This window comes from Haliotis rufescens, unplaced genomic scaffold (genome assembly GCF_023055435.1).
Source record: "Haliotis rufescens isolate VD_foot unplaced genomic scaffold, xgHalRufe1.0.p SCAF_45, whole genome shotgun sequence".
Taxonomy (NCBI): Eukaryota; Metazoa; Mollusca; class Gastropoda; order Lepetellida; family Haliotidae; genus Haliotis; species Haliotis rufescens.
The window spans coordinates 1,661,611-1,934,678 of NW_025964168.1; the positions used below are offsets into that span (position 1 = coordinate 1,661,611).

The window sequence follows — 273,068 nt, forward strand, 5'->3', positions numbered from 1 at the left end:
TAAAATATATAACAATATGTAACCGTAATACCTTACTGGTGTAGTGCCCCACTAACAAACATAACATACTACCTTAGAAATGCTCATAATGTAACCATGCCACAACGATTTCTGAATTCTCGTTTGTACCATCCTCTATTTAACTGTGGAAGAAATCACCCATTCAACAAAGTTAGTTTGAAACTTTCTCTCGATTTAAATACAGAGAAGGTGATAGTGAATTAAAAACATTATTTATTTAGAAAAGGTTTTCACGAGGATTGAAACTGCCGATGTGGTAGCCCATGTGAAAATTCAAAGTTGTTGCTATCATTTTTTTCAAATTAGCTTGAATCGATTTGGTGCACTCAATCTTGCTAATTGTGAAAGATACTTGTGATGTTAATATTGACTTGTCGCTAGTTGCCAATGCAGTTCTACCTAATCATTTGAACAAAATGTTTTTTCATACATACAAACATACATACATACATACATGATGACATACATACATACATACATACATACATACATACATGATGACATACATACATACATACATACATACATACATACATACATACATACATACATACATACATACATACATACATACATGATGACATACATACATACATACATACATACATACATACATACATACATACATACATACATGATGACATACATACATACATACATACATACATACATACATACATACATACATACATACATACATACATACATACATACATACATACATACATAGGTGGCGGTCGGGTAGCCTAGTGGTTGAAGCGTTCGCTCGTCACGCCCAAGACGGTCCCCCGCCGTGACATTGCTGGAATATTGCTAAAAGCGGCGTAAAACCACACACACACACACACACGTATGTTTGATAAATACTGATGTAAATGTTACTGAATAAACCTTGCACTTAGTATCGTGTTGGTGTATAATTAATGTGAATACAAGGAGGTTTATCCAGCTGTCATCAATGGCTCCACAATGCCCAAGACATCCGGGTAGTTCTGGTGATCCTTCCACACCGTACCAAGCAGTGGAAAATGAGGGTCAGTTCCAAACTGGATTACATCGGGTTAGGGCATGGTTGAATTGTCAGGAAACCTACACCAGCCGCATGTACAGTGTTGACAGTGACATACCTAGCTGACAGGTGTCAACACCAGCCGCATGTACAGTGTTGACAGTGACATACCTAGCTGACATGTGTCATAAAACAGTGACATGTACAATGTTGACAGTGACATACCTAGCTGACAGGTGTCAACACCAGTGACATGTACAGTGTTAACAGTGACATACCAAGGTGACATGTGTCATATTACAGTGACATGTACAATGTTGACAGTGACATACCTAGGTGTCAATACCAGTGACATGTACAGTGTTGACAGTGACAAACCAAGGTGACAAATGTCATATAACAGTGACACGTACAATGTTGACAGTGACATACCAAGGTGACAGGTATAAACACCAGTGACATGTACAGTGTTGACAGTGACATACCAAGGTGACATGTGTCATATTACAGTGACATGTACAATATTGACAGTGACATACCTAGGTGTCAATACCAGTGACATGTACAATGTTGACAGTGACATACCTAGGTGGCAGGTATCATATTACAGTGACATGTACAGTGTTGACAGTGACAAACCAAGGTGACATGTGTCATATTACAGTGACACGTACAATGTTGACAGTGACATACCTAGGTGACAGGTGTCAACATCAGTGACATGTACAGTGTTGACAGTGACATACCAAGGTGACATGTGTCATATAACAGTGACATGTACAATGTCGACAGTGGCATACCTAGGTGATAGGTGTCAACACCAGCCGCATGTACAGTGTTGACAGTGACATACCTAGCTGGCATGTGCCATATAACAGTGACATGTACAATGTTGACAGTGACATACCTAGGTGACAGGTGTCAACATCAGCCGCATGTACAATGTTGACAGTGACATACCTAGGCGATAGGTGTCAACACCAGCCGCATGTACAGTGTTAACAGTGACATACCTAGGTGACATGTGCCATATAACAGTGACATGTACAATGTTGACAGTGGCATACCTAGGTGACAGGTGTCAACATCAGTGACATGTACAGTGTTGACAGTGACATACCTAGGTGACATGTGCCATATAACAGTAACATGTACAATGTTGACAGTGGCATACCTAGGTGACAGGTGTCAACATCAGTGACATGTACAGTGTTGACAGTGACATGCCTAGGTGACATGTGTCATATAACAGTGACATGTACAATGTTGACAGTGACATACCTAGGTGATAGGTGTCAACACCAGCCGCATGTACAGTGTTGCCAGTGACATACCTAGGTGGCATGTGCCATATAACAGTGACATGTACAATGTTGACAGTGACATACCTAGATGACAGGTGTCAACACCAGCCGCATGTACGGTGTTGACAGTGACATACCTAGGTGACATGTGTCATATAACAGTGACATGTACAATGTTGACAGTGACATACCTAGGTGACAGGTGTCAACATCAGCCGCATGTACAATGTTGACAGTGACATACCTAGGCGATAGGTGTCAACACCAGCCGCATGTACAGTGTTAACAGTGACATACCTAGGTGACATGTGCCATATAACAGTGACATGTACAATGTTAACAGTGGCATACCTAGGTGACAGGTGTCAACATCAGTGACATGTACAGTGTTTACAGTGACATACCTAGGTGACATGTGTCATATAACAGTGACATGTACAATGTTGACAGTGACATACCTAGGTGATAGGTGTCAACACCAGCCGCATGTACAGTGTTGACAGTGACATACCTAGCTGGCAGGTGTCAATACCAGTGACATGTACAGTGTTGACAGTGACATACCAAGGTGACATGTGTCATATTACAGTGACATGTACAATATTGACAGTGACATACCTAGGTGTCAATACCAGTGACATGTACAGTGTTGACAGTCACATACCTAGGTGGCAGGTATCGTATTACAGTGACATGTACAATGTTGACAGTGACATACATAGGTGACAGGTGTCAATACCAGTGACATGTACAGTGTTGACAGTGACATACCAATGTGACATGTGTCATATAACAGTGACATGTACAGTGTTGACAGTGACATACCAGGGTGACAGGGTGACATGTGCCATATAGCAGTGACGTGTCACCCCTAGTGGCACGTACGATGTTGACAATGACATACCTAGGCGACAGGTGTGAAAAGGTAGTGGCAGGTGTCCCCATCAGTGACTTGTACAATGTTGACAGTGACATACCTTGGTGGCAGGTGTCAACACCAGTGGCGCGTACAGTGTTGACAGTGACATACCTTGGTGGCAGGTGTCAACACCAGTGGCGCGTACAGTGTTGACAGTGACATACCTAGGTGACATGTACAATGTTGACAGTGACATACCTAGGTGACAGGTATCAACACTAGTGACATGTACAGTGTTGACAGTGACATACCTAGGCGACAGGTGTCACCACTAGTGACATGTACGGTGATGACAGTAACGTACCTCGGTGACAGCGGTCAACACCAGTGACATGTACAGTGTTGACAGTGACATGCCTAGCTGACAGGTATAAACACCAGTGACATGTACAGTGTTGACAGTGACATACCTAGGTGACATGTGTCATATTACAGTGACATGTACGGTGTTAACAGTGACATACCAAGGCGACGGTTGTCAACACCAGTGGCATGTACAATGTTGACAGTGACATACCAAGGTGACATGTGTCATATTACATTGACATGTTCAGTGTTGACAGTGACATACCTAGGTGACGGCTGTCAACACCAGTGGCATGTACGGTGTTGACAGTGACTTACCTAAGTGACAGGTCTGATTTTCTAGTGGCAGGTGTCACCACCAATTACTTAGAATACAATCTCTCTAATGGCTGCCATTGTATTTCTTAGGGCGACTTACAGACCTCTTTTTAATATCAGACCTCCTTCATTTAGTTCTTAGTAAATATTGACGACATGTTTATTTTGCTGTCTCGAATAGTTATCATTTCAAAGGAAGAGGATATGGGCCCTTTTTGATTCACTTGAAATGTAAAATTATAAAGAAAAACTTGCTAGCAGTGGTATGGAAATTATCTGACCTATTCAAAAGCCTTTTCCTATCACACACTGAATAGCTAATAATCATCACCCTCATTACCAGTCAGGGTGTCGTTGTACAAAGCGATCTGAGCACTGACTCCCACACCTTAACATAGACTTACGACAGTCATAGAGCGATAGTTGTTTGGTACAACGGCACCCTGGTAATCAGTCCATAAGGTAAGCAGCCTATACAGTCAAACACCTTTGTGTCAAACTTCCGGATGTCTCCAAGTAAAAGCTTCGTCCCTGCCTATTCCTTCTTTCGTCACCATTTTCGGTTGTGTCGAACCTCCCATAACTCGAAGTAGTTACGTATGTCCCTTCAACTTCGAGACAACGGTGTTTGGCTGTATATTCCGCTTTAAGTAATATTTCAGCAATATCACGGCGGAGGACACCAGAAATTAGCTTCACACATTGCACCCATGGGGGAAATCGAACCCGGGCCTATGGCTTGACTTACGAACGTTTCAACCACTGGGCTACCCCACCGCCCCAATTATCTAATTAAAACGAACACGCTGTACGTGTGACATTTTGTTTATAAAACCAGGTAGAGGAAGAACGTCTTTTTTTTTTCTTTAAAACCTTGAAGAAATATTCAACTTCTCAAGTTAAAATAGCATGATTATTTTTGTACATTGTCACCAGGTTGCATGCATGAAAATGAGTAAAACAATACCAAATTCATGTTTGGGGTGTTTTAAACACAAAATTACATGGACATCGCTAATACACGATTAGTGAGCGAGTTAGTGATTTTACCATACGTTCAAGGTGGAAAGGGGTAGCCTTGTACAAATATTGGGAATTGAAAAAGGGCCTTCTAGGGTACAAGTCGACACCCTACCCTCTAAATTACCCTGAAACAGGCGTCTTTACATGAGCCGTGTACATGGTAACTTAATATTCCTTTCATCGTTTATGTTTCAAGGTCTGTCCGTGGTCTAATTACAGAGCGTCTGCCCGTGCATGCACGTCGCTTCATGAGTGCAATAATCTTGACCGCGACGTTAAACCCCATTTCACTTCACCTCTTATCGAAAATGATATGAATATGACCATTTATAATAATGTTTAACCGTCGAGTCGAGTGTGAATGTACGAGTAATTTGGTACTGGGGATAAAACGGTATCCAGCAATCGACTCGGCGTATATAGAGATTACTCGAGTAATGCATCGTTAAACTGATTAAAATAAGAAAGACCTTGTTTCTCATGTGTAACTCATAGTCAGGCAGATAAGGTAGGTTCTGCATAGTCTACGAGAACCAGAGAAATAAGTGTCGGTGTTACTTCTCTCTTTAAGTAGAGTCGGAGGCACTTCTCTCCTTACGTCGAGTCGGAGGCACTTCTCGCTTTACGTAGTGTCGGAGTTACTTCTCTCTTTACGTAGAGTCGGAGGCACTTCTCTCTTTACGTAGAGTCGGAGGCACTTCTCGCTTTACGTAGTGTCGGAGTTACTTCTCTCTTTACGTAGTGTCGGAGTTACGTCTCTCCTTACGTAGTGTCGGAGGTACTTCTCTCTTTACGTAGTGTCGGAGGTACTTCTCTCTTTACGTAGTGTCGGAGTTACTTCTCGCTTTACGTAGTGTCGGAGTTACTTCTCTCTTTACGTAGTGTCGGAGGTACTTCTCTCTTTACGTAGAGTCAGAGGCACTTCTCTCCTTACGTAGAGTCAGAGGCACTTCTCTCCTTACGTAGTGTCGGAGTTACTTCTCTCCTTACGTAGTGTCGGAGGTACTTCTCTCTTTACGTAGAGTCAGAGGCACTTCTCTCCTTACGTAGTGTCGGAGTTACTTCTCTCTTTACGTAGAGTCAGAGGCACTTCTCTCCTTACGTAGTGTCGGAGTTACTTCTCTCTTTACGTAGAGTCAGAGGCACTTCTCTCCTTACGTAGCGTCGGAGTTACTTCTCTCTTTACGTAGAGTCAGAGGCACTTCTCTCCTTACGTAGTGTCGGAGTTACTTCTCTCTTTACGTAGAGTCAGAGGCACTTCTCTCCTTACGTAGTGTCGGAGTTACTTCTCTCTTTACGTGGAGTCAGAGGCACTTCTCTCCTTACGTAGTGTCGGAGTTACTTCTCTCTTTACGTAGAGTCGGAGGTACTTCTCTCCTTACGTAGTGTCGGAGTTACTGCTCTCTTTACGTAGAGTCGGAGGTACTTCTCTCCTTACGTAGTGTCGGAGTTACTTCTCTCTTTACGTAGAGTCGGAGGTACTTCTCTCCTTACGTAGTGTCGGAGTTACTTCTCTCTTTACGTAGAGTCGGAGGTACTTCTCTCCTTACGTAGCGTCGGAGTTACTTCTCTCTTTACGTGGAGTCAGAGGCACTTCTCTCCTTACGTAGTGTCGGAGTTACTTCTCTCTTTACGTAGAGTCGGAGGTACTTCTCTCCTTACGTAGTGTCGGAGTTACTTCTCTCTTTACGTAGTGTCGGAGGCACTTCTCTCCTTACGTAGTATCGGAGTTACTTCTCTCTTTACGTAGGGGGGGGTACTTCTCTCCTTACGTAGAGTCGGAGGTACTTCGTGACGGTCGGGTAGCCTAGTGGTTAAAGCGTTCACTCGTCACGCCGAAAATCCGCGTTCGATTCCCGATGTGTGAAGCCCATTCTGGTGTCCCAAAGAGCGGCGTAAAACCACCCACTCACACGGAGGTACTTCGGGAAAACCGGCCAGTTCCGGACAGTATAATATTAGCAACTACAGTCACTAAGGTACGCGTCAATACCTTACAATACATACAACAATGCGTCAATACTCCGATTTGTGTGAGTTAGTATTTCTGGTTTACGCTGTTTTCAGCAATAGTCGAGCTATATATCCGCAGGGTACATAATGAGTGGGCTTCACACGTAAAACATAGAAACGAAACCGCGTCAAGGGCGTGACGAGCGAACGCTTTACCCGCTAAGCTATCCGCACCGTCCAGTCGTGATTTGATTGAAGTAGACTCTAACGATATTCACCCCCTCCATCACAGCGTTGAATATAAGATGATATAATTCCTTCAAACATCCGGCTATATAGCCTGATGGTTCGGGTTTATTGTTCGGTACCCTTTCAGTGCAGGCAAAAAATGAACGCTTTGTCAATACGACAGACTACATTTGCTGCACATGTATAACTTCAGCCGATCTGCTGGGTGCGTGTAGTAACCTTACTTGTCAGCGAAATGTTTGTTTGTTTATTGTTTAACGCCGCACTCAGCAATATTCCAGCTATATGACGGCGGTCTGTTTATAATCGAGTCTGGACCAGACAATCCAGTGATTGACATCATGCGCATTGATCCACGCAATTGGGATACGATGACATGCATCAACCAAGTCAGCGAGCCTGACCACCCGATCCCGTTAGTCGCCTCTTACGATGAGCATACGTCGCCTTTTACGGCATCCATGGGATGGTGAAGACCTATTCTACCCGATTCTACACGGGTAAATGATAATCTGCGAAATGGAGAGATTTAACTAATCAATACTCGTTGTATAGGACATAGGCTGATCCAGGCAGAGGACTTTGATATTTTGGACCACTCCCTTTTAACAATGCTAGATCCGCCCTTGCTCATCACTGGATTGTCTGGTCCAGACTCGATTTTTTTACAGACCGCCGTCATACAGCTGGAATACTGCTGAGTGCTGTGTTAAACAACAAACAAACAAATCGAACAAGAGACAACAAGTTTCTGGCACGTCTAGGGGACGCAACTCTGCACACACATCACACGAACCGCCCCTTCCCGGTGAAATCTCACAAAGTCTGCATTTTAATCAACAATGCTGTCAGGTGAGTGAATTAATTCGTCAGTAGGTCTCTTTATCGACCAGGAGCACAGTTCGAATACGTGTTTGGACTTCATACTTGATACATTTGTATATACGAGTACCCTTTTAATTCTTTTGTCTGGCATACATAACCTGACTATCATGATGCGTGTGAAATTGTTACGGTAAACGTTAAGATCACTGATACGTGTGAATGTGTAAACTTTGTTGTCATGGTCAGTGAGTGAGTTGGATTTCACCCCGACATTCCAGCAATATCATGGCGGGGTATAGTAGAAACGGGCTTCACACATTGTACCCATGTGGGGAATCGAACCCAGGCCTCAGCGTCACAGGCGAACGCTTTAACCACTAGGCTACCCCACCGTCCCTTGTCATCGTTAACGTCATGATCACTGAAACGTGTGAAACTGTAAACTATGTTGTCACAATAATATGAGTAGTGCCAAACGTCATGACTTTTGTCCTTTAAGGGGTAAGCCATATACATGTACGTTACTAAGAGGTTATGCCGATGAAACTTGTCCATCGTGAACATGTCCAAAGCCCCGTTTACTGTCGGCACTGTTGCCATCACAACAAAACACGGTACTACCTGAAACCACGGTTATAATAATGTCATAATGTCTCTTAAATAAGATAACTGATATCAATAATTGATATAAAGATATCATCAAAAGTATTAATGATGTCTTTAATTGGATGTTTGATATCCGTAACGGGCAGAATTAATGAAATCTTGAATTGAATTAAAGATATCTCTAATTGAATTAAAGATATCTCTAATTGAATTAAAGATATCCCTAATTGAATTCAAGATATCTCTAATTGAATTAACGATATCTGCAATGCATTTGTGGATATGTATGACTTATTTCAAGATACCTTGAATTGAATTTAAGGTATCTTGAATTTATTTCTAATATATTTATGTACTGTAGGATGGTAATTGTTTAATGATATCTTAAATACATTTAGAGATATCACAAACTAATTTCTTGATATCACCGTAACATTTTAAGATATCTTCAATTATTTTTTGATATCTTTAAAACATTATTGATATCTTTAAATAAAATACAGATATCTTTAAAACAATTGAAGATATCTGTAATTCCGTAATAAATGTGAAAACGGCTTGCCATACGTGGCAACATGCGTATGTGTTGTAATAAAGGAAAGAGCCGGTCACAAACAAATGCATTGGCTCACAGTTTTAAATAAAGAAATATCTGGTTTTGTTGCTAAAAGAATAGCTAATTACGAAGTATAACCAAACCCCCCGCCACCGCACACACCCCCACCCCCACACACATTCCCTATTCATAACGAGTCCGTGTTCGCGGAATATAAATCCCATCTGTCGACCGTACATGTACGCATTTGCCTGTGACCGTTTGTTTTATTAACACGTTCCCGGGGTTTTTTTAACGACGCTTTTGAAATCAGCATTACCAAAGGAGAATTCGTAGCACTTTCTCAGCGAGTAGTGTACACATCAGATTTAAAGCGGATGCGAATCCAAATAATGGGAGTGGTGGCGGGGATCTCACAGCTGCCCCAACGCCACGTTTGAACACAGCAACAACTGTAGGCCGGGATCTGCACTTGTGTTTAGGCATTTCTATTGGACAAGATGCGTCACGTGGTTTATATACATCGTTATGCCTCGGAAAACAACAACGAACGCCAGCTGATTCTCTGAATCAGAATCACTATCAACTCACAACAGAATAGACGTTTCACAAGTTATCTGATGTCAGTGATGAGGCCTTAGCAGAAATAAGAGGTATGTCATCTGTTATCAAGGTTTAACTCAGACTTCGCCTTGAGTGCACATTGTGCGACTGGTTACGAGAAGTTGTCTCGCTGCAATACTGACATGCAGTGAGTTAATTACTGCACTGCGGTCCCACGCCGCCTGCCTCTACTGTAATCTAGGTCATGTTCTGTTCAGATCGCGGTGGCGACAGAGTATGATGGCAGAGACCACAGGACCATGCAACTAACGTAACGCAAGAAAGGAACTATGACCCTGCATCATTTTTTCTTTATTTGGATGATGATTGGGTCTCGTTTGTTAAAGTTAGATTACGATCACATCTATTTGATTATTACCAAGATTAAATATATTTTTCAGCTACAAAACCAGAATACTAGTATTGAGTTGACCTTATTGCCGATTTCATAGTCCTAGACCACTGAGGTACCATGCCGCGGTTTAACATGAATACCCATCTCAGATACAGTATACTGACTCTGAGGCGACATACCTTTGTTTTATCCCCTTATTGCCGAGCGCCAGGCAGGGTAACAACAAGTACCACCTTTAAACGTCTTTTGGTATGACGCGCGGCTGGGCTTCGGCGGACGATCTACCACTAGACCACAGAGGCTGTCCTCACAAACCTAGAAACATAATCGGGGAGAACGGAGGTTCAAACCCACGACACTTGCTGGCATTCCCGAGGGACGCAATTCTGCGCAGCGAATTGCGGCGCCTTAGACGACTAGGCCACCTGCGCCCCCGTTACATACCGTATTTCCTCAATTAGAGGCCCGGCTTCTATTAATAACCCCATTTCACTATGACCACGAATGTCCCGAATCATTATGTAATTTAGGTCCCGAAAAGGGATCATTAATTTTATCAATTTGGCGACCCGGTGTCTATTAGAGGCCCGGCTTCTATTTTTTGCACTGAACAATTGACCCGGCTTCTCTTAGAGTCCCGGCGTCTAATAGAGGAAATACGGTATACTGAAAAAAGAGTCATGACTATCACCTATTATGATTCTATGTCTATGATTCCAGTAATATTCATGCAAACAAACCCTAAGATCTGTTTCTTTTCTTACTGATGTTTGATACTGATATCAATCAGAGCAATTGAGGTTTTTTAAAGACTGCTTCATCAGCCTTCCGCATATTCAAACTCACTTGAAATGGCAAATAAAACAAACGCTCAAACAATGTAAAATTCATTTTCTATGCGATATGTTACTTCTTATAAAATAATATGAGGCAGATTGTAAGAGTGAGGGGACATTGCCGAAAATCAATTCAAGGAAACCAATTTTTAAAATGTCTTTACCCCTTGCAGAAATAGGCTTCCTGTGTCCCGTCCATGATTAGCCCTTTGCATACACCGGATGCCCTGTGCTTGTGGCACGAATCCCAGATTATGGTGTACTCTTATTGTATCTCATTCTCAAATGAAAATATCATATTAACGACATACCAAAATTAACATACAGTTGCAATATCCAAATCAAGATAACAGTTCAAATACTGTTGTCTTTTTTTCAAAATTGTTGTACATCAAGCAAAAATTATTTCTTACAATTTAAACATTAAATATAAAATCAAACCCTTTCTTGGACACTGCCTAAAACGTTACTTAATGGCTGCCTGGTTCTCTCCCACATCAGGGGCGGTCGGGTAGCCTAGTGGTAAAAGCGTTCGCTCGTCACGCAGAAGACCCGGGTTCGATTCCCGACATGGGTACAATGTGTGAAGCCCATTTCTGGTGTCCCCCGCCGTGATATTGCTGGAATATTGCTAAAAGCGGCGTAAACCCATACTCACTCACTCACTCTCCCACATCAAGCTGACACGCCGTGGAATACTGTTCAAAGCGGCATTAAACCAAACTCACTCACTCTGCACGATATCATGTTCGAAAAGCTGGGTAATCCTACCGTAGAGACGTGGGAATTTGAATTCTCCCAATGGGAATCAGTGTTGAACAACACGGTCAAAATAGAAACATTTAAACAACCACACAAATCCAAAAAGTGCCTACATGGAGTCATCGTTCAATAAGGCGTTAATCATTAACTTTGAGACTAATTCTGCTGTTTTTTATACTACTTATGAGTGGCTCGGTCGAATCAAACCCCGGTCCGACGACACGTCAGCAAATATTTTCACAGTCTGATTCAGGCACGAAAGCGATAACAAATTCCAGTGAGTCCTGTAATGGGAAAGACTTCCGCCCGTACAACCACTTCAAGGCAGATTCAAATTTATACTTTTAGAGACAGATTCACGAAACTTGATAATAAGGTCACCAAACTGGGCGAACGCGTTCAATCATGACATGGCTACGTTATGGGAGGCAAACGTAGATCACACACCGTGGAAGATCAGCTTGGGCATTTCCAGTCTTGATCTTGGCGAAATAATCTTGTGTTACCTGAGCTAAACGGCGAACTAGGAGAACACTGGGATGAATCCGAACGTCTGGTGCGTGAATTATGACGCAACTCGAGATGACGAAATTCATATAACGAGGGTACACAGTATTTACAGTAAAAAGAAGAATCCACCGGCGATTGTGATTGTAATAACAAAAGACAGGAATGATGTGCTCCGTAAATCGAAAGAAGGACAAGGGCGAGTCACGGAGGATCTCCTAGCATTATACCAACTACCCATACCCGTGAAGATCCGGGGTAGAATAGGTCTTCACCAACCCATACTGCCGTAAAGGGCGGCTATGCTTGTCGTAAGAGGCGACTAACGGGATCAAGTAGTCAGGCTTGCTGATTTGGTTTGTGCATGTCATTGTATCCCAATTGCGTGGATCGATGCTCATGATGTCACCAGAGACCACATAATAGATTATTATATATTATATGGTCTCTTATGTCACTCACTGGATTGTCTGGTCCAGATTCGATTATTTTCAGACCGCCGTCATTGATTGGAATATTGCAGAGAACTACGAATGCAAAGAAGATTCAGCACAACAGATTAATCGTCGGTAGAAAGGTGTATCAACACGATCGAAGGAACCATACTGTAATATGTGTGTCAGTTAGTAACAGTCGATCTACTATGACAACAGCTGCACAACTTAGAGAACCCGCTTGCAGTGATGTGCCTCATCGTGAACCCACGTGTTTACTGTTTGGAGCCGGAAGTGGGAATACAAGGGAGATCACTCCAACCACTACACCTGCCTACAACAACGAGTCATGAGGAGACGGCCTAGGCCAAACACAGCTGAGCAAACTTTCATGCAATATAGAAGGATTATATAAATTCACATCTGATCTGAATTTTAAAGACTTCCCCCGTGAGTATGACATTGGATGTTTATGTGAAAGTTTTGTCCAGAAACAATGTGATTTCACACAACTGTCCCGGGAGACCTTTACGGCAACAATGCAGTTTACCGGGCGCAGCCCGAGCTCTACCATCCGCTCAATTACCGCGCTATAGTGCCACCGCTGTCTCGTTATACCGTTACCGTGCCTCACGCTCTGGTGACTCTGGCTTCACGATCCAACACCCGTTTTCGGTCTTAGGGAAACTTACACATCTTTACAATCAAACACCCGTTCTCGGTCTTAGGGAAACTTACACATCTTTACGATCAAACACCCGTTCTAGGTCTTAGGGAAACTTACACAACTTTACGATCCAACACCCGTTTTTCACTACTCCCGTGATGTAATTTCATTTGCAGCGATATCTACAGTGTAGATATCGCTTGATCTCATCCCAGCTATATCTCCTGTGGGAGCCAGTTTTGGATGATAAATTAAAATTATCAATCGGATAATCAGAATTATCATCCAATAGGTCTTCAGCAACCCATGCTTGCTGTAAAAAGCAACTATGCCTGTCGTTAAAGGCGACTAAGGGGATCGGCAGGTCAGGCTTGCTGACTTGGTTGATGCATGTCATCGATCCCGATTGCGTGGATTGATGCTCATGATATTAATCACTGGATTGTCTGGTCCAGACTCAATCATTTACAGACAGCCGTCATATAGCTGGAATATTGCTGAGTGCGGCGTTAAACAATAAACAACAAACCAAACCAACTAAACAATTTCCAAGAACTATTTTTCACAAAGTATGAAGAACTTGTGTCTCTGAGTGCAGGGGATATAAATAACACAATCAGGGGAATGACAGAAATGTAGCAATCACTATGAGGGTTTTTAAGTCCAGTAGTTACATTATGACAACAAAGCAACCTCCATGGTGGGATGAAGAGTGAGAGACCATTAAACAGAGAAACTATGCAGCTTTAAGAGTGAGTGAGTGAGTATGGTTTTACGCCGCTTTTAGCAATATTCCAGCAATATCACGGCAGGGGACAGCAGAAATGGGCTTCTCACATTGTACCCATGTCGGGAATCAAACCCGGGTCTTTGGCATGACGAGTGAATGTGTTAACCACTAGGCTACCTGACCGACCCGGCAGCTTTAAGAGCTCACCAAGACTATGGAGAGGACATTGAGTTCTGCATAGATTGTGTTAGTCTTTATTCTCTTCTAATAAAGAAAATTATTATGAGAAACAAGGGAATAAGCTGGTTATTGAGAGACACAACCCCAAGTTATTTTGGAAAAAGTTTAAAAAATGTAGATGTGCCTCATGAATATTAAATGTTGTTACCCCAGACCAGTGGCTTGAGCATTTTCAAAATATTCCCAGTATTGAGAAACACATTGATTGTGATTATAACTCTCAGAGTAACTGATATACATGATGAGGATCCAGACTTATCTAACGCAGATATGATGATATGTGATGATTTAAATGCCTTTCACTTATGAGGAAGTCCTTATGTTTTTGCACAATTTAAAAAAAAGTAAGTCACCAGCGTCTGACAGTATTGTAAGTGAGTTTGTGAAATCATTGAGACATTATATTTCACCTATCTTTACCAAAATTTTCAACAGAATCCTTCACACTGCAGTTTTTCTTGGGGAGTGGGGGAAGAGCATAATATGTACCTTATTCAAGGGAGGTAAAGTGGATGAACCAAATAATTTACAGGGGACTATCTCTCATTGACACTTTATGTATCATATTGACTTCCACTCTGGACCAACGCCTCCAGTCCTGGTATGACAATAACAATGTCTTAAGTAAACATAAGCAGGTTTTAGACCGGGATATTCCACAACAGACCAAATATTTAGTCTTTAAGCTACTTTACAGAAATACATCTCAAAGACCAAGGGAAGATTTTACTGCATCTTTATTGACGTTTTGAAGGCTTTGGACAGAGTAACCCACAACATTCTTTTAAGAAGCTGAAATGGTTTGGGAATAAATTGGAACTTTCTACAATTACGAGCACTTATTGTACTCTAACTTGTCATGTGTTGGAATGGAGGATTGTCTTTCTGATTATTTCCCTTGTAGTGATGTTGGGAGTGAGTGAGTACAGTATTCCAGTTATATCACTGCGTGTCAGCTTAATGAGGGAGGAAAGCCCGAAGTGATGAGTGAGTGAGTTAAAATTTAACGTCACCTCGGCAGTATTTCAGCCATATAGTGACGAGAACATTATCATTAATAAATTTAGACGAATAAAAACCTGTCATCGACGGACAGTATAAATAACTAGACTATCACAGTTTAGAAGTAAAACTAGCTGCGTGAACAATTAAAAAAGAATAACCTATGATTCAACAATACATTATAAAAACCAGCATCCAAAGCCCGAAGTGATGAGTGATGTTGGGAAAAAATGCTGGTCAAGGCATATTCCTTAGTAGTGAGTGAGTGAGTGAGTTAATATTTAAAGTCACATATTCCTTAGTACAAGTAGTAGTGAGATACCACATGTATTTGTATTATCATACGCAGACGATGTATCGTTTGTTGCGAACAGTGCTTTACAACTGTAGCTATAAAAGATAATATATATTCTTGAACATTTTTGTGTATCCACTGGAATGGAAGTAAATCTAAACAAAACTAAAATTATTGTGTTTCGGTGAGTTGGAATATTGAAAAGTTACAAAAAATGGGATTTCAAAGGAAAAATTGAAGTTGTGAATTTTTATAAATATTTAAGTACTGTTTTCATCACCAAGTGGTTGTGGAGTAAGGCCTTCAGCTCAAGCAAACAAATCAATCGGATTCATTAACTACTTCCAAAAGAAAAATGGATACCTATCCTTCAAGTTGCCTTTAAAATATTTGACCGTGGTGTCGTTCTGATCTTATGTTATGGAGCTCAAGTTTTGGGAACAGTGTACATCAAATTAATTGAAAGTATCGAAACGAAATACCCCTTCTGTAAATGGTATCTTCGTCTCCCTAAGAATACACCATCTTCCCTAGGCGAGGGAATTAACTGACAGTAAAAGTCAAGTTTCCAACCTTGCCAAACTAGGTTTTCTGGCACCTTCTATGTCCCTCCTACTGACCAATCAGATTGCCCCTCATATATCACTTGCATTTGTTTCAAACAAAATGGCGGCGCCCAGTCAAGATAGTCTGATCAATAATCAAAATCTGTCTTGTAATTAAGCGGGTCTTACTTTGCAAAGTGCATCAAATCAAGTGAGCCCCTTGAATAAAAATATGATTTTTTTTAAAAGATTTGGAAAATATCTGTTGACACAGAGTTTGCGGTACATGTTTTTTCAAATCCTGCAATCGACTTATATCTGCAGATTTTGATTGGACTATGCATATACTCGTTAGTCCAGCCAAAATATGACTCCATAATTCCTGCCTAGTTTTGGCAAGGGTGGAAACTGGACTTTAATAGTCAGTTAACCCTCTTGTGTCGGAAAGATGAGAATACACTTAAAATATAGTACTTGGGGAGTGTGGCAGATGAAATAATTTCTGTGTAATTGTAAACTTGGAGGACACAATTACACTCCCTATAATATACGATTTTGCAATTTCTGTTTGTCCAAAAACTTGAAATATACCATGTAACGTTTACATGTGAAGGATATGCCACTATATGAAGAAAGTATCTCTCGCTATATTACACTGAATGTCCATCTGTAATATAATTCACACAGCTAATGCTAACAGATGATCTTGTCCTTCTTAATATGGGTTTATACTTTATACAAATTAAGAAATACCTAATACCTTTTTGTCATGTTTGTCATGTCATATATATGTACATGTTGTATGTATACAAATATGTGTATATATAATTGTATGTATTTATCTCTAGCATTTTTATCATGCTATATTAATGTATTGTGTATGTATTATGGGCTGATGGCCTTGTTACTAAAATATATTGTCTTATCATGTTTGAAAATATGAGGCTTTCATAAAATGGTTTCACCAAATGTTGGGTACTTGGGTCATTTATGCAAAATAGCTAGGTTAGGCCATCGTCACCCTTCAATTGTTATGTCACTGAATAAGGTGGGAGGGCTTGCTGCACTTGTTTCACTGACCCGTTAAGATCCGGGGTAGAATAGGTCATCAGCAACCCATGCTTCTCGTAAAAGGCGACTATGCTTGTCGTAGGAGGCGACTAAGGGGGATCGGGTGGTCAGATTCACTGACTTGGTTGAAGCATGTCATTGATCCCAATTGCGTGGATTGATGCTCATGATATTAATCACTGGATTGCCTGGTCCAGACTCAATTATTTACAGACCGCCGTCATTTCGCTGGAATATTTCTGAGTGAAGCGTTAAACAACAAACAAACAAACCCGTTTTACTCGGGTGCTGCCACAACAGAACGGCAGTGTGACATGTTTTCCAATGTACTCTTCAAATGACATAGACATATATCCATTTATTTGTTAACCCAAATCCCCAAAACGTCTAGAATGTTTTTGATTAATGTGGATGATAGGTGGTCCTTATTATAGATGAAAACAAAAAGGTTTCACAAGACGTATGACATGTTTTTGTTGATTATAAGCATAATGCCTTCCAACATTTCGACTGATACTGACCATATATGTTTCAGGTAAATGCAAAGACAAAGTACATGAACATACCCCAGTACCACAGGGACAATGAGCCTTGATTCACATGTATCACAAGGTAGTGAAGGGGGGGAGCTTGCCAGTGAGGCCAAAACGAAAATGCCTGCCATGAGGATCACCAAACTGAAGCTCAGTGGCAGAAACTATTCTTCAAAAGAAGAAAGCACTGAGGAGGCTGAAACGTTCATTAATGCCATCATGACGAAAGTATCCCGAAATCCTGTTGAAGAAAAGGTTGTTTCTTCATCTGTATCTGGCACACTTCAACGCCTTCCAGGAAAGTTTTTGATGAAGATCTTCTATGTCAGCCGAACCAGTCCCCCGTCTAAGCTGTTACAAACAGTTGGTACATTCTTTGCCAGTGAAGATGGTACAGACCAAAGTTTACATTCAGATATACACATAGATATTATTCTATTTCTTGTTAGACATATCTACTCTTCTGGGTCGGATTCCTCTGTCTATTTCCCGGAAATATTTGCATTAACATCTGGACGAAACCATTCACTTCTAAAAGAACATGTGTGCGATGAAGAATTCCCAATTAAATGTGCCAGACGTGTTTTGAAATTCAATTTGAAGTCCTTATCCTCCAAACATATCAGTGGGCCCACCTCATCATCAGCACTATCCTACCGACCTGATGAAGGAACAATGATCACCTTCTGGGATTATCTGGGTCAAATTACAACGTCAATCAAGATGCCACTCAAAGACGACGCTTCCCTCTACTCGTTGAATAGTTTTCAAACTAAGAGAGGCAAGCCAAGCAAGGTGTCTATGATTGTAGGAGATACCTATATCAAAATATCTCGTCAAATGAGTCTGAAAGATATAGCCATCATGTTTTATCGTCTTTCTCATATCACAAGAGGTAGGCGATCCAATACATACCCAGACAATAATGTTGAGACTGATGACGTCAATTTTGCTGTATTTAGTCAAGTGAAGGTAGAAAAGAAATCGAAAACAGTGGAAAAAATGAATACAGCGTTGAAAGAGAGACTAACCTCTCATCTCAAAAACCCAGAACAGAGTCTTAATCTACGGTTGTCCCATCGTAACCTGGACGATTGGAATGATGCAAACAGATTTATCCTCAAGATGAAGACACCACACAGACCCAAGCTTCAGTGTTTGAAAGCATGGGACAATGATCCACCAAGACTTGATGAGCTAATGCAAGTAGTTAGAGATGCGATAGACTCATCTGAATATGATCAGGTTATTGACAGGCTGTTTGTGGAGTTTTTCAGTTCTGACAAGGATAAAATTAGGAAGAAAAGATTCCCCTTGCTGACGTTTTTGGAAGGCCATTGTTCAACAGCGCAAGGCTTGTCCATGTTCTGCTACTGTGGAAAATGGCTGAAGATTGAGAACGAGTACATGGTGAATCTAGAAGACCAATTCAGCCAAGTTGAGCTGCACAACCGCCTGAGTGAAAATATCCTTTCGTTGCCATGGACTTGCGTTAGCGATGAAGAGAAGATGCCCACACGACAACAGACATTTGAAGGGGGATTGTTTCTAAGGTGGATGAAGCAAATTTTGCATAAAGACTCAAACCTGGATGACTTTAACATGAAGGCTGGGCAAAACACATTTAAAGGTGTAAAGATGGATGACTATATGGAGAATCTCAGTATAAGCTTTGAGGAAAGAGCCAGGCAACTTTTCCTCAGGATGCTCTGCCAACAGGCCGAAGAACACTACAATGAAGGTTACATCCTGTATGATCAACTGGTCTCTGACAACACTTCGGGATATCTCCTGGGGGACAGGATCTTTGTTTTTGGCCAGAAGAACATAGAGTTGTATGACATCCTCTACTACACTGAGGGGAAGACCTATCTCATTCACGTCAAGGAGGGCTTTGGGAATTCTACCAGAGATGCATGCTCACAAATCCGCATTTCTGCTGAGTTTGTGTTCAGATACCTTCTTTGCAATAACAGCTTTGATATCCTGGCAAGTTACTGGTCACGTCTCACAAAGGGAGGGGGGAAATATCGTCAAGTTGTGAGGGACAGGTACCTGAAACTTGGAGAGGATGGTTTTTATCAACTTTTTAAGAGGAATGAGATAATCTTTGTACTGGCATACAGGGATGCCAAGATCACAACCAACAACGATTCCTTTGTTCCATATCCAAAAGAACGACTTTCCAGAAGATTTGGGGATGACCTTAAACTAGTAACTGAAAAATTACTGGCATGCAATTACCTGAAAGAAATACATGGACAACCTGCAGTTACTGACAAAGTGTTCAAACCAGTCGAGCAAGCAAGGGAGGAGATTCAACTGAAGTCCAAGAAGGATGCCCAAGCTGCGTTCAACATACTGAAAGAAACCATGTCCAGCCATTCATCATTCATCGCCAAGATGGAGGTTGTGCATCTGTTCAGTCACTTCAGAAACTTCGTCACAGCTGGTAAAAGACTCAGCCTGAAGATGTGTCGTCTTCAAACGTCCTTTGAATGATAGAATGAATTCAGTCAATCTGACAACAATGTTCCATAATGTCAAACATGTATCAATACAGACGGGGGTAGACCATTCAAAGAACTAGACAATACAAAAAGTTCAAAATAAAACTGTCTCCGGTTCCCCAAAATGGCAGCATTTTACTCCCTTACAGAACTATTGAAAAGGCTTGACGCTAGTGTTATGCAAATGAACTGGCAAAAGGAAACAGCTCAGTCGGATGAAGGGAGGGCCCGTTGTTTTTATGCAATGAAGAAATTACTCGGTCGACGCTCGATGTAGGTAGAATAAGGGATAGTACTTTGTGTTTCCAAAGAAGGAAGGCATGAAAACTACCCCCAAGAAGTTTTACTTGATACCTCTACAGAGTCTAGAATCCGCTTCAAAGTACTTTGTTTGACTTACAACTGCCTCCACTCAGCTGACCCAGTGTACTTGTCCGATCGTGTTCCTCTTCAGATCAGAAAATTTGAAGCTCTAAAATATCACCAAACCAAAACTGAAATATTTTGACCACAGAGCATTCAACAATGCAGATCCGGCTCTCTGGAACTCTCTGCCGTTTCACATCAAGATTTCTGCATCACTGGACTGGTTCAAATGAGAACTCAAACATACCTGTTCAGAAAATACAATAGACTCCTGAGTGTTTGATGCAGTGTAGAATAGGTCTTCAGCAACCCATGCTTGCCACAAAAGGCGACTATGCTTGTCGTAAGAGGTGACTAACGGGATCGGGTGGTCAGGCTCTCTGACTTGGTTGATGCATGTCATCGATCCCGATTGCGTGGATTGATGCTCATGATATTGATCACTGGATTATCTGGGCTAGACTCAATTATTTACAGACCGACGTCACATAGCCGAAATATTGCTGAGTGCGGCGTTAAACAACAAACCAACCAACTATGTCAATCATGAAGATGTACTCTTATTTTTTCAGTCTCGTTGTAGCGCTTAGAGCATGTGCTATACGTGTGGAACTGCACATTAAAAAGCACGTTATTATTGCTATGGTTGTTTATGTTTTCTGTGATATCAACTGTAGTGGTATGTCACACTGTCATGCCGTTTAAAAGATAGCTGCAACTGCTATTTGTAAAGTAGATACTTATATTTCCTGGAACTTTCAATATGGATTCCAGATGGAGAAGAAACAACAGTGATGAAAAAAATAATTTGGCCTCCGTTTTTGCAGAACATTTTTTCTGGTCGTACTGGATGTCCTGGAAAAAGTCAAGTCAATGAATGTTTGAACACAGCAATCTTTGTCCTTTCATTTCTCACAAAACAGCTGACCCGTGAAGATCCGGATTAGAATAGGTCTTTAGCAACCCAGGCTTGTTCTAAGAGGTGACTAACGGGATCGCTGACTTGTTTGATACATGTCATCATATTCTAATTGAGTGGATCGATGCTCGTGATATCAATCACCGGATTGTCTGATCCAGACTCGGATTATTTACAGACCGCCGTCACGTAACTGGAATATTGCCGAGTAGGGCGTTAAACCACAAACAACAAGAAAGAAGTGAGCAAAGCTCACATACCCCCGTTATCCCCACTGGTCAACAACAAATAGTAAATAGTTTGTTAATTAATGAAGTATACCTGTTGCTTTAAGTCAGAGGAACTGCCCTTTCCTTTGTAACCCAATGTGGATGCATTATGTTTGAAATGAACACATGTTTTTGCAAATATATTTCAATCTAGTGTGGGATAATCAATGCTTAGCACAACATACATTCTTGGAATCCTTTGATACTGGAAATTAACTACAAAGCATGAAGCATACTTATTATACATAAATGAAAAATAGTAAACTTTCAGAATCTTATGAAAGATATAAAAAAACAATCATAGTGGTTAATGTAGCAAGTTTGCTGAAGCTAGGATACATAATATTGTAAACAAACTCTACCCAAAATTTATGTTTCACCATGATTCCATGGAAACGGCAAAATTTAAAAAATCAGAATCTTCAAACTAGCAAAAGGCACAAGTACTCATTGTGGTCAATGGGTGTAGCACGTTTGATGAAGCTAGGGTGCATGGTTAAAAAATATGGGCCGTACAAAAGCTCGGACGGACGGACAGACGGAACGCTATATACACCCGATTTACTTCGTAAACGGGGGTATAATAAAGAGATTATACAGCGGATACATCCTTCAAGGATTACTGACAGTACACTTTCCACACACCCTACATCCGAGGGATGTACGATTTGAGACTGGTGGTTTCTGAGTCACCTTGGCTGGCCGTACCATAGCGACACATAACCGAAAATCGGTGATCACATAAAGTGTTCGCGAAAAGAGTACGCATGTCCTGTCCTGGTAGCACCCGTCACCCACACAATTTGCAGGAAAATGTACGCGAAGGCGGTCTGTAAACAAGCCAGACAATCAAGTGTTCTACCCAAAATATAGTCACACGATAGCCCATTTACTGATTTTGTTGAAACGTTAGGAAACTGTTCGTTTTGCAAAGCTTTGGGGTCAAAGCTTTAATGCCTTCCTTCTTTGGAAACACAAAGTACTATCCCTTATTCTACCTACATCGAGCGTCGAACGAGTAATTTCTTCATTGCATAAAAACAACGGGCCCTCCCTTCATCCGACTGAGCTGTTTCCTTTTGGCAGTTCATTTGCATAACACTAGCGTCAAGTCTTTAAATTGCACCGCCTTCTTTGCGACGTCATGTATGGCTATTAGCATAATACTAGGCTCTTGAATATTCATAGGACTTCTTTCTTAAAACGAGTGATGAAAGGAGTGGAATTTATTATTTACAAAACATTATATTCCATTGGGCATTTAAGGCTAAGAAAGATGTGAAATCTATATGAAAGGACCACTCAAAGTCAGGGATGACACCAGGTGTTTGCTAAAAAGGGTAAGCATGTCCTGCCCTTCCGAGAGAACCCGCCATTCTCACAATTTGCATAAAAAGTAAGAATTTATTGCCCAATCAAGTGATCGATGCACCAGAAATCCAGTGACATGATAGTGCCTTCATTGTTCTACAAAACCACTTTCACATGAAAAATGGTGTTAAAGTGAATTGTCTGTCGGCCCACGATAATCTTTTGTATAATAACTCAAGGAGAAAACAAAAGTCACCTCACTTTTTTTCTCAATATATTTCTAACCAATGTCAAAATACCTTTTAATATATAGATTAAAACGCATCGCCTAAACGCAACTGATTCCTTCCTATCACTGGCATGCTCAAACTGCACGGTGTGAAATGCTCTTATTGCTCGGGAAAAGGCACAACCCTTAGATAAATACCCGTATGCAAATCTGGTATAAAACGGCTGCGAAAATGTTCTTTGGCATTGGCACATTCAGTTTCCATGGATTGATTGTTTGATGTTTAACGCTGCACTCCGCACTATTCCGGCTATGTGACGACGGTCTGTAAATAATCGAGTCTGGACCAGAAAATCCAGTGACTGACATCACATTTAACGGCATTATTTCAGCCATATCGTGACGAGAAAAAGTACTATATTCAAATTAGAAATATTTAGATGGTATGAAAATGCAGGAAATTGAACCATACGGTGGTGGCAGTGTGATGGGATTGGATTTGGTGAATATTGATGGCAATCGTACCGCTGCACGCTACACCAGTGAGGTGTAAACGCCAGTTGTAATGCCATTTCTTCAACGTCACCCGCAAACGATATTCCAACAAGATAACGCCTCGCCTAATTCGGCCCACATTACCAGCATTACAACGCCAACAACGAGTCCCTTCTTCCTTGGCCTGCAAGATCTCCTGGCATGTTTCCAATATAACACGACAGCTTAGGCAACGTCAGTCACGTCCAGAGACAAAGGTGGCGTCTGATCCCTGTGCACGTCATTAGACGACTGACTTTCCCTGCTCAGCGCCGTGTCAAGAGCCTGCATCGAAGCTGGGGGAGGACATACCCGATACTGACAGGATAGTTGCTTTTTCTAAAATTTTGAAAGTGGCTGCTCACTTTAATTGGAGATCGAATATTGGTAAGTTAACCTTCGCAAAAAAAAATTCCGCTGGATTCGTAAGCGTTTATGCAAACATGTTGTAAAATTACCCTGTTTTCAAAAACAACAATCACAATAGCTTTGTTATTTTGTTGCTTTGTAAAATATACGAGGGCACGTTTCTTTTGTCCTTCAACATCTACCAGCCTATGTATGCTCATTTATTTCAGTTGTGGATATTACATGCTTGGTTGTTTTGTTGTTTAACGCCGCAATCAGCAATATTCCAGCTATATGACGGCGGTCTGTAAATAATCGAGTCTTGACCAGACAATCCAATGATTGATATCATGACCATCGATCCACGCAATTGGGATCGATGACATGCATCAACCAAGTCAGCGAGCCTGACCACCCGATCCCGTTAGTCGCCTCTTACGACAAGCATAGTCGCCTTTTGCGGCAAGCATGGGTTGCTGAAGACCTATTCTACCCCGGAATCTTCACGGGTCGGATATTACATGAAGAGTTTGCAGAAGAGCTGAAGCATCAACGAGTTCTGAGTCTGTTACATTTAATTTACATGCTGACATGCTGAGGGGGGGCATGGGTGGCCCAGTCGTCTAAGGCGCCGCGATTCGCTGTGCAGAGTTGCGTCCCTTGGACACGCCAGAAACCTATGATTGTGGGTTCGAGTCCCGGTTCGCCCCAATTATGTTTTTCTAGGTTTGTCAGCACCATACCCGTGCTCGTGGGTTTCACCAAAGTGGTAAACGCCTGAGACCTGCATCACTTCGGGCTTTCCTCCCACATTAAGCTGACACGCCGTCATATAACTGGAATAATGTTAAAAGCGGCGTTAAACCCAACTCACTCACTTAAAAAATGAAGACAAGATATGTAGTGAATAGTTTCAAGCTAAGTGTGCCAGACGTGTTTTACATTTTAGTTCGATGATCCCGGCCTCAAAACACCTCACTGAGCAACATTCGCCGTCTGCTCCAAACATTCGGCCTAATGAAGTCATCACTTTCTGGGATGACCTGGGTGTAATTACAACAGTAAAAGATGCCACTCAGAAAGGATCCTTCCCTTTATATGCTGAAGTATTAACAGACAAAAAGGCGACCCAAGGAGGATATATGTGTGTGTTGCAGACACCTATCTCAGAATATCCCATAAAATGAACCTGAAAGAAAGAGCCTGTTTGCTTTACCAGCTTTCTGGGATTGCGAAAGGAAAACGACCCTTCAAATGTTCCAATTGGCAGAATGGTGAAACGGATGATTACCAGTTTGAAAGTTTTTAGTCAAGTTCGAGAAGAAGAAAAACAATTCAATGAAGAACGCACTTAAAGGATGGTTGTGAAGATCCGGGATAGTATAGGTCTTCGGCAACCCCTTCTTGCAGTAAAAGGCGACTATGCTTTTCGTAAGAGGCGACTAACGGGATCGGGTGGTCAGGCTCGCTTACTTGGTTCATGCATGTCATCGATCCCAAATGTGTGGATCGATGGTTATGGTGTCAATCACTGAATTATCTGGTCCAGACTCTATTATATACAGAGTGCGGTTTAAAACAAAAAACTAACGAATCTCATCTGAATGATTCAAGACACAGGTTTGATCTGCTCATAATGAACTGGAGGTGAGGTGACATTGGGTTTAACGTCGCGTCCATGATTATTACGCTTATATAGCGACGTGTGTGTGTGTGTGTGTGGCTGTGTGTGGCTGTGTGTATGTGGCTGATTGTGGCTGGTTGTACTAGCCCGGACTGATGCCTGCTCACAGATATCATGCCGCAGTTTAACATGAATACCCCACTCAGACACAGTATACTGACTCCGAGCCGACCATTCCTTGTTTTAGCCCCTTAATGAGGAGCGCCAGACAGGGTAACAAAAAGTACCATCTTTTAAAGTCTTTTGGTATGACGCGGCCGGGGATCGAACCCCGGGTGGACGCTAGACCACGGAAGATATTCTTGAAATAAATGTTTTATGCTTCAAACTGTTGAAAAAAATAGAAATTTCCTGCCCCAAAAGTACATTGTTGCAAGGTGGTCTGCTTTAAAAAAATTCAAACTGATAATTATAATAAAATTAAAAAACCTGGCTTTACAGCTGTAGCTGAAAAAAAATATCTAATCTCCAAACAAAATCCCAACTCTCTCACCCTTATTTCACGGGCGTACTGAGAAAAACACTGATACTTGTCACGGGTGTGGACTTGGGATATTATGAAAATACCACAATGCAGACCGCATGGGTGCCGAGGTTGGAATAGGTTCCCAGCACTCTGCTGCTGGTCGTAAGAGTTGACTAAATTGTATCCGGTTATAAGGCTCGGTGTCTTAGTTCATTGTGTCTCATCGTTCCCGGACGGCGTGGGACCTTCTGATATTTATTACCACTGGTTTACAGACTCGAATATTTATAAGCCGTCGTAATATAGCAGACTGCGACAATAAACAACATTCACGCACCTCTCTCTCCCTCACACACACACACACACGTGTCCTCCTCACTATGTACAATGTTTGACAACATACACGCGCTATTTCGCCCCGAGCTTGATGTAACCAGTAAGGGCGGTATAAGCCAGTTGCAACTGGTTTCAGGCAGTTATAGGCAGAATAAGCTAGATGTGGGTCGGTTGGTGAGTGTCTAGCTGTAGCTCTGTGAGAAGCTCAACGTAATCGGGCCTCCTGAAACAGGTATGTATTACACGTACGTGTCTCAGTAGATAACATTGATGTGTTTTAAGATGTTTTAAATCTAGTATTATATACAAAACATCACAGGTGAATTTCCGTGCTTGACATGATCTGTACCCTATATTTGGATACTGAATTATTGCAATACCCTAGAGATCGTGAAACACAATATAGGAATAGTATTAAAAAGAGTGAGTTGGGGAATCAGTTCGCTTTGCAGTGGTAACACTGTACCCGGCCAACCCACATAACAACACAAGACCCGAATGGATAAAGAATCAACCACAGAATCACTTGTGTCTGTCTGTCGTCCGCCTTTATACCTGTTCCAGCTACTCCAGATAATCTCATTTACTGGTTAAACTGACCACAAGTTGTGATTGAGAAGTATGGTGGCGCTATCTCGACATGAGTATTCAATTTAGTTTGACGAAGGCATTGATTATAAAGGTGTTAAGGTATTAACGCCTTAAACTTATTTGCCTAACTATCTGACCAGAACCTTGAGAGATACAGCTCCTGGATAATGTCCGGGGTGCCGCGTGATTGTCGGTTGGACCCTTGGCAGGTTTAAGATTCAGGAATATGGTCTGTAATATGCCTAATTTCCAATCCTAAATATTTGACATGTAACTTGATACAATATTTGTAAAACTTGCTTATTTTCCTCATGGTAATGATTTGGCCCTTACTCTATTAAAATGTCGTCCAGAAATTTCCATAAACAAAATAGAATCATGGTTATTTACATTATAAGAGATGGGTTAAGTGAAGTTGCTGGCAGTGTCGCTGCAGGTTTAACAGAGACAACTGGCAATATGTACCCATGATGGTTGATGAGAACATGCACAAAATGGCCTCTTTAAAATGGGGTTCAAAGGTGTAAGGAATACATGAATTTGCGGTGACTGCCTTATCTAGAGAAACATCTGTTTTAATCAGCCCTGACATATCAACATATAATGGAAGAGGAATGCAACCTACTATATGGAGATCGGTGGAGTTCGCTGGTGCTTCCAGTTTGTACCGAGTTGTACATTTGGTTGTCCATTTTCCTCATATTAAAAATGGTATTGCGAGAGTGCCGTGTGTCCCACAATGTCGATATCCTGGATTTCTTCTACATAATATGTCAGTCGAGTTACAAATACCTACCCACATGTCTCTTATTATAAAATGTATTGACGAATCGTTTTGGTATAGTGCTAATGAAAGTGTTTTGTGATTTCATAAATTCTGCACCCCTATTTACAAGAACATTTTGTAAGTTCACAGCACTCAATATATTTAACATAAAATTACTCACAAGTCAATTCATAGGGTCTTTTAATTCATATTGTGTCAGTCGTTAGTTGTTTGTCCTCCGTGTACACCTGTCAGAGAAGCTGTAGTTGGAGAATTTGTCGTAGGCGAATATGCACAGATGATTAAAACTGGAAATTCAATATTTTCCTCATCACAACATCTCTACAATGAACATTGCAGCATAGTTCAGTGTAGTTTACCTGGTAATGCCCTGTATAGAGATAAAGTACCTGGTATGCCATGACCACGATAACACGCTGGGTTTAATAACTGTGACATACCTGTTAGGATACGATTAGTAAACAGTTTTTTGAGACATCTGTGGTAGATCTACCCACGTCTCATGTCATATTATCTAAATGTGTTCCAGCTGTGGACAAGACATGTAAACATAATTCATCAACATAGCCAGTTCGCCAATAGTACGCGCTCACTTAATATTTGCGTTTCTAAGAAAGACAGTGTCAGTGGTATGATTTCTACGAAGGCTAAAACTGTATAATTAATCGGTGGATTTTTGGACACACCATTCATATAATTGTTTTCTTATTCTACAGTAAATAAAATAGGGAAAGTGGAAATGATTGCATATTCATGCCGAAATATTTAACCCGATCGTCCTCGCTGTATGTTGGTTTGTAGGTTTGTTGTTTAACGCCGCATTCAGCAATATACCAGCTATATGACGGCTATATATTAGTGATTGATATCAATCACTGGATTGTCTGGTCCAGACTCGATTATATACAGACTGCCGTCATGTAGCTGGAATATTGCTGAGTGCGCCGTTAAACAACAAACAAACAAATCAATCCAATAAAGTTTCGAGCACATGTTTTGATCATGAAAAAGGACAAGCCACTTTATACACAGACATCATAGGAAACAGCCATAGCTCATGATCAACTGTGGTATTAAAATTACGGCTAGTCTGTCTCACACTCCCGTAAAACATATATTCTGACTTTCACCCAGCCCTTAATGTAATGCTATAGTCTTAAATAAGCAAGTCTAGATTTTCCATCTCCCATCTCACGGTCACTCCTCTTGAATTTAAATTGAGTTAATTGATTTTATCAATGAGTGAGTGAGTGAGTGAGTAAGTATGGTTTTAAGCTGCTTACAGCAATATTCCCGCAATATCAAGACAGGGGACACCAGAAATGGGCTTCACACATTGTACGCATTGTTTCTATTAAAATTATATATTTTCAGAGTCTAAGCCTTAGTCTAGGTTAAACCTTGATATGAGGAGTACAATTGTATGTTGTCTTCATTCCTTGAGGACATGATCCTTTAATGGTTATGTATACCGAACCGCAAAAGAAACGTCACCATCGATAGATATATGAGAAACCTTATTTGTCCAAACACTGTAAACATGCTTGAGACATATTAAAACGATGAAACTTGGCAAAACTGATCATCAAGGTTGAAATTAAAGTGTCAAATGTTCTTAAAGTGAAACACAACACTAGTCTTTGAGAAAATGGCATCACAAGTCAGTATCTCGTGTGTCCGCCATGTGCATTGATGACTGCCGTGCAACGTCGAATGGATGAGGCAGTTGATGAAGGCCACAGCCACTTGAGCCCACACTCTGAAGAACCCTGACGCAGTTCAGCTGCAGTTGTCGGCCTTGGTCGGACATCATTAAGCCGTCTTTGAATCTCGTCTCACGGGGGCTCAAAGGGATTTAAATCGGGACTGGGGCAGGCCACTCATCAACGGGCGTTATCATGCTGAAACTCGTGGTTGCGGCGACGTGCCAAATGAGGTATGGCGTGTGGTCTTAAGACTTGATCAATGTACCAAGCTGCTGTGACACCATTGCCTCTCCCCGGACCGATGTTCTTGAAGTCCACAGGGCCGACCCTCTGTGCAAGACCAATTCCACCCACACCATGATGCTCGGACCACCCTTCGAGTCTCCCTCAACAAAACAAGCATCCGAATAACGTTCCCCACGGCGTCGCCGGACTCCCTCACTGCTATCTGCTGTTAAGATACAGTAACGGCTGTCGTCTGAGAAGAGGACACTGCTGGTGGCGCCAATGCTCGTGCTGTGTTGCCCACTGAAGACGATGATGACGTGGTGTCAGAATGGGTCCTCAGTGTGTCATGTGACAGTGGAGGTGTCAGCTCGTCAATCGTCGACGCACGGTGTCCGCACTAATGTGTCGCTGGTGTGTCCCCATGCTCTGTCGAGCAGTTACCGCAGCAGTAACAAAGCGATCCTGAAGATGCTGTCGCACAATCTGACGATCCTGACGTCGGGTAGTGACCCTTGGTCTTCCACTACGTGGTCGGTCATCTGTAGTGTTGGTGGTCTGGTACCGTTGCTGGAGCCCGTATATGGTCCTTACGGGGACTTGAAATGCATTGGCTACTTGCCGGGCGGCTTGTCCGGCGTGCAATCGTCCAAGGGCTTGTGTCGATGATTTCTTGTCAATCTTGGCACGTGGTAGCAATTCAATAACGAATACATGTTATCCGGTCTGGGTAGATTTTTATAGGGCAAGAAATGGGGGAACACATGTGCATTTCAATTTGCACGGAACTCACGTGCATCGGGTTACCATGGCCGTTGCCGTGATGCGTTTGCGCGATCGGTTTTATTGTCACCCTCTTTGTTTTACATCATCATATTTCATTTTTCCGGACAAGGTAATGTTAAATTTGAGAAAATTTGACAAAAATTCCCCAGATATTTAAATGACAACTTTTCATACAATGTTACTTGGGGTGACGTTTCTTTTGCAGTTCAGTATATAATCAGCATGCAACCAGCATGACGGGGCAAGTTGAAATCATGCCCATTTCTCCAAAGAGGTAAACACATTTGTTTTCCACGATTTCATAATGCTCAACGTTCTGCAGTCAGTCCGTTTTCATTGTTTTCATTGTATCGACCAGTCAGGGCCGTTTAAGAAGATATGATGTGATAATTTATGTCACATGCAGTAAATATGTTATCGGTGATAAAAAATACATAGAAGACATTTCTTAACGTGAGATTGCCAAACACATTTACAGCGAGCTGATCCTGTTATCGCTGTACGTTAGCCCGACCGGTATTATCTAGGTCACATTACAACAGCTTTCTAGGAAAATGTCAGACACTGTGTCACGAGCTTTCCACGAATCTGCAGGCTGACGCTGATATGTGATATCGCTTTGACAGTTTTTCCAAAGGCTCAAAGTGGCATATGTGCTGGTATAAAGTGCAAGTAAGCTGACCCAAATCGCCGTGTTCTTGTTTATATCCCCTTTCAGCAACAAGGGTTGTGGTGGGTTACTCCTTTATCTGATAGAACCTGGGGTCAGGAGACAGTCAGGATCTTCCTGAAGGATCGACACTTTCTTTATCTTATTATTTCTTATTAACATATATTATTGGTATTATGTATCCCCGTTGTCTGTATATAATCGAGTCTGTGTCCGACAATCCAGTGATTGACATCATGAGCATCGATCGGATACAATGACATGCATCAACCAAGTCAGTGAGCCTGACCACCCGTTAGTCGCCTGTTACGACAAACATGGGTTGCTCAAGACTTATTCTAACCCTGATCTTCATGGGTCTCAAGCGTCAGACAAGACATTTGCCAGACAAGATTGATCTAACGCATGAGTACTATTTACTTTAATCTCTCATTTCGCAGATCAATACGGTGACTATTAACAGAGTTTCCCTTTTACAGTATTTACTGATGCTCATTGACCATATTTATATAGAAAGGGCCACATTGAGATTCCGGCTGAGAATCGGTCCCATGCAACATATGCTGGTTTTAAAGGGCGACTGAATGGAATGATCAAACAGCGTGTCAACGAACCCTTGAGACTTAGCTCATCGTACCAATCACTGGTTTGCCTGATCCAGACTCAATTATTTGTAGGACATCAAGACAGAGCCTGATTATTGCTGAGTACAGCGTTAAACAACCAACAAACAAATGACATTGCACAACTAATCAGAATGACTTCAATGTAGTTGTAAGTTTAGGGGTGATGCTCAACATATTTCAGTGCGTATATTATATTCATTTTACTATTTACACTGGCTACTATTCTGAATTTATAATTTCAGATTAAAGGCTAACAATCCGAAACTGAAACAAGAAGAATGAGTTTGGAGTCACATACATCACATTTCAGTAATCTCGATCCAGGGCATCAAGCTAAAGAAGTAAATATCAAAATGCCTTCAATGAGGATCACCAAATTGGAGTTAAAGAAAGAATATCCTTGCAAAGAAGATTCAGTTAGAGCAGCAAAGGAATATATAAACAGCTTCATAGAGAAAACACAATCATCTAAATACTCTATTAAGGAAAAGAAGGTTTTACAATCCGTTGGTGAAACACTGAAAGGAATGCGTGGGGAATTTTCAATGAGGATTTACTGTATCTACAGAACTGTTCAGTCCAAGTTAAGGAAAATAGTGGATCAGTTCACATTGGATGATGATGACGCAGCTGATACTGTTGACGATGACGCTTCTGATGACTCTGATGACGCTTCTGATGACTCTGATGACGCTTCTGATGACTCTGATGACGCTTCTGATGACTCTGATGACGACTCTGATGACGCTTCTGATGATGCTTCTGATGAATCGGCTGATGCTGCTACCCAGACTAATCATTCTTTTGAAGCAATACATGAAGATATTTTACTATTTTTGACAACAAACATACCCCAAAGTACATCAGAAACCACGTCCTATCGACCAGAAATATATGCACTTACATCTGGACATGCCCATCGTTTCCTCAAAGAAAACATGTGTGATAGAGAATTCCCAATAAAATGTGCCAAAAGGGTTCTAAAATTTAATTTAAAGGCCTTGTCATCCAAGCAACTTACTGGACCTCTGTCATCCAAGACAGAATCATATAAGCCGGGCGGAAGTACCATGGTTACCTTCTGGGACTCACTGGGGCAAATCACAACATCCTATAAGATGCCACTGAGAGATGATGCTTCTCTATACCGACGCTGCTTACGGACAAAGACAGGTACACCAAGGAGAGCATCAATGACTGTTGGAGAAACTTATCTCAGAATGTCTCCTGAAATGAGTCTGAAGGATATTGCCCTTCTCCTTTATCAACTTTCCCGTATTGCAAGAGGAGAGAAATCAAGGAAATATCAAAGTAAAGAAAAGGAAATTGATGACAAAGCTTTTGATGTGCTTAATCAAGTGAAAATTGAAACGAACAAAAGAACAATAAATACACTTAACCAGATTCTGATGAAAAAAATAATTGTTCATGTCAAAGGTAAATCTAAGAACCTTGGTCTTTATTTGTCTAACCAGGATTTGAAAGGCTGGGAAGATGCAAATAGATTTGTGCTGAAGATTAAAATGCCTGACAAGAGAAAACTCCAGATACTTCAAGAATGGGAAGGACAGCCTCCAAACCTTGTAGAGTTGCTTCATGTTGTAAAAGATAAAGATGAGATAAAAAGACTGCTTCAGACAGAAGATTACAGTAGATTGATTGATAGCCTTTCATTGCACTTTTGTGGCTCACACAAAGGGATTTATCACAAAGATCCCTTGCTGAAGTACATACATGGTCACATCCGAACAAGAAGAGGTGAATCTGTATTCCGGTTTGGTGGAAAATGGCTGAGGATTGAGAATGAGTACATGGTGAATCTGGAAGAGCAATTCAGGAATGTGGAGCAATACACTAGTCTGGATGACAACGTGCTTGTGTTACCATGGCAGTACTCTGGTAAGGATTGCCCTAAGGCTGCTGCAGTGAAGGACAAAGGCAGAAAAGAGAGACCACCAACCAGCTTTACAGGCAGAACATTCCGGAAGTGGATGAAACAAACCTTTAAAAAGAAAGTGAGGTCGAGGGACTATGAAATACCACCAAACCTAAATCCATCTAAAAATGTCCAGTTTGATGTCTATCTTGAAAATGAAGATGAGAAAGTCATAGAAAAACAACTTTTCCTCAGAATGCACTGCCAACAGGCTGAAGAACACTACAATGAAGGTTACATCCTGTATGATCAACTGCTCACTGACTACACTTCGGGATACCTCCTTGGGGACAGGATCTTTATTTTTGGTCAGAACATAGAGCTGTACGACATCCTCTTCTACACACCACAGAAGACATATCTCATCCACGTCAAAGAGGGCTTTGGGAACACTACCCGAGATGTGTGCTCTCAGATTCGGAATTCCGCAGAGGTAGTGTTCAAACACTTGATTAGCAACAACAGTTTCGACATCTTAAAAAAATACTGGTCAAGTGTTACAGGCTATAAGGGCACGGAAAAGTACCGCCAAGTTGTAAGAGATCGGTACTTGGAAATGGAAAAGGAAAAGTTCATACAACTCTTCAATCGGGAGGAAATAGTTTATGTGTTGGCATACAGGGATACTAAAAAAACACCATCAACCATGGTCCCCTTTGTTCCATATCCAAAAGAACGACTTACACACGAATTTCGCGGGAAAACCGATGAAGTTGTTGAGGAATTGTTGAGGTGTAAGTATCTCCGAAGAGATGGTGCTGGCAGAATATGTTTGACAGATAAAGTCTTCAACACACTGGAGCAGGCAAAGAAGGAAATCAGACTTGAAACCCTGGCAATGGCGAAAAAGGCTTTCAATATTCTGAGGGAAACTATGAGCAACCATTCTTCTTTCATTGCAAAGATGGAGGTTGTACATCTATATAGTAACTTCAAACGTTTTGTTACCCCTAGCAAACAACTTTCCCTGAAGATGTGTAGTATCAGGAAAAATGTTTTGACGCAAGACTGAGGCAGAGGAAATATCTAGCTGTTGATATATCATATCAGGACATTTTGAGAAGGAACTATTGTGCCCTCATTGATTACTTTGAAAAATGTGGAAGTTGTTGTCAGTCTAGTGGAACAATGGGACATATGGAACAAGTTTAACAAACCAAAACTTTTAGTTGGCATATTATCTACCATTACTAAACTTAAGCTTTAGAATGAAGACATATCTCCGATATTAAACAAGTCATTTAAGAGTGTAGTAACATGATTTTTTTCATTGGTAACAGAACAGGACACTTACACAAGTGTGGTAAACTGGCGTTTAATTTGTTCATAAAGATCTGTTTCCGAGACTGAAGCTGCTAAAATATTGGCATCATCGTGGCATGATGACACAGTACCTAGTGCAGTTCGAAACATGGACAAGGCCACTTAAGACAGTGTCAAGAAATTATCATGTCATCTTGGAGCCAATCTGAATGCCTCCTTGGATCATAATGAGGTGGACATATTGCTATGATTCCTATTGCCAAATGGAACCTAATTTCCACTGACCAATGGGAGAGACAATGACTGTCTGATGTTGTTCCTGAACTGAATGAAAATGTGCACTTCATGATGATCATCAATACCAAATGGGTGTCTTGATGTGTTCATTCTGTACTCGACCCGTTAAGATCCGGGGTAGAATAGGTCTTCAACAACCCATTCTTGCCCTAAAAGGCGGCTATGCTTGTCGTAAGAGGCGACGAACGGGATCGGGTGGTCAGGCTCACTGACTTTGTTAATGTATGTCATCGATCCCAATTGCGTGGATCGATGCTCATGTCAATCACTGTATTGTCTGGTCCAGACTCAATTATTTATAGACCGCCCTCACATAGCTGGAATATTGCCGAGTGTGGTGCAACAAACCCAAACCCATCCTGTACTCCCAATGAATATATGTGAAATAAGTAACTAGTATGCAATCCTTTTCCAGAAATTTCTATGAAACTAGAGTCAGGGCTGATGACCATACCTTAGTTGTACAGATCAATACACGGGATCACACTGCGTATATTTCTGATAAGCTGGTTGGACTGTATGTAAGCTATGAGCTCTAAAGATGTTATCTAAGATTGTTTGGGAGTGAACGTCTATTTTTGTATGAGCTGTGTGACTGAATGGGTATATAAGAAGACTGTCAACTAAAATTCAGGGCAGTCAGTGAGAATTACTTGGAGGGATTTTGTTTTTGGTGTGGCTTTCCAAACTACTGGCGTAAAAGGCATTTAAATATTGTTTATGTTGAGATGCTTGTACTTTGACCATGTATGTATTATCTGTATAGTTACAAGTTATTATATGTCAAATGTAAATGTTATGAATAATAGGAAAAAAGATGTAAATGTTATGAATAATAGGAAAAATTAGCATTTTGTAAAGGAAACAAAGCAACTTTATGCGCAAGGACTGTTGTTTGGGATAAATAGCGGCAATATAAGTATGGTTACTGTCAGGAATGAGATGGACGGATCATCACGTACCTGTCTTAATAACGTTGTACCCATGTCACAGTTAACTGATAGACAGTGTAAGACAATATCTGGTGTAGGCACCCCGTACATGGATCACATCCACAAGACGTCTCCTCAACCTCAAAATCAACTGCCTGATCCTCAACTGAGGGATGTGATGCAATGTCTGAGTCATTTCTTGCTGATTCTGCACTGGATGGTCCCTTTCTCTGACTCTACGTCCCAACTGATCGCATAGATGCCCGATTGTATTCAGGTCTAGGCTTCAACTTGGCCAAAAGTCTCAAAGGCGTTGTTCTGGAGATGGTCAGTCACAGGTTGTGCTCAGTGGGGTCGGGAATTGTGCGTGGCAAGTGCTTGGTTTTCAAAATAAGGCAAAACAATGTCGTTGTATCTTGGTTCCTTCGTCCATTTCATGTCCCCTGAACTGTGACCTCCCCAAATCAAGTTTTCAACCAAGGAGCAACATCTCCATACCACCACTGAGCACCCACCACATGTCACTATTTCCCGGATGTTGCGCTGATAAGATATTTTCCCTCACCTCCAAACACGAGTCCTACCACCAGTGAGGTGCAAACCCGACTCTCGACAATGAATTCTCCTCCATGGCCTCTCTTCCCAATGTGCTCGAGCCTTGACACCAGGCTAAACGGTCCCGAATGTGTTGGGGTGAGAAGAGTGAACATCTTCTAGGTATTCTGGCACTTAATCCTTAATTCAGTCGACGCCTGATGGCGCTAAGGGACACTCTGTTGTGAGCGTGTCAGTGATGACGAAGAACATTGCAAGTTGAATTTGGCCTTGCGTACAAGGATCCTGTCCTCTATGGCACTGGTCATGGACGTCCTGATCTCGTCAAGCCCAGCCAACCTGTGTTTTCTGATGAGTCGATTACAGTATGATTAATGTTCATCATGGTGGAAATAGCCCGAAATGAGATGCCAGTTTAGTGCATGCCAATAATTTGCCATGTTTGATTTGCTGAGATAGTACGCTTAGGCATTTCAGTTACAATCATTCCAAAGACAGACTTTCAAATTGGAAGAACTTGCATTCAAAATTAATAGCAGTAAAAACTCATGAACGTTCTGTCATCAACCATGAAAGTCTCCGTAGAGACCCTTCAGGTGTGCATACGGCTCACATAAACACACGCACAAGGTTGGGCATTTTATGTGGCTACCATTCTACAGGCAGGTGTGTCAACACACAGTGTACCATTTGCAATTACACTTCAAATTTGGTGGTGCAATATTTTTTGACGAGGTGTATATGTGTGTCGTAAGAGAACAGTATACGGATGTAGGGATTTATGATGTGTATTGTATATTCATTGTGAATGAAGTTATTACAATCTTAAATATATCATAAATTTGATTTTGCCGTGTTGTGTCAGTCGTGTTCGTATTTAAAACAGCCACCACAATATCATTATGTACCTTTACTTTTGATATTGAAATTTCTTATTCTGAGTAGTACTTGCATAATGTTTTTGAATAACTGTGTGTTTTTTTTAGTTATGAACACACAAATTGAATGTAAAATATGTGTTTTGTTTAGTTATTCTTACTGTAGTACATGCTTGATGTATGTTTAACAACGTTGTGTACCTATTCTGAGCATGCTCCCATGCTAATCTGTATGTAGGATAACCGTACGTGTACCATTCTGAGTATATAATGCTCGATGTAAGGTAAAGTTACTGGTATGTAGACTGACGTGTACACGTTTGTTATGAAGTGTCGGGGACCCAGAGGGGCCTCCTACCTGCATGTAGTCTTAGACAAGGGCATTGGTGTTGTGATGATGCTGTGAAGCCTGATCCCAGGACGATAGGCGGCCATGTGCATGAAGTGGTGAAACCTGGATTTGATATAGGACTGGTGTGAGGCTCACGTGAATAATGAAAGATGTACACTTTCAGTACAGTGATGATGGAAAGAATACATTGTGAGAAGTGGCTCAGTACACACGGTGTAGATAATAGCGTGTACATGTGTTGACATTCTTATACCATGCATTGCAGGTATCCATGTATCGATGTTGATGCATGATGTATTGATGTATTAGTAGGTCTTGTGTAGGTGGAGTATTAGTGTATAAGTCAGTAGTTTTAAGTATTAAAGTAACATTAAGTCTTTTAAGAGTGAGAGAAATAGAGTGAGTCTGGAGTGTGTTAAATAGGGTGATAGTTGGAAGCTACTTGAGTTAGTGTGAGTGATGGAGTGACAGAATAAGTGTGGAGTGTGTGAAATAGTGTGGTAGTTGGAAGCTAGTTGGGTTAGTGTGAGTGATGGGTGGAGTGTGTGAAATAGGGTGATAGTTGGAAGCTACTTGAGTGATGGAGTGACAGAATAAGTGTGGAGTGTGTGAAATAGGGTGATAGTTGGAAGCTACTTGATGGAGTGACAGAATATGTGTGGAGTGTGTGAAATAGTGTGTTAGTTGGAAGCTAGTTGGGTTAGTGTGAGTGATAGGTGGAGTGTGTGAAATAGGGTGATAGTTGGAAGCTACTTGAGTAAGTGAGTGATGGAGTGACAGAATAAGTGTGGAGTGTGTGAAATAGTGTGATAGTCGGAAGCTAGTTGGGTTAGTTAGAGTGATAGGTGGAGTGTGTGAAATAGGGTGATAGTTGGAAGCTACTTGAGTGATGGAGTGACAGAATAAGTGTGGAGTGTGTAAAATAGGGTGATTGTTGGAAGCTAGTTGAGTTAGTGTGAGTGATAGTACCAGAATGAGTGTGGAGTGTGAAATAGTGGCAGTTTGTTGAAAGATATCAAGTAATTTGTTATGCTTTTTATTATTGTATTTCTTAACTGTATCTAATAAACTTACACTTAATCCATTTTGGGGTTGTTTTTACCCAGTGTTGCTACAATAAACTATCATTTGCATAAGGACATATCTTCAATATTAAACAAGTCATTTAAGTAATTATTATCACGAATATACCAATAGGAATTGTCATCGCATATTGGAGCAATCTGAATTCCTCCTTGGATCACGTGGTGGACACGACAGTGGCAATGGAATAACAAAAGTGTCTGTGATTTTACTGCCAAAGGGGTCCAAATTTTCTTTGACCAATATGAGAGGCAATCATGGTGTACTGAAGTCAAGTCCTAAACATTTCTATGAAACCAGAGTGATAGCTGATGGCCATGCCTTAATTATACAGAACAAAACTATTTGTATCAGAAAGCCATCGACTTTGACGATATATGACGGCGGTCTGTAAATAATCGAGTCCTGACCAGACAATCCAGTGATTAATATCATGAGCATCGATCCACACCATTGGGATCGATGACATGCATCAACCAAGTCAGCGAGCCTGACCACCCGATCCCGTTAGTCGCCTCTTACGACAAGCATAGTTACCTTTTAAAGGAAGCATGGGTAGCTGAAGACCTATTCTACCCCGGGATCTTCTCGGGTCGGGTAGAATAGGTCTTCAGCAACCCATGCTTGCCGTATCAAGCGACTGTGCTTGTCGTAAGAGGCGACTAACGGGATCGGGTGGTCAGGCTCGCTGACTTGGTTGATGCATGTCATCGATCCCATTTGTGTGGATTGATGCGCATGATATCAATCACTGGATTGTCTGGTCCAGACTCGATTATTTTACAGACCGCCGTCATAAAGCTGGAATAGATGAGTGCGACATTAAACATCAAACAAACAAAAGACAAAAGTGGTAAAGATCAAGGACCTGCGTCATTGGAAACCGAATAATTCTTTATTGTCGCAACACATTTGCTTTTCAGGGCATCCAACATGTCTCGTGACTCTTTTGTGAGCCAAAATTGTGTTTTTCAAGAACGAATTTTCTCTGACCCTCGCGGGTTCACGGGTATAATTCTGACGAACCAAAAAAACATGAGTGGGTTCGAATCCAAGACTTATCCTGGTTATGAGTCCAGTAACACCAGCCTACATATTTCAGCTATATCCAGAGGTATGTGCAAGTCAAACCGATGGTTAATACAATGAACAACGAGACACATCATTGCTGGATGATGACTCATGTCCTTTGATCAATTGTTTGTTTGTTTGTTGTTTAACGCCGCACTCAGCAATATTCCAGCCACGTGACGGCAGGCTATAAATATTCGAGTCTGGACCAGACAATCCAGTGATTGATATCATGAGCATCGTAAAACGCGTTTTTTCATTATTATAGCCAGTCATAAAGTACGCTTGTTTGATTTGATTGTTGTTTTACGCCGCACTCAGCATTCTGTCAGCAATATGACGGCGGTCTGTATAAATAACCGAGTCTACACCAGACAATCCAGTGATTGATGTCATGAGCATAGATCCACACAATTGAGATTGAGGACATGAATCAACCAAGTCAGCGAGCCTTTTTACCCGACCCCGTCAGTCGCCTCTTACGACAAGCATGGGTTGCTGAAGACCTATCCTACCCCGGATCTTCAATGTTCTCTCCAGAAATGGGCTTTACACATTTTACCCATGGGGAGTGGGATAGATGGGGTGTCGAACCCACTTTGCTACCACTGCCCCAAGAGTACAAATAGAACAATAGTTATTTTAATTAATAGAACGAACACGTTGTAAGAGTGATTTTTTTTTTATAAAACTAGGTACAAAAGAAGAGGAAGAATGGTTTATCTTCTTATAAAGCTCGCAATAATATTTCACGTCTAACATTAAATGGCATGAATAGTTTTGTACATTGTCACCAGGTTATATGAATGAAAAGTCTAAAAGCAACACCAACTTCCACGTTTCCGTCATGAGGTGCCTTAAACACAAAATTACAAAGACGACGTTTATACACGAGCAGTGCGCGAGTGAGTGATTTTACCATTATACCAAGGTGGAAAGGGGTAGCCTTGTACCAACACTGGAAATTCAACAGGGGCCTGAAGTTAGCAGCGAGTTCGTTAATCAAAGGCTGTATATTAAACAACTACAGTACTGTGGGTGGTTAAGTACACTGAAACTCATATAATATGTGACAGCAGGTTTGTCTAACGTCATCATCCAAAAGCTGTTTAGTTATTCAGTACTTTGGAATAACGAACACCAAACCAGCACCGGGTTCGCTATTCAGCCTTGGTGTAACAAACATAAGATACCGTATGTCCAGTGGGACAGTTATTCGTTATTCGTTTTTCGAATAACGAAAAACAAGCCAGCACCGGATTCGTTATTCAGTTTATGTCCAACAATACTATTAAATATTAGATAGTCTGTGGTCTATCTCCTAACAACTGTTAAACTATTCAGTACTTTTGAATAAGGAAAACTAACCAGCACCGGGTTCGTTATTCAGTTCATGTTTAGTGAGTGAGTTAAATTTTACATCGCATCGGCAATATTTCAGCCATATAGCGATGTGAACTAGGTTGAACAAGTTAGTTCATGTTTAAGAAAATATAAAAAAGATGGAATTAAGAGTCTGCTGTTGCTTTTAGTTTTGTTCTTATTGACAATAAAGACTTAAATTGCGAGGAAAACCTTTGCAGAAGTAGCCCTCATTAAATACTGACTGTATTTTAGGACAAATAAACACATATAGGAAAATGTAATTGTATAATTAGTGTGGCCTCTACTCATAGACCCTGTCACTTTATCGCTTTCTTCAACCAAACCCCCTACATCCGTTTCCACAGAAAAAAAGGTTTCTGGTCAGGGTCCATCATCACCCACACTTGAACAAGTGTCACACTTTTGGCCTTGCTAACATTATCGTTTTCCAATTTCTGAAATGTTAAAAGGTACATTTACCGCGTTTGAAACAAAGATTGAAATATTTGCCAACCAGTTGTAAACCTGAGCAAATAGACACAGGACACTCTCATGCTACATATGTAGGTAGACATCGAATTGCAGAGGAAGAAATGACTGATGGTGTAAATGTAGTCAAACGTTATTCTGCGAAAGACGATCTTGGTGACTGCAAACTTTATGACGACAGATGTGGAGTAAAAATGAAGGACACTGAAATTGGGTTATGTGATGGCAACACTGAACAAGAAAATGAACACGAGAGAATGTGTGACGACAGTGCTGATGCTGACAATCCAGCTCTTGAGCCAGAGAAATTCGCCTTTCACATCAAGAGCAAAAAGTGGAAGACAATCGACATGAAAACCAACAGAAGAGGGGACGGGGGTTAACTGGAAACTGGACAACCGTTTTAGCAAAAGCCATCAGCAAAACCAGCCCTGCATGTCCTTTGATCTTTCGATGTAACCTTGTTAGAAAATTAAACTCAAGAAAGACGAATAGTCCATTTTTCACTTCAAAGGCATGCTGCAAATTTCCATGATGTATAAGATACATGGTAAATATAAGAAAGGAACCAAAGGACAATCCAGTGAAGGTATGGGTGAAGTCTAATCAAACCATTTACACAGATTAAGCATGAACATGGTGTCACCAAAGGGAGACCAATCAAATGGCCTGAAAGAAAACAAATTGCAGACGCCATCAAGCAGAGTGGGCCTTCATATGTTTAATAAGGGACCGTGGACAGCACAGCTTTTGAAGCTGGAAATTCCACTGGCTATGAAACAAAGGAAGTGCTGCCAAAGATTTCATCAGAATCCAGTCTTAGTATGAGACTTCATAAAGATGTTTTTGCAGAAGTGGCATTTCTCAAGAAGGTGTATGAGAGAGAAGATGATAAGGAGGGTGTACTAAAAGGTTCCATGCAGTCGCTGTCAATGTTCCCATTTGCTGTTAGCCAGCCTGTACAGTAGTGAACAGATTTCGTTACTGGCTGAACACATTCGGACAGGAACAGCGACTTTGTGCTTTGATGCTACGGGGGATATGGTAGATGGAATCTGATTCGTCCATATGACAGACATAGAAGGGTCATAACTCGTAGTCGCCTCGTTCGGCAAGGGTGGAAACTGGACTTTTACAGTCAGTTAACTCCCTTGCCTTGGGAAGATGGAGTCTTACAGGAGCAGTGTACATGATTACTTAATATTCCTTTAAACAAACTCAATATCACACATATGAAGTAAGAATTACCATTTATCATCATTTTTTTCACAGTCGAGTGCGAATGTTAGAGTAATTTGGTACTGGGGACAAAACGGTATCCAGACATCGAGTACGATGTGGATAGTGATTGCTCGAGTAATGCACCGTTACTCTAGTACAGATGCACTGATCTAAATAAGAAAAACCTTTTCTCATGTGTAACACGTAGTCAGACGGACAAGGTGACTCCCGCTTTGTCTACGACAACCAGGGTAAATTGTGTGTCCCTTTATCCTGGTAGTCTGATACAACAGTTAACACAATCACTGACTTCACAAAGCTCTCCTACAAATACCCCATAGCGAAGGTTAACACATAGTCTGACACAGTGTAACACATAGTTAAGTTCCGTTCATCCTGGTAGAGAGATCTACAACAGTAACAGTAAACACAATCACTGACTTCACCAAGCCCTCCTACAAATACCAATTACGAAGTATCTCCGTACATCATGACAGATATGACAATGATAGCACAACACGGCCAGTGAGAGTATACATGCGTTCCCTATCACGAGGCGTCCCCATCACGAGGCGTCCCCATCACAAGGCGTCCCCGTACATCAAACTGGCAACGCCCTTCTTCCTCTCGTCGGAGAAGGCGTGTATCTGGCGAGTGTCCGGGTCGCGATATATCGCCTGCAGCACCGCCATGTACGTCGTCCGTGGTAGCAGCTCGTGGCCGTAGTCGTTGTGGAGGATGTCCAGGATGTCCTTGAGAAGAGAAGATGTGTCATTAACAACCTCAGATATATACCATTACGATTACCCCTTCTACACTAATAGCAAAGTAGCCGATGTGGATATATCATGCATCAAATTTTAAGATGTTAACAAACAAACAATGAACACCTGTACCTGTTCAATCACGCTGTGGACCGCCTCAGGCGGAAGGTCCGGGTTTAGATCCCCGGCCGCGTCATACCAAAAGACGTAAAAAGATGGTACTTGTTGTTACCCTGTCTGGCGCTCGGCATTAAATGGATGAAACAAGAACTGGTCGGCTCGGAGTCAGTATACTGTGTCTGAGTGGAGTATTCATGTTAAACTGCGGCATGGTATCTCAGTGAGCTAGCACTATAAATCGGCATCAGTCCGGGCTAGTACAAGCAGACACGCACGCACGCACGCACGCACGATCACGAACGCACGCACGCACGCACGCACGCACGCGCGTCGCAATATAAGTGCAATAATCTTATACGCGACGTTAAACCCAATTTCACCTCACCTCACCTCACCTCAATCACGCTGTTTGCATGTATGATACTGCAGTCGCCATGAGCCAGGAGGGGTCATGACGCTAATGTTGTGTTGCCTTGGGCTCACCTGGTTGAATCCCGGCTCCCACTTGAGTTTATCAGGGAACAACTGATGGTGGAATCGTTTATGCCGCACTGCCTCCTCCACAGACTGCTTCAGCCACAGGATCCTGGCTGCAACCTGGGAACAGAACACCTTCATCCTTACACACACGCATCTTCCCGAGGCAAGTGAGTTAACTGACTATAAAAGTCCAGTTTCCACCCTTGCCGAACTAGGCTGGTATTATGGAGTTACATTTTGGCTGGACTAACGAGTCCAAAGTCCAATCAAAATCGCGCGCCGAAATCGAAATCCGGTTCGTAAAGTGTCATGCAGATTTCGGTCGACTGCAGGATTTGCAAAGCATGTGCACCGCTAACTCGTTGTCATGAGATATTTTCTATATCTCTTCATGTTTTTAATCAAGGTGCTCACGTGATTTGATGCAATTCGCGTTGTAAGACTCGTTTGTTCACAATATAGATCTTGATTATCGATCAGATCGTCTTGACTGGCCGCCACCGTTTTGCTTGAAGCAAATGCAAGTGATACGAGAGATTGAATCTGATTGGTCAATAGGAGAGGCATAGAAAGGACATAACTCGCAATAGCCACTGGTGGCGCTACGATCGAGCCCAGGAATTCAAGCCTAGTTCGGCAAGGGTGGAAACTGGACTTTTAAAGTCAGTTAACTCTCTTGCCTCGGGAAGATGACACACACGTGTTACCCCGACACCTACACAATGACGTCACTGGATTGTCTGATCAAAGTTATTTGATATATTGAGTGCGGCGTAAAACAACAAACAAACAAAACCTCCACACGTTACACAAGGTAACAGTTTCTGGTCGCTTTGAGAAGGGTATCAGTGTCTGGTCGCATTGTGTGGGTGAAGGTTATCAGTGTCTGGTTGTATTGTGTAGGTTAACAGTGTCTGGTTGTATTGTGAAGGTTATCAGTGTCTGGTTGTATTGTGTAGGTTAACAGTGTCTGGTTGTATTGTGAAGGTTATCAGTGTCTGGTTGTATTGTATAGGTTAACAGTGTCTGGTTGTATTGTGAAGGGTATCAGTGTCTGGTTGTATTGTGTAGGTTAACAGTGTCTAGTTGTATTGTGAAGGAGGAAGTGTATCAGTGTTTGGTCGCCATGTGTAGGTTAACAGTGTCTGGTTGTATTGTGAAGGGTAACAGTGTCTGGTTGTATTGTGAAGGGTAACAGTGTCTGGTTGTATTGTGAAGGAGGAAGGGTAACAGTGTCTGGTTGTATTGTGAAGGAGGAAGGGTATCAGTGTCTGGTCGCATTGTGTAGGAGGAAGGGTATCAGTGTCTGGTTGTATTGTGAAGGAGGAAGGGTATCAGTGTCTGGTCGCCATGTGTAGGTTAACAGTGTCTGGTTGTATTGTGTAGGTTAACAGTGTCTGGTTGTATTGTGAAGGGTATCAGTGTCTGGTCGCATTGTGTAGGAGGAAGGGTATCAGTGTCTGGTCGCATTGTGAAGGAGGAAGGGTATCAGTGTCTGGTCGCATTGTGTAGGTTAACAGTGTCTGGTTGTATTGTGAAGGGTATCAGTGTCTGGTCGCATTGTGAAGGGTATCAGTGTCTGGTTGTATTTTGTAGGTTAACAGTGTCTGGTTGTATTGTGAAGGAGGAAGGGTATCAGTGTCTGGTCGCATTGTGTAGGTTAACAGTGTCTGGTTGTATTGTGAAGGGTATCAGTGTCTGGTCGCATTGTGTAGGTTAACAGTGTCTGGTTGTATTGTGAAGGGTATCAGTGTCTGGTTGTATTTTGTAGGTTAACAGTGTCTGGTTTCATTGTGAAGGAGTAAGGGTATCAGTGTCTGGTCGCAATGTGTAGGTAAACAGTGTCTGGTTGTATTGTGAAGGGTATCAGTGTCTGGTCGCATTGCGTATGTGAAGGGTATCAGTGTCTGGTTGTATTATGTAGGTTAACAGTGTCTGGTCGCATTGTGTTGGTGAAGGGTATCAGTGTCTGGTTGTATTATGTAGGTTAACAGTGTCTGGTCGCATTGCATGGGTGAAGGTTATCAGTGTCTGGTTGTATTTTGTAGGTTAACAGCGTCTGGTTGTATTGTGTAGGTTAAGGGTATCAGTGTCTGGTCGCATTGTGTGGGTGAAGGGTAACAGTGTCTGGTTGTATTGTGTAGGTTAACAGTGTCTGGTTGTATTGTGTAGGTTAAGGGTATCAGTGTCTGGTCGCATTGTGTGGGTGAAGGGTAACAGTGTCTGGTTGTATTGTGTAGGTTAACAGTGTCTGGTTGTATTGTGAAGGGTATCAGTGTCTGGTCGCATTGTGTGGGTGAAGGGTATCAGTGTCTGGTCGCATTGTGTAGGTTAACAGTGTCTGGTTGTATTGTGTAGGTTAAGGGTATCAGTGTCTGGTCACATTGTGAAGGGTATCAGTGTCTGGTCGCATTGTGAAGGGTATCAGTGTCTGGTCGCATTGCGTATGTGAAGGGTATCAGTGTCTGGTTGTATTATGTAGGTTAACAGTGTCTGGTCGCATTGTGTTGGTGAAGGGTATCAGTGTCTGGTTGTATTGTGTAGGTTAACAGTGTCTGGTCGCATTGCATGGGTGAAGGTTATCAGTGTCTGGTTGTATTGTGAAGGTTATCAGTGTCTGGTTGTATTGTGTAGGTTAACAGTGTCTGGTTGTATTGTGTAGGTTAAGGGTATCAGTGTCTGGTCGCATTGTGTGGGTGAAGGGTAACAGTGTCTGGTTGTATTGTGTAGGTTAACAGTGTCTGGTTGTATTGTGAAGGGTATCAGTGTCTGGTCGCATTGTGTGGGTGAAGGGTATCAGTGTCTGGTCGCATTGTGTAGGTTAACAGTGTCTGGTTGTATTGTGTAGGTTAAGGGTATCAGTGTCTGGTCACATTGTGAAGGGTATCAGTGTCTGGTCGCATTGTGAAGGGTATCAGTGTCTGGTCGCATTGCGTATGTGAAGGGTATCAGTGTCTGGTTGTATTATGTAGGTTAACAGTGTCTGGTCGCATTGTGTTGGTGAAGGGTATCAGTGTCTGGTTGTATTGTGTAGGTTAACAGTGTCTGGTCGCATTGCATGGGTGAAGGTTATCAGTGTCTGGTTGTATTGTGAAGGTTATCAGTGTCTGGTTGTATTGTGTAGGTTAACAGTGTCTGGTTGCATTGTGAAGGGTATCAGTGTCTGGTTGTATTGTGATGTAATAAAATCTGGTACCAGTGGTTTGTGACATCGATAGATGACAATTGTCACAATCATTTGTTCGACGTGCATTTGTTTGTTTGCTATGTTAAAATTATTCAAGTTCCTATGTATTTTTTTACGACAATAATTGTGTTTTGTGTATACGTCCTGTCTGCTAACTGACAGCTTATTGGTTTCCCCACATACCTGAGCATTGACCGTGGAGATCCTGGCCCCTCCAGAAGATCCTATGACGAGTCTGGGATCTCCTGCTCCGTCCACGAATATCGCTGGCGCCATTGACGACAAGGGCTGCTTCCCAGGCTCGATGTAGTTGGGAGGAACTGCCTGAAAAAGACCAATCCATTTGTCTCTGTTCAAAACACCCTCGTTCATTAAACTCCGCGCAGCTTCAGCCATCAAGGGATCATTATTCTTAGTCCAGATGAGACCCACACGGCACAATAAATAAATACCATCGTTCATTAAACTCCGCGCAGCTGCAGCCATCAAGGGATCATTATTCTTAGTCCAGATCAGACATACACGGCACAATAATTAAATACCATCGTTCATAAACTCCGCGCAGCTGCAGCCATCAAGGGATCATTGGTCTTAGTCCAGATCAGACATACACGGCACAATAATTAAATACCATCGTTCATAAACTCCGCGCAGCTGCAGCCATCAAGGGATCATTGGTCTTAGTCAAGATCAGACATACACGGCACAATAATTAAATACCATCGTTCATAAACTCCGCGCAGCTGCAGCCATCAAGGGATCATTGGTCTTAGTCCAGATCAGAAACATAAGGCACATAATTTAATACCATCGATATAAAATTCTAGATATCCGTGGTTCGAGACAAGCGAAGTGTTGCTATAGTACCGATAAAGATTGTGTAGGGGCCGTGAACCTTCAAAGTATCGAGTTAAATGTGTTTACTCACCTTTAGGTTGTCGAGGTAGGAGACGTTAGGAATGGAGAAGTCCGCCATCTCGTTGTTGAGGATGATCCCGGTAGATGGCGACACGAGGAGGGAGCCGAAACTTCAACAGAGTCAGCAAAAGTTGTATCGTTGACTTATATTTTGAATTGGTGTGTCGTCCTCATTTTTTGATTCGGTAAAATTACCACTGACAGTAATACCGGCATCTTTTCATAGTCACTTAGTTCTATTTACATACCTCCCAATTTGGCTTTGGGAGTTAGCCCACTTTACATGAAACTCTGAACTTTTACTCTATGATACGTCTAACGACACATCCATAGTACGTTATAATAACGCTGTTAAGCATGACTTGTTCCTGAGTTTTTGAAGTTGATAAATATTTACATATTCATCAAATGCTCTTCTTGGTAGGGTGAGTGAGTGAGTTGGGTTTGACACCGCTATTAACAACATTCCAGTTATATCGCGGCGTGTCAGCTTAATGTGGGAGGAAAGCCCGAAGTGATGCAGGTCTCAGACGTTTACCACTTCGGTGAAACCAACGAGCACGGGCATGGTGCTGACAAACCTAGAAACATAATCGGGGCGAACCGGAATTCGAACCCACAATGATAGGTTTCTGGCGTGCCCAAGGGACGCAACTCTGCACAGCGAATCGCGGCGCCTTAGACGACTGGGCCACCCGTGCCCCCGGATCTCGAGAGGAACACATATACATGATATACACTGCTGTCGTGCCGTTGAGTCATAATCAGGCAAGTAGTTCGGGAAGTGGTCTTACTAGTAGTTGATGGTGCTGCAGACAGCCACGGCGTCGCCGTTGGGAGCCAGGACATTTATCTGTGCTGTGCCCTGCTCGTCCCACGGTTCGCCGGTGACGTCGGTGTAGTAGTTGGTGTTGTGGGTGCGGCTCAGGTCGATCTTCTTGCGCAGGGACGCCGCATAGGCAGGGGACGTCATCTTCCTTATGAGCTGTTGGAGTGAGTGAGTTGGGTTTAACGCCGCCTCTAAGAGTGTTCCAGTTACATCACGGGTTGTCAGCTTGATGTGGGTGGAAAGCCTGAAGTGATGCAGGTCTAGACGTTTACCACTTTGGCGAAACCAACGACTGGTGCTGACAAACCTTAACACATTATCTGGGCGATCCGGGATTCGGACCCACGATCATAAGGACGCAACTCTGCACATCGACTGGCGGCGCCTCAGATGACTGGGCCACCCGTGCCCATATCAGCAATTGGAACATTCAACAGACTTATTATAATCAAAGGTTAGACTACTGTTTTGATGAACAGGGAAACATGCAGCTAGCGTTCAAGATACTGTCTACATCATGTCCACATCCGGGGTAGAATAGGTCTTCAGCAACCCATGCTTGCCGTAAAAGGCGACTATGCTTGTCGTAAGAGGCGGCTAACTTGATCGGGTGGCCAGGCTCACTGACTTGGTTGATGCATGTCATCGTTTCCAAGTTGCGTAGATCGATGCTCATGATGTCAATCACTGGATTGTCGGGTCCAGAGTTAATTATTTACAGACCACCTTCATGTAGCTGGAACACACGCGTTAAACACCAAATTTTAATATAATGCCAGAGATGGACCTGTCTGGAGTGAAGGATGAAGGAAGGGAGGGATTTTAAGGCCGCATTTAACACTTGTTCGGCGTGTCAGCTTGATGAGAGGGGAGACGTGAAGTGATGCAAGACATCCCATTCTTTTTAAAACTCTACCTACTGGTCGAATCTGCCTATCGAACCCACATCATAATCTTTAAACAACGAAGTTCTGCGCTTTAAGGAGAAAGTAATTCTTTGCAGCAATAGTCCAGAGATATTACAATGCTTGCTGATGAAAGAGAGATGTAAACCAGTGGTTGACAGCATGAGCAGTACCATCTGTCAGGTATCACATTTTAAACCAAGACAAAGTACGTATTTACATAGTAAATGGAACGTGTAAATTGGAACAGTAATACCAATATCGATGACTTGCAATATGTAAGAACGGGTTGGAATAAATTTTCAACCATTTTGACATTAAGGCTATCTTTGGGGTAATTTAACTGTCCATCGTTGCTTAACTTATGGCCATGAGTATATGCGTGTCTCACGTCATGTAACTGTACAAAGTGAGGGTCCCCCAGTTTCAGCCTGTCTGCATAGGCAAACTTGAAAGCCTCGATGATCTTGTGGTACGTGGCGGCCTCGGCAGCCGGGGTTTCAATGTCAGCTGGCGTGAAGTTAAAACCTGGAGTTGAAACAAACAAGGAAAAAGGGGTTATGCTGCTCAGTCCCAGGCCCTTGAAATTCTTGCCATCTCAGTATTTGACGGAAAGCTAAAGATGCGGCGTAAAATCGTTACAAGCTAACCATTGAAAATGAACAGGATTTGCGAAATCATGAACTTTGATTTCGAACATATGCAGTCATTTGGAAACGTCTTGTGTGAATAGAGTGTTTGTTTGTTTGTTGTTTAACGCCGCACTCAGCAATATTTCAGCTATATGACGGCGGTCTGTAAATAATCGAGTCTGGACCAGACATTCCAGTGATTGAAATCATGAGCATCTATCCACGTAATTGGGATACGATGACATGCATCAACCAAGTCAGCGAGCCTGACCACCCGACCCTGTTAGTCGCCTCTTACGACAAGCATAGTCGCCCTTTACGGCAAGTATGGGTTGCTGGAGACCTATTGGATCTTCACGGGTCAGGGACATTTGGACGCACACGGGATTTGCTCCCTGGTTTCTATTGTACTCTACACAACGTGACGCGTGGCCCACTGGCCAGTGTTATTTAAGTATTAGGTATACTACCTTCCAGTATCTCCAGGATGAGACCCATCACAGGCCCCCCGCTAGGTGCTCCCGGGACATACATCGTCAAGTCGCCATACTTATACTCAAGGGGGCGCTCATGACGGGTCAAGTTCACTTCGAAGTCGGCTTTGGTCAGAAGTCCACCTGGAAATAGGACACGATGTGAAACGGGAGTTTTATTTCAAAATGCATGTTCAGTTTTGTTTGTTTGTTGTTAAACGCCGCCCCAGCAATATTCAAGAATTTCTGGATTCAAGAACAGAGACAGGCCTTTTTCAAGCCATTCGACAGCGAGGGAGGACACTTACATTAATTCTAGATATTTTGGCTCATTGCCTCAAATCAAATATAAATATATATTTTTGTACCAATAGCTGAAAAACAATATCTGGTCCAAATACAAAATCCCAGGCCCCCTTTAAATATCAATATAAACCTAAAAATGTGTGATTCAGTATAATTATTCAGTATTCATTGATCTTATGTGATCAAGTACTGGGGGGCCCGGGATGGCCCAGTCGTCTCAGGCGCCGCGATTCGCTGTGCAGAGTTGCGTCCCTTGGACACGCCAGAAACCTATGATTGTGGGTTCGAATCCCGGTTCGCCCCGAACTCACTATTCAAAGTATAAAGGGCGAAGATGTATTTAGTGAAACCTCCTTCATCCTGATTGTACCATGCCCATTCAAATCGTCGAGATAAAGGAACATGGGTAGAGAGTAGTGTCCCTTACATGTAGACCTTCCAGACAGTACTTGACTGGTTGCCGGACTAGCGATACGCTGTACACAGTTTTAAAATTGTATTACAATTTCAATATAAGTTAAATACAAGATTTTTTATTATTAGTGCACTGCATGGCATACTGAATGACACATTGAATTCAATGTCTTATTTTCAATAATTGACAGTATATCGTTTTGTTTATGTATTATATTCGAATCCCGACATGGGTACAATGTGTGAAGCCCATTTCTGGTGTCCCCCGCCGTGATATTGCTGGAATATTGCTAAAAGCGGCGTAAAACCAAACTCACTCACTCATGTATTATTTATTCTTTCACTCACTCACACATCACATCTAACAAAAGTAGAAGTAGATGTACCAAACTGTTCGATTTCCTGCAATAAGCGTTCAGCAACCTCCCCTTTGTATAGATAGTCGGGACCGTGCTTCGCAATCCCGCTCAGCGTCTTAGCAAGGGCAGGTAACTTCACTTCATCACCTTCCAGTTTAAGGCCACCCTGCTCGTTACAGAAGAACTTGCTGGAAATGTAAGTTTTCATTAAATGGAAAAAGTAAAACTTCTTTTTAAACTTCTTAACTGGATTGTTAGTTTTATTGTTGCGTAAAAAAAGGTCGTTCAAAAGACCGGGATCAATCTGGACATGCTACCATAACATTTTGGAATCCTGCATTCTGATTGGTCAGCCAGAGGTATCGAATCTTCGTTCGAAACCTCTAAACCGAAATCACCCTGAGTCAAACACATCACCCTGGCACAAGGGACACAACTCTTCTGATGCTTTGTTTCGACGATTTAGACAACTCGCCCGATCCAAACTATTCTACGTATGGTTGATATCATGCGCTGCGATCCACCACGTGGGGGTATGCGCTTTCATATCATAACCATCAGACCCACATTATATTCCGTATTTTTTTACAAGGAGTACTGTAAATGTACTGTGTTTTGCGAGCGGTACATAGGTGATTAAACATCTACAGCCTACCAGAGCTCCGGGAACTCCATCTTCAGTGACACGTTGAATCTCCTCGTCATCAGCTCCAGTGCCCTCGCAGATGAGTTGGACAGAGGGTGACCGTCTCTCGCCATCTTGATAGCAGGTTCAAACAGCGTCGCCCAGGGCAGCTTACCATACTTCTGATGCGCCTCCCAATATGCCATCGCTTCTGGTGGGACAGCTATCGATAAAGGACCTGCAAATGTACGCTGAGTTTTATATGTTGAAGGTAGAGGTGGCACATTCAAATAAGGCGCCACAATTCGCTGTGCAGAGTTGCCTCCCTTTAGCCGCGCCAGGAAACGCTGATAGTGAGTTGGAAATCGAGATTCGCCCTGATTACGATTATTTGTTTGTCAACATCATACACTTCCACGTTGATTGCCCAAGTGGTATGTGTGTACACCTGTCTAATTCCGGCCTTCCATGCAGATGACACCCGCACTATAACCGAGATACTGTTCAAAGCGGTTTAAAACATAACTCACTCGCTGTTATTTATGTACTGACTATACACTTTTTTCCAAACCTTAAAGAGAAAGAACAACTTCTTTCTCGGACATAAAACAGTGCAAGCAAATGTGTTTTACCATTCGTCACCACTCGCCCCTTTCCGTAACCTGCAAGAAGACTCGTCACCCTATCAATGAATGTTATGTGCGAAAATACGACAAACCAATCAGAATGCGCGTATGATTTCAAGTTCTTCGTCAAAGAGCCCCTCAGAATTTTTTTATTTATTTTACACGTCTTGCATTTAAAAATATACCCGAGACACAGTTAAATGCGTTCAATCATACTGTATAATTCCGCATATCCAGATGTGTTTTAAATTGCATCTGAAATATATATAATATATGGGGAAATATATGTGAACCATTACGCAACGAGTTGACAATTGTTTTAGGTATGCACGTTTGCGCCAAGACGGAACCCGGTCGCAAAAATGGCCATGAGAAGGGCACGAGTCGCTATTCGGCTTGTCCTGGAATAACACGAGTTGGTGACGAATGGTGTTTTACATAAGTGTAAGCAGTACTGGAGACAGGTCCCAGCTACCTCCAAAGTGCAACCGATCCATGAGTCCAGAAGCCATAAGAGGGCAGCAATTTACGTTTCGGGGCGGAAGGGTGGAGGTGGAAATTTTGCAAAAAACAAAAATCAGAAAAAAGAGTCCGGGAGAGTGGTTTTTCCAGCACGGTAATTTCAAGAAAAGTCCATCGAGCAATTATACTTATGCTGTTAAACCTAAGTTTTAGTTTTAAAGCAAACAAAAGCAAGATTGTCGATCCATTCCTCCCCGGGACGTATATGATGGCACTTTGTGCTGCCAGGGATAGTTTCCCATGCGGGCTCTGTACATATGGGTGTAAATGAAATTCAATACTGACCTTGTCGGAACGTCTTGTTGATGAACTTATCTAAAGAGGCTGCCAAGGGAGCGAACTCTCGACCGTTGATAAATTCAGCTTTCCGGGGCGATTTTTGATATACCATGATAAAACATCCTGAAACGTAAGGTAAACGGAGAAAGACGCTGAATGAATTATTCATTATATTTGTATGAGCAGAATGACGATTTTACATAGTACTATTGTAACTTTTGTATTACTAGTGTCCCATACCGTATCTCACGCCCTATGTCTTCACCACGTACCTCACTGCAGCCACGCCCACATCACACACCTCCCATGCCTACATCACACACCTCACTTCCTCCTATGATCACATCACACACCTCACTTCCTCCTATGATCACATCACATACCTCACTTCCTCCCATGCCCACATCACAAATTCTCGGATGCCAAAACCGCGTATCTCACCTCCGCCTGAGCCAACTAAGCTACCATCCTATTCCTGATTTATAGACGTCACGTATCTCACCTCCGCCTGAGCCAACTAAGCTACCATCCTATTCCTGATTTATAGACGCCACGTGTCTCACCTCCGCCTGAGCCAACTAAGCTACCATCCTATTCCTGATTTATAGACGCCACGTGTCTCACCTCCGCCTGAGCCAACTAAGCTACCATCCTATTCCTGATTTATAGACGCCACGTGTCTCACCTCCGCCTGAGCCAACTAAACTACCATCCTATTCCTGATTTATAGACGTCACGTGTCTCACCTCCGCCTGAGCCAACTAAACTACCATCCTATTCCTGATTTATAGACGTCACGTGTCTCACCTCCGCCTGAGCCAACTAAGCTAACATCCTATTCCTGATTTATAGACGTCACGTGTCTCACCTCCGCCTGAGCCAACTAAACTACCATCCTATTCCTGATTTATAGACGTCACGTATCTCACCTCCGCCTGAGCCAACTAAGCTAACATCCTATTCCTGATTTATAGAGGTCACGTATCTCACCTCCGCCTGAGCCAACTAAGCTAACATCCTATTCCTGATTTATAGACGTCACGTATCTCACCTCCGCCTGAGCCAACTAAGCTACCATCCTATTCCTGATTTATAGACGCCACGTGTCTCACCTCCGCCTGAGCCAACTAAGCTACCATCCTATTCCTGATTTATAGACGCCACGTGTCTCACCTCCGCCTGAGCCAACTAAGCTACCATCCTATTCCTGATTTATAGACGCCACGTGTCTCACCTCCGCCTGAGCCAACTAAGCTACCATCCTATTCCTGATTTATAGACGCCACGTATCTCACCTCCGCCTGAGCCAACTAAGCTACCATCCTATTCCTGATTTATAGACGTCACGTATCTCACCTCCGCCTGAGCCAACTAAGCTAACATCCTATTCCTGATTTATAGACGTCACGTGTCTCACCTCCGCCTGAGCCAACTAAGCTAACATCCTATTCCTGATTTATAGACGTCACGTGTCTCACCTCCGCCTGAGCCAACTAAGCTAACATCCTATTCCTGATCTATAGACGTCACGTTTCTCACCTCCGCCTTAGCCAACTAAACTACCATCCTATTCCTGATTTATAGACGTCACGTGTCTCACCTCCGCCTTAGCCAACTAAACTACCATCCTATTCCTGATTTATAGACCTCACGTATCTCACCTCCGCCTGAGCCAACTAAGCTACCATCCTATTCCTGATTTATAGACGTCACGTGTCTCACCTCCGCCCGAGCTCGAGCTATCTGAGCTACCATCCTATTCCTGATTTATAGACAACGCGTTACTCACCTCCCCCTAAGCCCATGCTGTGTGGCTGTCGGACTCCGTCACACAACAGTGAAGCAATGGCAGCATCTACCGCAGACCCACCTTCTTCTAAAATATCTCTGCGGTGATAGAAAGTGCAGCTTTGTTTTAGAAATGGAACTACGTACTAACCACGTTTATTAGTCAAAGCTCAGATATGTCCCTCTGAACATAAATCTCTCATACATATCAAAATACGTACCAGGTGTAAGACATTTCCTAATTATGACTGGCACAAATCGATCTACAAAAAACGTGAAGAGTACAAGCAAAAGGACCACATGATCGATAACCGTTTAGGAGATATCCCTAATTGAATTATTTTTATTTTTTGGTGCTATATGGGTGAAAAAACATTGAATAGACAAGGCCCTACATCGTCCGTTTTAAAGCTATTCAGTTCATATATTTGTTATTTTTGGAGGGATGAATAGATTATGAATCCACTCTTAAGTCAATACCGACTATGTGGCCCTATCACTGGTAGCCCTTTCTGTCTGGTAAAGACAACACAGAAAAAGGATCAGTTGTCATGTCAACTACAAACAAAACATGTCAGTATAAAACATGCATGATGTACTTTTTTAAGGACCTGACAAACTCTACATTCACCTCACGAAGGCTCACAAAGCCTCGTGCCAACTTGTCGCTATGTGGCTGAAATAATGCCGATGCAACGTTAAAATTTAACTCACTCACTCACTCATGCCTACCTGCCTACGCGGGAGCATGCTGGGTGGTCTGCCGCCACCGCCCCGATTGCCAACCGCTGACCTTGACCCGGCTTCAGACCAAAACCCAAACCGAGGGCAAGGCCAAGGACGAAGGCAGCCCCTAACAGAACCACTACTGCAATGATTATACTCCGCTTCCTTCCACATGGGCAGGCTGTCTTATCGGGACTGGTCTTGGTATTTAAAGCATCACCGTCTTTCATTAAACTGAAAAAGAAACCGGCCTTATCCTTACATAATGTTCCATTAATATATGAACACGTGTGTATGAACTTGTGGAATTATACCTCCTGATGAGAACCGATATACTGGGATCAACCCCCTTGTATCACCTACAAGTGAGTGAGTGAGTTGGGTTTAACGCCGCTTTTAACAGTATTCCAGTAATATCACGGCCTGTCAGCTTAATGTGGGAGGAAAGCCCGAAGTGATGCAGGTCTCAGACGTTTACCACTTCGGTAAAACCCACGAGCACGGGTATGGTGCTGACAAACCTAGAAACATAATCGGGGCGAACCGGGATTCGAACCCACAATCATAGGTTTCTGGCGTGCCCAAAGGACGCAACTCTGCACAGCGAATCGCGGCGCCTTAGACGACTGGGCCACCCGTGCCCCCTCACCCACAAGTGAAGATCCGGGGTAGAATTGGTCTTCAGCAACCCATGCTTGCCACAAAAGGTGACTATGCTTGTCGTAAGAGGCGACTAACGGGATCGGGTGGTCAGACTCGCTGACTTGGTTGATCTCAATTGCGTGGATCGATGCTCAGGATGTCAATCACTGGATTGTCTGGCCCAGACTCGATTATTTGACGAATTATTTATCGGCAATACACGCTTCATTTTAATTTTCCTGGGTGCCGTTGAACAAAACAACCTTAGCGCTACGACTGTCGTAAGCCTATGTTAAGGTATGGGAGTTACGATCACCTTAGTGCTAAGATAGCTTTGTACGACGACACCCTGTTGTGAATTTCCTATGAATAATGGTGTTTTATCCAAATCTTAAGATTTACACAATAATGACAATGACACAACATGTTTTCTTCTCCAACATGTTTCAATGTAAATAAATAAATAAATAAATAAATATCACGATTGCTAGTAATTTTCTTGCATACCTGTTTACAGAAAGGAATTCCTAATGTGAATAACTATGGATAAAGCTTTCTCATAAAATGACTCCAAATAGCATTTTGATAATTATAGCTGGGTTTGACCAATCTTTCTTTCCTGGTGCATTCCTGTGACCGCACAGTTCAGGGACCAGTCTTCTGGCAGGTGGCACCCATTCAGTGGTGGAGTCCCTATCTACATTCTCATTCTAGTGTAAAACGGCCAAATGACTTCTACTAAAATATTCAGATTTGCCAAATGATACACGTTTATGGTGAAATACATTCATTACATTGTTGAAAGATTCTACATATGCAGTGTCCATTGCTGAAAGAAAATCTTTTGGATGTTTATAAATAAGACCGTTTTGAAGTGCAACAGCTAACAATTTTTCTGCTTTCGGATCAGTTATAATTATCTTTGATGGTTCATATTTTTTCTCTCTTCTGCACCGGGAAGTAGGATTGCATCTATCATGCACATTTTTGTAATGATTTACAATATTATCTACGGAAGATTTAAATTTGATTTCATCTCCCTCTGAATTCCTCAAAGCGTAATTAATGTGTGTTCTAATTGAAGAAATTTTGTCACTCAGCTCTTCATGCCACGTGACACCATGTCTGTGCTGAGATCCACTGGAAAGTTTCTTTAGCTCTCTTTCCACAGCCTTCAAGGCATGCCAGGTGTCATTCTGGTTGAGAGTGAGATGCTGGTGTGTCCGAATGTACTTGTTTATTGACATGTTTCTGTCATGGGCATGCACTCTCACAGATACAGGTCCATCTGGGTGCATCTCTAGATAGGTATAGATCCTCTCCGTACCGAGTCGTTCATGGCGCTGTGACACTGAATCCTCCTCCTTGGTAACAATTTCGTCTCTCAGAACTTGATGGCTATTTATTCCTATGCACACAACATCCGTGTGCTGAGAGTTCTTGCGCCATCCATGTCGCGCATCGGTCTTAATGTCAATTCCTGCCTCAGCATCCTGATCTGACATGAACGTGATGCCGATTTCTTCTCTCAAAGCATTGTCACAGCTGTCTTCATATTCCGCTGCCACACAGTTGTTATAGACAGTTTCATCACCTTGCATATTTTCTCGCATATACCCAAGAGATACATGTCCAGTATTGGCAGCTTGGCACATGCGTTCGTACTGCACATGGAGCATTCCACTACAGAAGTATCTCCATGGGCCATTCTATAGTTGACGAGAAACTTTTGATTTGGGAGGTATGGTGACGATGCCCATGGGGCAAGAGATGTGTTGCAGGTCTCACAGGATATATCCAAAACCGCTGCATGTCCACGACAGTACTTTTTAACTGCAGAGAACTTTGCATTTCTGCAAGTTCTTACATGATCAGCAGTCATATTTGCAAGTGTAACCACAGACTGAACTGCTGTCATAAATATGCACTGGTTGACATCCCCCATGTCGGTAGTGCTGTAGTTTGGTGTCATGTCAGGTGCATCTTCCATAGCTTCATCTGCATCCTTTGTGTGCGCATTTATGTACAAGTCCAGAATCCTTTCAATGGCTTCTGCATTGTTCACTCTAAGACCCTGCATATTGCCTGTAATAATTTCTTTTACCCTGCACATCTTCCTCTTTATCCTGTCCTTCACACCCCTCCACACTGAAGTTCCAGGTTGAATCTCTCTTGCCTGCCATCCTTTCGATGGGTGCTGTTATATACCGATTTCTTTCCAGGATCCATGACTAGTATTGCGATTCACTGATGTGTCTTGTCTTGTATGAAGCAAAATACAGACTGCAGTTTTTGTCATATGGTCTATAATTTCTATGGTCCTGGGAAAATGCCAAGGAATAATTAAACAGGAAATGCCAAGAGGTGATGTTACATTTTTTGTCAAGATAAGGAAGATTCATTAAACTGAAATATTGCAAACTGGTCATTACAGTTGAATGACACTTCCTCCAGACTAATTGATAGCGGTCATTCCTGGGACAGACAGTTTTCCTAAGGAAATGGGAAGGGTCATAAACAAAACAATGCTCGTTTAACTACAATCGCCAATATGCTTGCCATATAGTGTCTTGAACATCTCACTAGAAGGTACCATTTTGTAATCTCTCACAAGCAAGAAGAAAATGGAAAACCGTCATGTTTTATGCCTGTTGGTTACTGACGAAATGGAACAGATCATAGATGATATATTTACACACCATGGTTTGGAACTGAAACTTGCATTGCCTGCTGATCATGCTGGAGATCTGAACTGCACATCATCTAATAACCCACAAATGACATCAGAAGATAACAGAGACAACAGTGAAGAGAGTGATGACCGTGAAGGGGGTGATTTACATGCCCCTATCCCAGCTGACCAAGGAGGAGATGGGGATGACGAATGCCCCCACTGTTTATGCAATCCATGCCTTACACATGAACAGTACAGACAGTCTTGGATGCCATCTCAGAATGCCTTTCCTAGCGTTAGAAACCGTCAATTCCGGAAGGTACTATATAAGAAATATTGGACATTACTCCGAAACAGGAATGTGTGGCGTGATCCACGATATATAGCCAGGAAATGTTCAGCTCTGAGACAAGACAGAAGGATGACATACTACAGGTGGCATAGGAGGGACATCATGCCTAACTGTGTTATCCAGAAAACAAGACAATGGATGCCTAAGACTGACAGGGAGGAGTATGTCGGACATCAGTGGGAGAATGTGTAGAACATTATTCTTTGGCATGATTGATAACTGGTGCAGAATTTGGTCTATTTTTTTCATTTCTATAAAAAGGTATGATTATTTTAATACTGTTATCTTGTTCCTCATTAATATTCAGTATACATACAATACAAATACTATCAATGAAAAGAAGGAAAGAATGTAACAGAAGTTGAATAGATTCAACATTCAAATAATGGAATTCTTATGCTGATTTCCTATTGTCATAAAAACAACATACACAAAGATATTTTGTATTCATTGACAAAAAATAATTACTTAAAATGTTTTTTCAACAAATTTTAGGAACATTTTCTGTAGAATTTTTATCATTCTTTTCTCCACTAAATTTTACATTAGAGGTGCCATGCGGTGACATACGGCACACGCCTACACAGCCCCATGGCCAAAGCAGAGATCTCTATCAGGGTCATATTTCAGTCACCCCTCTGCTTGGTGAGCATGGGCAAGGCTAATATTTTTCTCCCATGGGAGAAATACTCGGGCCTTTAAACACTCAACTTTCGTAATTTATCTCTTTTACACACGATCATTTTCTGATGAAAAACATATTGTCACTCATTCAAATTTCCCTTTCTTGAAAAAATTTGAAATTACCAACCATAATACGCCAATTTAGGAAAACAAAGAACTGTCTGTGATTGTGGAAATGAGTCTTCTCCCAAGAAGACTGTAAACATGTTGGTGTAGGCTATATCAGGTTACACTGATCCTGCATTCCGCGTTATACGATGAGAAAACCATTATTAACCCCCTTATACGGCGGTCAGTAAATCTCACGCTCTGTCGGAACAGGCCAGATCTTCAGGATGTCTACGGTATGTCAGACAATCAAGAATATCCTGCAGGCGAAAGTCTCTAAATTTTTGTATACTGTTTGCTTTGCTGGCGTGTAAATTGACAAGTTTCTGATCATGACAATAATAACAAAATATGTCGGGAAGTGTTCTTATTTGTAAAATAAATTGTGCCGTTATCTAATAAGGACGTTTGTATAAACACAAAGGACATCATCTATATTAACACTCCGTTTATCCGGTAACTTCATTATCCGGACAAATGAAAACGGCGCGGTCTTGATTAACTGAAGGGATTTACTATGAAGGGATTATGAAGCATTCGTGACGAATTATCATTTCAACAAGAATAGACAAGTACCAATTAACAATTATGGGTTTGTCAAATAGGCATATCATCTAAGCAAATGAGCAATTTCAGCTGAGACACTGGAACGAAGATAGAAAACGCGACCTTACAACTTCAAAATAAGCATTGTATATTATGAATCAATATTATTCAATCGAAAACGTATTATAACAGGAGTTTCACTGTACATAATGATAACAAAATATTTTCTATCAAGCAATGATCGAGTAAATATTAATTTAAAAAATCATCATCATTATTATTATTATTATTATTATTATTATCATCATTATAATATATATATTGCGCATTGCGTATTAGCTATTATTTGTATCATGAAGACTTTGCCATGTTTGAATTTCATTCAAAAGTTGAAATAACACGAAGACGTAAAACTGTGTTCGATAACAATTTTTATCATTATTTTCACCATCACTACACATGTTGAATGGGAATACATTTGTTATCAAAATAACCAATCATTATCTCAAACTATTTCAGACGGAGGAAAAGTTGAGAAGTCATCACTTTGCGCGTTCAGAAAAGAAAACAATTTTGCAACCAGAATAAACATATCACTTACCCATCCCCTAAGCCTTCCTCTTCACCAACTGCTTCATCAGTAGACATAGCTGGTATCAAACCTTCCGACAGTCTCTCTATCAATTTGCAAAGTCAATACACTTGTCTAACACAACCCCTGACCTAGATGTTTCTCAAAAGGTGGAATGCACGTGATTTCTTGTGGATCTTGCCCAAACTGTGACTGTTCAGACAAGGATTCCGTTTTTATCGTCCTCCTGGACTGCTGAACTGTTTCTTGAGCGGTTTATAGTCCGAGTATGAGTTTTTAGGTACATATTCTGTTCCAGGGCTAAGGGGCCTATTAAATTTGCCCTTATCGAGTGTATGTATTTTTTCACTACGGTCGAACTGTAGAGATGGTCGGGCCACCTGCGATGCGAGGGGCAGGACGATTGTGGTGTTGATGGATTTAAGCCATGCGTTCCTTATCAGTTGGACCGGACCGCCATGCGAACCAAAATGTATATAATATAATGCCATTTTTGAAAGTTCGTTTATGCATAGAAAATGTTTGGTAGGTAAGCTGGTCTATGTATGGGAACATATTTGTTGAGTCATTTTGTAACATTAGAGACGGGAATCAGAGACCATGCCATACGTACCCTGCTACACACAAGCGGTGTTGATAACAGTTATAACCGATGAGCTGTGACTATACGATATATAGAACCACCATGACAGTCAGGATGTACACACATCCATCGCAATAACAGTTTGCTGTGACATAGAGTCAGTAAATGATTAGTGGTCTGTTAAATTGCTGGAATATTGTTTTGTGCAGCGTTAAACAACAAACAGACACAGCCTGCCGACTGACGCGTCGGTCTGAGGAACGACGATGTAATTTATTCAGAAATAAAGCTTGCTCTACCCTCCTGGTATGGCGTAATAAACTATATTTGTACCCTGAACAATTATAGTTGAAGCATGTTTGCCTTCCGAGGGGATTGATGTTATAATAGTTCAGGTCAAACCTAATCTATTACACTTTCCATGGGGTAGAGTAAACTTTATTACACTTCTACTTACTTCTTAAGATGCCGAATTCAAGACAAACCTTATATTTTGATTGGGATGCCTTTAAAATAAAATCTTTTATAAGCGAACAGACTGTTCCATCTACCTCCCCGCACCCTTACGTTAAGAGACAAAATACGTTGTAAATATGATGGAACACCCCTACATTAGGTTGTTTAGGGTTAAAGTCACATTTCATTATCCGTTCAGTGTGTGATTATCCAAAACCCCATACAGCAATATTTAAAGTAGGATTTAAATTTACGTCTTTATTTAAATTTTCTCCAGTTTAATCACACGAAACCAAATATACAGTAGTGCAATGTGGGGGCCGAGCTAACAGGGGTCCGACTATTTCACGTCCTGGGGCTTTCCGGGGGCGTCCGGGGGCGTCCGGGAGGTTTTATCAGACGTCCAGGAGTAAAATAATGCAGTGCAGTCAGTCAACAAAATATGTCTTTCTCAGTTTGGTACGATCGTAAGAATATCCACTCACTGTGTTAATGGCGTACAAATAAATAAAACGCCGCAAAATATAACCAAAACTAAGTACAAGTAACAAGGTAAGAAATATTTAATAGGCCGTGCAGGTTGTTTTTTCCCGGACGCTACCGGACGTTATTTAGTAGGACCGAACATTTTCCGTCGTAAAAGTTGAAACCATTCGTCACCACTCGCCCCTTTCCGTAGCTTGTCCCGGAATAACACGAGTTGGTCACGAATGCACCACCAGTGTCAGTTGGCAGTCTGCAGAGAACGCATGACATGAACTGGAGTGCTTACCAAGTTGGTTGCACTGGAGAGAGAGAGAGAGAGAGAGAGAGAGAGAGGGGTGGGAGAGGGTATTACTGCGAACACGTTTTACAAGTTTATGTGTTTTATGTGTTGATGCGAACATGTTTTACAAGTTTATGTGATGTTACGAATATGTTTTACAGGTTTAATTTGTGTGATGTTGCAAACCGGTTTTACAAGTCTATGTGATGTTGCGAACCTGTTTTACAAGTTCACGTGATGATGCGATTATGTTTTAAAAGCTCAAGTCTTGATGAGAACATGTATTACGAGTTCACGTGATGATGCGAGAATGTTTTAGATGTGAAATCATCCACGGCAAACAGAGCTGTTTCTAAGGCGGTATTCGAAGCTCACATAAAATATGCCACGTTCAACCAGACACAGACCTCATTCTTTAATCTACGATTTTCACAATACATAAGAGACGCAAAATTCGAAGTGGTTGTTGCAGAAGAGTGACAAGTTGTTGTAGTGGTTGTACTGAGTGAGTGAGTTGGGTCTAACGCCACTTTTAACACTATTCCAGTTATATCACGGCGTGTCAGCTTAATGTGGGAGGAAAGCCCGAAGTGATGCAGGTATCAGACATTTACCACTTCGGTGAAACCTATGAGCACGGGTATGGTGCTGACAAACCTAGATACATAATCGGGGCGAACCGGGACTCGAACCCGCAATCATAGGGTTCTTGCGTGCCCCCAAGGGACGCAACTCTGCACAGCGAATCGCGGCGGCCTAGGCGACTGGGCCCAGTGGTTGAACTCACCAGATGTAGCAGGAAGAGCTTAGTCCAGCAACGTGACTGTGGAATATATTTATTTTTTGAAAAAAAAACGATCCAGAAACGTATACAAAAGCAAGTCTACTCAGCTCAAGCTAGCTCTATTCCACATGAAATCAGCATCGGAATTTTTTTTTTTTATAATATATAAGTCAAGAAGGGTATTGTGTAATATAAGATTTCATAGACTAGACTGTTAGTCTAGGAAGAGCTGTGACTGTAAAGAAGGTTGTCGTTTAGTAACAGAAGCAACAGGGATGGCAATGGTAGTCATAGCAACAACAAAAAGTGGCGAGCTATGAGTTTGGGTAGAACGAGCCTACGTGTCCTAAATCAACATGGCACAATTCACTCTATACAGGTAACCTTGCTATACGTCGAAAACATGGTATGTTTATTTCTTAAGAAAATATTCTGTACCCAGTCTGCTTGAAGACGTAGAGACCTCTCTAACATGTGTTGCACATACGTGCGTGACATTTTGGATTTATAATATCTCCAGTTCGCATATGTTATTTATGATATTGAGATAACCTGCAATAGAGGTGCTGATAGGCTCCGATAACGGTGGTTTGGGCTCGAAGCTTTTAAGTCGTATCGGACTACAGTTGACACTGTTTCACGCCGTGCTGACTATTATATTGACTCCCCGGGTAGAACCTCTCAGACTGTAATCTTCAACACAGCTGCATACACACATTTCACAGCAGTGCTTTGGCAGAGCAAGTATGTCCTATGCTGTGAACAGTTCGTCTGTGACGGGGGTATTTGTAGTCATAAGATTTTGGGTGTTGTCGTCCAATGAATTTTAGGGGCTTGAAAATACGTGGATTGCGTGCCGACATATTGCTAGCAGGAATAACCATAACACGTGGCTGATATGCTATTCATCGTTTGATTGAGGATGAAAATAATGAAACTGACAAGAACCTACGATCACAACACTAGAGGGTTCAGTGGCAGTAGCAGTGATATTTGTACTGAAATGTAAGAATGACATAGGCTATGGCGGTGAAATTATCCCCATTATATACAAAAACTGTACTACTAGTACTGCTGCTGCTGTTGCTTCTTCTTCTACTACTACTGCTTCTAAAATACTGTTGCTACTACTACTTCTACTACTACTACTACTACTACTACTACTACTACTACTACTACCACAACTATTACTACTATTTTTACGGTAATAACTACTACTACCACCACACCACCACACCACCACCACTACTACTACTACAACTACTACTATCTACGTGTACGGTAAAAACTACCACACCTATTATTAGTAATACCATCTTACTGTTGCTGCTAACACTTCCATCACTACTACTACTACTACTACTACTACTACTACTACACTACTACTGCTACTACTTACGCTACGGTAATAACTACCACTCCTATTACTCCTAATACCATATTACTACTGTTGCTGCTGCTACTACTGTTTCAATGAATACATCTGCTACTACACTTCTAGGTTCTTCTACTTGTCTTCTGTAGTCTGTCTCACAGTCCCTGAACAATAGTTTTCCTTCCGCCAAGCCCTTACTGCACTGCTATAATCCTAAATGAAGCAAGTCTAGATTTTCCACAGGTTCTGAATCTTCCATCTCACGAGGGCTGGACCAGTCCTTGTATTCTTCCCTTAATGCTGAGCGCGAGGCAGGGTAAGAACAAGTGCTGCTGTATCGACGGGCTGCTGCAGGTGCGTGGTGGTGTCCTGGTGTTGATATAGATTGGTATTCCATATAGTTGGGACTATTTTAGTGTTGTAGTAGATGATGTTGTACGTGTAGTAGCATTGGTAGTAGTTGAGATAGCGGTGGTATCCGTAGCTGTAGTCGTAGTAGTGGTAGTTGCGGTGGTAGTGTTAGCAGTAGCATCAGTTATGGTAGTAGTAGTGGTAGTGAGTGAGTGAGTGAGTGAGTGAGTATGATTAAAAGCCGCCTTTTGCAATATTCCAGCAATATCACGGCGGGTGACACAAGAAATGGGCTTCACACATTGTGCCAATGTTGGGAATAGAACCCCCGATCTTATAGTAGTAGTAGTAGTAGTAGTAGTAGTAGCAGCAGCAGCTCCGATTGTACTGATTATAATCTTTTTTCAGCAACATTCCCGGCCTCGTTAATTAACGTCTAGGTTCTGTATGACTACGGGATATCCTCCCACATAAAGCAGACACGCCGTGGTACAACTGAAATACTACACAAAGCGACGTCACACCAAATTCACTACTGGTACTACAACCCTTCACTTCAGATGATCAGTCAGCACCGTTAGTGCTGTGACAAAAGCTTAAGACAATGATCACCTAATCCCAGTGTTTATATACACGCCTACTTTAGTGACGAACTCGGCCGTCCAGGGGGCATGAAATAAGAACCCTTGGGTCAATATATCGCGCCACAGGTTTGGAATGATCGCAACAAGATTGATTGAAATAAGCAGGAGAAATATAATATGTAGGCTTTGTTTCGGTCACAGGTACACAGCAGCGCTACTCGACTCCGAGTCGCACCTCCCGTGGGCGTTGGGGACATTTAATTCGAGTTCAGTCGTGGGTATAACACACAGAAACATGGTGGACATACCCTGGGTGGGGAATGTACGAGGGTTTAAGTGCCACTCTACTCCACGAGGGGTACAGGGCGTGTTCCGGTATGTGTATAGACGTTGTATATTTAACAGTGTGTGACATGTTGGGGCTGGCGGTAAATGTTTTATTATTATTAACTGACGCAGACTCGAAACATAGTTATGCTGTTGTCTGTTTAAGTACACCTGCAAAGTGCAAAATGGTCCAATTTTGGGTTTTATCGTGCGTACTATTTCAAGGGAGGTTGGGTGAATGGTATTTTACGCCGAGTGATAGCGCCGTCAAATATTCAGAAACAGACTGAGCAGTGGTTGATTTCATGAGCAACTGTCCACCCCGTCGGGGTACGATGACACAGTCGGTCCCATTGGTACCATCCGATCCTCAGTCAGTGTAGCAAGGTCTTCGTTTTGAATGCTATCGACAACTAAAATTGTGTAGATGGGACAAACACATATCAAACTAATTTGGTTGGAGGAATATATATATATATATATATATATATATATATATATATATATATATATATATATATATATATATATATATATATCACTGGATTTTTTAATTGCATCCCTTTATAAAATATATGTAAACATAAATATCCTCGCCTCTGGAGTGTTCCGACTGCATAACAACGTATGAAATCATGATATTTTTTGTTGCTTTTTGAAAGTTTGCTTGTTTAAGGTTATATGAGACATCATTTACATATTGTTACTGTTCAATGAAAACGGCAGTGTAGTTAAACGGATGAGGCACAGGCCCATTTCAACAATTTTTTAACTTTGTTCAATTTTCTAAGGTGGATATGCATCCCACCCGTGAGGATCCGGGGTAGAATAGGTCTTCAGCAACCCATGCTTGTCGTAAAAGGGGACTATGCCTGTACGTAACAGGCGACTAACGGGATCGGGTGGTCAGGCTTGCTGACTTGGTTGACGCATGTCATCGAATGCCAACTGCCGAGATCGATGCTCTTGATGTCAGGTATTGTTTTGTCTAGTCCTGACTCTATTATTAACAGACCACCGTCAAAAAGCTGTAGTATTGCTGAGCACACAGCAAACCAATATCGCCGACTCAGCACGATTCCAGCTATGGCGGCGGCCGGTGATTAATCGAGTCTGGAACAGACAATCCTGTGAAATTGTGAACAACGACGCGGGCCACGCCGTTGCTGTCAGATAGCCTTTTGAGCCCAAATGTCTATTATTTCGTTTCGTTGTTTAATTCCACTTTTGTTATATTTGATTTCGTTTCCTTTACCATTTTCCAATTTCCATATGTACCAAAATGGCAGCCTCCAGCCAGGAGTGTTGACCATGTGCTTGATCAACAGAAATACAGTCTTTTGTGTCTAAAACAGCCTTGGCGTCCTATATCCATCACGAACCGCCCAGCCCTCTCCCGTGCATCCAAGCACCGTTTTTTCAGTTGGGGTACGATGGCACCACATCAACCAAGTCACCGAACCTGACCACCCGATCCCGTCGTTATACGACCAGCATGGGTTGTTAGGGACCTATTATATTCCCCACAGAGTGTTTGATATACATACACTGAAGATAAAATGATTTATCATATAATGGGTAGGTTTCTCGGCAGCATAAAGCCAACGGATATAAACAATATCCGTTGGGGTTATATGCGGATAGATTTGCAAATATCAAAGATCAAGTAGGTTCGCTAAACACGATGTTTATTCCTAATACAGGATATTTACCATCCCAAACACACTCGCGTGATAACCTCTATATTGCTTCAATTTTAAGTCCAATGTACCAAGGGAATGTCGAAGTAGTGTCTCTCCTAATATATCCATAATGGCTATTGATCAATTACGAAAATTAGTTGCTAAGCAGCCGTTGTCTGAAACGACCAATTGTCCTACGTCTCGGGTAATGCTATACCTTAATTACCGAGAAACGCTAAATACGGCTATTTTACACATTATCATAAAAAAAAGACTCGGCGTTAAGTAACAGGTGATTACAGGAAAAAAACTCGATCTTATCATTTACGCTGTTCACAGTACCGTGTAAGCGTGGTTGCCAAGGTCATCGCCTTAACGTCAACCTGTGAGTAATTACCGCGAGACCATGCAGGTTGACAGAATAAACTTGCAGCACGCCATGCTGCCATTAAAACTGTCACCTGCAATGGCGGATATGTCGCAACAGTAACACCTGCGGGTGCCGGTGTCAGAGGTCACACGTTAACCCTGTGTGACGATGGAAAGACAGGTTTGATGAATTGCACCTCTTGAGCGAATGTGACCACACGTTCCCACGACCCCCCACTCACGTTTAATTACAACTGGAGCCTTACGTGCGTTTTCAACACGTGATGATGTTCACCCAGCAATGAATGGGTACCCGATATGTGAGGTGGATGTAAAAACCTTCTAGCGCCCATGGGCAGCTTGGGTTGTATACTCCCAAGGGAGTTGAGAATGATACCTGGAATGCAAACGGATCCACTGGTCGGGGAACAAATTCAAACGCATTTGAGCAGATACCTGGATATCTGCGGTATATAAATGTATAATAACATAATATATATGATGATGATAATAATACTGATAATGATATTATTTACTTTTTCCGACTCAACTGAAATGAATTCAAAATTACACGCAACCTCAATCTATTTTATTATGATCAGCCACACCCGTTCTCGTGTGTGTCAACAAAGTGGACAACTGGTACTACTCGATCATTTTGAGTTTTCCTCCCGTATTTAACCAAATAAAACTTAATGTTGGTAAAACCCCGCGATTAAACTCAACAACAGCAAGAGCTTCTTTCGGACTGGGACCACAGCACGGTCCGTGTCATGTAAATAAGGGTATGTCTAATTGTTTATGCCCCGTGAAGATCCGGGTAAGAATCATCGTCCCGAGGCAAGTGCTTTAACTGACTATAAAATACTAGGCTGGTGTTATGGAGTTACAATTTGGCTGGACTAACGAGTCTGTGCATAGTCCAATCAAAATCGCGCAACGAAATCGAAATCCGGTTTGTAAACTGTCATGCAGATTTCGGTCGATTGCAGGATTTGCAAAGCATGTGCACCGCCAACTCGTTGTCAACAGATATTTTCAAAATCTTTTTATGTTTTTAATCAAGGTGCTCACGTGATTTCATGCATTTCGCGATGTAAGACCCGTTTTATCACAATATAGATCTTGATTATCGAGCAGATCGTCCTGACAGGGCGCCGCCATTCTGTTTGAAGCAAATGCAAGTGATACAAGAGGTGGAATCTGATTGGTTCAAAAGAGAGGCTTAGAAGGGACATAACTGGTAATCCACTGGTGACGCTACGATCGAGCACAGGAATTCCAGCCTTTAGTTCGGCAAGGGTGGAAACTCAGTTAACTCGTTTACCTCGGGAAGAATTAGAATTGGTTATCAGCATCTCATGATTGTCATAGAGGTCTTGTAGCCCAGTGGTTTAAGCGTTCGCTCGTCACGCCGAAGACCCGGGTTCGATTCCCGACATGGGTACAATGTGTGAAGCCCATTTCTGGTGTCCCCCCGCCGTGATATTGCTGGAATATTGCTAAACGCGGCGTAAAACCAAACTCACTGTTTCACTTATAAGAGTCCTCTAACGGGATCGGATGGACAGACCCGTATCGTATCGTATCCCAATTGCGTTGAACGATGCTCATGATTTCAATCGCTGAATTGTCTGGTCCAGACTCGATTATTTACAAACCGTTGTCATATAACTGGAATAGTGCTGAGTGCGGCGTTAAACAAGAAACAAATAAATCTAATTGTTCATACGCGTAGGATAAGACTGTGAGTGAGCGATTGAGTGAATGAGTGAGTGAGTATGGTGTTACACCGCTTATAGCAATATCACAGCAATGTCACGGTCGGATAACACCGAAAATGGCCTTCACACATTGCGTCCATGTTGGGCATCGAACCCGGGTGTTCAGCGTGACGAGTCAACACTTTAACCCCTCCACCAATTACACGTAGATGGTTCTGGACTAACATCTCGTCTCTGAATCGAAAATAATTTACAGAAAAAAAGTTGTTAAATTATCTCAATAAAATACAGCAAAAAGGAGCCTAGAGACTCCCTTCATGGACAGACTAAGAAGGCGCGTACTAAGTTCATTATGGGAGGTAAAAAGTGGAAGTACCAAATCACCGTTCTATCAAGCACTTACAACGCTACAGTTGCCCCACCCGCAACACGCGATACCTAGAGGGTTAAGACTGTTTGGTGGAACTAAAATAATGTCGGCTAACATGGAAGTTCAAGATGTGTGCTCAATTTTCTGAAACTAAGAAACTTAGACTTGAAATGATACATTTCACTAGTTATAATTTTAATTGCATTTTGTATTCATCCAAAACACATCACAATGTAGGAGAACAACAATGGTGAAAATATCCCTCATACAATACCCTCTCATAACAAGCCCTATGGTGATACAGGCTATACATCACAGAGTGGTCAACAAACAGGTAGTTAACTCCACCACCCAGCAGGATGTCTCTGTGTGGTCACATCCTTCCAAGGTTTGGATAATGAAATCTGGTGGCATAACACATATCACATATCTCAGATACTGGTCACTTCCTGCCCGGATCAGCGTGTCTACGTGTCCAACAGGTGTCTACATCGCGATAATGTTCAGTAACACTCTTCCATGACCAGTGGTCGAACAGGTGTCCATTGACTCCAAGAATATGCAGTAACATATCGGCTATCGTGTCCACGTGTCCAATGGGTGTCTGCAGACACCAATAGTTTCAGTGACATGCTACCGTGTCCAGGTGTCCAATAGGTGTCTACAATGCTAAGAATGTACAGTAACACTCTTCCATGCCCAGTGGTCGAACAGGTGTCCATAGACTCCAAGAATATGCAGTAACATATCGGCTATCGTGTCCACGTGTCCAATGGGTGTCTGCAGACACCAATAGTTTCAGTGACATGCTACCGTGTCCAGGTGTCCAATAGGTGTCTACAATGCTAAGAATGTACAGTAACACTCTTCCATGCCCAGTGGTCGAACAGGTGTCCATAGACTCCAAGAATAGGCAGTAACAAGCTACCGTTTCCACGTGTCCAATAGGTGTCTGCAGACACCAATAGTTTTAGTAACAGGCTACCGTGTCCACGTGTCCAATAGGTGTCTGCAGACACCAATAGTTTTAGTAACAGGCTACCGTGTCCAATAGGTGTCATTACGACTACAAGAGCTGTAATCAGAGCGTCACAGTAACACAGGCACCATCACCGACGAAACAGCTTGATAATATGACACTATTGTAGACACTTTACATGCAGAGCGAGCCCCATAACGTTCAAGGAGTGACAGATACGTTTTGCAAGCTAGCATGTCCCTGAATAGTCTTGTCAAGATGTATACGGAAATATAGTAGGTAGGATTATTAAGTAGATATATCTCCCAGAAGAATATACACTCCAATACAATAATCTTTAATATCAGTACTCTAATTCAGGCTCGACGTTAAACAGGGAGCTTCCGTTTACAAAAGGAAGTCTATCCTCGGGGTTCACAGTAGGTTTCAGGAATACATGACTCAAACTCGGATACGTTTTATGGATTAAGACAGAAGGCTTCTTTCGTTCTAAAGATTTTGATTTGTCTAAATTGTCCATGTTCCTGGTAGGACTTTCGCTTCCGAACCCATGAGACATTGTCTCTTTCAGTCCCAGAACGCTCTGTGCCGCTCGGCTTCCCTTCCGAACACTCCCTAGGTTGTGACATGCGTATATATGTCGCTTTGCGTTTACTTCCATCTCCTTCTCCAACTCGGACGGATAAAAAGTCCGTCGACCATTATGGATTCCCAAGAATGTATCACTGACCTGCTTTTTGAAACCAAAGTCACATCCTAGAAGCGAAGAAAATCCGGAAGGGAATGGGGTGGCGTTTTCCGATTTTCCCGACCGTGGCGATATTGGAGGGAGGGACAGTCTGGGGGAACACGCAACCTTCTCCTGTCTCCCCTTCCCCGTCTCGCCACCCCGAACACTGCAATCGGGCTCGCTAGACTCAGCTCTCGCACCCCCAAATCTGTATTTTGTCCCTAAGAGACCCAGCTCAAGCAGTGTCTTGTCCCGTGCTATTTCCCTGGACGGTCTTCTAATCCTGCTGTATTTCCTACGGGTCTGAAACTCTTGTACAAGCTTTTGTTCCGGCATGTCCGCATCCCTACCCCAACTGACCTTCTCGTCTGGCGCGTCTGTGTCGAGGGCTAAAACCGTAACAGCAATGTTATTACTCCGGGTCACATTGTTTTCTAGCGTTGTTTCGCCACCCGGGAACCGACCCCACTCTTTGCGAGGTCGCGAACCCATTCTAAACGTCATGGCTTAATGAAACAGTACTCCACTGGGCAGGCTCAATTCCAGCAATGAATTCCGATTGCCTTTTGGATTACGAGATCCTTTCTCATCCCCGATTCCAAGTTATGCATGTACACATTGATGACACACTAATACTATTCCAGCTACCTATACGAGTGCTCTCAATATGTATAGAGATCTCCCGGTGAGGTGATTGTCTGAGGGGATCAGTTGTCGTCTGCTCGACCCGGCGCAGACGACACCTATATCACGTGACTGAGGCCTCGTTATGAGAGCTCCTTCGATAAAATCTGGTGTCCGAAGTTAGTCGATACGGGCACAGCACATTATTCAGTGTGTCGTCTGCTAGCATAACTCAAAAGCTTTCAAGCAAATCTATTGATCCTTGAAAGCCTTCAATATGTAGAAATTAAGTAATACCCCGTATAACATGAACCCAAATGTCAACAATCTCAAAGCTTAAACGTGACGATGTTGAAGTTATTTAACATTAAAAACTCTGCTTATTAATAGGTCTAAATAAAGTAAATATTGATGTTTCCATTGTTGATGTGTACATGTTTAAACGACCACTGTAAGACGTAATCTATCGTGAATTTATGGTCTGCGAGTTACTATAGCATGTATTGAGGGGAGTCACTCGTGTAGAAGAGACGACACTCGGATAATAGGAGCGTTGCCACAAAGCTCATTGATTATGTTGGGACTTAAATGTGCACTGAGTACGAAAATACTTTTATTGCTGTCGTTATGTGTACAGTATACATAATCAGAGTGTTATGAGGATATTATGGAGAGGTTTATAGCTGCCGATCGCGACGCTGGTAAATAATGGCAGAGAATTTAGTGCTCAGGGATTGTATTTTGGTAAAACCAAAAACAATAAAACGACATCGTTGTACTTGGTCTTACAGTCTTACAGTATACATACTTTGACAATAATATATATGATTCCCTATTGGGAGATCACTTTCATGGTCTAGTGGATGGAGTGTCTTCCCGGGGAGCGGAAGATCGGAAGTTCGATCCACGATTGCGTAATACCAACAGACGGTAAGAAATGGAACTTGTTGTTACCCTGCCTGGCGCTCGCGATGGAACAAGCACTTGTGGGCTCAAAGTCATTATAATGTGTCTGAGTGGGATATCTATATTAAACTGAGGCGCAATATATATTAGTGGGATTGCGCTATAAAACCGTGCATGTGCGTCGCTATGTTGCAATAACCTTCAACGCGACGTTAAACCTCGCCTCACCTCACTTCACCTCACCTCACCTCACCTGCAATCCTTTACCACTAGATAGTGCGTTGTCGTGCTCCGACACTGTCGCACTTTCACCTCTGTCCGACACTGTCGCACTTTCACCTCTGTCCGACACTGTCGCACTTTCACCCTCTGTCCGACACTGTCGTACTTTCACCCACTGGCCGACACTGCCGCACTTTCACCCACTGGCCGACACTGCCGCACTTTCACCCACAAGCAGACACTGTCGCACTTTCACCCACTGGCCGACACTGTCGTACTTTCACCCACAAGCAGACACTGTCGCACTTTCACCCACTGGCAGACACTGTCGCACTTTCACCCACTGGCCGACACTGTCGCACTTTCACCCTCTGGCCAACACTGTCGCACTTTCACCCTCTGGCCAACACTGTCGCACTTTCACCCTCTGGCCAACACTGTCGCACTTTCACCCTCTGGCCAACACTGTCGCACTTTCACCCACTGGCCGACACTGTCGCACTTTCACCCACTGGCCGACACTGTCGCACTTTCACCCTCTGGCCAACACTGTCGCACTTTCACCCTCTGGCCAACACTGTCGCACTTTCACCCTCTGGCCAACACTGTCGCACTTTCACCCACTGGCCAACACTGTCGCACTTTCACCCTCTGGCCAACACTGTCGCACTTTCACCCTCTGGCCAACACTGTCGCACTTTCACCCACTGGCCGACACTGTCGCACTTTCACCCTCTGGCCGACACTGTCGCACTTTCACCCTCTGGCCAACACTGTCGCACTTTCACCCTCTGGCCAACACTGTCGCACTTTCACCCTCTGGCCAACACTGTCGCACTTTCACCCACTGGCCAACACTGTCGCACTTTCACCCTCTGGCCAACACTGTCGCACTTTCACCCTCTGGCCAACACTGTCGCACTTTCACCCACTGGCCGACACTGTCGCACTTTCACCCACTGCCCGACAATGTCGCAGTTTCACCCACTGGCCGACACTGTCGCACTTTCACCCTCTGGCCAACACTGTCGCACTTTCACCCTCTGGCCAACACTGTCGCACTTTCACCCTCTGGCCAACACTGTCGCACTTTCACCCTCTGGCCAACACTGTCGCACTTTCACCCACTGGCCAACACTGTCGCACTTTCACCCTCTGGCCAACACTGTCGCACTTTCACCCTCTGGCCAACACTGTCGCACTTTCACCCACTGGCCAACACTGTCGCACTTTCACCCTCTGGCCAACACTGTCGCACTTTCACCCTCTGGCCAACACTGTCGCACTTTCACCCACTGGCCAACACTGTCGCACTTTCACCCTCTGGCCAACACTGTCGCACTTTCACCCACTGGCCGACACTGTCGCACTTTCACCCTCTGGCCAACACTGTCGCACTTTCACCCTCTGGCCAACACTGTCGCACTTTCACCCTCTGGCCAACACTGTCGCACTTTCACCCTCTGGCCAACACTGTCGCACTTTCACCCACTGCCCGACAATGTCGCACTTTCACCCACTGGCCGACACTGTCGTACTTTCACCCACTGGCCGACACTGCCGCACTTTCACCCACTGGCCGACACTGTCGTACTTTCACCCTCTGGCCAACACTGTCGCACTTTCACCCACTGGCCGACACTGTCGCACTTTTAACCACTGGCCGACACTGTCGCACTTTCACACTTACTGCACGGCTTACTGGACACTTACTGCACGGCTATTACCACCACTAGGACACTTACTGCACGGCTATAACCACCACTTGGACACTAACTGCACGGCTATAACCACCACTTGGACACTAACTGCACGGCTATAACCACATCTAGGACACTTACTGCACGGCTATAACCACCACTTGGACACTTACTGCACGGCTGTAACCACCACTAGGACACTTACTGCACGGCTGTAACCACCACTAGGACACTTACTGCACGGCTATAACCACCACTTGGACACTTACTGCACGGCTATAACTACCACTAGGACACTTACTGCACGGCTATAACCACCACTTGGGCACTTACTGCACGGCTGTAACCACCACTAGGACACTTACTGCACGGCTATAACCACATCTTGGACACTTACTGCACTGCAATAACCACCACTTGGACACTTACTGCACGGCTATAACCACATCTTGGACACTTACTGCACGGCTATAACTACCACTAGGGCACTTACTGCACGGCTATAACCACCACTTGGACACTTACTGCACGGCTGTAACCACCACTAGGACACTTACTGCACGGCTGTAACCACCACTAGGACACTTACTGCGTGGCTATAACCACCACTTGGACACTTACTGCACGGCTATTACCACCACTAGGACACTTACTGCACGGCTATTACCACATCTTGGACACTTACTGCACGGCTAGAACTACCACTAGGACACTTACTGCACGGCTATAACCACCACTTGGACACTTACTGCACGGCTATAACTACCACTAGGACACTTACTGAACGGCTATAACCACCACTTGGACACTAACTGCACGGCTATAGCCACATCTTGGACACTTACTGCACGGCTATAACCACCACTTGGACACTTACTGCACGGCTATAACCACCACTTGGACACTTACTGCACGGCTATAACTACCACTAGGACACTTACTGCACGGCTATAACCACCACTTGGACACTTACTGCACGGCTGTAACCACCACTTGGACACTTACTGCACGGCTATAATCACCACTTGGACACTTACTGCACGGCTATAACAACCACTAGGACACTTACTGCACGGCTATAACCACCACTTGGACACTTACTGCACGGCTATAACCACCACTAGGACACTTACTGCACGGCTATAACCACCACTTGGACACTTACTGCACTGCTATAACCACCACTAGGACACTTACTGCACGGCTGTAACCACCACTAGGACACTTACTGCACGGCTATAACTACCACTAGGACACTTACTGCACGGCCATAACCACCACTTGGTCACTTACTGCACGGCTATAACCACATCTTGGACACTTACTGCACGGCTATAACCACCACTTGGACACTTACTGCACGGCTATAACCACCACTTGGACACTAACTGCACGGCTATAACCACCATTTGGACACTTACTGCACGGCTATAACCACCACTAGGACACTAACTGCACGGCTATAACCACCACTAGGACACTTACTGCACGGCTATAACCACCACTAGGACACTTACTGCACGGCTATAACCACCACTAGGACACTTACTGCACGGCTATAACCACCACTTGGACACTAACTGCACGGCTATAACCACCACTAGGACACTTACTGCACGGCTATAACCACCACTTGGACACTTACTGCACGGCTATAACCACCACTTGGACACTTACTGCACGGCTGTAACCACCACTAGGGCACTAACTGCACGGCTATAACCACCACTAGGGCACTAACTGCACGGCTATAACCACAATAACCGTTACTATAGGACATTTAAAGCCAGTATGTATTCTCTGGCATGCCAATCCCACCTGCCCGTTATGCTTGGGCTGTCAATTACATGTAAATTCTTGTCCTGATCGTTTACATTTACTGGTATTGTATAACGTTATATGTGACAGATTATTAAAAAACTAGTTCGATATATTAAAACAACTCAGGACCACGTTTATATTTTCTGAGCTATGGAATGAGAAATCATGCTTTCTGACAGTGTTTCGTTTATAACAGAGCAATGTGTGTTCTGATATCACAGACGTTTTATCTGCGTACACGAGTCACTCAAGACATGCAGTAAAAACCACGAGACAAGGTTACTTTAGCACGTGAACCAGAGATCCTCTTAATCAGGTCTTTGCAATGGAAGCACAACCCCAGTAAATAGCCAGCTATAGGTTACTCGTTAATCAAACGCCACTCAATTACAGGAACTATTTCTGCTGCGTTGTGCTCAGTTATTCAACATGAGAATGACAGAGGCTTACTCGTCGCCACCCAACAGAACGCTGTACGCAAACGCACGACTAATGCTAGTTACAGGGGAGTGGTATTTATCATTCTGACGGATTAGCCTGTTTTGTGGAAACACGAGTTTAGCTTTGTGATATTAATTGCATGACTCATCAGTTTTCGCGACCAATTGAAAGAATTTTATCAAAATCATATTTCATATACAGTGTCATAAAGGCGTCAGGGATTTTCAGATTTGGCATGATCAGCTTCAACGTGGTAGTACTTGGTGAGGTGAGGTGAGTGAGGTGAGGGGTTTAAAGTAAGGTATAATATTATTCCAGCCATGACAGACAAAAAGACGGACAAACAGACAGACTACAGATATTTTCCACATATTTTCATGTTATAAATCAAGATGATCAAATTATTACATGGACTTCGCGAGGTAAGACTCGTTTTATAACAATTCAGATTTTAATCATCGATGGGATCGCCTTTACTTGGCGCCAAATACCAATAATACGATAGGTGGAATCTGATTGGTCAATAGGTGGGACACAGAAGAGACATAACTCAAAATGGCCACTGTTGGCGCTACGATAGAGCCAAGTTCGGCAGGGGTAGAAGCTGGACTTTTAAAGTCAGTTAACTTCAATGCCTCGGCAAGATTGAACATTCGGGCTCTGTGAGTGAGGCGAAAATTACATACTGACAATACTAATAATTTCACTTGAGTAAGTGTAGAAGTCATTCTGACAATACTATCATTCTGTCATTTGGTTGGTTGGTTTGTTGTTTAACGCCGCACTCAGCAATATTCCAGCTATATGACGGCGGTCTGTAAATAATCGAGTCTGGACCAGACAATCCAGTGATTAAGATCATGAACATTGATCCACGCAATTGGGATCGATGACATGCATCAACCAAGTCAGTGAGCCTGACCGCCCGCATAGTCGCCTTTTACGACAAGCATGGGTTGCTGAAGACCTATTCTACCCCGGATCTTCACGGGTCTGTCATTTAGAACAAGCCAGATAGCTGATGTCGTATTTATTGCACATTCGTCTGGGTCGGCTCAATTCGCTGTGTACCAGAAACCTATGATAGTGGGTTCGAATTCCAGCACCATACAAAGGTATTACTTCGGGCTTTCCTTCCACATCAAGCTAACCCGCCTTGAAATAACTGGATTATTATTTAAAGCGGCGTTAAACCCAACTCACTCACTCACTCATTCACATTGATGAGTTGAGCCCCCGAGACGTGCCAGAAACATATGGCCGAATCCCACGAATTAGTCCTAATTATGTTTCTGGGTTTGTCAGCACTATACACATATGCTTGTATGGGTTTCACCAAAGTAGTTAAGTCAAAGACCTGTAACACGCCGAGCTATGACACCCATGGTCGGGGGTTCGAATCCCAGCACCAAACAAATGGCTTACTTCCCACATCAGGGTGACACGACGTGATATAACTGGAACATTTTTAAAACAAATTGTCAAATATACAATATCGCAACAAAATACGAACTACAATGTATGTATGTTGTGCCCCACCACTCACGACACGTGTACCAACTTTCATTACATTTTGAACAAAAGTGTCTGAATAATGGCAAAAATAGTATATTTTACTCGTTTCGGATTTGAACATCATGAACAACATTCGGGTGTCATTATTAGTGGGAACAAGTATGTGAAGATTCAGCGTCAAAATAACTGGGGTGCTATTTTTGTCTAATAGAAAGTGAATACAATTCCCATTTATTACGACAGGTCGCATATTGGTTACTGCGAAAGAAAATAAGGTTACGCTGCAAAGGTTATTAATTATGACGTCATTTTCGTATGACGTCATCCATGGAATGAAATACGTAATAAAGGCGCACGTTTTTTAACGAGTTGCGGAGATTGATGTGATTAATATAAAGAGAATATATATTGGCTTATTATCTAGTTTGTTCATTAACTGTTATTAAAACATTTTCCGCTGCTTTACACGGTACACGTCATAAACTGAATCTGACTAATTTACAGTTACATGCTGACATGTTTTTGAAAATAATAGACGAGGGTGTGTCAATTTCAAATATCCTTCAACAAGCGCACGTAAAATCATTCGAGTATCGTTGTGATATTTACATCTGATTTATTCGGACGCCCGAATACAATACTAGCGAGGGGTGGTCAAACAGTTCTAAGCCTAACAATCAAAACCAACAATTGTGAAAGCGTTTTTAATTTTAATTTTCAACATAATCTCCCTGCTTTTCGAAGCTTTTCAATTCCAGTCAGGAAGAAGTTTTCCGAAGCCACCCTGAAAAACACATTCACGGCAGCTTTGAGGTCATCGTTGTCGTCATAGGTGGGTTTTTTTAAGTTTAGGAAACAGGTAGGAATCACTTGGTGCCAGGTCTGGCGAGCAGGAGGGTGAGGAGGTTCTTCGAACCCACATTGTAGCATAGCAGCCTTTGCAAGTCGAGAGGTGTTAGAAGAAACAATAGATGATAGTGTTATCATGAAACAATAGAACTCCAGCGGTCATCATTCTCCTTTGCATCCCAGATCGTGAAGACTTGAAGTGTTTTGGTGCAGGTGTAGTGAAATAGTGCCATTCCATGGATTGACGTTTGGACTCGGGATCATACTGGTAGATCCATGTTTCATCACCCGTTACTAATCTTTTTTTAATTTGACGAAATCCTCCTCAATTAGCTTTAAATTTTCTTTGGCAATGTCCGTTCTTCTTTCCTTAAGATCAGAATTTAGAAACTTAGGTACCCAACGAGCAGATATCTTATTCGTCTCTAAATGTTTATGAATAATAACTCCAATGGATCCATGACTTAGACCTGTGTCTTCCTAAAGTTCAGCAATAGTAATACGTCCATTTGACAGAATTAGTATTTTTTTATCTCCTTGATTGAATCTTCATTGATGTAATTTGTGGAACGTCCAGACCTAGGGTCATCATCAAGGCTTGTTCTCCCAGCCCTAAACATAGCTACCCAACGTTTAGCAGTGCTCTTGCGGTCATGAACTTCTTGATGACTGCTCGGTACTCGTTCTTTTCCATTTCTGTGTCCATTCGCACCCCATATCACGTTCAGCTGCTGTCACTAATATGCAAAAGAACCAAATACACGTGCAAATAACTGCTACAAAATGTACTACAATGACTAGTTCACTTTGTTATGGCCCATAGTTGAAAGTTAGTCAGGATTACAGAGTACTGGTCGAGAGTTTAGTTGTTTGTCCCCTATACTTGGCGCCTTTCTCGTGACAACAAGACGCAACCAGTCGGAATACCCCACTTCACCCTAATGGAGCTTGACATTTAGCAATATACCAGCAATATCGCGATGGGCTTCACACTTTGTACCCATGTGGGGGAATCGAGCCCGGGTCTTTGGCGTGACGAGCGAACGCTTTAACCACTAGGCTACCCTACCACCCCTTATTGACAAGGAAGCACATACATACTCTCCACTAAAGTGGAAATATTCGCAAATAACAGATGATTACAAGAATACAAAGAGTGAGGGCGATGGATGGTTAAGGAAATGGAAGGGTTAGGTGTAACGTGACGTGTATGTGTTGTATTGTAAGGGTATAAACAACCAAGAAAGACGACAGGGAGGGGGGAACTTGAGGGGGGTACTTGACCCTTGTCCACCCCTCTTGATGCGCAGTTCGGCTAACGCAGCGGTGGCCTTTGCCGTCGGCGTACACGTCTCACGTCTCCTGGACACATGTCATTTGTTTATCCAAAACATATGCCCATGTATCCAGCATCATAAACAATATCTTGTCACTGGATGCATTATGGAATGTTAACAGATATATACAAAGTTGAAAGATTAATGGCTTCATAGAAATTATCTACTGACTAAATGTGAGAGAAAATGGAAGCCCTTGAATAATTATTTACTCCAAAGTTAATATAAACCTGGACTTCGACGAGTCCTGTCCACTGCCTTCTACGTATTTATGTGCGCTTCGCCGCACTGTCCCGCCATTGCTCATACGAAGCACCCTGAAATTAACTTATATCTATTCCAACATGAACTGAAATACTTAAGATTTGAAAGAAAGGACTTAATATGTGACACTGTTCTTTAATAAGGTATCTATACAACATTATATAAGATATCATTTCATTCTAGAATTAACTTTTGTGGACCATATAAGACAATTAAAAAAACCGATGTAAGTAAGGTGAAAACGACAGAAAACAATAGTGTTAATATCAACGTTTGCACGGTTTTCAAGTTGTCTTTTTGATTTGAAAAGAAAAGGCAACTAGAAAACACTTATTTTCAATTAGAAATCAATGCTATAAATATCGTTAGTGTTTTCTAGACTTTGAATAAGGATCTTTTCAGCAAGTCTTTTTTTAAAGTAAAGCCACACAAGACTAGAAAACAATGCAGAATATTTCAGTTGTTATTTAATTGTATGGAAGATATTATTTCGAAAACAAGGTCAATTTGGTAGATAATAGGGAACAACCAGAAAACATAGGATAATTAGATTGATTTAAAGTGTTTGCAAGCCATATCTATCCCGATTCCATTTTATAATTCTAGTCTAGCGGGTTTCGCAAGAGCGGTAAACGTCTGTGGCCTGAATCACTTCGGGCTTTCCTCCCACATCAAGCTGATACGCCGTGATATAACTTGAATACTGTTAAAAAAAAGGCGTTATAACCGACTCACTCACTCACTCCAATTCTGGTGACCTTGACCTTTCAAAAACGTCAACCAGAATCTCTGCAACTGAATGTCACGTATTCTCCGTTAGGCGACTATCCTCTCCTGTCCCCGCGCTCACTACATCCCACGCGTTACAAATGCCATCGCCGACTACAACATACACTGGGACGTGAGCTTTTGTTTGTTTAACGCCGCACATACAATATTCCAGCCATACGATGGCGGTCTATAAATAATCGAGACTGGAACAGACAATCCAGTGATTGACTTCGATCTACGCAAATGACCGAGTCACCGAACCTGGCCACATGATCCTGTTAGTCGCCTCTTACTAATAGCATGGGTTGCTGAAGAGCAATTCTGACCCGGACCTTCAGGGGTCGGGTCATAAGCTACTTTATCATTTAAAGCAAAAATGTGAAAATGATAAATCCTCTATGTATGCAGGGTTTTTTTTATAAAAATGTCACCTTGGCCTCATTTACCTAACACAATAATACGATATATAGCAGAATGATCAACAAAGTATATATTGAAGCAGTTTAAAAAATGAAGAACACAACGTAAATGTGATAGACAAAACTGGAAATAAAACTGTTTTCACAACTACCGTGAAAACGTTTTGAGTAATGGTTTGTTTTTTTGTGTATATCCTACATATAATGACAATACGACTTATAGTATTCATCCCAAAGATTGGCATTTTGGTTTTTTTCTCGTACACTATTTATTCAAAATAGTAAATAGACATACATACATACAATTATTATTAAAACATTACATGTCAGGGTATGAAGATATAATACCCTGGATAATAGAGGATGTGGGAGATTTATAGCTGACAATGTTCTGCAGTTAACGTATTGTCCCCAAACCTTGAAGTGAGAGGATATCTTTCCAAATACCCCGTTCCATCAGCTCCCGGAGAGCACTGGTGTCCCAGTCGTCCGGGGCGCCGCAATTCGTTGGATTGAGTTGTGTCCCTTGGGCACACCAGAAACCTATGATCGTGGGTTCGAATCCCGGTTCGCCCCGATTATGGTTTGGTTATGGTCTAGGTTATATAAGGTTTGTCAGCACCACACCCGTGCTGGTGTTTTTTCACCAAAGGTGTAACGGCTGAGACCTGCATCACTTCGGGCTTTCGAATTCCTCCCACATTTAGCTGAGACGCCGTGATATAACTAGAATACGTTTCAAAGCGGCGTTAAACCCAACTCACTCTCTCTCTCACACAGACACACACACACACACACACACACACACACACACACACACACACACTGCGCGCTGCCCGACGAACGGGGGCAGTTGAAAAGACCGAGGGCTTCTGCAAATGATAATGCCCTAAAAAGTAGCGTTACCGTTATTATAGCTAAACAAGAGAAACAACAATATCGGGTTTGAAACATTTACTGCAATCAACACGAATGTCACTGACCCACTTTTACAAATATGGAAACATCATAGAACAAACCAGATGACGTCGCTATTGAACGTGACGTCGTCTATCCCTATCCTATGACGTCACCTAACAACGGGCGTGATAATGGCCCGTCGTCAAGCAATATGAGGGCATTAAAAAGTTACAGTGGCCCGCTCATTTATGATAACATGCGGGCGGTTCAATGATAATTCTATCAATTTTAGCTATAATTTCAGATACCGTACTTACCCAGTTACAAGGAACATGTACACAAGGCACCAAATTACGTCTGGAAATGGCAATGAAGCATTAACCCTTAAGTGAGTGAGCGGCTTGGGTTATCGCCGCTTTTGACACTATTTCAGCCATATGACTGCCAGCAATACCAAGAATGGGCTTCACACATTGAATCCATTGGGGGAATCGAACACAGGCCTTCAGCGTGACGAGATAACACTATCCCACTAGGCTACCCACCGTCACAGTCAATGTTGACGTCTTCCTTTCAGATTGTTTATACAAACACATGTCAAATCAAGTTTGAAGCGACTGCGTTGTATATTTCACGCAGGTGTTCGTCACTTTTGTCACGTGTTCTCATGGTCACGGGTTTAACCAATCAAGGCCCACTTCCGCTGCACGAGTTTTCCATGCGCGTTAATTCCAGACTCCATTAAAAGAAGCAGAAGTGGCGAACATGCACCGGAGAAAGTCAAATATTTGTGATAAGGTGAGAAAGTATTTCAAAATGAAATTAACTTGAACTTAGACACGTATTATTTGGATATTTTGGTTCGTAGTGATGACTTTCATCAAAGAAATATTTTCAACGTGATTTTCATGCCCTGCTGAGATTTTTATGAAACGTTGAAATTGTCGATACGGTGAGTGCAGGAATATATAATTGAACAATCTGTTGTGATCCTATACTATTTAACATGTCACATTTCTCACTTGTAACATTTATTGTTAATTATGGTGAATGAATGTATGACGCGTTGCCAATAGACTTCACGGGCGTTTGTATATACAATGCGGGTTAACGCGGCTTTCAACATTATCCAAAAGTGGTAAATAGCGACACATGTCTCCGTGCTATGGTAGTGTTATGTACAAAACAGTACATGTGTACTTGTTAAGTCACCGGGTTAGAATAGGTCTTCAGCAACCAATGCTTGTCGAAAAGGCGACCATGCTTGTCTAAGAGGCGACTAATGGGATCGGGTGGTCAGGCTCGCTGACTTGGTTGATACATGTCAGTTGTGTAGGTTGATGCTCACGAAGTCAATCACTGGATTGCCTGGTCCAGATTCGATTATTTACATACCAACGTCATATAGCTGGAATATTGCTGAGCGCGGCGTTGAACAACAAACAAAGTTGTTGAGGACATAATGGTGTTGTTAGCGTATCCCATCATCCGTTCTTTCTGCTTTAGTATCAGATGTTTCTATGTCAGTACTGGGGGCAACGGATCGACCTGTTAGAAACGTCTGCTAATGTACGCTGTAGGATTTACGGCTCATTTCGACATATATTGGCTACAAGCCTTAAAATAGTTTTAAACCTATATACCAATATCTCCCTAAATCACTTACCTCGAATTGCGTATGCTTTGTTTAATCGAAAGTGAACTTTGAATGATTCCATTTCGAAAACAAAAACAAGTGAACAAAACAGGTTCTGGAAAGCAGATGGAGGCCCTCACGATGCAGCTACCGATTTTTTATGTTGATTTTCATGTGTCATTTTGATGTGTCGATATAGTTTGACAGACAATTTCATCTAAAACACAATAGAAAAACAACAACATTTTGTTTAACTGTAAGCACATATTGACACATCGGTATATTTTATGACAATAAAACAGATAGGCATATTTACGTCCTATACAGTATAAATGTTATAAGTTTGAATGGATTGAAATAATTTACGTTGTAAGTGCGTATTTGGCTGTTTGAATCATGGTGACTCATGTAACACCTAAAACAAAATTTACTGATATTAACACTACACTTTGCAAAAAAAAATCTTATTTTTTTTACAGATTAATTATTATTTGTAGTATTTGTATTATTTTGATGAGTTTTCATTGTGAAAACATTACTTCAGAATTAATGTTTTTTACCAATTCTAAATTTTAAAAACATTTTTTATGAGCAGAATGTCCATCCCTGGTTCAGCTTGGATTCCATTGAATCATGAGTCACACTTGACCCTATGCCTCACCATCAACAGTTACCATCCTTTTCTTACAAAGGCCATGTTGTTTGTTTGTTGTTTAACGCCGCACTCAGCATTATTCCAGCTATATGACGGCGGTCTGCAAAATAATCGAGTCTGGACCAGACAATCCAGTGATTAACATCATGAGCATGGTTTGCTGTAAACCTATTCTACCCAGATCTTCAGATTACGGGTCTGTAATGGTCATGGGCTGCTTGGCAAGTCCAATATTAGCGTCACACTTGATAGGAAAACAGATTATAAACGGTACTGATTCATGATTTTCCGATTCTGTTAGAATAATTTGCAAATTTATTTTTTTTAAAGAATAATCAATTTATTAAATAATGTCATCTGGCAAATAATGAACGTGGTAATCTTTATGACCAATCTCTTGATGAAATGACATTATAATATATTCCGATATATATTTCGATAAACTAAGGCTGTAGGTGTAACATTGGCAAGATCGTATCAGTAGCCTGTAAGAAAACAAACGGGACTTTTTCAACTGCACCATCACCGACACAGTTCCTTAGTCAGAGATACACCGTCGAAAGGAAAGGCTGAGTCCAACTCGATATGCGTTCCACAGCCATTGTGACTCCAATGTTAACACGTCCTTCAACCGTGGTGAGTGATCACCGGTAGAAACTAAGAGTTTTAGTCCGCTACTCCTTATAAATGGTAACATATAGCAAAACCCTATAAAATGGCAAATCTCTACTGTCTTTATGATACTTTAACTATCGGTCAGTTTGGCTAGAACTACAGGACTAGTGCCAGTTTCTAACTTTGGTTATACCCAGACGACCAAGGTGCCTGGACATGGGTTACACACTACATCTGTCCGTGGTCACGTGGGCTCCATTCCGAGAAAGCCATGTTATGCTGGACTTCCCTGTGAAGAATGTGGTCAGTAGATATAGGGGTGTATTTTGCTGGTCAAAATGTTCCGAGTAGTGGGGAAAGTATAACCTTCCGCATTCATGGTGAAGTGTAAGAATGAGTTGCGGGTGCTGTCCACACCCAATGATACCCCAGTTACCGTAGAAAGGCAGTTGTAGTGTCAGCTGAGGTCGTCTAGAAGTCTGATCTCATGTGTTCATTTATCGGTAGATACGGAAAAGCTCTTGCCTGAGGATATGATGATTATCCAATCATTTATTTAAACGCGTCACTGTAGGAATTGAGGTTCTTAAATGGAACCAAAAGAGATGCTGGAACATCATAATGTTTACTCATTTAATATATACGTAAAGATGCACGCTCCGAGGGACAGAGATGACTTGGTGGTACACCGCTGCCACAGAAGAACTTAAGAATACGAATTTGCACTTTGGAATTACGGAAACATTTAGAAGGTATTTGGCAAGTGTATAACATTAAACACATGATAAAATAGCTATTTGAAATCACCCGATATAGCGAGCATTAAAACATGATACGTATCATGGAAAGAACGAACATCAATTTACCGATATACAGGTAATACCGCGCATCCTTGGTCTTCATACGATTATATCAAATAACTGTTTTACAGTGTATTAGTACACTACTTCTTGAAGAATTTTACATGAACTTACACGAATTTCTGATATAGAAAGGCACTGAAGATTACATATATGTTCTTAAAATCTTCGTAATTATTCCAATAGTTCTGGTAGAATACAAATATATTTTTTTTTAAAGCACACCTTTGTTTTTTCACGAGAAGCAGGCGCCATTTCTTGGTCAATATTTGTCTTTTTTTTGTGATGATGGTTCAAAACAATTTTAGTTTGCATGTCGCCACAAGGAAAACTCGTTAACTTGAGTGCTAATCTCAAACTACCGTTCTGCGTATCGTCCAAGCGAGAGTCCAGGAGCTGCAGGGACACAGCATATTGCGTCTTTTATACATTGGACGGAAAGGGGAAAAATCTTCACTTTCAGAAAATACAAATATTCTCTGGGCTCTTTTTATGATTATCTTTATAAAGATAACATAGCCCAAACCAATCTTTAAATATTTTTTTCATTTCTGAAGTCCAATCCAAGATTAATCTCGTGTTGTATAATCAGCAGGTGCTTGTTTCCAGGTCAACAGATAGGGCATATCAACAAAACCGTAGGTTTAGGTAAAAAAAAAACTTTCCATAAACCATATGAAACATCTGCTTACAGGGGAAGGGAGCCGATGGAATTGGTCTTAGGACTGTATCTTAATATGGACTATCAAGTAGTGGGTGAGTTCGGTTTTACGCTGCTTTTAGACATATTCCAGCAATATCACGGCGGGGGACACCAGAAATGGGCTTCACACATTGTACCCATGTCGAGAATCGAACCCGGGTCTTCGGCGTGACGAGTTAACGCTTTAACCACTAGGCTACCCGACCGCCCCGGACTATCAAGTAAATGTATAACATAATTCATTGTCATCAGTAACAACAATGAAAAACGGCTTCCGTATTCCTAGAAGGATAAAAATCTTCATCTCGGCCTCATGTTTGGGTTATGGCCAGGTTGAAAGGCAGGAATAAGGTGTAGATGTTGATTGTCGATTATTTCAGACCGCCGTCATATAGCAGGAATATTGCTGAGTGTGACATTACACGACAAACAACTTGACACTTTGACACCTAAATATCTCCACACATTGTTGTTATTGCTGTTTTCGTCCTGCTCATTTCGGTTGGTCCACCTCCGACATCCCTGCCGTAACCGAGATTTCCCTCACCGACCCTTCACCTCAGGCCTACGTTCCTATTGTCACCACAGCTGACGTTGTGGAGATTAATCGCAGTGGCCTTGATGGCACAGAACAACCACAGCTCTTGTGTGTTCAGATGGATCAAGAAATTAATTGCTGTGTGTTAAATGAACATTTTATGAACGCTTATGCACCAGTGCTGTCTGGAGCATTTGGACAATTTATTCTGTGAAAACTAAACTATACTCACCGCAAAAAGAAACGCGAACCATTTTAACATATTGAGAAGTATGTACGTTAAGAAGAGATGTTTTCTATGTGTACCAATAAATGACAAAACTGACAATCATTCATGGATCAAGTGTTACCACAGACTGGCAACATGCAAAAGAAATTTACAATGTAAATAAATACATACATGTATAAAACAGAGAAATCAAGTACCTCATTGTGGCAGGTTCAAACCAACGGGTTCTCTTTTGGACCTTAAGGTTGCAATGTTTCGGCGTTATGTAACGTTTGATAGCGTTTGTAATTGTTTGTTTAAATCTTATTTTCAAGTGTATGCGTTCTTTTGCCAGACAGGTGATCCACGTTTTTACTTGAATAACGACATATTTTATGATTTGACTTGTCTGTGATTCTGTTCTTCACCGCTTCATACCATACCATCAAACATAAATGACATGACATAGAGATATAGGTGAGGTAAAATAGGGCTAAAGCCGCATTCAAGATTATTGCAGTATATAGTGCAGTGCGCGCGCGCGTGCGTGAGTGTGTGTGTGTGACCCGACTAATGCCCCCAGTTCACTACTATCACGAATAGGAATTTTTTCATGTTCGTCGTTAAAACGTTCTCTTGGACGCCTGTAGACCATTGCACGACCACGAGAGCTGTCCAGACAAAACCTGGGACCCGTTCCACTAAGTGGACCTTAAAGGTATGGTTTAATTTTTGGTTCGTTGTGTAACGGGTGCACTCAGTAATATTCCAATTACATGACGGCGGTCTGTAAAATAACTGAGTCTGGACCAGACAATCCAGTGATTGAAATCATGAGCTTCGATCCATGCAATTGAGATACGATGACATACATCAACCAAGTCAGCGAGCCTGACCACCCGGTCCCGTTTGTCACCGCTTACAACTACAGTCGCCTTTTACGGCAAACAGGTTGCTGAAGAGCTATTCTAACCCGGATGTTCACGGGTCTTAAACGACATGAACACACGTGTCCTAGTATGGTGCTAGCTTATATGTAGGCATCCTTCTAAACATTTAGGTTCATCCCTTATTCTAAGTCGAACGTCAACGGACGGACGGACAGACAGACGGACGCCACTGTAAGCCGTATTTATAAGACAAGAGTTTCATATGTCCTGTGGAAGCCTTTATTTTTCAAAAATATACAAAATGTTTAAAATGTTGTAAAATATAGTCTGTAAAATATACAATACAAATCAAAAGACTGTATAAAATATACAATACAAGTCAACAGACTGTATGTATAAAAACAGAAATCACAAAGAAAATGGATCGGAAAAGACGACAATCATATCACAACTTCATACAATGACTCCCATATTTTAACATTGGAATGGTATCGCAGCACTATTATTGTCTTGTGAAACGGGGTCTTAGTGGCGAATTAATATAGGTGTGTTCTTTGAAAATAAAACATGCGTTGCCAGGACTATTACATTACTGTTGGCATCCCTGAACAAAGATCACAAGCGTAAATTTTTAGGTGTACAAAAGATGTATATTTGTTCGCCGTTCTTCAGAATCGTGATACTGGGGGAAAAGTCATTTCAAAATCCACTCTTACACTCACAGCCATATTTATAATCTTTCAACACAATACGAAAGAAATGTCATATTTGATCCCTGACACACATATAAGCAACTCTCCAGTTAGACACACAAACACACTCGCGAACGCAGATGGAAACCCTCAAATAACGAATCATTTAGTGTAGCAAAAAACATTTTTGATCACGTGAAGTTGAACGCAATTGATAAACACATTTCAAGCTCCACAATATCACAAGTCGGAAAGTAAGGCGGGGAACTTTGAATAGCGTTAAAGGAATATTAGTTTGCAAACAAATGAGAATCAAAACTGTGATCATGCATGTGGAAACGGGAAAATACCTAACACAACGTAATAATACCTAATTTCAGTACTCAAACAAATCAAATACGTCCCTACCATTGCCAAGCTATTTTTGAGCCTATGGACAAAAGAAAGATAGCCGAAATGAATCAGTTGCTGGGTACTGAAACATGCCAATAACATGTTTAACTTGAAAACAAAACAAGAAGAAATAATCAGATAGTACATAAACGCTCATCACCGTGGTCATTATAGAAGGATAGATAGCTCTGTGAAATTAATATTACGAATCCTTTCCAAGAGGGATAGAATATACACCAATACACTGAACAGTGTCACAAAGATTGTTGAGAAGAATTACCGGTAAACATAATAACCCCTGTCCTAAGTTTAGCTAATCGTTTCAACTAATTATATCCTTTTTTTATTTTAATGTAATTTCTTTTTAAAGAAATACACTCAAAGCTACAACTTATCCAGATCCTGAAACTAATTGTTCTACTTCATGACTTCAAGGTTGAATTGCAAACTCCTTTTGTCTCATTTGGAAACCGGGAGAGCCACGCATCCCAGCCACTTGGCCGGATATGGGAGGTCTTGGATGGAAGTATCCCAGCATTCCGTGCGGGCATCATAGCACTCAATGGACTGCAGTGGTTTGTCATCTATTGTTGACATGCCACCGATGAGGTAGATCTTGCTTCCTGCAAAGTGGATGGCAGTTGCAACATGAAAGGGATAGAAGGAATTACAATGTGGTTGATTTAGGTCACTGTAATGAATGCGTTTAAATAATCTTATGGTTTTATGTCAAGACATAATTCGTAGTGGTTTTGAAATAGAATAATAATTATTTAAACCTGGTGTTTTGATGGGCCGATAATTCGTAATGTTAGTTTCTTATTTGATTATCACGTTACAGTTGGCTCTGATCGTATTTCGATTTAGATCAAGCGTTCAATAGCAGACACGAGATACATATCATAATTGTCAGAGAAACTATTTCAGCGAAAATATGTGTTTGTAATTTGTGAAATGATATTGATAAATACTTTACAGTGTCAAATAGCTTGGATTGTGAACTATTACGAGCTGTGAAGTCAAATGCTTGAAGTTCACACAACTAATTTTCTTTTACTTTTTACTCTTGGACGGTTTTAGGTTGTTACACCTTACTGATATGAATGTGCAACATGAATAAAACAGTAAATACAGAACCGACATTATATTGATTTTTAAGATTTTTAATTTTATCTCAATTTATTAAAAAGCACAATGACACAGCTCACTTTGATTATGGCGCGATTGATGTCAACCGTGTGCCAATACAAACTTCTTTATCCTAGCGTCGATCTTGCATTGCGAAATAAGAGAAGACATTAAACATATTTTGTATTGTTGTCATATTTTTGTGTCCATATCGCTAAGAAGTGACGTCTGTTCTAGTCGCTGAACAATCATCCTCCACGTCTCCAGCGTCCACTGACGATTGCTCTGTCCAAGTGGGCCCTGGTCTTCCCTTTACGGAAAATCTACACAAACCCCCAGATCCATTCCTGTGGTTGTCGAGATCTCAAGTTACCCGCCCTTGATTTTCATTAACATTTTACCTACCAATAAAACGTCGAGATAAGAAAAACGGAAATGGGTAAGGAAGAACTTGCCACTGGCCGTTCTATTACACATAATTACTAGAGTACCAGAGTGTGGCGTTAACAACAACAACAAAAATACTAGGGTACCAACGCCCGCCTCGGACAACTTTCTGGTTGTGGTGTCACGGACACAGTGGTTTGAATATGTTTAGGAAAACCCCACGTCAAGTGAGATGGTTGACATCACCTTGTCACACTTCTTCCCAGGTGAAAAATATTCAAATTTTCGAAGTTAAAAGAAACTATTTATGCGTCATCTTGTTTAACTGTAATGAAAGAACGATGTCACCAAGGATACGTTAGATCACGGAGGGGGTAATTTGAACAGGATCATAACGTCAGCCAATTTATCGCAGGATAAAGTACAGTCGGCGCCTTTGACCGCGCTAAATTTTCCATTTGAAGAGACACGATGCGCGTTTGGTTCCGTAGGTCGTAAAATCTACAGGTAACACAGCTCTACAAACATAATATGTTTTGGGGACCTCACCGAAAGATAAGAATATCTCATGAGAATATAAACGGCTGACTCACCGATGACGGCGGCGCCAGCGTTGTGCCTCGGCTTGATGAAGTCGGTCTTGTACCTCCAGCGGTCCGTTTCAATGTTGTAGCACATCATACTGGCGATACTCTGCAGGGAGTCTTTGGTGTTGGCCTTTGTAGCTCCTCCACAAAGGTACAGGTACTGACCTACACATACCAGGTTACAGTAGCAGCTACCTCGACCCAGGGAAGACAACGCTATCCACCTAAAGTAAAAGAAACACGAAAATCCACTAGACAAACAGTTTTAACACTGAACATCTCGGTGGCCAACGATTTGATATTTCATTCAAAAAGACACAGAACAAACAATCTTGCCTCATGTTTACAGGTTGTTTAACTCTTCGGGTCACTGCTCCCGTCTATCTAAACAGGGTTAGAATAGGTCTTCAGCAACCAATGCTTGGTATAAGGACACTATGCTTGTCGTAAGAGGCGACTATAACGAGGATCGTATGGTCAGACTCGCTGACATGGTTGATTCATGTCATCGTATCCCACTTGCGTGGATCGATGCTCATGATGTCAATCACTGGACTGTCTGACCAAGACTGAAATTATATATGATATAAACATATTTATTATCCCCCGCCCAAACGAAGTTGGCGGGGGATATAGAAATGGGTTCCGTCCGTGTGTGTGTGTGTGTGTGTGTGTGTGTGCGCGTGCGTGTGTGCGTCCCGAAATCGTTTCCGGAGAGCATAACTCAGAAACCGTTAAATATTTCTCTACGAAACTTTGCATGTCTATCAGACTCATGCTGAACTGGTGCCTTTTGCTATTTAGGAATTTTATTTAAATTTTTATTTTTGACGTTTCCATGGCAACAAGTTGGACTAGGTTCTATAAGGGTGCTGTTCGTTTCCGGAACGTAATTCAAAAACCGTTAAATAATTTCTTACAAAACTTTGCATGTTTACCAGACACATACTGAACTGGTGCCTTTTGCTATTTAGGAGTTTTATAAATTTTTATGTTTTACGTTTCCATGGCAACAAGTTGGACTTAGGTTCTATAAGGGTGGTGTTCGTTTCCGGAGCATAACTCAAAAACTGTTAAATACTTTCTTACAAAACTTTGCATGTCTACTAGGCACATACTGAACTGGTGCCTTTTGCTATTTAGGAATTTTATAATTTTTTATTTTTTACGTTTCCATTACAACAAGTTGGACTTAGGTTCTATAGGGTAGAGTTTGTTTCCGGAGCATAACTCAAAACCCATTCAATACTTTCCAACAAAAACTTTGCATGTTTACCAGACACATACTGGACTGGTGCCTCTTACTATTAAGGGAATTTTAGAATTTTTTATTTTTCACGTTTCCATGGCAATAAGTTTGACTTAGGTTCTAGAGGGGTGGTGTTCGTTTCCAGAGCGTAACTCAAAAACCGTTAAATACTTTCTTACAAAACTTTGCATGTCTACCAGGCACATACTGAACTGGTGCCTTTTGATATATAGCACTTTTAGAAATTGTTATTGTTTATGTTTCCATGGCAACAAGTTGGATTGAAGTTTTAATATAGGGTGGGTTCACTTATGGCGTACAACAAATAAACATATAAATATTTCCTTGCCAAACATTGCATGTCTATATATAAAGCGCATACTGAACTAGTGCCATTTGATATTAAGGAGTTTTAGAAATGTTTATTTTAGAATTTCCATTGCAGCTATTTTGACATGGGCTAAGAGAAATGTTGGGTCAGTTACCTGGTTTGGGACCATAACGTGTTAAAATGGGCGGGGGATATAGATGACTTTGTCAACTATACGCTCGTTTCCATAAAGTGGAGGGACTGGTAAACAAGCAAATTTTGCTTATCTGAATGCCTCTCCAAATTATATATTTCAGGCCGCCGTCATATAGCTGGATCATTGCTGAGTGCGGCGTTAAACAACAAACAAACACCATTCTAAACACATTTATACAGTGCATGCTCCATTACTCTGCAGTGTATTTATGTGTACCATATGTAGTATAGGCCAATGTCCTCTCTAGTACCGAATAAATATAGATTGATTGGAAAGTGATCCAAATTATATAAAGTTGGAACGCTTTATGACAACTAAGGGAAACCCCCAACTAGAGTATGAACTACGATAGGCTGTCCCTGACGCTATCAAAAAGGTCACGGTCATAACTAAAGCATGCACAGGCACCTTCCGTTTTCATCCTTCCCAAATTATTATATTGAAAAGGTAGGTCTGTTTCACACTGCTTTCAGGATAGACTTTGATAGAAATTATATTTCTGCTTTCGCGATAAACAACATTTCTGGCGAAAATTTGTGGGATGTTCTGCTTTGTTTGCGAAGGGTCAGGTTTGAATCAAACAGTATAGCAAAATAAAATGTCATTTTTTGACAAATTAACAATGATCTTAGTTGGTATTGTTCAATTGTAAATTTGTATTTCAGCTTATACTGATAAGCAGTCGGCCAGCTCTGCCTAACACTGCTTTGACGAATGCTTGATTTTCGGTTATGAAAGGACATGAACGATCAGCATTTCAGTCAAATGAAAAATTGGCCTGGCCGTGCATTCGACAGCTTGAGAAACGTCCAGCCTATGGAGAATATTCGTGGTTTTCTTATCAAGCCACCGTCATCTTCATGAAATACATGCACGGCAAAACATGGCGCAATCTTGGGAGAAGATGAAATGTTGGCTACATAAAATTACGACAGGCATGTAGGTTATATACCTATCTTAAGATCTATCTCATTCTTACGATATCTGTCTACGATTATTTCGAAAATAGGCGACGACCGTACGATTTCCTTAAAGGGGAAGTGTACACGCAAAAATCACTTTCTTTCTATTTCTAAACAAAACGCAATTTTAGAATTAGTTAGTATCTGTGTTTGAAAATATACACTCATTTTTTTCACAGTGAAAGTAGGAAGTTCACAATAGTGTGAAAATGATATGCCGTTATGAGGCCTTCGTTTTTCGAGCTAAACAGGCCTGAGTTATCCCCCTTAGATTATGACGTAATTGGTGCCAATTCAACTGGGTCCCTGTCTATTCTGAACGCAAAAGATATCAAGTTTTCGGTAAAACAACATGGCCTACGACACACTCCGGCGCAGTGGTGACTCAGCATAACACTATGCTGGCTGGCATCTGAGACGCTAGAATCACACACCTGTACCTACACCACGTGAAGCGGCTCTAACAAAGCATGATGACGTCATAATGTTTATCAATTGGCACCAATGACGTCATATTGCAAGGGGCATAAGCCATGGTGTTTTTGTTATGGAAATAGAACACTTGGTAAATGTGAAAAATATAAATCGTTTTAATGCAAAACATATGTTAATTAATTGTGATATTTTTATATTTTTGTCTATGACACTTCTAGGTTAACACTTTTATTGTGGAAAAAGTACAAGAAAATTAGGTTCAATTCCGTGTGACCTTGCCCTTTAAATCGAAAATCTAGACCCTGGATTTGTTACAAGAAAAACGATATATTTCCTCTTTTAAGCGTTTTATGATTAAACATATACAGTATACATACTGCGTACAAGGTTCATTATCTGAAACTATTAAAACATTGCGACCGTAGTATATGGGTAGGAAAGTCGTAGCGTTAAGGTCGCAATGTTAACCGTACGAGGGTACTTACTTGTTCGACTTGGGATCAAAACACTCAAATATCCTAAGGACCGGCATGTTGGAGCGTTTATCTTCAGGGGGTCCTAGTCCTCCGGCCACGTAGATTCGACCGTCAGAGATGCAGGCTCCGAATCCACACCTGGGTACGCTCATGTCCGTAGTGGTGTGCCATGTGTCAATTTTAGGGTTGTAGCACTCCACCGAAGACAGTACTCTGAAGATAAAAAAAATAAATCTTCCTCACTCGTAGCATTCCGGGACTGGCCAGATGCATACGGAAATGTTTGTTTGCATCTTTCAGCAATATCCCAGCTACATGACGGATGTCTGAAAATAACCGAGTCTGGGCCAGTCAATCCAGTGATTGACGTCATGAGCAACGATCTACGCAATTTGGATACGATGACAAGCATCTTCCAAGTCAGCTAGCCTGATCAACCGATCCTGTTAGCCGCCTCTTACGACAAGCATGGTTTGTGAAGACCAATTCAAATACGGATCTTCACGGGTTTAATGTGACATTTTCTATTTCAGTAACACCAATGAGCACTGGAGTGGTATTGGTGTACCTACGGTCATACAACGACTAGTGAATGTTGGACCGTGCAGAGGTGCTTCCCTTAGTCGTGTCAGTATCTGCAGGTAATGGATTCTAATTTCACATTCGGCCAGATTATGACCCTTGCATCATCAGCATCATACCCTGGCTCGTGGGTTTCACCAATACAAAAGTGGTAAACGTCTGGATCTGCGGCCTGATCATTGGTTTCCGCGTTAATATCAACCAATATATTCTACAAAATTGTTACATGTATTAAAGCATGATCTCATTTACTCCACGAGCCATAGCAACATGAAAAAACGTCACACAAGAAGTCCTTACCTGTTCTTATCAGTCTGTCCACCAATAGCATACAACATGCCGAACAACGAAAGGGCAGAGTGGTACATCCGGGGGGTTTTCAGAGGCGCTATCTTTGACCACTCTCCACTGGAAGGGTCGAACGCGTAGCACGTATTGGTTGGAATAGGGATCTTCTTGGACTTCTTAGTGTCACTGCCACCTAGAGGCAATGATGATCGGAAGCTTCAGACAAATGCAAGGCAACTTTGGACATTCAACAGAAGTTATTTATGAAGTGTTGATTATATGTTTGGCTTTGTGAGTTTTACGAACTGCATTGTCTGACACTTAGTAAATAGCTATAGAACATACGTAAATCCGTGTGATCCTCACGACAACATAGCAACAAATCGTTGATCGCAGTCTCATTAAAACTTTAAAGATCTTTTTACTCTGATACGATTCCTCTCAGACTGAAGATCTGAGGTCACTTCAATTGAAGATCAGCGTCGAGGCGTCTAACTTCTCGATACGAATGTACAAACATCCACACCTCCAAAATGTTTGCGAATTTAAATGTCATGTTCCGAATGTAAATATATCGTTGTGGACATGCTATACACTCCCTGTCAATTCTCAGCGCTATGACGTCAATATCCAAAAGAGAGTATCGTCGAGGGAATATTTATATTGTATGTGTTTTCTTTTGTTTCATCGAAATATCCCAATCGAGGTGGTGAACACAGGCAGCCTTCTTTTAAACTAGGCAGCTCAGGATTCATTCACTCGCCCGATCTTCGAATTCTGTGGAAGTGTCATCATATCTATCTTCACGCAGGGAGGGATCTTATCAGAATAAAAGATCTGATTGTATTGAGAATGAGTTTCTATGTCAGTGAAGGGAATAGCTTGCACTGGAACAGTGTGAAACGACAGGGATCTCAAGTTCTGATTGAAATAATGAAATTATATGCCTTTTTTCACTATCAAACACTATGCCTTTATCATTATTTTACTATCTCAATCAGGACATCAGATTTCCATAGTGAAACGAATTCGATTTATTGTATATAGGTATGTTAATTTTACCCAGTGTTTTGGGTTTTTTCCATGTTTGTCTATTGGTAATGTTAATTTAGTAAGCGTGGCGATCTACTTTTGAAGAGAGCTGAAAGTAGAACAGGTATTCTCAATTCAAACTTGGATCATATCATCTTGATTTAATATAGAGTTTAAAACTTTAACATGATAATTATGTTGTAAGTGCTACTGAGTAAAATCAGGAATTCGGAAAACTTCCACTCACCAATTAGATAGAGTTTTCCGAATAACATGGCGACGGCGTGGTGCTGCCTGGCTTCCGGTAGGCCCGTGTAGTACTTCCACTGGTTCTCCGTCGTGCTGTAGCGCTCAATGTCCTTGGCTTGAACTGGCAAGAAGGTATTGTAAGGGAATCTTTAACAGTTCAAATGACTTGCTTCCTGATAGCTCGAAAACCAATTGCCACAACATATACATGATTCAGTTTTCATGATTCCGGGTTAGAATAGGTCACCAACAATCTAATGGCAACTAAATGGATCGGGTGGTCATGCTCCGTAACTTGGGCCCACTTGCACAAAGCGATCTTAGCGCTAAGACGATCGTAACTCTCATACTTTAACATAGGCTTAAGATAATCTTAGCGCTAAGATCGCTTTGTGCAAGTGGCCGCTGGTCGATTGCATAATCGTACCTCGACGACGTTGCTCATATACCACTGATTTATCTGGTCCAGACTTTACTATTCAAAGGCTGCCGACATATTGCTGGAATGTTTGAAGTGTGCGTAGTGTTTAACAGCAATGAAACACACATCGATGAACTTAAAGTTTTTGGAAATGGTACTACAGTTTTTATTAAGAAAACATGAAAATGAAAATAATTGGATCACGCTAAAATGTGGATTTCCCGAAAAACGTATAAATCAGTGATTTCGAGTTATTTCCTGAAACGTCCGTTTAGACATAAACTTGGGACGAGGGTAGCCTAGTGGTTAAAGCGTTCGCTCGTCACGGATTCGATTCCAAACATGGGCAGGATGTGTGAAGCCCATTTCTGGTCTCCCCCGCTGTGATATTGCAAAAAGAGCCACTCTCACAAATGAGATCAGTCATACGGTATGTTTGTTACGTTTTTAAAGCTACGGCTTGACCTGCACATGTCGCTGTTTGGAGCTTCATACATCCTTACCTTCCTTGACGCCCTTGTGGAACCCCCCAATGGCTAGGATGTCCCCGGGCCGGGGCGACGGCTGTGATGCTATCGACAGGTTGTCTGCTTGGATCGCTTGAGGCATTTTGGCAGGCATGATGTCCTGTCGGGTCTCCTCAATAGAGGGCATCTGAGCGAAGTCGTCTGATGTTTCATCTTCCATAATGCTCTACAGAATAACAAATAATGTTCATGATGCAACGATAATGCATCTTATTTAACATTACAATTCAATAGCGCAAAACTAAACACCGTACACATATATGATTCCGGCATTATTTCAGTATTTGAAAACCCATGGCAGTTAATCTAGAATTGTCATTCTTAAAAAAACCACCGTTAGTCCGGACGGTAGTGACCCCGTGTAATCGTCCGAATAAAAGAATCAGGGATGTGGAGTAAGTCACTGCGTTAACGTTCCCAGCGTTCGCCCAGAAGGTGATGTGGCCGGATTACCTCTATCCGCACTTACGAGGTTTCAGGTATATCAATTTTTCGAGACCAAGCTGGGCGCCGATATTAGACCGTCATCTCTTTTAGCGATGTATCGATTTATTTAGTTTCGAGTTAACGATGTTTCACTTCACTAAAACTACCTTGAAGGTTTCGTGAGACTGTGGCACATAGTTGTCCTTCATGCACATTCGAGCTCTAGGTTTGGGCAGCTGAAGCGGGTCAGGCCGACCTAGTTCACCTGCTGTAATAGTCCTAAATGATAAAGACGTGAAAGGTTAAATGAGGCATACACAAATACGTTAGATACAAGGGGGTCGTGAAAAAAAACCAGAGCGAGGGGCTGTCCCGTAAATTCATAACTGTATGATTGCAGGACAAAATGACAGTTCCATTTTTTTTACTTTAAAAAATTGGCTGCTTGGTTGGTTGGATTGTTGTTTAACGCCGCACTCAGCAATATTCCAGCTATATGACGGCGGTCTGTAAATAATCGTGTCTGGACCTGACAATCCAGTGATTGACATCATGAGCATCGATCCACGCAATTGGGATCGATAACATGCTTCAACCAAGTCAGCGAGCCTGACCACCCGATTCCGTTAGACGCCTCTTACGACAAGCATAGTCTGTCGCCTTTTAGGACAAGCATGGGTTGCTGAAGACCTATTCTACCCCGGATCTTCACGGGTTTAGATTATAAATTTTAACATCCTGTAGGGACCCGTCATTTATTATACGGAGGGGTGGGTATTAAAAAATGTAAGTTGGTTTAACGTCGTTACCATTATTCCAGCAATATATAAGCGGGGGGACATTAGAAATGTGGGTATAATCGAGGCCAGGACCTCTGCGTTTTCGTGTGTTCTTTATGAATACTTACCAGCTTGCAGCCATTAACATTTCCCGACAGCTTTCTGACTTCCGGAGCATGTCTGTGACCTCGAAGCACTGGAAGAGTTCACTCTGTGACATTAGACCGAAACGGACGCAATTCATCACTTTGAGGAGATGGTTGTGTCTTTCCGTGATGTGGAAAGCGATCCATTTAAGTCCCGCCCAGAACACGTCCATCTCGGTGTGAACGTATAGGTAGTTATCGCTCAGTAGCATACACACCAGATCGAGGGTAAAGTTTAGAAACTGCTCAACATCGAACACATCGCAGAAGTTCTCCAACACAAGTATGTAGGCGTGCTTGAACAGAATAGAATCACGGGCGATGGTTTGGTTGGATAGGATGTACACTGCCTGGTCGCTGTTTATACATTGAACGAACTCTGAACATATCTGCAAAATTTCTTGAATGTAGAATCTGTTCCCTACCGCCATTAGGTCGGCGACGTTCTCAGGTGAGACAACCATCTGCCCTGTGTAGATATATCTCAGGAATGCCTGGAAGGCATATGGATTAACGCCAGGCAGATTTACCTCCACTGGCAGCTTGACTTTTTCAGTATGTTTCATGAATATATCCGCGAAGTATCTACTATGGCATGCCAAGGCTACTCTGTGAGCAGCAAATGTTTGTCCACTGACGTGGATCAGCACATCCACCATTTTGTTTTCGACGTGGAGGGATCGGAGGTACTCCCCTAACAGGGCGTAGTGGTGGAGTTTGTCCACTGGCAGGCGACCGAAACTTTTAAGAATGTCCTCCATTGTGTAATTTAGATTCCCATGCTGAGCGTCGCCACACATTCGTATCAGCTCGGTCAGATCATCATCCGACGTTAGTGATCGTAGGGTGAGGTTCTCGTTGAGGATGAGTAGGCGACCCTGCGACTGGGTGAGGTTGGCAAGGCGTGAAGCGTTGGACCTCACATTCTTCAGTGCTTTATTGTCGCCATCTGTCGAATAAACGTTGACATCATTTTTAAAAAGAAAGCGTTTGATGAGATGCACCAACGGCGGTAAACTCTTTGTTCGTCAAAAATATTTTTACAATAAAATAATTACCCCAAAATATGTAATCAACACAGGCATGTTTAAAACGATATTAACAATATTGGTCCCTCATTCGGGATTCATTGCCTGTTCTAAACTATTTTAGTAATGGTCGAGCCGTGAACATCCGGGTTAGAATAGGTCTTCTGCAAGCCATCCGTAAAAGAACACCATATCTGATTCATGAAACTTCAACGATCAATTCTGTCATGAATTTGGAAATTAGTCGATTCTGATTGGTCATTCAGAGGCTATTAAATCACAATAAACCCCTCTGATTGAAACAGCTGCATGGTTTGACGGCCGCATCACCGCGGAAGCTAATATTCATAGAGTAGTACTTTTTTCAGTCATTGTCGGTAGGCATATTTAAATACTTAATCAATTACAATCTACAATTACAGGTTACTAAATGGTTACCCGTTTAGTGGTTATTATAGATTAAATAGCGGCTCCTAATATTCTTCACACAAAAACGTCGAGTAAAAAGGATGAAATGGTTTTGTGTCGAATATTTTGGCGACTGGAAACTGTCCTGGAACATTCACACAAGTCACTTTCACTGGCTACATGTTTTCAGTACTGATTCAAAAGCGAACTCACCGTTGTGTCGTCACTAGCCATGCTTATTCCTCCCTCGTTACTTACTATTATCCACGTCATCCTTACAGTGTTCCCTACCACACATTTCTGTCACGAAAATCATTATTAAATACCATATCATTCATGCGTATTCGCGAGTTCGACGTCTGACGTCTGACGCCTGGAGCCGTTTTTAGTTCGCGCCATATCGGCTCATTCCTCACCACTCGGTATCTTGTAGATTACGGAATGGGACGAGTGTACCAAATGGCATCGGGATCATTCGTAAGTGTCCGTAAACTAAAGTCACGAGACACCATGCCTACCCGTAACCTTCGTAAATGTCCGTCACGTATCCGACCCTTTTCGTTCAGTTCCGTAATGTCATAGACGATTAGGTCAATTTGCACTTTTACAGTGTGGACGTAGTTCAGTCGGTTAGCTGTCGGGCTAACAATCCGAAGGTTGCGAGTTCGCGTCCGACGGATTCTCACAAAAACTGGTTGCTTGTCTTTGAGACATGTGACCTACGACAGAGATCGTCCTCACGAGAAGTTGAGGTACTGTATTCTAAAGGTGCTCCCGTGAAAATGTCCTTTTTCAACTGTGAATTAAGATGTCAAACAGTGAGTGCGCAAACTCAAAATTACAACCATCATTACCCTTATCATCTCAGCTTTAACATCGTGTAACTAATATTTTATACACTTCTAGTCTTCTACAGTTACCGCGCTTCTCGGACTTTTCTGCCGTGTTGAACTTCATGTGAATGACGGCGATCTTTTTTATGCACCCATGTCACATACACGTAACAATTATAATATCAGACAGCCAATTTGAAAAAAGAAATCTGATCAGACTGGTCAGAAAGATTGACTGTACAGTTATTAGTGTAGACAACTAACGTTTAGTCCGCAACGTGTGACCACGACATATAACGTTAGTCGACGCCATACTGTAAACAAATTGTGTCAAGGTCGGTTTCACATGTGCTTGCTCGACCCCCGTTTCTGTCGATGGTACACGCGATACAAACATAATACAACTATTGAAAACATCAACATAACTTCTAAAATGATGACAGCAATACCTTTTTGCATTTGGGTTAACCGCTTATGGATACAATGTGCTGTAAGGTTCGATTTCGATTTGTTTTTCCTTTCACTGAAACTGTGATAATATGGCGCGAAAATGGAATATTTTAACAGCTCGTATTTCCAACATTCTTCCATGGATATTAGACCTAATTGATATTAGATATACAAATTATTGATGTACACTGTACACTCGATTAACGCATGATAATCTATTGCAAGTCTTCAGTTCTTATTTGATATGTTTTCTGAACTGTTAGCACTGAGTAAACTTTTTTTTTTCATTACAATCTGCAATTTTAGTTGTATAGGCTAATAGACGGTCGGTGATTTCCTGCCGCTGTGAATTTGTCGTCTGGACAGGTGCGCGTGATTTTACCTCGCGTGTTGACTCGGATGACGTCACATGAAACAGCTGATCTAATGTTGTGGCAGTTTAACCGAAACATGTGGTTTCAGTTCCTAAATAACACTTTTCTCTTTGACTGAACTAGAAAGTATATCTAGTACATCACGATTGGAAAATTTCCACGGCGACCAACGAGTGAATGAGACCGCTCAATTATCACTTGACTGACACTGTTAGAATATTTGGCACCGCAGTTTTCTAATTTTGGTATGTTGAATTATGTGCTTTTATATCTGTTTGAAGGCTTGATATTCAAAGAAAATAATGTGCATATAGTTGAGCAATGGAATGGAATGTTTCACAGTGAGACAGCCGTCAAAATGGATCCTAAAGAACCTAACTTTTTAATATTTTAGCTTTATCTATTAGAATCTCGAATGGTTCAATTTATAACATCAACAGTAAAGGTAATAGATCTACACACAATATATAGATTATCGATTTCTGAAAGACAAAATGTTTTCAGTGTAAATGTGATTTCGTTTGGATGTTTTAAATAGTTATATTCACTCTACATTATCTAAATTTAGCAAATACTTCCATCAGTGACATAGCAGTAATTACTTTGTTTTGTATCCATAGTAAGAGATTTAAAAACATATATATTTGTCTAAGAGCAAAATGAATGCATTCTTTTCCTATTTTTCACAATTTTAAATTGTATATCGTCCCTCCAAACTGTAATTTAGCAAGGCCAAAAAAAAAGAAAAGGAAAGACATAATAACTGAACGCTTTTTATATTAAACATTTTTTGTTGGTCAATTTTGAAAGTTCAGTACCAAGAATATATTTTCCTTTCATGACAATAGTTCCATTTCCTTCATTGGCCTACGATCATTATCTATTTCAAACTTTTCCTTCAATACAGTGAGATGAAATGGGAAACTCTACTGGTAATACTCTAGCACGTATGCCCCTGAATGTGCATGTACATGCCTTGGTGTAAATACACTTCTAAGGTCGTATTTATAAAACAATATGAAAGAAAAATTTGTATTTCATGGACTGGCCATACAAGTATATATGTATTTTGAGCAAGGGTCTAAGCAAGGCAGCCAAGTGCGAAATACAAGCTGAGACGAGGGTGTATGTTTTCTAGTGGTCATAATGACAAAAACTTGTTCAGAGTTTTGAGCACCTGAACTGAATATACATTGAACACTGCTTTAATCAAGGTAATTCATATTTTCGTAATGTTCTCTTTCATTTAATCTAAATATTATTTATAATTGCACCGTAAAACAATAATATTGCCTTCTTTCACTTGTGCAAGTTATCGTTTCCTTGTATTAAATATGGATTACTCTACACTTCTAGCTTGAGCTTTCAAATTCAAGTTTTAAAATTGTCCAATTACGTCTCGTTTCAAGCTTTGTATAAGTTAGATTAATACCATTAACAACACATCACGACACCCGAAGTACCAATAAGCGGTCTGTGTGATTGCACGACAAAGCAATGCTTGTATGACATACGGCGCCCGAGTTATACGAGTGATCGAAAATAGGTTTGTTGAATAGTTGGTTGGTTTGTTTGTTGATAAACGCCGCACTCAGCAATATTCCAGCTATATGACGGCGGTCTGTAAATAATCGAGTCTGGACCAGACAATCCAGTGATTGATATCATGAGCATCGATCCACCTAATTGGGATCGATGACATGCATCAACCAAGTCAGCAAGCCTGACCACCCGATCCCGTTAGTCGCCTTTTGCGGCAAGCATTGGTTGCTGAAGATCTATTCTACCCCGGAATCTTCACGGGTCTTGTTGAATAGATTTGCTGCCCATGAAGACGTTTCAACGATTTCGATGGAATCTGCAAGTACTTACTTTTGGGTGGCAGTACGTTATTAAAATCTTGTTAATTATTAAGAAATAATAAGGATGTTCGCTATTGAGTGATGTCATTTTGAGTATTGTTAGAGCTGTTTAGCGATCTATCACATTTTGTCCTTTTCAAAATGTCCGATGTCAATTACCCCGAAGTTGTTTTTATCACAAATGAAAGAGCACGGACACTGAAACCTACATGGACGAAACCGGGATTTCTTCAAGATATACATTCCAAACGGTCATTCGTATTGTAACATAATCTTTGACACAGTATGCGAATAAACGTATCACGACAATTTCCGTCAATTTTGTTTTGACGTCTAAAACACGGACAATTTCATCGGGATTTTTTATCGGTAAATATAACTCGCGGAGAATTCTCCGTGAATGTGCATTTCGCTATGTGTATATATCACCGTTAGGATATTTCTTTCCAGTGGTGTGAATTATTAGGACATTTAGATTTCAAACAGGGGCGCTTACTTTACTTTATTTGCCGCATTCGGGTACTTCCATATTACGATTAATGTTAAAAAGCAGGAACAATACCAGTACTTATATCGATGGCTGGGCAGTGCAAAGATCTTTTGGATTTGTTGACTTTAGATACTGTTGGAAAGACAATCAACCCCAGTTGCGTATTATACGATTAGTGGGTTTCCGTAAGGAAACCGCTGCCTTCGGCAGCTTCGCTTATATATTAGCGCGCCGAAATCCGTTAGGAGGCATTTTTGTGCAAAAAGGACCCCCAAAATGAGCAGGACGTGAAAAGTATGATCTAAAACTCCGCCCCTAAGGGGGACGAGAGTTTTACGATAGAAAGTAAAGCCGTATTCTCGAGGTGTCGACTTCGTGTTGTTTGTGGGTGGGACATAAATGACGTAAGACATCACGTGTCTGATCATGTGACATTCCTTATATGGACTCGTTATTACGAACGCCACTACGCTCGTAGTACATTGCACGGCTGATAAGTCTTCTATTTTTGTCACTTTGCTCAATTACTTTTCAAGAATGTCTGACAGTAGGATTGTGTATGATGATTTGTATGAATTGTGCAGGGATAAGGGGAGACTTTTGGACTGGTTAGAGGATGTAGGCGTGATAGGACAGTTTGGAGGGCCTTGTTGTAAGTGTGAGAATGGTGTGATAAGCAGGAGGAGGGACAGCAGTAGGAGTGAGGGGTATGTGTGGAGGTGTAGTAATAAGAGGTGTCATCACAAGATTTCTGTGAAGCGTTCTTCCTGGTTTTATAATTCTAATTTGTCCATTCCTGACATTTTGAAAATTACATTTTATTGGGTTTACAGGTCTAGAGAAGATTTTGTTAAAGTTCAGTTGAAACTTGGTTCTGATCACACTTTGGTTGATTGTTATAATTTTTGCAGAGAGGTTTGTTTGGAAATTTTGGAAGGAGAGAATGAGGCTATTTGGGGACCTGGGGTAGAAGTAGAGATTGATGAATCTAAATTTGGGAAAAGAAAGTTTCACAGGGGGAGGAGAGTGAATGGTGTTTGGGTGTTTGGTGGGATTGAAAAGAATTCTAGCAAGATGTTCATCACTGCTGTTGAGAAAAGAAATTGCGAAACATTGATCCCAATTGTTAAAAGATTTATTAAACCGGGATCAATCATTCATTCGGAATGTTGGAAAGCTTATGACTGTTTGGAATCTTTGGAGGGGATGGGGTACATACATAAAAAAGTTAACCACAGTGTAGAATTTGTAAATTCAGAAACAGGGGCATGTACAAATAAAATAGAGTCAACTTGGAGAGCGGTGAAGGCATCTTTGCCTAGGTACGGTACAAATAAAGGACTGTATGATAGTTATTTTGTTGAATACATTATCAGAAAAAAATATTTAAGTTGTTCAGTTGATCCTTTTATTCAGTTTCTTAAGTTCATCAGCCGTGTTTATAGTCCAGTGCGGGCACCCGATATCAGAGAAAAAGAAAATGTAAATGAATTGGATGGTTCGGCAGAACTGTTTGACGAAGAGGAAGAATCCAATGCTTTCGACGCGTCAGCGGATCTCTTTGATTGAGTGAGTTATGGAACATTCTATGAATATTCATAATATGCATTCATGAATGAACTTACCGTTGTGCAATTTATTTGAGCAAATCCGAACCGATTTACGCCCGTTTTTCACCTAAAACATTCCACAGCGTTCGGTGGGGTACAAAAAATGGCGGCCTATTTTCCTCTCGCTTCGACCGTAAATAACGAAGTGCGCATGCGTGGAACGTTTTTCATTCGACAACTTCCGTAAACACGTAAAAACGTTCGTTCCGAAGTGGGGACCCAAATACTGCAGTCTACCCAAAGATCATTAAATAGTATTTAAAGAGCATTAAATTTGCACTCGACCTTATTGTTATATATTCAGGTTATTAGGTCGGACAAGCTCAGAAATGGTTCTGGTGTATCCTTTACGGTCATACGTAATACTGCTTCGAAACTATTCTAACAACCCAACACTATCTTCGCCGAGGTTTCTGCTGCTCTGAAATGGCTCCACCGAAGCAGTTATTGTTGATGGGTGTACTATCAGCAGCGTAGAGTTTGTCGCGATGATGATTTCGGACAAAGGGGTTATATTGTGGGAAATACATGCATTGTCAATTTATTCGGAGTGTTTTTATAGGTTGGATTAACGTGAAGTGATTTGCATACAAGGAGTTACACAAACATATAAGTATTGAACAGGCATTGAATGCCAGAATTTTGAAGAAATGTTGCTACAGTATGAGAGCCGGGTCGTTTTTTCCGAACTTCAAGCACTTCTTGAAAGAAGCTTACTTCCGCTACATTGACAATTACAGGAATAAAGTTAAATTTCCTGAAACATTGTTGTACGTCTCCTGGTTGCGTCACTTGAGCAGGCGTTTGTTTGGCTTCAAAATTTGTATACACACAAATTAAGTGCTAACAGATTGCGATACCAAGTTGGACTCATAAGGAAAATAAGGTTTGGTTCATTACCATAACCCATAAAGTGTTAAATAATATTGTGAAAGTTTTTAAACACATTAGGGAACTGATGAATGTGTGCCTTTTGCTATGTATATTGTTTGTATTGTTTGAATTTTGCATTCGAACCAGGCGTCCTGAATTGGTGCCTTTCGTTTTCCGTTTCCAGGGCAACAAGTTGGACTTTGGTTCAAATACAAGTAGAGTTAGTTTCCGAAGCGTAATGTTATGCGTTAAAGGGGAAGTGTACACGCATAAATCACTTTCTTTCTTTTTCGAAACAAAACGCAATTTTAGAATTAGTTAGTATCTGTGTTTGAAAATATACACTCATTTTTTTTCACAGTGAAAGTAGGAAGCTCACAATAGTGTTAAAATGATATGTCGTTATGAGGCCTTCGTTTTACGAGCGAAATAGGCCTGAGTTATCCCCCTTAGATTATGACGTAATTGGTGCCAATTCAACTGGGTCCCTGTCTATTCTCAACGCAAAAGATATCAAGGACCAGTTTGCGGTAAAACAACATGGTCTACGACACACTCCGGCGCAGTGGTGACTCAGCATAACACAATTCTGGCTGGCATCTGAGACGCTAGAATCACAAAACTGTACCTACACCACGTGAAGCGGCTCTAACAAAGCATGATGACGTCATAATGTTTATCAATTGGCACCAATGACGTCATATTGCAAGGGGCATAAGCCATGGTGTTTTTGTTATGGAAATAGAACACTTGGTAAATGTGAAAAATATAAATCGTTTTAATGCAAAAAATATGTTAATTAAATATGATGTTTTTATATTTTTGTCTATGACACTTCTATGTTAACACTTTTAATGTGGAAAAAGTACAAGAAAAATTGGTTCATTTCCGTGTGAACTTGCCCTTTAAGCACCTGCTAAACTTCGCTATTCAGGAATATATATTATTTTTTCCCTTCTCTGGAAGAAATTTACAATAAAGGTAGTTCATTTTGCACCGGCCTTCCAAAGAGCCGTTTAAGTATAAATAAATTGAAGAATACGTTGGATACACCCCTTTTCCAAACCATTCCCCCATAGTAAGCCCAAATATATTTATATATTTCTTTGAGAATACTAAATCGGAAAATACGAACTAGTCAGTGACTGCATTCTAAAATTAGGCACCTATTGAATATTGTGTTTTGTTTCTCGTGAGGTTTCAATCTGTTCACTGTTCCGCTTATATGAAGGCCGGGTGTTATTAACCTATTGAATAATACAGTGAAGTACAAAATGTACCAATATGTTTAACATAATTACGGTGATGCCTATCAGCGGCCCTGCATCACTATTTTCTTGTATATTATCATGACGCTTTGTGAACAGTATTTGAAAATTGCCATCATAAATATAATATCACATCAACAAATATAAATAACGTAGGAAACTGCTTTATTAACCTACTTTCGAGCCACACCTGTCCTACCGGAATGAGAGTGTAAGCCACAAGATTGGAAGTTTCCGCTTCCTAATGCAAAAGGTAGATATTTGGATCAATTGATGGAGTAACATTTTACGGGAAATCTGGGCCTTGAAGATTACTGAGCCATTTCAGGCCGTTGATGTGTAGGCAGCCCATAAAACATAAACTGAGGGGGGAAATAAAGTGCCGAGTTTGTTTTTTTATGTGACTGAAAAGTGAAAGAACTGTTGTTAAATTTGATTATGTCTATTTAACCATCACTCATTCCAGCAACAGTTTGTAAAAAATATCTGTGGCTGGGTATTTTTGTGTAAAAATGAATTGGTTCAATGAAGACTGGGCAAATAAATGAATTTGCAACTACATGCCCCCTACCATGAAAAGTACATTTGTGCCGGAAAGGGAAATTTAGTGACTTTCAGAGATGAGATTCTAAGATACCAACCAGCAGTTATATATTATGAGAAAACATTTTTTAATTATTATTTTTTTAAAGTTTAAATCAAATTATATTTTTGTACAGAAAATCCATGTAGAAGTATTTTGTGTTGACTACTAGTCAGTACAGTTCTTTTATTGGATATAATGTCCCTAACTTAAGTTATTTTCAATTGGAAATCAAATATATAATCAAATCAACTGAGAGTAATAATTTCTTTTTATCCTCTGTTAATATCAAGCACCAAGTATCATCAACATGTTGATGTTTGCAGCCGCAACATGATCCAATAGTGAAGTTAGGGTTGGTTGAAATTGCACAACGTTCCCGTGATTAAAGATATCATAAACAATCTTGATAGATTTGTTTGTTTGTTGTTTAACACCGCACTCAGCAATATTCCAGCTATATGACGGCGGTCTGTAAATAATTTAGTCTGGACCAGACAATCTAGTGATTGACATCATGAGCATCGATCCACGAAATTGGGATGTAATGCAGCTTCAACCAAGACAGCGAACCTGACCAACCGATCCCGTTAGTCGACTCTTACAAGCAAAGCCGCCTTTTACGGCAAGCATGGGTTGCTGAAGACATAATCTACCCAGGATCTTTAGAGGTCAGTCTTCAAAGAATTATCAAGACAGATGTATTAATCTCTTCCGTATTCTGCTGTGAGAAAAAAACTTGCAAAATTTGAAGACATAGTAGCGTACTCTTAAAAGTATCCTTGGTGTCCAATTCCAAGAGATGAATTTGTTTTTAAATGTCTTGTTGTGGCATATACGGCTTGAGATTTACTTGGATTAGACTCGGAGGACTGTGCATATGAAAATACTGATAATGTGAATTGACCTCAGGAGAGTGAGAATTAAATAATTAGTAAGATAATTATTTTGTGGTGAGTTCGTTATCATTCATAGCCTGTTTGGGGACAGACCTGTAAAAGAACATACATTATTATTGTTGTCAGATCCTCTATAGCTGATATCTGCAAAGTTAAGTAAGCTAGATAGCTAAGCAGCTCAATTATCAATGAATATTAAATGGACATTTAAACACGTTAATTGCGGTAATTGATGGAAAATTCAGACATATTCGTCTCCATATATACATTAATATTGACCTGGGTCTCGTTCCACAAAGCGATCTTAACGCTAAGATGACCGAAGCTCCCATACTTTAATACAGGCTTACGATAGTCGTAGTGCTAAGATCGCTTTGTGGAACGGAACCCTGATATTTGAGGACATCACAGAAGTTGACACCATATCATTACTGTCGTGACAAGGTCGTAACAGCAGAAGAACTTGTGTACGCATATTATTGTAGGGGCCTTATCTGGACCCCTCGGCAGAACAACAGAAACATTGCTTCTTCACCAATAAAGAAATTTTAATGAATTTCTTTGTGTGTTTTTTTTTCGTTTGCCTGTCATTGCCTTCAATGTCTTGGGTAGTTTGTAAAGTATTAATATATGACACCCCTAGAAGTAAGACCTGCACTACCTGATCTAAACTTGTTTGGGAATGTGTTTAAATTCTAAACGGAATACATATTTGGTAGGGTCTAAACACATGAAATGAGCTATCGTCTCACAGCCTATAGTCCCTCCCCCCACCCAAAAATTCTCTGTACGTAATTTTTAAAAGGGGCGCTGTCTATATGTTTGTTAAGCGAGGTTGATGGGGATATAGAAGTCAGCTCCTGTTTCCGTATGATTAGTCATGCAACAACAATACATTTATGAACAACCCAAACATGTTTAGATTATGGGGATGTTGTGTTTCGGTGCTGTTTAGGCCGTGAGTCCCTAAACTTGTTTAGATATAGAAGACACCAAATATAGATGTAAACATGTCGTGTATGTGCTTACATTCTAAACACAGTTTTTACAGTGTAGTTCTATTTGAACATCAATATTATATTCGCTAACTTTAAGGACATTACAAACCTTTCAACATAGATTCATAGCCACATTGCCGAGAACGAGTTGGATTGCCCGACTTGGAGGCGGACATTTCAGAGGCCAAATCTGTTCTTATAAGCAACACAGCCCTGAATTGGAGTTGGACACTTGTCAAGGCGAAGTCTGATTTTCACATACTAATATAGAGTTGGGCAACAGAAATAATATACTTGAAAACTGGAAATCACCTAAAAGTTATAAACGTTATCAAAACGTTACTAGGCTGAAAACTCTACGAAATACTACAAACCTGAGGCCAAGAAAATAGCATAGCCAATTTTTAGCAACCATCAAACATGGTTGTTTACTTTCTTAGTTTTTCCCGGCAGTTTATCTCAACATCCGTTCAACTATACCAGACGTGTAAAAATCACATATGTAAACATGGATTCATTCATGGTATTATATTTAAGATCTAAAATGTTTACTGTTGGAAAATTGCAACTGATAGGGACTTTATGGCCAAGCTAAATAATATTACCCATGACAGATTGATGACAGGTTTGTATGTGGGTTTGTCTTTTCAATTTACAGAAGGGAGATAATGTGTAAAACTTATATTATTGGATATACAGACTAAACTGCTACACCGATTGGCAGATTGAAAATGCCTGTCGCATTGAGATTAATAATAATAATAATGAATGACACAAGGCGATTTTTAAAAACTGCTGTTGTAAAACATATTTATGTTACACTGAAATAAATACGTGTACCAAGCTGTGGGGTTAGATACCAAACTCTTGACCCATGAATGTAGAATCTTATCTAAAACACGAGGACTAAATTGAAATAACATGTAAAAGTACTAACCTCTTTCATTACCGCCTTGATAGGCCGCCATTCTATTCACTATGACCTCATCTTTTTCGTCCGGTGGAGGTTTCTCAGACTTCTTGCCTTGATTCTGCATTGCAACAAACCCACTGTCTCCCAGAGAGTCTACGTAGTATGGTTTAGGGGAGGCGCGCCCTGCTTTTGGTGTAGAGGTTTGGGGTCCATCATTACCCAAGGTTTCAAAATTCCCGCTGTTGTTTCTAAAAGTTTCACGGAGACCTTTTAGAAAGGATGAACTTTGTGTCAATTGACTTGTCACAGATAGCTGATCGTACTCCGATTCATTAAATTCAACTGTTGCTCTGGAGATTGCATCTTCATAACCTTTAGACTGTCTTTGTTTTCTCCCCCACTCTGCTTGTGGGTCAAAACCACGGCTAACCGCGGATTCAGAATCCCCTAGCTGACCCAAGACAGGGCTGAAGCGGAATCGTTGCATGACAGTTGATGTGATGAAACTAAAAGCCTGGGAGTTGCTTATCGAATGACACCTTCAACAATACGGTCGCTAGAAACAAACAAACGACATGGTTGATGACGTCATAACGAATCAAATAACGTTGAGTATTGTGACGTCATATTCTGCCCTTGTCCAGTGGCCGTAACGGCACCAAGAATGTCCCATTTTGAAGAGGGACTATCAATATTATATTTTTTACGCTGATGTTTGGAATAAAAAATAATATTAGAACATGAACATTTTATTTGTAGCTAGTAGCTCCTTTTCTTTTGATAGTGTCTAGATAATTGTGATTGACCTCACAATGAAAATAGTCTCATGCTTCATTTTCGTTCCTGTACAATTAAGGACCGACCATTTGAAAAAAGAATAATTTGTCCCAGAAATTGCTGAAAAAATATGTTTATGCTTCTAACTTTGAAAAAAAGGGATTGTGCCACAAAACATATAATGTTGCAAGAGGCTGTTATTTTTATGATATGATATATCTGCTTTTTCAGACGCTGCTGAAAAACACCTTGTCTTCATAAAAAATCCCAGGGCCCGATATTTCTTGAAAAGCGCACTTTGCAAATTTGCGGTTACTGTAAATAACATCCTTCATCGACAGAATGGCTTTTTTTCAACTTGTAGGTATTTGAAAACATGTAGCTATCTTCGTTAATTAATAATCGCGATATTTTGTGATTCTAATTCATTTGGGGAGGATTATGTCTCAGCACAATTCCAGATATATGGCGGTGTCTGTAAATAATCGGGTCTTGAACAGACAATCCAGGGACTGACATCATGAGCATCTATCTATGCTACTGGGATACGGTGGCATGCAGCAACCGTCTCTTACGAAAAGCAACTGTTGCTGAAAAAAATTCTTCACGGGTATTACATCCTAAGTGTATCGCAGGTACTACATTTAGAGCCAAGTTCTGCGCGTGCACTTTATACAAATTTTGAAATTTCTTCGACGATACTCCCTTTTGACTGTATATTGACATGGCGCTCAGAAACGACATATATTGGATCGTTGAAGTTCGTTTTCGAGATTCAAAAATCAGATATGGTAATCTGAATGATTCCTTGAACACGTATCGATCGAGTCATCATCACCCGCCCCAATCCGTCCCCTATCGATCAATGTTATCGAAAAAAAACGAAAAACCAATCAGAATGCGCGTAAGTATAGAATTTTGATTAAAATAATCCCGATACAATTTGATAACAGTAATCCCGAGTACTTAAATCAATAATGGCAATATGTGATTATTTAACAAATAGTGAAAAAACATTGTGTTGTATTAATTGTATTTATTAACACAGATAGGGCCATATACTGTAAGCGATTCAAATCGTTTGTTTACATTCAGTTAACAGCTCAATTGACAGCACGGGTGTTTCTATTGAGTGTAATCTCAGACTATCTATTTGGCCTCCCAAACATAAAGGGCAAGTAAAGTCAACATAGCAATTTGCAGAATCCAATACTTTAGCGTATACCTGCTCACAAATGGTTGACCAAAATTAAATTTGAAAAAGGAGAAAACCGTAAAACGGACGATAATAAAACATCAGGCAAAATCTTCCCCAAATCGAAAAATTCCGCCAGTGCGGGGAATCTCTGAGAGGAGGTTTAAACGTGTTACCGGCGTTTGACGCGCTGCGCAATTTCAACGATCGGGCCGGCGCCGAGTCTTCCTGGTGTATCATTAGTTGTCTTCCTACTTGTCCAGCACATATTGTTATAGGTACAAGTTCACCCGAGCGTGGTTGTGGGTAAGACACTAGGGGAATAAGGGGACGCATCTCATATTGAACATATTAATCATTTGGTACGATTTGGACTATAAAAGGAATTACAGACAAGAAAATGTGTGGATTTACAGTTTATTGTCAATTTTAAGAGGGATCGGCGCTTGGTTTTTGCCGGGTACAAGCTCACGAGTAACACCAGACTGACTTCCATTCATTGGAAATGTTCCCATGCAAAGAGGATGCCCAACCACCTTCAACAACAAAGATGACTTTATCACAAAGAACAATTATATGTCTCCGAGCAGTGGGACGACGCCAAAAATCAGAGGGCGGCATCCAAATAAGTTCAAATTCATTGAGATGCTGCAGGTTGAGCAACATAATACTGCGATCACAATCCAGATAGTTTGAAGCCACCCAAGAAGAGGATGTATCGAGGCCGAGACAGACTATGGAATGATAACTATCTAGACGTACCTAGACATCCAGATATTTCAAAGCCATCAAGTGTTAAGGGCTAAAGTGTACCTATAGTTGCTTTGATGTATCACACTAACTAAATAGATATTAAATTGTCGGATATCATTTCTTGTTAATAATTAACGTAATACATGAATCAATTTTACAAACTGTTAAATATTGTAGCGTCATATATCAAAGACAAATTATATGACCACTACATGTTACTACAGCATTGATATCGACAGACAGTTCGAGAATTATATTTTTCACAAGCCATGCTTTAATGAAGTTAACTCAGAAATACTGTTAAAAGCGGCGTTAAACCCAACTCACTCACTCATGAGACACAAGATAATTATTCGGAACTAACATTCTAAATGTATTTACAATTAAAAGCAGTTATGTTATTAAAATTGTAGAAATTCATCATTCAGAACAGTAAAATGCGAATTTACTAATTCAACAACAAAGTCCTTGACCTCCAACAGGGACATTTCTTGACAAGGGGTCATTCGTCCAGTATCCGATCAACAACACTGGTTACAACTTTAAAGTGACGACGGCCCAGACAGTTCAATACGGGATATGACCTCCATGAGCGGCAATGCATATTCGAATGCGGCGTCGAACTGAGTAGACAAGCGTCCTCACATCGACTGCAGGTATCCGATTCCATTCCTCACGGAGGGCAACGATCAACGCTTGTCTCGTGAAGGGAGGATGTTGACGTTTCCGAAGACGACGCCCCAGCTGGTCCCAGAGATTTTCTATTGGTGACAGATCTGGTGATCGAGCTGGCCACGGCAGGACAATCACGTTGTTGGCGTTGAGGAAGTCTCTAAGAAATACGGGCTTTATGGGGTGTGGCGTTATCTTGTTGGAACACCGTCCGTTGTTGACGCTGGATGAAAGGAAGAACCACTGGCCGTAAGATATTGTCAATGTAGCGTTGTGCTGTCAGATTGCCTTCGATGATGACAAGTTCCGTCTTCTCGTCCCCGCAAATGCCGCCCAAGACCATCACACTTCCGCCCCCGTAAGGTTCCACCTCCTGGACACAACAAGGGGTCTTACGTTCACCACGTCGTCGATAAACTCGCGTCCGCCCATCAGGTTTGAAGAGTTGGAACCTGCTCAACACTAAACAGACAATTAAAAAGACAAACATCCGGCAGTACAACTGCAGTACAGCAGTTATACCTATATACTTATAATTATAACGCTTATCAAACACAGACCAAACACAAACAGGCCCGTACAATATATACTACTAAAAGAAAGTGAAAGAACGCCTGATTCTTACATATTACTAAATAGTTAATCAGTCATGGCATGTGTGACATGATATATTGCTTTGAAAGAATCATGTGTTCTTTAACTTCTTTTGAGTAGTATATATGTATCTGAAACAGATATATCACAGAGATATACCTACCACGTTCTGAACATAACAACGGACCGCCTCCGTGGTCTAGTGGTAGAGCGTCCGCCCGAAGGTCCGGGGTTCGATCCACAGTCGCGTCATACCAAAAGACGTTAAAGATGGTACTCGTTGTTTCCCTGCCTGGCGCTCGGCATTAAAAGGCTAAAACAAGGACTGGTCGTCAGTATCGGAGTGGAGTATTCATGTTCAACTCATGGTATGTAAGTGAACCAGCACTATTAATCGGGACCGCTGCCTCCGTACCTTACACCTACGTGACAGACTCTCCACTGTGACGTCATCTGCGCTGATTGCGCTTGAGCGTTTCATCAGACGTCACACCATACGTCGTCGACTTCGAGGGCGTGATATCAGGGCGTACATCGACCACTCAGAGGAATGACACTGACGAGGCAACACCGGCTTCGGCGTTTGCGGTGGGCACGCCAAGTTGAACGCTGCAATGCTGTAATAGGCAGTGTGGGTTTTTTTCTGATGAGAGTTGGTTCCAGCTGTTCAGAGCCGTCGGCAGAACACGGATCTACCGACGTGTGGGATAAAGAACGGCTCCTTGTTGTATACAGGAGACTGTACCGTTTGGCGGGGCAGTGTGATGATTTGGAATCCTTCTGACGTTCATACGACATTAAAGTCAAATACCCCGAGAGGGGCACGAGTCGCGATTGGGCTTGTCCCGGAAAGACAGGAGTTGGCCATGAATGGCCGATTGGCTGAAGCGCCTGTAAAAGAATCATTAAAATTCTCAAACACATTGAACACATTCGGCGTTAATATCTAAAACAACGTTAAGCGTTGGGCGATGACAAATATGTACATGCTTGTGAAATCGGTGTAGTAACATTCAAAAGAAACCATATCAGATTAATGAATTTGTATCTTTTTAGTGGTTACAGATTAATGTTGATGATCGAGAATATATTTTCTCGTTTCCATGGATATTTCCTCCTCGCTGATTTGTAGCAGGAAGTAAATGCAGATAAAAAAGGAATAAATCTGGAAAAATTTATTTAAACAAGGAAGTTGTTTATATTTTGCGTTTGTGTTTGTCAAAAAGTGTTATGTCATTCAGACTCAAGCTAATAGCAGTTCACTTCTGTCTTACAAAGTAGACACAATTTATGGATAACAACCTCTTTAATACTGTAAAGACGAGGTTCCGGTATAGATCCTTATACCGTTGTCAAGCAAGACTGAATGAGGAACATTCTACAGACTATGCAGAGTGGTTGAGGATTAACAGTAACAACAATTGCATACATGAGTGGGATAACATGAGTGAGTAATGACAGCAGAAGGATAATACTTTCACAACATGATGGACGGCGAACATGGGACATGAAGCTAAATAAACAGGATAAGTTTGTATAGGTGTGGTGATTATTGCTTAATGAATTCATAGTAGGCTGGTGGGATGAACTAGCCTTGATCTCTGTTAATTGATGGCTTGTGGCGGCCAATGTGGACAGCTTCTGTTAGTTTTCTTTTAGTGAAATCGTAGGTTATTGGAGAGGATTTGGACGTTGTCCCAGTTGATGTTGTGATTAGGACAGTTTCTGATACGGTCCCCATCAACACCAGAATCAAAGAGCACAAACCCTCAACCAGCAAATCAGACAGCAAGCAGCCATCTCGGACCATATCAGCAACTGAACTACGTGTTCTTACGACAAGCATAGTCGCCTTTGACGGCAAGCATGGGTTGCTGAATACCTATTCTACCTCGGATCTTCAAAGTGATCACGTGACATAGTAACACTGGGACTTGTTTCCGGAAACAGATACTGAATTCACAGTGTTCGGGTGCAGCTGCTGATGACGATGATGATCATGATGATCATTATGATGCAGTTCAGATTCGATCACGACATCCACAGTATTAAAGTTACTACATGCATTGTGTCCGAGTGTTCCCGACAGTAACCTGACCGCCTTAGTGATCCAGTGGATAGAGCGTCTGCCCGGAGAGCGGTTCGACACCCGGCCGGTGCCGCGTCATACCAAAAGACGTTAAAAATGGTACTTGTTGTTACCCTGCCTGGCGCTGCTGTGCATTAAAGGGATTGATGGAATATTGAGGAAAAACGGCGTAAAATCATACTCACTCACTCACTTCGCCATATACGTGTAATAACCTCCAGTGAAGGCGCACAAAGTGAATGCAATATCAGTTCTTGTGATGTTTTATAACCCTGTTTTATAGGACGTACATACAACTCCTTTTCAGACCGTGAGACTTCTGAATACACTGACAGCCACACAAAAACCATCTCTACAGCTGAAATAAATAGTTTCAGATTGTTCTACAGTTTGGTTACACTAAACCTAAATCTGAATAATATATTAATATCATCATCAGATGCAAAATGTTTGTTAAAAACTACCTCGTAATGCATTTACTTCAAGTACATCGCCCGGTTTCACAAAGCGATCTTAGCGCTAAGACGACCGTAACCCCAATACTTTAACATAGGATTTTGGCCATCAAAATGGTCGACACGATCTCCAAAGTTGTCAGTGAACCTGTGCTGATTATAAGTGTTGGCCAGCACTAATCAGCTGGCCGATCGTTCAAAGTTGACTTTATAGTCGTGTAGAACAGATAATGAAGTAAATTATATAGATAGTAGTAGAATGTTGTTCGTTGTCATTTGCAGTCTACGCATGGTTCGAGTCCATAGATCGGGTGTGCATTTCTTCGTTTTGTTCACTAGGGTGGCCCGTAGAAAGGATCTCCGTTCACCGACATGACATCAAACACATTGATATTAATATGTGTAAATAATCGGAAACAACGATCCTGTATTTTATTCTGTAAGGGAAATCCAAGAATGTGGAAGTAGTCTGTATGTCACTATTTACATCATTTCAAAAATACAGTATCGCGGCCACCGTAAATTCGTATGTCGTGTAAACTTCACATAAGGAAATTATAACGACATTAAACTTTCCTGGCCTGTCTAAAGATTCATATATTCGGACGCTTCATAGGTAATGGGGTATACTAAAAGTAAAAGTATAAAATATAAATAACTTAATATTTTGTTGTTTAATACAACAAAATTACACGATTACTGAACGTTAATTACCATATCATAAAAGGCCACCTCCACACCTTCCTCTTTCTTACAGCTGGGGGGCACGGGTGGCCCAGTCGTCTAAGGCGCCGCAAATCGCTGGGCAGAGTTGCGTCCCTTGGCCACGCCAGAAACCTATGATTGGTGGTTCGAATCCCGGTTCGCCCCGATTATGTTTCAAGGTTTGTCAGCACCATGCCCGTGCTCGTGGGTTTCACCGAAGTAGTAAACGTCTGAGACCTGCATCACTTCGGGCTTTTTCTCCCACATTAAGCTGACACGTCGCGATATAACTGGAATACTGTTAAAAGCAGCGTTAAACCCAACTCACTCACTCACTCACTCCAAACAGCTATATCCGCTCCCGATGTCCTGATGTCCGTTGGGTGTCGATGTGAAATGAGATAAAACCATCACACATGTGATGAGATTAAAATAGAATAAAGGAAGTGATATACATGGACACATTTTACTGACTCATGTTACTTGCATTGATCTCTAAAAGAAAATAAAGTTTATACAGTCATATGTACCAGTATTTACATCTCTGCTCAGCTTAAGAACTGGCTTGTTTGAACAACAATGGATTAAATCTTAAATAAATTGGATTGATCTGAAAAATAGTTAATTTATGAGATCGTTTCTATATTATGTTGTTGTTGTTGTTGTTGTTGTTTATACAGTCAAAGAATATAATTCATCTACTCGGTTTTTTAGTAACTTACAATGTATACAGGAATCTACAACAGTTCAAGCCTTATGTGATTGAGCAACAGATATTAAAAACAATAAGTCAAACAGTAGTGGTTCAGTCCATTTACATAAATAGGGAGTTCCCAATGTGCCTACATTAATGTCTGTAGGCAAATTTGGATGTAGGCACAATGGGATTGAACCGTTCATTGTAGTGATATAGGTTGCATAAAACCATATTCACTCAATCTTTTACAAACAGGTCTCACGCCATAACCCACACAACCGATGTACGTGTGTTTTAGCATGCATACTCGTAAGAAGGGTGAGCTGATATAGTTTAACGCTTTGTCAATATACCAACCAAAACATGTCTAGAGAGCTATGATAATGGAATCTGATTTCTAGTCCATGAACTACGGGAAAGTTTTGTGCATTTGATCCATATCTAAACATCTAATATTGTTCGAAATATTGAAAGCTATTAAGAAAATAATAGTATTACTCTGAAAGGAAAATCACAAAGGCGGATCGAACACAAATCAGTTTTTGCATTCATGTATAGATAAAACTGTTTCCCGTTGCCCATAGAGCAAAATACCCCAGTGACACGGGTACATTTACCCATTGACTGATGTGAGAGTATATATTCACGTTACTGAATAGCAGTATACAATGGCGCCGTTCGTCATGCTGCCTTTGCCTCGGTGTGGCCTACATGTATTATTCAAATAAACGCTGCGAGTGATATGTTACTTGGGTATTTGGCTAAAAAGCCTCGGTAGTAATTGAACAGGACAATCAATAGCTCACCGCATGCTAAGACGGCACCTAGTTTATTAAGCATGTTTCGGAGCCGTCTATTGACTGTGGGGTATATTGTGTCTGAACGCCACATCCGCGCACACGACAGCATCGATTAAAGGTTACTATGGGAGACTAATAATATTGACTCTTCTACAAGTGTAAGAGATCAAGGTATAGCGAGTAGGTCCGTGTGATTCTGGGTGTTGGGGAATAGGATATCCAAGGAACAGCTAACCGCCTGGAAACTAGCCGCCGTTAACGCTTAGGTAAGTCTCTGTGTTTTACAGCTGTTGACAGGCGACGCAATCCTTGGATTAGCACTGATTTATTCTATAGAAATATATAGATGGAATTGTCTTGGAAAGTCTTCCATACGTTTTAGAGAAATTAGTTTCTGACGAGAGTCATATTCTAAAATGTAGTATAAAAATTATATAATTATTATGATGAAAATATTGTTATAGTCTGTCTGTTAATTTAGTACTTTAAATCTTACAAACTCGATAAAGAATCAAGTTTTTATAACTCGTATTCTATAAACATAATAAACACGAAAAATAATTAAAGTATAATCTGATATATACTTATATAAGATATTATGTATATAAACTTGCGAAGCGCGTGGCGTTTTGCATTAGGTGTGTATACAATGGTAAATAAATACTCTAGGGCGTGTCTAGTTTGGCTGTTTTGTACCATGGCACGCATTGTAGGCCGGTGACCCGACTGGCCCCATAGCCTAGTTAAAAGGCGCCGCAACTTGCATTGCTGCTATAGGTGTGAGGATCTGCCCGTTGTGCTATCTGATCCGGTTATGATCCTTGGTCTGGGACCCGTTTCTCAAAGAAACCTTAGCTAAGGTTAACTTTTACCACTATAAAAGCTAGAATTAAGGTTAATCTTAACCCCTATAAGGTTAGAACTAAGGTTACCCTTGTCTGAAGAAACACCGGTTTCACAAAGCAACGTTAGCTCGATCTTAATTCTCATCGCTAAGGTTGTTTTGTGAAACCAGACCCTGTAACATATAACTCCAACTCACTCACTCAATGACGCCGATGGACAATAGTTACATGATGGCTATACACGTACTACTAAAAACGTTAGGGACCACTCGATTCTTTCATATTACTATGAATCAATCCAAGTCAGATTAACTATACTAATATGAACTGGAAATGACTGTCATTTTAAAATATTCCCAAAAGATTTGTTATTACGTTACAAATGACTAAAGTATATCAAGTCATCCATTGCATCCAAACTAAAAAATGATCTTGATGTCAATTAATAAATAGTATTTTTTACTTTAAACATGGAGCCAATATCCTCTGATACGCCTGCGTATAAACAAGAGCAACAGCTTATACTAATATGAAAGAATCGTTTCCTTAACTTCTTTTGTGTAGGGGGCGGTCGGGTAGCCTAGTGGTTAAAGCATTCGCTCGTCACGCCGAAGACCCGGGTTCGATTCCCGACATGGGTACATTATGTGAAGCCCATTTCTGGTGTCCCCCGCCGTGATACTGCTGGAATAGTGCTTAAAGCGGCGTAAAACCATTCTCACTCACTCTTTTGTGTAGTGATCGTTTGCGCTAATGTGTGCCGATGCCCCCCGATGCTATAATTAATTTAATTTGTTCTAATCTAAAGAGACGACATGTCGTGCGCGTAGAGCTGCTACCTCTAACCAGAGACCATATAATAGATTTATGGTCTCTGCTCTAACACTATGCGAATTTCCCCTCCAGGAGACCAGCGATGTGTGTCCAGTTAATGTACGGGTCCTTCAGCCGCCTAACCACACTCCCTCCATGTTGTTATTTGATACATCAAGTATTGTGGTATATAAAAGAAGTATTGGTGATCAGCTGATACCGGATACGCCGAGACGCAGGGGGTAGATCTATCCGCCGTGTCGTGTTTGGTGAGGTCGATGCAACAACACATACAGTGATGCGTATCCTGTTTCCAAGGAAGGGTACTACAATCACCCAATACATAGGTTGTAGGGAACACGTGGTCGATGGGTAGAATTGGAAAAAATATTGACGTGCTTGATGAGTTCCATCTTCAAAGAATATGGGATGATCAGATTACCGAAACTCAAGTATTTATTTATGTGGCCTAATTGTTTATCAGCCATCTGTGTCGATGGACTGCAGTGCGTGAGTGCATACACGGGTTATCTTCATCCAGATGAGGGCCGGTCGGGTAGCCTAGTGGTTAAAGCGTTCGCTCGTCACGCCGAAGACCCGGGTTCGATTTCCGACATGGGTACAATGTGTGAAGCCCATTTCTGGTGTCCCCCGCCGTGATATTGCTTGAATATTGCTAAAAGCGGCGTAAAACCAAACTCACTCACTCACTCATCCAGATGAGTGTTGTAGTGTAACGTTGCAGACCAAACTGACACCGTCAGATGTATACTACCCAAAACAACTTAAAGAATACCAAAATGCGTTGCCATATCCACCAGCGAAGACAGATTAACTATTGTCATTTGGAAAAATCGGTGTAGTGTGGCCAAACAGTATGTAAGATAATGAGGTTTGGTTTGGTTTGTTTGTTGTTTAACGCCGCACTCAGCAATATTCCAGCTATATGACGGCGGTCTGTAAATAATTGAGTCTGGACCAGACAATCCAGTGATTGATATCATGAGCATCCATCCACGCAATTGGGATACGATGACATGCATCAACCAAGTCAGCGAGCCTGACCACCCGATCCCGTTAGTCGCCTTTCACGACAAGCATAGTCACCTTTTACGGCAAGCGTGGGTTGCTGAAGACCTATTCTACCCCGGAATCTTCACGGGTCAAGATAATGAGGTGTTTGTTTGTTTGTTTCTTTCTTTCTTTTTTAACGCCGCGCCAAGCAATATCCAGCTATATGACTGCGGTCTGTAAATAATCGAGACTGGAACAGACGATTCAGTAATTGACATGATATCATGAGCATCGATCCACGCAATTGGGATACGATGACATGCGTCAAATAAGTCAGCGAGCCTGACCACCCGATCCCGTAAGTCGTCTCTTACGGCAAGCATTGGTTGCTGAAGACCTATTCTAACCCGGAGCTTTACGGTAATGATGTGGTGAGGCCAGACTGTATGTGTGACAGTATCACAGCGTGTGTGTGATAGAGTGATGCGTGTCTGTTGGTTATCTGTTATTGTGAACGTGTACTGTGGTACACGGGCTCCGGATATGACGTCATCACTCACGTACGGGTTTTGAAGTTCAGGTCCGGTAACCATGGTGCCTGTAGCTCGTGGCATCTGTCAGTAAGCTGTTTGTCTCCATGTAAAATCAAGAGAGGTCAGTTGGTTCTTCGCCATGGGACGTGGGCGAGAAACAATCATCTTACATCTTCGCCAGTATTGCCACAGTGATTTCCATTGTGGAACCAACTCGAGCAGACGACCATTGCCGTCACCGTGCCAGCTAGAGCGTGATAAGCCCTTACATACATAATGGCCCTTCTTGATCGGGAGCTTGGGTGAACTGCTGCATCATTCGCACGTAGATTGTTTACTGGGGCGTAATCTAGGAGTGCTTTTGCAAAGTCCACGTCGACCGTTTCATCGTATTGGCAGATTCACTTTTTATCATGATCATGTTTCTAGGTTTGTCTTTGTCTTTGTTTGTTGTTTAACGCCACACTCAGCTATATTCCAGCTATATGACGTCTGTAAATAATCAAGTCTGGACCAGACAATCCAGTGATTGACATCATGAGCATCGATCCACGCAGTTGGGATACGATGACATGCATCAACCAAGTCAGTGAGCCTGACCACCCGATCCCGTTAGTCGCCTCTTACGACAAGCATAGTCGCCTTTTTCGGCAAGCATGAGTTGCTGAAGACCTGTTCTAACCCGGATCTTCACGGGTCTCTAGGTTTGTCAGTGCCATCCACGATATGCCTGCTCGTGGATTTCACCAAAGTGATAAAGGTCTCGTAGGACCTGCATCACTTGTTCCTCTTTTCCCACTTTAAGATGACACGCCGTGATATAACTGAAATACTGTTCAAAGCGGCGTTAAACCCAATCCTCTCTCACTCACTCACTCACTCACTCTCCATCCACGTTAGCTCTTTTGTTATGTAGTTTCATTTTATGAGTGCTCTTAAAGTTCTCCGAGTATTGGTATTGGCTATTAACAATAAAACGATTTCTTATTGCATATTTAATTCTGTCAATGCGTTGGGCGCTATCACAGATTTCCTTATTTGCCTGTTGTTTGAGCCATGGTTGTTGCATGTGTGCAGGTTTCATGAGGACATTTGAAGGTTGACTTAATCTTTGGTTATATCATCACCTGCTTCCTAAAATAGGCCCCTGGACACCGTTATCTAGGGTAAATACTACAGTGGTGGGACCCGTGAAGAACCTGGTTAGATTAGGTCGTGAGCAACCCATGCTTGCCGTAAAAGGCGACTATGCTTGTAAGAGGCGACTAACTGGATCGGGTGGTCAGGCTCGCTGACAAGGTTAATGCATGTCATCGTATCCCAATTGCGTAGATCATCTTATTCATTGGATTATTTACAGACCACCGTCATATATCTGAAATACTGCTCAGCAGCGGTTAACGTGTTGGCTCGTCCAGCTTATTCACCCAACAGCGGGGTAGTCTAGTGGTTAACGTGTTGGCTCGTCCAGCTTATTCACCCAACAGAGGGGTAGTCTTGTGGTTAACGTGTTAGCTCGTCCAGCTTATTCACCCAACAGCGGGGTAGTCTTGTGGTTAACGTGTTGGCTCGTCCAGCTTATTCACCCAACAGCGGGGTAGTCTAGTGGTTAACGTGTTGGCTCGTCCAGCTTATTCACCCAACAGCGGGGTAGTCTAGCGGTTAACGTGTTGGCTCGTCCAGCTTATTCACCCAACAGCGGGGTAGTCTTGTGGTTAACGTGTTGGCTCGTCCAGCTTATTCACCCAACAGTGGGGTAGTCTAGTGGTTAACGTGTTGGCTCGTCCAGCTTATTCACCCAACAGCGGGGTAGTCTAGTGGTTAACGTGTTGGCTCGTCCAGCTTATTCACCCAACAGAGGGGTAGTCTTGTGGTTAACGTGTTAGCTCGTCAAGCTCATTCACCCAACAGCGGGGTAGTCTAGTGGTTAACGTGTTGGCTCGTCCAGCTTATTCACCCAACAGAGGGGTAGTCTTGTGGTTAACGTGTTAGCTCGTCAAGCTCATTCACCCAACAGCGGGGTAGTCTAGTGGTTAACGTGTTGGCTCGTCCAGCTTATTCACCCAACAGCGGGGTAGTCTTGTGGTTAACGTGTTGGCTCGTCAAGCTCATTCACCGAACAGCGGGGTAGTCTAGTGGTTAACGTGTTGGCTCGTCAAGATTATTCACCCAACAGCGGGGTAGTCTTGTGGTTAACGTGTTGGCTCGTCAAGCTCATTCACCCAACAGAGGGGTAGTCTAGTGGTTAACGTGTTGGCTCGTCAAGATTATTCACCCAACATCGGGGTAGTCTAGTGGTTAACGTGTTGGCTCATCAAGCTCATTCACCCAACAGCGGGGTAGTCTTGTGGTTAACGTGTTGGCTCGTCAAGCTCATTCACCCAACAGCGGGGTAGTCTAGTGGTTAACGTGTTGGCTCGTCAAGCTCATTCACCCAACAGCGGGGTAGTCTAGCGGTTAACGTGTTGGCTCGTCCAGCTTATTCACCCAACAGCGGGGTAGTCTAGTGGTTAACGTGTTGGCTCGTCAAGCTTATTCACCCAACAGCGGGGTAGTCTTGTGGTTAACGTGTTGGCTCGTCAAGCTCATTCACCCAACAGAGGGGTAGTCTAGTGGTTAACGTGTTGGCTCGTCAAGATTATTCACCCAACAGCAGGGTAGTCTAGTGGTTAACGTGTTGGCTCGTCAAGCTCATTCACCCAACAGCGGGGTAGTCTTGTGGTTAACGTGTTGGCTCGTCAAGCTCATTCACCCAACAGCGGGGTAGTCTAGTGGTTAACGTGTTGGCTCGTCAAGCTCATTCACCCAACAGCGGGGTAGTCTAGCGGTTAACGTGTTGGCTCGTCCAGCTTATTCACCCAACAGCGGGGTAGTCTAGTGGTTAACGTGTTGGCTCGTCAAGCTTATTCACCCAACAGCGGGGTAGCCTAGTGGTTAACATGTTGGCTCTAGCAGTGATAAGATAATCTTCATCAGTGTGTTGATGCCAATACTACTACAGGTGGCACAGTGGTATAAGGTGCCACAATTCATTGTGCAGAGTTGCTTCCCTTCATCTTGCCAGGATCTGCTGTGAAGAGCTTAAATCCCAGATTTACACTGCTTTAATGGTCCTTAGGTTGTGCATGTAGGATTCATCAAAGTGGTAAAGGTCTGTGACCTAATACACTTTAGGCTTTCTACCACAACAAACCCAGCCTCAAACCCATATCACTCACTCACTCACACACTAGCTATAGCACTAAAGCAGGCCTTTACATCACTTGTTTGTTGATGTGTTTGTTGTTTAATGCTGCACTCACCTAGCGATATTCCAGCTGGACTATCCAGTGATTGACGTTATGAGCATCACGATTGGGATACAATGACATGCATTAAACAAGTCAGCATCACTGACCAACAGATCCGTTAGTCACCTTCAGCAATCATTGGTTGCTGAAGATCAATCAGAACCCAGATCTTCACCATATATAACTAACCCACATGGTGACCCGGGTTAGAAACAGTCCCCAGAACTCCATTGGTCAGGCTTCGTGACTATGGGCCAGCATGGGATGTTGTTAATGATAGCAGGGGTGGTGGGGTAGCCTAGTGGCTCGTCATGCCGAAGACTTGGGTTCGATTCCCCACATGGGTACAATGTGTGAACCCATTTCTGGGTTCCACCGTGATGTTGCTGGCATATTGCTAAAAGCCATGAAAACAATACTCGAATACTGGTTCATCTGGTCCAGACTGGATAATCCACAGACCATCTAGGTTACAATCTGTACTCAGCAACCACTAGCAGAAATATGAACAAAACAACCATTTATTTAAGCTGCATATTTATTTACACTGATCCTCCATCACATGTAATAATAATAATAGTATCGTGGATTTACAGAGCACCAAATCCATCTTAAGCAGGCCCAAAGTGCTAACATTATTACCCCGGTCAATGGATCAGTGTGTACTCAATTTTCATCCTCAGCTCCATGGGTAACATACAAGCCAAGCTGCCATGTGAGGTGCTAGAAGGTTCTACCTACCAGGTACCCATTTACTGCTGGGTGATCAGGTATATTTAAAGAAATCACCTGCCTAAGGAGACACCACATGTGCTACGTGTGCTTCAGTGTGAGGCAGCGAAGCCTTAAAAAATCTCAAAAGTTAAGCCAATCTCATTAAAATCAGATTTTAGTTCTCGCTATTGCTAAACGAAGATCTGAGGACATCCCACTACGGGTCACGTCAGAACGACCTTTCATCCAACCAATCAGAACGTCGCTTACCAGATCATGAAAGTGACAGTCGGAATGTGTTTTCTAATCATGCAACCACGATATATTTAACACGGGGTATCCGAACGACTGTTACAGGTTTTATGGTTATATCCATACAATCTAGGCCATCTATAAGCCATTCCAGTATGTTCTTCTTATTAGTTTTAAATTTTTTAATCAAGATTACATCAAAATATGTTTCGAAGCGTAGTCGCCAGTTTGAAACTAGTGTCATAGAGCTCGAGGAAGCTGCCTTCTGATTGGCCAACGTCGATTTCTTGTCAGTCATTTCATTGGTCGGTCAAATTTCGTGAAAGGTCGTTCTGACGTGACACGCAATGGGATGTCCTCAGATCTTTCTTTAGCGGTAGCCAAAACTAAGATCTGATTTTAATGAGATTGAAGTAAAGCTAGCAGAGACATGTCGGGAATATATAAATTGGTCTCATAAAATTGGTCTTATAAAAATTCCTCAGTTGGTCTTATGGAAGTATTTTAAATACTGGAATGAAGGATAAAAATATTCCTGAGCAGAAACAATATCACAAAAACACTCAAGGCAACGGCTATATAGAGTCATAGTGTAAAAATAGGTATTTGAACATAATACTTGTTTCTCAAACAAAATATTTTGGGATTCCCTCATTAAAAGTAAAAATTCGGACTTTCAAGTTTTGGTATTTTCCTTATTTGACATGCGACAACAAACCCCAAATACGGCATGCTGTAACATCGTTCAAAGATGTCGGCAAACATCAGGGTTTTTTAAAGGGCAAGTTCACACGGAAATGAACCAATTTTTCTTGTACTTTTTCCACATTAAAAGTGTTAACATAGAAGTGTCATAGACAAAAATATAAAAACATCAAATTTAATTAACATATTTTTTGCATTTAAACGATTTATATTTTTCACATTTACCAAGTGTTCTATTTCCATAACAAAAACACCATGGCTTATGCCCCTTGCAATATGACGTCATTGGTGCCAATTGATAAACATTATGACGTCATCATGCTTTGTTAGAGCCGCTTCACGTGGTGTAGGTACAGTTTTGTGATTCTAGCGTCTCAGATGCCAGCCAGAATTGTGTTATGTTGAGTCACCACTGCGCCGGAATGTGTCGTAGACCATGTTGTTTTACCGCAAACTGGTCCTTGATATCTTTTGCGTTGAGAATAGACAGGGACCCCGTTGAATTGGCACCAATTACGTCATACTCTAAGGGGGATAACTCAGGCCTATTTCGCTCGTAAAACGAAGGCTTCATAACGGCATATCATTTTAACACTATTGTGAGCTTCCTACTTTCACTGTGAAAAAAAATGAGTGTATATTTTCAAACACAGATACTAACTAATTCTAAAATTGCGTTTTGTTTAGAAAAAGAAAGAAAGTGATTTTTGCGTGTACACTTCCCCTTTAAGAACCAGAGAGAGGGTGCAGTGGTGGGAATACCACACCCACCCAAGTAACAGTCAGCGACTCCAGGCTGACAGTGACACTAGTTAAATGTGTCTGGCCTAGAGTCCTCAGTTAAGAAAGTCCATATTTTACCACTAAAATCTACTGAATATGATGTCAAGAGACAAACTGGGTCTGGGAGACACATTTGTCCCTGGCCGTATAAACATTTACATGGAGGTTTCATGGGTGATAGGTGAACATAAATTGAATTACAGAACTAATACGTTAATCTTGCACATTCATGCTAACTTTATCAGCTGCATACTGTTAGCAATCCTTTCTGCAAAATACCCCAGACACAATGGAGCTTGCAGATAATATCTTTTTATCACAGTATGCAAAGAACATATAGGTGCATAAAACTCCTAAAACTCCTACTCATCTTGTCAAAAAAAAGGCAACATCGCACAGGACAGTTGACCTAAGAGTCGTATCCTGGAGATGAAATATACCGCTAAGGTCACATTTTTTAAAAATTGGTTTAAAAATCTTCTGACTCCAAACAATTAAAATGTGAAAAAGAAATGAAAAGCCAACCAGAAATAAGTCAAATATTAAAAAAATTCATTTCCTGTCTCTATCAAAATAAATATATCTCTTAAACTACTATAATAAAAATCTGTCTAAAATTTATCTGAAAAACTTCAAAACAACAAAATATAATGAATAGCAAGGGGAAATAACAAAATAATATTTGAAACTTTTATACCGATGACATCAAATGAGACAATTTCCAAGACAGGAATTGTATATACCCGGTAGTGCACAAAGTGTGTGTGTTATATTTCGAGGCTTACAAAACTGATATTGTAATATACATAATATCCAAAAAGCAAAGTTTTCATGTCAACTATGACAGCCAGTGCATAAAATGAACACAGCAAAAGTTTCACATATCACTGGCAATAGCTGCTACATTTGATGATAATCAGTATTTAAAGACCCGTGAAGATCCAGGGTAGAATAGGTCTTCAGCAACCCATGCTTGCCGTAATAGGCGACTTTGCTTGTCGTAAGAGGTGACTAACGGGATTGGGTGGTCAGGCTCGCTGACTTGGATGATGCATGTCATCGATCCCAATAGTGTGGATCGATGCTCATGATATCAATCACAGGATTGTCTGGTCCAGACTCGATTATTAACAGACCACTGTCATATAGCTGGAATATTGCTGAGTGCGGCGTTAAACAAACAAACAAATTAAAACAAATTGGTAAAAATAAACTGCATGCTAAAATTATTGCTAAATATAAAACAAAATACTTGAATATGTTGAAGAAGATATCATTATTTGAAATACAGTAATTAAACAAATAAAACCAAGAACAAGCAACCGGACAACATAATACACCATCAGCTGAAACAAAATCCAAAATCCCCACAGTGCAACTCGATTTATAGGAAGCAGGACCAATAATTGCTTCAATAAAATATTTGAATATTCCAGGTATTTACAATCAGACAAATGCATATTCATTTCCATAATTTTATGTCTTGAAATTTCTAAATGCAAGAGATTAAATTTCGTAAATAAAAAATGAGTTTGTATTAACCATTGAGCAGGAAATGTTTTTGTGTTTACAACAGAATGGTGCAATTTTATAGCCTCACAATTCTGGAAATTTTACTGCAGAAGTTTGGAAGTTTTACCTCAGAATTCATCTGGAATTGGATTAGTCTGACATTTGATAAGGGTAACAATGATTTATCTTCAGAAAAAGATTCTGTTTTAGTCACATCCCTAATCCCTTGTATTTTTTTTTATCGTCATTCTGATTTTTTCTTCTTCTGAATTTTCAATTTTTAAGGTGGGGATTCGTAAACCAAGCGTAAACGTAATGCGTAATTATGGCATGTTGACCAAGGAAGCCTGTATGACAAGAAACAAACTGGTCTCCCCTAAATTTAGAATAACCAACAAGCTACAAGGAAATAAGGATTTTCTGTCCCGAGTAAACAGATGGTGTAAGTACCGACCCTTTGGCAGTGGACCTACCATGCGTACAGCATTCACTCACGAGGGACAGATAAGTCATAATTCCCAGTTTTGAGTAAGTTATTCTGTATATTACTCAGACATTTTAAGAGATAACATGAAGAAAAAACGTATGAAATGTGACCCCAACAGCTAAACTTTATGGTAGGCCGCCTATTGTTCAGATAAAATCATGTGATTAATTTGTGACATCATAAACAATGGATGATGTCACATCATACTTTTCTCAACCATGAAGCACTGATATATTATGGCTTCAGTTGACCAATCAGCATTGAGAGTCCCTAAAATGCACATGTGCAAATATCGGAAAGTCAATATCCACAATCATTCTAACCTTGTGGGTAAAATATAGAATTTCTATATTTGTCTCACTTCAGCGTATTCATGCAATCAAGCTAGACAGGTGTGGGCAACAGATTGTGGAGCCCGGTATGCGAATCTACAATCACTGTTATATCTTCACATTGATTGAGTATGTTCAAAAGTCAATAAATCTCAGCTAATCTTTTCTACACTTGAAAAGTAAGAGTCTAATCAATAAGTCAATACATGTATTTTCGTCTTAATAGAACATTAGAATTAGGTGAAATATCTGTTTATTTATATGACACTAATATTCTGACAGTGTTTATACAATTTGTTTGCAATCATATCGCAGCATAAGCTTCAACAATACAATCAGTATTCACAGACCCTGAATATAACATAACAACAGCTGCAAACCAACATATCCGTTAGCCCATACCCTTCCTGGTATTCCAGACCCGGGTAAGTAGGTCAAAAGGTACGGTAATGCAAGACCAATTAACATTTGACCTTCATTATCACGAATATAGAAAAAAACATAATCATTAATGATCATGACTAAAAAAAACCACCATATCAAAAATAAGTTGTTATAGATAAACAAGATAAATGCATACCATACTCACTTCTTAAAAATAATATTTCTTAAAATAATAATTAAAGAAAGACACTTTGGTTCTTTCCCTTTCCCATTTTTAAAAACATTAATCATGACAGTTATCAGGAACATTTAATCACAAGCCAATATATTTGTACTTGTCTGTCCACGATGGGGAAAGAAACCATTTTTTTTCACTTTGGCACCATGTAGCCTGGAGATTGAGGTAGAACAAGAGACACGTATATGATATGGGTTCCTATACTTATTATGTGTACTCGTTCCATAAGGTACATTGTCTACAAGTTTCAAAAGGCAAGACAAATTTAGTTTCTTGTGGACCATGGTTACCGATTGTTTTGGTCAAACATACTCAAAATGACAAAATGAAGAAATAAAAATGTAAACTGATTTTAATGTTAAATGGATTTGAGGTTAATTTTCTTAAAACACGGAAAACAACCTCTTTCAATAAAGTTAAAACTAAGAAAAGAAGTTCAAAATGAGAAATAAAACTTCAAACAAACAACATTTATACTCGGACCCCATGGTACCGCGGCATTCATCGTATCGCGGCATTTGTGATTTCCTGTAGTTCACGCGGGACACGCCTCTTAGCGGCTGTCTATTAATGCAAATCAGTAACCAGGAAGTGCTCACTTCGTAAACAATTTCAATTTCCTCGGAATGTTCCGTCTACTGTAAGTACGGAGTTATTAATCCGTTGATACATATTTCTGGCATCTGTTGTAATATTGCCTTACCCCCATCTATCAATGGCCAACGATATAACCCGCAGTTCCCCAAGTAAACTTTCTCTATCGACCAGGGTGCCGTTGTACAAAACAACCTTAGCGCTAAGGTTACCTTATATCCTTAAGTTTTAACCTTAGGCCTTTACTAAGGTTGACCCCCTGTTGCATGAAACTACCTTACGCTAAGGTAGCCTTAGTTAAGGTGAAAATTTTAAGGTTGGTCAGACCCAACCTTAGCCACGCTAAGGTTGATACTTCATTGAATTTCAACATGGCTACTTTATTGTTGATGTGTGAGGAAACTGAGAGAAGTTTGAGGAAACAGCGTGTTTTCCGAGATCGCACCATGCAGCTTGAGACACTGACAGACTTGGACCTGATATCGCGTTATCGACTCACTCGCGAAGCCATTTTCTGTCTCGTAGACAAAGTTCGTCCTTTGGTCGAAAGACCAACACAGTGTTCGTACGCAATGACAGTGGAATCTCAAGTTTTGTTTATGCTGAGATATTAAGGAAAAGGGGGATTTCTTTCTGAAATTGGAGATTTGCATGGTTTGGATAAAGAAAGAAAATGAGCCGAATAAAACATGGCTGCGACCCTTGACTTCATCGGCCAAGAGTGTCAGCTCACTTGATGTAAAGTTTGATTGCCGACACCATTTCTGTGCACTGGTAGACTGTGTCATGTTGAAGTAGCAATATTAGTCGTCTGCAGATGCGAGCAGGGGAGATATCTCTCAATCGTAACTACGGACTTAATTGAGTCTCCCACACTAAAGAGTTCAACCTTAGTTAAGGTTGCCGCTAAGTATCCTGTCCACGTTAAGGTTGTCCTAAGGTAGTTTTGTGCATCGGGCGTAATGTTTTGATAAGGTTACCTTAAGATTAACCTTAGTAACTAAGTTCAACCTTAGTAAAGGTTGTTTTGTACAACGGCACCCTGAACTAGATCATCTGCATATTCATGGCGACTAATGAGGTAAGGGAAGTTACGTAGTCCGCACATTTTTTCCCGCTCGATGCCATGAATCTGTTGGGAGATCATAAGGGCCATAATGCCAAACTTAGAAATACGTTCTTCACTAGTAACCAAAAGATAAATACATACTTTGGGCATACTAGGAGTGCTTTTTATATATTTATTGTTGACTTTTAACATTTTTCCATTTTGTGACAAATTATTGTCATCCAATTTTTTTTTAAACAATCTTAAAATATCATTTCTGATATTTTGATGTTGACTTATAAAAATATTTTTCTCTTACTTTTCGGTAAATATGCATTGAATACCTATTGCTGATAACACATTTAGAATTTTACTTGTGCTGTCTTTGCACTTGTCTGGACAAATCACTGATGTCTGGCATGATCATACCAAGTGGTTGGTAGAATTATGTCCTCTTTTTGTCCAATTCGGACCTCCATACACAACTTTTCTCTGTACCGCGATATGATGGAGTTCTCTCCCTTGTCAAACTGAGCGCGAGGCCCGGCTTTTACTCGGAGCTACTAATGTAAATAATGAACTTTTATCAGTAAAATATGCATAGTTTGATAACATGAATTATATCTGATACAGAGAACATGAATAAACATAAAGGTTAGTGAGTGCATTTTTTTCCGTTTAGCGTACATGACAAGTACCGCGATACCCCGAGGTTGCAGGCTAATAGCTTAAAATGGGAGGAAAGCCTGAAGTGATGCAGATCTCAGACATTTACCACTTTGGTGAAAGCCCCATCCATAGGTTTCTGGCATGCCCAAGGGATGTAACTCTGCACAGCGAATTGAAGCGCCTTAGACGACTGAGCAACCCGTGCCCCCCATGCGAATTGAACATGTATGAGAGCTACACAGTCCCTGAGTAGCCATCATGCGCATGTCAACTGACAATAATAATTCAGTCAAAATATATGCCAGTTGTCGCTGTTCCTGTAGCGAGAGACACTTCACACGTACATACGGGCATGCCCAAGGGAAGTAACCCCTTCCATATAAAATGTGCACCTCTAAACATTGTTCTACAACTCAATGAGGCAATGTATGTATACTGTATATATTTTCAACATGCAGCTAAGATATGGTAGGTGTATACAATGTATTATCAAAACCAAATTACAGCTTAGGAAAATATGCAATTTGAATATATAAGATGAAACCGAAATTAACTGTTTCAATTTTGGACAAATACAAACAGTTAAGAGAGATCCTGATTAAGTACTGTGTGAAAGGATGTGTGTAAATGATATAGATAAACTAATCCTTCATAACATTCACATAAACATGATAAGATCAATATCTGACCAATATCCGAGTACAATTCTATTTCATAGGCTCATGTAAAATGTCTAAGTACACAATTGATGATCATCTGAGTCTACATAATCAATTTGGCACTTTGGCCATCTTGTTCATAAAGAGGACAAAACACAAGACATTAGGAAACAATAATGCACTGCCATGGTTACTACTGATCAACTGAAACAAATGATTGTGTGTGGTGACCAAAAGTTGATGATGAAATCCAAAATGACTGACAACACTTGTGAGGGGTTGATGGTTGTGTTCCAAGAACAGGGACTGGTTTGATTCTATGGACCTTGGATCTATCGGAGTCTGCCAGTGTGTGGTGTATAATTTACAGCACACTTCTGCTTCAGCACTGGGTTTGAATCCCAGACTTGCCCTGACAATATTTCAAGGTTTGTCAGCACCATACCCATGCTCATGGGTTTCTCATGGTAAACCTCTAAGACCCGCATCCACTTCAGGCCTTCCATCCGTAAAAAACTGACACGCTGTGCTATAACTGACATACTGTTCAAAGCAGTGTTTACCTTCACATAAAGCTAAAAAAAGCAATGCTATTTAAAGTGGTGTTAACCTTCACTCACTCACTCACTCACACAACCAACCAAACACACTCACACAGAGCTAAAAAAAGCAATACTATTTAAAGTGTTGTTAACCTTCACTCACTCACTCACTCACACAACCCACCAAACTCACTCACACAAAGCTAAAAAAAGCAAAACAGTAAACTACGTTTATAATGAACACGCTTATAACGAACTGACGGATATAACAAACTTTCTTTATTGTCCCGACTATTTGTGATAGTTATGCTGTATATATGCTTATAACGAACTACGGTTATTACAAACTAAAATTAGTGGTCCCTTTGAGTTCGTTATAACCTTAGTTTACTGTACTATTTAAAGTTGTGTTAACCTTTACTCACGCAACCAACCAAACTCACTTACTCACACAAAACTAAAAAAAGCAATACTATTTAAAGTGGTGTTAATCTTCACTCACTTACTCACACAACCAACCAAACACACTCAAATAAAGCTAAAAAAGCAAAACTATTGAAAGTGGTGTTAACCTTCACTTACTCACTCACACAACCAACCAAACTCACTCACCCACCCACTCACTCACTCACATAAAGCTGAAAAAGGCAAGGAAATCTGCATATCGAACCCACATCATAATACCATAATACTATTGCGGTACCAAATCATTGTACCACTCCTCATGTCTGGCATAGGTTACTGGGAGACTATACCAACCAGGAACCCACTGGAGGATATACACTTTGATATGACCTATATCGGATCTATGGCTATTCATATTGATGGAAGTGTGTCCATCGATATACATATTGTATAATAGTATATGTGAGAGGATTTCCTATCCAACTGTGTATCATAGCACAAAGTAAGGCAACGGGTACCTCGGGGACTCGGGTTCGGGTGGGTACTGAATAGAATCCAGGTACCCACAGGACTACCCGGACCCATGGTTAGGCACGTGATATATTGTTCAATGACAAAAATTCACTATAACTCCATGGTTACACTACAAGTCACTAATGTTCGCATTTTTTTCTAACCAGGCATAAACTCATTCTGACTTTTATGTTTGAATAAAGATAATGTTTCAGTCAACTGACAATCGTTTTTTTCAAGTAATTATTTCCCTAGTTACGACTACTAATTTAAAGTACTCTATAAAACCTGTCTAAGACATTATAAAATATATATCAGTGCACATGGTATACATGTTAAAAAAATAAAGAATATATGGTTGAAAGACACTATTAAACTAGTCTCTTGTAAATGGCCATTTTCAATTGATAAATCAGATAAAAAACGGAGTGAAGAACGGGTATGATGACGAACCCAATGAGGCAGATCATTCCTATCGTCAACCCGGGCTGATTCCAGTCCAGGACTTTAGGATACATGACATGATTGTGATCTGGAATCCAGTAAAATAAACTGAAGAATACATATACCAGACCGTATGTTATTGGGTAGATGACGTGAAGTAATCGGATCGGAATTGCCGACACAAGATGCTCAACAACCACAATAACAGAATTCAGCATGTGAAGTTGTACGTTATCCATTGAACCAACTTTCGCTCCGGTCATCTCAGGAAACAGGACCGCAAAAAAAATAATCGTAACCATGACAGAAGAGCTTGATACAACATTAAACAGAATCCAGACAATTTTGAGGTACCATGGTAACCGATAGAGACGAATATCCACTTCTTCATCCGAGTCTGGGACGGCTTCGTAACCCGAGGAAACCATCCAGGGATCAGTGCTGATTTCTGGGAACATGTTCTGATGGCCTTCCGATGGCGGCCTTCTCATGAAGTGGGTGTCCTGGCGTCGGAGACAGAAGTAGTTAAAGAATGCTGCAACAAAGTTTGTGGTCATGTACAGTGCTAGCACAGTGTAGGTCCAAATGGTCAAGAAGGCTGCCATAGATAGACCATTCGGCAAGTCCATACTGCCTGACCCAGCAGTGAGGTAGATGAGCCATACGTCCACGTATACCGCCAACACAAGGCGGTACAGTAGATACAGAATTGGGGGAATACGCCACTGGAAGAAAAAAAGGTTTTGACAGTTTACAGCATGAAACCATGAAAGCAATTCACCTATCAGCAATATCCACTCCAAGGCATGTTCATAGGCTACATTATCACCCTGGGTGCCGTTGTTCAAAGCGATCTTAACTACAGGAATTGCGACAGGCGTAGCGGTAAGGTTGTTCTGTACAACAGCACCCTGGTCAATGGATCGTTGAGCATTCTTATTGCTTTCTCAGCTCCCTGGGGCATATACAACTAAAGTCTGTTCAGAGCTAGAAGGTTTAGAATTCACATTGCAATCTCTACCGGGTACCCATTAACGGCTGGGTGAACAGAGGCATACCTCAAACAAAGTCACTTCCCTAAGGGGACACATCGAATTTAAGTACAGACAATCACAAAGGTTCTTACCTGCCACATGAAAAACCTTCCTCGGTAAACATCGCCGAAGCCAAACCTCTTCAAGCGGAATTCTTCCCGTAAGGCTAGACAGCTTCTCCTTGGACAACTCATTCTGCAGGGCTCTGAAATGTCAAGTAGGACATGTTGATAGAGTGAGTGAGTGAGTTGGGTTTAACGCCGCTTTTAACAGTTTTCCAGTTATATCGCGGCGTGTCAGCTTAATGTGGGAGGAAAGCCCGAAGTGATGCAGGTCCCAGACGTTTACCACTTCGGTGAAACCCACGAGCACGGGTATGGTGCTGACAAACCTAGAAACATAATCAGGGCGAACCGGGATTCGAACCCACAATCATAGGTTTCTGGCGTGCCCAAGGGACGCAACTCTGCACAGCGAATCGCGGCGCCTTAGACAACTGGGCCACCCGTGCCCCCGACATGTTGATAGACAGCAGACAGGGCAATGTACATGTTTAAATACAGTGCCATGAACTATGCTCACCACCAAAATAAAAACGAACCACAGAAACATGGAGAAGTATTTAAGTTAAGAAGAGATGTTTCCAATGTGTACCAATTAATGACAAAACTAACAATCAGTCAAGTGCTACCACAGTGTCTTTATTCTTATCGTGACATGCTACACATGATTTCCAAACTTTACACGCTAATCCTACACGAGACAAATGGTGCATCTCGAGTCATGGCTCATGACCTCACATATTATGTGTGCATGAACATCGGTTCACACAACAAACTCGTATGTCCGTCTGTGCATTGAACCAATCTAATATCTCTTGAGTAATTCTTCACTTATTAATTTTAACCAACATGTATGGTATTCATGTTTCTTTTGGCAGTGAGTAATCTGGCAACCTGTGATTTAACTTTAGTTTTTTGTATATAGTGAACTTCAACATGTTCAAGGCGAAATAGGGGGGGCACAGGTGGCCCAGTCGTCTAAGGCGACATGATTCACTGTGCAAATTGCGTCCCTTGAGCACTCCAGGAACCTATGATTGTGGGTTCGAATCCCGGTTCGCCCAGATTATGTTTCTAGGTTTGTCAGCACCATACCCGTGCTCGTGGGTTTCAATGAAGTGGTTAACACCTGCATCACTTTGGGCTTTCCTCCCACATTAAGCTGACATGCCGTGATATAACTGGAATACTGTTAAAAGCAGTATTATACACAACTCACTCACTTGCTCAAGGTGAAATATCACTAAGTGATGTACTATTTCAGGCTAGTAGCATGTATGTTTACAAGCACAAATGTCTAGTTGGGTCACAAATTCATGTTTATCTTGTACATCTGGTCTCTGTTTGTTTGTTGGTTTGTGGTTTAATGCAGCACTCAGCAATATTCCAGCTATATGACGGCGGTCTGTAACTAATCGAGTCTGGACCAGACAATCCAGTGATTAACGCATTGGGATCGATGACAAGGATTTATAGTTAGTGTGTAGTTATCATGGACAACTCCATCCCTTCTAGTTAAAAACTTCATCCTCCTATATCATGTTGATGAAGGGCATCTCGTTTATGACAATGAATACTACTCAAACGAAGTTAAAGAACTCCAGTTTCTTTCATATTACGATAGAGATGGTCATATTAAAGATCAGGATTTCTTTTACTCCTTTTGGCATGTTTGGGTAGAATTCATTGTTAAACCTCTATATTCTAATGTTTCATAAAGCAAACTCAATGTGAGGGTGGTTGGTGGCTTGGTGGTTAAAGCGTTAACTCGTCACATCAAAGGAACGAATTCTATTCCCGACATGAGTACAATGTGTGAATTTTGGTTTCCAAAGCTGTGACCACCGTGATGTTGCTGGAGTATTGCGAAAAGCAGCATTAAACCATACACCCTCTCTCAGCAGCATCTGTTTGGAATTCCCTACCTGTAAACAGTATTGCTAAACATGACTTCATCTCTAAGGTCAGACAGAAACGTCACAAAATGACAATGAAACGCTGCAGTCAGATATTGACTAATAATTATATTTATAAGGAGCCAAAACAGGAATAGGTTTAGAAAAACAAATATCATCTACCTATCTAAATCAAAATTTAATATGATTAAAAACATCCTGTATCAATGCATTTTATATGACTCATTGCAATATCTCATGGCTACTCATAAGTTAGACGTTACCTTTTTTATGATAGTTTCTGGAATGTTCTCCAAGTGGACTTTACCCCACCTCCATTCTAAATTGGTTAGAAAAGAACCCATTTGTTTGAACGAAGTCCCTTGACCTAATCTTGGTCGTATGAATACTGATAATGCATAATCCAAAACAGGAAGTGATGTAAAGCACATATTCCACATATATAACACTACAAAATAGCCATACTACGATAATATAGAGTTGCCCACCATTGAATCGCCAATGACAGGTACTTTGTTAACCAAACTCGGTATCAAAACCAATCCTAATTGATGTATCATAAAAATATGAAGAAATATGACATATTTAGTAGGCTAGTAAGCGTGCGCCATTACGATCCAATAACTACCTTGATAATATATATAGGGTTCTTTGTTAGGGATCTTTGTTGTGGGATAGTTGTATCAGTACTACTGGAGGGCTCCAAGACTACTGGGGGGCACAGGTGGCCCAGTCGTCTAAGGCGCCGCGAGTTGCGTCCCTTGGGCATGCCAGAAACCTATGATTGTGGGTTCGAATCCCGGTTCGCCCCATTTATGTTTCTAGGTTTGTCAGCACCATACCTGTGCTTGTGTGTTTCAACGAAGTGGTAAACGTCTTAGACCTGCATCACTTCGGGCTTTCCTCCCACATTAAGCTGACACGCCGTGATATAACATGAATAATGTTAAAGGCGGCGTTAAACCCAACTCACTCACTCCAAGCCTGACACTGTGACAGTGACTCAGTATATTCATACTGCTTGTCATGCTCTTTATCAGGCCTAGACTAGAGCAGTCTCAATTTCATTATAATGAATTGAATTAAAACGTGTGACATGAAATACAGTCTGTCCACAGAGGTAACTCACACATTCAGAACACACCAGTGGCATGGAACAAAATACACATGGGAATATTAATGTTTTTGTAACTAATTCATTTTGGAAAAAGGAGCATCACCAGCCAGATGATGCGGAGAAACATCTTCAACATATTCAAACTCTCTGTTGTCCTTCACACCAGTGAAGGGTTGACAAGCTAAGGGACCAGTAAACAAAGGAGAAAGGTGGGCGGAAGGCCTGGGAGATGGAGAATCCCATTTCATGGGTCTGCTAAACAGTTTTCTTCACCACTGCTTACCTTATACAAAGAAGTTATTTAAGCTGCTGGTATTCTGATGATTGACAAGCTTCAGCACAGAATTAACGAACACTGTTGAATTAAACAAGAATGATCTATGACAGCATTTTTAAGCATGCCTAATAATATAAAGGCGTGTGGTATCCGATTGTTGTGCAAACAGATGTAGTGCGAAGCAACATATCCAAGGAAGATGATAACACAATGATGCATCCACGCCTACCGTCCTGGTGATAGTCGCGTGTGGGAGTGACAAGGCAGAGATAGTTTGTCTCCCATATCATTAGTATGACAAGTACCAGCAAAGATAAACCTTCACAGTACACCATATTGGCCCCACTGTCATGAGAATGTTGAAATACCAGGATACGATGGTGGGAGGAGAGAAAGTGTTTACATCACGGCCGGTAGATACGATAGGAGTCTGTGTTTATAGCCATGACTTCTGGCTGGAGATTTGTAGAATTAGATGGTCATAGTTTTATTCACATAAATTAATTTGATCATAAATAATATTAAACTAAGGCTTCAACAAATGGTTGATGTGTTATAGTTTGGGCTGTTCACTTGTCAAATGATATCATCATGGCCATATTGGATAGACTAGAAAACTACGCATTCAGCAGGTACAGGGAGTATCATCTTGGGTTTATGGATATGCTAGAAAGTAGGGCTGGGATGAGTCCAAATTTAGGACCCTACCCGAGTACCCGCTGTAGGACTCAATAGGTATAAGTACAAACTGTACGATTTATTCAAACATAAAAAAGTCAGAAGGAATGGGCTTAGTAGTCAGAACAAACTGCAAAATTAGTGACTTGTAGTTTAAAGATGGAGTTCTAGATAATTTTTGTCATATATCACGTGACTAACCATGGACCGGGTAGTCCTGTGGGTGCCAGGGTCCTCCTCCGTACCCACTTGACCCGAGTACCCAAGTTACCCATCACAGTCCCACTAGAAAGATACAAATTCATTGTTGGTGTAAAGTGCATTGTGTCCATAGCTCATGTGGTATACCGTATTCGACATTATAAGTGCCCCGCTCTAATAAGTGCCCACGGTGATATTTGTTAATATATTGGCCAGTGAGCAATTCCAATTAGCACCCTTTCGAATTGATCAATGTACACAAGACTTAAATTTATTCGTGTATAATATGCGTGTTATATGCATCCTTAATAATGGGAAATTAAATTCTGAAACAATATATCTGCCGTATATAAACATTTCAGGCTGTCAGCATAAACCACGAAATTTATGATGTTTCAACTCTGTTGTTTTTCACCAAAATAATATTCTAATAAGCGCCCCATATTTCTAATTTTGAGAGCGCCCTGGGCGCTTATTATGTTGAATACGGTAAGTCAGTTAGCTCCCCACCTCTGCTGGTAATAACGAGATAGTGATCGAGGTGAGCACAAGCCATGCTAACCTACTCTGTATTCCCACTGACATGCTTAATGATTACAGTTGGAAAGTATCCCTGCTGTGACATCAAGTTCAGATTTGTGAATGTGTGGATGATAACACGACGAGGTTGATCTGGATCTTAATTGGATCTTATTCCTTCATTTCATAGCTTACTTTGATATTTACATCTGTCTAGCATGTCTGTAGACCTACACATTCAGTAGCATCATGAAAATGTACAAGCGTGTCCTAATAATCTCAATGAAATCTGTTAATATAGTAATATCTCTTTTCAGACAATTCTCGATTCAGAGAGATCATGTATCTCACATGTCTTCAATTGTAATAAAAAAAACATTAAATAGGGAAAACATGTTCACTATCTATTATGTCTAGCCTATACTATGCATACTTTAAACTCATTGACTGAGCTTTTTATTCTCTCTATATTCTTGTTAAAATTTTAAACAAAAGAAGAGAAAATGGAAGGATTCTGAAAGAGAAAACGAAAGAATTCTGAACACAAACATGACATTTATAGTTTCTTAGTACAGACAACAAAGAGTTGCCTCCCCTTTCTTACATAATTACAAGCTCCTTCCCAGCGTGCGATACGTTTGTTTCCCTCCCAGCATCACGGCTGCTATCAGTGTACAAGCAGCCATTACAGTTCTTGAATATTTTCTCTCTAATTCCAAATGTGTGTATATGTATTACATTTGTGTGTACATATGTCTTTGGGAATGCTATTACAGTAAATTGGGAAAACTAACTTACAATTTCCGAAATGAATTTGGTTTGTTTGTTTATTCAGAATGGTTGGAAACCGCAGATTATAAGTAGGAAATCATGCACATTCACCCAGGCATTCTCACTAAATTATTGACTTGATAGTTGACATGAAATTGACAAACAAACCAATTTACCTGTGAGAAGAGATTTTGGTTTCACAAGAGACGTAACTTGTTTGTAAATATAATGGCTTAAAAAAGGTCAGTTGTGAGTTCAACGCCATACATATGGTTGTAGGCCCCCTAGCTCTGTGGGGAGCTGTTATATTACCCTTTTACACTGCTGTTTTATGTAAAACATCTGTAATATTCACACAAAAAACAGACTGCTGTGTCATGTTTGGTCTCAGTGGAGGGGGGGCGGTCGGGTAGCCTTGTGGTTAAAGCGTTTGCTCACCACGCCGAAGGCCCGGGTTCGATTCCCGACATGGGTACAATGTGTGAAGCCCATTTCTGGTGTCCCCCGCCGTGATATTGCTGGAATATTGCTAAAAGCGGAGTTAAACCATACTCACTCACTCAGTGGAGGGCGCTTAATTGAAGATTATGCTTATAAATTGGGGCATGAGTTAGTCAGGGAAGTTATTAGAGAAGGACGTTTAGTCGGTCGAATATGGTATGTGTGCTTTATAATTGATTATGTTTCTGTTTAATGCAGGGTAATTGGATTGACATACTACAATATCATAAAATGTGAGCTAGAACATGAAGCGGTGTTTGAAAGATTTCAATCAAACTTTCACATTATTTTCTCACTATACAGTAGCATTCGACAACCCATGGACGTATATACAATTCTATATACGTCTTTGGGCAACCAGAACCGTGTGACAAACTCATAAACCAGCGAATAACAACAGCTTTTTGGCGATAATTTAGTTGGGAGGCAAATATGTTTCAACAATTGGTACTGCGATAGGTTTGCAACAATGGGTTTACTAGTCGACGAGAGAGACGCAACATCTGAACGTTGATCTAGACGCCGAGCGTACACGATAATGTTCTGACCTCGTGCTGAGGAATCACCCTGGGGACAGTTCCTAAACATGCTAGATCTACCTCGCGTTGTCAAACAAAGACAGAGCGACATTTCGCATTTAATTTACAACACAAGTGTACAACCACGGTATGACATGTTAACCTAATCAAGCAATGAACATCATTTCAAAGCTAAAGAATCTTACCCTGATTCCGTAATCTTCTTATCGGTAAGTGAAACTACAGCACATGACCAGCTGATATGACAGTCCCCTTTCCGTGTTTACATGGAGGGTTATGGGTCAAGAGGTCAAGGTTAAAAACTATTTCTTGTAAGATATTTTTCATCGATAAACTATATCTACATAGTGTGGATACCTTGGGGTGTCTATTCAGTCGTGAATCGAAATTTAATTGGCTAAATATATTAATCTCACCAACTCTCGCGGAGTTGATAAACGCGAGACTTCAAGAAACAATATGGCGGCTCCATAGCGACGGGGTACGCGAAGTGACAAAATGAATGGGACTTTGGTGATATGCGTGATGAATAGGACAGCGGCACAAAAGATACTATGAATGATCTTTGAACTTGATTACAACTGGCACAATGAAATGGGGAAAAGGAAACAGCACACTGACCCGTGTCATACATTTGTTCCAAAGATCAGTGAGACTAGCAAGAAACTCGCACTGCGAAGGCTAGAGAACTTGGATACGAAAGGCATACCCCATTTTATGCTGGAAACCAGAAGCAAAGTCAAATTGCATGAGCCACTTGAACCTATTCCGCCAATATCACCAAATTACAGTTATCCAACTGTCAAAGAAGGATGGGTTAAAGGTTTTCACAAATCAAAAGTAAATGATTGTGCTATAAGCCCAGACACTGACGGAATCGTTTCTCCACCAGTCATGAGCAAAAATGCTGTACTTCCACCCAGAAGGGTCGACTTGGATGAGAATATTTTCACTTTTCGTCCAAAAGTCAGTTCAGCTAGTGTAAGAATAGCTGAAAACCTCGGTTCAGATTTCATGTCTAGGCAACAACAGCATTTGGATCGGCAAAAGAAACTTGTAAGTTATTGATATTAGATCTATGTTAGATCATGTGTTGTAATTTTATAGGGTTCATGATTTTATCAACAATCTAACAACATGCCATGTTGTAGCTTCTACTAATCATGTAAATTTTCTTCATTTTTAATGTTGAAAAGAAGACATTCTTGCGATTTGTTTAGAATATTCTCAGACTGGTTTTAAAACAAATATTGATATATTGCTTGTTATTTTTACTGTCTATGGCTTAGATATATTTTAACATACTATTATCAGTGAACGCTGATGTGACTTTTAATATTAACTCCCTCGCTCGCAGTGGAATTATTTAAGTTTTTATGTATCTTCTTCAGAAATTTTATCTTTACCATGATTACAATAATGAACACAAATACATTTTAAATTTAGTGTTAGAAATCTGTTCGTCCTTTATTAAACCAACATTTTAAGTCAATGGTTACATACATATGGGGTTAGTCAAATTACCACGATATGTGACAATTTTCCATAAACTGGTACATCGTGAATCCAAACACTTCTGAAGGATATCATGGAATTATTACCATGGTTAGAAATTACTCTTTATTTTCACTGTTCCGCATAAATTATTTTCTAGTACCATAATTCAAGCAATTGTCAATAAAATCATGAACATGATGAATAGTGAGCATATCAGTGTTTTAGTAATTACTGATCAATTTCATTACTGCTGTCATATTGTTCAACATTTAATTCAATATAGGCCTGGGGAGTTTAATTCTTGATGAAATAGTCTGGAACCGATTGGCAAATCACATCATTACAAGAAACACTGACCAGACTATCGTTCTTGGTACCATAAAACAAACCTTTGTTGTCAGAGAATGAATACTTTAATTGCCATCATTTGACATATACTGAAGTCATGGTTGTTGTCATTAGAAAGTCGTCAATTCGTTGCTTCAGTGGTGTTATTTCTATTGATTATGCAGTGACTCTGTTCCATTTCGCAAAAGTGCAACAAGAGTAACCAGTCTCAGTGACAGAAACAAACTGTTTCGGTCCACTAGTCCTTATAATGATAACATATAGCAATATCCCTAAAAATGGCAAATTTCTACTAGTCCATACGATACCTTGAATATTGGGCAGTTTGGCTAGGACTAGTGGCAATTTCTAACGCTGAGTCTGAGAGTTATCTCTGTAGTACAATAATGGTTGCAGATTAATTTCTTTGCGCTAAACAATCTCGAAGTGATGATGTGGGACATTGTTTACTGCTTCACCGATAATTAACGGGAGCAAAGGTAAAACACATATTGATGTGATTGCTATGTCATACAAGAAAATGACAAACAATATTGATAACAGGGTTTTAAAAATGCTTACTGTACAGGAAATACTATTTGTAATTTTTTAAGTGACCAGGGTGCTTATTATCACTGATTATGGCGAACATGGTCCGTGTGATGCAGAACCATTGCTCTCAAAAATGTCAAAGAGAGATAAGCAAAATGTAAGACCCAAATTTTGAATCGCTTGACCGGTTATGAAACAAACATCAACATATCATTGTTGAAAATTCATAACTTATATAGAAAAACCTGTGATGAATGTATTAACATGGTTATCAATGTTAATAAATAGGAAAAAGAAATTGAAGAAATATGGCCACTTCCTTTTGTAAAGCCATGAACAGCAAACATGCAGATTTTGGTTTGGGGACACGTCTCATCCCTAACATGCCTAAACATATGTGTTAAATGAAAGATGTTGGTTTATCAGAGCAGAAAAAAATTATGTACAGATTTGACTGTTGTATGTTCTGAAATGTGGACTAAGGCATTAGTATATCATAGTCATTATGGTTATTTTGTTCCATACAAAATAATATCAGGCAATAGCGATCAGCTGTACCAAAGTGCTACACTTAGTAATTTATTTCAAATGTATATAATAAAGCTGCAACTAAAATAACATGATACTGGAATAAATTATTCCTGATAAAATAATTGATTGCTACTTCCGGCTTAGTTTATGAGAAAATACACACTGTAAGCTTAATCTCTCCATATAAAACAATGCCTATCAGAACAGGAAATACAATTCAATCGGTGAATCATCATCATGATCATATCTCCTGTTTTTTTCCTCAAATTTCAAATTTGACCAAGTTTAATTGTTGTGATCTATTCGTTCCCCTGAATTCGTTGAAGGGATAAGATGTAATTTTTTTCTGCAGAAGACAAACACGTTTTTATTGCAAATGTAGGGATTGTGCATGCACTGGTGACGTGCTTCATTCCGATTCCCTTTATAGACGGGGTATATAAATTAGCAGCGATTTGGAAGGCTTGTACAGGAGGGTCGCCCTATACGTTGGGTCGCTTTATAGACAGGGATATACGGTATACTTAAGATATGGTTGAAGAAAGTAACATGACCCTAATGATAAAAATAATAATTTTGTGGATGAATTACTTATTTATTGTGCCAAGACCTTGCATCTGATGCCGGTAATCAATGACTGCCAACAAGGTGAACAATGGTGAAGGGAGCAGATCTTTGACTTTTCTTATTCTGCAGGGCCAATATTAGTGTACATGCTGTACATGGTGTATGCACGCTATAAATTTATATCTTGGACAAATACGAAAATGAACATAATGACAGTTCCCTTGCATGCATCAATAACTGTACTTAATTTTGTTTTATTATTTTCACAAATAAAACTTGTAGAGACATTTTTGTGCAACATGCAGAAATCCATGGTCCACTGACAGGCCATCAAACATACGATTGACCCCTCTCGGGTGGTCACTTGTACGCAAGACGGGAGAGCCGTCTCGCGTACACGTTACGTCCACTACTGATGCATTGAAAGTAATATCATGTTGTATACTGTTAAACATAAACAACAATACAAAATATATCATATTTCGCAGAATAAGCAGACAGGGTGCATAGAAAATTGACAAGGGGGCACTTATTAAAACCATACACAAGTTCAATTTGTTGCCAGAGATCGAGCAGAAAAGAACAAAATTAGTTCAAACGTCGAAAGAGTTTCGATAATAGTTACTGTGGCAGTTGCTTACCCTTTCTCAACACTGCAGTGTTTACTATGAAATTATTCGTGATAAGCAAAAGAATACAGATGGTCATGTCAATTTTATGGTTCAGCATCAGGATATTGGTGTTAGGAGGTACTCATTGAAGCAGGGAGCTAAATACCTTATGCAAACCTATTTCATTTGCTGGAAGTCCTTTGTTGTATAACCATGCCTTTGGGAATGAGAGACATGTAGAAGGTGGGCTTATCATGCCCTGCGTTGTTGCTATGGTTATAAGAGAAACCTGAATATAAAGAACTCCAATGGACCATGAGCATGGTGAGTATCTGCTTGTTATGTATAACCGTAGTACTTTACCTGTGAAACTAGAGAATATGTCGGCCATCTTGGACTGAAATGAGAATTGTAAATGTAAACGAAAATATCGCAAATGTTTTAATTCTTTTTCGTTAATTTAAAAAAAAAATTCATTCCTTAGTGATAACATTAATTTTGGCAACAGATCACTGTTGTTGTCAGAGAAATAATACATATAGTATATATCATAAATGACATGACTCGTAAAAAGTCACAGATGTTTTTTTTTGTATTGTATTTCAATACTTGTTTTTATTCCTTGGCGGGGGATATAGAAACGGGCTCCGTCCGTATGTCCGTACGTCCGTCCATCACTTTTCATTTCCTGAGCATAACTCAGAAACCGTTCAATATTTTTTCATGAAACTTTGCAGGTCTGTCAAGTACATGCTGAACTGGTGTCTTTTGCTATTTAGAAATTTTAGAAATTTTTATTTTTTACGTTTCCATGGCAACAAGATGGACTTAGGTTCCAAACTCTTCTTTTTTTTACAATTTCTATGACAAGTTCCACCTCGGTTAAAAAAGGTTAGGGTTTGTTTAGATTTAATTATGTCATAAATTCTGCAACAGGGGCGGGGGATATAGCCAGGTTAGTGGCAAACTCTTGTTCTTGATTGAAATAGCAAGGCAATGAGAAGCCTTCATGTCCCGGTTAGTTGATATGATATGGTGACTCTCAAACTGTTTCATATGTATTTGATAATTTTAAACACATAGCAAAAGCAACAATTAAAATAAGAAGTAATAGAATAATGTTATTCCTAGTACAAGCACAATTTTCAGGTTAATTGGTTCCGATCATTGGGTTGGGTATGTTTCAATTGAATCGTCATTAGCATGATTAAGGAGGGCTGGACTGCCTGTTCAAGTGACCAAGTCCTAAAGTGAACATTGCCTCTGTTTTGCACTGCTGACTGGGTTAATTCGCTGCTAATCATGCTTATTGAGAGAAGTACTGGTAATTGCTGGTGACACTGAGCGACATTGATTGAGTTTTTGTAGTTCACTATACACATAATTAATTATTGACATTTGGGTCTGTGGGGGATTGTTATTGTTTTGCAATATCCATTAGTTCGCTGTACAGACTTTGCTATACACATGCACTCAAGACTTTTTGAATAGTTTGTTATGTCCATTTGTTTGCTATGTATTTGTTTGGTAAAAACATGTTCTACTGTATATATATGTCAGATTTGACATGATAACTAGTGGTCTTCTTTAGTTTGGGTATGGCAATCCACACAGACTGTGACTTTACTTAGCCACTGGTCCAAAGCCAGAGTCTTCTAAAAGTTCTTTGGGTTAAAGTGATATCAGCTGATAGTAATCCATATGTAACATGCATCACTTCAAGCATACATAATGTTTGGAGTCATGCATTTTACAAGCGTATTATTAAATCATCATCATCATCATCATCATCATCATCATCATCATTGTTATCATTATTGTTATTATCATTATCATCATTTGATTATTATTAATATTGTTGTTATTTTAAATGTTATCAAACAGTGATTGAAACACTTGTTTCATGTTTTTTTAGGCAGCAGTTGTCCAGATATTTATAATTAAATATGTGGAACTAGTAAGGCATGATAAAGGCATATATAAACAATTCAATCAGTTCTACAGTGATAACATTGTCACCTACACCAAAGTGCTGTAGAAAGTGAAGAAACAATATGCCTGCTTTCTTATAGCAGTGCTTTATACAGGAAGCTTTCATTGAACGCCAGAATAAGGCTTATGATATTGCTAATCGCTGTTCAATCTACCGGCCATAATCCCTTTGTTGTGTGCAAGTGTAAGACATGGCCTGACAGCCAACATAAAGTAGCTTCCAGGGGTCTGAGTGACGGTTGACCGCCACCCAGCCAGACAACTCTGTCATATTGGATTCCAGAGCTTTGTCACCAGGGGAAATTGTATATGCTAAATATGGCCCCAGATCATACAGATTCCACCTTTCACAGCAACACTGAAGCCTCAGAATACATATTTGCCAGGCTTGTAGATGTCACGTGTTGATTACAATAGTGTCCACTGATTCTGGTAGTCTAGTTTGGGTTCACTGAGCCCAAATCTTCTAGCTTGGACTGAAGAGCGTTGTCGTGGTTTGATATGGTTAGTTGAACCAAGTCTACAGAAATCAAAGTTATTGGTGGTCATACTTGTTGAAAAAGCCCACACTTTATGATATTGACATGGTTTGGTATAAATCTTTTTTTTCAACAGATTATCCAAGGTAGGTTAGATAAAAATAAATTGATTACTTAATATACACATGGCATTTTTCAAGTTGCGTGGGTCAGTCAGGGAACAAACAAAATGAATCACCAAATATTGTCCACATCCCAACTTAGACTAATGTCATTTCATGTCATTAACACCTTAGGATACCAGTATATAAAATGCACATGGACTTGGTGCAAAAGTATCCTAATTTAACAAGTGTGCAATATGCAGTTTAACCATTGAAAAATTTGATAATAATTACAGCTTGTCGACAGAATTTTTGCCATTGCCAATATACATGTTAACACATTTCTGCTTCATAATTGCCATTTCTACAGGGTTTCAGATGTGTTCATTTTCTAGGACACTGATTGATTATGATCCAAAATGGCCTGAATATTTTGTTCAAACTTGGTAATGATATAGAGAATGTCGAATGATATAGAGGAATGATATAGAGGAATGACATAGAGGAATTGCATAGAGGAATGACATAGAGGAATCATAAGCTGAGGAAATCTTTGATAGGTCCTAATGCCATTTGTCGCAAGCAAATTCACTGCGTCTACCAAGCCTCGGCATCCTGCTGAGACATTTTGTCAATATGGCTTATGATAAAGTCTTTACCCCCATGATCACCAGAACAGATTTCTATCCCTAATGACAATCACCACTTTCCTCAGTCTCGTTTGAGTGACTGTCCAGCTTAGGGAACCAGGAATGTCCCAGTTGTTCCCGGTCAGTGATAACTCAATCTCCTCACAGATATACCTGCTTTGACTGAAGGCTACAGATACCCTTGTTTATTGTCTCCGGGAACTTGATGGAACTGTTCTGGGGGAGAGATTGTCCTATCTTGTTTATTAGGCTCTGAGGGGGTCAAGTCTTTGTCCTGTAAGGCACCCCCCGACTCAGGTTTGGATTTAGGTTTTCCATGAATACAGAGCGAGATATGAATATTTTCTTGCATATACCATATTCGCTCTAATAAGCTCCCCAACAATATTGGCTAATATATTGGCATGTGAACAATCCCAATTAGCACCCCTTCCAATTGATCAATGTACACAAGACTTAAATTTATTCGTGTATAATACGCACTTGTGTGTTATATGCACACTTAATTATGGGCAATTAATTTCTGAAAAAATATATCTGTTGTATATCAACATTTCAGGCTGCCAGCATAAACCACGAAATTAACAATCTTTCAACTCTTGGTTTTTTTTCACCAAAATAATATTCTGATAAGAGCCCCCTATATTTAATTTTGAGAGCGCCCTGGTCGCTTATTATGTAGAATACGGCATACCAACTTGGATGCTTGTCTAATAAAGCAGTCAGTCAAAGGTAGTTCATATAACCAGTGGAGACAAGGGTACAAGGTAAAGAATCACCTTTGATATTCCAGAGGGTGGATGGGTAGACTTACAGTGGTCTATTAAATATTTTATTACACAATACATTTCTCTCCATTATTTTTTGTTTGTTTTCCTGATGATTTAAATGTGGAATAGAGCTGGCTAGACTTGCCTTTTTATGATCTAGATTGGTTTTGTTTTTCGAAAATTACATATATTCCACAGAAAAGTGTCTGGCTGCCATTAGGACCCACATACTTAGAAGCTGCAGGGGGTTGAGAGGGTAGGGGTGATGGATAGGTATCCAGAATTCTAAGAATACAAGAATCACTGATCAGACAATGTTAAGTATTGTTTTATTGTAAAATTTTAAAAAAACCTGTTTCAATGTGACCATCTCTTAACCATAGGGGTGGTGGCGTAGCCCAGTGGTTAAAGCGTTTGCTCATCATGTCTAATGCTTGGTTCGATTCCCTACATGGGTACAATGTGTGAAGCCTATTTCTGGTGTCCCCAGCCGTGATATTGATGGAATTGTGCTAAAAGTGGCGTAAAACAATACTCACTTGCTCACTCACCAGGAGCTCACCAACTTTAATAGATTAATTTCAATTGTCAAGCATTGTGCTTTGCTGCATGATTTAAGTACCATACATCTGTTATCACCGGAACCCAGCTCCATGACATCCCACTGATACTTCCTGTGTCGTGTTACAACTGGCTCATAAACTGTACAACAGGCACTATGTGATCATTATGTACCAATAAATACTAGTAATAGTGGTATATCACAGATGTCTATAAATCTAATCAGCTAATAGACCCCCTCCGTAGTCTAGTGGTAGAGCGTCCGCCCGGAGAGAGGAAGGCCCGGGGTTTGATCCCCGGCTGTGTCATACCAAAAGACGTTAAAAGATGGTACTTGTTGTTACCCTGTCTGGCGCTCGGCATTAAGGGCCTAAAACAAGGACTGGTCGGCTCGGAGTCAGTATACTGTGTCTGAGTGGGGTATTCATGTTAAACTGCGGCATGGTGTCTCAGTGGGCTAGCACTATAAATCGGCATAAGTCCGGTCTAGTACAAGCAGCCACACACACACACACACATATGCATGCGCATCGCTATTTAAATACAGTAAAGTATGGTTATAACAAACTCAAAGGGACTACTAATTTTAGTTCGTTATACATCTTAAAACCGTAGTTTGTTATAAGCATATATACAATATAACAACAGCAAATAGTCGGGACCAAAAAAGTAAGTTCGTTTTATCTGTCAGTTCGTTATAAGCGTGTTCGTTATAACCGTAGTTTACTGTACAATAATCTTTGACGCGACGTTAAACCCCATTTCACCTCACCTATAAATCTAATACGTTTATAACGCTTAATGTACTCTTTATTCACACAGTCTGTCTAAAGTCATTGATAACCAGCCAGCAGTGTGGCAATAATCCAAGTTCCAAGTTTTACTACATTCCCTGTGATGTTCTCGTGTTTCATGTACACAAAGTATAATAGTGGTGTTTTGTACTAGCCATAGCTGGGGGAACTCACATAGCATTGACTAGAACACTGGATATTTTAGATCAAAGTGAACGTTGATAAAGGCTGTTGTGACTTACGTGACAGCTGATAAGGCTGATTTGTTGCCACAGCTGAAGTACCAATAATCGGAACTTAGCCATGTATGTGTATGATTTGATGGCCTGATAACCTATATTTACAACTGTTACTGTTAGTCATGTATGAGTTTACCTGTGTTGTCTTTGACAAAGATTTACTCTTAAGTGAGTGAGTAAGTATGGTTTTACGCTGCTTTTAGCAGTGTTCCAACAATATGGCGTGGGACACCAGAAATGGGCTTCGCCCGTTGTACCCATGTGGGGAATCGAACCCGGGTCTTCGGGTTCCCCATCACTTCTATTTACTTTTGAGCAGGAACCTACTTTCTTTCTGGATGTCCGATTATCATGGTGGGCTGGACTGTTTGTTGTTTAACACCGCACTCAGCAATATTCCAGCTATATGACGGCGCCGATTATTACTGTAATAAACATTTTATTTACATGCAGGGTTAGAAACTAGCAGTTTTAGTCCACTAGTCCTTATAATGATAACATATAGCAAAACCCTTAAAATGGGCCAATTTCTACTAGTCCTTAGGATACCTTTACTATTGGGCAGTTTTGTAAGGACTGTAGGACTAGTGCTAATTTCTAACGCTGACATGATGGTAACTTTATGAGAGCTGTCAGGACAAATCATTTGGTCAAGTCTACCCTGATTATCCAAAATCCAGTACTTTTTTACTACTTTCAAACATAGGCAAGAAATGTAAGGTTTTTATTACTGGGCTTTCTATGTAATTGCAAAAGACATAACACTTGTTTAATCAGAACTCTAACTAAAGAATTTTTTCTTTCTATTTTCCTGTCATGGTAGAACATGTAGAATGGAGACTAGCCAACTGTGTTATATATTTTGAGATATGTTATTGTAGATGGAAGTGAAAATCATTAACAGGTATCAGACAATGCAACTATGATAACATACTTCAAAATGTAAAACAATAGATTTTTTCTCCCTTTTGTTCATTCTTGAATGTAAATCCTCTGACCAGTAGTAAACGGATCAGTATACACGTTGTGTATTTCAGATTGAGCAGGCAACACTTCATCATCGTATAGAGAACGCCTATCTGTCTCCCTTTAACAGCAGTCGTAAACTTAGGGAGAAAGTGTTAAAAGAAGTAAGTTGTAGCATACATCCTCGATAGTCTAGAATATTATATCTCCAATCCTTTATGACATACATACCCTAGTTAATGTTTGAAATAAAAGAAATTTCCAGGCTGCCATCAGGACCCACAGACTTTAGAAGCTGCAGGCCCTGACTAAACTTGTGAGGCATTCCTTAAAAAACTGCAGCGTATTGTGAAAATAAATTGACAAGCAAATTGGTGCAAAACGCAGGCTGTAAGAACCCATACAAATTTGAAACTAAGGCCCCTGCGCGAGATCGAATTTCGAACACTGACCCTAGCCCCAGTCCCAACCAAAGCTTCGTTGTGGAAGGGTAGGGACGATCTCCATCGCCCGTATCGCTAATCCAGCACAGATTTTCTGCCGCTGGTGAGCTTGAACTCAACAACCAATCAAAATGACTGTTCTTAGTGAGAGTTTGGCGTTGATCAACATTAAAAATAGTGGCTTCTCCCCAGAGGCATCAAGTCCAGTAAAGGATTTTACTTCAAATTAGAATGAACCTCTAGCTGAAAAAGATGTTTTTTTAAGTATTAAGACAGGGCGGGAATTCCTTATGCTACCACAAGTTCCCATTTGTTTTTGTGACCGTACATTATGACATAAGTGGAGTACTTGTGATGTGCAACTTCCACTATATGGAGTGCCTGTAACCATTATTGTCGGATTTGATTGGATGGCTATTTTTAGTGTTGCGTTTTTCGATATGGACTAAAAAAGAACCTTTCAGTAGTGAATAGGACCAGGGTACTTTTCATAAAGGAATGAAGATATGACACATGGATACTTGAGGATGTATAAGATACCAACATCTTGCATCAACATCAACATCAACATCAACATCAACATAAGTCAAGCACTATTTATGGTCAGCACGGTTGATGATAAGTCTTTGGGCAAATGTCTCGCCATCTTGTGCCAAACTCATCAAAGTTCCATTTATGGTCTCAATCTACAAACGAAACAAAACTGTTCACACAATCAGCTCCAAAAGGAATGTGCAGCCATTTTGGACCCTGACATGTTTTGTTCCTGTGTTGTAAGTAAGTCAGTTTGCTGCAAGCGTTACTGTAGTTTTGTGATATTTTGTGATCATCCCATGTTTGGAGTTAATGTTAATTTATCAGCTTGTTATCAACATTCCCTGTTTAAGTGTACCTATTGCCCTAAAAGGCAAACTCTACGGTTGTTTTTTCAACAATCACTGACAATGGAAAAATCAGCATGATCAGAGGAAATTTCTGTGATCACAGAATCCTTTTAATGTTCTAAGTATAATTATCATTATAATAATATTTTGCAATATTTAAGGACCTACAAGTCAGTAGCAGTTTTGAGAGAAAAAACGTTTGATATGTTTTCGGATACATTTGCAAGTTATAGATATCAACATAAACAAAGATAATCACTCATTTGATCTTGGATGGAACCTTAAGACATTTCAGTAGTGGGCTCGTGGTTATCAGAAAATAATTCTGATCCAGATAACGTATACCCCATTACGTGTGTTGTTACAGTGTGGGGATGCTAACAATAATGCTGTATCACCGGAGGGGCCAGACAGCCAGCTAGGCAGCACACGCACGGACTCGGACGGAGGGGACGCAGAGACGGACACCATGTGTCCAGCACAGACCTTCCCCAAGACACATGTCAGCGCGACCGGGCTGCAGAGGCTGCTGGATGGTAAGAGACAAGTGGGAAGATGTGGTACATCAGTAATGACTGACTGAAGTTAATGCTTGTGGCCATGCAACAAAATGAACAGGGGTTGACTCAGTGATTTGGTTGATTGCATGTCATCGTACCTGGGTGGTGACGTTGCTAATGATATCAATCACTGGTTTGTCTTGTCAATTGTTTCTATCGGCCATGATATTGCAAGAATATTGCTGACTATGATATTAAACAGTAAGCAAACAGTTCATGCATTTCCTGTTTAAGAAGAAAACCCAGTCTTGGTTTCTCTCCGTAAACTCATGACATAACTGAAATATTGTTCAAAGCAGGATTAAACCCAACTCACTCACTTGTATCTAACAAGGGTACTAAATTACAGGTCCCTACACTAATGGTGCCCAGGACATGGTGATGAAGCGCCACCAGGCTCGCTACCACTCCCACCCGACCTTCAGTAAACAGAGGCTTCTTGTTGACTCAGGGGACAGTGAAGTGAAAGGAGGTAGTTCCTTAACTTTATCTTTACATTTCTTGTTAAGCATATTTCTGAACACTGAGTACACTGGACATAAGGGCAGTACTTTGGCTGTCATTTAATTTGATGACCTCGTCGCCAGATGATGCCAATGTATCAGATAGTACCCTGAGTTATGTCATTGTCTCCAGATGACTGGGATGTGTCAGATAGTACCCTGAGTTATGTTGTTGTCTCTAGATGACTCAGATGTGTCAGATAGTACCCTGAGTTATGTCGTCGCCAGATGACGCCAATGGGTTAGATAGTACCCTGAGTTATGTCGTTGTCGCCAGATGACGCCAATGTGTCAGATAGTACCCTGAGTTATGTCGTCTCCAGATGACGCCAATGTGTCAGATAGTACCCTGAGTTATGTCGTTGTCGCCAGATGACGCCAATGTGTTAGATAGTACCCTGAGTTATGTCGTTGTCGCCAGATGACGCCAATGTGTCAGATAGTACCCTGAGTTATGTCGTCTCCAGATGACGCCAATGTGTCAGATAGTACCCTGAGTTATGTCGTCTCCAGATGACGCCAATGTGTCAGATAGTACCCTGAGTTATGTCGTCTCCAGATGACGCCAATGTGTCAGATAGTACCCTGAGTTATGTCGTTGTCGCCAGATGACGCCAATGTGTCAGATAGTACCCTGAGTTATGTTGTTGTCGCCAGATGACGCCAATGTGTCAGATAGTACCCTGAGTTATGTCGTCTCCAGATGACGCCAATGTGTTAGATAGTACCCTTGAGTTATGTCGTCTCCAGATGACGCCAATGTGTTAGATAGTACCCTGAGTTATGTCGTCTCCATCGTCACGATATGGCTGAAATACTGCCGATGTGACGTTAAATCATAACTCACTCACTATGTCGTCTCCAGATGACGCCAATGTGTTAGATAGTACCCTGAGTTATGTCGTTGTCGCCAGATGACGCCAATGTGTCAGATAGTACCCTGAGTTATGTCGTCTCCAGATGACGCCAAAGTGTCAGATAGTACCCTGAGTTATGTCGTCTCCAGATGACGCCAATGTGTTAGATAGTACCCTGAGTTATGTCGTTGTCGCCAGATGACGCCAATGTGTCAGATAGTACCCTGAGTAATGTCGTCTCCAGATGACGCCAATGTGTCAGATAGTACCCTGAGTTATGTCGTTGTCGCCAGATGACGCCAATGTGTCAGATAGTACCCTGAGTTATGTCGTCTCCAGATGACGCCAATGTGTCAGATAGTACCCTGAGTTATGTCGTCTCCAGATGACGCCAATGTGTTAGATAGTACCCTGAGTTATGTCGTTGTCGCCAGATGACGCCAATGTGTCAGATAGTAGCCTGAGTTATGTCGTCTCCAGATGACGCCAATGTGTCAGATAGTAGCCTGAGTTATGTCGTCTCCAGATGACGCCAATGTGTCAGATAGTACCCTGAGTTATGTCGTCGCCAGATGACGCCAATGTGTCAGATAGTACCCTGAGTTATGTCGTTGTCGCCAGATGACGCCAATGTGTCAGATAGTACCCTGAGTTATGTCGTCTCCAGATGACGCCAATGTGTCAGATAGTACCCTTGAGTTATGTCGTTGTCGCCAGATGACGCAAATGTGTCAGATAGTACCCTGAGTTATGTCGTTGTTGCCAGATGACGCCAATGTGTCAGATAGTACCCTGAGTTGTGTCATTGTCTCCAGATGACTCAGATGTGTCCAGTAGCTTGTCACGCAGCAAGACCATGCCATCACTGGGACGTCCCAAACTCACTCGGAGGCTGACGGGGGTGGCAGATGGGGAGAGGTTACGTCAAGCCAAGGAGATTGTAGAGAAAGCAATTAAGGTAATGAAGGTTTGAAAAGTCAAGGTCAAGATTTGAAACAGATGATAACCAATCTTTATCCTCATGTTGGATGTTTTGTATTTGAGGTGTAATGATATGGTCGGGTCGCGTTACGATACATATCCTGATACTAGGACTGTTACGATTCACTCGCGTATTCGATGAATTGAACCGTATCCATTCATGAATTGAATTCGTTATTCGTGGCCACTAGAATCGAATATTTATGTATATGCAAGCATGTGCATTTACATAAAAATATCCATAAGAACATATTATATGCATCGATTTCTTCAAAAGACAACACTCTTATACTATTTAATTTGACAGTATTGTGGTCACTGGTCATTGTCACATTTGAGCAGATACTAGAACCTGGATAAGTGCAGTATATAAATGTATAGTATATTAATAATTAACAAACCATGTCAAATAATTTATGTTGTTATTGCTTCACTGAATATAACAAATAATACAACAGCTTCTGACTTTTTATTGTATCCATGAATTAATATTCGTATTCGTTACCCTATATTCGTGATACAAATCGTATTCGCCTCATAGTGTATTCGTTGCAGCCCTACCCGATACTATGGGTGCAGTTTGATTTGTATCCTGATACAGTACTTTAAGTTGATATTCTTTCTTTTAGCAGGTGAACCACATTCCTGTATCATTAGTTTTTAAACTACAGAGATCAAATATGGGATATTGTAATGCAGAAACATTTTGGCTAGAGGGTGCTGTAAATGTTATGCTAATACATCCTACCATGACATACTAGAGAATCTCCATAAGCTGGTGGTTGAACAGTTTCTGTTATTATTCACATGTTTTTACACCAATATAAATTGTAATGAAATTATTGTATGTATCATGATACAGGGGTTGTAAATTGATGTATTGTATCATTGGCATCGTATGATGATATAAAACTGTATCACTGTATTGTCACACCACTATTTCAGATACAATTCTTCAAAATCAAAATTCTTTAAAGTTATATTACTGGGAAAGTTTTAACCAAATCACTGTTAGATTGAGAGAAAACATGTGTACAGCTAATTACTTTTCCCGGCTTAGTTTGCAAGAAAATACACACGTTTATCTTAATCTAAAGATACAAAACAATACCGAGAAAAATGGGAAATACAATTTTAACGGTTAATCATCATGTCTCTCTATGTTTTATCTCAAATTTCATATCTGTATTGACCAAATTTTAATTACTTGTTCGTTAACCTCAATTTGCTGAAGGGATACAATGTACCGTATTCGGCGTAATAAGCGCCCAGGGCGCTCTCCAAATTATAAATAGGGGGCTCTTATTAGAATATTATTTTGGTGAAAAAAAAAGTTTAAAGCTAAATTTCATGGTTTATGCTGACAGCCTGAAATGTTTATGTACGACAGATATATGTTTCCAGAATTTAATTGCCAATAATAAAGGGTGCATATAACACACGAGGCGTATTATACGCAAATAGGGGAAGGAGTGCTAATTGGGATTGTTCACTAGCCAATATATCAGCAAATCTCGCCGTGGGCGCTTATTAGAGCGAGGTGCTTATTACGTCGAATACGGTATTTGTTTTCTGTGTATAACACTTGAATATTGGTTTTTACAAAATACTGAATCACCTAGACGGGGGTGCACATTATACTTGGGTGCGCACTTTACTCAAAAAAAATATGGTATTTGTTCTGGTAAATATAATTATGCTGCATGCTGTTGTTAGTGTTACCATGTCAACTGTAACCCATGGCAACGTTGTTTCAGTACCGCAAGGTGTTCACCATCCAAGGTGGCTACTCCGTGATTCGCCAGAGTCTGCGTCGCAGGGGTTGGGTGGAGAAGTTCTACCGGATACCTGGGCCGGGCAAGAAGGCTAACAAGTCCAAACATAAGAGAACATCTGATGACGATGATAGTGATGATGACGATGATGATGGTGGTGGTGCCACTGATGGCAATGACAATACTGATGGCAATGATGATGATGATGATAATGATGATGACAACGATGATGACAACCATGATGGTGGTTAGTACATGTTTGTCGGAATTTGAGAAATTATTTTGGAAACTGAATAATAGTGAAAATGTATTGTTAGAAGATGTATTTAGAGAAGGTTTTACATGTTTAATACAACATAAAGCATAAAATTGGATGTATATAAGAATCGTGAGGATATTATGAAAATGAAACTTTTCAGTTTACCACATCGTCTATATCCCTTTGAAATTAACATAACTCTGCTAGTCTGAGACTAGTTTAATTTAGAAAAGACAAGTGACATTTCCTTGCTGACTACACTTACCACTACCACCATTACGCATATGCAACTCTGTAGCAGATCAATTTTGTGTAATTTTGAAAATACAAGACAAAGACAGTTTCTAACATTTGTCTAATCCTGCCGTGGTCATGATGGTGACCAGTGATGGGTTTTCTCTTTGATAAATTATTTTCTGTTTATAGTGTTAAACCTTTATGCATCTGCGCATCTGTGTAGTGATTATAGACATTTTTGTTGCAATTGTATGGTTTGATGTTATTGATTAATGATTATTTAATCAGGAAATGTGTAATAATTAGTGTAATATTTTGGTATTTCAGGTGACCATCCAAAGATACCACCCTGGGAGGAGGATGATGGCTTGTATGGAATCATGGTCAGTAGTTCACCTAACTGACCACTTAGCATGCTTAGTTGTCATATTGTGTTGTATGGGAGAAACAATGTCACATTGGGAACTTTTTTCCTTTGGGTTAAAATAGGATCGGTCAGTCAGGCTCAGTTTCATGGGTGTCTTCGTGCCCTGACAGAGTGGTACCTTGCTCATAACATCGACCACTGGTTTGTCTGGACTAGATTTGATTATTACAGGCCGTTGTGATTAACTGGAATATTGCTGACTGAGGCATAAAACAATATTCACTCTGGTGATGATGTTTGCGGTCCTGTTAGCATGAACTTATTATGCAACTGTCGCTGTAATCATGGTGATGTAGGCTGTTATCTGGCTCAGTTAAGGGGCGGTCGGGTAGCCTAGTGGTTAAAGCGTTCGCTCGTCACGCCGAAGACCTGGGTTCGATTCCCGACATGGGTACAATGTGTGAAGCCCATTTCTGGTGTCCCCCGCCGTGATATTGCTGGAATATTGCTAAAAGCGGCGTAAAACCAAACTCACTCACTCACTCACTGGCTCAGTTAACAGGTTGGTGGGTTGTGTTTATACACATATGTTGGAGAATTTTACATTGGAAAAGTTTTACATGAAAATGTGAGGTTTGTTGTACAATGTTGTACTTAATCTACATTTATACATGGGAGAACATACCTACTTGAGAACACTTTCCTAACTCTCTGTGGTTGGATGACACCAACATCAGTTGGTTGGTTTGTTGTTTAACGCCGCACGCAGCAATATTCCAGCTATATGAGGCCGGTCTGTAAATATTCGAGTCTGGACCAGACAAGCCAGTGATTAATACCACGAGCATCGATCCACGCAATTGGGATCAATGACATGCATCAACCAAGTCAGCGAGCATGACCAGACGATCCTGTTAGTCGCCTTTTAAGACAGCATTAGGTCAGACCAGGGACTTTCTACTTCCCATTTACATGGCACATAGTAATTAATTAAGTGCTTTCTCACCAAAAGAATCTGAAATTGGAAAATCCTAATCGTAGTACCTTAAAACTTGTTAAGGACGTTAAAAGATAGTATTTGTTGTTACCCTGCCTGGCACACCACATTAAGGGGCTAACACTAGGACTGGTTGGCTCGGAGTCAGTATACTGTGTCTGAGTGGGGTATTCATGTTAAACTGTGGCATGGTATCTCAGTGGGCTAGCAGTATAAATCGGCATCAGTCCTAGTACAAGCAGCCACACACACACACAATTCACGTCGCTAAGTAAGAGCAATAATCTTGGATGTGATGTTAAACCCCTTTTCACCACCTAAAACTGTTGTTCAGATTCCATGCTTGATAACCCCTCAGCAGTATATATATGTGTAAGTTGTTTGGGCTGTGCATTATTTCTGTGTATTTGTCTCGGGCAGTGTCTCTCTGACTAATGGACATGTCTGTCCTCAAGTTGCTCAATACTTTCTCATGTGAACTTTGCACCTTGCAGTCACGGATGGTTCGCAATGTGAACCCGTCATTCATCTGGGTGTTGAAGAGAGATGTGATAGACTACCGCTTCCTGTCAAAGGAGCAGATGGTCAATCATTACTGCAAGGCTGGATCATTCACCACCAAGGTGAGTCATCTGGATCAATCATTACTGCAACCATGGATCATTCACCATCAAGGTGAGTCATCAGGTCAATCATTACTGCAACCATGGATCATTCACCACCAAGGTGAGTCATCTGGGTCAATCATTACTGCAACCATGGATCATTCACCAACAAGGTGAGTCATCGGGTCAATCATTACTGCAACCATGGATCATTCACCATCAAGGTGAGTCATCTGGGTCAATCATTAATGCAACCATGGATCATGCACTACCAAGTGGAGTCACCAGTGTCAATCATTACTGCAACCATGGATCACTCACTACCAAGGTAAGTCATCTCGGTCAATCCTTACTGCAACCATGGATCATTCACCACCAAGGTGAGTCAGCTGGGTCAATCATTTCTGCAACCATGGATCATTCACTACCAAGGCGAGTCATCTGGGTAAAAAAATATAATGCACATGTTAAATGGATTGATTTCACCTTCTTTTTTGCAGGCTTCATGAGTGTGTGTGTGTTGTAGGTTGGTTTGTGCGTCAACATGAAGAATGTGCCGTGGTATGACAACGCTGACCCTGACATGTTCTTTCCCCGATGTTATCGACTCAGCCAGGAGGAGGACAAGGCAGCCTTCATAGGTACTGGCTTATAATGCTATAGGAATAGGCACTGGCTTATAATGCTATAGGAATAGGTACTGGCTTATAATGCTGTAGGGATTGGTACTGGCTTATAATGCTGTAGGAATAGGTACTGTCTTATAGTGCTGTAGGAATAGGTACTGTCTTATAATGCTGTAGGAATTGGCACTGGCTTATAATGCTGTAGGAATCTACAGACATCTAATAAAATTCAAATTCTGCTAACCAGTACTGTTATAAGAATATTTCACAACTACATACTTTTTCTGGGTCCCCAGCATCGCTTTATTAATTTGATTTTTCACCTAGACAAGAAATCTGGTGGCAGATGGCTACTCACTTATTGCAAGTTTGGATACGCCTGAAGAGTTTATCTTAGGTTAAAGTTGAAAGTATACACCTTGACTCAATATTCCCCATCAGTTCAAAACACCACTTATATATTCTTTGTCTGTTCCAGACGACTACCGGCTGACGGCTTGCATGAACATCATCAAGATTGTGGTGAGTCAGAGCATGGATGGTACTGTACAACCCAAGGAGACAGGGGAAGACACGCCCACCTCCCCTGCCTGTACTAACCCCGAGTGTACCCGATCTGTACCCAACTCCACCTCCGGCAACAAGTGTGTCCACACACAGAAGGGGGAGGAAGACAAACAGGCGGAGGACAAAGATGAACCCAAGGATTCATCCGATTCATCCAAACGTAAGATAGTTTGAGAGTTACGTCATACAAGTGGTGCTGCAACAAGCAACAGTAGGGATGCCAGGGCATGGAACAAGGATCTCTATATTCATGTTTTTGAAGGGCAGTTAATTGACCTTCCCTGTTCCACAAAGCAGTCTTAGCACTACGACTGCCGTAAGTCTATTTTAAAGTATCAGAGTTGTCTTAGCGCTAAGATTGCTTTGTGGAACAGCGCCCTGACCAGATTCAACAAGCAATGTAATTTTATGGCATTCTTAAGCTTTTTGATCAATTATATTTACATTATTAATAAATGTATTGGTTTAATTTTTTTTTTTATACAGCAAAATGAGTAACATTGTCTTTGAACACACAAAAAAGTGGTGATTTTTGTAGGTTTTTTACATTATTGATTAAGCTGACTTAAACCATCTTCATGAGGCAAGAGAGTTAACTGACTTTAAAAGTCCAGTTTCCACCGTTGCTGAACTAGGCTGGAATTTCTGGGCTCGATCTTGGTGCCACCAGTGGCTGTTTCGAGTTAAGTCCCTTCTATGCCTCTCCTATGGACCAATCAGATTCCACCTCTCGTATCACTTGCATTTGCTTCAAACCAAATGGCGGCGCCGAGTCAAGATGTTCTGATCGACAATCAAGATCTGTATTGTGAGAAAACGGGTCTTTCATTGCCCAATACATCAAATCACGAGAGTACCTTCAACCTTGATTAAAAACATGAAAAGATTTGGAAAATATCTGTTGACAACAAGTTGGCGGTGCACACCCTGTGCAAATCCTGCAATCGACCTAAATCTGCATGACAGTTTACGAACCGGAATTCGATTTCGGTGTGCGATTTTGATTGACCTATGCATGGACTCGTTAGTCCAGCCAAAATGTAACTCCATAATACCAGCCTAGTTCAGCAAGGGTGGAAACTGGACATTTATAGTCAGTTAACTCCCTTGCCTCAGGAAGATGACTTAAACATTAGGATCCACAGATGATCCTGGTTCTATGATCATCACAAGTCTTGTTATTCGGTACAGCAGTTGCAACCTGCCTACTGCTGAGATACCTCTGTGGAATGAGGCCCTAGGGGACTAGATGTCATATATTGCTGCGGTTTAAACCATGGCCCCTTTGACATCTATGTTTCCCATTGTAGCCTCATCATTAACGCCCCGGGGGAAGAAGCCCAAGAAGAAGGTGCAGGTGCCCTTGCGAGTTCTGGAGCAGGCCATGTATAGATGTGAGCAGTTCCTCGCCTCCAAGGACCACGATGATATTGATGTTCATCATGATGTGAGTGCAACACCTCCATTGTTCGCAGTGAACATAGGAGCAGCCTTGTCAAAAGTGACCTTCTCGGTCATTTAATATTTGGTAGCCTCGTTTCTCCACAAGAAAACTTTATTTGGGGTTTGCATTTGAAATTTGTTGCAGGGTTTTACACGATGCACAAATCTAGGTCCAGTACGCACAAATGCTGAGAAAAAGAAAAAGAATATACTGCAATCCCAGGGACGCACAATACCTACAGCATATTAAAAGCAGTTATGGGTGTCTGTCATTTAATCCATCAATCGACCCGCGAAGACCCGGGGTAGTATAGGTCTTCAGCAATTTAACCAATGCTTGCCATGAAAGGCAACTATGCTTGTCATAAAAGGCAACTAACAGGATCGGGTGGTCAGGCTCGCTGACTTGGATGATGCATGTCATCGATCCCAATTGCGTGGATCGATGTTCATGATGTCAATCACTGGATTGTCTGGTCCAGACTCGAATATTGCTGGAATATTGCTGAGTGCGGCGTTAAACAACAAACCAACCAACAAACCAATCATCCATCAATCATTAGCACTGTCCACGTGATCATTGATTCATTACAGGCTATAGAGTAATTATCAAAAATATAGTACACTACAAGATTTCATTACTTTACAGGGGGGCACGGGTGGCTCAGTCGTCTAAGGCGCCGCAATTCGCTGTGCAGAGTTGCGTCCCTTGGGCACACCGGAAACCTATGATTGTGGGTTCGAATCCTGGTTCGCCCCGATTATGTTTCTAGGTTTGTCAGCACCATTACCGTGCTCTTGGGTTTCACCGAAGTGGTAAACGTCTGAGACCTGCATCACTTCGGGCTTTCCTCCCACATTAAGCTGACACGCCGCGATATAACTGGAATACTGTTAAAAGCGGCGTTAAACCCAACTCACTCACTCACTCTCATTACTTTACAGGACCTCATATTGCTTTCAAGTACACTTAAAAGTAATTTTGGTAGGTCCCCTGGACCCCCTTTTTGTAAGTCAAGGTAAAAACCCTGCATTGTCAATGGGCAATTAACATGACCAGTTTTTGTAAATAAGCGAAAAAATATTGAAAATTTACATCATGGTAAAAAGGCGCTTGCCATAAACTGACATTTTTGAATTGTTGTCTTGCAAAACACAGTAGGGGGATGATTTGTGAAATTTTGCTCACAAGACTTAGATCTAATTCTTATCATTCTATTTCCTATGGACAACAGGTATTGTAGTACCTACATTCTAAGGCTAACTGCACTCTGCTTTGTTAATATATCACACACCAGGAGCTGTGCTGATGTTCTTTACTCCAGGTCTCAGTGTAGAGGAAGGTATATAAGTCAGCATTGAATTTGAAGGTTCTACCGGGGTCACTGCATAGGCGGGGTCATATTATCCAGTATTTTATATATTGTTTTCTTAATCCTAATTTAGGGTTTAGTAGTGACCGTTCTGGCAAGATTGGTTTTAGGTGTTGAGAACTTGGGACATTTGTTTCTGAGAGTTTAGTCACGCTCAGTTCAGCTGGGCTTTATCCTAATTTAGGGTTTAGTAGTGACCGTTCTGGCAAGATTGGTTTTAGGTGTTGAGAACTTGGGACATTTGTTTCTGAGAGTTTAGTCACGCTCAGTTCAGCTGGGCTTAATCCTAATTTAGGGTTTAGTAGTGACCGTTCTGGCAAGATTGGTTTTAGGTGTTGAGAACTTTCGGACATTTGTTTCTGAGAGTTTAGTCACGCTCAGTTCAGCTGGGCTTTATTTTTTAATCACCAGTTATCATTTCCTGAACAGTCTTCTCTATGCTGTGTTTTATCTTGTTGCAGCCTATGACTCTGACAGATGGCCAGTGGGATCAGCTGATCCAGCACTACTATCACCTGGCACAGTGAGTGATTGACACATGTTAATTACCTATCAACTAAACAGTGCCTGCCAGTTCTCCATCCATTGTCTCTATGAAATTGAAGAGGTTAAATACAATAAACATGATAATCGTTTTAGTATGTATTTATTTCATTTTAAAATGAAGTGGGAACTGTTTCAAAATTCTGATCAAATGGTTAGATGTTTTTTTGTAATTATTGTTATATTTCAGAAATCTTTGTTACAAGTAGAGGCTCCTGCCCAGTGTAGCACGAGCCCCATGTAAAACTAAATGGTGTGAGCTGATTAGATGTTAATCATGATAATTGTGAACAGTTGATTATCTAGCATTAATTACCAATCTCATTAAAATCCGATCTTAGTTCTCGCTACCGCTAAACAAAGATCTGAGGACATTGTTACGTATTGATGACTTGAGAGTAACCTCCCTTACTGTACGCATATAGGTATGACGTCACTGTTAGCGTCGTCTGATGGTGTTCTGGAAGCTGAGAAGTAAATCCAATGACCAACCACTTCTATCTGTTATAACTTGGTAGTTATGAAGTCTGGTAGCATCAAACACTTAACATGGTGTCAGAAGTAAAACTTAGATTGCTATCATAACGTTGAACTGTGTTGAAATTCCCTATTCTGACTGTTTCTGTTCCCTGTCTGACTGACCGCGTGAGTTTCTGATGCATGTCACCTATTTTCGTGATACCGATACGGCGTGGTAAATCTACTGAACTGTGTCATATTTCGTTGTGAAATTTGATATATACTCTGACTGTAAGGGATTTCAACCAGTAATCTGAACTGTTTCTGATATGATCTATGAGAACAACGGTGTTTTCTATCTGAACTGACTGAATACTATTGTGTGTGTAATTGAATCTACGGAAAGCCATTACGCCATATTGCTTGATTACTGTTTTTGACTGATCATGGCAGAAGGTAATCAGGCTGCACTCCAAATTGTTCACATGCCAGTTAACATTCCACTGCCTACTAGATTAGATCTGAAAGGTGATCTGTCTAGAAATTTCAAGAAATTCAAACGAATGTGGGAAAATTATGAGCTTGCTTCTCGCACTAGGACTGATAGTGAGGAATGTCGATCGGCTACCCTATTGACATGTATTGGTCCAGATGTCTTAGACATTGTAGATGGATTAGAATTTGAAAATGAAGCAGATAGACAGAAGGTGGACAAAATACTGGAAAAACTTGAACATTATTGTATAGGGGAAACAAATGAAACTTGGGAAAGATACAATTTCAACAGAAGGGACCAGGAACAATCCGAGTCCATTGATTCTTATGTTGCAGTATTAAGAAATCTTGCAAAGAGTTGCAACTATGGGGATTTAGCGGAGTCATTGACCCGTGACAGGATGGTAATGGGCATCCGTGATAATGCAACAAGAAAGAGATTGTTACAAGCTTCAAAACTGTCTTTAAAGGACTGCATAGATATTTGTAGGTCGCATGAAAGTGCGACGAGACGTCTGAAATCACTATCGCAAGCTGAAGATGTTCAGTTTGTAAGTCAAAGGAAAACCAACAAGTCACAGAAACCTAATGCTAAGCAACAGATCAAAACATCTGAACTGCTCAAATGTAAGTTCTGTGGAAAGAGGCATGAGTTTCAAAAGAAAGAATGTCCGGCATGGGGTAAGACTTGTGCAAAATGCAAAAAGAGAAATCACTTTGCTGCTTTGTGTCCTGGAAAGAGCAAAGACAGGGTTCACATGGTGGATAGTGATACTGAAGATAGTGAGTCTGAAGAGTTTGTAATGTCTGTAACTTCTGACTGTGTCAATTCTGTACAAGTTGATGAAATGAACTTGGTCAATCAGAATTACCCCAAAAGGATATTTGCAACATTGGTTGTGAATAGAGAGGAAGTTGAATTTCAACTTGACTGTGGGTCAACTGTTAACATTCTGCCTTCTTCTGTGTATACTCAAGTGTTCAGGGATGACAACTTCAGTAAATTGGACGCTAATCTGATTTCCACATTGCGAATGTACAACGGTGCTGAGACAAAACCTCTTGGGAAGATACGTGTGTCACTACAAAACCCCAAGAATGGCCGCAGGTACAGTGTTGAGTTTCTAATTGTGTCTGAGAAGGGATGCAAACCAATATTAGGGGCACGAGCTGTTCAACAGATGCAACTGATCACTGTGAACTTTGACAATATTCTGTTGATGGAATCACCCGAGGTGAATCTAACTGCTGACTCTTCACTTGAGCCTGGGAAACTAGAAATGACTGATATCAAACAAAATTATCAGGATTTGTTTGATGGTGAGGGAACTCTGGAAGGCTTTCTACACTTGGAGGTTGACAATACTGTAACCCCAGTACAGTTACCATGTCGCAAGATTCCTGTTGCTGTACAATCTCAGCTGAAATCTGAACTGGAAAGACTGACGGAGCAGAAGATTATTACACCTGTTGACATACCAACAGACTGGGTGTCAGCCTTGGTGGTGGTGCAGAAACCGAGGACAAACAAAATCAGGATCTGTATCGACCCGAAACCGTTAAACAAGGCACTTAAGAGAAACCATTATCCGATAATGACTATAGATGATGTGTTGCCTAAGTTGGCCAAGGCCAAATGTTTCTCTTTGGTGGATGCCAAAAATGGGTTCTGGCATGTTCAGTTGGATGAACAAAGCAGTTACCTGACAACGTTTGAAACTCCCTGGGGAAAGTACCGTTGGCTCCGTATGCCATTTGGCCTCTCACCAGCTCCTGAAGAGTTCCAACGACGACTGAATGATGCCATATCTGGACTGGATGGTGTTCGTGCGATTCATGATGATATCTTAGTTTACGGCGTGGGAGAAACTGATCAGGATGCTGAGGTCGATCACGACAAGAAATTGATCGCCCTTTTTAATTGTTGTCGAGCGAAGGACATCAAACTGAATGAGTCTAAACTAAAGTTGAAACTGCCAAAAGTGCCCTACCTGGGTCATGTACTCACTGCTGATGGACTCCAAATTGATGAGACCAAGGTTGAGGCTATAAAGAAAATGCCTTCACCTACTGACAAACAAGGTGTGCAACGCATCTTGGGGATGGTCAACTATGTGCAAAAGTTTGTACCCAATCTCTCTGAAATCACCGCTCCACTGAGAGATCTGCTGAAAGGTGAAGTGAACTTTCGATGGGACAACACTGTACATGGACAGTGCTTGGAGAAGATTAAGCACGTTCTGTCAGAACCTCCTGTTCTGAAATATTTTGATAATGAAGCTGTCACACATCTCCAATGTGATGCTTCACAAAGTGGCCTCGGAGCATGTCTTATGCAAGATGGACAACCAGTGGCATATGCATCCAGATCAATGACAAGCACAGAGCAACATTACGCTCAGATAGAAAAGGAAATGCTTGCAATAGTCTTTGGACTGGAACGTTTTGACCAGTATGTGTATGGACGCAAGGTGACCATAGAGACAGATCACAAACCTTTAGAGTCCATCTTGAGAAAGAGCCTCCTGAGCGCACCTAAAAGGCTGCAACGCATGATGCTACGGTTGCAGAAGTACGACTTTACAGTGGTGTACAAGAAAGGAAGCCTGATGTTCATGGCTGACACATTAAGTCGTGCGTACTTACCACATGACAGACAATTGATCACTGACGAAGGCCAAGTGTTGATGATAAACATGAGGAGCTCAACAGCTATTGACATTGAGACAATTCAAATGGTCGAGCATTTATCCATATCTCAACAGAGACTAGCTGAACTGAAACAAGCCACAAGTAAAGATACTTGCATGAGCAAGCTGATGCAGCTCATACAGCAAGGCTGGCCACCGTCAAAGGAAGATGTACCACACTCAGTACGTGAGTACTTTACCTTTCGGGACGAACTCTCTATGCAGAATGGCGTAGTATTCAAGGGCGAGCGTGTTGTTGTACCTGCAAGTATACGTGGCAACATCATGGAGAGAATTCACTCAAGCCACATCGGTGTGCAAGGGTGTATACGACGAGCAAAAGAACTTGTCTACTGGCCGAACATGGGACAGGAGATAATAGATCTTGTAAGCAAGTGTGAAACCTGCAACACCCTACAACAAGACCAAAGCAGGGAGCCTTTGATCAGTCATCATATTCCTACTCGTCCCTGGGAGAAACTGGGTTGCGATTTGTTTGAGTTTGATCAGAAAGACTTTTTGATTACTGTGGACTATTATTCCGACTTCTTTGAAGTTGACAGACTCCACAGCAAGAAAGCTCCTGAAATCAACAAGAAGCTCAAGTCACATCTAGCTAGACATGGGATTCCAAATCAGATTATCTCCGATAACGGTCCACCGTTCAACTCTGAAGCTTTTCGTAAGTTCTCAGACAACTATGAATTTGAGCATGTTACGTCGTCACCTCGTTACCCACAATCCAACGGGAAAGTTGAAAGCGCGGTGAAGATAGCTAAGAAGCTGATGACAAAGTCACTACATGCCCAAACTGATCCTTACTTAGCTCTCCTGGACTGGCGAAATGTTCCGACAGAGGGAATAGGATTTTCTCCGGTACAGCGACTCTTTAGCAGGAGAACAAAGACCAAACTCCCAACAGCAAGTACACTTTTACAACCAAAGACCGTTGATGGTGTGTCAGACAAGATAGCTTGTAAAAAATCTAAACAAGCTTACTACTTCAATAGAGGCACCAACGAACTTCCTGCTCTGAAGGAGGGAGATGTGGTAAGAGTCAAGCCTACTAAGTTCGACAAACAGTGGAAGAAAGCTGTTATAGAACAGGTGGATGTGAGGTCGTATGAACTGCGTACAGAAGATGGCAGTAACTTGCGCAGAAACAGACGACATTTGAGAAAGTCTCATGAAGCTCCTCCATTGTTTGTGGATACAGATATGGCTGAAATGAACCGGTTAGAACCAGATCTGTGTGTGGAAAGAACTTCCGCTGAAACTCCTATGAGGAACTGTACTGACAAGCCTGTAGACCAAACATCAAGCAAAACTACAGAGAGAGTTCAGATTCCTGCACAGACAACTAGACAGTCAAGTGAGACAACTGAGAAGAGAACTTCTCGTGGTCGTGTGATCAAACAACCGTCTAGATTCAGAGGTTATCTTACAAATTAAGAACTTTAAAGTAAAGCTGTTTTGCAGTAAAATTGTGTTATGGACTGTAAGCCTTTTTCCACAGAAGAACTGTTTAGTTTTTATGTTATGAACTGTGTGCCTTACTAAGGACGAAATCAATTCATAACTGTTATTGTGTTGAAAGTTTGGGAAGTGTTTCAAATATGCTTTCGGTTTTCAGCAACTGAGCTGTTAAGAACAAAGACTTGTTTTACCATTAGTATTGCATTAATGTTTCAAGACTTTAAAGGTTACCCTTAAAAGGGGAGATGTTACGTATTGATGACTTGAGAGTTACCTCCCTTACTGTACGCATATAGGTATGACGTCACTGTTAGCGTCGTCTGATGGCGTTCTGGAAGCTGAGAAGTAAATCCAATGACCAACCACTTCTATCTGTTATAACTTGGTAGTTATGAAGTCTGGTAGCATCAAACACTTAACAGACATCCCATTAGGGGTCACGTCAGAACGACCTTTCAGCCGACCAATCAGAGCGTCGCTTACCAGAGCATGAAAGTGACAGTCGGAATGTGATTTTTAATCATGCAACCTTGAAAACTTTAACACGGGGTATGGCGAACGATAGTTACGGGCTTAACGACATTCCAGAATGTTCTTTTGTTTAGGTTTCAACGTTTTAATCGAGAATTTGTCAAAATACGTTTCGAAGGGTAGTCGCCATTTTAAAATTAGTGCCATAAAGCACGAGAAAGCTGCCTTCTGATTGGCTAATGCCGACTTCTTGTCAGTCATTCCATAGGTCGGTCAAAGTTCGCGAAAGGTCAGTCTGACATGACCCGTAATGGGATGTCCTCAGATCTTGGTATAGCGGTAGCGATAACTAAGATCTGATTTTAATAAGATTGTAATTACAAAATGTAAATTCTGTCAATGAAATTGTCTTTCCTGGGGGTTGCCCTTGATTGACTCACTAGTTACCCCCGTCATTTCCTCTCACACTACTCTGGAGTTTCAGGGCAGCTGACAAATGAGGTTAGCTGGTCACATGGTTGACAGTGTCATGGCGACACAACGTCATGGATCATTGCTAATACTGATAATCACTGGTTTGCCTAGCCTAGTCTCTATTATTCCAACGGCTTGAATATTATGACTGTGGTGTAAACATCCTCTCACTTACTCCCTCTAGGAACAGACAAATGGTGACAGTTTGTGTAATATGCCTTTGAGATGCTGATGATGATGCAGCAACTACTGGTGCTTGTTTCAGTGACGAGGGCATCATGCAGTCTGTGGCTCAGAACATCCTCGGCCAGTGTGAGAGTCTTCTCAACAGACTCAAGACAAGATGGCCTCAGTATGAGATGGACGGCGCTCGAAATGTCTGGATTGTCAAACCTGGGGCCAAGTCAAGAGGGAGAGGTATGCAGTGACATTGTTGGGCTTGTCATTTAGAGTTTTACAGATGTACCCACATACTTTTCTGTATACTGAATGTACCCAAAGCAAAATGAAAGTTTACTATGGTTATAACAAACTCAAAGGGACCACTAATTTTAGTTCGTTATAACCGTATTTCGTTATAAGCGTAGATAAAGCCTATATACAGCAAATGGACGGGTCCCAATAACACTGTTCGTTATATCCGTCAGTCGGTTATAAGCGTGTTCGTTATAAACATATTTCACATTATACGAATGTACCCGTACTTGGCACATCACTGGACCCAGTATACACGAAACGGGTTTCTTTACAGACTTGTTTAGACTTAATAACTGGTTTTGTGCTTTGTGGAATGGACACATTCACTCATGCAAGGCATTCATTGTCTGGCTTATCAGCACATTCACACTGAATGTTCGCAACAAAGCTGTTAATATTTATTTATACCTTTTAGTATCATGACTTACAGATAATACAATGTCTTTTTGTTGATTTTTACACTTTTTTTATTGTTTTATAGTAAAATCGCCAAATGTTGTGCTCTTTTCTCAATGTCTGCAATACATCTTTACAGTGAGTCGAAATTGTTGACATGTTCAGAGGGGAGTATTTAACTGTGTGTACAAGGGGAGACAACTCTGTTTGCAGGTATCATATGCTATGACAGAATCGAGGACATGTTGAAGCTGGTCAACTCCCAGGTTGTGCGGAAAGACAGCAAGTTTGTTGTGCAGAAGTATATAGGTGAGCGGACCACTATCCTACCCAGAGTTCCTTGCAGTCAGCATAGTTTCTCTGCCACAGGCCAGTGTGAAGTGACGATTTGTTACATCTTACGCAGTCCATTCAACAATATACATATGTTTGTTGTCCATTTCATATTTGAAAAGTGTACATATTTAGTTAACATATGCCACGAAATGTTTAACTTTCATTGAGGAAACTATTTCCATTTGAATATTTATGCTTTGTTTACTGCCCAAATGCCTGAAATCAACTAGTCTATAGATGTCTGACCAAGAGTCATAATTTCCTCATGATAGCCCTTTCTCTCATCCGGGTTAAAACAGGTCTTCAGTCGTAAGAGGCGACTATGCTTGTTGTAAGAGGCGACTAACGGGATCGACTGACTTGGTTGATGCATGTCATCGTATCCCAATTGCATGCATCAATGCTAAGTATGTCAATCACTGGATTGTCTGGTCCAGACTCGATTATATACAGACTGCCGTCATGAAGCTGGAATATTGCTGAGTGTGGTGAGTGTGGTGTTGAACAACACACAAACAAACAAACAAATCTCACATGCCCAACTTCATTTATGCCTATCATTCCAGAGCGGCCATTGTTGATCTACAACACCAAGTTCGACATCCGCCAGTGGTTCCTGGTGACGGACTGGAATCCCCTGACTATCTGGTTCTACCAGGACAGCTACCTGCGCTTCTGTTCCCAGCAGTACACGCTGGATGACTTCAACGAGGCAATCCACCTCTCCAACAATGCCATACAGAAGCACAAGAAGAACGGTCCCCGCTCCAACAAGCTGCCCAGTGACAACATGTGGACCCACGAGGACTTCCAGGAATATCTCAAGTATATAGCTTATAGCCAGGGTGGAGAGATGCTCCCCACACATGTTAATGTGACCTAAGGGGCGGTCAGGTAGCCTAGTGGTTAAAGCGTACGCTCGTCACGCCGAAGACCCGGGTTCGATTCCCGACATGGGTACAATGTGTGAAGCCCATTTCTGGTGTCCCCCTCCGTGATATTGTTGGAATATTGCTAAAAGCGGCGTAAAACCATACTCACTCACTCACTAATGTGACCTAAGCTTTAGCTCGTCACGCTGATGTCCGGGGTTCGATTCCCAACGTGGGTACAATGTGTGAAGCCCATTTCTGGTGTCCCCCGCTATAATATTGCTAAAAGCGGTGCAAAACCATACTCATTCACTACTAAATTAGGTTCCCAGGGCCCTGTTCCACAAAGTGATCTTAGTGCTAAGTTGATCGTAACTCCCATTCTTTAACACTGACTTACGACAATCGTAGCGCTAAGATCGCTTTGTGGAACGGGGCCCAGCAACCTATTCTTGTTGTAAGAGGTGACTTAATTAGATTCCTTGGTTAGATTCAGTGACTTGGTTGATTGTGTCTTTGTACCCTGACATTGGTCATGACATCAGTCTCTGGTTTAACTGGTCCAGACAGTCATTTGCAGACTGACATGACATAGCTGGATTATTGCTGACTGACGACAGCATCGTTGAGTCGAATCCCAGCTTTAGCCTGATTAGGATATTTGGTTTTTCAGCACCATACCTAGGCTCGGGTTTCACTGAAGTTATATGTATACGTCTTGCATCACTTAAAGCTTTCTATCAGCATTAAGCTGCCATGTCCTCATATAAACGTAATACTGTTCTAGGTATTCAAACCAAACTCACTCATCCTAACAATCTAGTTTTAGCAACCACCTCCATGATCTAGTGGATAGAGCAGAAGGGTTGATAGAATGAGCCCTGGCCGTGTCAAACCAAAAGACGTTAAAATATGGTACTTGTTGTTGCCTGCCTCCTGCTCGTCATCTTCCCGAGGCAAGAGCGTTAACTGACTATAAAAGTCCAGTTTCCACCCTTGCCGAACTAGGCTGGTATTATGGAGTTACATTTTGGCTGGACTAACGAGTGAGTCTATACATAGTCCAATCAAAATCGCGTACCGAAATCAAAATCCGGGTCTTAAACTGTCGTGCAGATTTCGATCGATTGCAGGATTTGCAAATCATGTGCACCACCAACACGTTGTCAGTAGATATTTTCCGAATCTGTTCATGTTTTTAATCAAGGTGCTCACGTGATTTGATGCACTTCGCGATGTAAGACCCGTTTTATCACAATACAGATCATGATTATCGATCAGATTGTCCTGACTTGGTGCCACCATTTTGTGTGAAGCAAATGCAAGTGATACAAGAGGTGGAACCTGATTGGTAGGCTTATAAGGGACATAACTGGTAATAGCCACTGGTGGCGCTACAATCTAGCCCAGGAATTCCAGCTTAGTTCGGTAAGGGTGGAAACTGGACTTTTAAAGTCAGTTAACTATCTTGCCTCAGGAAGATGCCTGCTCGTCATTAATGGGATAAGACAGGGACGTGTCGTCTGTAATCAGTTTACTGGATCTGAGTGGGTTATCCATGTTAAAACTGTGGCATGGTATCTCTGTGGTCTAGCACTATAAAATCGGCATTTGTCCAGACTAGTACAAGCAGCCACACATACACATGCATGCAAGTCACTGTATAAATGCAATAATCTTGAATGTGACATAAAACCTCATTTCACCTCATCTAGTTTTAGCTTCATATCTGTTTGAAGTTTCCCTGAAATGATCATCCTAACAAAAGCAGCATGGATCCACATTTAAGGAAGCTGACCATGCTGACCATTTCTTTCTCATACACAGTAGGTAAGATATTTGTGCTGATAGGGCTACCCACCCACTGTGTCATGTGGATGTTGAAAGTACAGGGCAGTGTCACATCTCTTCACACATGTAGCCAGGTGTGTGACCTACTGTGTGTGTTTCAGGACTCGGAAGCAGGCTACTGCGTGGGAGGACATCATCTACCCTGGGATGAAGAAAGCACTCATCTGTGCCCTCCTGGTGACTCAGGATATCATAGAGTACAGGAAGGTGAGTCACAGAGTACAGGGGATGAGTCTTGGAATACAGGGGGTGAGTCCAAGAGCACAGGGCATGAGTCCTGGAATACAGGGGGTATCCCATGTTTGTGTAGTAAGAATAGGTCACAGTATCCCCTGTTTATAGTAAGAATAGGTCACAGTATCCCATGTTTATAGTAAGAATAGGTCACAGTATCCCATTTTTATAGTAAGAATAGGTCACAGCATCCCATGTTTGTAGTAAGAATAGGTCACAGTATCCCATGTTTATAGTAAGAATAGGTCACAGTATCCCCTGTTTATAGTAAGAATAGGTCACAGTATCCCCTGTTTATAGTAAGAATAGGTCACAGTATCCCCTGTTTATAGTAAGAATAGGTCACATTATCCCCTGTTTGTAGTAAGAATAGGTCACAGTATCCCATGTTTATAGTAAGAATAGGTCACAGTATCCCCTGTTTATAGTAAGAATAGGTCACAGTATCCCCTGTTTATAGTAAGAATAGGTCACAGTATCCCCTGTTTATAGTAAGAATAGGTCACAGCATCCCATGTTTGTAGTAAGAATAGGTCACAGCATCCCATGATTATAGTAAGAATAGGTCACAGCATCCCATGTTTATAGTAAGAATAGGTCACAGCATCCCATGTTTATAGTGAGAATAGCTCACAGTATCCCCTGTTTATAGTAAGAATAGGTCACATTATCCCCTGTTTGTAGTAAGAATAGGTCACAGTATCCCATGTTTATAGTAAGAATAGGTCACAGTATCCCCTGTTTATAGTAAGAATAGGTCACAGTATCCCCTGTTTATAGTAAGAATAGGTCACAGTATCCCCTGTTTATAGTAAGAATAGGTCACAGCATCCCATGTTTGTAGTAAGAATAGGTCACAGTATCCCATGTTTATAGTAAGAATAGGTCACAGTATCCCATGTTTGTAGTAAGAATAGGTCACAGTATCCCCTGTTTATAGTAAGAATAGGTCACAGTATCCCCTGTTTATAGTAAGAATAGGGCACAGCATCCCATGTTTGTAGTAAGAATAGGTCACAGCATCCCATGATTATAGTAAGAATAGGTCACAGCATCCCATGTTTATAGTAAGAATAGGTCACAGCATCCCATGTTTATAGTAAGAATAGGTCACAGTATCCCCTGTTTATAGTAAGAATAGGTCACAGTATCCCCTGTTTATAGTAAGAATAGGTCACATTATCCCCTGTTTGTAGTAAGAATAGGTCACAGTATCCCATGTTTATAGTAAGAATAGGTCACAGTATCCCCTGTTTATAGTAAGAATAGGTCACAGTATCCCCTGTTTATAGTAAGAATAGGTCACAGCATCCCATGTTTATAGTAAGAACTATACTCTATGCCCTGGCTGAATGGTTGTCATCATATTCCAGTGTTGTGGAGCATGGCTCATACTGTCAACAACTGACCTGCATGGACTCAGACCAAGACTGTTTAGAGTAAAATAACTCTCTGATGATGACACCACATTGTTTCAGGCGTCTTTTGAGTTGTACGGTGCTGACTTCATGCTGACGGAGGACTGCCAGCCCCTGCTGATCGAGATCAACTCCTCACCAAGCATGGAGGCCAGCACGCCCATCACAGCCCGACTCTGTACCAACGTCCTCGAGGACACCATCAAAGGTACAGCTGCATGACCATCATCAGCTGATGTCGTGCAAAAGAGTCGTTTTGCATGCATGTTTTTGGTGTTTGTGAATTGTAATGTCCCTCTTTTGACAGCGGTTTGCCAAATAGTTTTGTAAAATATACGAGAATGATTGTCTTGCTTGTCAAAATTATCACTGGCATTTGACTGATGTTACCATGATATACAAACTACAAAGAGGAGAATGAAATTGGCCAAATATTTCATGGGGTTGGTTGTTGGTTGGTTTGTTGTTTAAAGCCGCAATCAGCAGTATTCCAGCTATATGACGGCGGTCTGTAAATAACTGAATCTGGACAAGACAATCCTGTGAACGATATCATGATCCACGCAATTGGGATCGTTGACATGCATCAACCAAGTCAGCGAGTCTGACCACCCGATCCCATTAGTCGCCTTTTACGACAAGCATAGCCGCCTTTTACGGCAAGCATGGATTGCTGAAGACCTATTCCACCCCGGCTCTTCACGGGTCATTTTCATGGGGGTCATACGTGATCTGTTCTGTTGAAATTGTAGGTAGAACAATAAAGGCTTGGATATTTTATCTAGTTAGTGTTGAAGTTTAGTAAGACTGTTTGAGGTACAGATGCTTTTCCTACTGTGTCTCTAAGGCTTTGGTCCTGCCCACACTGAAGCACATGTGGTGTCTCCTTAGACAATTGACTTGTTCGAAATATGCCTCTGTTCACCCAGCAGTGAATGAGATTGTAATGTGACTGTTAGCCTTCTATCACTTCACAGGCACCTTGGGTTATGTACTCCCGAGGGAACTGAGAATAAGAAAAAAGTGCATGTATGGTGTCTGGTTGATAAATAACACATCTTGAAGAATTTAGTTAGTATTAATAATATGGCTCAATCCATCTTTCTTTCAGTTGCAGTAGACAGGAAATATGACCGAAATTGCGATATTGGTCGCTTTGAGCTTGCTTACAAGCAACCATTGGTGACAGTGCCGCCATACATTGGCATCAATCTCAGTGTGGATGGCCAGGCCATTCGCAAACCAGGAGTACGTAGGCCTGATGTTGCCATTCCAGTGGAACCCTACTTCACTCCACGGAATAGTGTCCGACAAAGTTTGTCCAATGAGAAAGTGGCCGAAACTAAGAAGTCAGGGGGAAGTAACTCTGTGCCAGCAGCAGGGAAGTCAAGTGGCGAGGGTGGGAAATCCACAGGATCTTCCAAAGCCAGCAGTTCCGAGTCTGGCAATACTAAGGGACATTCTACCAAGTCAGAGCCAGTATCTCAGGACTCGGGTCACAAAGCTTCAGTTATAATGGTATCGAAATCGGAGAGTAAAAGATCGGAATATGTTGATAGTCACCACTCTATAAAGAATCATCCCCAGCCTCCATCGCATCCCAAAGTGTGCACTCAGACGCCTTATCTGGCAGGACTGACAACTCGGCGGATTGTATCACGGACGTCTGTGTCGAACAACTACACGATCCCACCCACGATAATGGACAGGCAAAACAAGGCCACTGTGTCCGTTAACAATGTGGAGTCCACAGACTTAAAGACAATGAAATCCACTGGAGTTGTCAAAGGTAATGAGTTAAAGGCCAAGTCCTTCCAACCGTGTCATAAGATAAAGAAAAGGGTTAACAAAGTCAATAGGCCGAGGTTCGAACGCATCGTTCAGCCTCAAGTTACCATCACTTTCCCTCAAGTGCCATATGCCAGTCTCAACGTGGCGTACCGTTCGCCCACCGGGGACGACCTGGTGGCGCCCCCTCGTCTGCGATACAGCTACCTGTCCAGCTCATCGGAGCATATTTACCGACCAGGGTTGCCACTAGGGGGCATTGAGAGCTCGTAGCGGAGTATGTTCTGGGTCAACCCCTTCACATAGATCTGCATAGACCAGTGATGCTTCAGGCTAGTTAGACATGCTCGCCAGTTCATTTCAGGGTATCATAGATTTTGTCACTAGAGGGTCAGTTGAGTGATATATAGAAATGGTTGATTTTTAAACTTTCAGATTGTCATGTTTTGATATTATTCAGCTGAATTCTACCTCGATGTGACAATTGTCAATATGGTGAAATGAACTGACAGAAAGTATAGAAGCATTTTCACGACATAGGTTCTTCAGTTCTCAAATATGGCTTATCGGCATCTAGGATCAAGTTCGTGTGGTTTGGAGAAGAAACATTTAAACACATGAGTAAATTACTTTTTATTTCCGACCAGGCTTTTTTACTATCTCTGTCATTTTATCCATGTCGCTAAATATGAGCTGGGAGATTTGGTTGAGAACTGAAGTTTCCTTGTAGTACATGAGTGGTGATGAATATACTACAGTTAATCTCATTAAAATCAGATCTTAGTTCTCGCTATTGCTAAACAAAGTGAGATCTTAGTTCTCGCTATCGCTAAACAAAGATCTGAGGACATCCCATTAAAGTTCACGTCAGAACGACCTTTCATCCAACCAATCAGAGCGTCGCTTACCAGATCATGAAAGTGACAGTCGGAATGTGTTTTCTAATCATGCAACCTCGAAATATTTAACAGAGATTATTCCGAACGACAGTTACAGGTTTTATGATCATTTCCATACAATCTAGGCCATCTATAAGCCATTCCAGAATGTTCTTTTTATCAGTTTTAAATTTTTTAATCGAGAATACGTCAAAATATGTTCCGAAGCGTAGTCGCCAGTTTGAAACTAGTGTCGTAAAGCTCGAGAAAACCACCCTATGATTGGCTAATGTTGATTTCTTGTCAGTCATTTCATTGGTTCGTAATAGGATGTCCTCAGATTTTTGTTTAGCGGTAGCGAAATCTAAGATCTGATTTTAATGAGATTGATACTACAGTAGACAGAGAAATATGCCAGTATACACCTCTTTAACTACTATATTCCTTCTAACATTGTGTAGTGGCTGATTGCTTATGTAGTGCCAATTGCCACAGCCATGCTATGTGTGACTGTATAGATGAAGCATGGCTGTAGTTGTTGGCTATGTTGAAGCTGTTGCTGTAGATGCAGCATTGGCTTCAGAAGTTGAGACTGACTTGTAATGACGCTGAAAAATTGCAGGCTTTAAATATAATTTTGGGGGTTCTGGGTTTAGGACTGTGGCCGTCACATTTGGCAGTTGTGTCAGTCACAAGTTGAACCAGTAGTTGCTGCCTGTTGATATTGTAGACAGCAGAACTTACTTGAATTTGTAGTATTACAGTTATACTGGTAAGTTGAAGTGATTGTGACACCAGATTTATCAGTATGGGTAGATGAGGCCTCGTCAGGTCCTTATACAGCTTGACTCATGATGTTTATTATGTTTAGATAAGACTCCCCAAGACCAGAACTAGAAAATCTCTATCCACTGAGGAGAATGTTTATTATTGAAGAACCTTTGAGATCAAACTGACAGACCTACAAACTGTAAAAGGATTTAATTTGGTCTGTTGTAAATGAGGAAGGCTTGTTAGGTAGCCCTGTGGTTAAAGCATTCGTGCATCATGATTTCACACATAGCTGCAATGTATGAAGCCAGGTTCTGGTGTCCCCTGACCTGATATTGCTGGAATAACTTGGCTTAAAACCATACTCACACACAGACAAATGAGCATGATTAATTACTCTGTGAGACATTCGGGGAGTTAGTCCACACAGATGCAAGTCTGTCTCCATGACCTTGTAGTCATCCATTGTGTACATCCTTGCATGTTCTGTAAGGATTTGAAAGGGTAAATATCTTCAACAGGCATTATGTTACCGGTATGTGTTTCCAACGGCAGTTTGCAGTATTATGTTATGCACAGTATTTTTATATAAATATTTTACCTTTTATCTGAAATTGGGTATTACCATGCTTACCAAAGAAGTATTTTAATCCTTTTTTTTATTCTAAATTCAGCAGTTTATTCTAGTTATAACAATCATCATATTTATTTTATTTATTTTATCAGCTTATTGTCATTTATTATTAGAGCTGTAGATGTATGCAGTACATGATTGGAGAACTTGACAACAGGTTTCTACAGTGTTACCTGAATGATTGCTTGTCAACAGACCACAATGGTGTCTATTGTATGTGCTCTTGACCACTGGTTTGTGTGGCCAAGACTTGATGACATACAAGGTGACTTCATATGGCTGTGATATTTCTGACTACGACATACACAGCTGACTTCAGATGGCATCTACATTTGTCACCATGAGTTGGTAGATGCATGTTGGTCTTGATCAACCAGTAAACACTATTATGCTGTAACCTGAGATTATTCTGTAGTTTCAGTCAGTAAGACACTTGCTGATGTAGGTTCAAACTTACATACCATACCATGGGCGGATACAGCTTTTTTTAAAAGGGGGGTGCACAATTAAGATCTATTTATTGTCTTTGGTGGTAATTTATACAGAAATAAAGATTTTTTTCGAAATAAAAAGGGGGGTGAGCACCCCCGCACCCCCCCCTCTGTATCCCCCCATGCATACTCTGCATCATTGTTAAACCAGTGGCCCAGTCATCCAAGGCACTGCAATTTGCTGTGTAGAGTTGCATCCCTTGCTCGCGCAAGACACCTATGATTTTGGGTTCGAATTCCAGTTTGCCCTGATTATGTTTCTTGGCTTGTCAGCACCATACCCATGCTCATGGGTTTCACCAAGCTGGTAAATGTCTAAGACCGGCATCACTCCGGGCTTTCCTCCAACATTAAGCTGACAGGCCATAATATATGTAGAAAAATGTTCAAAGTGGCATTAAACCCAACTCACTCAATCACTGTTAGGCCAGTCTAAGACAATCATGGTAAAAGTGTTTTTTTCTAAACTTCATTAACCAGTTAGGACAGTTTTTAAGCAAACAATAGATACCTGTGTACAAAAGCCTTTGCATTAATTAACATTAAGTTAGATGTCTAGTCTAAATTTGATAGTCGACTTTTGATAACACTGAATGTCATTACCTCCTATTAACATAGAGGACCTGCTTAGAACTCACCAGTGTTATACCAACAGATTTGAGAGGAAGTAACCATCAGATCAGTTAGAGTTAGAATGTCAAGTGTATCAAACTTTAGAAATATCAAGTAAATAAAGTTTGAAGCATTTTGACATGTTAGATATTTCTTAGTGGATTGCTTATAGAGACGTACACGGAACTGCGATAACCTTGGTTCAATGACCACCTTAAAGACTCTTTCACCTGCAAAGGATGAATTTAATTATATCTTTTCTTAAACAAATAATGATTGACAGTTGTTCAAGCCTTTGTTAATGTCCTTTTTTGATCAATAATGTCATTCTCACTGTATGTGTATTGAGATTTCTTTTACAATTTCCATTTGGAAAAGGTGATGGGTAACTGGTACAGAACCACATAATGGTTTAGTGGAACTTTTTTTATAAAAATATTTACTGAGAATATACAAGTCAAAATTAAAGCATTTAATCAGCATCCGTGAAAGTGTCTACCTAGTCTCTCCTCCTCTCCCCTCTCCCCTCTCCCCTCTCCCCTTCTGCTTGTAATGACACGTTCCACTTGGGTTACCCAGCATGACTTTGCCACGCTGTCAATGCCAACCAGTTCTCAGGGGAAACTCCCTTCATTTTCAACACAGTACACAAAGTTTATTTTGGCGAGAGAAGGAATGATTCTTAACATTCCCAGACAAACTTTCATACAAAAAAAGACATTGTCATTCCTTTTAACTGCCTATACTAGTGCAGTATCGTCCTTCTTTAATCCATCCATTGGTATCCCATTTCATTGTGATAAATATCCTGGGCACTGTTCCACAAAGCGATCTTAGCGCTAGGACTAACGTAAGTCAGTATTGGAGTTACGATCACTTAGCGCTAAAATAGCTTTGTGGAACGGGCCCCTGGACACAACCACCATTGCTTCAATGTCAAATGATCCCAATGACACAATGCTAAATATAGCCCTCTAGTGTCTAGTACTGTCTTGAGCCAGGGAAACTCTGGTGATGGTGGTGATGTCACAGTGAAGCTTTGCTGGCATATGAATCCAGGGTATTTATCATAATAGGATGGAGATAGGATACACTGGATATCAAGAATGGTGCAGTGTGTAATATTTTACTGTGGCCCACTGGGAAATATATGGTTTACAGACTGGATGTTGAAGTATGAAGCGTCAGTTTCTCACTGAGAGCTCCGTGGCAGCTACATGTATATGGACAACTACAGATGCACAGTTAGGGTCATTGTGTCCTACCTGCAGGCCCTAACTTGGGATATTAACAGTATCCTCATAAGTGTCACATTGAGCAGGTTTTCTGTCATTCTGGCAAAAATATGGATCTGCATTTTACTGAAATAACTGTTACGTTTTTTCATATATTTTAGACCATATATTAGACATTGGCTTGTTTAGTTTTCTTAAAGGTGTGTCCACCCCGTGTTAGCGTAAGAAGTTGCCGTGCTATACATGCTTTGATTGCCTGTCATAAGTTCTAGTGATGTATTATGGTATAGACAAACTGCTTGAGCATACACAGCAGACATTTTGTTTTAAGGCTGTTGTCGGTGATTCCGTAAATTCAGATCAACAACCCACTCAAAACACCAGACTTGAATGTATGTTCCTATTCCAAAGAGTTCGTGTTTTATTTAGTCATGGTAGAATGGAGATAAACATACTGTGTTTTCAATGTAGAGCTAGGTCACCTATAGATTTAACCTCGCTAAAGTAACATTTGAAACCTCACATGGCGCGTTCGGTTCCAAATTTAATTTAGCGCAGTTAAATCTACAGGTATCCTAGCTCTACATTGAAAACACTGTGTGTTTATCTTCGGAGTAATAGTTCACATTTATGTTTATGATGTTTGTATTACCAATCATATATGGCCAGTGCTTTCTGCTCAGAAGATCACCGTGATGATTTGTATGTTATCAGAGATATGCACTGCCTGCCTGTGACAATGATGGACCTTGTTGTTTTGGTTGTTTGTTGTTTTACGCCGCACTCAGCAATATTCCAGCTATATGACAGCGGTCTGTAATTAATCGAGTCTGGACAAGACAATCCAGTGATTGATATCATGAGCATCGATCCATGCAATTAGGATCGATGACATGCATCAACAAAGTCTGCGAGCCTGACCACCCGATCCCGTTAGTCGCCGCTTGCGACAAGCTTAGTCGCCCTTTATGGCAAGCATGGGTTACTGAAGATCAATTCTACCCCAGATCTTCACGGGTCTGATGGACCTTGTTTCAGAATATATGGAGCAACATCCCATAATAATTAGTATTGCAAGGCCCTACTTTTTGAGAGGTCTCTGACCTCCTAGCAATCTGAAGCAATGAATTACCCTTTTAACTCTACATATATTCATTATTTATTTTTATTGATTTGAATGGGGAAACAATTTAGTCAATCAACATCATGTATATATACACACCATTAAAATAAGGACAAACATACTGTAACACCATTAACTATCAACTGGAATAACATAGTTTGAAATAACAAGTCACACTCATCAATTAACCCTCATCCGTCATAACTGAAATCACAATTTGTGTCTTGTCACATGATCATCCGCCTCATTCTCACAGCTGTGGAGCCTCTCTCTGAGGTCGCGGCCGTGTGTCTTGTGTTGTCCTGTGTTCCATCTCAGTCAACCTACTAGCTCATTATGTCGACTCATATATTATTTCTCTTTGTTTCCCGAAAGGTAAAAAGCGGCGTAGGAAACAAGGCCAGGCTCGGCCAAAACTTGGACCAATCAAATTGACAATGACCAGCAAATCGTCGCCGTACACTGTGGTGCGCAAACTTCCTCTCGTTAAGGTCCCTATCTTTAACAAGCACAGCTGACCTTGTCTGATCTAGGTCCAGACATCGGTCAGTTTGTACGCACCAGGTAGCACCCTTTTACAGCATGTGCAAGGCATGCCTTTTACTTCCCTCTGCTTCGTATCTATAAGTAGCTCTCCACAGATCAGATTTTCGGGCATCTTGGGAATCTCTAACAGCCTGCTTCACTTATATGCTTCTCAATTATCATACATATGTATATGATTCATGATATGAATAGTATTGAATACTTTCTTTTTAGCGGAAACATTTTATCTTGAAATGAATATATGTAATTCTTTACTTATTCTTTGGCTAATTTTTTGAAATATTTAACTTTTTTAGTCTAAAACTGTAGTTCTGTGTTAACATTTTTTGGAATTTTGTTTTTTAAAAACTTTGGGTAATTTATTCAGAGTGATTAGACTAGTATGGGATATAGCTTAGTCTATGACCATTTCTACTAATACCAAGGCATGCTTTGCACATGCACAGACCAACACAGACCTAACCCGAAACAAAACTTGTTCGTATATTTGTTTCTCATCTTGCCGCACATATCCATACACTGAATGCACAAAGCTACAGACACAAACAAATTTATTGAAATCTTAAATCTGCATGGAAAATGACATTCCTGGTCATGGGTAGTAAAATGTTTTAAGATTGACAGTGAAGAAAGTACTGGATTTAGTTTTTGTAGTGTTTACATATGAAAACACGGGAAGCAAAGTCCAATGCGTCCTAATAGAAAATTTTCAAAGTTTGACGTTTACAGATCCAGTTTTGTTTGCCATGTTGTTTTGTAGCATTCAGATGTTTCATCACCTACCCTACCTGCCCCACCCGCTCCACCCTGCCCCACCCTGCTGCATCCTCTCTCTCCTTGGCATCATGTAGAGATACTATCTCCCTACTGCATGTTAACATGTCGACTGTTCACTGGCCAAGAGCATGTCAGGCAGAAGTTCTGCCATCAGCCAGCCAATGGACACTTGACCTGTCAGAGTGTAACACATGCTTTCCTACCAGCATCAGAACCTTACACACCTGGAAATGATGTACGGCTTTTCAAGCTCTTCAATTACCAATTCTGAACTTTATAATGAGTTATAACTATTATATTCTGAGTCAAGTCAACGTTTCCGCAAAAGCAACAATAAAAGATGTAGATGGTATGTCAAAATTTAATCTTTTGGTTTAAAAGAGTTATTACCAGTGTTCGTTAATGCGTATTTAATTAAACTGTGGTTCTGAATTAGTTAGTCAAGCATGTGTAGAAACACCATTCAAACCTTATTTATTTGCAGAATATTTGCAGAATTATTTTCAATTATCAACTCCATAGTGTTGGGTTGTTTGTAATTCCACTCTCGATGTTCCAGTAGATAGGAGACCTGATGATTCTCAGTGAAGCCATTGTCACACATGTATTCCCACTATCCTTTGTCAACTCTTGCCATCTTTTTGTCCTCAGTATACTAACAGCAGCATGCTATTGTGTATCTGTATATATACGACTGTTTATCACAATTGTTAGAAATATGAAGTTCTCAAACAATATTACAGAATGTACTTCTCAAGAACCAGGGATCACTGTTTGCCCAGTGTTCTTTGTTGATGGTATTCACTTTGCAGAGTTGCTTCCCTTTGCCATAACAGGATCTCACATGGTCATGGGTTCAAATCCCAGATGATTGTCCTAGGTCTGTCAGCACCATTCATGTGCTACTGATGTATCACAGTAGTAAATAAATATCAATGAATTGTGTCAATTTGGGCATACTTCCCACAGTAAGCTGACACAACAAGATGGATGAAATACTGTGTAAAGCAGTGTTATACCTAATTCTCTCACTCACTCTAACTCCTTTTTCTCTGTTGTTCCATCGACTAGTAGTAAATAAAATTTGGAGAAAAATAATAAAAACATTAGATGAATACAAATGTACTACTCAAAAAGTTAAGGTCCACCCAGTTATTTCATAGTACTATAGTAAGTATAGTTAATCGTCCGTCAGACATCCAGTGATTAATATCTTGAGCATCAATCCACGCAATTGGGATCGATGACAATATAGTTAATCAGTCATGACATGACAGATTGGGTATGGTAATATGAAAGTATTGTGTGGTCCTTAACATTTTTTAAGTAGTATAGACTTATTTAAATGTTGTATCAAGTAAATAAGAATTTATGTTATTCTTGTCTTTTTTATATTAGAAACGAAAGAAAAAACATTCGCAGTAGAAGGTGATTACACAAATATCGTAACAGCTTGCAGTAAATATCTAATGCACCTCTGCATGCCACATTGCTGACATTCACTGCGTTAGAATGCATGCTGAAGTTGATACACCTGCAGCCATTAAGCATAGCCACCACAGACTTCAATGATACTATTATACTTTCAAGGTGATTTTTCTCAGTTTTGCCTCAGCAGGAGATAGAGCGTGATAGACTCAGCTGCACTTTTTTTTAACAGAAATGAAAAAAGAAATGTGAATGGGATTTTACAGATGCACATGAAGTCATGATGTTACATGGATTTTAATCTCATTTTTTATTAATTTTTAGGTGTCAAGAGAAGTCTGTTTCAGTGTTTTTTGTATGCGTCATATTTCTGCACTTCATTCATTCACATCATCATTAACATGTGACCTCAAATCCTGTGCCATGACCTAGTTTATGCATCATGTTGAATTTCATCTTGTTAGTGCTCCTCGTAGAGTACAGGTGTATTTGTTATTTTTATTCTAATGAACCTTTTGCTAGTTTCAAAGGCTTAGAATAGATATTGTACACAATCTCATTAAAATCAGATCTTAGCTCGCTATCGCTAAACAAAGATCTGAGGACATCCCATTAGGGGTCACGTCAAAACGACCTTTCATCCAACCAATCAAAGCGTCGCTTACCAGATCATGAAAGTGACAGTCGGAATGTGTTTTCTAATCATGTATCCACGATATATTTAACAAGCGGTATTCCGAACGACAGTTACAGGTTTTATGATTATATCCATACAATCTAGGCCATCTATAAGCTATTCCAGAATGTTCTTCTCATCAGTTTTAAAAATTTTAACCGAGAATACGTCAAAATATGTTTCGAAGCGTGGTCGCCAGTTTGAAACTAGTGTCGTAAAGCTCGAGAAAGCTGCCTTCTGATTGGCCAATGTCGATTTCTTGTCAGTCATTTCATTGGTTGGTCAAAATTTGCGAAAGGTCGTTCTGACGTGACCCGTAATGGGATGTCCTCAAATCTTTGTTTAGCGGTAGCAAAAATTAAGATCTGATTTTAATGAGATTGTATTGTACACTGAAACACGCCCTTGGTGAGTCAACAGCTGTAATTTCCATTAATAATTAAGTCTTCAATCTGAAAGAATGAATGCACAAATCAAAAACAGTTTTCTACCTATAGGTGATGTAAAGGTAATTGTAAGATTCTGAAAAGAAAGAGGTTATTAGTTAGGAGGGACCCTATTTGGCCCCCCAGATCGGCCTAATTTAAGAAGTGAGGAAAACCTTTAGAATTTGCAGTGAAACTTATCAGATGTGTTGATCACTGGTAGATAAGAAATAGAAATAACTTTATTCTTTCAACATTTGTATGGTAGGGCTGTAATAACCACCACATGAAGGGGTGCGGCTAGGTAGCATGTTTCTAGGGAGCAAGTCCTTTGACCCAAGCTGATTGTCTAAGGAAATGTACATGATGTAGGTAAGGACAGTTCAAACTTACAGAGACAAATTCATGTGGGGTCAACCACTTGCTTATGATTTTCTCTTGAAGTTCTAGAAATTGGCTTTTTTACTCATCTTAGCCAGTCATCTGTACTCCACCATGTCTTCAAGTCTTAAACCTGTGACAGAAAGAAAACAGAGGCTAGGTATCAGTTTTGTGAACATGTCTGCATGTTTTGTCTAGGGATTCCGATATTTGGCCACAAGTCTGCAACTAATGTTGGTAAAACTTCCCAAATTCAAATAAAAATAGTAAATTTTGTAAAATTTAATTTTTTTGCATCTTTCCTGTGTGACATGGTTTCACGTTACTGATTAGTGCATCAAATCCATAGAATATCTCTGAATGTAAGAATATAAGAATCTTTCAAAGTTGTAATGTTACGTCCTAGGTAATTCCCTATTTTCCCACCCATTTCTAGAATTAATAATTTGACTTTCCTAGTGGGCCAAAGAGGGTCCACATCCATGTGCTTTCCTTCTTGAAGACGTGAACATGGGATAGCATAGGTTACCATGGTTACAGTAGGATGACACGGGTGAACTAGGTGTAGGTCAGTCTGCATCTGACTGGTGAAGGTTGTTTGTATTTACGTATCTCTGTACAGAGTGCAGGTGTGAGACATGGAAGTAATGATGGAGGGTTAGAGAGGAATGTGTAGTCGTGATCATTTGTTTGTTGTTTAACACCGCACTCAGCAATATTTCTGCTATATGATGGCGGTCTGTAAATAATCAAGTCTGGACCAGACAATCCAGTGATTAATATCATGAGCATGGATCCATGCAATTGGGATAGATGACATACATCAACCAAGTCAGCGAGCCTGACCACCCGATCCCGTTAGTCGCCTCTTACGACAAGCATAGTCGCCTTTTACGGCAAGCATGGGTTGCTGAAGAACTTTTCTACCCCGGATCTTCACGGATCATTCGTATTTATTTAGACATATTGGGGGTGAGGTGGGGTAGACTAGTGGTTAAAGCGTTCACTCATCACGCTGTAAACCTGGTTCGATTCCCCACATGGGAACAATGTGTAAAGCCCATTTCTGGTGTTCCCTGCGGTGATATTGCTCAAATATTGCTAAAAGCGGCGTAAAACCATACTCACTCACTAGACATATTGGGAATGGAATTCACTGGGTAAATTGACAAGGATTAAGTTTAGCATGTGCCAGTTACGATCTCACAGAGGTTTGCTCAATTACTAGATATTAATGCAATTCTTGTCCAGAGTATGAGGAATGTTAGGAACTGTCTTCTTATCCTGCCCACAGCATACACAACCCTGAGCCAGCATGTGTACAGTTCTCTTATGCATGGTTTATCATGTCCAGTATATTTCATAAAACAGGTTCATTTCAGCCTATTGATGTCAAATCATTTAATAATCGTGGCTTTGCAGTGACATTAACAAATACAATGTATTGTAAATAACTGCATGATATAACCCAATCTCCAGTATACATAGGTTTTAATGGCTGACAGATGACAACTAAATGTATAGTGTGTATTGAGAGTATTCTATTTATACATGTTATATGTCGACAGTGCATTTTCTTAATGAATTATTTGTTTATAATAGCTGCATATTGTAGGCCTTTCAGTTGAACTTTTTTGTTCAGCTCTTTTTTTGCTTCTTCCTATATTTATTAATATATGTATAATGTTTTAATTATTTACCAAAGTGTAATGATGAATATTTTCTATATTTCATAGTTATTCATATATATTATCAAATATTTATACTTAAAATGATTATCATGTTTATTCTAATAGAGTTCCTCATTTTCGTTTTCTTTTCCTTGTGTCATAAAAATGGCAACCGTAGCAGTCTTGATTAACTTCAGATGTATCACTGTTCCCTAGAAATGAGAATAATATTAGATTTACATGTGTGCTCTTAATCATATTAATTGTGATTGAATATTGCCAGTATATTGATGATGTATGTAAAAGTTTGGAGTGACGTGTGCTGTAATAATCCAGCTTGATAATTATTGCTACTTTAATCATACTTGGCTTGTTCCTGACTAACTTCTAACTGTTTTCCTCTATTAACAGGTTGTGTAGATGCATTAATCGACGGCACATGGGGCCGAACTTGTAGTGAGTGTGGGGGTGGAATGAACTTACATCTCGATAACGTCAACCCTAACTGCCGATGTCGACAAGACAGCGTTATCGTTACCATGGCGTACGGACGAGCTCGGAGTGCACGGTTTGCTGCGCCCCCCTTCCACCCCAGCAGCGGGTACAATCATCCCCGTCCCCCAAGTGCATCCTTCATCCCTCAAACTAAGGGCAAGGGCAGTAGCAATACAGGCTTCAAGAACATGAAAATGGAGAAGGTTTTGTTGAAATACACTGATGGTGGAATCAAACGTCCAATACCTCTAGCAATGCAGGCTAATCCACTTCCGAAGCTGGTACGCAGATACATTGGGCGCCGAATGGTGCCTAGTCATGACACAAACATGCTCCAGAGCACTGTTTATATAGACACTTCACAGATAGAGAACCCTCTATCTATTGTATCCCAGAGCTACTGTCGGTGATGAAGGTGTTGCTCTGATCTCACAAACCAGCCTTGATATGGAAACTTGTCATTCTCCATTTGTCCGTCACAGATGAAGAGCTAAGCGATTCCTTCACTCTTTAAGCAGCCAAGAATGATTTCTACTCACAAAACTCATTTTTCTTGGCCAGTCACTAGAAGGACATGGTCTCTTCAGGTACCATAGTTGATGATAACTTCCTTAGCCAGTGCTTTTTTTCATCACTAGATAAGTAATTTTTTTGAATTATGAATGAAATGTATTTTTTGTAATTAACAAAATATTATTTATTTCTTTAAAAGAATTTAACATGTCCTCAGTTTGAAATGTTCTTGAAGCCTGAGTTCACTGTCAGCGTCCACCTGATGTATGCTCAATCATGTAGTATGTATATATATACACAAGGGACAGGTGGAGATCTCAGTGTTATTTATATGGGTTTGTTTGAGTGACATATTGTTGTTATTGTTGTTATGGTAGTCACATCAATAGAGAGACATGTTATTGTGTGATGTATCATCGTAACGGGTGTTGATTTCTCGGTTCATACATACATCGTTGTACATTGATTGCTTTTTCATCTTCATGGATCAGCTGTGAAAATCACTGGTGTGTCATTTATGTGTTATTAACATATGCAGTTTGACAAACCTTTGTTGCAATGATTTATCTATAAAGCAGTAGACATGTCAGACATGCAATACCCTGCACACAATTATGTTATAACCTGACCAGCAGCATTTTACAGTTACATTCCAATTTTATGTTATTGTGGAATTATTTTAATTTTTTTCTTTATCCATAAAATAACATCGCCAAATCTCAGTAATTCACCTTCAGGAAGTTATGCCACGGAGGTGTGAATTCTGTGAATTCAGTGTATGAATCAAGACTTAGAAATAAAAAATGGTGTTCCTATTTTTTTAGAACTGTAATCTTTTGTTCAATGGAGGTACTAATAGTCATATGTTTCTTCAATACATTCCAGTGTATAGACAAATATTTGTCAAACTGTTTATACATGAACCTCATGATAGCAGCATTATCATTGTTGTCGTTACAGTATCATTCCACTCCATATCATTTTGTTAACGAAACTCTGAAAATATTTTTTCAGGGCAGATTTGTTTCTGCTTGTTGGGACAGACACATTTCTGATTTTCATGTTCTATTTTTCTGTTAATACTTTTCTGGTTTACCTTTTATACTTCTGTACAGTACATATAACATCTTTTCAAATTCTATTCTTATTTTAATAATATGGTTTCAAATTTAATTTATAACCTTTAACAAGTCCTGCCACCAAACAGAGATCAAATAAGCCAGTCAGTTATACAGTGGTAAGTTGTTAATATATGAGAGTTTGGGGCTGTCGGGTAGCCTAGTGGTTAAAGCGTTCGCTCGTCACGCCGAAGACCCGGGTTTGATTCCCGACATGGGTACAATGTGTGAAGCCCATTTCTGGTGTCCCCCGCCATGATATTGCTGGAATATTGCTAAAAGTGGTGGAAAGCCATACTCACTCACTCACTCACTATGAGAGTTGATTTTATTACTTTACACATGTTGGTATTTGTTTCCAACTGTAGACAGCTCCCCACGTCACTGTAAATTTGGTTTCGGATAGCGTTATATCAAACTAACCGTTTCAGAAAATGATTACAGTGCTATGATTAGTCTTTGTTGAAAGAATGAGAAAATCATAGGATTAAGATGTATTTGAAACCCTCGACCCTGTTCCACAAAGTGATCTTAGCATTAAGATGATCGTAACTCCCATATCTTAACATAGGCTTATGTAAGTCGTAGTGCTAATGTGGTTTACGACTTATGCTGAATCGGAATTGATGATTGGGTATAGAAGGCTCATCACAGGTTCTGCCTGCATACCATATTTGGCATGTGTCCTGACCTAGTTCTTCAAATCAATTGAGCGCTACAACTATCGTAGGCTGTTGTTAAAGAATGTGAGTTATGGCAGTTGTAGCGTTGAGAACAATTTGAGGGAAAACACACTTGTCAAATGCTTGTACATAATTTCAGTGAACAGTATATTATTGAGGTCTTATGATAACTTCTATAAGCTAGCCATGTCTGGGCCTTGTTGCACAAAGCAGTCAAACTCTAAGACTCAGAAGTATATATTGAGGAATAAGTGTAATGCTAGTCTTGGCACTAAGATCGTTTTGTGTAACAAGGCCAAAATCAACATCTGGTATCCGAGGTCAGTTGAGAATCCTGAAAAAACCTGCTATGCTAGGTTTAGTGGTGAAGGGTGACAAGTGCCAAATATACTGATTTACACACAAATAATATATTTATGTAGAATTTTGCTTTTACTACAATTTTTTACTTTACTTCAGGAATGGTATGTCATTATACGGTATGATAGATGACAGTTTCGGTATGTTTACGTGAATAGAATCTCCTGTTGTCAATGTATCATTCAACTGGTACATATAGTTGTCAGGTGTGTGTTGGAATTGGCTTGAAAGGTGGACATTCACGTGATGAATTTCATGCATACATACTTAGATATCTTTTGGAAACTGCCAAAGCATTCTGTGTATTGTGACAGTTCAGATTTTTATAATTAAGAATGACTGTTGCGAGTGTTATTATAATGATGTTTATAATGTTGACAGACTGTTACTTAGCATGCTTTTTAAAACAATTTCATAAGTTGAAAACACGACTGTGCCAAGTATATTCAGGGTCTGAGACTAACTGTGAAATGATGCACTGACACCAACAGGTGAGTAATGGTCCCTGCGTGTGTCTAAATGATGATATAAGAAATCTTTATTGCCATATCACCTGCAGGAAATCTTAACATGAAGTAGATTATTCCGATAAATGTCTAACATTTTAAATGTTAAATTTTGTGTCAGCATCGTGCAGCAAATAACTGCTGAGTCATCAGTATTGAATATTTAGTTCACCAGGTCAGCTGATAACACGGTTCACATGGAATATAGTCAATGTCAAGATCTTATTTGATTATTGAAATTTCTATGCAAAGTAGCCATTTGTATTTGAAATGTGCTGCAGTTGATTCATACACTCCGTTGCTCCATCACTAGTGGATACATATGCTGCTCTGCAGTGTAGTCGCTGTTTCTAAATCAACCAATCAAAACACGGCCTGCTTCCCGCAGGACGTAAAGCAGCGAGTATTCAGACCAATACGTGCCCATATTACATCACACAAATGGCAATGATATCGTGTCACAACCTTGAGGTATCATTTGTGCACACTGCTTCCATATCAGGCAATGGCAGGTTAGCACAAGTTCATGCAAGGAGTAGGACTCATTTGACTTGTCAGTTATACACAGCCTCATTCATTGGCTGACTGAAAATACACATGTCAACACTAAACTGCATATCAGCCCAATGTATTCACAGGTGATGTAGTGTGTACCCATGATGTATTGACGATTGATTCCACTTTACCATGCATACAATGCCCTTTGTCGTTAACTACATAAAGTCAGTAAGTCAATGTAATAACCGGGTAAGAACTTCTAGTTTTTTCACTTGCCAACTTGTTTACAAAACTTGTTATTCAAACAACGGGTTTTCAAATACAGAGATATTTATCATGCCAAAATGTCAAGGAACATTTAATTTGTCAGTTTCGTTACCAAATCTCTTTTGAGCCATACAAAAGAATTAATGATAATACTGATTCGTATTGCAAGTTTAGGTGATACTCAAAGACGCCTAAATGTTTATGCTATGTAGCGATCAATTTGTTTTCGGAGGTTTGTTCATTCCAGTCTGGAACATCAACCACTGCCCCGAAGCCTGAGTCTAATTATATTTTTTCTGGTCTACTAAGACCAGCTTAGGCTATCTAATATGCTAAGATGAAAATCTGAAAATAATCCCAAAATTTAGGCTTGTAGATCGGATGTTTTAGGCACAGATTGTAATTAACCAGTCCCTCGCTTTTACCATGGTTACTATACAACAGTTCAAATACTCACTAATTACATCACATGATACTCCATGCAATGCTGATTACAAACAATATAAAGAAATATTTATGATTATATTCTTTCATGATTTCTGTGGCAAATTATATGCTGATGTGACAGATTTACAGATAAAGTAGATGATTGATATGGGTGTCATGGCCCCCACAACAACATCTTCCCGCGGCAAAGGTGTTAACTCACTTTATAAGACAGTCCAGTGTGGAAACTGGACTTTCTTATAAAGTCAGTTAACACCTTTGCCGCGGGAAGATGCCGACACAATAACTGATGACTCAAATGTATGAATTAATACCATAAACAATTCACTATTTAAATTTTGTAAACACGTCAATATAAGTTTTTAATAGCTGCATTAATAATGAATCTATGTTTGCTATATGAATATTCACAGACATTTGAAATTTGTATTTGGCGACAGCTGTCCATGATGTGCGAGACATTCTCTACTAGGAGAGAACCTAATAACAATTAAAATATTTTCACACTGTAACCGTGGTTACTGGTAATGCAAATAGTACAATACAGGCCAGACAATTATTGTATTATTTATAGCATTAACTCTTGAGTTGAATATTGTTTGCTAATTGTTTTTGTTAGTTATTTATCCGACCATTGTCTCTTCACACCCAGTATCTGTGATTGTTTGTTCAGTACTTACTAACTTCACCAGTATTAATACTTAGGTTCAGGGTATCAGTAGGTCTCAAAACCTATTACTCTATGCAGAAGATGTATTTATCAACATCAACAGATGTCAGGGGTTTATTGCTACAAGTCACTAAAAGATCTCTTATTTTCTCTGTATTTACAGACTTATCATACTAATTTTTGTATTACCAACCTAACTAAAAGCAGATTTCAATTATGAATCCAATCCAATGTTAAGTTATAGCCAATTTAAACCAAATGTATTTTTTCGCATAAATTACCAGTATAATATGAGTCTCACTTTGGCTAATCTGATTTTAGATAATCCTTTATTATTTTTTTACATTAGTTGTGAAGTACATTGATCTTATTTTCTATAAACTCTTAGTTTCTTTTTAAGCTTTAACTAGACAAATGCCAGTGCTGAAGTATTATGAAATTAGTCAAAGAAAGGTATGGGCATCGTAAGAAACACCATGTTCATTTCTGTAGGCTTGTGATTAAATGTTGATTTTGGAAAACATTTACATGATGTTTTCAGTTCACATATTTTACAAGAATACATATTATTTAGCAGAGATATTTGATCAAACACCTGTGATGTCTGGAACAGAGGAAACAACACAAGGCATTTTGAGATGCCCCATCGGATGTTTTGTTTTTTCTTGTGTACACAACTCTCAGCATTGATATCGATCTGTGATATGATTATTTGTTTTATTGAAGTGTGTGTCGTTACCTGCTGCTTATATGTTTTAAGATATATTTTATTTTTGAAGATCAGGTTTTCATATCCAGAGTTTGTGCTGTTTATGTGATTTATAAAATGAAGTAAATTTATATTGAATGCTTTATGAAGGTGTTTGTTATGTTTAATACGTTTTCCATTACAAAAACATCGGCTCATTCCATCTTTAAAACAGAATATTATGTTCATAGATATTGGAAGATGATGTAGAAGGGGAGAGGACTGGGAGTGTTTTGGGGGGGAAAGTGTTCAAGAAAATACAGGACAAATATTGTTTGGGAACGTTTTTTTGTTTTTTGTTTGTTTGTTTAAAGTTTACTTTAGGTGGGAGGGTTCCAGAAAATACTGGACATATATGGTTTGGCAGGTGGATTAACACACAAAATGTGATTGTTCATTGAACCTACTGGGTGATCTGTCAAAAAACAAGATGTTCGGCTCTTCCATTCAGAGACCAAACTTGTATGTTTTAAGCAATGACCGAAAAAAAACATTGCTTCTCAGAACAAAAATCCCAGGACTTCTCTGTTTTACTTAGAATGGTATCGGTAATACTGTAATGAATGCACTGTGGATGTTCAGAGTTGCATATGCTCCTTTTGTAATTCTGAGGTCGTGATATTGGGTATCCCATTGTTATCCAGGTTTTTTTACAGATTGTAGGACAATCAGTCCACACTCCCCTTCAGAGCTCAGATGTATCCATGTCTTCTGTTGATTTACGCTGCAGTAGTTAATGTTTTAGCTATGTTGAGGTGACAATATCGCCGCCACAGCAGCAACAACCAAAACAACACAAGTAGCAGATACCCTCTAAATATCGCCACCACAGCAGCAACAACCAAAACACAAATAGCAGCTACTCTCTCAATATCGCCGCCACAGCAGCAACAACCAAAACAACACAAGTAGCAGATACCCTCTAAATATCGCCACCACAGCAGCAACAACATAAACACAAATAGCAGCTACTCTCTCAATATCGCCACCACAGCAGCAACAACCAAAACAACACAAGTAGCAGATATCCTCTCAATATCGCCGCCACAGCAGCAACAACCAAAACAACACAAGTAGCAGATACCCTCTCAATATCGCCAGCAGCTGCAATCACCATAATGCAATGAGCAGATATTGCTGTACACATCATGACAGTTTAACCAACCATCAGCAAGCATTGCTGTACATACCACAGAAACAGCATCCAAAATTCGACCAGCAGCTGACATCGCTCACCAAATACTGCCAGGACAGAGCAGCCACCGTCTGTCCGCCAGCAGCAGGCATTGCTGTACATAACGCCAACATCATAGCAGCAGCAATCACCCCACAACTAGTAGGTTACATCGATCTACACACCAACGCCATCAGCAACAACAACCACCTCACCAAAAGTGAAGTGAGGGAGCGAGTTTTGAGTTGAAACCCATTTTAGCCATATCCCAGCAATATCATGGTGCAAAATGTGACGATATGACAAAGATATCTTTGTTTATAACTGTGTTGAATCACTGTAAGTGTAGCAGTGTACAACAGTGTACCTAATGCCATGTGCTTGCAGCCAGCAGCATGCTCGTGAGAGTTATCGCCCCTCCTGTCTTTGGCTGAGGCCCATTTTAGGATGGGGACCATTTAGGGTTAAGCTAATACCACATATCGCTTTGTTAAGCACAATAGCAAATTGAGTTCCCCAACATTAAAAGCTAGTAATAAAAGAATAACTGTTGATGTCAAACTATACATCACAAATAATAATGTACTTTCCCTTTTTGGAGTAAGCCTACATTTGATCCTCAGTGTATTTTACTGAAAACAAACACAATGTAGATTTAAATCTACTGAACTGTTAACTTAAACTACTAACATGGAACAATAATGTTTCTTAACTGACTACTGTTCATTTTTCTACAAATCAAGTCTGTCACGTTTAACTGAAACCCTTCCGGATCTGGTTAGAGTCACATCAGGTGGAATGTCAAGCTGCACACTTGATGGCACACCAGACGAGGCATTCAAGGGCTGTGACCTGGCGTCTGTGTTTGTTGGCTGCTTTTCTGACACAGGAGTGAGGTGTCTACGATTCCTGCGCAGAATGCTATCACCTGCCATGATATAGAATGATCTTGGAGTTTCAGCCTCCCTGTGGATTTGACCTTCTCTGATGAATCCACCGTCATTAACAAGCACCGTATCTCCCTCCTTCACCTGGGGAAGAATGCCTGATCTGTGACGAGTCATATTTTTTACGCTGTTGGATTTTGGTAAACGATGCCTTCACTTCCCATGAAGATGGTTGATTAGCCTGAAGTTGAGATGTATGAACCGGGAGAGTTGTCTGCAAGTTGCGTCCCATCAAGAGCTGAGAAGGGCTGAATCCATTCTGTAACGGTGTACTCCTATATGTGAGGAGTGCCATGTAAGGATCAGATGATTTCTTCAAAAGTTGCTTCACAGTTTGAACTGCTCTCTCTGCCTCACCATTACTTTGGGGGTACCTCGGGCTACTTGTGATATGAGTGAAGCAATAGATCTCGGAAAATTTCTGAAAAACATAGGACAAGTACTGTGGACCGTTGTTGAAAATCACAGTGTACTGAATGCCATGTCTTGTGAAAATAGATTTTCAGATGGTTTATCACACTTGCAGAGGTAGTACTGACAAGTTTTGCTATCTCAATATACCTCGAGTAGTTGTCGACTACAAGTAAGTATGGTATGGAATCCAGTTCAAATAGGTCTCTCCCCACTTTTCTCCATGGGCGGGATGGAATTTCTGCAGATCTCAGAGGTCCAATTGGGTAAGGTCGGAATCGCCCACATGTATGACAAGTCTTGACTGCATGTTCTATCTGTGAGCTGGTGCCTAGCCACCAAACTTACTCGTTTGCTTGAGCCCTGCACTTAGTAATGCCTTGGTGAGAAGAATGCAATATGTCAAGAATTTCAATTCTCATGCTAGCTTGAATTACCATTCTTACTCCCATCATGAGTAGCTCATTTACTACAGTGAGATCCCCTTGATATGGCCAGTAGTTTTGTGCAGTCCGGCAGAGATGTGTATTTTGGCCATCCATCAGTACAGTATTTTATTATGAGTTCACACACCGTGTTTTGACATAGTTTGAGACATATCTCATCCAGTCGTTGATCTGTTGCAGGTAATGTAGCAAGAACAGAATCAACATAGATATTTGTGTGACTCAAAAGACAAGACTCTTTGCTTGAGAGTGGAATATCCGTCGGAGCTCTAGAGAGTGCAGGTGCATCTTGAATCGGTGTATGCGAGGTGGCAATTGGTCCAAGCTCTTGTTTCCCAACAGAGAAAGAAGCGGTTTGTGGTCAGTGTTTATGTGAAACTGTTTACTTAGCAGGTAGTCACGAAAACGTTCACCAGCCCAGTTAATTGACAACGCCTCCTTTTCCAGCGCCTTTCTGTGTTCGTCACTGATCTAGAGCTGTATGCTACTGCTTTATATACTCCACTGCAGTCTTTCTGACAGATTAGTGCCCCCGATCCGAATGTGGAAGCATCAGCTGACAACACAAGTATCTGCATTTGGATCATAATGTCCGAGTACTGGAGCAGATGTCAGTTGGTCCTTGATAGACTGAAACACAGAACGCTGTGGTTCTTCCCAGGCCCAAGCTCTGTCCTTGACAAGGAGTTCACGAAGAGGTTGTGTTTTAGACGCAAGATTGGGTACAAACTTTGCTAGCTGATTAACCATATCTGAGAAATGTCGAGATATCAGAGACTCTCTGTGGCTCGCTCATTCAGGTAATTGCATGAATTTTGTCTGAGTCTGCATAAATACCATTGCTGCCAATTATGTGTCCAAGGAATTTCACTGTATTCTATCAAAACTGACACTTTTCCAGATTAAGTGTTATACCTGCATCACGCAATCTGCACAAGGCTGCCGCTACATGCCGATCATGTTCGCTTTCATCATGACCATGAATCAGGATATCGTCCATCTGGCACACAACCCCATCCAGACCTTCCAGAACCTGTTGTATTCTCTTATGAAAATGTTCTGGTGCTGACAAGATGCCCAAAGGTAGGCGGTTAAAACAATACCGGCCAAAAGGGTGTGGCGAAACAGGTAAGTAGTGAGGAATCTGTGGATAATGGAATCTGGTGGAATCCAGAGTTTGCGTCTAGTTTTGTGAACACTTTAGCTCCACACAACTGACCTAGTGTGTGATCCACAGCAGGAAGAGGGTGACATTCTCTCCTTACAGACTCGTTCAATTTAGTCAGATCAACACACATTCTGATTTTCTCTGAAGATTTCGGGACGACCACCATACCAACACACCAGTCGCTAGGACAGTCCACCTTATATATGACACCACTGCTTTCCATTGATTGGAGCTCCTATTTCACTTTCTTCATGAGAGGTAGAGGCAAACATCTGGGTGTTGAGATAGAGAAAGGCTAAGCATCCTTTTTGAGCTTGATAGAATATTCACCTTCCATCTTTCCTAGCCCAGTGAACAGTTCAGGAAACACGTCTTTCCACTTGTTCCCCACAACACTATCAATGCGGCTGACAAGGTTGAGAGCTTGAATTGCAGGTCTACCCAGCAGAGAACGAGTAAGACCTCGTGCGACGTTTATGTCCTGCTCTGTCACAACATCACCGTACACAGTTTTAAGTTTTGCTCTGAATTTTCCAACAACATACAAACTTGAGTTAGCTGGACCCTAGTCTCCTACCACTTTGCTGTAGTTTTGGAAAAGGCATCGACACATAAAGGTCATAGGGAATGACGGTGACGTCAGCACCAGTGTCAATAACAAAGGCAACAACCAGTCCCGGGGAATTGTGTTAGATCAGTGCCCCTTTAAAGTCACGAACTAGTCATGAGTCGACCTCAAGATTTACAAGCCAAAGCTGTGATTGATGGGAGCATGCGCTATCAGCACTAACGGATCCAAGGAGCGCATATTCGTTGGTACACTCACTGTTAGGCCCTCGTTCAAGATGAATCTCAGATAGACCCCACTGTTATGTTTAACTCCTGCACACTGCACCCAGGGTTCAACTTTACGAGAGGTTGATCTGGTTGCAGGACATTCTGAATCTCTACCACAGTATGAACATGTGGGTTTAGGCTTTGCATTGTTAACAAATTGACGAGGTGAAGTCTTGGGCTTACTCTTGCCACGAGGTTTGTTGCCTTTACCTTTAGGTGACACAAGTTCTTCAACTCTCGAATTTCCACTTGCTGTACTCGAGGTGAGGTGAAATTGGGTTTAACGTCGCGTCCAAGATTATTGCGCTTATATAGCGACGTGCATGCACGTGTATGTGTGTGTGTGGCTGCTTGTACTAGTCCGGACTGATGCCGATTTATAGTGCTAGCACACTGAGATACCATGCCGCAGTTTAACATGGATACCCCACTCAGACACAGTATACTGACTCCGAGCCGACCAGTCCTTGTTTTAGCCCTTTAATGCCGAGCGACAGACAGGGTAACAACATGTACCATCTTTTAACGTCTTTTGGTATGACGCGGTCGGGGATCGAACCCCGGACCTTCCGCTCTCCGGGCGGACGCTCTACCACTAGACCACGGAGGCGGTCTTGCTGTACTCGAAAGACACACTGCCTCGAATCACAGGTTGCTGCTTGTGGATAATTTCGGATTGTCTGGCACTTGTGACAGCTTTCTGTAATGTTCAGAGTCATGCTGAAGTTTTTCTGATAATTGAGGTCACAGATTCCAACAATTCTGTCTTGAATCATCTCATCATGAAGTGCATCATAGCTGCAGTTTTCTGCAAGAGAATAGAGATCCGTGATGAAGCTGTCAACTGGTTCACCGTTAAATTTAGCTCGCTCAAATATGACATTTCGACGAACGGAAAAGTACTGATCAAACTTAGCTTTGACAATAGTATAGCTCTTCTGTTCCTCTTCGTAGAGCATGAAAGTCGGCAAAATGTCATCAGCTTGCTTCTGCTCCCATAAGGTATATGGGCTGATTTACATGGGTTTCTTGGTGTTTTATATGCGATACCGCTCGAATCAAAGGATCCATCTTGTCCATCCCTCTGCGTTAGAGAGGGGGCACGGGTGGCCCAGTCGTCCCAGGCGCCGCGATTCGCTGTGCAGAGTTGCGTCCCTTGATTGTGGGTTCGAATCCCGGTTCGCCCCGATTATGTTTCTAGGTTTGTCAGCACTATACCCGTCTGAGACCTGCATCACTTCGGACTTTCCTCCAACATTAAGCTGACACGCCGCGATATAACTGGAATACTGTTAAAAGCGGCGTTAAACCTAACTCACTCACTCACTCACTGGGTTAGAGAAATCAAAATTCTCAGGAGGAATTTTGATTATAAAATTAATAGCTGGTGTTTTCAATGAGCGAATTTAGTTTATCACAGTCTCCGTTGTTAAAGGGTGACATTTCTCTTTTATATACTTATTTTGTTCGTACATAAATGTAAGTTCCCCTATGATCGCTAATTCTACCATCAAAATCAATCACACCACTATCGAGGACGTTCATATCTTCCTTTATAATAACAGGCTCCAATAAACTACTGGTATGGTCAGTAATTCTGTTAACATTTTTTTTCATTTATTCCACCAACAAAAGTAACCTTGCACGAAATATCCAGGATATTTTCAATGCTACCATCTATAAGCGAGTCCAAAAATTCACCAAATTATGTTTCAACCTGTAAACAGTGCATGATAAAATTGAAATTTGATGTGAGCATATTTGAATCCATATCGATGTATCGACTTCTAATCAATTTCTTCTTTTAAAAGATAACACCCTTCTGTCTTTTTCGTACCGGTTTGTGTAACTTCTCACAGCCCAAGTTTTCACTTTTAATACTGCCTTCTAGCTGTGGTAGAGTATTGCAGGGCAGGGCAGGGCAGGGAAGGACGCGACTTTAAAGGAGTGACGCACATGCACGTGACATTTAAAAAAAAAGATATAACAAATTTTCCAACATTTTATGTATGGCCATAATATTTCCAATAAATTCACCAAAACCATGCAGTTTCTTCAAATAATTAGGGAAGCTGAACACTTGTCAACCTTTCAACTAGTACGTTTCAAATACAAACTGTCATACATCCACCCCCACCCCTGACCATCCCTGCCACACACACCCTATATATATACACTATTCAAAAAAGAAACGCACAGGTAGTATGTAGTTCATTGAACCTGGCGACACAAAAAATCCGGTATGTAAATTGGAAAATGTTGGTGGCCTGATATTCGACAAACGGTGCGTCAAAACGCAGCCATTGACGATTTGCAATGTTTTAAACGGTGTTGTATTCACACTTGTTAAAAATGTCATGGGGGAAAACAGTAAAGCAAAGTGCACGTGCACGTTATGGCATTCGTAACTCGTGGTAGTGGCTATAAAAAGGCAAGCATAAACCAATAATTTGTCATTCAATTGTCAACATTTTTCAAGTTCGAAAATGCCGAGACTCGGCGCTGCCGATCGGAACATCGCCATAGGACGTATCTAAAGAGGAGGGTGGATCTGTCTTGCAACAGATCTGTCTTGCATCGACAGCGACGCTTGCGTTGGTGTCATACCTTACAAGCCTTGGAATTTGAGAAACTGGAGACGAGTGTGACTTAGCGATGAATAACGATTTCTTCTTCACCAGCGAGCTGGAAGACAACGTGTTTATCGTCGTCGAAATGAGCGTTTGGCCCAACATTGTGGCCGTGAATTCGACAATTTCGGTGGCGGTAGTGTCATGGTGTGAGAGCGGGGATGGGGATATCCTACACCACGAGATGGAGGGAAATTTGACATGAAATTTCTACATCAAATTCTTCAACCTCACTTTCTTCCAATCATTGACCGCCAGAGGAATCTGTTTCAACAGGACAACGTTCCACCGCACACAGTTCGTGTCACGGTAGATTACCTTTCATAATACCAACATCTCCACCCAATCAAACACCTCTGGGATGAACAAGCAGAATGGCGCAGAATTCCGCAGGACAGAATTCCTACACTTATCCAGTCAGTGCCGAGGAGATGCAGAGCCGTGATTGCTGGGTTCGGCGCAAAAATCTACCTGTGCGTTTCTTTTTTGAAGAATATATATATATAATGTGTAATATATTTCTAATATATTTCCACACACACCATACACAAATGAACCGGTTACTCAGATTATGTCTAGTCCTGCACAAATTGATTCTCTTCGTGTTGTGTATAGTCCTTAACGAGCTAACTGATTGATCGATCGATTATTCCCTAGACGAACTTGCCGGTTAATTGCATGGTCTATGGTCAGTCAATCAGTTACCAAGTATAATTGGGTACTTCATCTGTGGGATAATATGTATTTTTACATTTGATTCCATTCTTTCATGCGATAAATGCATGCTTCTGTCGTAGAATGTTCAGTTTCCTGTTTCTAGTCGGTCGCACTAAGATGATCGTAACTCCCATACTTTAACATGGGCTTACAATAGCTGTAGAGCTATGATCGCTTTGTGCAAATGGGCCCAGGGGAAAGAGCGTCTTCCCGGAGAGTGCACATGTAACGCCGACACATATAACGCCAACATTGGCAGCAAGATGTACACATGGTCAGTAGAGTCACTATTTGGGTCATAATAGTATCCTATTATATAGTACTATGATCCGGGAGTGATGTATCTTGCTGATATCTTTTGAGTTACGAGTTACTGTGGAGTGCGTCAGGTTGGGTGGTTCGATTGCCGTTCGCTTCATACCAAAACACGTTAAAAGATGGTATGTGTTACCCCTGCCTGGCGCTCGGCATACGGGAATAAAACAAGGACTGGTCGGCTCGGAGTCCGTATATATACTGTGTCTGCGGCATGGTATCTCAGTGGCTAGCACTACACAGTGAAATACTAAAGCGAGATCGAGGCGTTAAACTCCAGTTTAGTAGGTCGCTAAACGGGGCTTTGTGTATGCATCGTATAGGATCGAATTATAAGCTGATAATATATCATGTTGCGTCACACAGATTCACGCCCTGTATTCATATTTCTGTTACATACATACATATATATATATATATATATATATATATATATATATATATATATATATATATATATATATATAATGTTTATTCTAAATTGTTCATTTGAAAAGTGCAGTTGCAGCGTTTAGCAATAATCACCCACTCACTAACTCATTTGAAAAGATAAATATAGATATCACTGTGCGCTAATTCTGGTTGTCGATTTTGTGGTTGTTTGGACATGTTGAAATGGTATATTTCGCAATTTTCTTTCCAGTATCAGCGATTGGCTGTGTGTGTGTGTGTGACTGTACAAGATAAAATAAGTTGCTGACTACTGATAACTATATAACCGGCCACACGGCGCCGTAGCCGCTCACAGCAAGCGACAGAGACAGTGATGGCTGGTTCAGCGTTGATAAAGGACTAGTTTCTGTCTCTAAACACCATGTTAGTGTAGCGTTCCGCATAGGAGAAATCCAGTCTACAAATTGACACGACGCCCCGCCCACTTTCCAGGTTGCTATGACGTCACCTGCCAAAGCGTTCAAGATGGCGACATATCAAGCGGCCGGAACGGAAAACATTCTCCTTGTCACCGATTCTTACAAGGTAAACCGTTATTTGAAACTTGTCAAACTTCCAGGATGTGATAATATAAACACAATAACTTTAGTATATGCACACTTGATAACAGACATTCGTTACTTTGGGAGAATGCATTTTTAACTTTCGTTTTGGTGCATTCGCGCACCTGCTAAGCGTTCGTGCTAAAGTGAATGTAGGACGGGGGTTGTCAGTCATTCTGTCTATGTGTTCTATAGTTGCACTGTTAATGCGTTCAATTGTTTTTGAATAAATGTTATCTTATGATTTGAGTGCACGTCGTAAGCAGTTGGGTGGGCCATACACAGAAAACTGACAAGAGTTTTGGTATTTTTAGACACTCGAAGATGTGTGTAAATAGGCCTATAATCAATTAGCCTATTAATAGGCCTACAAATTCAAAGCACTGCACTGATCTGAAATGTACCTTCCATTTGATGTCTATACATGTACACATTATGGATGTTGACATTGCTTGTTGTAACTTAATGTGGGTGTTATGGAGCCTTGAAGTAGATATGTAGTCTGTCTTACAGACCCTGATACAAATATATCCAATACAGCCCATGCAAGTCAATCATGCTTGGCAAGTCTAGATTACTGCAGTAGAGTGTCTCTGGGCTCCTTTTCATTATATTTTATTAATATAATTTAACAACTGTTTTTTAATAAGATATGTTCATTTCAGAGACTAGATGTTAGTCTCGTAGATATGTGTCAGGGCTGAATAGAAGCCCATGACTACTACTAATAATAATAAACAAACTCGCAGAAGTTTTTGTTATTATTATTAGTAACATGGTCCTGGGAGCGAAGGAACTTAATTTAACATGTTTAACCTGCCCAAGGTGCAAAGTGTAAACCAGTTTGGGCTGCACCCTGGTCCCATAAATTTATCAAGGTTGAAACACAAACTGCCTATCTCAGATCTCTGATGACTGTCATGTGATATGAATTACACATAACACAGGGGTGAGTGATATGGTATGGTAAATAAATCCTAGAGATGTAGAGTGTGTTCAAAGATTGATGATGGGTCGACAAGTAGGTCCTAAGGCTAAGTCAGACATAAATTTGAATTTTCTGGACTTGCACTTGGTGCATCTGGACATATATATAAGTTTGCATTTTTGACCTCTTGGGTTCAGTGAAGTATGTCAAGATTGGTTCTGATATTTTTTTATGTAATAAGTCCGTGTTTTGTATGACACAGAAATGTTTGTCCAGTACACACACATGGATAGAATGGACGTAGACCAAATATTGCACAATAATATTCTTTGTACCAAATTCTTAACAAGAATTATAAAGATCTTGCAATTAGAATAATTATCCAATCTTACAGTACACTTCAAGATTTCATTGCTTTACAGGACCCTCATATTTCCTGTAAGAACCCTTAAAATTAATTATCTGGGGTCCCCTATTTTTATGTCAAGGTACGACCATGATCAGGGGTTTAGATTGATTTCTGTCATTAGCACATAAAGTATTCAGAACCCATGCCATTAAGAAAACATAGAGAACTGTGTCTATCAACATTTATATAGATATTTGACAAAAATGTAAAATGCTTCAAATTCTTGATTTAAGTTATGGGACAGTATTATGTTAGTATTCTGTCCACAAATGGTATAATCAATTGTCACTACAGTTTCAATGTCATTAGATTGTCATTGTTACTATGCAGAGTTGCATACCTTAGTTGTACCCAGAAATGCTAGTCGCAGATTTGAATCCCCGATTCGCTCTGATTATGATCCCTGGGATGCCACACCCAAGTGTGGACTGACATTTAGTCCCCAAAATAAAGTTGTTTTATCTTTAAGTATATATACCTTATACAAAATACAAAATAAAGAATCCGGAACAATCCTTATTTCAGCTGAGTCAATCTAGACTTGCCAAATCATTCTAGACTTACGTTGGACTCCTTTTTCAATTACTACACCAAAGTGGTAAACAATTCATATCATTTGCTTTCCTCCCACATTAGTGAGTGAATGAGTGAGTTGGGTTTAACACCGTTTTTAACATTATTCCAGTTATATCACGGCGTGTCAGCTTAAAGTGGGAGGAAAGCCGAAAGTGATACATGTCTCAGACGTTTACCACTTCGGTGAAACCCACGAGCTCGGGTATGATGCTGACAAACCTAGAAACATAAATGGGGCGAACTTTGATTCGAACCCACAATCATAGGTTTCTGGTGTGCCCAAGGGACGCAACTCTGCACAGCGAATCACGGCACCTTAGACGACTGGGTCACCTGTAACCCCCCTCCCACTTTAAGCTGACCTGCCATGATATACGTGACATACTGGTCAGTATATATTCCCTCACTTATTGTCCTTACTGCAGGTGACCCACCATATGCAATATCCCCCCAAGACAACTACAGTGTGTTCCTACTTCGAGAGCAGAGGGGGCAAGTTTCCTACCACAGTCTTCTTCGGTCTGCAATACATCATCAAGAGGTGGCTTATAGGACCAGTGATCACTAGAGAAAAAATTCAAGAGGCGAAAGAGCTGTATAATCTTCACTTTGGTAGAGACAACTTCAATGAAGATGGATGGAATTACATTCTGGAGGTATGTCCTTGACTGTTCATGAACTGCCTCTGTGGTCCAGTAGATAGGGTGTCTGCCCGGAAGGTCATATCAGTGGTTCGAACCCCTGGCCCTGTTATACCAAAAGATGTTGAGAGATACACTTGTTGTTACCCTGCCTGTCACTCGGTATTAAGGGTATAGAACAAGGACTGGTTGTCATAGAGACCAGTGTTTGAAATAAAAAAAAGATGCCAGGCTGCCATCAGGACCCACCGACTTTAGAAGCTGCTGGACCCATACAAGGTTGAAGCTAGGGGTCCGACATGCCACATGCCATGGGCCTAAGAGCAGGTGCTTATTTCGAACACTGACAGAGACGGTGTCTGAGTGAAGTATCCATGTTAAACTGCAGCATACTATCTCAGTGGGCTGGCACTATAAAACCAGCATTAGTCTGGACTACGACAAGCAGCCACACACACACACACATGCACGCTCGTCACTATATAAGTGCACAAATTTTGAACGTGATATTCTACCCTGTTTCACATCACCCATGTCACCGGCTGTTGCAAGATTGTTCAATATCAGCTGGTCTACTGGACAAATGCCAGTAAACATTTACTGAGACGACTCATTTTAGAACCAAAGATGCCTAACAGGTTAGCGGAATACCTTTTGGCTTTAACAGAATGAAACAACAGGCATTTACTGGCATCCAGAAGATTTTCTGTCGGTGCTGTTCCAATGACTACTTAAAAAAATGTATATATATATTTGTTGAACCCTGATTACCGGTACACTTTCTGCTTATACTCAGATGCATCATGAACTGTCTTGTAAGATATTTATAACATTATCAAGAGTTAATCTATTCATCTGTTGTGCTTATAATGACAAATTATGAATTAATTTATGATTGATGTTCATTGGTTTTGAAGTTAAATGTTTCTGAGAAAGTGCAACTGATATACTGTGTTGTGTTTACAATTGTTTTCTTGAACATGACCATTGAAAGAACTGAAGAATGAGTAATTCTTTAACTCTGACTGGAAGAATAAACTGTCTTTAAAAAGTGAATAAATACAATGTGAAAAGTGAACATGTCACATGATGTGAATATATAACAGTGATATAAAGTGACACTGACAAGTTTCATTCCTGATGGACAGTACAAATGGTAACATTCTCTTTGTATTTTGTCTTTATTTCAAAATGTTTGTATGTCCCCTGTTTTCATCAAATGTCCCCAATTCTTAGAAAGGTAGGGTTCATTGGGTCCCACTTTTCCTGTTCCTGAAATGAGCACTGTTTAACGAGGTATATGCTTTTCATGATGTTCTGAATGTGTTAATCTGTGAGTGTATGACAAAGTAGCGTGCAGAGTATTTACAGTTTATTTACAGAATTTTTCATGAAATCAAATTTTGTCCTCTTTATTTCTCACAGTATCTAGTGATCTTTTATGATCTTTATCCTTATTTAGATGGCCTGGATTTCTAAATTAATATGTTTGACATAGTGATGTTTTTTTTTCAGAAACATGGGGGTTATCTCCCTTTGCGAATCAGAGCCGTCCCAGAAGGCACAGTTGTGCCATACAAGAACGTTTTATTTGTTGTCGAAAATACAGATCCAAAATGCTTTTGGTTGACAAACTACTTTGAGGTGAGGATATCTGACCACTCATGTTGGTATGCTACTCAAAAGAAATCAAAACACTCATTTATTTTCATATGGCTATACATGTAGTTAATCTGTCATGACAGAGTAACTGTAGCTTTGTGAAACCATTGGGTGTTCTTTAACTTCTTTTGAGTAGTATATGTATTCTTTTTAGAGGTGAATGTAATTTTAGGCAACCTTTATTTATGTTTTGCTGAATTAGTTTAATGAAAGTAATCTTAAAGTTATGATTGCCAGCTGTAAAGAGGATCATATTGAAACAAAATTAGTTGAATTCTGAAATAACATTTTTATACTACATCATTTAATATACAATCTGTGAGAAATATGAAAACATGAGATGTTTCTATGGTTACTGGTGCCTTTGTTCAGACCCTGCTGGTACAGGTGTGGTACCCCATGACAGTCGCCACCAACTCCAGGTACCAGAAGGAAATCATCGCCCGGTATCTGGATGAAACTGCAGATGATCTGGATGGACTACCATTCAAACTTCACGACTTTGGATTTAGAGGTTCCACTTCAGTAGAGGTATGTTTATAGAAGGACTGTTCTTTACTGTCACCTATCGTCAATCTAGGCCTAGACGTAGCAGCATGTACTAGGGCTGGGACGGTAACTCGGGTACTCGGGTCTTGTGGGTCCTGAGTAGGACCCGGGTACCCACAGGACTACCCGGACCCGTGGTTAGTCACGTGATATATTGTTTAATGACAAAAACTTACTATAGCTCAGTGTTGCTAATGTTCGTATTTCTTTCTGAAGATGCACACATTCTATTTGACTTGTAAATGTTTGAGTAAAGATAAAACTTCAGTCGACTTCAGTGAACGCATGATCTGATTGTTTGATACATGTATCTCAATAGTTTTAGACACGGATTCGGTAAAACAATTACCAATCAGACATTTTGTTCCCTACTCTTGAGACTTGCAGTGGGTACCCGGGTAGGGTCGGGTAATAGGGGGTCGGGTCGGGTCGGGTAGTAGGGGGTCGGGTACCAAGGTACCCAGGTAGCCCTAGCATGTACAGTCCTTGAGGACTCCGGGCCTCACTCATACACTTGGGTAGGGGAGAGACTGTATACTAAGGGACGGGCCTGGGGCCTAATTGAAGAGTGATCACTGCCAGGCGAGACCAAGCGGTACTTTCATGTGAGACTGTGAGATTTGAAGATGTACATTTTAATCAGGATATCAAAATTATTTTAGTTTAAACACAAAAATAATGTCTTGTCAACTTTATCTTAAAAAGTAAGTCCTGTTATTATTTTTGCACAATGATCGATCTACTGAGGGTGTACAACACATTGTTCCCGCTAAGCAGAAGCGTTTTGTGAAACTTTTAAGCTATGGTACCGAAGATGATTTGGAGAGAATAATAAGTCACAAATTGAAATTATATGTACACCAGGCCTTGATGATACCACGGGGTAAAGAGTGAAAAAAATATACGTACAGGCTTTTAATGGGGAAAATACGGTACCTTGCCTGTGTGATAATTAATGTCTCTAATGTCTCAGTGTGATTTCTGTAATCATCAACTGTAAGATCAATATATATCATAAAATGTACCTGTGTATGTGTGGATAATGGGCCTCCAGCAACATCTGCTGGTTGTGAGCAAAGCCTTTATGGATTGGTTTGTTGGGCTCGGTGACATAGTTCATTTCATGTCCTTATACCCCGACTGCATGGATCAATGCTCATAATATTAATCACTGGTTTGTCTGGTCCAGACTCGGGGCGGTCGGGTAGCCTAGTGGTTAAAGCGTTCGCTCATCACGCCGAAGACCCGGGTTCGAATCCCGACATGGGTACAATGTGTGAAGCCCATTTCTGGTGTCCCCCGCCGTGATATTGCTGGAATATTGCTAAAAGCGGCGTAAAACCAAACTCACTCACTCACTCACTCACTCACTCACTCACTCACTCACTCACTCACTCACTCTGGTCCAGACTCAGTTATATACAAGCTGTCATGAGCGGGAATATAGGTGAGTGTTGTGTTAAACAACAAACGTTTAATGAAAGTTATCAGGCAATATGGTGTTTGAACAACTTGAATGAAGTGTGCTAGGACTGCCAGTATGATTAGCTTAGTCCCTATTTAAAGGAACATTTTGAGCACCTATAAGACACTTGTGTTTGTAATGTCATTCTTGTGTGATGCAACAGCTGTTACTTGATGCAAAGACACAAAAATATCGAGCCAGAAAAAATTATATATACCATATACAATTTGATCATAAGAAGTATTTTCCATATTTTGTTTCAATACTTATGCCTTGCTTAAAAATGACTTGTGAAAAAATTATTTTTTTTAAGATTTGGAGTCTCTTTGATAAGACCAAGTAGACGAAAATAAGTTTCATAAAAAAATAGGGCATATTCAGTGCCATTCCACGTTTTGAAATAGATCAAATTATTAAGAATGTGAAATGTTTGTTAAGCAGTTTGAGCTTTGTAATATGATTGTGTGTGGATGTTCTTCAGTCAGCTGGTATAGGTGGGTGTGCCCACTTGGTCAACTTTCAAGGAACAGACACCATCGCTGGTATAATGACTGCAAGAAAGTACTATGGCTGCAACGTCGCTGGCTTCTCCATCCCCGCAGCAGAGCACAGGTGAGTTTGGACATGCCAGAGGTTATTGTGACTCTGATTAGCCAAGTAGAAGCCTTTGTGATTGTTCATGGTTGTTGTACTGCCATACTCAGCAATATTCCAGCTATGTAATGGTGGCCTGTAAATAATGGAGCCTGGACTAGATGACCCAGTGGTTGATATTATGAGCAATGATCTACTGTGTTGAAGTACGATAACACTGAATCGGATACGTTTGTTATATGATGGTGTGTCGGTTATTACTGTGGGAGGAAAACCTGTAGTGACACTGGCTGTAAATAGGTACAGTGTAGGGCTGGGACAAGTCCAAATTTACTACCCGTGTACCCACCCCGCTATTACCCGACCCTACCCGGGTACCCACTGTAGGTCTCAAGAGATAGGTACAAAATGTCCGATAGGGACTGGAATGACCGTAGCCCAGGGTGCTGTTGTACAAAACAACCGTAGCACTACGACTGTCGTAAGTCTATGTTAAAGTATGGGAGTTACGATCACCCTAGCGCTAAGCTCGCTGTGTACAACGGCACCCTGGACAAAATGTATTAAGATACACATATAAAACAATCTGGTCATGCATACACTGAAGTTGACAGAAGTTTCATCTTTAATAAAACATATAATAGTCAGAAGGAATAGGTGCATAGTAAGACAGCAATGCGAACATTAGTGACTTGTAGTGTAACCATATAGTTCTAGATCATTTTTGTCATTAAACAATGAATCATGTGACTAAGCACAGGTCCGGGTAGTCCTGTGGGTACCCGGGTCCTTCTCAGTACCCAACCGACCCGAGTACCCGAGTACTCAAGTTCCCGAGTTACCGAGTTACCCAAGTTACCCGTCCCAGCCCTAGTACCGCTTCAGGGAAATATCCATGATACATCCCAATGTGTTAAATATTCAAGTGTGGGCCAGGCAAACTGGTGGTTGATGGTATGAGTCATTGCTGTCAGGGCACAGTGACACACAATCAGCCAGGCCACACATAGTGACGACCCAATGTGCTCACACAAACAAAAGAACCCACCCACTCACTGTGACTTTTCCTTCTCAGCACAATCACCACATGGGGCAGAGACGGCGAGTTCGAAGCTTTCAAGAACATGTTGACTAAGTTCCCTAAAGGCGCAATGGCCTGTGTGAGTGACAGTTACGACATTTTTAATGCCTGTGAAAAAGTGTGGGGCGAGGACCTCAAGGATGTGATCATCGAGCGGGGGAAGAATGGCGGTGTGCTGGTCGTCAGGCCAGACTCGGGCGATCCCCCAGAAATTGTAGTCAAGGTGAGATTCAGTTGTTGGAAGAACATTACTTGTGATGCTACTGTTTATTTGTTTGGGTGAAATTAATGTAACAGTTTGATTTAAAACATACTTATTATGTAAAATAATCATTTTGCTTTGGCCATATACTTCTTCAAGAATTGTGCGATTTATAGTTACAAAGACTCAGACTTGCTAGGAAACACATTTTCCCAAGTCACCTCCTCTTTGACACACTGGTCGACGTTGTGTTCATTCAGGTGTTGGAGAGCCTAGGAAAGAAGTTTGGTACCACTGAGAACAGTAAAGGCTACAAGATGCTTCCTCCGTACCTCCGGGTAATACAGGGAGATGGCATCAGCTACGAGAAGCTTGATGTCATCTTGATCAACATGCGCAAACACAAGTGGAGTTCGGACAATCTCACATTCGGCAGTGGAGGGGCGCTGTTACAAAGATTGGACAGAGATACACAGAAGTGTGCCTTTAAGTGTAGCTATTCGGTTATCAACGGAAAAGAGGTGAGAACTAAAATACACAGAAGTGTACCTTTAAATGTAGCTATGTTGATATCTAGTATTTGCACAGAACTATCTCCAATCACATTAAAATCAGATCTGAGTTCTCGCTGCCGCTAAACAAAGATCTGAGGACATCCCATTGTGGGTCACGTCAGAACGACTTTTTACGAACTTTGACAGACCACCCAAACGAATAACAAGAATTCGACATCAGCCAATGAAAAAGCAGCTTTCTCATGCTTTACGGCACTCGTTTTTAGACTTCCCAGAAGAATATGTTGACACAGTTCTCGATTAAAATTTTGAAAACTGAACAAACGAACAATCCGGAATGTCTAATATAAGGTTGCGATTGTATGGCAGTGCTTCTCACGTACTGTGCAACGCCTCCTCCGTTCCAATCATTTATCCCACAGAAGCGAGAGACATTTGACGGAATCAGTCGTAGGGGCCGTAACTGTCGTACGGAATTTTCGAGGTTGCATGATTAGAAAACGTATTCCGACTGTCACTTCAATGATCTGGTAAGCGACACTTTGATTGGTCGGATGAAGGGTCGTTCTGACGTAACCTGTAATGGGATGTTCTCAGATCATTGTTTAGCGAAAGCGAGAACTAAGATCTGATTTTAATGAGATTGAACTATCTCTTAATTGTCAATATGCAGATCCAATGTTACGTTTTGCCATTCAAATGGTACAGTTGTTCACTTATCAGTGGGAAAGAAGTTATTACTGGGTTACCTAGAAGTGCCTTTCTGCATAGCTCTGTAGTTATCAATAGGAAACACAGAAGTGTGCTTTTAACCTAGCTAATAAGTTATTAATGTATGACCAAAGTATGTCTTTTCACTTTCCTTTTTCATTTATCACTGGGAATGAGAACCGGGATGCCTAGTGTAGCTACATAGTTGCTCAGATTGTGCCCTTTAGTGTAGCATTTTGGGGTATCTGCTTCCTTTTACAGAGCATTAACCAGAATTTTTTAGTATGACCCTGTAACCCAGGTCTTTTGCTGAGATTGCTTGGGACTTTTAGTATGTTGTTCTTGGGACCTTGTAGAAATGCATTATGCTGAAATAAATTCTGTTGCAATTTGTTCCGAGTGAAACGTTATTTTACCTTGACTAAAAACTGAACCAGATCAGCAGCTGCTAATAACGTGACAGAAGTGTGGAGGATACTTATGCTGTTTTGGGTGTTTGTCTCAGGTGAATGTGTTCAAGGATCCAATCACAGACCCGGGCAAGAAGAGCAAGAAAGGCCGGCTGACACTGGAGATGCAAGATGGGCAGTATGTCACAGTGACAGAAGGGAAGGGAGATCCTAGCAAGGTGAGACTCACACACAGGGTTCGTCAGCGTGTCATGGACTGGGCCACCCCATTCATTGCATCCCCTCCACCAACCTCCCGACCCCCAACACACACACTCTATACCCCCTTCCACCGCACAGACACACCTCACACAGACACACACACACCCGTTATACACTGACACAATTCTCTCCCCCTTTCACACACACAATTCTTCCTCACCTCACGCACCTCTCACACGCACGCACGCACGCACGCACGCACACACGCACGCACACAGCGTCAAAACAACCAGTCAGCATTTCTGGGTTCTACAAGTCTGATACAGTGTGTTTCTGTGAATATTGTTCGACACCTAGGTCACACACTCACACATTCACACACTCACATATTGACTGACTGATTCACTTGTTATTTCAGGACCTGCTCGTGACAGTGTTTGAAAATGGAAGACTTTTGAGGGATTATTCGTTCGATGAAATACGTCTAACTGCTGAAATAGATTTAGTCAAGAACAAGGCATAAGAGGCAGAGGTCTTCGTTATTATTAAAACAATTGCAGACCACGATAGATTTGTGAGAAATCCATTACCCAACCGGTATACGGCTGTACATACAGATTCCCCTGGATGGGATTCCTAGCTCAATCATCACAAGGGGGCAGCGCCGACAGAGGTGTGACACTACATCACTGCCCAAGTACTTAAAAGAACAATGTTTGTGCTCTTGTTTTAGCATGTATCACAAAAGATACAGTCAAACCACCTCTACTCATGATGTTGAGGAGGCCTAAGTTCAGAGAATTTGACTTTGTGAGGGTATATGTAATGCCTTGTGCTATACCACTCAACATTTGCTAAGGACCAAAATAGTCATCATTTCAAAGGTGTGGTCCTTAGCAAATGCTGAATAGTATACTTATAAAGTATCTTCTATGGGGTCCCTCCCTCAAAATTAAGCTGTACCAATTGATTTTCTTATTCTGTGGACAAGCCTCTGAAAATTAATAAAGAAAATTAAAATGAACTCTTGTAATTTTATAAAATGCAATGTTAAATGTTTTTATTTATGAAGTATTTTCCAGTAAGGAATTTTTGTTAAATTAACCCCAAATTAACCCGTCCAATTTTGTTTTCTACTTCTTTTGTTTAATTAGCCACACTTAGTAATTAGAGAATATGTACCTATATGTTCATGGCTCATGACACATGGTGTACCGATATTATGTATTGGTACTATTGATACAATTCACCCGGGTCTGTTTGTACCGGTATGTCTCCCCTCTAACAAGGACATGATACAAGAAGTAAGGTTGTCCCATACTGCCCTCCACGCCTGATACTGGTATCTCCAGTCATAATATGTGTGTATTGCTGTAATAACTGGGTTTGTGGACCAGTGTGTGATAAACGTTGATGAAAGGCTTGTATTAATCGCAGACTTTCTCGCAATCTGTAATTGTGTCATCAAAGCAATCGGCATGGACTCTGGTGCCAACGGATGTCCTATCATCGGTACGATGTAAAATGTGGGGTTTTTTTTCACTTTTTTGTCATTATGTTATTTAGAGATTTTCTTTCCTGTTGATCTTCTCATTTTGGTAGTCAAGAAATTATGTCGATATTTCTACTTACAGTGACATCCCATATGATATGTGAACACTGCCTCTGGTTATCGAATCCATCCTTGATTATCTAGGGTATTAAATCTCCATTCTATTATGATAAATACCCTGGATCCATTCATCACAGCTCAATTCTAGAAGTGATGTCACCGCTTCTATTGTTTCTTATCAGTAACAGGGGCGGTCGGGTAGCCCAGTCGTTAAAGCGTTCGCTCGTCACGCCGAAGACCCGGGTTCGATTCCCGACATGGGTACAATGTGTGAAGCCCATTTCTGGTGTCCCTCGCCGTGATATTGCTGGAATATTGCTAAAAGCGGCGTAAAACCATACTCACACACTCACTTTCAGTAACTGAGCACAGGATTCGCTCTTTGTGTAACATGATTGCACAGCTATTTGAACAGTGTGGTTTTTTAATACGGTTCAAGCGATTGGACAATAGACTGTTATAGATATAACACCCTAGACTGCCGAGGATGGATCATATCATGACCAGGAGCAAAGTGTATTTCTTTGTGTGTAAGGCATCTCTTTCTAATTGTTTCATTTATTTCAAAATAAAATTTGAAACCATCAATTTGTACATTACTCTCAGTCAGTTGGCTTATTTCAGTAAGGAGAAAATGGATAGAGATGTGACAAGGGATAGAGATTAAACATCACCACTTCATTTAGTTTTTCATGATTTCACCCAACTGACAATGCATTCAACAAATCCTTTTTAAAAAAGAGCTTGTATTGAAGATGTTAATATTTTATTTATTTTATCTCAACATCTGAAATAATTTTGTATATTCTGTGAAACAAGCGAAAAAGTCCTAGGATCATGAAATAATCTTCTTAACACTAGAAATCTCTACCAATATGTTCATCCCTCTTCCAGTCCTGTTAATTAGAAATGCTACGGTATTTCAACATATGCAAAGCCTACAGGTGAGGTATGTATAATAGCTTTTGACTGTTACAAATATTGAAGTGTATTTTATGTGTTATTCCTAGGAGTTCTGTCTATTATGAAGTCAATTGTTAGTATACATGCTTTGTTTTGATTTTCCCTTGTACCATCCTTGATGATCCAGGGTATTGTCTCCATTGTATTAGAATATACAGTAAACTTTGGTTATAACAATCTCAAAGGGACCACTAATTTTAGTTTGTTGTTATAACCATAGTTCGCTATACAGCATTTCGGCTGTCAGACATCTTGGATCAAGGCACGTGACCAGATAACATTACTCGATAGATAACGAATGTGTGCACTGCAGTCGTCACATCTTATAGACATTGTTAATTGATGGTGTAATTTGAGGACTAGGCACTACGACTGAATATAGCCAATCACTTGCCTTCAATTGTTCATTGACGCTTGGAACAGCCGCGCATGGCTAGAGATATTTTGATAGGCAGATTGGGGATGCGTGAGTAACTCAGAGATTAACAGTTCTTTATAAACATAAATATTGTCGTTGAGTACAAAGAGAACCACGAAAATGAGTTCGCTATATCCATTATTTCGTCATGAGCGTGTTCATTATATTCGTTATTTCGTAAGAAGCATGTTCGTAATATCCATCAATTTAATATGATAAACTATACAGCAAATGGCCAGGACAATAACAACAGTTTGTTATAACGGTCAGGTTGTTATAAGTATATTCATTATGAACATAGTTTACTGTATACCCCAAACCCATTCACTGCCATGGCTTCATTTTGGATGTCAAATCTCCAGCGCCATCTCCCTATAACCAACTCAGCAGAATTTATCCAGCTCATGAGGTTGAAATCAAAAACCAATTAAAATGCCTCTTCTGAACACATGGTCAATAGGAGGAACGTAGAAGGGACATCACATCGTCATAGCCACCGGTGGTGCTTCGATTGACCCCAGAAAATCCAGCCTTTATCGGCAAGGGTGGAAACTGGACTTTCAGTTCACTCCCTTGCTTCAGGAAGATGATAAGTACCCTGGATAATCATGGCTGCACTCATACACATTGTCATTGTATGACACCATCCCCTCCATCCAGAGCCCTGATTGTTGTGGAGACACGTTGCCATGATATATGAGCTTACCGTACAGGACCATGTCACACCCTGAACATGGATGTTGCACAAGATATATATTAATGTTCATTTTGACTCCACACACACACTTTATTCATTTTGTTTAATTTGAATGCAATAAGTAGAAATAGTTGCAATAATTGGTAAATGAGAGTGTTTGTGATGCTGTAGAAATTAACAGATGGTTGAGAAAAAAATTGTACTGTTCAGTTCCTCCCATGGGTATTATGTGTGAAGCTGTGATGTTGCTGGAATATTTCTTAAAGCTGTGTAAAACCTTACTCAGCAACCCATGCTTGCCAAAGATGGCGACCATGCTTGTCATAAGAGGAAACTAACGGGATCAGGTGGTCAGGCTCATTGACTTGGTTGATGCGTGTCATCGTATCCCAACTGCATGGTTTGATGCTCATGATGTCAGCCATTGGATTGTCTGGTCCAGACTTGATTATTTACAGCCAATGTCATATGGCTGGAATATTGCAGAGTGCGGCTGAAACAACAAACCAACATTGACTTTTTAATGCAAAAAAAACCATTGTGACTACCAAGATCTTGCCGTTTTTAATTCAGTTTTGTGAAAAACATTTTTGCCAGTGCTTGTTGGCATGAGATTGAAACAACAGTAAACCATTTGTTTTGCTTGCCCTTGTTACAATGAAATCTGTACATTGTACAAACTTTATTTCATATGTTTATTACAATTCCATGATGCTACACACTTATGTTTTAGATTTTACAAGTGCTTCTTGCAATGTTGATTTTTGCACTCATATTAAACCAGTAGTTTTATTCAGTCAGTACCTCTTGCAGCATCCTATTTATTGCTGCTCAGATGAAGATTGACCTGTCTCCAGGGAGGGTTCATGTGAGAGGAGATTGTTTCTGGTTTGTCCAAGATGAAACTGAAATTGTTTTTTTTTCATGTTCAAAAAATGGCTATGATTCCTTAAACTATGTTTACAATGTAAACCCTTGAATAATTAATCAAGACTCTCGGGCGACATGTGACACTACTGGAGACAGACCATCTTTAGAACTGTATTAATGTATTGAAAATGTTGGCTATTGTGATTATGAGTGAGAAGAGTGAACAATTGTTTCATAACATTTTGGATATCGTTTGTTCTATTTTCACTATTTTTCTAGGAACCACACATAGTATTTTCCGATGAGTAGCTGTAGTCCTGATGATTGATGAATTGTTAATAAGGCCAGACCTGTTTGTCCCCTGTTTTACAGAAAAATCCTACCTAAATAAAAAAAAACATTTACAAGGCTGTAGAAAGTATGCTTATTTTCAAACCAGTGTTTGTTAGGTTTGTAGTTGTTTTTAACCTGATTTCGAAATAATTTATGGCATTTTTCGAAACTCCACTAACCACTCGGAATGGGACAGGTTAAATTCCCAACATGGTTACATTGTGTGAACCACTTCTAGTGTCCCTCGCCTTGATATTGCTGGACTATTCTGAAAAGCAGCATAAAACCTTACTCCTCGGAACTGACCCACATGATATTGAATGAATCGGTACAAAATTTGTTTTAATTCATTTTTGAGGTCCTGCATCAGGGCGTTGCCATATGTAAAACCATGAGGGGTATTTTACAGGTTTATATAGTCCTCGAAAGAAGTTAAAGAACACCCGATTATTTTATATTGCTATAGTTAGTCTGTCATGCTTTGACAGATAATCAAGGTGATATGAAAGAATCTGGTGTTCTTTTGATAGTATGTATGATAGGTTCACACATCACAGGGACATAGTGCAGAACCTGTGAGGTATTCACCATGATGGAAGGCAGGACATGAAATTGGTCTGGCCTTTAGATGTAGTGAATAGCAGCAAGTGTTTGGTAGCAATAAGGGAAACACAGGAGGAAGCCTTCCTCCACAAGGGAACCATTCCAATAATTACAGATCGCCCCAAGTGGTGTATGTTATCACTGTCTCAGCACCCAACCATTTGATATTTTGTGTTAGAGACAGAATGTTCCTGACACTGCTTCAAGACATTTTTCAACCATTTGTTTTGACAACCAGTGTTGTTCAAGAACATCCCTGTCCTCCTAAAATAAATGACCGGTCCCTTGTGATAGAGGCTGTACTAAGGTATTATGTGCCACTAGGTCCAACTCCCTTGTGTGCTAGACATGTTACAAATAAATCGGCTTTTAATACCAAAGTCTCCGCTCTTGTTATTTCTATCATGGCTTCAGGACTCTGATAGAAGCTGCTAAACATATTTTGGGACACTCCATGATGTTTAAGAATATCCTTGTCCTCTCAGAATATAAAATGGGGGAGGTTGATGAATTTGATTCATGTAGCGATTTGCTGAACCACAACCAAGTTAGATCTCGTGGTATTGGTCAGTCAAGTGTTACCACATGTCTTTATTCTTATCACTATTTGCTGCACGTGATTTCCAAACTTTACACGCCAATCGTTCACGAGACAAATGGGGCATCGCGAGTTATGGATCTGTGACGTCACATGTGATGCGTTCATGAGCGTCGGTTCACACAACATACCAGTATGTTCGTTTGTGCATCAAAGCAATCTGATATCTATTAAAGACTGAAGTCCTTTGAATGTACTGCTCGCTTATCTAGACTTGCCTCTTATAGAATTACATTGACTTATCATTCAGTACAGCTTTGTACTTTGCGAATATGCTTGTCGTGAGAGGCGACTAACGGGATCGGGTGGTCAGACTCGCTGACGGGTGATGATGCATGTCATCGTATCCTAATTGCGTGGATTGATGCTCATGATGTGAATCACTGGATTGTCTGGTCCAGGCTCGATTATATACAGACCGCCGTCATATAGCTGGAATATTGCTTAGTGCGGCATTAAACAACAAACAAAAGTACATGATCATGACGGCGTTCTGGTAATAATCGATCGAGTTTATCATAGTTCTATGTCAGAATGATGAAATCTGATTGGTTCACGTGATCTTGATAAGATACTATGTATCACGCCTTTGAGGGAAATAAATCTCTTATACCCCGCTTCGAAGCAAAAAGCCTAACGATTTTCCCCCGAGTCAATGAAAGTCACGCGACACAGCACAAGTTACCCTCAGCTCAACTGAACAGCTGTTTTCTATCAATTTGCTTTAATTCTTTAACAATGTCATATTAAGTAACATAAATTCGTTGTAGCAGTATCACTCGGGGTTCATGGGGTTTGATGCGTCCCTTGTTAGGTTTCACACCACTACCCCTCGTGATCCTGCTGCAACTTATTGTGGACCAGACAATCCAGTGATAGATATGATCAACGATCCACGCTGTCGACAGAACGTAATCAATTCTCAACAGACAACACGAGATATTACATAGTTTGTATGATTTAATTTTTGAAAATATATATCTTCAATATGATGCACACGAGTGGCTTAATGAGTATTTCAGCACTGATTATTGCATACAAACCTCGTACACTCTGTATGTACACAGACACCCACACCAGGTACTATAGGGCTATACCTTCTGTCTATATACATATACAATGTGCAGAAGTGTAACAACAACATAGATAATATATGCATTATTCTGCATAGTTGGACGCCGATATAAATCAGCCACTGATATAAAAACGCAATAAAGAACACAGGTTAATTTCACCATACAAATATAAACACTATTAAACATTGTAAAGTTCATATCGGAAAATTGCTATCACTTTAGTCTTTCTGGGTATATTCAGTTACAAAGAGCAGGATATCATAATTAATATAATCAACAACATAATTGGTCGGATACAGCGAAATATCATGCATATTTGGCCATGCACCATGTATTTCCCCGTATATAATGCCCCTTCGTGTTCGCTATATATACTGAGGTCATGCCAACTTGGTGGATGTTTGTCTTCAATTAATAAGTAATAGATATTCACCCAAAATGTTCAATAATGCGAGGCGGGGGGAATATATTAATATTTAAACGTTTCAAGGCAGCTGCGAACTTGACATGGCGACATGAGTGAGTGAGCTGGGTTTAAGGCCGTTTTTAACAGTATTCCAGTTATATCACGGCGTGTCAGTTTGATGTGGGAGGAAAGCCTGAAGTCATGCAGGTCTTAGACGTTTACCACTTCGGTGAAACCCACGAGTTCGGGTATGGTGCTGACAAACCTAGAAACATAATCGGCGCGATCCGGGATTCGAACCCACAATCATAGGTTTCTGGCGTGTCCAAGGAACGCAACTCTGCACAGCGATTTGCGGCGCCTTAGACGACTGGGCCACCCGTGCCCCCCATGGCGACATGAGTCACAGGGGACATGAGTGTTCGGTTTGACTACGTACGCGTGTGTTTCATCACTTGCAGATATAAGGGAACACAGGGAGAGATGTCATCCGTTATAGGTGCTCGGTAAGATGATGTTAGTCGGGGTTTCAATAAAGAGGCGAGCGACGATGAAAATCGAAAATTCAATGGCCTGCATATAGAAAATTACGTATTTAGATGTGTTACATATTTTAATATCGAGAGAAGAGTCTAGGATCGTCAGTGTATTATCTCTGACTCGTTGATGTCCAATCATATACCAGTAAACTACGGTTATAACGAACTCAAAGGGACAACTAATTTTCGTTCGTAAATAGCCGTAGTTCGGTATAAGCATATATACAGCATATATACAACAAATGGCCGAGACTAAAAAATAAGTTCGTTATATCTGTAAGTTCGTTATAAGCGTGTTCGTTATAAACGTAGTTTACTGTAACAGGTATATTAGATATTCTCAGCGCAAATATATCTTCAATGACAAGAAATCTGGGTACTTTTTTCTTGGCTATGTGTTGTCATTCGAGTAGTCTTCGATATATGTCATGGAACTTACGATTCTTTTCAGTTTCGTTTCAAGCAACAATCACCGTAAGTACATATTCAGACAACGCGTGAACCCGACAACCCAGTTGAGCACAAGTCTAAAGGGATTCTTGGGGCTTTCTTATTGTCAAAATAAAATATTAAGCAAAAAATAGAACCGTTCATTATAACTTGTTCTTTATAACTGTTTTTGTTAAATCTGTTTTTAACACTCCAGCTTGGATGGCACTTATGACGGCATACTGACGTTTCTGGAAATGAACACCCAAAACGGCTCTGGGTCAGACACACGTATATACCCGGATGCACACGCCCCTTTCCGTAACCTGCAAGAATTCGGCGAGTGGTCACGAATAGGCAAGCCCCTGATGCTTGGTTATTGCACCCTGTGGAATGTGGGGTATTTTGATCAGGGTGTTATATACAAGCAATAAATCATGTCTTCAAACAAATTAATCAGCTGCAGAGGCACATTTCACAATTCGATGTATAGAATATTGGAAAAATCGACCGAAGACCTCTACCATGACTGCATAGATGTTTTCCCTCAACAAACTCAGTGCACTCTTATTTTGATTATGGACGCATAAATGCTTTTGTGAATATTTTGTAAATACCAGGGAGAGGGCATTCTAAGTTGGAAGAACTTGTCCCCCAATCCCGTTCACTCCTTGTGAATAAATATGTTTAAATCAATGCTTTAAAGGTGAACGTTATATATTTAGGATTGCGTGTGAAATATGCAATATATATGAAATATAAAGCAACAAAGAAAACAATAGTAAAGCCGCTATATACACATAACCAAAGTAAATATCAATGATACATAATCATATCAAAACATTTTAAAATGCAAACAACCCACTGGTTTCAACGCCCAAAATAAACATACGAACAGATCCAGTGAACTCAACAGAAAATATATCCAGGGCCCACTTGCACAAAGCGATCTTAGCGATAAGATGATCGTAACTCCCATTCTTTAACATACGCTTAAGATAGTCTTAGCGCTAAGATTGCTTTGTGCAAGTGGGTCCAGGTTATGTTCCTGCCAAGTCTTCATAAACTCATATAGGTTATAACAAACCAGTTACGAATTCAAACGCAATCAATATGAAGATAAACGTCGGATTAGCGTGTAAAATAAATCAGTGGTTATTTTGGCATCATTTTGAGATCCATACGCAGTGTTTGAGAACAAGAAACCACGTTCTCGTCCCCACAATTCCACGTTTTAACTCCATAATTATACAGGACATTCTCTTCTTCATCACACGAGTAAAACTTAAACACCTTTGGCGTCATTGATACCTGTAAGTATAAGTGTAACCCAACTACATTCTGAGACCTTGGTTATATACTGGATGGGGTAATATTCGCCATATTATGTACAGAGAAAGTGCAAATAGAGCTGCATCGAACATATGTCGATTATTCCGTTGTTCGAGACATGCGGGATGTCGATATGAGACCAGGTGTCGATGACGTTGCATCATATAATCCAAATAGAATTGGCCTATCTCTTGCCATGTGTATATTAAGTTCCACCCAGATCCTACCTCCTGGAGAACAATCTTAGAAACGTCAGCTGGTGATGCCTGAATTCTACATCATGCACACTGGAATAGGAAGGTATCAATGGTGCTTCAGGAACGTTTTAAAATGAGGTAATAGCGTATTTAAAAGGTTGTTGTGTCATTCAAATCCCTCACCCCCAAGGTTTATACACGTACACAGAATATACATTACCCTGAATGAGAGAGGATGGTTCTTGAAAGCAGGGCTTGTCTCAACATTGTACCATTGCACCAGTACCAAACTATTGCTTCCTTATAACAAGTTCCGGGAACCTTTGGTGCGCCGCGAGTTTTCCTATTTGGGCCGCCGTGAGTTTTCCTATTTGGGCACGTGGGTCAGCTAATTCTACGTTTAACATAAGTTTAGTAATACAACTACAGATTTGAAACTGAACAAAAATCGCGGTTCATTTAGCTGCCTTTATCGTTGATAATGTCCGAAACAAAGAACGCTGTCTTCACAAATATAAAACCATGGACCTTATGGCCTAGTTAGGGCGGTGTCCCTTTATGTGTGACGTCGATGGGTTGTCTGCCTATTGTGAAGTACAAGCCGAACGCCAGGCAGTAGGTGATGATTCCTGCAACGATGCCGACAATGGCGAAGATGAGGGCGATCTTCGCCTTCTTCCTGGCCTCATGTTCCTGGCCCAGCTTCCAGGCCCAGTTGGACTTGACTGAAACAGTGAGAGAGGGAATAAGTTTCATTTGACGCTACTTTGAACAGAGCAGCGAATTGCGGCGCCTTAGACGACTGGGCCGCCCTTGCCCCCGACTGAAACGGTGAGTGGTGTGATTAGTTTGTTTGTTTGTTGTTTAAAGCCGAACTCAACAATATTACAGCTATATGACGATGTAAATAATCGAGTCTGGACTAAACAATCCAGTGATTGATAGCATGAGCATCGATCTACGCAATTAGGATACGATGACATGCTTCAACCAAGTCAGCGAGCCTGACCACCCGATCCCGTTAGTCGCCTCTTACGACAAGCATAGTGGCCTTTTACGGCAAGCATGGGATGCACAAGACCTATTCTACCCTGGAATCGTCACGGGTCAGGCCATTGTAGTCGTATCTGAGGTACATGGACTTATCCTAGTTTTTCATTGAATTTATTTTTTTTCTGGTCTTCATATTTGTTCCAATTTCAACACAATATATCATCTTAAACGCGTCATATAATTACGGCTATAATAACATAATATAGCCTCGTTTCGGGACTAATCAGCGTTTGGAATGAGTTTTCGGTAGCTTCCTTTATAAACGATGAACTTTAAAGTTCAAGTAAGTAAATGAAATGTTAAGCAAATATATTTTATTTTCGCAGTTCGTTTCAAGAAACAACTATAGGATCGGGAATAAATGCCCATACGGCCGGCCGGCCACACAAACTCACCTGCAGAACAGGTTCAGGTAAAAATAGCGAGGACATTATTCCAGCAATTACTTTCCTAATTTCTCTGGATTTGGCAACATGGTTGCTACATCATCGATTAACCCACACCTTCTCTGTAGATCGATAAAGTGCATTACATGTTTGGCTGACTGGCGATATCGACCACGGACACAAGACGAGGTGATAGTGACATCACTCACGCACGTCTATAACATGACCTGTCAATCAACGTCACTCTGACACGCCCGGGGACCCGTTCACGTTCTCAAGGTTACGACTGTCGTGACTTCATTCTTAAGACCTACGATATTCTTAGCGCTAAGATCACTTTGTGGAACTTGATGATGATTCACGGGGTCATGAGAACACGTACATCCTAATTTACTTATAAAATATATGAAGTGCAACGTTCTTTAACTTATTAAAAACAAATTGTCGTTGCAGATTCTTTAAATTTGATTTCAGTTTACGCCCATCAACGTGTTTTTTTGGTAGATCTAAAAATAAGCATAATAACAGTATTATTTTAATTCTAAAATTCCTTCCAAGCATGTTTAAATTACAGTTGTGTTATTTTTGGTGCTTTAAACCACGCAGTTAATTGTGTAATTCCAACGGCAAACACTAATCGTCCATTTAATAGGTTTGTGGTTAAAAGAGCCGTGCATACAAAAAATCGACCTGGCATGCATACCAGACGTTTAATTACATTCGATTTTAAGATTCAATGCTTTGCAGATAATGGCGATTGAAATGCGTCGTCAGGTCAGCAAGGGTTAATCCGTTAATTTCAGTTGCATGTTTCGTCTGGCTGCATTGTGTGTAGGTACGGCGATAAATCGAAAAGTTTGCCTCACATAAAATTGTTCAGAATCAAAATTGTTCATACATTATTTTTCAGTATAAACTCCTTTGACTTGAATACACATGAAGCAATGTTTTGTTATCCCTCTCTATACCAGTCTTCATCTTGTCCCCCAAAAGGTCTCGACGGCAGCAATCACACCGTCTTTACTGGTAAAGCCTCTTTCACCCAGGGTGTGATTTTTAAAAAAAAAATTTTTTTTTTTTTTTTTTTGGGGGGGGGGTATTATATTTTAATGCGATTGATTGAGACATCACTGAAAAAAGTGTCTGTCTGCTTCAAAGAAACGGCGTGATATTTAGAGACATGGCTGCATTGTTTTATCTTAAACGGAAGGTCGGTGGTCGACTTTAAAATTAAATAGATCTCTATACAAAGCGAACACTAAGATTTGATTTTAATGGGGTTTTTTGGTTTTTTAAATTATTTTAATGCGATTGATTGAGACATCACTGAAAAAGTGTCTGTCGGCTTCAAAGAAACGGCGTGATATTTAGAGACATGACTGCATTGTTTTATCTTAAAGGAAGGTCGGTGGTCGACTTTAAAATTAAACAGATCTCTATACAAAGCGAACACTAAGATTTGATTTTAATGTTTTTTTTGTTTTTGTTTGTTATTATTTTATGCGGTTGATTGAGACATCACTGAAAAAGTGTCTGTCTGCTTCAAGTATTCATGATGCAGAGAAACGGGTGATATTTAGAGACATGACTGCATTTTGAACCATCGTAATGTTGGAAAGTAGTTTGGTTTTTATTTCTTTGTTCAACGCCGCACTCACAATATTCAAGCTATGTGACGGTAGTCTGTAAAGCCACGGATTGAAATCATGAGCACACAACTGAGATACAATGACATGCATCAACAAAGTCACCGCGCCTGACCACCCGATCCACGTAGTCGCCTCTTACGACAAGAGGTTCCCGGAGACCTGTATCCTTACTCGGGATCCCCATGGGTTGGAAAAAATACAATAGTAGACTTAAGCTCATACAAGTCAGTTGAAACAGAACATGGTTGTCAACAACAAGAGCATCTCGAACATAACAGGTAGTAAATCGGCATGTACTTGTCACACAACAGTATCCGAATACGTTCCAGTCACACTGGGGTGTTATTTCTCGTCCAATAATAGATCAAGCGGTGGCGCAAACAGGCGATGTTAACCAGTCCTTGACGTGGTTGTTGGTTGGTTTGTTGCTTTACGCTGCACAATGCAATATTCCAGCTATATGACGGCGGTCATAGAGACAATATGTCATTAAATGTAAACAGTGATACACAACGATAAGATATATACATATATATATCAATGATATAAAATGGAACGTCGCTTTGCTAAAATGTTATGGCCGGTTTTGGCCACGCAAGAAATAAAATTAACTTTAGATAAATTCTGTGTAAACTTTTCACTATAAGAGTAATTATTAAAATTAGTAAATTTAAGACTACAGCGATTAAGAAGATTAGTCCTCACGTCGTCGTATAAAAGGCATATAATTAAGACATGGATCTCGTCTTCCGCCTGGTCTGTACACTTCAAGCAACATCTCTTTTCTGCTTGTATGTTTGTGTAACGTCCAGTCTCTATCTTTAAAGGCGCCACTCCGCATCTGAATTTAGCTAGAGAGCTCCTGTGAGCACGATTGAGGGGGTATTCCACGTATTTTTCTGTACTATGGACTTTCTTTAACAACCTGTATGTGTGTGTACAATTGTCTATTGGGAACCCGATCGTCTCAATTCCATCTGCGCCATGGTTACCCACACGTGTGCCCTTTTAGGTTGGTTGGTTGGTTTTGTTGTTTAACGCCGCACTCAGCAATATTCCAGCTATATGACGGCGGTCTGTACATAATCGAGCCTGGACCAGACGATCCAGTGATTGATATCATGAGCATCGATCCACGCAGTTGGGATCGATGACATGCATCAACCAAGTCAGCGAACCTGACCAACCGATCCTGTTAGTCGCCTCTTACGACAAGCATAGTCGTATTTTACGACAAGCATGGGTTGCTGAAGATCTATTCTACCCCGCATCTTCACGGGTCTGCCCTTTTAGGATTAAAATTCATTCGTCAAGAAGGCAGGTCTGTGATCCTCTGCCAAACTTGATGAACTGTTATCACAGTTAAGTTCAGCATGTTTAATACCAAGCAATATTCAAGTGTTTAAATTCAATTGGACTCTGTTATACGACTAACAGTTGGGATGGGGTAGTGGGTTGGGGTGATAAGCATCTGCAGGACAGGCCATAACTGATATGTTGAATGAGTGAGTGACTATTGTTTTACTGAATTTTTACTCAAGTAATAACCCAGCCGTATCATGTCGGGAGACCCGAAAAAGAACTTCAAATAGTAAACCCATGTGAGGAATGGAACCCAAACGGGCGAGCCAACACTTTAACCACTGCATGTTGTATATAAACAGAGGGGACACGCCGAATGTTCGCCGAATATAGTAACGGAGCACAATAAGCTATTTGGGATAATAAAGTTTCAAAGAAAAACAAGTCACTAGAAAAATATACGCCGATGTGTAACTGTTCATTCCTCGTGGATAACGTATCAAAACACGTGTCATGTCGTCCCAGTGTGTTGAACCCAAACTGTGTAGAAATGTTCACACAAAGTGCGCGCAAATTATCCGCAGTTAATTCTAATTTAGTACTTGACCAAATTCATTTCATTGCATCCTGTGTACTCCCTCATACATAAACCAATCGAGTCTCAAATCAGTGTCATTTGTTCGTACATTGAGGTTTTATACTGATGCAGGAAACGCGGCTTTATCTGACCCCACCGTGCACTACAACAGACTTGGATCAGACCGTTTCATAATGCATTGATCTACAGTGCATGGATGCACGTAGTTGCTCTGTGATGATGCTGCGGCAATCACAGGTTGAACAATGCGAACCGGCGTACGTGAATATGGCTAATTTGAACTCAATAATAAGGTCAAGACAACCTACGGACCGTCGGATCATGTATGTCAGGAATTGCTCCTGAGTGAGTGCGTATTGTTTTACGCTGCTTTTAGCAATGTTCCAGCAATATTACGGCGGAGGACACCAGAAATGGGCTTCACACACTGTACCCATGTTGGGATTCGAACCCGGGTCTTCGGTGCGACGAGCGAAAGCCTTAACCACTAGGCTACTCAACCACCCCAGGGATTCCTCCCGACAAGGTCATCTGGTGCATGTGGGTTGGTTGAGTGCAGGGCTCCATGTGATTTTTTGTGCCACTGAATACTTACTCACATGTCATTCAGTCTTGATATTGACAGTTTCCACTTAGGTATATTCAATATAATAATACTCCCTAAGGTCCACTCTCTTGGGTAATTTTAGAACCGATGTGTGAAACCTTTTTAAACCCAATTCTGCTTAAGCGCTGTTTCAGATCACCTCTAATTTGCATCTGTCGTGACGATTCATGTGCGTCACATATTACATAAACTCACTACAGCGATACGTGTCTAAATTTAGCAGTAAGCGTGACGTTGCAGTGTTTTCACTGTACGTAATGACTACACGCAATCAGTAAATAACGATATGCAAAGACATACAGGTATGCAAGCTTAAAAGGCTACTTTGGGTAATTTCACACATAGTCGTTATACTACTCTTAATATTTTTCATACGCATTTGTACGCAAGCAACTCAAAATTAACTGGGTTATGGTGATTTATCGAGCGTATTTTACGCAAATGCGCAGCCTGTCAGAAGTTTGTTTCGGTATGAAGCGCTCTGTGGGTATGGTTCGCTGACATATTGATATTTTCAACAAGTAGTGTGTGAGTGGGGTATTACCAATATTCCAGTCATGTCTCGACGGGGACACCAGAAATGGGCTTCACAAATTGTACCTGTGTTGGTAATCGATCCGGTCTTTGGCGTGACGAGCCAACGTTTCAGCAACCAGGCTCCCCCACCGCCCCTCGCTCAACAACTACTCATGTTTGACTAAACCCAGCAACGATACACAATAATAGAATAGTGGTTGCTCACGTTGTGATCGCGATTCCAGAGGGTATATACATCGCACCGCGAAGATCCGGGATAGAATAGGTGTGAGTGAGTGAGTGTGTATGGTTTTATGCCGTTTTTAGCAATATTCCAGCAATTTCACGGCGGGGGACACCAGAAATGGGCTTCACACATTCTACCCATGTCGGGAATCGAACCCGGGTCTTCGGCGTGAAGAGCGAACGCTTTAACCACTCGGCTACCATACCACCCCGATAGAATAGGTCTTCAGAAACCAATGCTTGCCGTAAAAGGCGAGTATGCTTGTCGTAAGAGGCGACTAACAATTTACATTGTCTAAAATAGCCTGGATACATACATAATAGCAATGGGGAAGCTGACGATCAGCGGCATCAATAGCAACAGCGCATGATGAACATCGCAACCATCATGTACCTACTCTATCACCGCACTTTGATAAATGTAGGAAAGTAAGTGTATGCACACGCACCCCTTCCACTTTTAAAGCAGGCTAACCATTTATACATCGAGAATGTTATAGGTGATAGTAGGGCTTAGACGAGTAACTCGGGTACTCGGGTCGGGTGGGTCCTGAGTAGGACCTGGGTACCCACAGGACTACCCGTTCCCGTGGTTTGTCATGTGATATATTGTTTAATGACAAAACTCACCAAAGCTCAGTGGTTAGACGACATGTGGCTAATGTTCGCATCTCTTTTCTAACGATGCACACATTACTTTTGACTCGATATGTTTGTGTAAAGATAACGCTTCAGTCAACTTCCGTGTACCCATGATCTGATCGTTTGATAAATGTATCTAAATAGTTTTGGCCTTGGCTGCGGTAAAACAATTCCCAATCAGACATATTGTTCCCAACTCTTGAAACCTGCAGTGGGTACCCGGGTAGGGTCGGGTAATAGGGGGTCGGATACCCGGGTAGTAAATTTGGACTCGTCCCAGCCTTAGGTGATACGGTGCACCAATAGAAAACCTATAAGCTCTTTGACAAACTCATTTGAAGACCTTTTTTTCAACAAAAATATTGTTCACGATTACTGAACGTGACTTATCAAATCACCAAATGCATGCCTTTTAAGAATTGATCTACTGTTGTTTTATATTCTTTTTTTATAACTTCGAGGAATAATGTGCTTGATTTTTAACTTATAAAGATGTCAACTCAACGAACCCCCACTCTTAAATTCAAACCCTGATTATTGTCTATGCTTAACTTTCCATTAAACAGTGCTTCGTTGACAGCTAATTACAACACTTTAAGAATAACGTTCTGTTCAGGAAAGCACTTTATAGACTTCAAATAAAGAGCATGATGAAATATTTAATTGCTTCGTGCACACCAATGAACGATTTGATCTCGCCTGGGCTATTCCAGTTAAATCTCATTTCCTAACCGAGTTTCCACTCGTGTCTGAATAATTCACACAGATTGATGGCGGGACGAGCACCGTCTCGTGGTTCCCATGATCCACGTGCAGCTGGCAGGTGCAGGCGTGTCGGTCTCGTGCTGAAAGCTCGCGCAGAGCAGACGGTGGAAACGTAAACATATTATGAACGCTTCAATATCTTAAACAAACCTGTGAGTGAGTTGGGTTTAACACCGCATTTAACAGTATTCCAGTTATATCGCGGCGTGTCAGCTTAATGTGGGAGGAAAGCCCGAAGTGAGGCATGTCTCAGACGTTTACCACTTCGGTGAAACCCACGAGCACGGGTATGGTGCTGACAAACCTAGAAACATAATCGGGGCGAACCGGGATTCGAACCCACAATCATAGGTTTCTGGTGTGCCCAAGGGACGCAACTCTGCACAGCGAATAGCGGCGCCTTAGACGACTGGGCCACCCGTGCCCCCTCAAACCTGTGTAACCGACATATATTATTTTCGGCTAAGAGTTATTTATGCCGTGGTTTACCGATTTCTGTGGGGAATATTCCGGTCGATGGGGAAGGGGAAAGGACATCTACAGTTTGTTTTCTGAATACTGTCACTATATGTTGCCGTCATGTGTGACACATGTTTGTCAAGTTGGTCTGTCAGTTTTGCATTTAGCCTCATCGCATGCACTTTTGTCAAAATGCATACAATAGTGCCTCTACGAAAAGGCAAATACTATGACGTTTAAACACGATAAATACTTATTTCATTGAGACAAATAATCGTTTGTACGAGATACCTGTATTTTAAAATCCTTATTAGGCTATTTTAGTGTAGCGTTGCAGAAATTTCAACATTTACTGACCTTAAGTTCATCTTTGAATGAACCCAGTGTGTTAATATTATAAACCATTGCGATCTTCACGATATAGGTGTCATTTTATTTTTAAATAATATTTTGTAGCTAAACATTAATGTAGGTACATATAAACGTAAAATATTCATGACATATATCTTCTAGGAAATTATGTGTCTAGCATGATTTGGAAAAACTCAATTTGTGTAAAAACTTATTCAATTTGTCAAAGGGCCCTTGTTTTCCAAGAAAACTGTTTGTCAGTCGGATGATCCATTCACTAAACCACCGAAGCGGCCCCACCCGACACTGCTATGGTGCCATTAACATTTGTTTGTTTCTTTGTTTCTTTGTTTGTTGTTTAACGCCGCACTCAGCAATATTCCAGCTATATGACGACGGTCAGAATATAATCGAGTCTGGACCAGACAATCTAGTGATTGACACCATGAGCATCGATCCACGCAATTTGGATACGATGACATGCATCAACCAAGTCAGCGAACCCGACCACCTGATCCCGTTAGTCGCCTCTTACGACAAGCAAAGTTGCCCATATAGAGCAAGCATAGGTTGCTGAAGACTTTTTCTAACCCGGATTTTCACGGTGGTGCCAATCACAGTAAATGTATACTCACCCCCGTAATGGTATCCAATGAAACCAAATATAAAGTTACACGCGAACACCACAAAACAGTTGGTCATGACGAAGTCTTTAGGTTTCCTGCTGGGGTCAGGGTTCTGGGCAATGATGGGCACACCCCCTTGCTGGGTGACCACGTCGCCATTGGCGGTGTAAGCGACTCCGGGGCTGCGGACGTCCACGTGCACCTCCGTGTGGTTGATGGTTGCGGGAGCGTCGTTACCGTTCACGTCTCCCATACTCGCACCAGCAAGAGGGAACACTGAGGTCATGTAAACAAAGATTTCGTTTAAGAGTGAGTGAGTGAGTTGGGTTAAACGCCACTTTGAACATTATTTCAGTTATATCACGGCGTGTCAGCTTAATGTGGGAGGAAAGCCTGAAGTGATGCAGGTCTTAGACGTTTACCACTTTGGTGAAACTCACCAGCACGGGTATGTTGCTGACAAACCTAGAAACATAATCGGGGTGAACTGGGATTCCAACCCACGACCATAGGTTTATGGCGTGCCCAAAGGACAGAACACTGCACAGCGAAATGGTGCTTCTCAGACAATTTCTTACTAATAATATGTAAATCTTAATATTCTTTCATGGTTGCTCAAGAAATGCTTTCTGAGCATTCTTTTACGCCAGGTAAAATAACATTGAGAGAGAGAGAGAGAGAAATAAAGTCCAAAATTGCTTTGTGTGTAGGTATGGTATTGCGTGTACAGGTAAGTTACACATGGCTGAAAATACACTACTATTGTCCTGTTATGTCGATGGATATTATCACTATACAACAACTGACAAGTCTGTTTGTAATGTCACGAAATTGGCACAAGGCAGGGCATTGGTTCACCACCTCAGCTCCAGACAACTTGGGTCGTGTACATTTATATACGTCAGTGGGCGACATTAAGTGACATGTATTGTTAGAATCATTTTGTTAAAATTAAATTCTGTTTTCAAGACGTGAATATACTAATCGAAGAAGGAAAATATCTCACTTTCCATTTCAAAATAATGTCAAAAACTAGACAATTAGACAGATATTTTTAAACACCGAGGGCGTTGATATGTCTGCTCAAAACCATACTGCAGATGAGTCTGTAAATAAGCCTGGGCCAGTGGTTGATAGCATGAACACCGTCATAACGACACACAATCAGCTAAGTCCAACATTCCAACCATATGGGGGCGGCCTGTAAATATGCGAGTCGGGGCCAGACAATCCAGTGATTGATATTATGACCAATAACCCAGACTGTCGGAGTGGGAAACGGGGTAACAACAAGTACCATCTTTCAACGTCTATTGGTATGACGCGGCCGGGGATTGAACTCCCGACCTTCCGCTCTTCCGGGCTGACGCTCTACCACTAGACCATGGGGGCGGTCCCACTGATCTACGGGCTGTGTGTGTCTTTTTTTCATGCCTTCATTACACAGATGACGGCCACACGTGTATGCAAAAGTGGGTAAAGTGGGTTTAGCTGGTGTCCTTGTGTCCTTCTAAAGGGTCCGCAATGTTGTCAGAGTTCATGTTAATACTTATCTTGAGTGTGTGTTTTTTTTCTAAAGCAGCAAGCCTAATACATTTTTATTGTAGATACTGCGGTTCAGTGAGTGAGTAAGTGAGTGAGTATGGTTTTACGCCCCTATCAGCAATATTCCATCAATATCACTCATATTACACACATTGTACCCAATTCGGGATTCGAACCCGGGTCTTCGGCGTGACGAGCTAACGCTTTAACCAGTAGGCTACCCGGCCGCCCTACTGCAGTTCTGATGATCGGAACATTGGTACGATAATACAGCAAAAACTCGTTAATCCGGATTGTATTGTTCCAGAAAAAAACTCCGGATTGACAACTTTCCGTATTAATGAATTAAATGAGTGAGTGAATAGTTTAAAACTGCCTTGAACAGTATTTTAGGTATATCAAGAATGGTCAGCTTATTGTGGGAGGAATGCCCGAATGTGCGCAGGTCTCAGATGTTTGAAACTTCAGTGAAACCTATGAACACGGGTATGGTGTTGACAAACCTGGGAACCTAATTGGGATTCGAATCCACCTATTTTCTATATTTATTCTATGCCTATGTGAATTACGTCCCCCAAAAGATCGTTGAAATGTAGGGCTTCAGGAGTAACAGGGTCCTGTCTAACGAGGTTTCTCTGTATAGGTCCGCAGTGTCTCCAAACCTATGCTTGACACACGTCCTGACATTCACGTGTTAGTGTTAGTATATACGTATGCAGGAATACCACGTTTATCTGGACGGACAGTTCCAAGAAAAATCGTCCTGTGGATGGGATGTCTGGATTAACGGGGCTTCATTGTAATATTCAAGTCAGGCTATACTTATGTATCTTGTCTCAGCGTTGGCATCACACCAGACCAGCATGTGAATGTGAATTCAGATCAAGTTTTATTGAATAGTCTTACATGGACTACATCATGTATTGATTTGCCTTGTATGATCTCCCCAATATAATATATTCCGTAACTGACTCCCCTATTTATTATCACAAATTCGCCAATAATTTAAATTATACAGGCTCCCTTATATGTTGTCAAATCATACAATGACCCTCAATTTAATTTAATTTTGACTCCCTTAATTATTGTGCAATCAAACATTAGCCCCTAATTTAATATAATTTTGATTCCCTTAATTATTGTGTAATTCGACATTGGCCCTTTATTTAATATAATTTTGACTCCCTTAATTATTGTGTAATCAAACATTAGCCCTTAATTTAATATTATTTTGACTCCCTTAATTATTGCCTAATCAAACATAAGCCCTTTTTTAATATTATTTTGACTCCCTTAATTATTGTGTAATCAAACATTAGCCTTTAATTTAATATATTATAGACTCCCTTAATTATTGTGTTATCATACATTGGCCCTTAATATAATATAATAAAGACTCCATTAATTGTTGTGTAATCATACATTGGTACTAAATTTAATATATTATAGATTCCCTTAAGCAGTGTGGAATCATACATTGGCATTTAATGTATTGTTTAATCCCATTTATACCCCCTATAATCAATGTAGTGTGTAGTCCAATTTCCACTCTGTTCGGAGATTACGTGTCTTCTGGAATGAAAAGTTAAACCTATTGTGCATCTTCACTTTGATACTTTTTATAAATATATGTAATCGTTCACATATATAGTTTTATGTTGTTATACTCAGATTGTGACGTATATTTATAAAGTTCTATTTGACCCTTATTAAAAGATTAGAGTGGTGTGTGTAGACCAACACGTAGTTAGTTATTGCGTTGTGGCGAATTGCTGTGACGAAAGAATCTTTGTATTTACATGTGTTGTGCAACAGTCACATACATTCAGTAAACATTAATATTTACACAGGGTATTCGAATAAACGGCTCTGCAACATGACACGCCGACCCTGGTCTGTAAACAATGTTCTCTGAGACTGACATTGACACATTCATCGTTGTGTGCGACACACCTTGATTCGTATTTTGTCTTTCAAATATTTCTACCTGCAACGATGTCGGCGACATCAAAGGTTCTCACCTGTAATTAAGACCGGGTGTTGACGTGTCTTTACCTTGTAGGTGACTTTGACAGGTGAGGTGGTTACATATCAAACTGTCCTGATAGTTTGTTTGTATCTCCCGTTCTTCGAAAATGGGACACTTACCTGGTGACGTCACTCAGGTGTGATTCAAGGGAGGTCACTCTTATTTCTTAAGCTGTCAACTGACTCGGACGGTATTGTGACAGAGTACTTGCACGATGTTAACAAATCTTGCAGGAATAAAATTAAAAGAGTGTAGCTTATTTATTCAAGCCGCATGGATCTCGCTTGGCTTCATTACAGGGAATCTGGGTCGTCCTTTGTCTTTCAATAGCTATTTAAAATATTAACAGTATCATCCAAATAAGAAATCTTATCATGATATAAACATGTCAGAGGTATTTTATTCACCTAGGGACTGAAAGGCTTGTCGTATTTTTGGATGACCATCCCCATATCCTTGTACGTGTACATTTTTTTCATGACCATCCCCAAGTATATGCATTATTTTTTATTACCCTGTCATATAGTTGGTGACCTTCCCCTGATTCCCCTGATCCCCACCCTATACTAAATTCCAAAGTCCAGTACACTTTAAGAAAAACAATCGTACATTTCTCTTAATGTAACATTTGACACGCCGGGATCAAGTTTGTATTACTCGCCCGTGAAGAGATCACCCGGTTAATAAACATACAGCTGTATAACAAATCGTGTATTACCAAAGCGCGTACTTACAAACTATCGAAAACTCTCAACATCCCTGGGTTTTTTTTAATGACATTGCGTGTACAGATGACAGATCACTGAGGGGAGCTTATGTACAGTCGATGGCCCCAGCAACCTTAATTTGTTCCTAGGCCGACGTCAAGTGGCAATGTTTCACCAGTGTGTCTTGAATAGAAAAACAATTAGTTTACCATGTATCTAAATTTTACAAGACACGCACCTGTTTGGCATCACTTTTACGTCATCAAATACCCTAAAGGATATTTCAAAACAAACGAAATTATATTCAATATTGGACGTTTTTGTTCATTATTATGTGATCATTTCTCTTCATCTCGTGTCAGAATTTACTATAAAAGATGCGAAGAAAGCTCATTTGGTTTAGAATAATCAGGACAATCTTTTGACGTGTTTGAAGTACATGTATTATTCTTTCAGTTGGATTTTGCTGGGGATCGCGTAGATTCCTGCCTATTCAGACACAACAATGAAGTTTTAAAAAGTTATAAATGGTAAGTTATAGATAAAATACTAAACTCACTTCCGTGTAATACGAATATTTATGAAACTCGTGAATAATTTTGGCATCTGACGAGCGAAAGGTCAAAAATTGCTATTACACGGGAGCTCATAAAATTGGTATTACACGGGAGCTCCTATATATATAAACTTATATCCTTTTATCGTAGTGGGACACCTCCCAGCCATCACACTAATTTCAACCATGGTACCAGCATTATGTTGTATGTTATAAGGATGACATACCTTTAAGCAGTGTTCTTCCAAGTTACAGAATCAAGTATGACAGTAAATTCCAACTTGAGTCAATTTTGACTTTATCTAGCAAGGTAGGGTTCCAGGGTTACGTCACAGCTAAATTCTTTTTTTCGCATTCTGAGAGATTTTTATTGTATAGCTTTAAATTTAAGGGCTATTATTAATACTTGGTCTGCTCTCAAAGCATTTGATCGCGGATTAGTGATTATTTACCTTTGTTGACATCCGGATGACGTCAACGAGTGAGTGAGTGAATATGGTTTTACGCCGCTTTTAGCAATATTCCAGCAATATCACGGCGGGGGACACCAGAAATGGGCTTCACACATTGTACCAATGTCGGGAATCGAACCCGGGTCTTCGGCGTGACGAGCGAACGCTTTAACCACTAAGCTACCTGATTTTGAGATTGTAGATGTTGTGAATTTCGTAAACAATCTCAGTTTGATGTCATCGAGCATGAGTATCATTTCTTAAGATGTCCAAAGGTATACCGTATTTTCTTGAGTATAGCGCGGTAAATAAACATGTCTGGTGATTACTTATCTCAAATTTCGAATTATTACTGACCAAGTTTCTCATCACCCGTTCGTTTACCGGAATTCGCTGAAGGGGTAGATCTACGGTGTAATTTTTTTCTGCGCTTGACATTCGATTTTTTTTCTCCAAAATACTGAATCCGCTAGAGGGGGTGCGCATTATACATGGGTGCGCACTATACTCAAGAAAATACGGTATGACAATTATGAGTTGAATATATTACTGAATATTACTGGCAAAACCCAAGTGAAGATACGACTTCATTTGGCATGTATATGTAAATTGTAAGACGAGGGGCTTGCAGCCCAAGTTTTCTTCTGTTCTGTTCATGTTATGGAGAAGTTAATCTTTTAAATGCGTTCTTATTCTTTCTAGCATTTAATTCACTTGATAAGAATGCAAAAAATACAGATTAAAGATCAAACGATTTTATTAACAAACACTGAATCTCATGTTCTTTATAAAGAAACTACTCCTAATATTTGTTTATAGAACACAAGCAACCGGGAACAGATCAAACAGGGGCGGTGGGGTAGCCTAGTGGTTAAAGCGTTCGCTCGTCACGCCGAAGACCCGGGTTCAATTCCCGACATGGGTACAATGTGTGAAACCCATTACCGATGTCCCCCGCCGTGATATTGCTGGAATAATGCTAAAAGCAGCGTAAAACCATACTCCCTCACTCAAACACAACTTATGAACTCATAACCTGGTTCATCTGTATCACCTCACGAGCTGGAGTATCTTAATCTGCTCACGCTTGGGAGATGCTCAGTAATTGAGTAGGTGAGACTGGACAGTGATACTGTCACACTTTACTGACCTGTCTGACAATTGGGAGTGAACTGCCCAGGGCAGTGTTGCAGCACTGAGCAGAGAGACTCCAGTAGGGAGATCAGAGTGTACTCATTCATTGAGGTTATTCAGTTTGGTGGGGCTGTTGCCACTGTAGATGGCTTCACATGCTGTACCTGGTGGATTTCGATCATGACCTGGCTGGACGAGATAAGTCTTTACCACTAGACACAAGCACCCAAACCTGCTCAGCTGCAACCACAATGATTTATTTGTTTGTTGTTTAAGGCCACACTCAGCAATATTCCAGCTTTATGATGGCAGTCTGTAAATGATTGTGTCTGGACCAGACAATCCAGTGATTGACATCGTTCCACGCAATTGGGACATGATGACATGCATCAACCAAGTCAGCGAGCATGGCCACCCGATCCCTTTTGTCGCCTCTTACAACAAGCATAGTTGGCTTTTCACAGCAAGCATGGGTTGCTGAAGGCGTATCTACTTGATTTTCATGGGTCGCAAACAAAATGAGATGAGGTGAGAAGAAATTGGGTATAAGTTGAGTTCAAGTGCTTGCCTGCGTGTCTACTGGGCTTGACTAAAGCTGATTGTACAGAAACCCTCACCTTCAACTCTCCGGCAGGCACGCTATCTACTAGACCATGGACCATCCGCAAACACAATAAAATTTAAAAATAAAACCTTAAACATCAACTCATGACGAAATGAAACAATGATGCTACTTTCGTATTAAAAATTTATTACTGACTGAAATAATGACAGTAGGAATTACAGTACATATATTGCTCAAATTTTAAGCTTAAAATGCAAGACAAACCACAATCAAGCAATCTAAAACTCCAGCAATTCAAGAAACAAAATACCTTTAATCATCAAACTCTTAAGCATAAGTGCAAATACTCCCCTGCATAAAATAGCGAGGTTTAGTGATGGTTTACACACTGGAAGCTCATATCAATTTCTGATCTTCTGGCAATTCTGTCTCTGATTGTACATGACATATTTCATTAAAGCAAAGATTGAATAAAACAAAAAAAGCCTTCCCTCGACTAACTACACTAAATCTGCAGACCTCTAGATTGGAAGCAGTATAATCATACAAAACCAAAACAAACATCAGTTCTTGTTCAAAATATACCAAAATCCCAAACCTTTGAGAAGTGTTTTGGATGTTTTAGGTAGTACAACATCATGACAATTTTATTTATCAAATAGAGATGGCTCCAAGCAAATTTAGAGTGTTATAATCAAAAGAGTGAGTGAGTGAGTATGGTTTTACGCTGCTTTTAGCACTATTCCAGCAATATCAAGGCGGGGGACACCAGAAATGGGCTTCACACATTGTACCTATGTCGGGAATCAAACCCGGGTCTTCGGAGTGACGAGCGAACGCTTTAACCACTAGGCTACCCGACCGCCCCATAATCAAAAGAGGCTGCAATATTCAAACAGAGCTGGTCAACTCTATAGTTATTCATGAGGTTCAATTTCTTTTAATTGCTTGTTACATCTATATCTTCAAAGATTAGAGACACAGTAACAGCCTCAATGATGACCAAATTGTGATCAGACTGTAATAGAACCAGGAAATACAAAGCAAAGAAGCAGTTGAAGACATAATCTGCACGGGTTGAGATTCTAACTCTCTATTAATTTGGTTAATTGCGACAAAACAAACATATTTCTTGTGAGGCCAGTGATTTGGCTGGCTTTCCGTTACAAAACATATATATTGTTACAAAAACCTTTGGTATGGCAAGGACATCATATGATGAATATTTTCATTCGGTCGACCATGATTACAGCATGATAGGCAGTGGTTAAGTACAATATTTTGGGGACACCTTTATGAAATTGTGTGCTCAGTCTCCACTACCAAAAAATAACCCCCAAAATATTCATGATTCCTAAAGTTTAATGGGTATACACTTGAAATTCTTTTTGGTAAACGTCATTATCAGATTAGACTGCCACAAATGAGAAACTACTAAAAATTGCCAGATTTTGTTTTACATGGATGGCATCCCATGCTGCTGGTGACACATTTGAAAAATACTGATAAACTTCTGACCAAGGAAATCATTTTGGCAATTCTTTGGTAAAAGAAGATGAACTTATTAAGATATCTCAGACAGTTTGATTAATCAGCTGTAAAAAAATAAATTACAGTCAACCATAGTTCTATCTCAAAATAACACTATTTCCCCCTCAAAAGTATCCTTTTAGTTGCTCTTTCTAAAAGTGGGACTTAATACTATGAAATATCTGTCTATAAGCTGACCACACAATGCAAGCCTTACACAAACAATGGCATCTTTAATTATCATACATTTACTCTACTCTACACATCACACAATCAGACTCAGGTTGGTATATCGTTATTGTGCTTATTCCTGCGGTCTAAAACAAAATTTGACTGTTAAGAAACATTTCAACGTTAACCTTGTTCATTCATATTTCAAGTCAAATAAACTTGGTACAAAATGTGCAGTAAATAGGTATCATAGAAGTGCCACACAGTTGAATAATTGTTCATGAAACATGTTTGTCGTTGCTTGCATTTTTATCAACCACCTTCGGCCACCTAGGTTTACGTCAAACACAATCAATGCACTAGTCCTGATTCTAAATGAGTCCTTCACGAATCTTACACTGGCAGAAAAAGACAAGACACAACATTGTGAAGAGACGTTACGTTCCTAGCTGCACAATTAAGATTTTTTTATGTAAAAATCACAACACACAAACGTTCATGACTAAAACAGTTTGGAATAGTATTAAGCATGTTAAAGATGCAACACAAACACAATATACAGCTGGGAAAAAGTTATGCATCACGCCTTTATTTTCCTATGTCACGTATATCCTGGAGATGTATCTTTTTGAAATATCTACCCCTGATATGGGCCTCATTTTCATGGAGTGAGTGAGTTGAGTTTAACGCTGCTTTTAACAGTATTACAGTTATATCACGGCGTGTCAGCTTAATGTGGGAGGAAAGCCTGAATTGATACAGGCCCAGGCGTTTACCACTTCGGTGAAACCCAGAGCACAGGTGTGGTGCTGACAAACCTAGATACATAATCGGGCGAACCGGGATTCGAACCCACAATCTTAGGTTTCTGGTGTGCCCAAGGGACGCAACTCTGCACAGCGAATTGCGGCGCCTTATACGACTGGTCTACCCCTGCCCCCAATTTTCATGTATGTCGGACACAAACATCACTGATGGAAAGGTGGTTCAGGTAACAAAACAAGTTCCTCCAGATTGTTGCAAGGACCAGGTCATATTTGATACAATAGAGCAGAGGAAGCCATTGAAAAGGTAGCCAAATAGCTATGGGCATTCAACAGTAGTTATTACAGAAACCACTTTGGTATGTATTTCTAGATAAGTAACTTTGTCAACAGCAAAAATCAATACAGGTTACGATTCTTATTGAAATATATCGTAAGTGGTGCTTAATTATTTTCCAGGTGTATATTAAGGTTATAGTAGGCCTATACATAACACCAGAGAACTCTTTCTCTGTGGAGTCCTATATGCAATCAAAATAATTTCAACATTAAATTTCATCAGAAATATGCTGATATAACAAAAGTTCCATGCAAAATGCAAAACACTATCTGACATAACAAAAGATTTTTTAGTCTATATTCTAGAAAAGAAGTAAAATATTTCTGTCTAGAGAGAGTAATGTTGTCATCTTTGCATCACAAAAAGAACAATGACAAATTTGCTGTGGCATTAGACACACTGCTTCTGATACTATTTAAAAATTTAAAAATATATGAATGCCCTATGAATGTAAGTACCGTAATCAACATATTTAGAGTGAAGCAAGAAACATACAAAATAATTTTCCAAAATCAGATAACCCTGTTTACTACACTTTCCATTAATGATTTTTTAAAATCATGTTAAAAAAATTAGTGATTTGCCCAGGGCACAGTTAATATGTTGATTACGGTAAGTTGGTTGTGTGTGCATGTTGCATCTTTGTACAGAGAGGAAACGTGATGTGTGGAGTCTGTACACATGATCAGTAGGTCAAGGTGACCTAGGTCACTGTGACCTGTGGCAGTGAATGGTAGGGGGGAGTCCAGTGATGATCCGAGAGATGATGTGTGTGAGGTCACGAGTCAGCTGAAACAACAACAGTGATGTGAGTGAGTGAGTGAGTGAGTTGGGATTAATTGGGGCACCTCCAACAACTGGGCCAGTCGTACTCCTAACAGTGACGTAATGATGTCAATAAACATGTCTTTTGACCTGCGCCTTTTTCAAATCCATTTGATGTAATCAGGTGTCACAATGGATAAAACTATCAATGAACTGCATTTGTCAACATCCCAAAGGCAAAAGATTGACTAAACATTGATGACAAATCCAAATGTAAAATTTATCAACAAGAAAATGAAAAAATATATGGTAACACCCCCTTGTTTGTATACAAAATACACCTATGCAGAAACAAGTTTGAAATAATGCTGCTTTGAACAGTATTCCAGTATATCACAGCGTGTCAGGTTAAAGTGGGAGGAAAGCCTGAAGTGATGAAAGTCTCAGACCTTTACCAACCTGGTGAAACCAACAAACTTGTGTATGATACTGCATGGTACTGACAAACATATTTTTCATAGAAACAACCGGAGCACAAAGGGTATTCCAGATCCCAATCAAAAGTACACACCAGTGCACATTTGTTTTTTCATTTCAATGTATCATGGCACTGCACCCCCCCCCAATATATGACAGTTTGCAGCACGACTGATGGGCCAACTTCACGTGGCTTAATTTCTGTATCATGGTACGTACAGTGACAGCTGTGTATCATCCAAGACCTATCCAGTGCCCTACGGCACGAGATTGTCTATTGCCACACTCAGCAATATTTCAGCCATATGACCACAACCTGGAGCTAATCAAGTCTGGACCAGACAACTCTGTGACTGATGTCCTGAGCAACGATCCACGTCATCAGTTGTGATGACAACCAGGTCACCAAGGCCATCCAATGACCCCATCCAACAAGTCTCCCCTTAAGGCAAGCAATGGTACCTGGGGACACATTCTCAGCAGAATGTACAAAGATATGTGTGCCCTGGCAAGCACCTGATGGCTACACACCTTCCTCCGACCCAGCTGACTGCTTCTTCCCTGACACCTTCTTAGGTCGACCTCTCTTCTGTAAGAAATAAACAGAAGTGCTGTGTAAGGTTCTAACTTTACATCATGTAAGGTGATAGACACTAAAGTCGACCTCTCTTCTGTAACAAATAAACAGAGGTGCTTTGTAGGGTTCTAACTTTACATCTTGTAAGGTGATAGTCACTAAGGTCCACCTCTCTTCTGTAAGAAATAAACAGAGGGGTGACCAGGGTTCTAACTTCACACCTTGTAAGGTGATAGACAATAAGGTTGACCTCTCTTCTGTAAGAATAAACAGGTGCTGTGTAAGGTTCTAACTTTACATCACATAAGGTGATAGACACTAAGGTCCACCTCTCTTCTGTAACAAATAAACAGAGGTGCTGTGTAAGGTTCTAACTTTACATCTTGTAAGGTGATAGACACTAAGGTCGACCTCTCTTCTGTAACAAATAAACAGAGGGGTGACCAGGGTTCTAACTTCACACCTTGTCAGGTGTTATTTATACAGTAGCCTGATAATCTAGAGTCTAGACTAGACAATCCAGTGACATATATTACCATGCAGGATTATTATGTGTGGTTATCATCTCCTGCTGGTACCATGCCACTCAAAATGAGTTTCTATAACAACTCATTCACCTGCATCAGGCTGCATGTATATAGTATACCGGTATATATGATATACTTAGGGATTAACCTGGGATTAATATTTGGGGGGTCAAGGGGATGCAAAGCCTATAATTGTAGGGTTCTCAGGTTAACAAATGAGTGTCCCAGAGAAATATAAAAAATTGAGTACAGTACTCTATCACAATCAATCTCATTAAAATCAGATAGTTCTCGCTATCGCTAAACAAAGATCTAAGGACATCCCATTACGGGTCACGTCAGAGCCACCTTTCATCCGACCAATCAAAGCGTCGCTTACCAGGTCATGAAAGTGTCAATCGGGATGTGTTTTCTAATCATGCAACCTCGAAAACGTAAACACGGGGTATTCCGAACGACATTTACGGCCTGTACGACTGATTCCGTCAAAATTATCGTCCATCCCTCCCTTCCGCGGGACATTTGATCGGAGGAGGCTGTTCACAGTATGTTGGAAGCAGTGCCATACAATCGCAACCATATAGTAGACATTCCGGAATGTTTGTGTGTTCAGATTTCAAAATATTATTCCAGAACTGTGCCAACAAATATATTTCATGCGTAGTCGCCAGGTTGAAACGAGTGCCGTAAAGCTCAAGAAAGCTGCTTTCTAATTGACTGATGTCAACTTCTTGCTAGTCATTTCAGTGGTCGGTCAAAGTTTGCGAAATGTCGTTCTGACGTGACCCATCATGGGATGTCCTCAGATCTTTGTTTGGCGGCAGCGAGAAGATAGATCTGATTAAAATGAGATTGTATCACAATTGATGCAAGATTGCACAAGCTCAAAGGGACTTACCTAAAAATAGATATGGAATGCCCAAGTGTTAGCTCTTTAGCTTGTGTATTGTATTTTTTAGAAATGATTACATTACATATAAATGAATGAATATAAGTGGTACCAAATTATGAAATAGCAGCATTCATGTAAACATGCACACACATTTCTGCATCAACACACAAATGGATGCTCTCTGTATTTTTGTGGCATGTTCTCAATTCTTAAGCCTATAGGATGCGGGACGTCACATCCAGTAAATCCCAAATATCTTCCCACTCTGAAATGCAGACCCTGCTGTAATTATTGAAAGAGAGGGAGTAACTCAGCCTACAATTTCCTTGTCTTGAAATAACTTTACTTTCCTGTATCGTCAGCATTCATTACCAACACAGCAAATGTTGCACTGTCAGTGTACAATGACAGGCAATCAACAAAGTCCCCCAGTCTGATCGGCAGGATCATGTTTCACTATGAGTGAGTGAGTGAGTATGGTTTTACGCCGCTTTAAGCGATATTCCAGCAATATCAAGGCGGGGGACACCAGAAATGGGCTTCACACATTGTACCCATGTCGGGAATCAAACCTGGGTCTTCGGAGTGACGAGCGAACGCTTTAACCACTAGGCTACCCGACCGCCCCTGTTTCACTATGATGATCTCCTTTACATGTATGTGTGTCTGCTAGTACTCGTCCGATGCCGATTTTTTAGTGCTAGCCCACTGAGATTTCATGACACAGATTAACATAAATACCCCACTCAGACACAGTATACTGACTCCAAGCCAATCAGTCCTTGTTTTAGCCCTTTAAGGCAGGGTAACAACAAGTACAAACTTTAAACATCTTTAGGTATGACACTGCTAAGGATCGAATCCCTGACCTTCCCCTCTGCAGGGAGTCTCTACCACTAAACCACGGAGGTGATCTTACTTCAACTTATAGCTTAAATTGATAGAAGTATCATTAAAACGCCCACATGTTATCAGAAAAGAGCGGGCCACTGTAACTTGATAATGCCCTCATATTACTTGATGACCGGCCATTATCACGCCCGTTGTTAGGTGACGTCATAGGATAGGGATAGGTGACGTCAAGGTCAATAGTGACGTCATCTGGTTTGTTCTATGACGTTTCCATATTTGTAAAAGTGGGTCAGTGACATTCGTGTTGATTGCAGTAAATGTTTCAAACCGATGTTGTTGTTTCTTTTTATTTGATAACAAATTCCATCCATTTTAGCTATAATAACGGTAACGCTATTTTTCAGGGCATTATCATTTGCAGAAGCCCTCAGTCTTTTCAACTGCCCCCCTTCGTCGGGCAGTTAATGGAACCCCTCGGGCTTCTGCAAATGATAATGCCCTGAAAAATAGCGTTACCCTTATATTAGACGTAAGACTGTTGTAGCACTATGGCCAAACTGAGTTTCATTCCACAGTGATCTCAGCACTAAGACATCATAGCTCTCATTTCATTAGCGTAGACTTAGGACAGTAGTATAACTACCCTTGCTTGGTGAAACAAGGCCCTGATAGACAAGAGTGTCTCAGACAACAAGCAGTGGACGCTGGTTGACTCTTGACTCCCAATGGGGAGGTTCACATGAATAACCTGATGAAGCCTATTCAACACACCTTCTTGGGGGAGCTCTTCTCACTCGACACTTCCTCTTCAGCTGAGAGCTCTTCCACAACTTCAAAATCATCTTCTTCATCTTTCTCAGGTTCCGGCGCAACAGAGACCTGAAATATACACAGGTGTCAACAATAACCAAACTGTGGTACATTACAACATAATGCACCATGCCAACATTTTACCAAAAATAATACCATATTTGAAGTAATAAGCGACCAGGTGCTCTCAAAATTAGAAAGAGGGGGCGCTAATTAGAATATAATTTTGGTGAGAAAAAGAGAGTTGAAAGATCGTAAATTTCGTGGTTTATGCCGACAGCCTGAAATGATACAAAAGAAAAGTCTGTGCGTATTATACACGACAGATATATTTTCCAGAATTTAATTGCCCATAATTAAGGGTGCATATAACACACGAATGAAAAAGTCTTGTGTACATTGATCAATCAGAAGGGGTGCTAATTGGGATTGTTCACTAGCCAATATATCAGCAAATATCGCTGTGGGCGCTTATTACGTCGAATACGGTATACAAACATGGGGAAAATAGACATGGACTTTTATAACTTAGGGTTTCATACTGCTTGCCCATTCATTCTGACTGAAAAATATCTTTTTATGGATATAAATGTTAAGAAATTCCGAACAGCACTATCCCGTTTCAGATGTAGTTCCCATGACCTTCTAATAGAAAAAGGTAGACATTTAGCGATATCAAGGGAAAACAGATTGTGTAAATATTGTACTTGCCAAGAGATAGAAGATGAATACCATTTTTTGCTAGTCTGTCCATTGTATGCAAATATCAGAAAAGAATACATACATAAATATTTTTATCTGAATCCTCGAATAGACAAAGTTTATATCCTAATGTCATCTCAAAATGAAACAATCACAAAATATCTTTCAATGCATATATACCATGCAATGAACATCAGATCCTCTGCATTATAGATGTGATATTTAGCTACGATATATGTAATTCCTTTTGCACCAATTGCTACTGTATGTGTATATGTACTATAGGCCTATGGCCTTTTCAGTACTTGAAATATAGATTGAATACTGCTTGCCCTAATTTGGGGCCCAATCATAAAAATATGAGTGTACTTGTTTAAAAGATATCATGCCAACTTTGTAAAACATCAAAGATATAGTAATGGACCTACTTTCTTTGGTCGACCTCGACCCTTTCCTGATGGAGGTGCACTTTTCTTCACTGCATTATTCTGAAAAAGAATTTTAACAAATCAATAATTTCTTTTATTCATACAATTCCACCTGGGTGAGAACACGAGTCAAGAATTAACAAATCAACTTCTTTTGATCTGAAAACCAGGATTCGAACCCAAAATCATACATTTCTGGCATGCTTAAAACTCTTCACAGCAAACTGCGGCACCTTAGACAACTGTAAAACCCCTGCCTCCAACATTCCCATGACATGCCAAAAGGATTTTCCAATGCCATTTGGAAGAGGTCCATTGTAGAATGATATCTAATGTCAATAATCTTAGAGAAGGAGACAAGAGAGGAATCACCAGTCACATTCCGTTATAATAAAGCCGTTCCAGTCCAGTTTCATTGGCTGCTAATGACCTGATGGAGCCTATTAACACACCTTCTTGGGGGAGCTCTTTGCAGGTTTGACCTCACATGCTTCTTCTCCTGCACTGTTCTCTTCAACAGAATCCTCCTCTTCATCTTCTTCAGACGCAGGCTCAACAGGGACCTGCAACATACATGCGAGTCAGTTACAACCAACCTGTGCTTACTAGGGATGGGTACTGGCGGTTTAAAGTGTATCAATATTTTACGATGCACAAGGCTACATTTTGATATATATCATGATAACTCTTATCTTAAAGCAACTTGAAACACCAGTGTATGAATTGAAGTTCATAAATGGAACAAAACAAGATGCTGGTACAACGTAATGTTTACTCGTTCAATAAAAATGCTTCAGATGCACACCCTGGGTATCTGGCAAGTGTGTCACATTAAACACATGATAAAAATAGCCAATTCAAATCAACTGATATACCGAGCTTTTAAAAGGGTTTTGTGATACGTATTGTGGAAAGAGTGAACCTCAAGTTACTGATATACCAATAATACCACGCACCCCTAGTGCTTACATTACAAAATGATGCACAACACAACAAACAAACATACCTAATATAGTGTTGAAAACAGTGTAACTAGCTGCATGACCATTGACTTGGGAAACATAGAATGTGGGACCCATTTATAAAATACGAGGGAACTTGTTTAAATGTTTTCTTGCATCTGTTGTTAAACATCAAAGACAAAATTAATGGACCTACTTTCCTTGGTCGACCTCGACCCTTTCCCGATGGAGCTGCACTTTTCTTCTCTGCATTATTCTGAAAAAGAATATTAACAAATCAATAATTTCTTTTATTCGCACAATTTCACCCAATCTCATTAAAATCAGATCTTAGTCTTCACTACCGCTACAAAGATCTGAGGACATCCCTTTACGGGTCACGTCAGAACAACTTTTCGTGACCTTTGACCCACCAATGAAATGACTGACAAGAAATCGACATTAGCCAATCAGAAGGCAGCTTTCTCAAGCTTTATGACACTAGTTTCAAACTGGCAACACCGCTTCGGAACATATTTTGACGTATTCTCGATTAATTCTTTTTAAACTGATCAAAAGATCATTCTGGAATGGCTTATAGTTGGTCTAGATTGTATGGATATAATCATAAAACCTGTAACTGTCGTTCGGAATACCCTCTGTTAAATATTTCGAGATTGCATAATTAGAAAACACATTCCGATTGTCACTTTCATGACCTGGTAAGCGAGGCTCTGATTGGTTGAATGAAAGGTCATTCTGACGTGACCCATAATGGGATGTCCTCAGATCTTTGTTTAGCGGTAGCGAGAACTAAGATCTGATTTTAATGAGATTGAATTAGACCTGGATGAGAACACAAGTCAAGAATTAACAAATCAACTTCTTTTGATTTTATAAATATAAATTCAGCACAGTATCAACTCTCTTTGAGTTTATGAGACCACTTGAGGCAGTAGAGGTGTTACGATACAGTGGAGTCTTGGTACAATGTGTATTCTTATACACTACTTATATTTCAGAAGTTGACATTCTTTCTTTCTGAAGTTGAATCACAACCAAAGCATTTCTTTTTAGATTTCAGAGATAAAAAATCTGACATTGTTTGGCAGACATATATAGACGAAAGGGCACTGCAAATGTTATGCTATTTATAGCCAACAGGGAAATACTAGAGAACCTGCATAAACTGGTTGTTCAACAGTTTCTGTTGTTATTTATGTGTTTTTACACCAATATAACTGGTATTGTATCACGATACAGGGGTTGTAAATCGATGTCTTGTATAATGGGTCTTGTATCAGGATACCATACTGTACTGTCTTAATGTTACACCACGATGAGGTAGAGATTCGCATTATGATCCACCTCACATGACCTGTTGCACACATCTTATCTAACAGTCATGGAGGCATCTGTATAGCATCGATCAGAGACCCCACTTCCATGGCTGAGTTTTGCATTTCACAGAAAAAATTAATTCCACTAAACATATGATTACATATAAAAAACATGCTATCAGCATAATATGTTCTCAAACAATGGTCCATGCTCAAATTACCACTGAGTCGTGTATCAGTTATATCACAGCACGTCAGCTTAATGTGGGGGGAAGCCTAAAATGATGCTTGTCGTACTGGCTGACCACCATGGTGATATCCACAGCCACAGGTATGTTCTGGCAGTCTCACCACAACAATTGTGCCAACCTGGGAATTGAATTTGCTGCCAGCAGATCCTGGCATAGATAAGGGATGCAAATCTGCAAAGCAAGACATAGTGCCTTACACCCACTGGGTCATCATTTTGCCCCTCTTTCAACCTAAGAGGTCCATTGTAGAATGATATGTAATGTCAATAATCTTAGAGAAGTAGACAGGAGAGGAATCACCAGTCACATTCCGTTATAATAAAACCGTTCCAGTCCAGTTTCATTGGCTGCTAATGAACTGATGGAGCCTATTAACACACCTTCTTGGGGGAGCTCTTTGCAGGTTTGACCTCACATGCTTCTTCTCCTGCACTGTTCTCTTCAACAGAATCCTCCTCTTCATCTTCTTCAGACGCAGGCTCAACAGGGACCTGCAACATACATGCGAGTCAGCTACAACCAACCTGTGCTTACTAGGGATGGGTACTGGCGGTTTAAAGTGTATATATTTTACGATATATTTCTTTTATCAACCACGGTCTCTTCCCACCGTGACTAGCTGCATGACCATTAGAAAGTGGGACCCATTTATAAAATATGAGGGAACTTGTTTAAATGTTATCTTGCATCTGTTGTTAAACATCAAAGTCAAAGTAATGAACCTACTTTCTTTGGTCGACCTCGGCCTCTTCCCTCCGAACTTCCATTTTTCTTCACAGTATTATTCTGAAAAAGAATTTCAACCAATCAGTTACTTCTTATATTCGAATAACTCCAGAGAATACATGGCAAAGATTCAACAAATCAATTTCTTCAATACATGTCAAGAAGGGCTGGGACAGGTAACTCAGGTACTTAGGGCAGGTGGGTACCGAACTACCCGGACCCGAGGTTAGTCACGTGATATATTGTTTCAGGACAAAAAATATTAGAACTACATTGTTACACAAGTCACTAATGTTCGCATTTCCTTATGACTCTGAACCCATTCCTTCAGACTTACATATATTTGAATAAAAATAAAACTTCAGTCAACTTCAGTGTATATGCATGACCAGATCGTTTTATATGTGTTTCTTAAAACATTTTTTCCAGGGCTACGGTCACACTATTCCCAATTGGAATTTTGTACCTATCTTTTGAAACCGACAGCAGGTACCCGGGTAGGGTCGGGTAATAAGGGTGTGGGTACCCCGGGTAGGGTCGGGTAATAGGGGTGTGGGTACAAGGGTAGGGTCGGGTAATAGGGATGTGGGTACCCTGTGTAGGGTCAGGTAATAGAGGTGTGGGTACCCCGGGTAGGGTCAGGTAATAGAGGTGTGGGTACCCCGGGTAGGGTCAGGTAATAGAGGTGTGGGTACCCCGGGTAGGGTCAGGTAATAGGGGTGTGGGTACCCTGGGTAGGATCGGGTAATAGGGCTGTGGGTACCCCGGGTAGGGTCGGGTAATAGGGGTGTGGGTACCCCTAGTAGGGTCAGGTAATAGGGTTGTGGGTACCCCGGGTAGTGTCGGGTAATAGGGGTGTGGGTACCCCAGGTAGGGTCGGGTAATAGGGGTGTGGGTAACTGGGTAGTAAATTTGGACTCATCCAAGCCCTAATGTCAAGGTTTCATACAACTTCCTCCCAGTCCATTCCACTGTTCCCTACTCCCCCAAGACATTGCAAGTTCAAACCCATGTTACTCAAATCGCAGTTTGTACTGTATGCCATCTTGTAATAACTCTGCTCATGTCTTTTAGCTCTCAATATCAATGCAGCAACAGTTGCATATGAATTTAGCACAATAACAATCCTCTTGAGTTTGCACGCACACAGTTTTGTTTGTTAGTTGTTTATTACAGAACTCAACCATAATCAAGCAAACCAGAACGAAAGGTCTTAACCAATTCCATGCCTCACCCAATTCAGCGAGCCAGACCCTCCTAGACAAGCACTGGTGGCGGAAGACCAATTCTAACCAGGATCTTCCCCGGGTTCACATACGTATGTAAAAGGCAACTATGCTTGTTATAAGAGGTGACTAACGGGATCGGGTGGTCAGGCTTGCTGACTTGGTTGATGCATGTCATTGTATCCCTATTGTGTAGAATGCTCAAGTCTGTCACTGGACTGTCTGGTCCAGACTAGGTTATTTTCAAATCGCCGTCGTATAGCTTGACACAAATAAAACAAAAACTATATTATGAACACTGGATGCATCATTGACACCTGGCCATTCACATACCTTAGACTTGAACTTGCGTGGGCGACCTCTCGGCTTTCCACTTGGGGGCTTAGGCTGCTGAAATGAGGGAAACAAATACAAACAGTTGATTTCTGTACATCAGCCTCAGGTTATCACCGTACATAATGTCATCACCGTACACTAGGTAATCACCATACATAAGGTAATCACTGTATATAAGGTAATCACTGTACCTAAGGTAATCACTGTACAGAAAGTAATCACCGTACATAAGGTAATCACTGTACATAAGGTAATCACTGTACCTAAGGTAATCACTGTACATAAGGTAATCACCGTACATAAAGTAATAAGTCTAAATCTGGGCAACATCATGGACAATGGGTGTTGACTATCGGGTACAACGTTATCGGAATATTGACACCTACCACTTTAAATTCATCAGGTATAGGAGGTCGGCCTCGGCCTCTCTTAACTGGTTCTTTACCCTGTAAAACCAACACTGGAATCAATACTCACTTGTACCGGGATGTAGGGATGGTGTACATACCAGAATTTACATCTGATAACATGTCTCAAGTAGTTTGGTATGTTTACTGAAAATGTATCTGCTTATCTTTGTGTTTGTTTAGGGGGTTTTCTAACATGAGTGAGTTTGGTTTAACAATGCTTTGAAAAGTATTCAGTATTGTCTACTTGAAGTGAGAAGACAGCCCAACGTGATGCAGTGGAAATTCTATTTTTACCAAATCAATTGAAAAATAAAATCATTTGTCTCAGACATCGCCTAAAGAGATAAAATGTCCACTTGATAGTCCTAGAGAGAAATATGTGATGACTTTTTTATTACAATGTCAGACTCTTTCTTCCACAGAAAACTGCATGTTTTGATGCAATGAATGAAACATTATCCTGTCTCTAATAAGAACTCCTCAGTTACAAAGGCTAGGGCTTAAAATAAATCACAACAGGCTAATTATGCAAGGATTTGAAGCCCAAAAATATTCTAAAACATACATTGACTTTTGGTTTTGTTTAAGGAAATAATTTTCAATCACTGGGTGATGAAATAAAGCATAAAAATGTTTGGAATTCATTATCATAATATATTAAATGGAAAAATAATTGTAAAATGACTGAAATATTTTGACATTTTGTAAATTGCTGAAGTTAAATTTCAGTCATTTTACACTGACGGTAACATATATACTGAGGAACGTGTTTTGATAAAAGTGCTACTGACGGAAGGACAGGTGGATGACAGACAAAAAATGATGACGACTTTCGTTAAAGAAAGTGACGACGGTAACAAACCTCTGTTTTGGCTTTCTTGGCATCTGTGTCTCCAGCCCCCTGTAAAAACACAACAAAAACATGTTAAACTTGGGTCAATTAAACATTAAATTAAATTAAACCATGCCAAGGTTCGAAATTAACATAAACTAATATTTCTTTGTTATTTCTTCAGTTTGATTCCCCTACTACGAGGGCTGACCAAAAAGATCTAAGCCTAACAAACAAAACCAACAATTGTGAAAATGTTTTTCATTTTATTTTCAGGATTATTGCCCTGCTTTTCAATACACTTCCCATATTGATCGTGAAGCTTTTCAATTCCAATCAGGAAGAGGATTTCTGAAGCCACCCTGAGAAAACCATGCACAACAGCTTTTGAGGTCATCGGCGTCATCATAGCGCTTTCCACGAAGGTGTTCTTTCAGTTCAGGAAACAGGTGGAAATCACTTGGTGAGTATAGAGGGTGAGGAAGCGCTTCGAACCCACATTGTTACACAGCAGCCTTTGCAAAGTGGAGAGGTGTGAGAAGAGGCATTGTCATGAGGTAGAATACAGGGGCCATAACTTTCTTCACTGATCCTGAAGACTTGAATTTCTCTGATGCCGGAAAAGTGGAATTGTGCCATTACATGGATTGATGTTTTGACATCATTGATGTTTCATCACCCGTTGCTAGTATCTTTTTAAATTTGATGAGATCCTCCTTAAATAGCTTTAACTTGTCTCTGGCAATGCCAGTTCTTTTTTTTCTTGTGATCAGACTTTAGAAACTTTGGCACCCAACAGCAGATATCTTATTCATCTGTAAATGTTCATGAATAATAGGTTCAATGGATCCATCATGTGTCTTCCTCAAGTTGAGCAATGGTAATATGTCTATCTGACACTATTAGTTTTTCTATCTCCTTGATTGAATCTTCATTGATGGAAGTTGATTGACGTCCAGACCTAGGGACATCATCAAGGTTGGTTCTCCCAGCCTTAAACATAGCTGCCCAACATCTAATAGTGGAATAGCTAGGACACTTATCCCCATACACTTGTGACATGCGGTCATGAATTTCTTGGGGAACACTTTTCTCTATAGTCAAAAGCCCGATGATTGCTCGATACCCGTTCTTTTCCATTTCTGTGTCCATTGATGACCTCTAACAAATTCAACTGGCTGTCTCTAATATTATACAGGCCTCAGCAGACCAAATACACTTGCAATGAAGTACTCAAACAATGTACCTACTACATTAACTAGTTCACTTTGTCATGGCCAAAGTTGAAAGTTAGTCAGGCCTAGAACTTTTTGACCAGCCCTCGTATTCATATATATGTTCATATGATTCACAGTTCTAGATATGCTAGAGTGTGTGGACATAATTGGCACTCCAAAAAGATGAGAGTTCCATTAAGAGTGTGAACAGTATGACATGTACCATGGAAACCGGACATTACAAGAGTCTGAATTAACGGTGGTCCGCAAGCCTGAGAAGGACCAATGACATTTCATTGTGGACTAACACTTTTTTGCCATTGGGTAGATTGCAACTCTGTAGCAAGTCACTTGTTGCGGGAAAGTGAAAATATAAATTATTTTGTTACTTTGCGAGTTAACAAACTTTAAAGGCATCCTACCGTTTTCTTTGCGTTCTCTGCAAGACGAGGTCTGCCTCTGCCTTTCTTCACACTTGCGGGCTCACCTCCCTGAGGAAGAAATTCACATGCAAATTCAATGATCATATGTACACATGCTTCATATATACTATAGCATGATCGCTGAAGTCCCTGAAGCCCATTACAAATTACTGTTAAAATCAAATGTTCTGTACAGGCAGAAATGTGTACAGTAACCCCATGCTCAACAGACCCTGTAATGACTAAGGGACACAACTCTGTACAGTCAAACTGAAGAACTGTACGAGCACTGGGCTACCACTATTTCCTATACAGTGCTCCTGGACCAGAGTTACACAACAAAATTGATTATGCTGGTTTAGGGCACATCTTTGTGAAAGAGTGCTAGATTTAATGTTTATAATGTTTAATCCTCATAGACGAGTGACCCGTGAAGATCTGGGATAGAATAGGTCTTCAACAACCCATGCTTGCCGTAAAAGGCAACTATGCTTGTCGTAAGAGGAGACTAATGGGATCGGGTCATAAGGCTCGCTGACTTGGTTGATGCACGGCATCGTATCTCATTTGCGTAGATCGATGCTCATGATGTCAACCACTGGATCGCCTGGTCCCAACTTGATTATTTACACACCTATGTCATATAGCTGGAATATTGCTGAGTGTGATGTTAAACATCAAACAAACAAATCATAAAAAAGTGACATGTAACAAACCTCTGTCTTTGCTTTCTTGACATTCACATCTCCAGCAACCTGTGAAGACAGACATGAACACCTTTATGTCTGTTTCTTGACTCAAAAGTTTGTAAATCATTATTGCCAAATGCACGACTTCTCAGGGGTAGAAACTAACATATATAGTCCACTAGTCATCACTATGATAACACATAGCAAAACCCTTAAAAATGGCAAATTTCTACTGTTGGCCAGATTGGTTTGACAACCAGGTCCAGCAGTGTGTACAGATCAACATCTTCCTGACTAACAGGAATGGACAGAGGACCAACCAACACATATTAAACAAATTTACTGTATTCGACGTATTAAGCGCCCAGGGCGTTCTCAAAATTAAAAATAGGCGGCTCTTATTAGAATATAATTTTGGTTAAAAAAAAACAGAACAATCGTAAATTTCTACGTTTATGTATCTGAAATGATACACAAGAAATGTCTGGGTGTATTATACACAACAGATATATCTTTCCAGAATTTAATTGCCCATAATTAAGGATGCATGTAACACACGAGTGTGCATTATACACAAATAAATAAGTCTTGTGTACATTAATCAATCGGAGTGAGTGAGTATGGTTTTACGCCGCTTTTAGCAATATTCCAGCAATATCACGGCGGGGGACACCAGAAATGGGCTTCACACATTGTACCCATGTCGGGAATCGAACCCGGGTCTTCGGCGTGACGAGCGAACGCTTTAACCACTAGGCTACCCGACCGCCCCTAATCAATCGGAAGGGGTGCTAATTGGGATTGTTCACTAGCCAATATATTAGCAAATATCACTGTGGGTGCTTATTAGAGTGGGGCGCTTATTACATCGAATACGGTAAGTGAAACAAAATACAGTCAAGTCTCGTTAATCCGACATCGTTGGTTGCACATGATTGTGTCGGATTAACGAGTATGTCGGATTAACGAAATTAAGTGATTTGTGATCGAAAATCGGACGTCTTCACGATAGATAATAACCGTGTGTACCTTGTAATAAAATCATTAAAAACGAAATATTAATATTGTTATGTTGTTTATTCATTCATTCCTTAATTTATAATTAATGACTGTGCAAAAATAATATTAATTTTCCCATTTATACATAACAATGGTGACATTACTCACTGAATTTATCACATGATCAACGACACACGTTTCCTCGTGTAAATGCAAGTGCTACTGTCTTAACAACTTGCTTCATCTACTTAAAATAGTCTGTCAGTGTTTTCTGTTTCTAACATTTTGAAGGCACATTTCTCAAAGTCCCCTGCTCGCTTGACGTCTAGGGCTTGTGGTTCTTCAGCATCAACATTGTCGAGGTGTAATTTAATTTGCTGTTTCTTATAATAAAGCTTGAAATTCTTTATGATCCCCGCATCTAGTGGCTGAAGGTTCGATGTGGTGTTTGGTGGCAAAAAGTGACATTTCACATTAGTTATGTCGACAGTAGCATGGGATGGGGCGTTGTCCAACAGCAATACCACGTGGCGTTGCTCCAATCGCATTTGCCGATCCAAGATCAGTAGCCAGGCTTTGAATATTAATGAAGTCATCCATGCTTTCTTGTTTACATACAAGTCGACCATGTTTTATATACATGTTCGTATTTTAAACTGTCTTCATGCACATTTATCTGGCTTCAATTTTTAAACTACATTTGTACAGCTTTGTACATACAGGTTTGAATAGCTTTTCTTGTTAATTGTTAAGTTAATCTCTGCAGCCAGTGCGTGTCAAAACACGGGGTTGTGTACTCGCGGGCAGATGACCACGGAGTACGCTGATCACTGTGTCGGATTAACGAGACTGATTAATGAGTGATTTCAGCAATTCGTTGCAAATTAGGTGTGTCGGAGTCGGAGTGCGAGAATGTCGGATTAACAGGACTAAATAGCACTGATTCAATCGGTTCCCATCATTTGTGTTGGAGTGTCGGATTAACACTGATTAACGAGACTTGACTGTATGTGGTGAATCTTGATTTTCAGCAGCATAATCATGATCATGTTAATGTGAAACGGGTCAGCTAGAAGCTACTGTGGCACAAGTGGTTCAGTCATCCTTGGCGTCGCAAATCGGGTTAGGGTTCAGCGGAGTTGCGTTCCCTTAGGTTTACCAATACTTTCCCTGATCATAATGCTTAATCTGTTAGCATTTTGTGGGTTGACCAAAGTGGTAAACAACTGCAACCTGATCACTTCAAGATGACATGCTGTGACATAACTGAAATACTGTTCAGAGCAGCATTGAACCCAACTCACTCAACTGACAGAAATGCATCAATGTTACTCACATCATCTGCAGGTGCTTCTCTCTTGGGACCCATGATCAGTTACACACCTGGTTCTAGATCTGAAAAGAAATCTTTTACTTAGAATATTCGGGGAAGCAGTTAATCAAGTAAATAAAGGGAAAACAAATAAAAATATCACTGCCTTGCCTCGTTTGTATGCTCATTTCACATCACTTTCGATTTTCCAAACTATTGAGAAGTTAATGGCTAATGTAATAAAACCTCACTCACTGGGGCCACTGACAACATACTGACTTTGAGACGACGTGGGGTTCAAAATTCCTTGTATGTAAAGCAGGGTTAAAATAAGTTCCTGCATATTGCTGAGGCAAGGGAGTTAACTGACTGTAAAAGTCCAGTTTTCACCCTTGCTGAACTAGGCTGGAATTTCATGGCTTGATCACAGTGCCACCAGTGGCTATTACGAGTTATGTCCCTTCTATATGCCTCTCCATTTATCGATCTGATTCCACCTTTCATATTACTTGCAATGCTTCAAACAAAAAGGCAGCATCCATCCACAATCTGATCCATAACCAAGATCTTTATTTAATAAAATAGGTCTTATCTCACAAAGTGCATCAAACCACTTGAGCACCATGATTAAATATATGAAAAGATTTGGGAAATATCTATTGACGCCCATTTGACAGTATGCATGCTTTGCACGGCAGTCGCTATGTTGTTAGTCCAGCCAAAATATAACTCCATAATTCCAGCCTAGTTCGCCAAGGGTGGAAACTGGTCTCTTCTAGTCAGTTAACTCCCTTGCCTCAGGAAGATGAAGTTCTTGGTCCCTGAAGGAACACTTAGAAATCATATCACTTTTTTTCAAATTCATTGTGATAATATAAATAATTATGCTTAGTTAGTGATTTATGTTATCTTGGTAATACTTTCAAACATTTAAAATGAATATATACAAACATACGAAAGCCCATTAGGACCATATTGGTATTTTGTTTTTTTCTCTTTTAAAAGTCGTTATTACGAGAATAAAGTCGTACTTACGAGATTAAAGTCGTAATTACGAATTTTATTCTCGTAATAACGACTTTTAAAAGAGAAAAAACAAAATACTAATATGGTCCTAATGGGCTTTCGTACAAACATGCTTACGCACAGTATGATTCATCAAATAAACTTGCCTTTAATAGGATGTTATGAATGACATCAATGAAATGGAAGGAGGCAAAATCTTGATTACATCTGTTTATCATAGCTCATGTTGTAATAATTATTATATTAGGTCAAATTAAAACATGTATGTCATATTTTTTTGCAGTTGATGTGCCTATTGAATGAGATGATCTCAAATACTAAATCGATTTTTGAAATGAAAACAGTGTTAGCATGATTAGTCTAAATAATCATGAAAATGATGCAGAATGAAATTAGATAATAAATATAAGTTTACTTGTGTCTCTTGATACTAAATATATGAAACAACAGTCATTGGTTAAAGCAGCAAAATCCATGGGCTGGTATGTTTCACATCGAAGACACATGTATTTATGTATGCAGTAATCCACCCACAATCCATTATGTATCCTACACGCAGAACATATGTGGCTAGTTTGCATTTGTTTGTTACCTAGGTGCATATTCACTAGTTTAGATAGTTAGATCGAGTGTATGCTATCAGTATGAATTTGAATAAATGAAGCCCTACGTATGATGAGAATTGCAAACGTGATGAAAACCACACGAAAACAAGCCTGACGAGATGGACAAAAGAATCACTTGAAATAGATTCTACCTCATTGTGCAAAACCAAAACATCATCATGCTTAATGATTACTTAGTAAGTTAAAACATATGAAAAGACAAAAAGTAAGGTCGGGATTAACATGCTGATTTTTCGAATTCTTAAAAAAATATGAAATAATACTTAGGCTAGAACGAGATTTTCGCGCGGGTCTTCATTTTAAGTAACTAGCATTGGCAAATGGTGGTTCTATAAGCATCAAGGCGAAAAAATATTAAAATCTCATCTTAAACAAAACAAAGGAAAGAAATAAGGTCGATATTACACCACGCACCGGCGATAGATTCGCCTTCCCGGTATCGAGCTGTGATTTATTTGCGGGAAAATAGGTTACCTAATGTTGCTTGTTTGCATGTTATTGCCAAATGCGACACGTGGTTACCTGCATACATGTTCAAGATTAAACAATATGGTCCATAAGGTATTAAGAGTGCAACTGTCTTGTCGCATCATTACATACCTTTCAATGAAACAAAGGGAAATCGTCACGCGTTTTTCTCAGGCTGTTTTCGCCGGGATTCAACCATAAACAAAGCGGAAGAAGATTCTCGGGAGTGAAAAGACGAACTGGAATTTACTAAACAATAGTGCGGACATCGGAATCACGATCAAGCTGACAAATCCCCAAAACAAAAAGTCCATTTCGAGTATTAAAGCGTGATTCACATGTTCTGTTGTTAAACAAATAAAATATTACATAAAACAACACTTAAATTACTTTATCTGAAACTTTGCACACGTATAGTGACAGTTTTAACTGATAGTGAAAGATATTCCTAAATTAAAGAAAATCATGTTAAATATTATTGTTATTTAAGGATTATTGATATTTAAGGGTTCAAGGATTTCTTACTGTACTCAAAGCCATACGACCCACAGTACAAATGCATGGTCCATAATGGTTTTTTACACATGCAGACATGTGATTACTTCTTACAAAATGTGTGATTGCAACGCATAAACGATATATCGGACGGCCTTGTTCGTGCTATTACGTGGGGAGTAGCATCACACAGACATTGAAAAGACGAACTGGAATTTACTAAACAATAGTGCGGACATCGGAATCACGATCAAGCTGACAAATCCCCAAAACAGAAAGTCCATTTCGAGTATTAAAGCGTGATTCACATGTTCTGTTGTGAAGCAAATAAAATATTACATAAAACAACACTTAAATTACTTTATCTGAAACTTTGCACACGTATAGTGACAGTTTTAACTGATAGTGAAAGATATTCCTAAATTAAAGAAAATCATGTTAAATATTATTGTTATTTAAGGATTATTGATATTTAAGGGTTCAAGGATTTCTTACTGTACTCAAAGCCATACGACCCACAGTACAAATGCATGGTCCATAATGGTTTTTTACACATGCAGACATGTGATTACTTCTTACAAAATGTGTGATTGCAACGCATAAACGATATATCGGACGGCCTTGTTCGTGCTATTACGTGGGGAGTAGCATCACACAGACATTGAAAAGACGAACTGGAATTTACTAAACAATAGTGCGGACATCGGAATCACGATCAAGCTGACAAATCCCCAAAACAGAAAGTCCATTTCGAGTATTAAAGCGTGATTCACATGTTCTGTTGTGAAGCAAATAAAATATTACATAAAACAACACTTAAATTACTTTATCTGAAACTTTGCACACGTATAGTGACAGTTTTAACTGATAGTGAAAAATATTCCTAAATTAAAGAAAATCATGTTAAATATTATTGTTATTTAAGGATTATTGATATTTAAGGGTTCAAGGATTTCTTACTGTACTCAAAGCCATACGACCCACAGTAGAAATGCATGGTCCATAATGGGTTTTTTTACACATGCAGACATGTGATTACTT

General features: G+C 40.7%; 9 protein-coding genes and 1 long non-coding RNA gene across 24 annotated transcripts; 5 read left to right on the forward strand and 5 right to left on the reverse strand.

Annotated features, from left to right (window-relative positions):
* Positions 1-9,520: 9,520 nt before the first annotated feature.
* Positions 9,521-21,435, forward strand: LOC124145916. Of its 2 annotated transcripts, XM_048383178.1 has the most exons (3): positions 9,521-9,742; positions 12,632-13,036; positions 17,672-21,435. In XM_048383178.1, exon 3 carries the CDS (start codon positions 17,721-17,723, stop codon positions 20,169-20,171), a length of 2,451 nt encoding a protein of 816 aa, XP_048239135.1. In that variant the 5' UTR covers positions 9,521-9,742; positions 12,632-13,036; positions 17,672-17,720; the 3' UTR covers positions 20,172-21,435. The 2 variants fall into 2 exon arrangements, with proteins under 2 accessions (XP_048239135.1, XP_046371842.2); XM_046515886.2 differs by lacking the exon at positions 12,632-13,036 and having other exon boundaries at positions 9,522-9,742.
* Positions 21,436-26,813: 5,378 nt separating this feature from the next.
* On the forward strand, positions 26,814-35,749 carry LOC124145912. The gene is made up of 3 exons (XM_048383190.1): positions 26,814-26,873; positions 32,275-32,676; positions 32,773-35,749. Exons 2-3 carry the CDS (start codon positions 32,311-32,313, stop codon positions 34,978-34,980), a joined length of 2,574 nt encoding a protein of 857 aa, XP_048239147.1. The 5' UTR covers positions 26,814-26,873; positions 32,275-32,310; the 3' UTR covers positions 34,981-35,749.
* Positions 35,750-35,802: 53 nt separating this feature from the next.
* On the forward strand, positions 35,803-39,329 carry LOC124145914. The gene is made up of 2 exons (XR_007218211.1): positions 35,803-39,032; positions 39,091-39,329. It is a non-coding gene; the product is annotated as an uncharacterized LOC124145914 (long non-coding RNA).
* Positions 39,330-40,904: 1,575 nt separating this feature from the next.
* On the reverse strand, positions 40,905-63,233 carry LOC124145911 (glutathione hydrolase 1 proenzyme-like). Its single transcript, XM_046515881.2, has 13 exons — positions 63,035-63,233; positions 57,434-57,661; positions 56,703-56,800; positions 54,920-55,036; positions 53,517-53,724; positions 52,889-53,049; positions 51,780-51,926; positions 51,069-51,205; positions 49,738-49,928; positions 48,954-49,053; positions 48,209-48,349; positions 44,842-44,955; positions 40,905-44,226 (listed from the first exon to the last, which is right to left on the reverse strand). The coding sequence occupies exons 1-13, from the start codon at positions 63,079-63,081 to the stop codon at positions 44,056-44,058; spliced, it is 1,860 nt and encodes a 619-aa protein (XP_046371837.2). The 5' UTR covers positions 63,082-63,233; the 3' UTR covers positions 40,905-44,055.
* A 29,011-nt stretch (positions 63,234-92,244) lies between these two features.
* LOC124145910 (kelch-like protein 12) lies at positions 92,245-116,436 on the reverse strand. Its single transcript, XM_046515880.2, has 9 exons — positions 115,879-116,436; positions 103,248-104,214; positions 102,508-102,619; positions 101,891-102,080; positions 100,965-101,087; positions 99,698-99,878; positions 98,825-99,028; positions 95,173-95,390; positions 92,245-93,687 (listed from the first exon to the last, which is right to left on the reverse strand). Exons 1-9 carry the CDS (start codon positions 116,339-116,341, stop codon positions 93,524-93,526), a joined length of 2,622 nt encoding a protein of 873 aa, XP_046371836.2. The 5' UTR covers positions 116,342-116,436; the 3' UTR covers positions 92,245-93,523.
* An 8,247-nt stretch (positions 116,437-124,683) lies between these two features.
* On the forward strand, positions 124,684-204,135 carry LOC124145907 (tubulin tyrosine ligase 3-like). Of its 8 annotated transcripts, none has more exons than XR_006862619.2 (21): positions 149,450-150,038; positions 159,694-159,786; positions 161,317-161,485; positions 161,859-161,981; positions 163,685-163,827; positions 165,608-165,872; positions 166,449-166,504; positions 167,980-168,108; positions 168,617-168,731; positions 169,195-169,443; positions 170,594-170,730; positions 172,561-172,622; positions 178,973-179,124; positions 179,794-179,889; positions 180,483-180,741; positions 182,741-182,846; positions 184,352-184,499; positions 185,403-186,080; positions 192,199-192,387; positions 194,545-194,574; positions 198,138-198,236. XR_006862619.2 is itself a non-coding variant. In XM_046515873.2 (21 exons), the coding sequence occupies exons 1-20, from the start codon at positions 149,541-149,543 to the stop codon at positions 194,569-194,571; spliced, it is 3,597 nt and encodes a 1,198-aa protein (XP_046371829.2). In that variant the 5' UTR covers positions 149,450-149,540; the 3' UTR covers positions 194,572-194,574; positions 198,138-198,271. The 8 variants fall into 8 exon arrangements, 7 of the variants coding, with proteins under 7 accessions (XP_046371831.2, XP_046371832.2, XP_046371829.2 ...); XM_046515873.2 differs by having other exon boundaries at positions 192,199-192,290; positions 198,138-198,271; XM_046515874.2 differs by lacking the exon at positions 194,545-194,574 and having other exon boundaries at positions 192,199-192,290; positions 198,138-198,280.
* Positions 140,306-149,352, reverse strand: LOC124145909 (protein rolling stone-like). 2 transcript variants are annotated; one of them, XM_046515878.2, is made up of 3 exons: positions 149,168-149,352; positions 142,494-142,606; positions 140,306-142,092 (listed from the first exon to the last, which is right to left on the reverse strand). In XM_046515878.2, the coding sequence occupies exons 2-3, from the start codon at positions 142,593-142,595 to the stop codon at positions 141,295-141,297; spliced, it is 900 nt and encodes a 299-aa protein (XP_046371834.2). In that variant the 5' UTR covers positions 142,596-142,606; positions 149,168-149,352; the 3' UTR covers positions 140,306-141,294. The 2 variants fall into 2 exon arrangements, with proteins under 2 accessions (XP_046371834.2, XP_046371835.2); XM_046515879.2 differs by lacking the exon at positions 149,168-149,352 and adding an exon at positions 145,780-145,959.
* A 9,305-nt stretch (positions 204,136-213,440) lies between the features above and the next one.
* On the forward strand, positions 213,441-229,491 carry LOC124145906 (nicotinamide phosphoribosyltransferase-like). Its single transcript, XM_046515869.2, has 9 exons — positions 213,441-213,654; positions 216,010-216,240; positions 217,741-217,869; positions 218,260-218,418; positions 220,383-220,513; positions 221,571-221,799; positions 222,039-222,299; positions 223,510-223,632; positions 224,034-229,491. The coding sequence occupies exons 1-9, from the start codon at positions 213,568-213,570 to the stop codon at positions 224,136-224,138; spliced, it is 1,455 nt and encodes a 484-aa protein (XP_046371825.2). The 5' UTR covers positions 213,441-213,567; the 3' UTR covers positions 224,139-229,491.
* A 1,165-nt stretch (positions 229,492-230,656) lies between these two features.
* Positions 230,657-247,998, reverse strand: LOC124135695. Of its 2 annotated transcripts, none has more exons than XM_048383170.1 (3): positions 247,953-247,998; positions 242,898-243,164; positions 230,657-234,413 (listed from the first exon to the last, which is right to left on the reverse strand). In XM_048383170.1, exons 2-3 carry the CDS (start codon positions 243,139-243,141, stop codon positions 234,229-234,231), a joined length of 429 nt encoding a protein of 142 aa, XP_048239127.1. In that variant the 5' UTR covers positions 243,142-243,164; positions 247,953-247,998; the 3' UTR covers positions 230,657-234,228. The 2 variants fall into 2 exon arrangements, with proteins under 2 accessions (XP_048239127.1, XP_048239126.1); XM_048383169.1 differs by lacking the exon at positions 247,953-247,998 and adding an exon at positions 246,455-246,620.
* Positions 247,999-250,045: 2,047 nt separating this feature from the next.
* LOC124145904 (chromosomal protein D1-like) lies at positions 250,046-271,779 on the reverse strand. Of its 5 annotated transcripts, none has more exons than XR_006862618.2 (15): positions 271,665-271,760; positions 269,437-269,495; positions 267,129-267,167; positions 266,413-266,481; positions 264,804-264,842; positions 263,918-263,977; positions 263,529-263,585; positions 261,970-262,029; positions 261,624-261,734; positions 259,870-259,929; positions 259,164-259,274; positions 258,712-258,771; positions 257,543-257,650; positions 254,386-254,512; positions 250,046-253,470 (listed from the first exon to the last, which is right to left on the reverse strand). XR_006862618.2 is itself a non-coding variant. In XM_046515863.2 (15 exons), the coding sequence occupies exons 2-15, from the start codon at positions 269,467-269,469 to the stop codon at positions 253,460-253,462; spliced, it is 876 nt and encodes a 291-aa protein (XP_046371819.1). In that variant the 5' UTR covers positions 269,470-269,495; positions 271,665-271,779; the 3' UTR covers positions 250,046-253,459. The 5 variants fall into 5 exon arrangements, 4 of the variants coding, with proteins under 4 accessions (XP_046371819.1, XP_046371822.1, XP_046371823.1 ...); XM_046515863.2 differs by having other exon boundaries at positions 254,455-254,512; positions 271,665-271,779; XM_046515866.2 differs by lacking the exon at positions 263,918-263,977 and having other exon boundaries at positions 254,455-254,512.
* Between the last annotated feature and the right edge of the window lie 1,289 nt (positions 271,780-273,068).

What these genes read in the sequence shown, in the direction of transcription:
- LOC124145916 (XM_048383178.1), top strand. Translation starts at nt 17,721, where the DNA reads ATGAGCCTTGATTCACATGTATCACAAGGTAGTGAAGGGGGGGAGCTT.
- LOC124145912 (XM_048383190.1), top strand. Translation starts at nt 32,311, where the DNA reads ATGAGTTTGGAGTCACATACATCACATTTCAGTAATCTCGATCCAGGG. An exon ending in ACGCAGCTGATACTGTTGAC is followed by an intron (nt 32,677 to 32,772) that starts GATGACGCTTCT and finishes GATGACGACTCT; the next exon opens with GATGACGCTTCTGATGATGC.
- LOC124145911 (XM_046515881.2), bottom strand. Translation starts at nt 63,081, where the DNA reads ATGTCTACTGATGAAGCAGTTGGTGAAGAGGAAGGCTTAGGGGATGG. An exon ending in GCAGGAAATCGAACAGTTTG is followed by an intron (nt 51,927 to 52,888) that starts GTACATCTACTT and finishes TCCTATTTCCAG; the next exon opens with GTGGACTTCTGACCAAAGCC. An exon ending in TGCAGCACCATCAACTACTA is followed by an intron (nt 49,054 to 49,737) that starts GTAAGACCACTT and finishes ACTCTGTTGAAG; the next exon opens with TTTCGGCTCCCTCCTCGTGT.
- LOC124145910 (XM_046515880.2), bottom strand. Translation starts at nt 116,341, where the DNA reads ATGCAACGATTCCGCTTCAGCCCTGTCTTGGGTCAGCTAGGGGATTCT. An exon ending in TCAAGGCGGTAATGAAAGAG is followed by an intron (nt 104,215 to 115,878) that starts GTTAGTACTTTT and finishes TTTATTCGACAG; the next exon opens with ATGGCGACAATAAAGCACTG. An exon ending in GGACAGACTGATAAGAACAG is followed by an intron (nt 99,029 to 99,697) that starts GTAAGGACTTCT and finishes TTTTATCTTCAG; the next exon opens with AGTACTGTCTTCGGTGGAGT.
- LOC124145909 (XM_046515878.2), bottom strand. Translation starts at nt 142,595, where the DNA reads ATGAGTTGTCCAAGGAGAAGCTGTCTAGCCTTACGGGAAGAATTCCGC. An exon ending in GAAGGTTTTTCATGTGGCAG is followed by an intron (nt 142,093 to 142,493) that starts GTAAGAACCTTT and finishes TTTTTCTTCCAG; the next exon opens with TGGCGTATTCCCCCAATTCT.
- LOC124145907 (XM_046515870.2), top strand. Translation starts at nt 149,541, where the DNA reads ATGATCTTTGAACTTGATTACAACTGGCACAATGAAATGGGGAAAAGG. An exon ending in TGATGACAACCATGATGGTG is followed by an intron (nt 165,873 to 166,448) that starts GTTAGTACATGT and finishes TTGGTATTTCAG; the next exon opens with GTGACCATCCAAAGATACCA. An exon ending in GACTTCCAGGAATATCTCAA is followed by an intron (nt 180,742 to 182,740) that starts GTATATAGCTTA and finishes TGTGTGTTTCAG; the next exon opens with GACTCGGAAGCAGGCTACTG.
- LOC124145906 (XM_046515869.2), top strand. Translation starts at nt 213,568, where the DNA reads ATGACGTCACCTGCCAAAGCGTTCAAGATGGCGACATATCAAGCGGCC. An exon ending in ATCCCCGCAGCAGAGCACAG is followed by an intron (nt 220,514 to 221,570) that starts GTGAGTTTGGAC and finishes TTTCCTTCTCAG; the next exon opens with CACAATCACCACATGGGGCA. An exon ending in CGGTTATCAACGGAAAAGAG is followed by an intron (nt 222,300 to 223,509) that starts GTGAGAACTAAA and finishes TGTTTGTCTCAG; the next exon opens with GTGAATGTGTTCAAGGATCC.
- LOC124135695 (XM_048383170.1), bottom strand. Translation starts at nt 243,141, where the DNA reads ATGGGAGACGTGAACGGTAACGACGCTCCCGCAACCATCAACCACACG. An exon ending in CATTGGATACCATTACGGGG is followed by an intron (nt 234,414 to 242,897) that starts GTGAGTATACAT and finishes TCACTGTTTCAG; the next exon opens with TCAAGTCCAACTGGGCCTGG.
- LOC124145904 (XM_046515863.2), bottom strand. Translation starts at nt 269,469, where the DNA reads ATGGGTCCCAAGAGAGAAGCACCTGCAGATGAT. An exon ending in TCAAGAAAGCAAAGACAGAG is followed by an intron (nt 266,482 to 267,128) that starts GTTTGTTACATG and finishes TTTCTTCCTCAG; the next exon opens with GGAGGTGAGCCCGCAAGTGT. An exon ending in CCAAGAAAGCCAAAACAGAG is followed by an intron (nt 263,978 to 264,803) that starts GTTTGTTACCGT and finishes TTGGTTTTACAG; the next exon opens with GGTAAAGAACCAGTTAAGAG.